Genomic DNA, 280,257 nt, shown 5'->3' with positions numbered 1-280,257 from the left:
CTTATTTCTTATACTTCTTTGTCCCTGGATCCCTTCCACTCCTTGAGCATATTTAAGACAAAGTGTTTGTCTAGTAAGTCCAATTTCCAGGCTTCCTCAAGGACGGTTTCTGTCACCGTGTCCCTGCCCCGGGCTCGTGAGTGGCTCCTTGTTTCCTGTTCCTTTGTGTGTTTTGTTTTGAGACAGTTTCGCTCGTCACCCAGGCTGGAGTGCAGTGGCGAGGTCTCGGCTCACTGTAACCTCTGCCTCCTGGCTTCAAGCGATTCTCCTGCCTCAGCCTCCCGAGTAGCTGGGACTACAGGCGCCCGCCACCACACCTGGCTAGTTTTTTGTATTTTTTAGTAGAGACGGGGTTTCCCCGTGTTAGCCAGGATGGTCTCCATCTCCTGACCTGGTGATCTGCTCACCTCGGCCTCCCAAAGTGCTGAGATTTCAGGCATGAGCCACCACACCCAGCCTGTTTTCTGTTTTTTTAAACAAAATTAGAACTGGCCAAGTGTGGTGGCCCATGCCTGTAATCCCAGCCCTTTGGGAGGCCAAGGCGGGAGAAGAGCTTAAGTCCGGGAGGTTGAGGTCATCCTGGGCCACACAGCAAGACCCGTCTCTACAAATAAAAATAAGATTTTATTTTTTCCCCTCAATTTTGATTTCCTTTTTCAATTTTGTTACCTGCTTGCTTTAGATTTACTTTGTTCTTCTTTAGTTTAAGGTGGAAACTTAATTGATTTTAGACCTTTCTTTTTTTTTGATACAGTATCTCGCTGCCGCCCAGGCTGGAGTGCAGTAGCATGATCTCAGCTCACTGCAACCTCTGCCTCCTGAGTAGCTGGGATTACAGGCACCCGCCACCACGCCCGGCTAATTTTTGTATTTTTAGTAGAGACGGGATTTCACCATGCTGGCCACCGTGTTATTTTCCGCTTTATTTCCTCTCTCTCGTCTCCACGTTGGTTCCCGTTTTTCTGCTGCCTTTTGTATTATTTAATATTCTTTTCAACCTTCCATTTTAAATTTAACCAACTGACTTTTAAACTTGATCTTGACAAGCAGTATTCGTGATTGCACTGGGTGATAATAGAAAAACTGACTTTCACAGTCTACTTCAGAGTAAGGGCTACATTTTGTTTGAAGTGGTAAAACTTACAAACTTTGTGTTTCCTCTTTCATAACTTTTTCTATATTTACATACACCAAACATTCTGAAGGAGCAGTTTAAAATTTGCTGTGAAAGTCATACATATTCTAAAGAACTCATATTCACTCAGATATATTTTTGTTTTTTTCATTCCTGAAGTTACAGGTTTCCTCTGTTTTAGCCTGAAGAACTTCCTTAAGCATCTTTTTGAGCTGTTCTACTGGTGAAGAATTCTTAGTTTTCCTTCATCCAAGAATATCTTTATTTTTCCTATATTCCTATTTTTTGTGGATACAGTACTCTGGATTGAAAATTTCCTTTCAGCCCTTAAAAAATGTTCTAGTCAGCTGGGCACGGTGGCTCCTGCCTATAATCCTAGCACTTTGGGAGGCCGAGGTGGGTGGGTCACCTGAGGTCAGAGTTCAAGACCAGCCTGACCAACATGGCAAAACCCTGTGTCTACTAAAAATACAAAAATTAGGTGGGCGTGGTGGTGAGTGCCTGTAATCGCAGCTACTTGGGAGGCTGAGGCAGGAGAATCACTTGAACTCAGGAGGCGGAGGTTGCAGTGAGCCGAGATCACGCCACTGCACTGCAGCCCAGGCAACAAGAGCGAGACTCTGTCTCAAAAAAAAAAAAAGAAAAATGTAGTTAATCTGATTTGTTATCTTTTGTGTATACAAGCAGAGTATCCCTCATCTGAAAAGCTTAGAACTAGAAGTTTTTCAGAATGCAATTTTTTTTTTTTGAGACGGAGCCTTGCTCTGTCCCCAGGCTAGAGTGCAGTGGTGCAATCTCGGCTCACTGCAAGCTCCGCCTCCCGGGTTCATGCCATTCTCCTGCCTCAGCCTCCCGAGTAGCTGGGACTACAGGCGCCCACCACCACACCCACCTAATTTTTTGTATTTTCAGTAGAGATGGGGTTTCACCATGTTAGCCAGGATGGTCTCGATCTCCTGACCTTGTGATCTGCCCACCTCGGCCTCCCAAAGTGCTGGGATTACAGGTGTGAGCCACCGTGCCCAGTCTCAGAATGCAATTTTTAAAATTTTTATTTTGGAGTATTTGCAATGTACTTTCCAATTCAGCATCCCTGTTTTTTTTTTGAGACAAGGTCTCACTCCCATAACCCAAGCTGGACTGTGGTGGTGCAATCACGATTCAGTCCAGTTTCAACCTCCTGGGTTCAGGTGATCCTCCTGCCTGGGCCTCCTGAGTAGCTGGGACTACAGGTACACACCACCACGCCTGGCTTATTTCTAGTGGAGACAGGATTTTGCCAAGTTGCCTAGGCTGGTCTCCAACTCCTGGGCTCATGTGATCCTCCCGCCTTGGCCTCCCAAAGTGTTGGGATGAGCCACCATGCCCCGCCCAGCATCCCTAATTCAGAAACGTGAAGTCCAAAATGCTCCAATGAATATTTCCTTTGATCATCGTGTCAACACTCAGAAAGTTTTGGATTTTAGATTACTGAATTTTCAGATTAGGAATACTCAACCTGTATAAGTCAACTGTCTTTGGCTGCTTTCCAGGGTAAAAAAAATCTGTTTAGTTTATTGCCTCAACATGGTTTTCCTTGAGATTATCTTATTGGAATTCATTGAGCTTTGTGAATCTTTATTTAGACAGAGTCTCACTATCTCCCAGGCTGGAGTGCGATGGCACAATCTTGGCTCACTGCAACCTCTGCCTCCTGGGCTCAAGTGATTCTCCTGCCTCAGCCTCCCAAGTAGCTGGGAATACAGGTGTGAGCCACCACGCCCGGCTAATTCTGTATTTTTAGCAGAGACGAGGTTTCACCATGTTGGCCAGGCTGGTCTCGAACTCCTGACCTCAAGTGATCCACCTGCTTTGGCCTCCCAAAGTGCTGGGATTACAGGCATGAGCCACCGCGCCCGGACTAAAATATTTATTTAAAAATGTTTGTATACGTTGTTTCTCTGTTCTATAGGAATCTGGTGACTTACACACTCGACCCTTGGTCTTGTCCTACAAGCCCCAGTTCATTTTTGTTTCCAAACGTTTTCTGTTCATTCACTGAATTTTTTCATGTATTTGATTCATTTCAGGAGCATTTGCCCTTTTTTCACAGAGCATGGTTATCATCACTGTGCTCTATCTCATGTTTCCAACATTTGGGTCACGTGAGAGTTGGCATTCGGTCTTTTCACTTGAGGGTTGGATTTTTCTGGCTCTTTTTACGTTTAGTAATTTTGTATTCTAGACATTTGGATACCTGGAGAGTCCACGTCCATGAACACCCTCTGCAGGATGTTGAGTTTCGTCTCAGCAGGCAGGTCACCCAGGGATGTTCCGACCGCATGTGCCAGCCTGCCTGCTGGAGCTGTGGCTCTGGTGTCAGGCTAGTTTTCCAGTCTCTGTTGTGCTGTTCACCCAGGGGCCAGTCTACACAGGAGTTGAGCTCACGCAGCCTTTGCTGTTTTCCCCAGGTCAGTGCCGTTCCTTTGGAGCTTTAGGGGTCTCTAACTCCTTTGCTATGTCCTTTGATTTAAAAGCCCAGGTTTTAGCCTCTCTGTGCTGATCCCATTCCTATGACTAGGTCCAGCCTGGGGCCAAAGTGGAGCAGGGATTTCCATCACGCTCTTTGGACTAGAGCAGCCGTTTTCCAGTTCCTCTCGTCAGAGTGACGGGTTCTGTGGGAGTCGTGTCTGCAGGGCTGCAGCTTGCAGGAGTTTCTCTGCCCAGGAGGAGAGGGAAGGGGGCTTCTCTTGGAGATTCTGATGTTCATCCCTAATGTGTGGTTCTGATAGACTACCCCAGACTAGGCTCAGCAGTGGACTAGGCCCAGCAACGGGAGGGGAGAACCCAGGAAAAACCCGTCACACCGGTCCTTGTTCCGGCTGTGGTCTGCCTGTTCTGTGTTACATACGGGTGACTTGCTGTAGGACTGAGATAGTTGCTCTGTTGGGTCCACAGTCACAACCCCTAGGAGAGACAGGGTGGAGGAGCCCGCGGGGACCTCTGTGGCCAGTTTAGTCATCAGAGGTCACCCAAGACCCACTCTGAATTCTCATTTTGTGTTGCTGTGGACATGGCTCAGAAAGGGGGCAACAAACAGTGCCCATTTCCCAGCACCCATGAACACAGCCCGGGTGCACTGCAGACACAGGCCTGGCAGAAACAGATTACAAACGACTGCTTCACCCCTGCTGGAAGAGAGTCTCGCAGGGTGTGACAAACAGTTGTTTTATGCCAATATGAACTGTTTTAAATTAGGGGATCAGTGTAAGGAACAAAACACTCCATTATGAACTGTCCGTGAACATCATTTAGCTGTGTCATTTTCAGCATGATTTCTTCCCTCTGCTGCCCTGGTGAGTGCTGATAATGTCCTCACAATTCCAGACATTAGCAATCCACACCCGATTTTCAGGGGCTGAAAGATCAAAGTGTTCCTGTACTTGAATACTAAGTACGTCTTCAGAAGAGCTTGTTTCTCTCTTTTTTTTTTTTTTTTTGAGACGGAGTCTCACTCTGTCGCCCAGGCTGGAGTGCAGCGGCGCCATCTCCACTCACTGCAAGTTCTGCCTCCCGGGTTCACGCCATTCTCCTGCCTCAGCCTCCCGAGCAGTTGGGACTACAGGCACCGCCACCGCGCCCAGCTAATTGTTTGTATTTTTAGTAGAGACGGGGTTTCACCATGTTTGCCAGGATGGTCTCGATCTCCTGAACTCGTGATCCACCCACCTCGGCCTCCCAAAGTGCTGGGATTACAGGCGTGAGCCACCGCGCCCAGCCACGAGCTGCTTTTTCACTTCCTGAGAAAATGTACCTCAAGGTGCTTTGCAGTGATCTTCATCCTCAGGTTGGAGAGAAAGTCTGCAGAAGAAACAGTGACAGCCACGATCTCCAGGTAACTTTAAAACTCCGATATCATAGATAAATCATCAAGACCCTGTTACCACTGCCCGTAACACAGCGCCTTTTCCGCCTGCACACTCAACACGCCGTCCCGCTGGTGGGGCCTACACTGCTGGTCTTCAGTGCAGCTCCCTGGTGAGTTCTTCCAATGTGCTAGGCCTCCAGTGTGCTCAGAAGAGAGCATGAAGTTAAAAAGAAAAGTCTAGCAAAATGAAAATGATACTCTGCATTCCATTAAAATTAATAAAAATATTTTATTGAATTTCAGGAACTTGGTACTCTTAAAATTTCAAATCTTTGCACATAAATCACCACTATACTTTCTAGAATAGTGGACGTTAGGACTAAGATTGTCACTTATCTCCTTGTGTCACACAGCACAGAAACCGCAAGTCCTGACACTGCCCGCATCCCCCTTCTGGCCACGATGACCAGCTACTGTTATTCTAGCAGAGGACAGTGACGGAAGTGGGCAGACTGACTGAAGGGCCATGATGACCAACTACTGTTATTCTAGGAGGACACTGACGGAAGTGGGTAGACGACTGAAGGAGATCAGCTGTCCACAGCGCACTCTACTGAAGCGAGAGGAGCAACCCGAGGACCTGCCGCACACACTCCGAGGGCACCACGTGACGTGGGTCATGCGGGAGTTCCCTTTTGTTGTCTTGTTTGGTTCAGGGCAAAGCTACTGAAATTGTTTCTAGTCCCTGAGGAGCTCAGAAGTTGGGCAAAGGTCAAAGAGACTTCCTGAAAATAAGACACTGAGGAACACAGTGGAGAGCTGGGAGTTCACAGCAACGCAGCTGGGGATGACGCCGGACCTCTCCGGAAGGTGCCGCAGCTCCAGCACCAGGGGCCACAGCAGCTCAGTAACCCTTGCCGTGCTCGAGTTCCTGGAGGTTCAGAGCTAAGTTCCAGATTTAGAAACAGTGCCTTAAAGACTGGCAAGAAAACCCGGGCTGTGGCAGTCTGCTCATCTGTGGTTTTGTTACTGCTCTCGCCTTGATGTTCCTAAATTCCTACGTACCAATGAAAAAGCCAAGCGAGCGTGGCAGTGAGGAGGGACAGGAGTGCCTTCCCGTCTGTGACAGGCACACTTCAGTCTGGCCTCAAGGTGCAGAATGGTGCCTACAGCAAAACAAAACAAAACAAACCCTCCTCCGTTCTTTACCATTTGACAGTTGGGCGTTTTCCTTACCTGTGATCCCAGGAGAAACAGATCCAGACCTGTCAAGTCTACGTTCCAGGATCAGAAGTAACCAGTTTATGGACTGAGCTCACATGGGAAAGTCCACCCCCGACTCCTGGATAGTAACATACACAGCTGCGTAAAAACGTCTCCAAGGGAACATACGATGCATTTGCTTGATGTCCACGCCAAGCTCCCCGGTGACCTAGCTGTTCCTTGACTCAGAGCTCGAGAGCTGGTCTCCTGTCAGAGAACCCCATCGGCTGTGACCTACAGAGCTGCAGCCCTCTGTGGAGGGACCTGACTTCACACACAGGATACAGCAGAATCCTAATGATCTTACAAACTGCAAACCTTCTGAGTAAGACAAAAATATACATTCCAAGGTATCTGTAAAGTGCTTGGAAGATGCAGACAGCTGCACTGAGGGTCTCTGATCCATCCACACGCTGCGATTTGCTGCGGTCACACACACGGTCTCAGTCACGTGACGGTTTCGCTTTTATTTCTTACATGGCTGAGTTATCATCCAGCTAGTGTGCAGTGATTTCATGCCTTTCAATGTTTGTCACCACAGTGACGCTGCTACAGCCCCACGCTGAGGGCCGACACAATTCACGGAACAGATTCACCATATTTGGTCTTTATGTAAATAATAAATGGTTTAAAATTGCCTAAAGATACCATTCTGAGCCATTTCATCCCACCACGAAAATACAGGTTTTTTCCTCTCTAAAAAAAAAAAATTAAATACCAAAATAACTACATTTAAATAAATAATGTTACGATGATGACATTAAAAAGCTCAGCATCAGGCTGAGGCCGTGGCCCTCGGCCAGCACAATCAGGAAGGGCGCGCGGTTTCTTCCTGAGGAGCCGGGCGAGGAGGTGCGGGCACCTCCCACTCATTCCCTCACCCCCCTCCTCCCCTCTCATTTTCTGTAGAGGAGTCAGCCTCAGGATTGGGTTCAGTTCTGAAAGGTCAGGGAGGTTTCCTACCACAAAACAGGAAATGCCCCGGACGTCCCCTGAAGGACGTGGCTCCGACCCCGCTCCACCATGGCGGCCACTCACCGAAGGTGGGGAGTGCACGGCGGGTCAGAGGGCGCCCAGAGCCGGGGGTGACACCCCAAATACAAACATACCACGGAGAGACCTGGGATCTGAGTTTCAAAAGGGCCTGTGATAAAAGACTGAATCTTTTTTTTTTTTTTTCTTTTTTTTTTTGAGACAGAGTCTCGCTCTGTCGCCCAGGCTGGAGTGCAGTGGCCGGATCTCAGCTCACTGCAAGCTCCGCCTCCCGGGTTTACGCCATTCTCCTGCCTCAGCCTCCCAAGTAGCTGGGACTACAGGCGCCCGCCACCTCGCCCGGCTAGTTTTTTGTATTTTTTAGTAGAGACGGGGTTTCACCATGTTAGCCAGGATGGTCTCGATCTCCTGACCTAGTGATCCGCCCGTCTCGGCCTCCCAAAGTGCTGGGATTACAGGCGGGAGCCACCGCGCCCGGCCAAAAGACTGAATCTTTTTTTCCAAATTAAGTAGAAATGGTTCTGTCGTTTTAAACATACACAATACTTAGGAGACTTATTTTACTTAGAGTGGAAAATTTTGCCAGGGACAAAGTCAACACAAAGAAACAAACAACAAAAAGTCGCCAGAAAGAGAACAGTTAAGTGCAGCTCGGTGAGTCCCGGCAGTTCCTTCCCGGCACCAGCTCATCCCTGGGTTCTCAGGGTTCCATGTGGCCACAATGTCCGTCCACCTGTCCATGCGAGCCACACGCTGAAATGGAGGTGGATAAAATTCATCAGGCAGCTGCTGTAACACGGAAATGTGCAGATGCCAAAGTAGCTTCATCTGAACTTTAACAAGACAGACAAAAGGAAATCATTCCATAGGCTGAAAACAAAAACAAAACTACGTTGTTTTTTCCCCAAATGAAATCCACGGAAAGGGCCTGTGTGATTCCGAAAGTCTGAGGAGAAATGGAGTGATGCGAAATGCCCAAGACCCCATCATTTTGTAAAGAAAGGACATCTCAAAATACTCTAATTCCACACGTCTCCGCTGCCTGGTGGATCCTGAGGGCCCAGTCCTGGGAGAGCCACTCACAGCAGGTGCTGACTATGCCGTCCTCACACAGTGCTGCCCGGTCCTCGTGGGAGGACAGTTTCACTTGTAGGGAAGAGCGGAGCCCACAGGCAGCCCAGCAGGTACTCAGTGGCGACTCTCCCAAATCAGGTTTTGTTGTGTGTGGATTTTGCTCAAGTGTGACTTCTGTCTTTACATTAAGGAGTGTTAAGGCCACCTGGGTTTTGTGTTTTCAGTGCTGGGAGGTGAAGTCCAACCACAGGGCCCTGCACCCCGAGTGCTGGCGGGAGGCCACGTCTCCTTTTGGCACCACAAAGTTGATATTGTTAAAGAAAAGCTCTCCCAGCCGCTAGTTCTGGACACCCTTTTCCCTTACGGCAGCTGGGGGTGCGTCCACACTCAGGGCAATGACAATGCTCTCGCCGTCTTCTGTCTTGACCCGCTTCAGCTCGGGCTGCTCCGGCGGGTCACCGCTGTGCCGCTTTGTGGGCAGGGAGGCCGAGGCGGATGCGTGTGTTGCCAACATGTGCAAAGGACTCGCTGCTGCTGAAATGACACGAAGGAGTCAGAACCCCATGGTCTCAGATGAACCCTCGCCCTCTAAGGGTCCTGGCACTCCCAGGCCCGCTGAGGCTCCCACAAGCCCCCAGGGACTGGCCCACGGTGGCCAAGGGCACAGGAGCCTGGGCTGGGCCCTTGGGATCCCAAAAAACTGCAGCAGGTTAACTGCCTGATTAGCGGACATTTTTATTAACGGCTGGCATCATCTTTGTTATATCCTATAAACAGGCAATTTTGATGTCACTGCTGGGGGAGAAAGGCTGAGTCCAGTAATGGTTGGGGCAGACAGCCCTGCTGGCTCTGCGAAGGAGTGGCTGCCGCTGCTCTCCCTCACGCAGAGGCCCTGCCCTCGCCCACCACCCACATGAGATGCTCCTGGACCGTTTCCACACAGAAAGGAGCAGGGCTGCACCTGTCCCATAGGAGAGAAGCACCACAGTTTCTCATGAGTTAATTCCAAAGGCCAAGCTTCCAACTGACATGCGATGGGTAATGTTACGTGCCAGCCTGGCTGAGCCATAGTGCCCAGATTTCAGTCAACCATGACTCTGGAGGTTTCTGTGTAGTTACTTCTTTAGATGAGATTAACGTTTAAATCAGTCAGCTCTGAGTAAATCAGCTGACTGCCATGAGTGGGCCTCATCCGATCAGGTGAAGGACTAAGAAAAGACTGACGTCCTCTGAGGGAAACACTCTGCCCTGGATGGTCTCTGGAGTCTTGAAAATCCAGCACCGACCCCCCGACCCCCCAAGCACTGGCCCCTCCCAACACTGACCCCCCCCAACACCGACTCCCCCCAACACTGACCCCCTCCAACACCGACTCCCCCAGTACCAGCTCCCCCAACACAGACTCCCCCCAACACCGACTCCCCCAACACCGACTCCCCCAACACCGACTCCCCCAACACCGCCCCCACCCCAGCACCGACTCTTTCCCTGGGTCGGATCCGCAGATGCTGAGCTTGGCAGGTCCACAGCAGAGTGGGCAGATCCCACAGACTCTACACGACTCCACGCCGCCCCCTGGGCTGTTTCTCTGGGGCACTCTCATCCCCCAAGTGCCAACGGGACCCCACCACCTCCAGCTTCCGGCACAGGCCAGTCTCCTCCGTGTGGGCGGCAGCATTTCTGGAAGGCGCCATCACCTCCCCGGAGGGCACGTCTCAGGGGGCCCCGAGATGCTCTCGGAAGCAGGCCCCAGCCCCAGGCTGCGCACACACCGTTCACTGCACTTCTCTAACCTCAGACCAACTCGGAGCACCCAGGATGGGAGCACACACACACCCCCGGGGAGCCCCAACGCAGCTGTAAAGCAGCCCCTCAGGCTGTCCTGGGAGGCTCAGAGCAGACAGGCCTACCAGGCAGTACCTGAACCCAACCGCAAACGCAGCACACACGGTGCGCCCTGCCCTGGTGCCCAGAGGTGTGGGAGGGGAACTCCCCCACCTGTCTAGCAAGGGCCAGCCCCCTCAGACCACAGGCACTGGCGTGGGCAACACCCGCCTCCTACTGCAGGGATGCTGGCTGGTCAGGGACCAACCTCCGCCCTCAGCTCTTCCCCAGCAGAGCGGATGTGAGCTCAGCCAGATGCATGGCCAGCTCCTCGTGGGTAGGGAACACACATGGCCCGGTAGCCGGGGCAGCCACAAAGAGCGGGAGTCAACACTGGGCTCCGAAGAGAGTCAAGCAGCAAACAGGTACCCGGTGGCAGCGGGTCTCGGCGGTCAGAGCCCCATTCTGGAGTTCGGGACATGGCCCTGAGGTCACAGATGTGCGCTGCCTGGAAGCCGAACTCCTGTCAACAGTGTGGATGTGACTTTATTGGGTTCCCCTCTCCTTTCCACCCCTGAGCAACAGAAATAGCAGAGGATGAATTTACACATAAAAGATGACCAAGAGGCCAGATGTGGTAGCTCACACCTGTAATCCCAGCACTTTGGGAGGCTGAGGCGGGTGGATCACCTGAGGTTAGGAGTTCAAGACTAGTCTCGAACTGGCCAGCACGGTGAAATGCCATCTCTACTAAAAATACAAAAACATGGCCGGGCACGGCGGCTCACGCCTGTAATCCCAGCACTTTGGGAGGCTGAGGTGGGCAGGTTATGAGGTCAGGAGATCGAGACCATCCTGGCTAACATGGTGAAACCCCATCTCTACTAAAGAATACAAAAAATTAGCTGGGCGTGGTGGCGGCGCCTGTAGTCCCAGCTACTCGGGAGGCTGAGGCAGGAGAATGGCGTGAACCCGGGAGGTGGAGGCTGCGGTGAGCCAAGATGGTGCCACTGCACTCCAGCCTGGGCGACAGAGTGAGACTCCGTCTCAAAAAAAAAAAATACAAAAACATTAGCTGGGCCTATAGTCCCAACTACTCAGAAGCCTAAGGCAGGAGAATTGCTTGAACCCAGGAGGCGGAGCTTGCAGTGAACCGAGATCGTGCCATTGCACTCCAGCCTGGGTGACAAAGAAACTCGGTCTCAAAAAAAAAAAAAAAAACAAAAAACAAGCAGCTGCTCAGCTTCCAGAAAGCGCGGCGGCCGCACAGCAGGAGGCTGGGCTGAGGAAGAGGCTTGGAGCCCACCAGAGGGCAGGGGAGGCTCCAGGCCTGGGGAAGGCACGGGAGGCCGCTGAGCCCACCCATGTGACCCAGAGGAGCCGCGCTGACTCGGCAGCCTCTCAGGGAGACCCCCACATTCCCTGACGTTGGTTTCCTGGCGCCTGACAGCAGGGTGGCCCCCACAGAGAGGCACACACGCACCCAGATGCAAGTCACGGCCAGTGTCTGACAAGCACCAATACCCCGAAAGAGACGAGGTCACTGCTGTGATGTGGGCGTTTGTCTCTTGAAACGCAACACACTTGCCCACGCAGCCTAATTAAGAGGTGGCATCTGCAGGTGACCTGACCATGAAGGCTTTGTCCTCACTAATAGCTTAATGCTGTCACCAAGGGACAGGTTCACGATTCCAGAAGTGAGTTCATTGTGAAAGGGTGAATACGCCTTGGCCCCACCACCACGTGAGCATACAGGAAGACGGCCCGTGCCAGCCTCCAGAACTGCAAGCCAATCCGTTTCTGCCCATGATAAATTACTCCATCTTGGGTGTTGTGTCACAGCAGCACAACACAACTGAGTCACCCCACAGAGAGCCTCACCCTCACCAGGACTCAGGGTGACTGAATGACCCAGAGAATCTAAGTGGCGTAGGCCACGCACAGTGGCCCAGCCTGCAATCCCAAGGGAGGCCGAGGCAGGCAGGTCCCTCGAGGCCAGAAGGTTGAGACCAGCCTGGACAATACAGCAAAACCCCATCTCTATAAAAAATAAATAATGTTTAACAAGACATAAAACTAGAAATGACAGCCAGACAGGAGGACTAAGTTTAGTGGTCTGCAGCACTGCGAGGCGATGAGAGTCAACACTAGAGTTTCAAACAGCCAGGATACCAAAGGTCCCAACACTTAGAAACGGTAAACGAGATGATGGCTGTGCTGATTACCAGGAGCCGGACGCTTCCAAACGTCGCCGCGCCCTGCACACGTGCACAATTATTCTATCTCAATTAGAGCACAGCAGTGAGAGGCCTGGAGTGAAAAGAAACTGGGCGGCCGGGTGCAGTGGTTCACGCCTGTAATCCCAGCACTTTGGGAGGCCAAGGCGGGCGGATCACCTGAGGTCAGGAGTTTGAGACCAGCCTGGCCAACATGGTGAAACTCCGTCTCTACTAAAAATACAAAATTACCCAGGCGTGGTGGTGGCACCTGTAATCTCAGCTACTCGGGAGGCTGAGGCAGGAGAATCACTTGAACCCAGGAGGCGGAGGCTGCAGTGAGCCGAGATCGTGCCATTGCACTCCAGCCTGGGCAACAAGAGCAAAACTCCATCTCAAAAAAAAAAAAGAAAAAAGAAATGGTGACACTTAAATACTCTCATCCATCCAGCCCTGCCCTCAGAGAGCCTCTGTCGTGAGGTGCCCCACCACATGGGGACCCTACATGAACCCCTGTAACCCAGCAGCAGGGCTGTGCTAACATGCCCGGCCCTGAAGACAGAGTTCTCAGCAGAGGTGCTGAGGGAGGTGGAGAACATGTAAGGAAGGCTACAGGCGGCAGAGCCCTGGAGGCGCTGGAGCTGGCGAGGGAGCGGCCATTAGCCCTGCAGCACCATGGTGGGCTGACCACGAGAGGGGCAGAGAAGGAATGCGCACGCGAGCTCGGCAGATGCTCCTAATGAGGCCCCCACGTGCTCTCTTGGGAAGGCACTGAGCTCTGTTAATCTAAACAAGCTAAACAAGGCAGAAGGCTCCATCCCGAAAGCTCTGCAAACTCGGGTGTGCACTGAGGACCACACGGTGCCAGAAAGGACCATCCTGGACAAGGAGCGTGATGTATGAGCACCTTGGGCCCACGTGAGCTGCGTGGACATAGGCGTGGCCCAGGGAGTCCTGGCTCAGGACGTGGTGCCCCTGAGCACACACAGAGGCGCAGCCATCTTCACCAGCCCCTGCCCCTCACCGGCTGAACTCTATCTAGACAGGCTTGCTCTGTGTTCCGTGAGAGCTCTGAGCACAAGGAGCTCTTGCCACGCCTGACAACCCCAGGGACTTTAATTTGTACGCATCACCTTAACAAGCCCAGGAGGACTCAGGAATTTCCATGAAATGGAACCCGAAGTAGCTGAGAAGATGGGAGGGGGTGGTCCGTGGAATAAAACAAACATGGAATCAAGCAGATGGGCAGAGATCAAAGGAAGAGGGGCTCTGCCAACGCTGCCACACACTCTGGATTCAACACCGTCCCAATCCAGACGCCAGCAGGCTTGGTGTAGAATTCTACAGTTCACATGGAAATGCCAAGGACCTAGAATGGCTGAAGCGATTTTTAAAAAGAACAAAGTTGGAGGAGCAACACCTGAGTGGGAGACTCCATGAGGCTGCAGGAGTCGGACGGGGGCCCTGCCACGCAGACTGACTGCAGAAAGTGCGCCTGGAAACAGCCCCCACGTGTGCACAGTCTCAGGGCGTGACGAGGGCACCAGGGCAGAAAAGTGCTCCTGGAAACAGCCTTAGGGCAGGTCCCTGGCCTCGGCCTCTCTGCCCGTGGTGGTGACCCCTCTGGTGACCCTGGGGGAGTCTCAGGCAGCCTGTGCAGTTCCTCCCCGCACGTGACAGTCTAACCCCATGCTTAGGTCAGAAAACTTGGCCACATCCACATAATCCTTCAGTAAAAATACTAAATTTACCTTGGAGTAATACATTACCCACAATACGGTATCAACGTAATTGCTTAATACAGTAGGAACCCAAAAGCTTCACGTGACTGGCAGCTCTACTGCAGTATTCGTTTTTTTTTTTTTTTTTTGAGACGGAGTCTTGCTCTGTCACCCAGGCTGGAGTGCAGTGGCCGGATCTCAGCTCACTGTAAGCTCCGCCTCCCGGGTTTACGCCATTCTCCTGCCTCAGCCTCCCAAGTAGCTGGGACTACAGGCGCCCGCCACCTCGCCCGGCTAGTTTTTTGTATTTTTTAGTAGAGACGGTGTTTCACCGTGTTAGCCAGGATGGTCTCGATCTCCTGACCTCGTGATCCGCCCGTCTCGGCCTCCCAAAGTGCTGGGATTACAGGCTTGAGCCACCGCACCCGGCTCAGTATTCGTTTTTTGCAGTGGTCTGGATCCAACCCTGCAGTGTCTCTGAGGTGCACCCACATGCCTGAAAGGGCCTGAAATCTCTACATATGCATAAAGAACTACAAATGTCACAACAAAAAGACAAACAGCCCAATTAAATGATGGGCAAAGGATTTGAAAAAACATTTCTTCGAAGAAGAAATACAACCAACCATAAAGTACATGAAAAGATGTTCTGGCTGGAGGTGGTGGCTCATCCTGTAATCTCAGCACTTTGGGAGGCTGAGGGGGGCAGACTGCTTGAGCCCAGGAGCTCGAGACCAGCCTGGGCAACATGGCGAGACACTACCTCTTACAAAACAGAAAAACAAAAACACCAGAGGCCAAAGCCGCGACCCCCCATGCCGGGTGTTTGGCATCCAGGCTAGAGCTGACCTGTTTTAAGGAAAAGCATTTCCAGAGTCTCCACTTGGTAGTGAAGTCTTTCTTAAAGCCCATCTGCCACCTCCTCTCCCTCAACAGCCTCTCATCTACTCAATTGGGCACTGGCTTTGGGGATGAAAACTCTGGGATGGAGTATGAAAGCACTAATAGAAAATACTGGGGCCAGCTGGGCGTGGTGCTCACATCTGTGATCGCAGCACTTTGAGAGGCCAAGGTGGGAGGACTGTGTGAAACCAAGAGTTTGAGTCCAGCCTGGGCAACAGAGTGAGACTCTGTATTAAAAAATGTAAAAATTTAGCCAGGTGTGGTGCCACATGCCTGTAGTCCCAGTTACTTAGGAGGTTGCTGTGGGAGGACTGCTTGAGCACAGGAGGCTGCATGAAGCAGTGAGATCACGCCACTGCACTCCAGCCTTGGTGAGAGTGAGATCTTGCCTAAAAAATAACAACAACAACAACAACAACAACAACAACAAAACGCCGGGCGCAGTGGCTCACGCCTGTAATCCCAGCACTTGGGAGGATCACAAGGTGGGTGGATCACAAGGTCAGGAGTTCAAGAGACCAACCTGGCCAACATGGTGAAATCCCGTCTCTACTAAAAATACAAAAAAAATTAGCCCCACGTGGTGGCGCACGCCTGTAATCCCAGCTACTTGGGAGGCTGAGGCAGGAGAATTGCTTGAACCCGGGCAGCAGAGGTTGCAATGAGCCGAGATCGTGCCACTGCACTCCAGTCTGGGCAACAAAGGAAGACTCCGTCTCGAAAAAAAGAAAAAGGAAAGGAAAGGAAAAGAAAAAAGTCGTGCTAGGAACCCAAATTATGATTTCCTGAAAAAATCCTTTCTCGAACCGAGTTGTTTCTTAGTCAAAGGTTTCAACCAAATCAACAGAGAACCATTCCCAATAACAGATCATTTAAAACGTTTTTGTTCAAAGATCACTGACACCGGGTACGGTGGCTCACGCCTGTAATCCCAGCACTTTGGGAGGCCCAGGTGGGCAGATCACGAGGTCAGGAGATCGAGACCATCCTGGCTAACACGGTGAAACCCCGTCTCTACTAAAAATACAAAAAACTAGCCGGGCGTGGTGGCGGGCACCGGTAGTCCCAGCTACTCAGGAGGCTGAGGCAGGAGAATGGCGTGAACCGGCGAGGTGGAGCTCTCAGTGAGCCAAAATTGTGCCACTGCACTCCAGTGTGGGCAACAAAGCAAGACGCCGTCTCAAAAAAAAAAAAAAAAGAAAAAAAAAATCACTGACAAGACCTTTTATTTTTTTGAGATGGAGTCTCGCTCTGTCTGCACCCCAGACTGTAGTGCAGTGGTGTTACCTCCTCCGCTCACTGCAACCTTCATCTCCCAGGTTCAAGTGATTCTCCTGCCTCAGCCTCCGGAGTACCAGGGATTACAAGTGCCCGCCACCACACCCAGCTCTCTTTGTAGTTGGCCAGGCTGGTCTCCAACTTCTGACCTCAGGTGATCCGCCCGCCTCGGCCTCCCAAAGTGCTGGGATTACAGGCGTGAGCCACCGCGCCCGGCCAAGATCACTTATCTGGAAGGAGCTTCCGTGCTCCTTCTGTCCTCTCCTTCCTGAGTGGAAACAGGCCCTCGGTGCTGACACTGGGACTGGGCAACCATCAGTGAACACAAAACAAATCAGGTGGTTTCCTTTAAAGCTAAACACACTAAGAAAGACATCTTCAGTAGCATTTTAATTTTTGGTTTTATAAGAGTTTGTTATATTCTTGGTTTTTATCAATTCTGTTATTCATAGACAAATTAAACTTTAATATTTATATCTACATTTTACTGCTGCAGAGAAAATATATGACTAATAAATAACATTTAAGCCTAAAGGGCCGGGCGCGGTGGCTCCCGCCTGTAATCCCAGCACTTTGGGAGGCCGAGGCGGGCTGATCACGAGGTCAGGAGATCGAGACCATCCTGGCTAACACGGTGAAACCCCGTCTCTACTAAAAATACAAAAAAACTAGCCGGGCGTGGTGGCGGCACCTGTAGTCCCAGCTACTCGGGAGGCTGAGGCAGAAGAATGGCGTGAACCCAGGAGGCAGAGCTTGCAGTGAGCCGAGATCACGCCACTGCACTCCAGCCTGGTGGACAGAGCGAGACTCCGTCTCAAAACAAAAAAACAAAAAAAAATTTAAGCCTGAAGTACGTGACTCGTACAAAGCCTGTGGGGGAACATGAGATGGAAAGACCAGGCCCCGGACGAGGGAGGATCTGGGCCACTCCTGCCTGTGTGTCCACGTGCAGGTGAGTGGACAACTCATGACGTCTGTATTTGGAGTCCAGTAGTACACTGAAAATAATCCCATAAAAGCTTTATTTTAAAACATCAATATTTTCAATAGTGAAAAATTATTTCGGATAACTTAAAAACACAAAAGGGATACAGTTTTTTTTTGTTGTTGAGACGGAGTCTCGCACGGTCGCCTGGGCTGGAGTGCAGTGGTGCGACCTCGTCTCACTGGAACCTCCACCCTCGGGTTCAAGCGATTCTCCTGCTTCAGCCTCCCAAGAAGCTAGAACTACAGGTACCCGCCACCGTGCCCAGCTAATGTTTTGTCTTTTTTTTAGTAGAGACAGTGTTTCACCATGTTGGCCAGGCTGGTCTCGATCTCCTGACCTCATGATCCGTCCACCATGACCTCCCAAAGTGCTAGGATTATAGGCGTGAGCCACCGCACCCGGCTAATTTTTGTATTTTTAGTAGAGACGGGGTTTCACCATCTTGGTCAGGCTAGTCTCAAACTCCTGACCTTAAGTGATCCACCCACCTCGGCCTCCCAAAGTGCTAGGATTACAGGCGTGAGCCACCGCACCAGGCCGGGATACAGTTTTTCAAACTGCTTCTAAGAGAGGTGGACCCAGAAGGCCTCTGACCTGCACCGGTGGCTCTAGGCAGACCTGGAATGTTTCAGAAATGCACATTCTTGGGCCCCACATCAGATGTGCCTAGTCGGGAACTCTGGGGAACGCAGCACTCTGGCCTCTTAACAAGCCAAGCCTTCTGGGTGATTCTGACACATATCAAGTCTGGGCATCACCAGGCCTGCGCCCTGTCTTAAGACTGGGAAGAATGACTGAGACCAGAAAGACAACTGCCTGCCCTCCCAGCGCCCGCCCCCACCCAGGGTCCGCCTCCTCCCAGCGCCCGCCCCCTCCCAGCGCCCGCCCCCTCCCAGCGCCGGCCTCCTCCCAGCGTCCAGCACCCGCCTCCTCCCAGCGCCCGCCCCCTCCCAGCGCCCGCCCCCTCCCAGCGTCCAGCGTCCGCCTCCTTCCAGCGTCCGCCCCCACCCAGCGCCCGCCTCCTCCCAGCGCCCGCCTCCTCCCAGCGTCCAGCGCCCGCCCCCTCCCAGCGTCCAGCACCCGCCCCCTCCCAGGGTCCGCCTCCTCCCAGGGTCCGCCCCCCTCCCAGCACCCGCCTCCTCCCAGCGCCCGCCCCCTCCCAGCGTCCAGCGTCCGCCTCCTCCCAGGGTCCGCCTCCTCCCAGCGCCCGTCCCATCCCAGCGCCCGCCTCCTCCCAGCGTCCAGCGCCCGCCCCCTCCCAGCGCCCGCCTCCTCCCAGCGCCCGCCCCCTCCCAGCGCCCGCCTCCTCCCAGCGCCCAGCGTCCGCCTCCTTCCAGCGTCCGCCCCCTCCCAGGGTCCGCCCCCCTCCCAGCACCCGCCTCCTCCCAGCGCCCGCCCCCTCCCAGCGTCCAGCGCCCGCCCCCTCCCAGCGTCCAGCACCCGCCTCCTCCCAGCGCCCGCCCCCTCCCAGCGTCCAGCACCCGCCTCCTCCCAGCGCCCGCCCCCTCCCAGCGTCCAGCGCCCGCCCCCTCCCAGCGTCCAGCGCCCGCCCCCTCCCAGCGCCCGCCCCCTCCCAGCGTCCAGCACCCGCCTCCTCCCAGCGCCCGCCCCCTCCCAGCGTCCAGCGCCCGCCCCCTCCCAGGGTCCGCCTCCTCCCACCACCCGTCCCCTCCCAGCGCCCGCCTCCTCCCACCGCCCTTCTCCTCCCAGCGCCCTTCTCCTCCCACCGCCCGTCCCCTCCCAGCGCCCGCCACCTCCCAGCGCCCGTCCCCTCCCAGCGCCCGCCACCTCCCAGCGTCCGTCCCCTCCCAGCGCCCGTCCCCTCCCAGCGCCCGTCCCCTCCCAGCGTCCGTCTCCTCCCAGCGTCCGTCTCCTCCCAGCTACCTGCAGTGCCACCAGGTTGTCACCTTAGAGCATGACAGCCACAGTTACCCACAGAGAAGAGGACGAGACACAGGGCTTGGGGACGAAGGCATTCAAACAGGTAACTGATGACTGCAAACTTCGCATTCTATCTACAGGCAGCACATGTGGCTGTTACTTAAAAACAAAAAACCCTCAGGTAGGTAGTCTTCCCCAGAGAAGGTTCCAGACCTTGTTCTTTCATAAATTTGGGGAGAGGCAGGGTGGTGCTGAGTCAGAGTAGGAGGCACCTGCAGGTTTCCAGGTCTCTGTTCCTAACATTCCATAAGGATTCGAACTCGTGAGAAAGCCCTTCTGACCTTCACCCTCTTTCAGAGAAAGTGTGTCGTGGGCACAGAGAGTTTTAGTTGGTAGCTTTGGATTTGCCTGCTTGAGAGCCTGCGAGTGGCAGGATCAGCCAGCGCAGCCGCCGACAGCCCGCGTGTACCCGACCCAGAGCAGCGGGAGCCCACACCTGGGCCAGGCCCCAGCGCCAGAGTTGACTCGGCAGCCGGCAGGGACTCCCGCCCTTTCCACACTGCGCAGCGCAGGGCGAAGGCAGATCGCCTGGTGTCGGCGCGGACGTTCTGCTGTCTCTGCTTTGTTTTCTGTGCACCGGCCTCCGACGGACGTTCAGAGCAGAGCGCACAGAAAAGCAGCCCTTCTCCCGCCCTCAGCAACACAGCCCCGCCGCAGGACGCGCGAGGCCAAGTGAAAAGACGGGCGGCGGTTCCACACAGGAGCGTGGCGGGCCACAGCCTTCCGCCATTTCAGGCTGCTTCCAGGCCACACCCAGGAAATCTACAAAAGGCGAGAATATTTTTCTCTCTCAAGGTATTAGAAACCCTCATCTCTTTTCAGACAGGTCCTCCAACGGGAATCCCATGACAGCCGACTCCATGACCACTTCCTATAGCATTACTAGATTTCCTGCAGCTTCGAAATGCAAATATTTCCTCAGAGACAAAAGTTAAAATCGTTACAGTCAGAACCAAAACCCCGAGTGAGAAGGGTCTCTGCTCCCCACCCGCGGGAGCCACAGACCGGCATGTCTTACCATTGTTCACCTGGCCGTGGACCGCAGTGGGGACTGATGCCACATGAGTGCCGTTCTGTGTGACAGTTTTTATTGGTAGCTGGTGTTGACCTAGAGGTGCCTGTTGTACTATGGTCACCGTCTGGACCGGGGTGGTCTGTGCCGTCTGAATGATCCGGCTAGCAGTGCCAAGCGTGGCGTGGCCAATGGCGGGGACAGGTTCTACTTTCACTGAAATTAAAAGGAAAGAAACGACACTAATATTACTGGAAAGCAAATAAAAATCTTGCCAGTTTAAAACATAATAGTCAGATGGCTACCACACCTGCTAGAAAATGTCTCTAAAACAAATGGCAAATTAGAAAAGGATGAGCAGGCCAGGCACGGTGGCTCAAGCCTGTAATCCCAGCACTTTGGGAGGCCGAGATGGGCGGATCACGAGGTCAGGAGATCGAGACCATCCTGGCTAACACGGTGAAACCCCGTCTCTACTAAAAAATACAAAAAAAAAATAGCCGGGCGAGGTGGCGGGCGCCTGTAGTCCCAGCTACCCGGGAGGCTAAGGCAGAAGAATGGCGTAAACCTGGGAGGCGGAGCTTGCAGTGAGCCAAGATCCGGCCACTGCACTCCAGCCTGGGCGACAGAGCGAGACTTGTCTCAAAAAAAAAAAAAAAAGAAAAAGAAAAGAAAAGGATGAGCAAATCTTTGTTTTTTGTTTTGAGATGGAGTTTCACTCTCGTTACCCAGGCTGGATGGAGTCCAATGGCGCAATCTCAGCTCACTGCAACCTCCACCTCCTGGGTTCAAGTGATTCTCCTGCCTCAGCCTCCCGAGTAGCTTGGATTACAGGCGTGCACCACCACACCCAGCTAATTTTGTATTTTTAGTAGAGACAGGGTTTCTCCATGTTGGTCAGGCTGGTCTTGAACTCCCGACCTCAGGCGATCCGCCTGCCTCAGTCTCCCAAAGTGCTGGGATTATAGGCGTTGAGCCACCGCACCCAGCCAAGGATGAGCAAACCTTACGGACGTCCAAGAGTGTGAGGCTGATGGGGCGGCCTCTCCTCCTTTCCCCCAGTGCCCACCTTTGACTTCCCTGTGATCTCCGTTCTCCTGGGGCTCTGCCTTTGGAGGGGCCAGCACGGCTGCCGGGGTGACCACGGCTTGTCCAGAGACAGTGTACGTGTTCGCTGGGGCCAGTCCGGCCACACTGGTGACCGATACCGCTGGGATCTGGTGGACGACGTGAACCGTCTGCACGACGGGTGGCTGGGAGGTCGAGGTGGTCACTGGGGTGGCCACAGTGTAGGTGACAGGCTTGATGGCCTGTGGTAGCTGCCGCTGGACGGTGATTAAGACCGGCTGACTGGACAGAGGTGACCCTGGTAAAAGACACAACAGGACCGACACTTACAGATACTTCTACAAAGGTTCCCACACTCAGCACCGACAGCAACATACAAACTTTAAAATACAGGATGTGGCCCTATTTCACCTCACAATAGTAAAGTTACTAAGAATGAGGGAGATGTAGTATTTTAATAGGGGTATTTAATTCCTATCTCTAACTGCTAAAAATGCAATTTTAGCTCTATTTAGATATCTGGTAACACCTCTTCCCACAGTTCTTTCCTTTTGAAAAAGAAAATGTCAATACTCAATATAAGAGGAAACTGGGCTGGGCACGGTGGCTCATGCCACCCAGCACTTTGGGAGGCTGAGGTGGGAGGAGTTTGAGACCCGCCTGGGCATAGGGAGACGCTGTCTCTACAACAAATATTAACTGGGCATGTTAGTGTGTGTCTGCAGCGCCAGTTATTTGGGAGGCTGAGGAGGGAGGGTTGCTTGAGCCTGGAAGGTGGAGACTGCAGTGAGCCAAGAATACGCCGCTGTACTCCGGCATGAGTGACAGAGCAAGACCTTGTCTCAAGACAGACAAACAAAATTAAAAAGAAGAAACTGCCCCTGTAGGCCAGAAAGACGAGGGCCACACTCACCTAGGATCAACATCTTCCTCCTGTGAGGGGAAGCAGAAAGTTCAAAAACAGAGTGGGGCTGTCACAGAGCCTCTGGCACCCAGCCTCTGCCCTTTGTGGTTTGGGGGCTTAGAGCAGAGAGAGAGAGACATGGCTGTCAGGGGCCACTGCCAGTGGGCAGGGGAAGGCTGTTCTCTGGCCCAGGAGGGCCAGTAATCCCAACTGATCCAATTTACATTTCTGTCAACTGCAACAGACTCAGTTTGGACACATTTCCACACTATGTTTGTTTAATTCCCCAGGGCACACAATTTTACTCCACATTATGACTTTCTAAGTAAACTGCAAACTGTTTTACCTGTTCCTTAAAATGGACATGTTAGGCTGGGTGCAGTGGCTCACACCTGTACACCCAGCACTTTGGGAGGCCAAGGTGGGCGGATCACGAGGTCACCAGGTCAAGAGATCGAGACCATCATGGCCAACATGGTGAAACCCTGTCTCTACTGAAAATACGAAAATTAGCTGGGCGCGGTGGTGCGTGCCTGTAGTCCCAGCTACTTGTGAGGCTGAGGCAAGAGAATTCCTTGAACCTGGGAGGCAGAGGCTGCAATGAGCCAAGATCGTGCCACTGCACTCCAGCCTGGCCACAAAGTGAGACTCCTCCGTCTCAAAAAAAAAAAAAAAAAAAAAAAAACTGACATGTTTTTGCTTCCAGTGTCTAGTTTGTCTACTTCATGGTTTTTTTTTTTGGGGGGGGGCAGGGGAACGGGGGGTGTTTCATGGATTTTTGAATGACAAACTAAGAAACAGGTTAATTCTAAGTTCTTTCAGGCATCTACTCAGTATCGTTTAAAGAACATTCATTCATTTTTAAAAAACACTCCCAGTGCTACTAGTTTTCCAAGGCCTATAAAATCACACTCAGGTACTAGTATAAGGTACAGAGGGACAGGGAGGCCTCCAGTCCAGCTATTTCTTCCCTGTGGAGCCCAGGCATCCGCGTCTGGCTCACACTGTCTGGCCTTCGCTTCCTCTCCCACTGTCTCACCTGGTGCGCTCTGGGCAAAGCGGGCTTCCTGGATGACAGCGAGTTTGGGCTGTGCGGCACCAGGCTCAGGCTCCAGGGGGGCCGGCGAACCTTCCCTCGACAGGCTGTCAGGGGTCTGGGCGCCACTAGAGTGAGCAGACAGCACTCCAGCGTGATTGGGGGAGGCTGGGGCACTCCTGTGTCACCGAGAAGAACACATTGCATGTTTACACACTCAGAAAGCACTTTGCAAAGGGGGTGTCATCTGTCTCCTGACCACCAACTACTGTTGTGTAAGTTCTACTTCTCTGTACGCCTGTGAACTGAGCAGGACAGTCGGGGAGACAGCCTCAGCCTGTGTGACAGGGCCATCACAGGCCCCTTGCCCACATACGCAGCACGGCTACGGGGCAGGGCTGGCTGCCCTCTTTAAACAGCTCCTGTGCACAGACGTAGGAGCCAGCAGTGGGCAAGTCAGTGGGCACTTAAGACTGACATTATGCTCATTTATTTTTCTGGTTAAAAACATGAACCTAAAAGTAAGCTAAAAGTAAGTATTTAAACTCAGGCAAATTAACACTAAGTCAACACGAGTTTAAGCAGCTGAAAAGTAGTGCGTCTGTTTTTGTTTTGAGACAGAGTTTCACTCTTTTGCCCAGGCTAGAATGAAGTGGCGCGACCTCGGCCCACTGCAATCTCCGCCTCCCGGGTTCAAGCAATTCTCCTGCCTCAGCCTCCCGAGTAGCTGGGATTACAGGCGCCCGCCATCACGCCCGGCTATTGTTTTTGTAGTTTTAGTAGAGACGGGGTTTGACCATATTGGCCAGACTGATCTCCAACTCCTGACCTCAGGTGATCCACCCGCCTCGGCTTCCCAAAGTGCTGGGATTACAGGCGTGCACCACCGCGCCCGGCCTAAAAAGTAGTTTTAAAGAACTTTTCCCGCCGGGCGCGGTGGCTCAAGCCTGTAATCCCAGCACTTTGGGAGGCTGAGACGGGTGGATCACTAGGTCAGGAGATCGAGACCATCCTGGCTAACACGGTGAAACCCCGTCTCTACTAAAAAATACAAAAAACTAGCCGGGCGAGGTGGCGGGCGCCTGTAGTCCCAGCTACTCAGGAGGCTGAGACAGGAGAATGGCCCGAACCCGGGAGGCGGAGCTTGCAGTGAGCTGAGATGCGGCCACTGCACTCCAGCCTGGGCGACAGAGCAAGACTCTGTCTCAAAAAAAAAAAAAAAAAAGAACTTTTCCTGTGCCAAAGGAAAGGAAAAATGTCACCATGGCACTGGCGTGAACAATATGCGACGAGCCCCACAAAGCAGCAATCACTGAGTGGAGTGCAGTTTAAACTCTGCAAACGGTCTCAAATGTTTCAACCACTAGAACCAGAAAATGCCCGGGCAGCCACTCAACACTTTTGCTCAAATCCCCATCCCAACATTTAATCATAATGCATTTGGTAGTTCCTTCATTTTCAAAAGGAAATTTTCCCAATACATTGAAGGTGAGTTTAGTGAGCATGAAGTGAGGCCTTTTGTTCCTCTTTCTCCTTACCTAGAAGAGAGCGGTCCCAGAGGGGTTCTAAAGCAGGGCACGCCCCTGGGCCGTCGTTTCCTAAAAGCCTGTTCTATTAATTTGCTCTCAGAGGCTGGGTCTATCCTCCAGAACGAGCCTTTGCCTGGTTCTTCCTGGGAACGTGGCACTTTGATGAAATAACGGTTCAGAGAGAGATTGTGGCGAATGGAATTCTATGAAACATAAAAAAATACATAGAATTCGTATATTTCTTTGCCGAGAAATGAAAACACGTCCTAGTTTTAGTGCCCTCCAAAGCAGAACCTCGACGTGGGGCGCCGGCAGCCTGCAGAGTGAACTGTTTCTCTTTTGCGTCACACAGGTAACGTACTGACAGCTCACAAGGTCTGAGGGAGGCCCGTCCTGCACAGGAGTGAAAACCCAGACGTCACGCTTACAAACGACAACAGAGTGACGCTTACGGGCTGTGCTGTGTGGAAGGAGCAGCCCTCCCTGCTTGGTGAGTAACTCTCAAGGGAAGGAGCAGCCGGGGGTTTGAGTCCAAGGCTGCTACGGGCTTCCAAAGAGGAAAGGACACTGCATTCTGCGGTAGGACAGGCCCGGGAGGCAGGCTGGGGGGCTGGGGAACAGGAGGGCATTCTGCGGTAGGACAGGCCCGGGAGGCAGGCTGGGGGGCTGGGGAGCAGGAGGGCATTCTGCGGGGGACAGGCCCGGAGGCAGGCTGGGGGGCTGGGGAGCAGGAGGGCATTCTGCGGTAGGACAGGCCCGGGAGGCAGGCTGGGGGGCTGGGGAACAGGAGGGATGGGCGATCCACACAGCGGTTGCACACAGAGGCCCTTTCTGACTCCATCTCCTTTCAAGGTGGGAAACCCAGGACTGCGACTGTCAGCACAGAGCATTCCAGGTGGAGTCAACGACTTACAGCTGCCAACCACTCCCTGCTTGGAGACACACAGAGCTGAGGTGAGCCATTCTGTTAAGATACTTTTTCACACAGAATTAGCTTACAGAATCTGTCATGCCATTAAAATTAAATTAATCCAGTATAAAGTATTTGGCGAACCAGCAAAAAAGAAAAAGGAGCAAGAGGCTGAAAATCAGGACGGACACCATCTTCCAGTAAGAGAGGACTTGGCAAAGTGCCTCTGTTTTTTATTTGATCCTTGAAATAATTTCATAAGATACACAGGAAAAATTTCCCTCCCAGCTTCTCGTCAGTGCATCATTCTTTCTATTAGAAAAAGCCAGACGGGCGCGGTGGCTCACTTGAGGTCAGGAGTTGGAGACCAGCCTGGCCAACATGGTGAAACCCCGTCTCTACTAAACACACAGAAATCGGCCGAGCACAGTGGCTCGCACCTGTAGTCCCAGCTACTCAGGATGCTGAAGCTGAAGAATCGCTTAAACCTGGGAGGAAGAGGTGGCAGTGAGCCCAGATCATGCCACTGCACTTCATCCTGGGCAAGACAAGCAAGACTCCACCTCAAAAAAAAGCCCAGCTAAGGGTTTACAGACAACCTGAAGAAAGCCCCCGCTGTGACCTGATTCAGGCACCATCACAGCCAAAACCGGACAAAAGTCATGGGTTCACAGAAACATTCCATTAATTTACATTAATGTGTAGATTTAAAATTAAGCTATTAAAGTGTTAAAACGGTGATCACTCAAAACACAATCTGAACCTACCCAAAAAGTCATTTCTAAATTTCCCAATTAATCTTATTAGAATCACAAGCCTCGGAAATCGTCAAAGGTGACTAAGAAATCCAACATATAAAATAACACTTTACAACCAATCTCAGTGGCTGCTCAAGTGCCATGCTAACGCCTCTGGGCCCTGTGGACGGATGGGAGCTACTTGGTGGGCAACATGAAGAGGGGGCGAGGCTGTGTGTGGGATTTTGGGGAACTGTTTACAGGTGCAGGCGTCACATGAGATTTCCAATATTGGAATAACCACAGATACTTGCTATGATGTTTTATTTCGCTTTAGCTGACACCCAGTCTTTCTATCAATTCCTCCAGAAAATCAAACATGACTGTTACTGGACAGAGAAGGCAAAGCTTTGCCAACTGCTCTCAGAATTTTAAGTGTGAAGAAGAAGGTAGATTCTGAGACTGTGACCAATTTTAAGTGTGAAGTAGAAGGTGGATTCTAAGACTGTGACTGAAGAAAAGCAAACCCAGACGATGGTAATATAAAACCCTCAAGCAGTGCAAACGGCAATCCCAGCCACTGCCTGAGAAGGTTGACAGTTGCCCTCTCGGCTGTTCTGCCAGGACCAGTACTCCTAAGCAGGAACTCAGAAAGAACTGCCCCACACGGCATCCGACGCTGGAGAGCAGAAAGCAGTCAACCATCCCTGGAGTGAAGACTGTGGCTGTACTGACTGACGCAGAGTCATTTAATCTGCATGCTGCTAGGAGGAAAGGTCAGTACAGTGGGAATCTGGAAGCAGAAAAGGTGACTTCGGGGCCAGACTCTAGCCTTGTGAGCAGAAGAACGCGACGTGGGCCAGAAGCCCTGCTCCTGCATCACCACCACCATCACTCACGAGACGCAAAGTCGGTCTGTGGAATTGGGGAGCTGCTACTTTCTGTCCTGAAAACATACAAGAACACAGTCTGCATCATCAGAATAGATTCTAACCTATTTTATTCTCCAATCCATCTCCCTAACAACAACTTCAAGGGCAAATAAGGAAAGATTACTTGCGATTTGCCAGCCAACAAGACTCTAGAAAATATGGGGAAGTAATGAGACATTTAATGTAGACACAAAGAGAATAAATTAACCATGTTTCTAAGGTAATTTAAGGCCGTTGTAATTTGATCAAACCCAGGATGGATGTACCTTCATTCTGTTGCTACACGTACTAAAACCACATTGACTGGACTCTAATGATTCAGAAATTATAAAGCTTTCAGAGAAAACGTGGGCTGTTATTCTTTAACGCTAAACATGAAGAAAAGGATGTGCAATTCTGAGCAAATTATCTTTCTCCCAAAGGCTTTCCAAATTGAGCATCTACTGACAATCAGCCCTCCGTGAGCACCAGCTCCCTCCCTTCCGGGGCTCTCCTCTGTGCCTTCCTGGTCAGCCTTCCTAAGCAGACCTCAAGTTTCTCAAGGACTGTTTGTCTATCTAACACCCCCCAGCCCTGAGTGCCCTCCAGTGTGCATTCTGCACAGTAAGGACGTGTGCAGAAACTGAGGAGAAGGAACAGGCCACGTTCCTTTCAGAGGAGGGGTCTAATGTCCAGGAATGCCTCCAAAAGAGCAGGGGTGAGGGTGAGTCCAGAGCACAGTCCTTCCTTTAAAAGAGATCAAGGGATGGGCACAGTGGCTCATACCTATAATCCCAGCACTTTGAGAGGCCGAGGTGGGTGGATCCCCTGAGGTCAGGAGTTCAAGCCCAGCCTGGCCAACATGGCAAAATCCCACCTCTAGTAAAAAACACAAAAATTAGCTGGGCGTGGTGGCGCACACCTGTAGTCCCAGCTACTCAGGAGGCTGAGGATGGAGAATCACTTGAACCCAGGAGGCAAAGGTTGCAGTGAGCTGAGATTACGCCACTGCACTCCAGCCTGGGCGACTGAGTAAGACTCTGTCCCCAAAAAAATAAAAATAAAATAAAATAAAAATAAAAGGAACCAGCTCTAGTCCCTTTGGAGGCTGAGAGCCCCGTCTTTTCAAACTTTTCATAGTCACAACAATTATCTCAATTCCGGGTTAGGTAAAATTATAAAACCATAAAAAATCATTTTGGAGTCACCGAGGCCCGGATCCGTGGTGTTGGCGGTGTGCAGAGACCGGGCCAGCACGTGGGCACAGCCGGGTACCCAGGGCTGGGCCTGGCGCACAGGTGCTGACCTGACTGGGCAGTGAGCAGGCTGCAGCCTTGGTTGCGAGGCCTTAACCAGGTCGCCTGCCACGCCCTGCATGCGGGTTGGGCCGCAGGCAGGGCAGGAGTCTATAGGGGCAGCAGTGATGGACGCCTTAGAAGAAGAGAGCTTTCTGCTGTCTTTCTCTTCCACCTCTGATGAATCTGATATTGTGGTGGGATATTTAGATGACATTATCATGGATGACGAGTTCCAGTTATTACAGAGTAATTTCACCAACAGGTACGACCTGGAGTTTGAAGACATGGAAGAGAATAAACTCACCTACACATCTATTTTTAATGAATACATTTCTTTTTCTTTTTTTTGAGACGGAGTTTCACTCTTGTTGCCTAGGCTGGAGTGCAATGACACGATCTCAGCTCACTGCAACCTCCGCCACGTGGGTTCAAGCGATTCTCCTGCTTCAGCCTCCCGAGTAGCTGGGATTACAGGTGCCCACCACCACACCCAGCTAATACTGTATTTTTAGTAGAGACATGGTTTCTCCACATTGGTCATCTGGTCTCGAACCTCCAACCACAGGTGATCCACCGGCCACAGCCTCCCGAAGTGCTGGGATTACAGGCATGAGCCACCGTGCCCAGCCTGAATACCTTTTTTGGGTAGAAAACTGTATTGAAGAACAGCTGCTGCAGCGGATTCCTGGACTCAACACGGCAGCTTTCACCATCACATCACAGCACCATAAAAATAAAGCAGCGGGTGACACACTGGACATGCTGCTACCTTCACAGATTCTTTGGACTACAGAGCAGAAAAAGAAGACTGAGGACCGAGGACCAGACTTAAGCAGTCGCTTGGTGGTGACTTCGCTGTGTCAATCATCTGTGCCAGCTTCCCAGAACAATCTGCGGCACTGGGTCCTCCCGCCAGCCAATGAACTGAGAACATTCTGGATGTCACCGGCCCAAGAGGCTCAGCTCATGATGACAGAATACATCTTGGAAAAAGACTGACTCTATTTTGTAACTCTTCATTTATGTTAAGTATTGACAGGTCAAAACCAAAATGACCTAACCCTTCTAGACCTATTTCTCCCGAAACACCTTCTTGTATCCATTAACCGTAGTACTCCTCCCCCCGCAAGTAGACACTTCGCTCAGGAGCTTCTGAGTCAGACGCCTCTGGAGCGAGCCCATGTCAAGCACTCCATCTGGGGGGCCCTTCCCCAGCACACACGCTGGTGTGTACGTGCGGACAAACCCACGGCCACCACCTGAGCACACCGCTGGTGTGTAGGTGTGGACGAATCCGCCTCCACCCTCTGTCCCAGCAGGCTCTGCGTGAATCTTTACACATTTGCATCTCTTTCTCACATGGATCAGTTTCAGTACTTCACCCTCAATGGGGCTCCTGATGTCTGTCTAGGGTGTTACTCAAGCCCAGCTTGAGATTTTGGAATCTCCTGTGATCACAGCTTGTCTCGGCTGCAGGAATCAACGGAAAGAGACGCCCTCTACATAAAAGCTCCACGTGAAAAGCCACCCCTAGTCTTAATATTTGCAGTCCTTGTGTCACTTCATTCTGGTCCAGATGTAGTCCCACTGTTTCTAGAAGTCTCTTTGAAGCATTATTTTATTTTATTTTTTTTTTGAGACGGAGTCTTGCTTTGTCGCCCAGGCTGGAGTGCAGTGGCGCGATCTCGGCTTACTGCAAGCTCCGCCTCCTGGGTTCACGCCATTCTCCTGCCTCAGCCTCCCGAGTAGCTGGGACTACAGGCGCCCGCCACCACACCTGGCTAATTTTTTGTATTTTTAGTAGAGATGGGGTTTCACCGTATTAGCCAGGATGGTCTTGATCTCCTGACCTCGTGATCCGCCCACCTCGGCCTCCCAAAGTGCTGGGATTACAGGGTGAGCCACTGCGCCCTGCCAAAGCATTATTTTAAAAATATGTATATTTATAAATGAATACTCAGGCTAACCTAGTGGATGTGATCTTGAGACTTCCATGATTATCCACTTAAAGATCAAAGTATTATATGCCGTGTGCGTTTTAGGTGTTAGTGCTGTGAAGGCAAAAATGCTTTCTACATTGGCATTCGTTCCTATTTGACTGGGCACCTATGCATGTATGTGTGCGCTAGAAATAAGAGTAAAACATATTCTTACAGCATGTTACTGTGTTTGCGTGTTTGCTGAAGATCTTTTCTGTATAAACCAGTTTGTTAGGCTCTCTGGGTTAGGGACTCTGCAGTTTCTTCCTTTCCTACTGAGATGCTGTTCCACTGGTCCAGCCCAGCGGGAGGAGCAGCCCAGCGGGAGGAGCAGCCCAGTGGGAGGAGCAGCCCAGCGGGAGGAGCAGCCCAGCGGGAGGAGCAGGCAGGGCACAGCTTTCCTGGCTGTTTGCTGCTCTGCTTTAGTACAATGTGTGGTAGATTACTTATCAGAAAACACGTACATCATCTCTAGAAAGAAGAAAAAACATAGTTCAATGCCCAGTGTGTCCCTTTGATTTCTTTAAATAGTAAAAATAAGAATCTGTATTGACTTTTCACTTGGCCATCCTGGTTTTAAAGGACAAGCTATAAGCTCCGTGTGTTTCTGTACTGATGTGTCACTTACTAAATACTTTTCTACCATGAAAAAAACAAACCATAGCAGGTAAATGCAAACAAAGGAAAGACATACGGCATCTTTTCAAACAGGATTCCTCCGACCGTCTCATCTCACCCCCGCACGTCCTCTGACCGTCTCATCTCTCCCTCGGACGTCCTCCGACCGTCTCATCTCACCCCCGCACGTCCTCCGACCGTCTCATCTCACCCCCACACGTCCTCCGACCGTCTCATCTCTCCCTCGGACGTCCTCCGACCGTCTCATCTCTCCCTCGGACGTCCTCCGACCGTCTCATCTCACCCCCGCATGTCCTCAGACCGTCTCATCTCACCCCCGCATGTCCTCAGACCGTCTCATCTCACCCCCGCATGTCCTCAGACCGTCTCATTTCTCCCTCGGATGTCCTCAGACCGTCTCATTTCACCCCCGCATGTCCTCAGACCGTCTCATCTCTCCCTCAGATGTCCTCAGACCGTCTCATTTCACCCCCGGATGTCCTCAGACCGTCTCATCTCACCCTCGGATGTCCTCAGACCGTCTCATCTCACCCTCGGATGTCCTCAGACCGTCTCATCTCACCCTCGGATGTCCTCAGACCGTCTCATCTCACCCCCGCATGTCCTCAGACCGTCTCATCTCACCCCCGCATGTCCTCAGACCGTCTCATTTCTCCCTCGGATGTCCTCAGACCGTCTCATTTCACCCCCGCATGTCCTCAGACCGTCTCATCTCTCCCTCAGATGTCCTCAGACCGTCTCATTTCACCCCCGGATGTCCTCAGACCGTCTCATCTCACCCTTGGATGTCTTCAGACCGTCTCATCTCACCCTCGGATGTCCTCAGACCGTCTCATCTCACCCTCGGATGTCCTCAGACCGTCTCATCTCACCCTCGGATGTCCTCAGACCGTCTCATCTCACCCCCGCATGTCCTCAGACCGTCTCATCTCACCCCCGCATGTCCTCAGACCGTCTCATTTCTCCCTCGGATGTCCTCAGACCGTCTCATTTCACCCCCGCATGTCCTCAGACCGTCTCATCTCTCCCTCAGATGTCCTCAGACCGTCTCATTTCACCCCCGGATGTCCTCAGACCGTCTCATTTCACCCTCGGATGTCCTCAGACCGTCTCATTTCACCCCCGCATGTCCTCAGACCGTCTCATTTCACCCTCGGATGTCCTCAGACCGTCTCATTTCACCCCCGCATGTCCTCAGACCGTCTCATCTCACCCCCGCATGTCCTCAGACCGTCTCATTTCTCCCTCGGATGTCCTCAGACCGTCTCATTTCACCCCCGCATGTCCTCAGACCGTCTCATCTCTCCCTCAGATGTCCTCAGACCGTCTCATTTCACCCCCGGATGTCCTCAGACCGTCTCATTTCACCCTCGGATGTCCTCAGACCGTCTCATTTCACCCTCGGATGTCCTCAGACCGTCTCATCTCACCCTCGGATGTCCTCAGACCGTCTCATCTCACCCCCGCATGTCCTCAGACCGTCTCATCTCACCCCCGCATGTCCTCAGACCGTCTCATTTCTCCCTCGGATGTCCTCAGACCGTCTCATTTCACCCCCGCATGTCCTCAGACCGTCTCATTTCACCCTCGGATGTCCTCAGACCGTCTCATTTCACCCTCGGATGTCCTCAGACCGTCTCATTTCACCCTCGGATATCCTCTGAGGATTGACCAAAAAGCCACACCATTGGTAGACAATGCAAAACACCTCGCTTTTGTTTTAAGCCAAGAGGGACAAGGTCAGAATAAGGTCTGACGCACTGGGAAGGGCAGCTCAGAGAATCTCATGGCAGAGGAACAGCCCGTGAGGGTCAGTATTCCAACAGCCAAGGGTACAGCTGAGGACAGAAAGAAATTAAGAGTACATTGGCCGGGTGGTGGCTTATGCCTGTAATCCCAACACTTTGGGAGACCGAGGCAGGCAGATCACCTGAGGTCAAGAGTTCAAGACCAGCCTCACCAACATGGAGAAACCCTGTCTCTACTAAAAACACAAAAGTAGCTTGGTGTGGTGGCTCATGCCTGTAATCCCAGCTACTCATGAGGCTGAGGCAGGAGAATCGCTTGAACCTGGGAGGTGGAGGTTGCAGTGAGCCAAGATCGCACCACTGCACTCCAGCCAGGGCAACAAGAGCAAAACTCTGTCTCAGAAAAAAAAAGAGAGAGATAGTAGGTGTCCATGAACTAAGGGGAATCTGGAGAAACTCATCCCTCTCCTGCTAAATTAGCTGGAGCCACGAGGTGTGAAATGACACAGGAGCGGCCTTACTGGGGCAAGAGATGCAGCTGTAGACTTACAGACCTTGATCTAGACAGGAAAGAAAATGTTTCAACAGAAACAAGTTTAATAGCAGTTCAGCAGAGAGGGGTGCCTGATGTGTGCTAGTCTGTCATTCCCTGCCTACGTGAGCTGTGCAGGCACCTGCAACAGACGACAGAAAGCAGTGCATGCATGAGGGGTCGGTCCCATGGGGTCCTCGCCACTTCGCGAATGTGGTCCAGAAGAGCCTTGCTCCAAGGGCTCTGCTCCCCAAAAGGCATGTCCTGACTTCCTGACTAGGGCACTCCCAAAACTGAGGCCGGGCCTTTATCCATCCACCCTCTTTAGCAAGAAAGCCTTGTCCTATTCATAGGTAGTTCTCAAATAAACAGATGTTAGAAAAAAACACACGGAAATACCACTTAAGAGAAACAGATTAAAGTCTAATAAAGCTTCTTAGAAACACATACTCACAAAGCCCCAGGTAACTGGTACTTCAAACCATCAGAATAAGCTGCACTTAAACTCTGAGGGCTCCTCACACACTCCCCCAGAGCCAGCTGGACTCCATGTGGAGTTTCTCTCCTTGACGAAGCCATAAAGCCATGGCCATTGGAACATGGGTAGAAGTTATCGTCTGGTTTTGTGTGTGTTAGTATGTATATGTGTGTGTGTGTACACATATAGATAGTCTGAAGCACAGCCTCACAAAGATTAAAATAGAGTAAATACAGCCAGAATTTAGCATGCAATGTGTTAAGAGACCCTGACATGGCTGGATATGAACAACTCTCCGAATCCGGCATTTTCCTAATGGTCAAGAGATGCCCCCTTGCTGTAAACAGGGAGGTGGGCAGGGCCGGGCACAGACACTCCAGGCATGGGGTGCACCAAGGGGGTCAGAGGGGAGGTTGGGTCTCATTCTGTACCTTCCATGATTAAAGACCCCCAAGCCCCTCCACAAGGGAAATATGGAAGACGTGGCTGGTAGGCTTTCTTTTCTTTTTACGATAGAGCCTCTGCTTCCTGGGCTCAGGTGATTCTCCCACCTGGGCCTCCGGAGTAGCTGGGACTACAGGTGTGACCCAACACACTCAGCTAATTTTTTTTTTTTTTGGTAGAGACAGAGTCTCGCCATGTTGCCCAGGCTGCGCTCGAAATCCTAGAGTCACGTGATCCACCTGCCTCAGCTCCCAAAGTGCTGGGATCACAGGCATGAGTTACTATGCCCGGCTGGTGGGCTATTTTTCAATATAACATGTTTATACATCTGCGGTTAAAAGAGAAAAGGTTTTTCCCTTCAATAAACAGAAAACAGGTGCCCCTGCACCACCCTCATCACTAAGCCATGCAGTTTAGACGTTTTTTTAAGGATCATTTAATCATTACATGAAAGCCTCAAAGAAATTCTATAGATATTCCTGGTTACTTAACGAATTAAAAAACTATAAGCATGCATACATTTCTTCTCTTGCTATGTTTTTAATATGCTATATTTCAAACCTACCCACTGCCAAATTATCTCAAATAGCAAGATTCTCGTATACATCCAGTAAACAGCCAACACAACACAGATAACACAGAAAGAGAAAAAACCTACATAGTCTAAAGGGTTAAAATTATTGGTGTGTGAGCTGACCAAAGGGAACATTTTGCAGATTTCAAAGTGGTTTTTGGAGGCAGCCTGGGGTTCCACGAGCAGGTGGGCTCCCCGGCTGAGACAGGGCACGCCCCGTTCATCTGTCTTATATTCCGACCAACTGGGTAAGACGCCCTCTACGTGTTCCTCGGTAAAACACGGTTTGAAAACTGTTTCTGCAAACTTCAAAACTTCTGTCCGTTAGCAGGACTAGATGAGGAAGACAGGAGAATGCCAAAGGGAAGGATGGGCTGGGTTTCAAATTTTTCCTACATTTCAAATATGAACTGCACTGGTCAAAGGGAAATATCTCAGACAATCCACACTTCACAAATCCTGTGCAGACGCATGAATTTCCACAACAGTAAAGCACGCAGGCCTAGATGCTCTTCCAGAACCATGTTTCCTTCTGCTCCACGCGAGGAAGGTGAGGCAGAGCATGGCAGCACCGGCCCCAACTCCTCTTCCTCTCAGCACAGGAGGCTCCAAGCACCGCCCCCACACCACACCCCCTTCCCCCCGCCACCTTCTACCTTCCTAACCTGTGCCTGTGTTAAGTACAGCAGCCACTCAACTTTCTTCTCAGCATCAATCGGCCTCTATTTAACAACAAACTGAAAGGCATTTACCTGCCAGCCCTTGTCCGCAGTCCTATAGTAGGGATAATTTTTAGTGATGTGCGTATAAATTCCGTTCAGGGTGAGCTGTTTGTCCGGAGCCATTGTAATTGCTTGTACTATTAGTTGTGCATAGGAGTAAGGTGGCTTTGAATCATCCTGTATTTAAAAAAACAAACAAAAAAGAATATTGAAGTTAACACATTTTGTATTAAATTTACTAGATTTAAAGATTCTCAGTGCTTTTAAGTGTTCCTCTGATACCTCATCTTTCTTTTTTTTGAGATGGAGTCTCGCTCTGTTGCTCAGGCTGGAGTGCAGCCGCGCAATCTCGGCTCACTGCAACCTCCACCTACCAGGTTCAAGCGATTCTCCTGCCTCAGCCTCCTGAGTAGCTGGGACTACAGGCGCCCGCCACCACGCCCGGCTAATTTTTGTGGTTTTAGTAGAGAAGGAGTTTCACCATGTTGGCCAGACTGGTCCCAAACTCCTGACCGCAGGTGATCCATCTGCCTTGGCCTCCCAAAGTGACGGGATTACAGGCGTGAGCCACCACACCCAGCCTGATACTTCATTGTTCTTACTATAAAAGTAACATAATTTGAAAACATGGAGGAAGCAAATGGAAAACTATAGACTATAAAGAACATTAAAAATTACATAAGTAAAAACACAAATGTCAAAAATGAAGAAATAAAGGCTGTTTGACCGCAGTGGAGTCCAAGGCAAAGCACCTCAACCAAGACCAGATCCTGTTGGCCACCACAGGGGTCCAGGCAAGGGGTGGGGAAGGCTGGCTGAGGGCTCAGAGCCAGCAGCACCCCTCCCCAGGTGTGAGCACCAGGAGTGGCCAGGACAGCTCAGAGCCCTTGGACTCACCAAACACCCATCCACAAGGAGCCCCCGCCGCCCACGAGGAGCAGCCCCCAGCCCACAGAGAGCCCCATGGAGACCCCGCCTTGGGGTCGGAGACATCCTGGCTGCTGTGTGCCCTGCTGACAGGCTGGCATCCCTGGGCCTGGCCCTTTCAAGGCCATTGGAGGTTCCTCGTCATAGTGACAACCTGAAACCCACACGTATCGGCACAAGCCCACTGGGAAAGGGAACCACCCCTGGTTGTAAACTTCTGGACAACACACTTGTCAACATGGATGAAAAGCAACAGATGATGTTGGATGAAAAAAGGCATTTGCAAAACAATACATTCACGATGACACTATTTACATGAAGTTGCACAATTACAGATACTGTTCGAGGATAACACAAATGGAACGGGAAACAGGCAGGCCGACAGACAGGAGGCAAGGACATCGGACGTGCCCACATGGGATTCCACAGCACAGGCCGCGTTCAGCGCTAACAGCTCAGCGTGGACAAAGGGACATTTGTCTTTTCTTTCTTTCTTTCTTTTTTGGGGACAGGGTCTCACTCTGTTGCCCAGGCCGGAGTGCAGTGTGTGATCTTGGTTCACTGAAGCCTGAACCCCCAGGGCTCAGGTGATCCTTCCACCTCAGCCTCCCCAGTAGCTGGGACTCCAAGCGCATGCCACTAGGCCCTGCTAATTTTCGTAGAGACAGGGTCTTGCTTTTTTGTCCAATCTGATCTCAAACTCCTGAGCTCAAGTGATCCACCCACATTGGCCTCCCAAAGTCAACTTTTTTTTTTTTTTTTTGAAACGGAGTCTCACTCTGTCGCCCAGGCTGGAGTGCAGTGGCACAATCTCGGCTCACTGCAAGCTCCGCCTCTCGGGTTCACACCATTCTCCTGCCTCAGCCTCCCAAGTAGCTGGGACTACAGGTGCCCGCCACCACGCCCGGCTAATTTTTTTGTATTTTTAGTAGAGACAGGGTTTCACCGTGTTAGCCAGGATGGTCTCATCTCTATCTCCTGACCCCGTGATCCACCCGCCTCGGCCTCCCAAAGTGCTGGGACTACAGGCGTGAGCCACCATGCTCGGCCTATCGCTTTTTTTTCTAAACAGAAAAACGTAATCACAAGAAGACCCTCCACAAACCCAATTCTTTTTTTTTAGGTAGGGTCTTGCTATGTTGCCCAGGCTAGAGTACAGTGGCTATTCAAGGCTTGATCGCAGCTCACCACAGCTTCGAACTCAAGTTGATTCTCCTGCCTCAGCCTCCCGAGCAGCTGTGACTACAGGTGCATGCCACACTGCCTGCTACGTCTCTTCTTTTAAACAGCTAACAAAGCCTTCGTCACTGTGCCTATGCTGTTGGTGTATTTCCTTGTGATCTTTTTTCTATATTTCTAAAAACTTTTTAAATTGAAAAACATTAAGACAGACAGAAAAGCTCACGATACATTTATGTCAGCTGAACAAATTTTTGCAAAGTGAACATCAGTATATTAGGTCAAGAGACAGGGGCACCACCAGCATCCCCGAAACGCTCATATGGGCCCTCTCAGCCCACTACCTCTACCTCTCAAAGAGGCCACCATTACTACTGACTTCTTACAGTGACTGCAGTTTTGCTGGGATTTACTAACCTACCACTTGACTGCATCCTGAAACAATACAATTTAGATTTGTCCAATTTTAAGCCTGACAGAAATGGTACCACACAGGCTGTGCCCTCCTTGCCTAGCACCCTGTGTCAGACACCGCAGTCGGCCGCAGGTGGGGGATGCACGGCTGTGGCTTATTCATTCTCATGGCTGTGCTGCGTTCTGCTGGGATAGACCACATTTCCTAAATATGTCAAGTAATACCACGCGTGGTTCTTACTCTCTTTCTTCCACCTAGCATTACATCCGGAATATTTCCATATCAGCAAATACTCTGCATGCTCTTCCTAAGTGGAACCACAATAGCCTCATCACCCTTCACCGTTCCCTAGGGACACTGAGGTTGCATTCTTTTTTTTTTTTTTTTTGAAACAGGAGCTCACTCTGTCACCCAGGCTAGAGTGCAATGGCACGATCTCAGCTCACTGCAACCTCCGCCTCCCAGGGTTCAAGTGATACTCCTGCCTCAGCCTCCAGAGCAGCTGAGATTCACGTTGTGTTCCACGCCTGGCTTTTTGTATTTTTTTGGTAGAAGTGGGATTTCACCATGTTGACCAGGCTGGTCTCCAACTCCTGACCTCAAGTGATCCGCCCGCCTCGGCCTCCCAAAGTGCTCGGATTACAGGCGTGAGCCACCGCGCCCAGCCGCATACTGCTGTTTTATACAAACTTTCCGCCATTTCCTTTGGTCTAAGTCCTAAAAGGAAAATTACTGGGTCAAAGAACACAAACGTGCCAGGTCATAGTGTGACTCTCAACAACTGCTGTCCAAACAAGGGACAAACGTGCCCCATACAATCATGAATGGCAGGGTGTGCATTCGCATAACCTTCAGAGTCTGGGACAAGGGGCTAAACTCCAGCACAAACGCACATGAGCTCCACAAAGACCAAAGCACTCCTCCATCTTCCACTGTCTGCTCAGCACCTGGGCCTACAGCTGCTATTAGGGGAATCCTAAGATGTGTGTTGAATGACTAAAAGAGTACGCCTGCAAAACCCCAATACCAAGAACACAGTCAGCAGCAACACCAGAGTCAAGCCCACATCCCCACCAACGCCCTGGCAGGGCTGGGGCCCACCGCACGAGACAGCAGGTGAGTGACAGACAGGTGACACTGAGGGCCTTGTGGCTGCACACTCTCCCCCAGGGGCTGCTTCAAGGCTACAAAGCCTTTACCTTCGGGCTGTCTCCACCTGAAGCTTCCTTTTCATTTTCAGGCTGTGAGTTGTCAGCCATTAAATTGAGGTCAGATGGCATCACTCGGCCCACCTTGTACCCTGAAGACCCCGCTCCCCGGGGGCTGGAGGGGCAGGAGTTTGCAGCGCTGTGGAAGAGAAAAGGTTGTTCCTATTAGTCTGTCACAGAGCACACATCCTACTGTGCTTCAGCAACTGGCTCTAATTATAGGGAAAACATACAAAAATGTTAAAAAAAAAAAAAAAAAAGGAAGAGAATATCAGCATTTCCTATGGAAACACAGATTCTTATAAACTATCTGTGAAATTTCAGATCGTCCCAAGAAGCAATGTGGAAATAGGGTATTTGCTTCTGTAAACGCCAGCTCATGATATGTAAAACAAGCTCTCAAGGGAGGCAGTGGCCCACTCATTTCACCAGTGAGGAAACTTAGGCTCCAGATGGTTCCAGAACTTATTAAAGACACAAACTGACACAGGACAGGCGCAGAGGTCCTCACTGAGGAGCTGTGACAGGGGGCACAGAAAAGACAGGGAAAGTTACGCAGGGGAGGGGGTCTGACAGCCAAGGCCCCTGGAACTGAAGTGGAACAAGCGGTTCCACTGAAGATGAAGCCGTGGGCGTGGACACCCGCTGAAGGCACAGCAGCAGGTCAGCTAGGGGCACCCAGGACGAAGAATCAGGCCCCTGTTTTCAGACATGCACTTTTTCCCACCAGGTTGGACTGGGGCACAGGGAGTGTTCTGATCTTGATCTCTGTGCCAATTAAAGGGCACGTGCATTTCTGGTAAGTCAAGGAGCTGCAGGTTCTCTCCATGCCTCATTTTCTGCACTTCAATAAAAAGAACGAGCCATTGAAATGGAACAAAATCAAGATAAGATCATTTTCTACATTATAGAAGAGTTTTGGGGAAAAAACACTGCAAATGCATAGAAAAGGTCTAGAAAAAAATAACAAACCTAAAGTCGTGACCTCTGAGAAACAACTGAAAAGGAGGACCAGGGAGATGGAGAGGTGGGGAGGAGGAGGAGGGAAAGGGCAAACCACCAGTGGCCTTGTGCCCTCCACAGTGCTTCTTAGACCTTCCGCCACGAATATGCACCACTGGTATACTCACTCGTCCATTCAACAAGTATTTGCTCAATGCCAGCAAACATCCTTAAAGCACTGAGAAACAGCAGGAACGACAGACTCATGGCATCTACAATTTATGAGTTTAAAGAGCCAACTTTTAACAAGTGGAGGATGCAGCCAGTGTGGCCTGAGGAAGGCAAGTGACCTGCTGGTTGGATGGCAGGTTTGGAAAGTCAGGTCGCTCAGGCTCACTCCACCTGGAGGCCCCGGGGACCTGGGTTCCCCTGACAAAGGTCTGTGCAGGTGTGGAGTGGGGCAAGCAAGGAAACACAGGACGAAGAGAAAGTGGTCGGCGAGAGGAGAGGCTGAGTCGGGAGCCGAGCCAACCTCAGGGCTGCAGCTGCGACCCTTCCCCTGCGCCCACCGCTGCTGTCAGTCACTCTTGTATGTGGGGTCTTCAAGGCTGCTGCTCGGCAGTGAGCTGTATGTGACTCAGGCAAACTCGGGCGCATTCTCCTCCAGTGAATTCTGTGTCCTTTTTATGTAGTGCTTAATAAGCACTGGGTGGCAGGACTTGACGTATGCCTACCCACCCACACATCTACTATTTGGCCCACTCAGTTATGTTCAGCCAAATTCAACCAAAGTGGGAAAGAGAGATGGCAGCCTCAGCGAAGGAGCAACAGGAGACAGGGCAGCGACGGGAAGGCCCTGACACCAGCCAGGGCTGCTCTGGGACAGCACCAGGCACAGGATGGTGGCCAGAGTCCACCAGCCATGCCTCCATTTCACAAACACATGCATGACAGAAGCTTTTCCAGGGGGCCTTTTTTTTTTCCTTTGTGGTAAAATATACACAACATAAAATTTACCATTTTAACCATTTTAAACTGCACACTTCAAGAGCATGAAGCGCATTCACATGGAGGTGCAGCCATCACACCACCCCCTCCAGAATGTTCTCATTTCCCAAACTGAAGCTCTGTCCCCGAGAAACACGGGCTCCCCCTCCCCGCCCCCAGCCCCTGGCCACCTCCATTCTGCCTTCCGTCTACGCGAATGTGATACTCTAGGAATCTCAATGACTGGCTTATTTCACTGAGCATAATGTCCTCAAGATTAATTCATGTTTCAGCGTATGTCAGGATTTCCTTCCTTTTTAAGGCTGAATAATATTCCATTGTATCTTCTATCCTCTGGAAATTGTGCATAAGGCTGCTATGAAAACGGGCATACAAATATTTCTTCAAGAACCTGCCTTCAGTTTGGGTCTATATCCAGAAGTGGGGTTGCTGGATCACATGGTAATTCTATTTTTAGTTTTTTGAGGAACCGCTAGACTGTTTCCACAGCAGCTGCACGGTTTGGCATTCCTTGCAACAGCGCACAACAGTTCCAATTTCTCCACATCCTCACTAACACTATTTTCTGGGTTTTTTGTTTTTAACAGCAGTCAATCCAATGGGTGTGAGGTGGGATCTCACTGTATTTTGATTGGCATTTCCCTAATAACTACTGATGTTGAATATCTTTTCATGTACTTTTGGCCATTTCTATATCTTCTTTGAAAGAATGTCTTTCTTTTGAACTGAGTCTTTTGTTTCTTTGTTGTTGAGTTTTAGGAGTTGTCTCTATAATCTGGATATTAATCCCTTGGTCAGATGTATGATTTGCAAATATTTACTCCCATTCTGTAGAACACCTTTTTACTACTTAAGTTGTCTTTTGGTGGACAAATTTTTTTAATTTTCAAGAAGTTCAATTTGTCTTTTTCTTCTGTTGCCTGTGCCTTTGGTATCAAATGCAAGACATCAATACCAAATCCAATGTCATGGGGGTTTTGCCTAAGTTTTCTTCTAAGAATTTTACAGTTTCAGGCCTTAAATTTAGGCCTTTGATCCATTTTCAGTTAATTTTTGCACATGATATAAGGGCCCAAACTCATTATTTTCCATGTGGACACACAGTTTACCTAGTGCCACTTGTTGGAAAGTCTGAATGAATAGTCTTGGCACCCTCGTCAAAAACCATTTTGATGAGGCCGGGCACAGAGGCTCATGCCTGTAATCTCAGCACTTTGGCAGGCCGAGGCGGGAGGATCACCTGAGGTCAGGATTTGAAGACCACCCTGACCAACATGGAGAAATCCCGTCTCTACTAAAAATACAAAATTAGCCGGGCATGGTGGCACGTGCCTGTAATCCCAGCTACTCAGGAGACTGAGGCATGAGAATTGCTTCAACCTGGGAGGCAGAGGTTGCAGTGAGCCAAGACCACGCATTGCACTCCAGCCTGGGCAAAAAGGGCGAAACTCCATCTCAAAAAAAAAATCATTTGACTACATTATGTGAGGGTTTATTTCTCGGCTCTCTATTCTTCTTTTAAAAAAAAAGAAAGAAGCCGGGCGTGGTGGCTCAAGCCTGTAATCCCAGCACTTTGGGAGGCCAAGACGGGCGGATCACAAGGTCAGGAGATCGAGACCACAGTGAAACCCCGTCTCTACTAAAAATACAAAAAATTAGCTGGGCGCGGTGGCGGGCGCCTGTAGTCCCAGCTACTCAGGAGGCTGAGGCAGGAGAATGGCGGGAACCCGGGAGGCGGAGCTTGCAGTGAGCCGAGATCGCGCCACTGCACTCCAGCCTGGGCAACAGCGTGAGACTCCGTCTCAAAAAAAAAAAAAAAAAAAAAAGAAAGAAAAGATGTTTAATTGGCTCATGGTTCTTCAGGCTGTGGGCTCTCTAAAAAATTCAAAATTCAAATTAAAATCTATCTCAGACTTTAGACCACTGTCTGCCCTTCCATTTATACTCCAATGAAAAGAATCCAGGCCAGGCACAGTGGAGCACGTGTTGTCCCAGCTGCTCGGGAGGCCAAGGCAGGAGGGTCGCTAACATCCAGGAGTCTGAGTTCATCCTAGCAACACAGCCAGAACCTGTCTCACAAAAAAAAAAAAAAAAAAAAACAATGGCCAGCTGCGGTGGCTCACGCCTGTAATCCCTGGCCAACACAGTGAAATCCCGTCTCTACTAAAAATACAAAAAATTAGCCGGGTATGGTGGCACGTGCCTGTGGCCCCAGCTACTCAGGAGGCTGAGGCAGGAGAATCGCTTGAACCTGGGAGGCAGAGGTTGCAGTGAGCCGAGACTGCACCACTGCACTCCAGTCTGGGCAACAGTGCAAGACTCTATCTTAAAAAAAAAACAAAAAAAACACAACACTTTAAAAACATCTTTTAAAGAATAAGCAAACAGGCCAGGCACAGTGGCTCAGCCTGTAGTCCCAACACTTGGAGAGGCTGAGGCGGGTGGATCACTTGAGGTGAGGAGGTCGAGACCAGCCTGACCGTCAGGGTGAAACCCCGTCTCTACTAAAAATGCAAAAATTAGCCAGGCGTGGTGGCGCATGCCTGTAGTCCCAGCTACTCAGGAGGCTAAGGCAGGAGAATCACTTGAACCTGAGAGGCGGAGCTTGCAGTGAGCTGAGATCACGCCACTGCGCTCCAGCCTGGGCAGCAGAGAGAGACTCTTGTCTCAAAAAAAAAAAAAAAAAAGAATGAGTAAATAAAAACCAGGAACCTTTGGGAACTGCACTTCCTAATGCAGAAAATTCAGGAAATTCAGTATTTTAAACACCACTTCACATCTCTCTCTCCACGTAAGTCAGCACCAGGGAAGGAGAAAGGCGTTACTTGGGGCTGCCGCTGGGACTGAGGACGTTCCAGTTCCCCCATCCCCATGGCCACACCTGATGGTTCCTGTTGGGGAGGGCAGAGGGCTGATGAGGTGGGCCATGGTGTCTGGAATGTTGATGGTCAGGGGTGAGATGTGCGGCTGTACGGCCTTCACCGGAGACTCAGACAGCTCCTGCTTCTCCCTCTTCTCGCTGGACAGGGCAGTAAACGTTATCTTGATGTTTGTGCTCGGGAACCTGAACGTGCACCTGGAAAAGAAAAACCCACCATCAGCACCCTTTTGCTGTCCCAGCCAGGGTAGGAGCAGAGTCCCCACAACACTGGAGCAGCTGAGGACGTGTATGCAACACCTCCAAGCTTAGCTCACCGTGTTCTTACAAGTTGTCTAACAAACTGCTTCATGACTTAAAAAACACCAATAAGAAAACACTATTTAGACCAGCCACACAGGAAAATTAAAAGCGCAGAAAAGATCAGGTATCGTAGCTCATGCTTGTAATCCCAGCACTTTGGGAGGCTGAGGCAGGCAGATCACTTGGGTCCAGGAGGTCAAGACCAGCCTTTGCAACACAGCAAGACTCCACCTCTACAAAAACTGCAAAAAATTAGCCAGGTGTGGTGGTGCATGCCTGTGGTCCCAGATACTCAGGACGCTGAGGCAGGAGGATTGCTTGAGCCCAGGAGGTCGAGGCTGCAGTGAGCTCTGACAGTGCCACCACACTTCAGTCTGAGCAAAAGACCCCATCTCTCCCAACCAAAAAAAAAAAAAAAAAAAAGCATAGACTCAAAAAGACTCAAATACCACTTAGTCTACATGACTCCTTTTAAACTAAGTGCACAAATATGTTTTGGGTCTTATAGTAGACTTAAAACTCAAATACCACCCAGTGTCTATTTTTCCTTTCAAAATAAACATACAAATGTATCTGGGTCACAAAGCAATAACTCTGTGGTAGTTTTCTTATTTAAGAAAAATAATTCCTTTCCTTTTTTTTTTTTTTTTTTTAAAGAAACGGAGTTTCGTTCTTGTCGCCCAGGCTGGAGTGCAACGGTGCTATCTCGGCTCACTGCAACCTCCACCTCCCTGGTTCAAGAGATTCTCCTGCCTCAGCCTCCCGAGTAGCTGGGATTACAGGCAGGCACCAGCACGCCCGGCTAATTTTGTATTTTTAGCAGAGACAGGGTTTCTCCATGTTGGTCAGGCTGGTCCTGAACTCCCAACCTCACATGATCTGCCACCTCGGCTTCCCAAAGTGCTGGGATTACAGGCATGAGCCAGGGCACCCGGCCTCCTTTTCTTTAAATAAAAACTCCTATACTTTTTTCACTGTTGGCTCTGGCAAACCAAAGCCAGGGACATTAAAGCTACAGGGGAGAAGGTTTGCAGTGGAAAACTCTGGTTCACACTTCATGTAGCTTCCTTGACATGACTCACGTAAAACGTAACCAAACAAAGGTCCCGCAAGCCAAATACCTTCAAAGAATAAAATTTAACACAACAGTTAAATTTTAGACTCTGAGAGTCTCTAAGTTCCCACCATGAACCCAGTTCAACAACAGCCTATTTGTCTGTCTACAAACAACCCAAACAAGTGGCTGGCCACACTCAGCCCAGCTCACATCTGTGCACCCAGTACGGGCACTCCGGCCACAGAGGAAGGCTCTGCCCATCACCCTGCCCTACAGGGCACCTGCCCTAGAAGGGTCCAGTCTGAGGAGGTCAGAGGCTACGCCATGGCCCTCCCACTTCAGGGACATCTCCGAGGAGACACTTCCCGACAGTAGCTGGGGTCAGGAAGGGCAGCACGCGAGGGTTTCAACACTTGCTTCTTTGCTGCACTGCTGCTGCCTCCCCTCGCCCTTCTCCTTCCCCGGTGAGGCACAGGCAGGACAGCCAGTCCTGCCCCAGTCTTGGGGCACAGAGCAGAACCTCACAGAGCGACCACCTCCTGGGTATCCAGGACACCAGAATCTCTGGCTCCCGCTTTGCAGCACTCCTTTTCAATCCCTTACCAGAGCCTCCTCTCTTTACCACCCAATGTTCAATGTTCAATGCCCCAGGCCTCGACTCCAGTTTCTCCCTCTATCCTGACTCCTGGCTCATCCAGGCCTTGGACCTTGAACTCTACACGTACCCAAATAGCTCCAAAATCCCCACCTTCAGCTGCAGGGTTTCCCTACACTCTGGCCCCTCATATGCATCAACACTGGGTCTCAAACAAGACTCCTAGCCAACACTCCCCTCCCAGGACTCCCCTCAGCAGACAGGCAGCATGGAGGCACTCAGGCCAGAAACACTGGAGTCCATCCACCAGTGCCATCAGCTCTGGCCTTCAAAACCTGCCCATCGTGAAAACTGAAAAAGCTTCTCTGACAAATTCCCTGTTACGACACTGAAAAAATAAGCCACCTTCCTTTCTTGCTCACCTTCAGGAGAAAAGGTCTGAAGGCTGGGCAGAGTGACTCACACCTGTAATCCTTGCACTTTGGGAGGCTGGGGAGGGAGGATTGCTTGAGCCTAGGAATTCAAGACTAGCCGGGTCAGCAAAGACCCTGTGACCCAGGCTGGAGCGCAGTGGCACGGTCACTGACCCACTGCAGCCTTGAACTCGCAGGCTCAAGCGATCCTCCACACCAACTTCCTGAGTAGTGCCTAGAGGCACATGCCACCATGCCAGGCTCTGTTTCCCTGGCTGGTCTCAAACTTCTGGGCTTAGGAGATCCGCCCACCTCAGTCTCCCAAAGTGCTGAAATTACAGGCGTAAACCACAGTGCCTGACCTCGTCTGTAAATGATACATTTAAGACACTGATCTTTTGGTGTATAAAGCTCTATTTGATTTTACATCCTTGCAAATTATTAACTGAATCAACTAAGACCAAGACAGAAACAGACCACTGGTATCGAAACCAAAGGAAAAATAAAAAGAATCGGTAAAATAGAAGATAGCAAAATGCTTCCAGCTGCATCACAAAGCCAGGGGTGGAATCGCTTGAGCCCAGGAGCTCAAAGCCAGCCTGTGCAACGGAGTGAGACCACTTCCCTTAAACAACAGGGAGAACGGCCAGGCGCGGCAGCTCACACCTGTAATTCCAGGACTTTGGGAGGCCAAGGCAGGCAGACCATGAGGTCAGGAGATCAAGACCATCCTGGCTAACATGCTGAAACCCCGTCTCTACCAAAAAAACAAAAAAATTAGCCTGGGTGGTGGCACACACGTGTAATCCCAGCTACTCGGGAGGCTGAGGCAGGAGAACTCGGGAGGCAGAGGCTGCAGTGAGCCGAGATCCCGCCACTGCACTCCAGCCTGGGCGACAGAGCGAGACTCCATTTCAAAAAAAAAAAAAAAATCTAGAGCAAAGAGTTGCAACACTTCTGGCCGGGCGCGGTGGCTCAAGCCTGTAATCCCAGCACTTTGGGAGGCCGAGACAGGCGGATCACGAGGTCAGGAGATCGAGACCATCCTGGCTAACACGGTGAAACCCCGTCTCTACTAAAAAAAAAAATACAAAAAACTAGCCGGGTGAGGTGGCGGGCACCTGTAGTCCCAGCTACTCGGGAGGCTGAGGCAGGAGAATGGCGTAAACCCAGGAGGCGGAACTTGCAGTGAGCTGAGATCCGGCCACTGCACTCCAGCCTGGGCGACAGAGCGAGACTCCGTCTCAAAAAAAACAAAACAAAACAAAACAAAAAAGAGTTGCAACACTTCACATTTAGTGACATTCACTGCTGGCTTCAGACTTTCCAAATTCAAACACATTTTAAAGAAAACTGGCACCGAATCTCTCGTCACCCGCCCGGCCCTCTTCCAAGTGCACTTTTCCTCTTTTCCTTCCGCTCTAGAGCTTTTTAATAAGCTTTCAGTACTGCTCTAAATAAATACACAATAAATAATAAAACTGATCACCTGTCATGTATCTGAGATCTGACAGAGTTCGGCTCCCTTTACACAGACATTACCTGTAGATTCTGCAAACAAGGGGGGTGGATGGGGCGTTGTGTGTGTGTATAGCTGTCGCCTCTGAGGACAACAAGGAAGACCGGCCTGGCACGAGGTTTCAGCAGGATCCGCAAGCTACCCTAGACTCCCACCCACCCTCTCCTGAGTCCTCCTCACCGCTAACGAGCAGCCTGTCTCACGCGGGGGCATGTTGCCAGGACCACCCACCCTCTCATACCAGCCTAACAGCTTACAACCCAGGGGTTCTCACAGCAGAACCACATGGACACAAACAGGGCAAGCTGCGTGGATGCCAAACGGCTCCGCCATCCCTGCTGGGCTCCGCACACGACTCTGGCTCTGAGCTGGGCAGCTGCAGAGTCCACACCCGCACAGTCGCCAGCCAGAAGCAGAGATGGGAAGAACAGCGAGCACCAACCGCGCAACCTCAGACTGAAGCCCAGTGGAAAACCGCACTCCACACCCACATACAGACAGACACTCAGGACATCAAATCAAACACTGTACTACTAGGCCAGGCACAGAAGCTCACGCCTCTCATCCCAGGACTTTGGGAGGCCGAGGCAGGAGGATTACCTGAGGTCAGGAGTTTGAGAACAGCCTGACCAACATGGTTAAACACCATCTCTACTAAAAATACAAAAATTAACCGGGTGTGGTGGCAGGCACCTATAATCCCAGCTACTCAGAAGGCTGAGGAAGGAGAATCACTTGAATCTGGGAGGCGGAGGTTGCAGTGAGCTGAGATCTCACCATTGCACTCCAGCCCAGGTGACAGAGCGGGACTCTGTCTTTAAAAAAAAAAAAAAAGAAAAGAAAAGAAAAGAAAAAACAGCCAGGCGTGGTGGCTCACGCCTGTAATCCCAGGGAGGGAGGCCGAGGCGGGTGGATCACCAGGTCAGGAGATGCAAACCATCCTGGCTAAAAACCTCGTCTCTACTAAAAATACAAAAAATTAGCCGGATGTGGTGGTGGGCGCCTGTAGTCCCAGGTACTCAGGAGGCTGAGGCAGGAGAATGGCGTGAACCCGGGAGGTGGAGGTTGCAGTGAGCCAAGATCGTGCCACTGCACTCCAGCCTGGGCGACAGAGTGAGACTCCATCTCAAAAAAAAAAAAAAAAAAAAAAAGATGTCAGCAGTGACTTCTTCCCACAGACGCATCTGGTGTCCACTGTGCTGTATTTATTCTACGTCCACCCTGAACTTCTGCAGAAGGCTCACCCTCGACCAGAACACACTCCCTGCCGGTCCTCCCAGGAGAGAGCTCCAGCAGTGCGCACAATTCCAACACGCAAAGAGGCGAGCTCTTCCTCCTCTGCTGGGGCAGCAGCTCTGGAACGATAGGGAACCCAATATCCTCTGAGTGTTCCGCTTGCTTTTCACACAACAGGACCACACCCCCATATTACCTGTGAGCTCGCACTTCTCCCTAGAGTCACGCACGTCCTAGTCCAGGCCTGGCGGAGTGCTCTCCGCAGGACAGGGCACTGCCACACTGAGCCATCCTTCCCTTGTATCTGGTTCTGTTTCCTTTTCGTTTTGAGGCCGGGTCTCGCTCTGTAGCCCAGGTTGGAGTGCAGCAGCGCAATCATGACTCACTGTAGCCTCAATTTCCCAGGCTCAAGGGATCCTTATATCTCGGCCTCTTGAGTAGCTGGGACTACAGGCACACGCCACCATGTTCAGCTAATTTTTATTATTATCATTTTTTGTAGAGACAGGGTCCCCCAGTGTCACCCAGACTGGTCACAAACTCCTGGGCTCAAGTGATCCTCCTGTCTTGGCCTCCCAAAGTACTGGGAGTACAGGTGTGGGCCACTGGACCCAACCCCAATGTTTCCAGTTAAAGACAACGGACGATCAGTGCTGTGATGACATTCCACGGCAGAGGATCCTCAGCACAGGGCATTGAAAACGAGGAGAGGGGCCAGGCACGGTGGCTCACACCTGTAATTCCAGCATTTAGGGAGGCTGAGGCGGGAAGATCACTTGAGTCCAGGAGTTCAAGACCAGCATCAGCAACACAGCAAAATCCCCGCTTATCTACAAAAAATGTTTAAAAACTTGCCCAGGCGTGGTGGTGCACACCTGTAGTTCCAGTGGCTTGGAGGCTGAGGCAGGAGGGTTGCTTGAGCCTGGGAGTTTGAGGCTGCAGTGAGCTGTGGTCGTACCACTGTACTCTAGCCTGGGCAACAGAGCAAGATCCTATTTCTAGTTTAAAAAAAAAAAAAGACAGAGGCCAGCCGCCGTGACCAGCCAACTTGTTCTTTTTTTTTTTTTTTTTTTTTTTGAGACAGAGTCTCGCTCTGTCACCCAGGCTGGGGTGCAGTGGCGCGATCTCAGCTCATTGCCAGCTCCGCCTCCCAGGTTCACGCCATTCTCTTGCCTCAGCCTCCCAAGTAGCTGGGACTACAGGCGCCCGCCACCTCGCCCGGCTAGTTTTTTGTATTTTTAGTAGAGATGGGGTTTCACCATGTTAGACAGGATGGTCTCGATCTCCTGATCTCGTGATCCGCCCGCCTCGGCCTCCCAAAGTGCTGGGATTACAGGCTTGAGCCACCACGCTCGGCCAACTTACTTTTTCTTAATCTGGATTCTGACTGCATCGGTGAGAGTTCCTGTCTGCAAAAATGCACCAGTTGCATATGCATGATACACACACCTTTCTGGACACTTCAATAGACAGTTTTTTAAAAAAAATAAAAGCCATCCATGCAGATGGATGTAGAAAGTAGCAAAATGTGGATCATATGACAGGTATGGGGGTTCACTGTGCCATTTTCTATGCTTTTGTGCTGACAATGACCTATTTCTTTTTTTTTTTTTTTTGAGACTGAGTCTCGCTCTGTCGCCCAGGCTGGAGTGCAGTGGCACAATCTTGGCTCACTGCAAGCTCCGCCTCCCGGGTTCACGCCATTCTCCTGCCTCAGCCTCCAGAATAGCTGGGACTACAGGTGCCCACCACCACGCCCACCTAATTTTTCTTTTTTGTATTTTTAGTAGAGACGGGGTTTCACCGTGTAGCCAGGATGGTCTCCATCTCCTGACCTTGTGATCCACCCACCTTGGCCTCCCAAAGTGTTGGGATTACAGGCATGAGCCACCGCGCCTGGCCACAATGACCTATTTCCTTTACCTGGGTTGTGACTGCACGGATACCCACACTATAATTATAATTTATTTGAATGTAGGTTACATTCAAAACAAGATACATTAAAACTGTTTTCAGGTTCTCTGTGGAGTTCAGTTACCTTGGAAATCCTTGTTCCCCTTTTCAAAACTAGAAATTAAAAACTGGAATAATTTTGGATGAGTTGCCTCACGACACTAAAAAGAGGCACAAAATATTACAACAGAACGGAGGTGGGGGTGAAAACAGATGCCAGGGGCTCAGATCCTCCTGAGACCCGTGTCTTCCCCACACGGCTGCAGGGCAACGAGCCCAGTGCAGGTCCACGTGCAGTCGGTGTCTTGGCTGGGAGGGCTCCTGACTTCCCCAAGGCCTGAGGTGCCTTCCCTGGCCCTGCAGCTTTCCTCCAGAGAAGCACTTGGGGTCGATGATGGAGTTTAAGTGTCTGAAAGACATTAGGCTGTCTCACACAGTCAACCCATCACAATTCCTGACACTGTGTACTCCTAAAAGTACTTTATCTAGGGCTGGGCGCCGTGGGTCACGCCTGTAATCCCAGCACTTTGAAGGCCGAAGTGGGCAGATCACCTGCGGTCAGGAGTTCGAAATCAGCCTGGCCAATATGGTGAAATGCTGTCTCTACTAAAAATAAAAAAAAATTAGCCAGGCACGGTGGCTCACGCCTGTAATCCCAGCACTTTGGGAGGCCGAGGCGGGCGGATCACGAGGTCAGGAGATCAAGACCATCCTGGCTAACATGGTGAAACCCCTTCTTACTAAAAATACAAAAAATTAGCTGGGAGCGTTGGAGGGCGCCTGTAGTCCCAGCTACTCGGGAAGCTGAGGCAGGAAAATCACTTGAACCCGGGAGGCGGAGCTTGCAGTGAGCTGAGATCATGCCACTGCACTCCAGCCTCAGCAACAGAGCGAGACTCCGTCTCAAAAAGAAAAGAAAGTTTAATAAACTCTTTCCAATTTGTGATTTTACGTAACGGGGTGACCTACAGAGCACCTGCCAGGTTTGGAGCCTTGCAGACCACATGGAGACGCTTGACCAGAATGGCTGCAGAGGTCACTCTGCACTCCAGAGCCCTGTTCGGGATGCCGCTCTTCGTCCAACTCAGCCAAGTGCTCACGGCCAGCATCACTGTCCACGGCACAAAATGACACCACGGTGACACGACCGTGGTGCCCCGAGAGGACACAACTTCACCTCTAGAGTTCCTGCCAGAGGTAACTAACCTAGATCTAATCAAGAGGAAACATCCAACAAATCCTAATCGAGAGACATTCGACAAAATCACTAATGCTGTGCTCTTCAAAAACATCAATGTCAGGCCGGGCGCGGTGGCTCAAGCCTGTAATCCCAGCACTTTGGGAGGCCGAGACGGGTGGATCACAAGGTCAGGAGATCGAGACCATCCTGGCTAACCCGGTGAAACCCCGTCTCTACTGTAAAATACAAAAAACTAGCCGGGCGAGGTGGCGGGCGCCTGTAGTCCCAGCTACTCGGGAGGCTGAGGCAGGAGAATGGCGTGAACCCGAGAGGCGGAGCTTGTAGTGAGCTGAGATCCGGCCACTGCACTCCAGCCTGGGCGACAGAGCGAGACTCCGTCTCAAAAAAAAAACAAAAACAAAAACAAAAAAAAAAACATCAATGTCACAGAAGACAAAGGCTGAGGATGGCCACACCTCAAAGGAGATCAGAGCGACGGGAGCGTTCAACGCGACACAGGGCCTACTCGGGGAAGGGCAGGAGTGATGGTGGATGAAGCCTGGAGAAGGTCGGCTGTTGGCCACAGGTGCCGTAGCAGCGCTCACTGGGGCAGGTACAGAAGAGGATGCCTGCAGGAAAAGCGTCACCTTTGCAAGTGCCCCTTGAATGCTTCAGGAGAGGGAGAGAGGCTGAACATGCGGGTTTGGTGAAACAGTAATAGAGTGGGAATCTGGGGAAATGGAAATTCTCTGGACTATTTTTGTAACTTTGCTTTAATTCTCAAGTAATTTCAAAAGAAAAAGAGGCCGGGCGCGGTGACTCACGCCTGTAATCCCGCACTTTGGGAGGCCGGGGTGGGTGGATCACGAGGTCAGGAGATGGAGACCATCCTGGCTAACACGGTGAAACCCCGTCTCTACTAAAAATACAAAAAATTAGCTGGGCGTGGTAGTGGGCACCTGTAGTCCCAGCTACTCAGGAGGCTGAGGCAGGAGAATGGCGTGAACCCAGGAGGCAGAGCTTGCAGTGAGCCAAAATTGGGCCACTACACTCCAGCTTGGGTGACAGAGCAAGACTCCGTCTCAAAAAAAAAGAAAAAGAAAAACATGTGCAAGCCTTCAAAACGTCCAATGCAAACCTCAACGCTAGTCTAGGCCTGTGGCCAGGCTGGGAGCGTGTGCCTTGGTGCACCACGAGGGGAGTGTGGACATGCGGAGTGTTTGGAAACCACTTCATTTTTTGAATCAGTTTATGGTGTTTGATAGAAGCGCCGGTTCATGCCGGACTGGGCCTTCACCACAGACAGCCTGAGAAGCCTGCTCCAGACACCGGTGACTCTTCCAGCGTCTCGGCTCCTGGGGCCGTCTCCGTGTCAGTCCCATCGGCCAGATTCCACGGACCACGTTGTGGGCTGAACAGTTACAAAACGCTGCCTCACTGCAATTCCCACAAGTTCCTGACCCTTCTCGAGGGCCACACGTGTTCCTTAGAGCTGGCCTCGCGCTAGGCCAGGAAGGTGCAGCTCCAGTGTTGTCGAGGACAGGGCAGTGGCACCAAGCGACCTCTCTGGTCCTGTGTCCTGTCACCCGCCCAGCACAAGTGACGTCCACTGCGCCCACGCGCCGCCCTGCAGTGGGCTTCCGAATCGTGGCCAAGAAACTTGGGTCTGGTAATGCCACTGTACACACTGCAGATTTCTTCTCTCTTCGGGAAACATTCATCCCGCTCCTATACGTACTCAGCAGAACAATGTTTTCCCAACCATGTTGCTCCAGCATGGCCCTGGGCGTCCCGACCCCCGGTGACGTCCCATTCGCACAGGCTGAACCCTGCTGCTGTCACAGCGACCCCTGGGTCTCTGGGCTCGAACTCGACGTCTGGTTTGGCTCCACCGTGCTCATCTGCGTTAGTAGCTGCTCAGTGCCACGTTTCCTTCCTCTGTGGCCCAGGCTGACGCAGTGGCCCCATTTAGGAAAACTGCTGGTCCCAAGGTGGGGGGTAAACACAAAGATGGAAGCACGTCCACAGCTAAGCCTGCAGCCAGTGGGTAAGAGGGGCCCACAGGACAGGGAAGAACCCCCGAACTGAAACGTGGTCATACAATCTTTCACGATCAGGAGGCCTGACATACACCAGTGACCCTTAAGCACGCACCCACCGACCCGGCCTTTTCAACTGCGCTAAGAGCAGCACCCGTCAACTCCCTGTGCCTCACACCCTGAGGACTCCGCAAGGGGGAGCCCAGGGCCCGAGGCTGCCACCACCCAGAGTGCAGCGGGCGCTTCCCCACAGTCCAAGGACTCGCCCCAGAAAGGGGTATGCTGGAGGTGGAGCACCGTGCCAGGCCCAGGAATGGGCTGCCCTGCCCCTCCTTGGAGGAGGTCTGAGTGGCAAGTGTCCTCTTAAAGCACACAAATTACAAATAGAGAGCTTGACAACGTTGAAGACAGTTTAAGACAATGAGGAATACACTAGAAACCCTAAAGAGTCCATACTTTGTCACTCATCAGCAAAAAACCCTCAAGCAACATCTATCACCTCAGCCTCAACTTTTTTTTAAGACAGATTTGCTCTGTTGCCCTGGCTGGAGTGCAGTGGTGTGATCTCAGCTCACTGCAACCTCCATCTTTCAAGTTCAAGCGAGTCTCCTGCCTCAGTTTGCCAAGTAGCTAAGACTACAAGCACGTGTCCCCACACCTGGCTAAGTTTTTGTAATTTTTTTTTAGTACAGACAGGGTTTCCACCATGTGGGCCAGGCTGGTCTTAAACTCCTGACCTCAAGTGATCCACCCACCTTGACCTCCCAAAGTGCTGGGATTGCAAGCGTGAGCCACTGTGCCCGGTCAGCTTTAACTTCTTATCCTTCAGAACTCACGACATGCCATCATGTTTATTTTTACTTTTCATTTTTTTTGAGACGGAGTCTCGCTCTGTCGCCCAGGTTGCAACGCAGAGGTGCAATCTCGGCTCACCGCAAGCTCCGCCTCCCGGGTTCACGCCATTCTCCTGCCTCAGCCTCCCGAGTAGCTGGGACTACAGGCGCCACCACCACTCCCGGCTAGTTTTTTGTATTTTTTTTTTTAGTAGAGACGGGGTTTCACTGTGTTAGCCAGGATGGTCTCCTCTCGATCTCCCGACCTCGTGATACACCCGCCTCAGCCTCCCAAAGTGCTGGGATTACAGGTGTGAGCCACCGCTCCCGGCCTTTCAGCACAAATCTTCTAACCTAAGCCTCCGAAGCTTCAAACAGGCTTTGGCACCTAATGACCTGGCTCAGCACTGGTCGGCAAGTGTAATCTTTCAGTGAAGCACATTTACTGCATGCATTGCTTCAAAGTGACTTAGGAACCACATAGTTTTGACACAAAACTTTTCCATACAGACAAGGCCAGCTTCAGGCTTGTGTGGCCAGCACAGCTGCAGAAGGCCCGCCTCAGAAGGGCCAGGCATGGAGTTTAATGCCTTACTGCCAACATCTTGAAATTCCTCATCATTTATCTTTAAACTGGTGTTCTGTAGTGAGGTTCAACAGGACACAGCCCATCTTGCTCCTGCACCCCCTTCTTCCCCCACAACTGTCCACTGTCCCCGGTGGGGTGTGAACAGCAGTGCCTTGCTTCAGACACGTATTCCTGGGAAAGCCTGAAGTCAAATGGCAAATTAAAAACACTATGGCAGGCCAGGAGTCCACAGAAGACATGAAGAAGCTCTTTTCTTGTTTTTTTGTGTGTTTGTTTGTTTAGAGACAAGGTCTTGCTCTGTCGCCTGGGCTGGAGGGCAGTGGCACGATCATGGCTCACTGCAAGCCCAGGCTCAAGCGATCCTCCCGCCTCAGCCTCCTGAATAGCTGGGACTACAGCCACGTACCACCACACCTGTTTTGTTTTTGTAGAGATGGGGGGTCTCACTGTATTTCTGAGGCTGGTCTCAAATTCCTGGGCTCAAGTGATCCACCCACCTCAATCTCCCAAAGTGCTGGGATTACAGGCATGAGCCACCGCACCCAGCCTTTTCCTGCTTTCTCAACAACACGTCCTACGTTTTCATTCTGCACTGGACCCCACATATCATGAAGCTGGCCCTATATTCTAAGGTACAAATATCAGGAAATGGTGCATGTCCTCAGGCGGATCTGCTTCTGTAGGCAGGTATCAGGGAGCCTCGATCCCAGAAACATTCACAACCAGGAGGCTGGTGTTGGGTGTTCCAACAACAGGTGATGAGCAGGTCTGTAAGTGGCTGTCGAGCACTCCAGAGTTTTTCTTTGGCCTGGAGAATAATTTTGGGGTTTTTGGCCCCCCTCTCCCATGTGCTGCATGGTAACTGTAATAAGGAAGGTGCTGGAAAGGGCTGCCAGGTCTGCAATTCGGTGTGGCAACTTGCTGTAGGGGTAAAGGCTGGCTCAGGAGCGCACAGCCATGTAAGATCCTCACACTCGGAGCTACGGGCAAGGGCCACACCCAGAGGAGGAGGGAGGTCGACCTCAAGTGGCCTCGTAAAACAAAGACGCGCTCTCATTTAACGTCCGGTCATTTGGGATGTGTTTTAGACTGAGGAAGATTTCGACTCCAGGTCCTGCCAGAGGCTGCTGCGAGAAACTATCGCACAGGTCCTCTCATCTGGATCACCAGACAACAGCTGGGATCTTGGTGCAGACTGTGGGGTCAGGCTCTCTGGAGGTCTCGCAGGTGGTGGCAGAAAGCACACCGAGCACACAGCAGCACAGCCCTCCGGTGCCAACACATCAAGATGCAGCCGCTCCTTGGAGGTGAGAACGCTCCTGAGATCATTCTACCCCCACCACCCAAATGACATTCACGGAAAACCAAAGCGGGCTCTCCACCAAACATCCACGCCTCCCCCGGGGTGAGGCCACAGGAGAGGCTGTGGGGCAGCGCCTGGGTCCCCTCCTTCCTCTCTTCCGTCCACAGCAATTCCTTCTGCCAATTCAGCAGAGCAGTAGCCTCCAAATGGTTTTGACTGTACACCTCTCAGTGAAAAACTAAGTAGAAATCAATATTTGAATATATGAAATACAATATCAAGAAACAAGGCAAAGGATGGAATGGGAGAAAATATTCACAATACACCTACCTCACAAAGGACTTCTGTTCAGGGTGTAATAATAAGCTTAATATTCAGTAAGACGGTAAACAACCCAATAAAAATGGTCATTCACTATAGATGACATAGAAATGGCCAAAAGCATATGCAGAGACACTCAACACCACTGATCATCAGTAAAAGGCCAATTAAACCACATTTGATGTAAATGATCCCAAGTATTAAAAAAATACACATACCGAGATACCACCACACACCCGGAGAATGGCTAAGATCAAGACTGACAAAGCCAAGTGCTAACAAGCATAGAGGGCAACTAGGGCTGTCACACGCTGCCAGCAAGAATACGAACCGGTGCAATGCTCTGGAAAAGCGGCTCAGCTTTTCGTGAAATAAACGCACACTGCCCACCCAGCCCCACCAACCTACCCGTAGTTATCCGCCAAGAGAAATGAGAGCACCAGTGCACACAGATGTGACTCCTCCACAAAGGCTCACGGCAGCGTGATGCGCAGCAGCCCAGACTGGACACTGTCTAGACAGTCAGCCATAGGTAATGGATCCACAAATGGCACATCCATGGAAGAGAATCCACTCAGCTGCCACCCAGCAATTGCAAAGGAAAACTGCCCAATCCACTCAACTGCCGCCCGGCAATCGCAAAGGAAAACTGCCCACACAAGTAACATGGGTGAACCCCAAATAAACCATGTGAATAAGAGTGGGCCAAACACCAGCATGTTCTACATGACTCCATGTCTATGAAACCCTGGAAGAAAACACTTCTACGGAAGGGGAGGCACAGAGGTGACTGTCTGGGACTCTCCAGGGGGGATGAGCTGACTGCCAAGGGGCAAGAGGAAGGTCTGGGGGTGAGGGGTAATATCTTAATCTATTATTTTGATTGGGATTTCAGTTACACGGATATATACAGTTGTCAAAACTCTTTGAAAGGTACCCTTAAAATAAGTTTGTTTTATGTGAAGTATACCTCAAAAAAAAGTTTAAAGTAAAAATAAGGTGGCACAACAATATATTAATATATGTATAAATTATATTACAGTATTGCACATTGTAAAACAGAAAAATAGCAACTAAGCAGGATGAAAAAAAAATAACCAGAAGTATTATTTTTCCTCCTAAACTCTTAAAACAAGCTTGTCCAACCCACGGCCCATGGGCTGCATGCAGCCCAGGATGGCTTTGAATGTAGCTCAAAACAAATTCATCAGCTTTCTTAAAACATGATGATTTTTGAGATTTTTTCAGCTCACCAGCTCTTGTTAGTGTAGACAATAGTTCTTCCAGTGTGGCCCAGGAAAGCCAAAAGACTGGACACCCTGAGTGTAAAGTGTCACCTTGATCACTTCTGGGGACAATGATGGAGACTAATACTACACCCTGAATACTCTAAACAGAGGGAGTGTGATGCTTAGGGTTGTAGCTTTAAAATCAATAATAATAGACAATTACACAGTATAAAACAGATCAGTGTATGGAGTTCTTTCTTTCTCCTTCCTTCCTTTTTTTTTTTTTTGATGAGAGTTTCTGCTCTTGTCGCCCAGGCTGGAGTGCAGTGGCACCATCTCGGCTCACTGCAACCTCCACCTCCGGGGTTAAAGTGATTCTCCTGCCTCAGCCTTCACCACAGCTAGGATTACAGGCGCCCACCACCACGCTTGGCTAATTTTTGTATTTTTAGTAGAGATGGACGGGGTTTCACCATGTTGGGCAGGATGGTCTCAATCCCCTGACCTCAGGTGATCCGCCCACCTCGGCCTCCCAAAGTGCTAGGATTGCAGGTATGAGCTAACGCACCCAGCCTGAGTTCTTTATTTAAAAGCAAGTTTCAGGTTGGGCTCAGTGGCTCACACCAATTATCCCTGAACTTGGGAGTCTGAGGTGGGAGGAACACTTGAGCCCAGGAGTTCAAGACCAGTCTGGGAAACATGGTAAGATTCCCATCACTGTCTAAAACAAAAAGGTGAGCTGTTACTACTGTTTGACACTGGGACGCAGTACTTCATCCTGAGGGCCCTCCACTCGGGGACCTGCAGCGAAGAGCTCCTGCATGTGTGCCCAGACCTCTAGCTTCCCCACCACACTTACAAGTGCCCAGACCTGGCCGGGCGCGGTGGCTCAAGCCTGTAATCCCAGCACTTTGGGAGGCCGAGACGGGCAGATCACGAGGTCAGGAGATCGAGACTAGCCTGGCTAACACGGTGAAACCCCGTCTCTACTAAAAAAAATACAAAAAGCTAGCCGGGCGAGGTGGCGGGCGCCTGTAGTCCCAGCTACTGGGGAGGCTGAGGCAGGAGAATGGCGTAGACCTGGGAGGCGGAGCTTGCAGTGAGCTGAGATCCGGCCACTGCACTCCAGCCTGGGCGACAGAGCGAGACTCAGTCTCAAAAAAAAAAAAAAAAAAAACAAGTGCCCAGACCTCTAGCTTCCCCACCACACTCACAAGTGCCCAGACCTCTAGCTTCCCCACCACACTGACAAGTGCCCAGATTTCTAGCTTCCCCACCACACTGACAAGTGCCCAGACCTCTAGCTTCCCCACCACACTAGCTTCCCCACCACACTCACAAGTGCCCAGACCTCTAGCTTCCCCACCACACTCACAAGTGCCCAGACCTCTAGCTTCCCCACCACACTTACAAGTGCCCAGACCTCTAGCTTCCCCACCACACTGACAAGTGCCCAGATTTCTAGCTTCCCCACCACACTGACAAGTGCCCAGATTTCTAGCTTCCCCACACTGACAAGTGCCCAGATTTCTAGCTTCCCCACCACACTGATAAGTGCCCAGATTTCTAGCTTCCCCACCACACTGACAAGTGCCCAGATTTCTAGCTTCCCCACCACACTGACAAGTGCCCAGACCTCTAGCTTCCCCACCACACTTACAAGTGCTCAGAATTCTAGCTTCTCCACCACACTTGTCAGACTTCTAGCTTCTCCACCACACTTACAAGTGCTCAGAATTCTAGCTTCTCCACCACACTTGTCAGACTTCTAGCTTCTCCACCACACTTACAAGTGCTCAGACTTCTAGCTTCTCCATCACACTTACAAGTGCTCAGACTTCTAGCTTCTCCACCACACTTACAAGGTGAGCAGCACCAAGAGGTGAACATTTGCTGAATGTACAGGAAAGCATTTTTAATATACCATGCTGGCCAGGTGCAGTGGTTCATACCTATAATCCCAGCGCTTTGGCAGGCCGAGGTGGGTGGATCACCCAAGGTCAGGAGTTTGAGACCAGCCTGACCAACATGGCAAAATCCCGTCTCTACTAAAAATACAAAAATTAGGCAGGCGCGGTGGCGGCGCCTGTAGTCCCAGCTCCTCAAGAGGCTGACGCAGGAGAAGCTTGAACCCAGGAGGCAGAGGTTGTTGCGAATCAAGATGGTACCACTGCATTCCAGCATGGGCGACCGAGCGAGACTCCATCTCAAAAAAAAAAAACCATGCTTGGTAGCCAGTAAGCACATGGAAGGCTCTTCAACATCATTAGTCACAAGGGAAATGCAAATTAAAACCACAATACCTGCCAAAATACCTAAAATAAAAAAGAGAGAAAATGCCAAGAGTTGAGGCAGCTGTGAGGCACCCTGAACTGGATCTCACACAGTATAAACGGCTATAAACTGCACAAAGCACTTTCCAGCATGTTGGTAAGAAAGCTGAACACACGGCCAGATCTGGCGGCTCACGCCTGTAATCCCAGCACTTTGGGAGGCCGAGGCAAGTGGATCACCTGAGGTCAGGAGTTCGAGACCAGCCTGGCCAATATGGTGAAACCCCGTCTCTACTAAAAGTATAAAAATTAGCCAGGCATGGTGGTGCACAGCTGTAGTCCCAGCTACTCAGGAGGCTGAGGTAGGAGAATCGCTTGAACCCGGGAGGCAGAGGCTGCAGTGAGCCAAGATCATGCCACTGCACTCTAGCCTGGGAGACAGAGCAAGACTCTGTCTCAAAAAAAAAAACCCTTCCAACATCCAAAAAAAAAAAAAAAGGCCGGGCGCGGTGGCTCAAGCCTGTAATCCCAGCACTTTGGGAGGCCGAGACGGGTGGATCACGAGGTCAGGAGATCGAGACCATCCTGGCTAACACGGTGAAACCCCGTCTCTACTAAAAAAAAATACAAAAAAACTAGCCGGGCGTGGTGGCGGGCGCCTGTAGTCCCAGTTACTCAGGAGGCTGAGGCAGGAGAATGGCGTAAACCCGGGAGGCGGAGCTTGCAGTGAACCGAGATCCGGCCACTGCACTCCAGCCTGGGCGACACAGCGAGACTCCGTCTCAAAAAAAAAAAAAAAAAAAAAAAAAAAAAACAAACTATAAGATTATTCACAGCAGCATTATCCGTAATAGCCCCAAATAAAATTACTTTAAATGTCCACCTATAGCAGAATATTGAATCGTCATATATCCACGTTACTAAATACTTTCCGGTAATGAGAATAAATGTCCAATAGCTATGTGCAAAAATATGGATTAACCTCAGAAACACAGTATTAAATAAACAACAAACACCCTCTCCTACCAAAGACTCTGAACAATTTCATGTATATGAAGTTCGAAAGCAAACAAAACTAATTTATGGTTTAGAACGCAGGATAGGAGTTCCACACTGAGGAGTGGGAGGCTCTGGCTGGGAGAGGTGGATGCCAATGACGTCACATGTCTTCACTAGAACAGACCATGCCAGCAGTGCTTACTGAGCTATACGTAGAATCTGCGCACTTTTCTGTGTCTAGATGATACTTTTACAAAGTGGAGAGTAACGGAGACCAACTAAGAACCACTCCAGAAGTCCAAGTGAGAAACCGCTAGGTCAACAGCAAGATGGGGCAGGAGGAAGAGCAGGTGACACATCTGAGAAACGCTAAAGGAGGACAGACGGGCAGATCAACAATTCTTTTTTTTTTTTTAATTATTTTTTTCCATCCCTGTGAACGCAGAGCAGCAGAGCACACCGTGGAGGGGGTACGCCTCCCAGGATCTGGGTGGGCAGCACTGGCTCACAAGAGGAAAGAAGGACAGTGGCACTGCAGACACAGAGCTGGACGGAAGCCAGGTCCCAACGCCACTGAGGACGGCCACCCACCAGCACTTCACTCTGCACACCCCTCCCACAGCCACTTGCCTGGAGTAGCTCTATGCCCCATAAAGGTCCACAATCCCTTTTCCACAATTCCAAAAAGCAAAAAGCTCCAAAAACTCTGACCTGAAATCATCTGGCAGCCAATTCTGACCCAAACTGAGAAAAAGCTAATTATACCCTTCAATTAGCCCACTTAGTGAGAATATTCCTGAGTTCAGCAATAGAAATGCTCACGTGTTCGATGACGCGGTGCTGGGAGAGAGAAATCATACCCAGCACACACGCTGTGCTACTGTTGTAAATCCAGTCTGCTCTGATGCCAAAGCATCTCTGGGTTTGGGCGGCATCTGTGTGTGTACCAGCACAGTGCCATTTCCCTAAGACTTTCTCCACAAATACTCTGATTTAAGGGGAAAATTAGGCAGCTTACATAAAAAAAAAAAAAAAGAGAGAGGCCGGGCGCGGTGGCACAAGCCTGTAATCCCAGCACTTTGGGAGGCCGAGACGGGCGGATCATGAGGTCAGGAGATTGAGACCATCCTGGCTAACACGGTGAAACCCCGTCTCTACTAAAAAATACAAAAAAACTAGCTGGGCGAGGTGGTGGGCGCCTGTAGTCCCAGCTACTCGGGAGGCTGAGGCAGGAGAATGGCGTGAACCCGGGAGGCGGAGCTTGCAGTGAGCCGAGATCCGGCCACTGCACTCCAGCCTGGGCGACAGAGCGAGACTCTGTCTCAAAAAAAAAAAAAAAAAAAAAAAGAGAATAAATCCATTTAACTACTGTCCAGAGGAGATGATCAATTAGTATTTTTGTTGTTGTCACTAATAGATGATAAATGCACATGGCATAAAATGTAAACGCCAAAGAATTTTCAAAATAAAATGAGGTGGGGCACAGTGGCTCACGCCTACAATCCCAGCATGTTAGAAGGCTGAAGTGGGAGGGTCGACTGAGCCCAGGAGTTCAAGACCAGCTTGTGCAACATAGTGAGACCTCATCTCTATAAAAAAACAAAAAGCGAAGCATGATGGCAGGTAGTCCCAGCTACTTAAGAGGCTGCGGCAGGAGGATCACTCGAGGCCAAGAGTTCAAGGCTGCAGTGTGCCATGATCACGCCGCTGCACTCCAGCAAGACCCTGTTCCACTAAAAACTAAAAATAAAAGAAAGACTCTTCCCTATCAAGGCCTTCCTGCTGCTCTAGTTTCTCACGACCATTCTCAGAGCAGAGCCCAGAACGATTCAAACAGGCAAAGAGAAGCTGCCAGAAGCGGCCAAAGCTCTGGGCTCCAAGTGGGCAGCTGCGGTGAGCCTCTGCTCAGCTCCTGGTACAGCGCCCCCACAGCAGGTGCTCACTCTGCTCAGCTCCTCATACGGCACCCCCACAGCAGGTACTCACTCTGCTCAGCTCCTGGTACGGCACCCCCACAGCAGGTACTCACTCTGCTCAGCTCCTGGAACGGCACCCCCACAGCAGGTACTCACAGCACTGAGCTCTGGGCTCCAAGTGGGCAGCTGCGGTGAGCCTCTGCTCAGCTCCTGGTACGGTGCCCCCACAGCAGGTGCTCACTCTGCTCAGCTCCTCATACGGCACCCCCACAGCAGGTACTCACAGCACTGAGCTCTGGGCTCCAAGTGGGCAGCTGCGGTGAGCCTCTGCTCAGCTCCTGGTACGGTGCCCCCACAGCAGGTGCTCACTCTGCTCAGCTCCTCATACGGCACCCCCACAGCAGGTACTCACTCTGCTCAGCTCCTGGTACGGCACCCCCACAGCAGGTACTCACACAGCACTGAGCACAGTCTGCCCCTTCAAAGACGCCTTCAGACAGATGCCGAAAGTTCTCACCTACAGCCTCCCTGGAGAACGGGAGCCCAGGAGTTCGCGGTAAGAGCTATGACTGGGCCACTGGCACTTCCAGCCTGGGTACCAGAGCAAGACCCTATCTCGAAAACAACAAAACGAAATAAAAGATCTCTCAAAATAGTCTTCTGATGGCATGTCTGGTTTTATTTACTAAGCATTTACAAATAGTTGTGGAGTGGATTTAGAAAATAGTTATAAGACAAAAATCACAGTATCAAACGAAACCCCCACATGGGAAATGTCCTCTGCTGGGGTCCCACTGGCCGTTCTGGCAACAACACTCAAGAAGTTTAGCTCATTCTACTTCTCCTTTCCAGGTAAATAACCTGTTAAGTACCAGAGACCATTCACTCGCTTATTCACATATACAGGGTTTCACTCTGCAATCACGGCTCACTACAGCCTCAACCTCCTGGGCTCAAGCAGTTCTCCCACATCAGACTCCTGAGTACCTGGGACTACAGGTGCACACCACCACACCCAGCTAATTTTTTTTATTTTTTGTAGAGACAGCGTTCTACTATGTTCCCTAGACTGGTCTCAAACTCCTGTACTCCTGCCTCAGTCTCCCAAAGTACTAGGCATGAGCCACCACACCCGGCCCAGAGACCACTTGTAGAGCTGACCAAGCCCTTGGTAATGCTGCTCTGGCCGCACTCTGCACCTGTCCTCTCCTGCCAGCAGGGTCCTCTGCCGTTTCTCATATCAACACCAACACTGCCCTTCTGCCAGGCGTGGCAGCAAACACCTGTAATCCCTGTAATGGAAGGTTGGGAGGTGGAGGCAGGAGGATTGCTTGAGCCCAGTAGTACCATATCAACCTGAGCAGGACAGCGAGACCCTGTCTGAATAAAACAAACAAACAAAAAAAATTGGGGGCAGGCGTGGTGGCTCATGCCTGTAAACCCAGCACCTTGGGAAGCCAGAGGTGGGCGGATCTTCTGGGTTCAGTTTGAGACCAGCCTGGCCAACATGGTGAAATCCCGTCTCTACTAACAATACAAAAAGAACTAGCTGGGCCTGGTGGTGCGCGCCTGTAATCCCAGCCACTCGGGAGGCTGATGCAGGAGAATCGCCCGAACCCAGGAGGCGGAGGTTACGGTGAGCCGAGATCGCACCACTGCACTCCAGCCTGGGCAACAAGAACGAAACTGTCTCAAAGAAAAAAAAAAGAAGGCCGGGCGCGGTGGCTCAAGCCTGTAATCCCAGCACTTTGGGAGGCCGAGACGGGCGGATCACGAGGTCAGGAGATCGAGACCATCCTGGCTAACACGGTGAAACCCCGTCTCTACTAAAAAATACAAAAAACTAGCCGGGCGAGGTGGCGGGCGCCTGTAGTCCCAGCTACTCGGGAGGCTGAGGCAGGAGAATGGCGTAAACCCGGGAGGCGGAGCTTGCAGTGAGCCGAGATCGCGCCACTGCACTCCAGCCTGGGTGACAGAGCCAGACTCCGTCTCAAAAAAAAAAAAGAAAAAAAAAGAAATAAGGAAAAAAAAAAAAACTTGTGGAGGGAGGCCGAGGCAAGTGGATCACTTGAGGCCAGGAGTTCAAGACCAGACTGGCCAACATGGCAAAATCCCGTCTCTACCAAAAAATACAAACATAGCTAGGCGTGGTGGTGCACGCCTATAATCCCAGCTACTTGCGAGGCTGAGGCAGAAGAACTGCTTCAACCCCAGAGGCGGAGGTTGCAGTTAGCCAAGATCGCACCACTGCACTCCAGCCTGGGCAAGAGAGTGAGACTCCATCTCAAAAAAAATTTAAAAATTTAATTAGCTGGATGCAGTGATTTGTGCCGCTAGTCCCTATTACACGGGAGGCTGAGGTAAAGAGGATCCCTTGAGCCCAGAAGTTCAAGGCAGCAGTGAGCCATGACTGCACCACTGCACTTCAGCCTGGGCAACAAAGTAAGACTCCATCTATTTTAAAAAAGATCACCCTTCCTACCTCTGGAAACAGGTACAGTGCGTTAAGTATGAAAAAAACATTTATCTTGTCACACAAGCATCAACTTGTAATACACAGATACGCATTAATAAATTAAAAAATTTGGCCAGGCACGGTGACTCATGACTGTAATCCCACCACTTTGGGAGGCTGACGCGGGAGGTCAGGAGTTCGAGACCAGCCTTGGCCAACAAGGTTAAACTCCGTCTCTACTAAAAATACAAAAACTAGCTGGGCGTGATGGTGGGCGCCTATAATCCCAGCTACTCGGGAGGCTGAGGCATGAGGATCACTTGAACCTGGGAGACGGAGGTTGCAGTGAGCCAAAATGGCGCCACCGCATTCCAGCCTGGGCGATATGGTGAGACTGTCTCAAAAAAACAAAAAACAAAAAAACCTGTAAATCATTAGTTACTTAGAATCTACAACTATTTTTTAAAATTCTAAATCCAAAAACCTGTCTATTTCAGGCCTACTTGTGCTTATACCACACCCTTCATCCCTGTCCCTGAACACCCTGACGTTGGCCCACTGACACCTCCACTAAAAAGTGAACCCATCAGCAGAACCAGAGAAGATGGAGCTGCCCGCACAGGAAATGTGCTTGGTCTCGAACACCCTCCGACGCTGGGAGAGCCCGCTCCAAGGACAATGAGGCAGCAGCCACACATCACACACCACACCCCACACCCCACACCCCACACACCACACACCCACGGCGGGCCCATCTGTCTGAGAAAGCTCACACTCCAAGCTATGCCAGCGTCAGCCCCTGAAGGTGCCACTCCATTTCAAGCCAACACAGTACTAACGCATAAAAAGGCTTTCCGTCCAACACAGTATTAACACACAAAAAGGCCTTTCTGTTCAACAAGCCCAGGTGTGATGCACTGGGAAAAAAAAATCAATAAAAGCTCACTTACTGATACGGGACCTCAGCTGTCAACCTTGTTAGTGCGCATGAAACAATTAGAGAATTCAAGACAGAAGCAAGTGCTAACTTAACAACTATTTGCTCCCTCCCTAGGTGACACTGAGACAGACAAAAGGAAAGGACCTGAGCAGGAACCTTCACAGCTGGTCTTACAGGAGAGGCAGCTGCAGAGTAGCATCCGGTGGGCAGGCACGTGGGAGGAAGGAAAGGGCTACGCCTGAGGGTGGGTGCTGGACTAGAGTGTGCCAACTCCAGGAGAAGAGACAGGGGTATGAGTAGACAAACCATCCCCCCGCATCCAGGCCAATGGGATGGCTAAATTGGGGAATGGGGGTATGCCATGGGATCACTGGAAAGGTTTCAAACAGATTACGTGCAGAAGGACACATACCCAGAAACAACAATCATGCAGGAAGAATGGACATGAGACAGGGAAGTTAAAGTCACTAACACCAAAATCTCTTACTTCCAATTCTCCAAATCACTGAAGCGGTTGAGACCATTCTGAAAAGTAACTCTTTCTTTTCTTCTTTTATTCTTTTTTGAGACAGAGTTTTGCTCTTGTTGCCCAGGCTGGAGTGCAATGGCGCGATCTCACCTCACTACAACCTCTGCCTCCCGGGTTCAAGAGATTCTCCTGCCTCAGCCTCCCAAGTAGCTGGGAATACAGGCACAAGCCACCACACTTGGCTAATTTTTGTATTTTTAGTAGAGCCAGGGTTTTACCATATTGGCCACGCTGTTCTTGAACTCCTGAGCTCAGGTGATCTGCCTGCCTCGGCCTCTCAAAGTGCTGGGATTACAGGCATGAGCCACCACATCCAACCAGCTTTCAATTATCAATTTTTTTTTTTTTTGAGATGGAGTCTTGCTGTGTCGCCCAGGCTGGAGTGCAGTGGCATGATCTCGGCTCACTGCAACCTCCACCTCCCAGGTTTAAGAGATTCTCCTGCCTCTGCCTCTCGAGTAGCTGGGATTACAGGTGCCTGCCACCATGTCCAGCTAATTTTTTGTATTTTTAATGGAGACAGGGTTTCACCATGTTGGCCAGCCTGGTCTCAAACTCCTGACCTCAGGTGGTTTACTCACCTCAGCCTTCCAAAGTGTTGAGACTACAGGCGTGAGCCAACATGCCCGGCCCATTCACATATATATATACACATATACATACACATACATGTATATATATATATACACAAATGTATACACATATATATACATACATACATACATACATATGTATATACATACATACATATATATATATACTTTTTTATTTTTAGAAACATGGTCTCACTCTGTTGCCCAGACTGGAGTGCAGTGGTATGATCATGGCTCACTACAGCCTTGACCTCCTGGGTTCAAGCAATCCCCCCACCTCAGCCTACAAAGTAGCTGGAATCACAGGCGTGTGCCACCATACAGAGCCAATTGTTTCATTGTTTCTGTAGAGACAGGGTCCAACTATGTTGTTCAGGCTGGTGTTGAACTCCTGTCCTCAACTGATCCTCCCGTATCAGCCTCCCCAAGTGCTGAGATTACAGGCCTGAGCCACGATGCCCAGCACCTCACAGTTTTAAAAGCTTCAATACTTTCCTACTTCTCCCTCCCACTCTCATACCACATTTTCTACCTCAAAAAGAAATCCCATCACCTCTCAGTCTTAAACATTCCAAAAGTGTTTCCTCTTCCCACCAGAAGATAAACCGGGAGAGGAAGAATGAAAATTCTGAAGCACTCTTCATCACTACTCTTCTAACTGCTTTGGAAGATCTGGCAAGGGCAACCCACACTGGGCTGAGTGGCTGTGAACTGTGGGAATGGTGTGGCGTACAAGTCCCTTCCCTGGGCTGGGCCTCAGTGGGGTCAGAGGTGACAGTGAGGGGCTTCAGGAAGGGCCTGGCTGGAAAGATGTATCCTAAGTTTGGTGGGGTTGTTTTTCACTCCCTATAAAACATGGCACAGAGCATTTTGCTCTTTCACTTTTATACCGTACTTGATACACAGAAAAGCCCCATGCGGCTCCTGTGGGGACTGTGTCCACCAGCAGAGGACAAGGGCACTCTTCTGTCCGCAACAACAAAGGCAACTGCGAGCGTGGTAATTTTTCCTTTGACAAATGAACTGAATGTTCTTTTAATTGGAGACAGGATCTCGGTCTGTCATCCAGGTTGGAGTGCAGCAGCACGATCATGGTTCACTACAGCCTCAACGTCCTGGGCTCAAGCGAACCTCCCAAATTAGCCTCCCGAGTGTCTAGGACTGGAGGAATGCACCACCACACCTAATTTTTAAATTTTTTGTAGAGACAGTGGCATCACCATGTTGGCCAGGCTGGTCTCGAACTCCTGGCCTCCAGCAATCCTCCCACCTCCCACCGGGCCTATGTCTTTTTTTTTTTTCAGACGGAGTCTTGCTCAGTCACCCAGGCTGGAGTACAGTGGCATGATCTCGGCTCACTGCAACCTCTGCCTCCTGGGTTCAAGCGATTCTCCCATCTCAGGCTCCCCAGTAGCTGGGATTACAGGTGCCTGCCACCAAGTCCAGCTAATTTTTTGTATTTTTAACTGAGACAGGGTTTCACCATGTTGGCCAGCCTGGTCTCAAACTCCTGACCTCAAGCAATCTGCCTGCCTCAGCCTCCAGAAGTGCTGGGATTACAGGTGTGAGCCACTGTGCCCGGCCATGGATAATTTTTTTTTTTTGAGACAGTCTCTATCACCAGGCTGGAGTGCAGTGGCGCGATCTCACAGCAACCTCCGCCTCCCAGGCTCAAGTGATTCTCCTGCCTCAGCCTCCTGAGCAGCTGGGATTACAGGCGTGTGCCACCATGCCCAACTCATTTTTGTATTTTCAGTAGAGATGGGGTTTCACCGTGTTGGTCAGGATGGTTTCAATCTCTTGACCTCGTGACCTGCCTGCCTTGGCATCCCAAACTGCTGGCAAACAGGCATGAGCCACCGTGTACCCGGCCTTTTTTTTTTTTTTTTTTTTTTGAGACGGAGTCTCACTCTTGTTGCCCAGGCCGGAGTGCAGTGGCGTGATCGCAGCTCACTGAAACTTCCACCTCCCAGGTTCAGGCAATTCTCCTGCCTTAGCCTCCCGAGTAGCTGGGATTATAGGCGCACACCACCAAGCCTGGTTAATTTTTGTGTTTTTAGTAGAGATGGGGTTTCACCAAGCTGGCCAGGCTGGTCTCGAACTCCTAACCTCATGATCCGCCAGCCATGGCCTCCCAAAGTGCTGGGATTACAGGTGTGACTCACCGCGCCCGGCCAGCAATGGATACTTTTTCACATCCACTTTTACGGTCTAAATGTTCCACAAGAAGTATTATTTCACAATATTTTTAAAATTAATAATATTTTAAAGTAAACTTTAATCATTTAAGAAAGACTGTAAGCATCATACCAATTCAGTCAACAAGTATCTGAATTTCTCAGGAATAACTTCCCTAACATAATACCAGCAGCTCCGGCCCAGCGTCCCACTCACTGGGCAGCTGGAGGCTGGCCCCCACCAAGTGCCCAGTAGCCGAGTGGATCCAGCAGCAAGAATCTTCTACAACCAGCCGCTAAGCTTTATGTTCTGTTCTTTTCCGAAACAATGTTTTCTAACCTTAGGTGCCTACCAGAAGCTGCTGGAGACCTCATTGAAAATCTACTGTGTGTGTCTGTTCCAACCTGTCTGGAGATTTGACTGACACAAGGCACTCCTCTTCTGTTTCGCCGAAGTCAGATCCAAGGGCAAAAAAGCTTAAAAACATTTCAAACCCATTTAACAACTCTCAGTTGCCTGGGGCAAAAGATTACAGTCCCAACATACAACAGACTGCCTAAGGCAAAAACCTGGGTGTGTTCCCGGGAAATCAGGACATTCAGAGGCCTCAGCCTGTGCTGGAAAATTCAGAAAGCTACGCACATGCCCAGGGCAAAATGTGCACTCTGCAAAGATCTCAGGCCTCCACCTTGCTTTCACTCTGGGCTGATCCTCAGGCCAAGCGCAAGCCTGACCAAGAGTTCAAGGAGGGCTCAGGCACAAAGTCATTCTGCAAAGACTGGAAGAGTTCCTGACATTCAAGGAAATCTTTGCAAAACACCAGCTAAACACAAGCTAAGGAACAAGGACTTCAGTGACTACATAACGAAGGACGATAGTCTGCAATAATAACAGCTTGGGAAAGTCATTAAATAAAAGGGCCCCTATATCCTTCGGCAAACAAAAAACCCACCAAACCCAAGCAAAGGAAAAGAATCTGATTTCCAGAACTACTGTGTTGTAATAATCACAGGTCCAGTTTGCAACAACAACAACAATCACAAGGCACACAAAGAAACAGAAAAGTATGACTCAGTCAAAGAAATAAAAACTGACAAACTATTCTGGGGAAGGCCAGACATTGGATTTACTAGACAAAGACTTTGAAACAACTGCCTTAAACATGCTCAAAAACTTAAATAAGGCCGGGCGTGGTGGCTCAAGCCTGTAATCCCAGCACTTTGGGAGGCCGAGGCGAGCGGATCACGAGGTCAGGAGATCGAGACCATCCTGGCTAACACGGTGAAACCCCGTCTCTACTAAAAATACAAAAAAAAAAACTAGCCGGGCGCGGTGGCGGGCGCCTGTAGTCCTAGCTACTCGGGAGGCTGAGGCAGGAGAATGGCGTAAACCCGGGAGGCGGAGCTTGCAGTGAGCTGAGATCCGGCCACTGCACTCCAGCCTGGGTGACAGAGCAAGACTCCGTCTCAAAAAAAAAAAAAAAAAAAAAAAACTTAAATAAAAACACAGGCCAGGCACCGTGGCTCACACCTGTAATTCCAGCACTTGGGGAGTCCGAGATGGGCAGATCACCTGGGGTCAGGAGTTTGAGACCAGCCTGGCCAACACAGTGAAACCCCAATCTCTACTAAAAATACAAAAAAATGCCAGGCGCAGTGGTTCACGCCTATAATCCCAGCACTTTGGGAGACTGAGACAGGCAGATCACCTGAGGTCGGGAGTTCAAGACCGGCCTGACCAACATGGAGAAACCCCGTCTCCACTAAAAATACAAAATTACCCGGGCGTGGTGGCACATGCCTGTAATCCCAGCTACTTGGGAGGCTGAGGCAGGAGAATCGCTTGAACCCGCAGAGGTTTCAGTGAGCCGAGATCACGCCACTGCACTCCAGCCTGGGCAACAAGAATGAAACTCCGTCTCAAAAAAAAAAACAAACAAAAAACCCCACACACAACTAAAAGAAAAAAGGAAAACAACGCGTATGTGAACCAAACAGGACTATCGATAGAGAGAGAAAATATAAAAAGGAACAAAACAGGCAGAGCCTAAGGGACCTGAGATGTCAGCTTACCAACCAACACACACAGTATGGGAGTCTGAAATGTGCAGAAAGAATGTTCGAAAAAATAATGGAAAAAAGCCTTTTCGAGTTTAATGAAAGACAAGAATTTTACAAATCCAAGAAGCTCAACAAACTCCAAGTAGGATAAACTCACAGGACCCAAAATGAAACATTTTTTTTTTTTTTTTTTTTTTGAGACGGAGTCTCGCTCTGTCACCTAGGCTGGAGTGCAGTGGCCGGATCTCAGCTCACTGCAAGCTCCGCCTCCCGAGTTTACGCCATTCTCCCGCCTCAGCCTCCCAAGTAGCTGGGACTACAGGCGCTCACCACCTCGCCCGGCTAGTTTTTTGTACCTTTTAGTAGAGACGGGGTTTCACCGTGTTAGCCAGGATGGTCTCGATCTCCTGACCTCGTGATCCGCCCGTCTCGGCCTCCCAAAGTGCTGGGATTACAGGTGTGAACCACCGCACCCGGCCGAAACACATTTTAATAAAAGTGTTGAAAGCCAAAAGACAAAGAAGAGAGAATCTTGACAGCAGCAAGATAAAAGCGCCTGGATAACTGTCAACAGCTGACTTCTCATCAGAAATCATGAAGGCCAAGGCGGGGCATGGTGGCTCACACCTGTAATCCCAGCACTTTGGGAGGTTGAGGCGGGTGGATAAACTGAGGTCAGCAGTTCAAGACTAGCCTAACCAACATGTGGAAACCCCATCTGTACAAAAAAAATACAAAAATTAGCCAGGCATGGTGGCAGACGCCTGTAATACCAGCTACTCCGAGGGCTGAGGCAGGAGAATCGCTTGAACCTGGAGGCGGAAGTTGCAGTGAGCCAAGACGGTGCCACTGCACTCCAGCCTGGGCAACAGAGCAAGAACCTGCCTCAAAAAAATGTGTGTTTTTCAGCACTCAATAATTAACAGGTAGATTTGTGTCAACAAGAAAATGCATAGCCTGAAAAACAACTTTTAAGAGAGAACAAAATAAAAGATCCATGGAAAATAAACTACTACTTTTGGGGACAGGTTTCAACAAGTTCGTTACCATCTGTAAGAGGAGACAGGAACAAGAGTGAATGCTGAGCCACCTAGTCACTAAAGTCAAATCTGGAGGGGCTGAGGCGTGTGGTGGGAAGGATCAGAGCTACAGACCATCTCATCTGGAACAAGGATGTGCACCAGTAGCACAATCCCAGGAGAGTCGCCTCCAGAGCTCTGCAAAAGTTCTCAGCAAGAAGGAGCCTGGCCCCTCCTCTAGCCCAAGGCACGAAGACCCAAGAGCCAGGTCTGTGCACAGGCTCTGCAGAAGCAGAGCAGCAGCACCGGGTCGGTGCAAAGGCTCAGGCACAACGAGCCACCCACTTCATGGTCCGTCTGACTTGTTCTGATACCAGAGCCCTAACAACGATCAAGCAGTACCACAAGTCACGTTCCCTGTCACACATTATTAGAACATTTTTATTCAATCACAAGAAATTCTGTCCATGTGCAGCCAGGCTTCCACAGGTTACCCCTCCACATATCAGCCATCTTTTGGTTTTTTTTTCGAGACAAGGTTTTGCTCTGTTGCCCAGACTCGAGTGCAATAGTGCAATCAGTTCACAGCAGCCTCAACCTCCTAGGGTCAAGTGACCCTCCCACCTCGGCCTCCCAAGTAGCTAGGACTAGAGGCCCTCACTACAACATCTGGCTACTTTTTTTTGAGACAGGGTCTTACTCAGTTGGGACTACAAGTGTGCGCCGCCATGCACGGCAATCTTATCTACCTATCTACCTGAGACAGGGTCTCCCAATCTTATCTACCTATCCACCTGAGACAGGGTCTCCCCTTCTGTTGCCTGGGCTGGAGCGCACTGGTGTGATCTCAGCTCCCTGTAGCCTCCACCTCTTGGGTGCAAGTGATCCTCCAACCTCAGTCTCCCGAGTAGCTGGGACTACAGCTGCGCGCCACCAGGCCCGGCTAACGTCCCACTGCGCACCACCAGGCCCGGCTAACCTTCCACGGCGCGCCACCAGGCCCGGCTAACCTACAACTGCGCGCCACCAGGCCCGGCTAACACAATTCATGTCGTTTCAAGTCAATGATGGGCCGCATATACGAGGGTCCCGTTATTATGATGGAGCTGAAAAATTCCTATTCCTAGCTATTGTGATGTCATAGTGCAATGAATTACTCACGAGTCTAGGGGGATGGTGGTGTCAAGGAACCCACTACGCGAACAGCCGTGTGAAAGTACAGCACATGGCCCGGCACAGTGGCTCACAGCTGTAATCTCAGCACTTTGGGAGGCCGAGACGGGCGGATCACGAGGTCAGGAGATCGAGACCATCCTGGCTAGCACGGCGAAACCCCGTCTCTACTAAAAATACAAAAAAAAATCAGCCCAGGCGTGTTGGTGGGCGCCTGTAGTCCCAGCTACTCAGGAGGCTGAGGCAGGAGAATGGCGTGAACCCGGGAGGCGGAGCTTGCAGTGAGCCCAGATCACGCCCCTGCACTCCATCTTGGGCAACAGAGCGAGACTCCGTCTCAAAAAAAAAAAAGAAAGTACAGCACATATGATCACGTACAATATGTAATACTTGACAATAATAAATGACTGTTACTGGTATGTATTTACTGCACTATACTTTTCTTTTTTTTGAGACAGAGTCTCACTCCGTTGCCTAGGCTGGAGTGCAGTGGCTTGGTCTCGGCTCACTGCAACCTCCGCCTCCCGGGTTCAAGCAATTCTCCTGCCTCGGCCTCCCGAGTAGCTGGGACTACAGGCGTGTGTCACCAAGCCTGGCTAACATTTTTTTAGTAGAGACGGGCTTTCACCATGTTGGCCGGGCTGGTCTCGAACTGATGACCTCAGGTGATCCACCCGCGTCAGCCTCCCAAAGTGCTGGGATTACAGGCATGAGTCACTGTGCCCGGCAGCACTATACTTTTTATTGTTAATTTAGAGTATACTGCTTCTACTTATTTTTAAACAGTTAACTATACAATAGCCCCAGGCAGGTCCTTCAGGCAGTATCCAGAAGGCGTGATTATCAGCAGAGGTGACAGCTCCGTGCACGTTCACTGCCCCTGAGAACTTTGGAGTGGGACAAGATGTGGAGGTGGAAGACAGTGATACTGCTGGTACTGACCCTGTATAGGGCTAGGCTAGTGTGTGTTTCAGTCTTAGTTTTTAAACAAAAAAAGTTTAAAAAGAAAAAAAATAATAATTTTACAAACAGAAAAAAGCTTATCAAATAAGAATACAAAAATATTTCTGTGGTCAGGCGCGTGGCTCACACCTGTAATCCCAGCGCTTTGGGAGGCCAAAGCAGGCAGATCATCTGAGGTCAGGAGTTCGAGACCAGCCTGGCCAACATGGCAAAACTCCATCTCTACTAAAAACACAAAAATGAGCCAGGCAATGTGGCTACTTGGGAGGCTGAGGCAGGAGAATTGCTTGAACCCAGGTGGTGGAGGTTGCGGTGAGCCGAGACCACACCATTGCACTCCAGCCTGGGCCACACAGTGAGACGCGGTCTCAGAAAAAAACAACAAAAAATATTTTTTATGTCTGTATAATGTGTGTTTTAAACTAAGTATTAGTTTATAAAGTAAAAAAAGTTATAGTATGTTAAGGCTAATTTATTATTGAAAATTTTTTTCTTCTACCTGACAAGAAAACTCTTTTTAAATAAATTTAGGCCAGGCACAGTGGCTCACACCTGTAATACAAGCACTTTGGGAGGCCAAGGCGGACGAATCACCTGAGGTCAGGAGTTCAAGACCAACCTGGCCAACATGGTGAAACCCCGTCTCTGCTAAAAATGAAAAAATTAGTTGGGCATGGTTTCAAGCGCTGGTAATCCCAGCTACTCGGGAAGCTGAGGCAGAAGAATCGCTTGAACCCAGGAGGCGGAAGTTGCAGTGAGCCAAGATCATGCCATTGCACTGCAGCCTGGGCGACAAGAACGAAACTCCTTCTCAAATAAATAAATAAAGTGTAGCCTAAATGTCCAGTGTTTATAAAGTTGACAGTGGTGTATGGCCATGTCCTAGGCCTTCACATTCACTCACTGACTCACCCAGTTCTGCAAGCTCTGCTGACACTCAGTGCCCTAGAGAACTGCACCATCTTTTGTCTTTTGTACCTTTTTTTTTTTTTTTTTTTTTTTTTTTTTTTTTTTTTTTTTGAGACGGAGTCTCGCTCTGTCGCCGGGCTGGAGTGCAGTGGCCGGAACTCAGCTCACTGCAAGCTCCGCCTCCCGGGTTCCCGCCATTCTCCTGCCTCAGCCTCCCGAGTAGCTGGGACCACAGGCGCCCGCCACCTCGCCCGGCTAGTTTTTTGTATTTTTAGTAGAGACGGGGTTTCACCGTATTAGCCAGGATGGTCTCGATCTCCTGACCTCGTGATCCGCCCGTCTCGGCCTCCCAAAGTGCTGGGATTACAGGCTTGAGCCACCGCGCCCGGCCTTTTTGTACCTTATTTTTACTGTCTTTTCTGTTTTAGTATGTTTAGGCACACAAACACCTACCACGTTATAGCGTTCAGTACAGTCACATGTTGCTTAAGTTTGTGCAGCCTGTGGCTGTAGAGCAAAAGGATGTACACACAGCCTGGGTGTGTAGCAGGCTATGTCACCTAGGTTTGCACAAGTATGCTCTATGATGTTGGCACAACAATGAAATCACCTAACGATGCATTTCTCAGAATGATTCCCACCGTTAAGTGATGCATGACTGTACAAGGCCAAAAAGGCCACTCTGGGGAGTCTACCATCAATGAAAACAAAAAAAAAGTGGGAGCAACTGCAGAATCAGAAGTGAATTTAACCTGACTTACATTTATAACTGTTTTACATGGTTTTCTACACTTCAGAAGCCTACATCCAACCAATTCAGCAATAAACATTTGAGTCCTATCGAGTACCCAGAATTCCTGGAGGTCACCCAGGGGTCAAAGGCCACAACCCCAGGAAGTGTACAACGTAAAGATGAATCAGCCCAGCCAGCCCACAGAACACTTACATGCAGTTCACTCCAGTGTACAGGATTTGAGTTGTTTAACTACGTGTAGGCAAGTCCAGGGGAAGCTGGGCGCGGTGGGAACAGGTCCTCACGGAGGACCCAGAACAGACAGTTTATATTTAAACCACATCTTCTTCTACCCAGCTCAAACGACTATAAAAATGATGTTCATTACCCTGACATCCTCCAACAGTTCAGAAATGGCAAAAACACAGAATTTTTAAAACATTCTCTATACACTCAAAATGCTATTGTATTCTGAAAAATACAAGACCAAAAAAGCCACTTTGAAAACACAACAGTAGACCAGGCGCAGTGGCTCACACCTGTAATCCCAGCACTTTGGGAGGCCAAGGCAGGAGAATCACTTGTGGTCAGGAGTTCGAGACCAGCCTGGCCCACATGGTGAAACTCCATCCCTACTAAAAATACAAAAATTAGCCAGGCATGGTGGTGGGCACCTGTAATCCCAGCTACTTGGGAGACTGAGGCAGGAGAATCACTTGAACCCGGCAGGAGGAAGTTGCGGTGAGCCGAGATGGCGCCACTGCACTCCAGCCTGGGTGACAGAGCAAGACTCCGTCTCAAAAAAACAAAACAAAACAAAAAAAACACAACAGTAGTTTTAAATTTACTTATTTCCGGTTTTCTTTCTCTTTCTTTCTTTCTTTTTTTTTTTTTGGAGATGGAGTTTCGCTCTTGTTGCCCAGGCTGGAGTGCAATGGCGCCATCTCAGCTCACCGCAACCTCCACCTCCCGGGTTCAAGTGATTCTCCTGCCTTAGCCACCCGAGTAGCTGGGATTACAGGCGTGCGCCACCACACCAGGCTAATTTTGTATTGTTAGTAGAGACGGGGTTTCTCCATGTTGGTCAGGCTGGTCTCGAACTCCCGACCTCAGGAGATCTGCCCGCCTTGACCACACAAAGTGCTGGGATGACAGGCGTGAGCCAACGTGCCCGGCCTATTTTAAGTTTTCTATATTCCATCTGTTCAAATAAAAGTCAAAAGATGAGTTTTCTTACTGCCGATTATTAATGACTAAACACCATTAAAAACAGCACCTTGAGAGCCATCTTTCCCAGCATGGCTGTGCTAACACTGACGTCACATCATCAGTTCATTCTCCAGTGGAACCAGGAACACAAAAAACTGGAACAATTCAGCTACAGCTCAGTGTCTTTTATCCCACTAAACGTTCTCAGAATGTCTGTATCAATGTAACTAAGGTATTCCTAGTTCTCAGACTATATGTATCAGCCTAATTAAGTCAATAAATATGACTAAGAGTACACAAGTATAACAGTGCTAGGCTACTACTGCCTTAAGGGACCTAGCTGAACCTTCTCACAACCAGGGATAGCAAGACAGAACGGCATTCCAGGAGCGTCCTTTCAAAGCTGCAAAGGAGGAGGAGTTACCTATGACTGCAATGAGTCTCAACCCCCAGGCTCTGTTTTAGAAAACGCACTTTCGGCTGGGCGCGGTGGCTCACGCCTATAATCCCAGCACTTTGGGAGGCCAAGGTGGGCGGATCAGGAGGTCAGGAGATTGAGACCATCCTGGCTGACACAGTGAAACTCCGTCTCTACTAAAAATACAAAAAATTAGGCGGGCGTGGTGGCAGGCGCCTATAGTCCCAGCTACTCGGGAGGCTGAGGCAGGAGAATGGCGTGAACCCAGGAGGCAGAGCTTGTAGTGAGCCCAGATTGCACCACTGCACTCCAGCCTGGACGACAGAGCGAGACTCCGACTCAAAAAAAAAAAAAAAAAAGAAAAGCCACTTTCAGGTGAGGCACCATAGCTCACGCCTGTAATCCCAGCACTTTGGGAGGCTGAGGTGAGCAGATCACCTTAGGTCAGGAGTTCCAGACCAGCCTGGCCAACATGGTGAAACCCTATCTCTACTAAAACAAAAAAATTAGCCACGCGTGGTAGCAGGCACCTGTAATCCCAGGTGCTCAGGAGGCTAAGGCAGGAGAATCACTTGAACCCGCGAGGCAGAGGTTGCAGTGAGCCGAGATTTTGCCACTGCACTCCAGCCTGGAAGACAGAGCAGGACTCCACCTTGAAAAAAAAAGAAAAATTAGCCGGGCGTGGTGGCACATGCCTGTAATTCCAGCTACTCAGGAGACTGAGGCAGGAGAATCACTTGAAACCGGGAGGTGGACACTGCAGTGAGCCGAGATCACACCACTGCACTTCAGCCTGGACAACAGAGCAGATCCTGTCTCAAAAAAAAAAAAAAAAAAGGCGCTTTCAGGTTTACTTTGAACAGATGCTTTGGTAGCATAAAAGTTTTAAGCAGGAATCATCTGTAAAAAAAACTATCAAAACTTACCACCAATAGGACCAAGAGTCATACTCAATTCTTGTTATATTATCAACTGCTAGGCTGCTATGCAACAGGCGGCTCTCCCCTCCTGCATCCTGTGCACTGTAAGGTTTTCTAGCAGCATCCCTGGCCTCTGTCCACTAGATGCCAGTAGCACCAGTCCTCCCAGTCTATGCTAACCAAATGTGTCTCCAGACACTGTCAAACATCCCAGGGAGGGGACGGAGGCAGACTCATTCTGGTGTCATACTCCAATGCCTTTCACAGGACAAAGAACATAAGTATTCCATCTCAAATGACAAACTACAGCAAAAACCAAATACTGTCTAAAAATCTACGGAATTCTCAGCAGAGCACCTTCTCTGTTCCTAACAAATCAGCGGAGACGTTTGAAGCCCAACACGCACTCTAAGCTGACGTGCACGAGGAAAGCAGGGCCGCTGGGGCCGTGGCTCTCGCGTGAGGTACTTCCTGGTCTCCCTGCCACCACTTCCTAGGGTGTAGCTGTAACACCTTGTTCCATGCTCAAAGCCCGCTTCACATCGTAGAGATGGTAATATGTGCCTCAAACGTGCCCTCATGGACTGCATTTTAGCAGCAAATTCAAAAATTCCTCATGAAAAAGTGTGGAGGTTGATTTGCTATGACTGTCATTATTTAAGATATTATAAATTGCTCCAAAAACCAAACATAAAAGAAAATAAGAGCCCCACAAAAATGTTAAACAGATAAGAACACTACCCAAATGCCAACTGCCTTCATGAAAAGCTTCCTTAACTTAGAAACCCTCTTTTCTTCATTTTCCAAAAAAAACCTTTCTCCTCAACAAAGCAAGAATAGTTACATTTTCACAATGGAAAAATCTGCTGTTACTATAACAGCCTCATCTCCTGGAATATTTCCACCAAAAACGCATGGGGCTGTGCTGTACTTCTGCAACCGCAGGTCTTAATGGGACCTGCCAGTAAGTGGGGGAGCCATGCCTGACTACAATCCCTTCCCTATTAGTAAATGATCAGCACTTGAAAACATGTATAGATCAGGTGGGATGGCTCACGCCTGTAATCCCAGCACTTTGGGAGACCGAGGTGGGGGGACCGCTTGAGGACAGGAATTTGCGACCAGCCTGGGCAACATAGCAAGACCCCAGGTCCAAAAAAAAAAAATAGCCCTGAATGGCCATGCAGGCCTGTACTCTCAGATACACGGAGGCCTGTACTCTCAGATACACGGGGGCCTGTACTCTCAGATACACGGGGGCCTGTACTCTCAGATACACGGGAGACTGAGGTGGGAGGATCGCTTGAGTCCAGGAGTTCAAGGCTGCAGTGAGCTATGATGGCACCACTGTACTCCAGCCTGGGTGACAGAGTAAGACTCTAAATAATAAAATAAAAGGAACACAGAGTTTTACCACTGGATGAAGTACTGAACACTAGGTGAGAAAGAAGTAAGTTGGTTACTGGGTTTTTAACTTAAAGTAACAATTATGCTAAAATAGCTGCACTGTGCTCCATGTCTACAAATCAGTGATAACAATGTATCTCAATTTGCTAAATGAGTCTTTTGGGTTTTGAGACGGAGTCTTGCTATGTCACCCAGGCTGGAGTACAGGGGTGCCATCTTGGCTGACCGCAACCTTTACCCCGTGGGTTCAAGCGATTCTCCTGCTTCAGCCTCTTGAGTCGCTGGGATTACAGGCACCCACCACCACGTCCAGCTAATTTTTGTATTTTTAGTAGAGACGGAGTTTAGCCATATTGGCCAGACTGATCTCAAACTTCTGACCTCAGGTGATCTGCCTGCCTCAGCTTTCCAATGTGCTGGGATTACACACAAAAGCCACCGGGCCCAGCCAAAATTTCTTTAAAAGCTATCTCGGCCGGGCGCGGTGGCTCAAGCCTGTAATCCCAGCACTTTGGGAGGCCGAGACGGGCGGATCACGAGGTCAGGAGATCGAGACCATCCTGGCTAACACGGTGAAACCCCGTCTCTACTAAAAAATACAAAAATCTAGCCGGGCGAGGTGGCGGGCGCCTGTAGTCCCAGTTGTTCGGGAGGCTGAGGCAGGAGAATGGCGTAAACCCGGGAGGCGGAGCTTGCAGTGAGCTGAGATCCGGCCACTGCAGTCCAGCCTGGGCAACAGAGCAAGACTCCATCTCAAAAAAAAAAAAAAAAAGCTATCTCTACTAAAAATACAAAAATTAGCCGGCATGGTGGTGCATGCCTGTAATCCCAGCTCCTCAGGAGGCTGAGGCAGGAGAATCACTTGAACCCGGGAGGTGGAGCTTAAATACACAGTAGTTATTAAAGGCAATTGACTTGTACACTGAGCACTTTTCAAAGTGCAAAGTGGCATTTGCCCTCTGCTGTGAACTTCCATTTATGCCAACACAGGCCAACTCCTGTGTCCCAGGCTCAGCTCCACTTACAAGCTTGTCAGGAGTTTCAGGTCGCAAAACGAAGGCATTTCAGCCACCCTTGCAGCCCTTCAATATGGAAACACATCAGACTTTCCAAGTAGCTCCGTTCTGACCCGCTCTGCTCAGCTCTTCAAACAAGACAATCTCGTTTTCTTTTCCACTGGGAGCTGTCCTCCTTCACACGTCATCTGCTGCCTACTCGGCCAAAGAGCTGACCAGGTCTCAACTCCATCTTTTTTTTTTTTTTTTTTTTTTCCTGAGACGGAGTCTCGCTCCGTCCCCCAGGCTGGAGTGCAGTGGCACGATCTTGGCTCACTACAAGCACCGCCTCCCAGGTTCACGTCATTCTCCTGCCTCAGCCTCCTGAGGAGCTGGGACTACTCCTGCCTCAGCCTCCTGAGTAGCTGGGACTACAGGCGCCCGCCACCACGCCCGGCTAATTTTTTGTATTTTTAGTAGAGACGGGGTTTCACCGTGTGAGCCAGGATGGTCTCGATCTCCTGACCTTGTGATCCACCTGCCTCGGCCTCCCAAAGTGCTGGGATCACAGGCGTGAGCCATCGTGCCCGGCCTCGGCTCCCATTTCTTGGTGGTTCCTTCAGCCACTTCACCTTGGTTTAGTGATGAGGTTTCCACTCTTCCTAACCCTAATCTCAACTCTGCTCTCCTTACAAGGCCCCCACTTTACATGCACTCCTTCTACCTCCACTCCCTTCTTCCTCCCCAGCCCTATGTCCAGCCTCCTTCCTTATCCTGGAGACAACAGCCCTCTCAAAGGCTACTGTCCTGATTGCCAAGCCATGTCCCTTGGCCATCTCCTTCCCAGGACCCCCTCCTTCTTACTTCTTCTTTCTGGTACTGGTATTCTCCAGGAAGCTCAGTTCTGCCTATCCGTATTCTGAGTAGGACAGAATCACTATGAGTTCCCTCAATTCATTTATTGGAGTCTCCACCTGGAAAGCTCCAGAAGCCACTGACTGTCGGCTCACCCCTCTCCAGTCTTCACCTTGGAAGATACTATCTCTGATTTAATGAGCAAGTCTTCAAATGTGACATTACCAAACACAATCTGCCACATAAGAAAGAAAGTGTTGAATTACCACTAGGCAGAACCCATAGTTCTTTTGGCATAGGACAGGGGTCACTTTTCTAAATAAACACAGTTTTAGTTTAGCACGTTAAATTGTCGTAGGCAATAGTAAATTCAACTTGTTCTTTTTATATTTGACTATTAGATATTCTGGGATCTTACTGATCAAAATGTGTCAAATTCATTTGACATTTTCAAAGTATAAACAACTGTTAAACAGTTGCCTATTTTTATTCATAAAGTACATATAGTTTGTTACCATGGCAACAAAAATAGCAACAACAAACCCAAACTGTCCTGTCCAATTGATCTTCCTAAAAACACTTTACCAGTCACAGGCTCCAAACCAGGCCCTTGGACAAATATGTGCCTTGTCCTTAGCCAGGTGCAGTGGCTCACACCTGTCATCCCAGCACTTTTGGCAGATGACCCGAGGTCAGGAGATAGAGACCAGCCTGGCCAACATGGTGAAACCCTGTCTCTGCTAAAAATACAAAAAAATTAGCCGGGCATGGTGGCGCACACCTGTAGTCCCAGCTACTGGGGAGGCTGAGACAGAAGAATTGCTTGAACCCAGGAGGCAGAGGTTGCAGTGAGCCGAGATCGCTCCACTGCACTCCAGCCTGGGCAACAGAGGAGACTCCGTCTCAAAAAATAGATGAATAAATAAAATACAAATATAAAAGTGAGCCAGGTGTGGTGGCAGGCATCTGTAAACCCACCTACTCAGGAGGCTGAGCCAGGAGAATCACTTGCATGCGGGAGGTGGAGGTTGCAGTGAGCAGAGATTGTGTCACTGCACCCCAGCCTGGGCAACAGAGCGAGACCGTCTTTAAAAACAAACAAACAAACAAACAAACACCCTGTCCTCAAAGAGGGCATTTCAGTCTATCACTGACAAAGTAAAAATACTCCCCACCAGACAGGCAGACCTCACGCTCCAGCTGCTCTAAAATCTGCCCCAAAGTCTCTTCCAGCCTGAATTCCAGGTTCCCCAGAGCCAGGCTACAGGGCCAGTCACATGTGGGAGGCAACCTCCACTGGCTCACCTCCAAGAGCCCTGCCCAGGTGGCCCAGAACACCCCCCTGGAGCCCACCCTCCAGTCTCCCAGGAACACCTGTGCCTCCAGCCAGTCTGAGGCTCTGAGAGAGGAAAACGCTGCCTTCCTTTACACACAGCCCGGCAGCCTGTGTATCCAAAAATCAAGGACTTGAAGAAGCCATTTGTTTTCCGGAAAACCATGCACTCTGACAATCTTGTACACGCTGCGCCCCCACCCATCCACACTGGGCTCGAGGCTCCCCAGCCACTGTGGAAACGGTACTTGGATCCACATCTTAGTCAAATTACTAAAATACAGCAGCCAAGGACAGGATCACAGTCCTCATCTTACTCTCTTCCCCCACATTAATACATTATTTAGTATTTCAATGAAATGAGCCAAATTTTAAACCTAAACTACTTATGTACTCTTCTAAAATTTCTGATAATTTTTAATATAAATTCAAAACATAAATTCACTTTAAAGTTGGAATTCTAACAAAATCATTATGGTTCAAATAAGGGACCAACCATGGGTTGTTACATTATTTTCTCACTCTACAGTGATACTGAATTTAGTAGGCGAATCTGAAATAAGCATTAATACTATTTCGGCCTTAGGACGGGCGCAGTGGCTCACGCCTGTAATCCCAGCTACTCAAGAGGCTGAGGCAGGAGAATTGCTTGAATCCAAGAAGCCAAGGTTGCAGTGAGCTGAGATTCACGCCACTGCACTCCAGCCTGGGCGACAGAGTGAGACTCGTAATAACACTTTGGCCTTTACATAATTACTCTACGTTACGTATGCTTTAAGCTTATATATTTAATTTGATTTTTATTTTTATTTATTTATTTTTTTTTTTGAGACGGAGTCTCGCTCTGTCGCCCAGGCTGGAGTGCAGTGGCGCGATCTCGGCTCACTGCAAGCTCCGCCTCCCGGGTTCACGCCATTCTCCTGCCTCAGCCTCCTGAGTAGCTGGGACTACAGGCGCCCACAACCGCGCCCGGCTAATTTTTTGTATTTTTAGTAGAGACGGGGTTTCACCGTGGTCTCGATCTCCTGACCTTGTGATCCGCCCGCCTCGGCCTCCCAAAGTGCTGGGATTACAGGCGTGAGCCACCGCGCCCGGCTAATTTGATTTTTAAACTTAAAAAGAACTTGTATCATCAACCTGAACACTGAGCTTAAATTCAGAAAAAAAGATTTTAGGGCCAGGTGTTGTGGCTCACACCTGTAATCCCAGCACTCTGGGAGGCGGAGGCGAGCGGATCACCTGAGGTCAGGAGTTTGAGACCAGCCTGACCAACATGGATAAACCCTGTCTCTACTAAAAATACAAAATTAACTGGGTGGGGTGGTGTGGTGCACACCTGTAATCCCAAGTACTCGGGAGGCTGAAGCAGGAGAATCACTTGAGCCCAGGAGGCAGAGGCTGCAGTGAGCCGAGATCGCACCATTACACTCCAGCCTGGGCAACAAGAGGAAAACCTCTGTCTAAAAAAAAAAAAAAAAAAAAGATTTTAAACAATTTATCTGCATTTCACTGGTACCAATTCTTTACAATTTATTCCATTAACCTGTGTTACCACCCAGGTTAAAATTTGGAAATGATGCCCTACAAAAAAGGAGGTGCCAAAATATCCTCTAGGTTAATAATGTAATTCACACTAAACAAATGCTAAGCTCCCTTCTGTGAAAAAAGCCATTCATCCCCTTGTGTACTCAGTACCAGTAGAGGTTCCCAGGCCCATGAGAAGTCCAGGATACATGTTAGCCTCGGTGGCCACAAGACTCTTCCCTGAGCACAAGTGGGAGGCCCAGCCTCCATCTCACCACCCTTCTTACTCATCTCTACTGCAAGGCTCATTATTACTGTTCAAAAGTTCTGAATTCGGCCAGGCGCAGTGGCTCACAGCTGTATTCCCAGCACTTTGGGAGGCCAAGGCGGGTGAATCACGAGGTCAGGAGATCAAGACCATCCTGGCCAACATGGTAAAACCCTGTCTCTACTAAAAATACAAAAATTAGTTGGGTGTGGTGGCACGTGCCTGTAATCCCAGCTACTCAGGAGGCTGAGGCACAAGAACTGCTTGAACCCGGGAGGCGGAGGTTGCAGCAAGTCAAGATCGCGCCATTGCACTCCAGCCTGGCGTCAGAGCGAGATGCCGTCTCAAAAAAATAAGGTCTGAATTCTGGCCCTCACTGAAAAGTCGACTTATTTTGATGTTTATCACGTTAGCGTGGGTAGAATTCAATTCAATACAAATGGCTCTGGATGAATGGTAAGGAGAATTTTCTTTAAAAACTAAAAATCGGGCCAGGTGCGATGGCTCATGCCTGTAATCCCAGCACTTTGGGAGGCTGAGGTGGGCGGATCACGAGGTCAGGAGATCAAGACCATCTAGCACACTAGCACAGCGAAACCCCATCTCTACTAAAAATACAAAAAAAATTAGCCGGGCATAGTGACGGGCACCTATAGTCCCAGCTACTCGAGAGGCTAAAGCAGGAGAATGGCGTGAACCCAGGAGGCAGAGCTTGCAGTGAGCCGAGATCACGCCACTGCACTCCAGCCTCAAGGACAGAGCGAGACTCCATCTCAAAAAAAAAAAAAAAAAAGAATTCCAAAAAACTCAAAATCTTAGCCAGGTGTGTGGTGGCTCACACCTATAATCCCAGCACCTTGGGAGGAGTGGTGAGATCCTAGCTCACCTGTATTCCCGGCCTGGAATGTAGCGGTGAGATCACAGCTCACTCCTGCAATCCTGGCCTGAATGCAGTGATGCATTCACAGCTCACACCTGTAATCCAGGCCTGGAATGCAGCGGTGAGATCACAGCTCACACCTGTAATCCCGGCCTGAAATGCAGTGGTGAGATCACAGCTCACACCTGTAATCCCGGCCTGGAATGCAGCGGTGAGACCACAGCTCACACCTGTACTCCCGGCCTGGAACGTAGTGGTGAGATCACAGCTCACAGCAACTTCAAACTCCTGAACACTGGGGCAAGAGAATCGCTTGTGCCCAGGAATTTGAGGCTGCCGTGAGCTGTCATTACACCAGTGCACTCCAGGCTAGGTAACAGAGACCGTACATAAACAGTATTTTCATTTGAAATTTTTTTTTTTGAGACGGAGTCTTTCTCTGTCGCCCAGACTGGAGTGCAGTGGTGAGATCTGGGCTCACAGCAAGCTCCACTTCCCAGGTTCACATTCTCCTGGCTCAGCCTCCTGAGTAGCTGGGACTACAGGCGCCCGCCACCACGCCTGGCTTTTTCTTTTTTTTGTATTTTTAGTAGAGACGGGGTTTCACTGTGTTAGCCAGTATGGTCTCGATCTCATGACCTCGTGATCCCCCAGCCTCGGCCTCCCAAAGTGCTAGGATTACAGGGATGAGCCACCAAGCCCGGTCTGAAAACAACATTCTTTAAAATGCTACTACCAAAGTTTAAGGAATATGCTGGTACCCCTTTCCATCCCAAGAAACAGAACAGCACATGTAAACACACACCACACATGCAAGTCAAGAAAAAAAGCAACAGCTCCTACAGCATCTCCAACAACTGAAAACGGTTAAAAATTCCAGTTTGTAGGCCGGGCGCTGTGGCTCACGCCTGTAATCCCAGCACTCTGGGAGGCCGAGGCGGGTGGATCACCAGGTCAGGAATTCAAGACCAGCCTGGCCAAGATGGTGAAATTCCGTCTCCACTAAAAATACAAACAATTAGCTGGGCGCGGTGGCAGGCACCTGTAATCCCAGCTACTCGGGAGGCTGAGGCAGGAGAACCGCTTGAACTCCGAGGGCGGAGATTTCAGTGAGCCAAGATCGCGCCACTGCACTCCAGCCTGGGCGACAGAGTGAGATTCCGTCTCAAAAAACACAAAAATTCCAGTGTGTGTGGACAAAGGCTGTACTTGCAACGATCTAGAAGCGATCCCCTGAGGAATAATTAGCATTTCCTAGACAGCAAGTTTGTGTTTCAAGCAGAGTAAATGATATATCTTCATAAAACCACAGGATCAAGCTAAATTGTTTTGTAGCAGGATTGACAGTACCCCATGAGGCTCACTTAACACTCTACATGATCTTATACTAATTCCTAATCAACCGTCTTTCTGTAAAAGTTACGTGAAAAGTGAAAAGTATCTAGTTTTCCCTAAATTTCAAGGTTCAGAGCACAGATTGAAAATCCATCCTGCTTGAAGAGCTTTCCAATTTGGGCTACTGAAAACACGGCAGGGAAAAAGGAGTCGTTGCTGCTTAAAACACCGCACTCTAGAAATAGCTCACTACTGAAAACGAGTGAACAACAACAACAAAAAGACGACAGACAACCCTTCATCGGTTAAGAGGCACAGGTTTTAGTTCGGGACAGTTCCTCCCACCGCACACCGCACGTTTTAACATTTCTGTCCAGCGCGACCTCGCTGCAGGTTAGGAACAGCACATGTCAACTCCCCAACGCACCGAACCCAGAAACCCTGACCCGCGCGCGCAGCCGCCCGCAGCTCCAGCTCCAGGAAGGGGAAAGACCGGGGGCTGCACCTGCCAGGCCGGGGACCAGGAGGACGGGGTCGGGGCCAGGGGCTGTCGAGGGTTGGGATCCAGCTGGGCCTGGGTCCCGCTGGTGGTCCCGGCCGTGGGACGGAGTCGGGCCCCGGCCGTGGGTGGTCCCGGGCCTGGACTCGGGTCCCGTCCCGTCCCGCCAGGCGCTGCAGGCCGCAGACCCCGCCCGCCTCGCCCGAGGCCACTCACACGCGCGGCAGCTGCAGCGGCGGCGCCCCGCGCCTCTGGAACACGCCGTCCACGAACACGCCGTTCTTGCCCAGGCAGCGCAGGTAGAAGTCGCCGCCGGCGTCGGGCCTGGGCTGCGCGGGCGGCGGCTCCGGAGCGGCCCCGCCATGGCCGCCGCCGCCGCCGCCGCCCGGGGGCGTGAAGATCTCGAGGTGGCGCCGGGAGATGAAGCTCGAGTGACCCATGCTCACGTCCACCGAGCCCTGCGACGAGTTGCGGCCGATGGTCACCGAGCGCTTCTTCATCAGATACTCGAACTCGCGGCCCTCCAGGCGCGCCACGGCCCAGCCGCCCGGCGGGGACCCGCCGCCCCCGGCCCCGCCGCTCCCGGCCCCGCCGCCCGCGGGTGGCGTGCCCGCGCCCGAGAGCGCCGCCGCGGCCGCCGCCATGGGCCTGCGTGAGGGCCCCCAGGCCGCTCCGCGCGGGCGCCGGTGGCGCGGGCCGAGGCCCAGGCCGCGCGGGTCGTCGGCCGCCGCGCACCGGAGCTGAGGGAGGGGGCCGAGCCGAGGCCGCCGGCCGGCGAGCGAGCGAGCGGCGGCGAGGGGCGGGAGCACGCGCGGCCGCGCCACCGAGCCGGCGTGCCGGGCCCGCCCCTCGCTGACGGACGGCCACGCCGGCCAATGGCGGCGGCGCACGGCAGTGGGGCTACCGAGGCGGACCAATGGCAGGACACGTCGCGCCGAGCTGCCGGCACGTCCGGCGGCGACGCCCGACGCAGTCCCGACTCCGGGCGCCGCGGAAAACCCGGGGCGGACGGCCGGGAACCCGCACGGGATCGGGGCTGGCGCGGGGGGCGGCGCGGGCGCGGGGGCCCGGGGGTCTGAGCCCGGCCTGGCAGCGCCTTAGACGCGGCGGGCAGGACCGGGCCCAAGGTCACAGCGGGCGCCGGGCACGCGTCGGCCCCCAACCCGGCGTGGACGCCGGGGTGCGGATAGGCGACGGCCAGTGCGCCCAGGCCCGGCCGCCAAGCGGCCTTTTCCCCGCGAGGTGCGGGAACACCGCGGAGGGGCCGCGGGCCGCGTGGCCTCAGACCCAGGGCACCCGGTGACACGTTCGTTTTTAACCAGCAGCTCCAGGACTGGATGTCGTTGTCTTTCCTGGCTAGCGGGTCATGTCATTGTGTCAAAAGTGTTCTGCAAAATACCCAGAAGTTGTGAATCACATTCACTTAACTGTCGTCAGCACGCAGTTTAAAAATATACACGAGGCCGGGCGCGGTGGCTCTCGCCTGTAATCCCAGCACTTTGGGAGGCCGAGGCGAGCGGATCACCTGAGGTCAGGAGCTCGAGACCAGCCTGACCAACATTGTGAAACCCCAGCTCTACTAAAAATACAAAAAAAATTAGCCGGGCGTGGTGGGGCACACCTGTAGTCCCAGCTACTCAGGAGGAGGAGGCAAGAGAATTGCTTAAACCTGGGAGGTGGGGATTGCAGTGAGCCAAAACCGCGCCACTGCACTTCAGTCTGGGCAACAAGAGTGAAACTACGTCTCATATATATATATATATATATATATATATATATATATACACACACACACACACACACACACACACACACATACACACACACACACATGAACTCTCTCTTATGAACGAATAGTTAATGTCTTAACCAATCTGATACTAAGTTTTTAAAAAACAGAACTTTGCCACAGTTTAAAAAATTATGAGATCCCATCTAAATCAAGATGATCAATAGTCCAGATGTTTACTAATCAATGAAACTCCTTCCATTAAAAAGAAGAAATTCTGGGGCCGGGCGCGGTGGCTCAAACTTGTAATCCCAGCGCTTTGGTAGGCCAAGGCGGGTGGATCACGAGGTCAGGAGTAAGACGAGCCTGACCAACATAGTGAAACCCTGTCTCTGATAAAAATATAAAAATTAGCCAGGCATGGTGGGGCACGCCTGCAGTCCCAGCTACTTGGGAGGCTGAGGCAGGAGAAACGCTTGAACCCGAGAGGCAGAGGTTGTGGTGAGAAGATATCACGCCACTGCACTCCAGCCTGGGTAACAGAGCGAGACTCCGTCTCAAAAAAAAAAAAAAAAAAAAAAAAAGGAAAAGAAAGAAAAAATCCTGTAAATGTATCTCACGGGTACTTAACCAGTTGTGGAGACGTTCAAGGTTCAGGATTGTGAAAAGTCTACAACCTCTTAAACAGAAAGAATTCTGTGGGAAGTCAGTGTCAGCCCTAGAAACCACAGCTTAGGCTCCAAGTGCATCTTCGCAAAACTGAAATAGCAACAAATGGTACTAATTTAGTCTCTGCTGGGGAGGGACTGCCCCCTGAATTGTCTCACTTCTTTCAACATGGTGGTTCCTGCAGGGTGTGTGAGAAGATCCTATTATAGCCTTTATATACAGGTTATAGCAAACACCCCAAGGTTCCTCTATTTGCTGCTTGTTAAATAGCAAAGAACAATTAGAAGACAGAAATGATATAATTTAGGTACAGAGGCCTGGCACGGTGGCTCATGCCTGTAATCCCAACACTTCGGGAGGCCAAGGTGGGTGGATCACTTGACGTTAGAAGTTCGAGAACAGCCTTGCCAACGTGGTGAAACCCCATCTCTACTAAAAATACAAATATTAGCTGGGTGTGGTGGCAGGCGCCTATAATCCCAGATTCTTGAGAGGCTGAGGCAGGAGAATCGCTTAAACGCGGGAGGTGGAAGTTGCAGTGAGCCGAGATTGCACCACTGCGTTCCAGCCTGGGTGACAAGGCCAGACTCTGTCTCCAAAATAATAATAATAATCATAATAATGTAGGTACAAAAGGAGTTAAGAGTAGAAAGACTTGAGACTAGACTTAAGCGGAGCAGGATAAAGAGGAAATCCTGAACAGGAACTGCCAAGTGGGGGCCCCAGGCAAGAGACATTAGGGTCAGTTCATGCATTTTCATTCGTTCAGTGGGTAAAAGCTTTTTCTAAAAGAAATGGAAATTAATGTGTCCCTCTGAATGTAACATTTACATGTCTTTTTTTTTTTTTTTTGAGTGGAATTTTGCCCTTGTTGCCCAGGCTGCAGTGCAGTGGTGCAATCTCGGCACACTGCAACCTCCACCTCCCGGATTCAAGAGATTCTCCTGCCTCAGCCTCCCAAGTAGCTGGGACTACAAGTGCTCACCACCATGCCTGGCTAATTTTGTATTTTTAGTAGACAGGGTTTCACCATGTTGACCAGGATGGTCTCCATCTATTGACCTCGTGACCGCCCGCCTCGGCCTCCCAAAGTGCTGGGATTACAGGCGTGAGCCACCGCGCCCGGCCTACATTTACATGTCTTAATTGCCGTATATGTGTTTGTAATTATAGTGAATTCCTACAGGTGCGAAGTGTTCTGGCAGGATTTCCTAGACAGAAAAAAATTGTTTCATTCAATATTCACTTATATATTAGAGGGATTTTTTTTCTTTTCTTTTCGGTTTTTTTTTTTTTTTTTTTTTTTTTTTTGAGACAGTCTCACCCTGTTGCCCAGGCTGGAGTGCAATGGCCCAATCTCTGCTCACTGTAAACTCTGCCTCACAGGTTCAAGCAATTCTCCTGCCTCAGCTTCCCAAGTAGCTGGGATTACAGGCCTGTGCCACCATGCCTGGTTAATTTTTTTTTTTTTTGAGACGGAGTCTCACTCTGTCGCCCAGGCTGGAGTGCAGTGGCCGGATCTCAGCTCACTGCAAGCTCCGCCTCCCGGGTTTACGCCATTCTCCTGCCTCAGCCTCCCAAGTAGCTGGGACTACAGGCGCACGCCACCTCGCCCGGCTAGTTTTTTGTATTTTTTTAGTAGAGATGGGGTTTCACCGTGTTAGCCAGGATGGTCTCGATCTCCTGACCTCGTGATCTGCCCGTCTCGGCCTCCCAAAGTGCTGGGATTACAGGCGTGAGCCACCGCGCCCGGTCTACATTTACATGTCTTAATTGCCGTATATGTGTTTGTAATTATAGTGAATTCCTACAGGTGCGAAGTGTTCTGGCAGGATTTCCTAGACAGAAAAAAATTGTTTCATTCAATATTCACTTATATATTAGAGGGATTTTTTTTCTTTTCTTTTCGGTTTTTTTTTTTTTTTTTTTTTTTTTTGAGACAGTCTCACCCTGTTGCCCAGGCTGGAGTGCAATGGCCCAATCTCTGCTCACTGTAAACTCTGCCTCACAGGTTCAAGCAATTCTCCTGCCTCAGCTTCCCAAGTAGCTGGGATTACAGGCCTGTGCCACCATGCCTGGTTAATTTTTTTTTTTTTTTGAGACGGAGTCTCACTCTGTCGCCCAGGCTGGAGTGCAGTGGCCGGATCTCAGCTCACTGCAAGCTCCGCCTCCCGGGTTTACGCCATTCTCCTGCCTCAGCCTCCCAAGTAGCTGGGACTACAGGCGCACGCCACCTCGCCCGGCTAGTTTTTTGTATTTTTTTAGTAGAGATGGGGTTTCACCGTGTTAGCCAGGATGGTCTCGATCTCCTGACCTCGTGATCTGCCCGTCTCGGCCTCCCAAAGTGCTGGGATTACAGGCGTGAGCCACCGCGCCCGGTCTACATTTACATGTCTTAATTGCCGTATATGTGTTTGTAATTATAGTGAATTCCTACAGGTGCGAAGTGTTCTGGCAGGATTTCCTAGACAGAAAAAAATTGTTTCATTCAATATTCACTTATATATTAGAGGGATTTTTTTTCTTTTCTTTTCGGGTTTTTTTTTTTTTTTTTTTTTTTTTTTTGAGACAGTCTCACCCTGTTGCCCAGGCTGGAGTGCAATGGCCCAATCTCTGCTCACTGTAAACTCTGCCTCACAGGTTCAAGCAATTCTCCTGCCTCAGCTTCCCAAGTAGCTGGGATTACAGGCCTGTGCCACCATGCCTGGTTAATTTTTTTTTTTTTTTTGAGACGGAGTCTCACTCTGTCGCCCAGGCTGGAGTGCAGTGGCCAGATCTCAGCTCACTGCAAGCTCCGCCTCCCGGGTTTACGCCATTCTCCTGCCTCAGCCTCCCAAGTAGCTGGGACTACAGGCGCACGCCACCTCGCCCGGCTAGTTTTTTGTATTTTTTTAGTAGAGATGGGGTTTCACCGTGTTAGCCAGGATGATCTCGATCTCCTGACCTCGTGATCTGCCCGTCTCGGCCTCCCAAAGTGCTGGGATTACAGGCTTGAGCCACTGCGCCCGGCCCTGGTTAATTTTTATATTTTTAGTAGAGACAGGTTTTCATTATGTTGGCCAGGCTGGTCTCAAACTCCTGACCTCAAGTGATCCGCCTGCCTTGGCTTCCCAGAGTTCTGAGATTACAGGTGTGAGCCACCGTGCCCGGCCATATTAGAGGGTTTTAGGGGGCATTGAGATAACTATGGAAATGATAAATAGGAATTGTATCATTTAACAACAACAAAAAACACAGGCCAGGTGTGGTGGCTCACACATGTAATCTCGGCACTTTGGGAGGTCGAGGCAGGGGGATCACTAAAGGTCGGGAATTCAAGACCAGCCTGGCCAACATGGTGAAACCCTGTCTCTACTAAAAATACAAAAAATTGGCCGGGCGCGGTGGCTCAAGCCTGTAATCCCAGCACTTTGGGAGGCCGAGACGGGCGGATCACGAGGTCAGGAGATCGAGACCATCCTGGCTAACATGGTGAAACCCCGTCTCTATTAAAAAATATACAAAAAACTAGCCGGGCGCGGTGGTGGGCGCCTGTAGTCCCAGCTACTCGGGAGGCTGAGGCAGGAGAATGGCGTGAACCCGGGAGGCGGAGCTTGCAGTGAGCTGAGATCCGGCCACTGCACTCCAGCCTGGGCGGCAGAGCGAGACTCCGTCTCAAAAAAAAAAAAAAAAAAAAAAAAAAAAAAAAAAAATTAGCTGGGCATGGTGGCACATGCTTGTAATCCCAGCTACTCAGGAGGCCGAGGCAGGAGAATTGCTTTAACCAGGGAGGCGGTGGTTGCGGTGAGCCGAGATCGTGCCACCGCACTACAGCCTGGGTGACGGAGTGAGACTTTGTCTCAAAAAAAGAAAAGAAAAGAAAAAAGAACAACAAAAAAAGATGGACAGTCCGGGCGCGGTGGCTCACGCCTGTAATCCCAGCACTGTGAGAGGCCCAGGTGGGCAGATCACGAGGTCAGTAGATGAGACCATCCTACCAATATGGTGAAACGCCATCTCCACTAAAAATAGAAAAATTGGCTAGGCGCGGTGGTTCACACCTGTAATCCCAGCACTTAGGAAGGCCGAGGCGGGCAGATCACGAGGTCACGAGATGGAGACCATCCTGGCTAACACAGTAAAACCCCGCCTCTACTAAAAATACAAAAAATTAGCCGGGCGTGATGGCGGGCACCTGTAGTCCCAGCTACTCAGGAGGCTGAGGCAGGAGGATGGCGTGAACCCAGGAGGCAGAGTTTGCAGTGAGCCGAGATCTCACAACTGCACTCCAGCCAGGGAGACAGAGTGACACTCCGTCTCAAACACAAACAAAAACAAAAACAAAAATTAGAGCTGGGCGCGGTGGCTAATGCCTATAATTCCAGCACTTTGGGAGGCTGAGGCAGGCAGATCACCTGAGTTGGGAGTTCGAGACCAGCCTGACCAACATGAAGAAACCCAGTCTCTACTAAAAATACAAAAAATTAGCCAGGCGTGGTGGCAGGTGCCTGTAGTCCCAGCTACTCGGGAGGCTGAGGCAGGAAAATGGTGTGAACCCAGGAGGCAGGGCTTGCAGTGAGCTGACATCGTGCCAGTGCACTCCAGCCTGGGAGACAGAGCAAGACTCCATCTCAAACAAAAACAAGAAAATTAGAGCTGGGCGCGGTGGCTCATACCTGTAATTCTAGCACTTTGGGAGGCCGAGGCAGGCAGATCACCTGAGGTTAGGAGTTCGAGACCAGCCTGACCAACATAGAGAAACCCTGTCTCTACTAAAAATACAAAAAATTAGCCAGCCATGGTAGTGATTACAAGTGTGCACCACTACACCTGGCTAATTTTTTTTTTTTTTTTTTTTTTTTTGCAGAGACAGGGTTTTGCAATATTGCCTATAATGGTCTTGAAGTCCTGAGCTCAGGCAATCTGTCCGCCTCAGCCTCCCCAAGGGCTGGGATTACGGGGGTGGGCCACCGTGCTCAGTCTGTAAATTTTTATTAAGACCAAAAAATTGAATTACATTGGAGATACATATTTTAATAAGTCTGGGGCTTTTCCCCCCTGACAATTCACTCATGTACCCACTGATGAAAAGTGCTTATTGCTATAATGAGGCAGGGTGTATATAAATATTATCCCTGTTATTTCATTAATGTATACATAAAAATAAATAGAACGAGAGGAAGTTTTATTACAACAACCTCACTCTGATTTTTGAACCTCTTTTGATTGCTGGTGTTACAAGGGAGCTGAAAAGTGATTGCAGAGGACACAGGACTGAGAGACATGGCGGCAAAGGTAAGTCATCTTGGTCCAACCCGGGCACTCAGTTGAGACCCCGGAAAGGGAACACCTTAGGAGTAAGGGCTTTAGGGTTAAGGGTGTGTAAACTTTACTAGTGTTAAGTTCACCAGTATAAAGAAAAAGTTAAAATATATGACATGGATAATTTATTGAATTATCTAAACACCAAAGTGGAAACAGCTGAAGACAAGATTTTTCAACTCAAAGTTACATCAGTAGAAATAATCTGAATCAAAAGGCCGAGACTAAAAAAAAAGAAGGAAAATGAGAAAAAAAGAAAACAGAAATGAGTATTAGAGATCTGTGGGACAAGATCAAATGGTCAAATAAATGTAAAATTTGACTGCCAAGAAGTAGGGAGAAAGAAAATGAGCAGAGGAAATATTTAAGAAGATAATATGTAAGAAGTTTATAAATTGGTGAAAATATACCAACCCACAGATCCAAACAGCTCAGCAAACTCCTAAAAAGATACAGCCAAAGAAAAATACATGAAAGCATATCCTAGTGCAACTGCTGAAAACCAATGGTAACGAGAAAAGTCCTAAAAAGAGGCAGACTTTAAAAGGTACATTACATTCGGCCGGGCGCAGTGGCTCACGCCTATAATCCCAGCACTTTGGGAGGCCGAGGCTGGCAGATCACAAGATCAGAAGATCAAGACCATCCTGGCTACCACGGTGAAACCCCGTCTCTACTAAAAATACAAAAAAAAAAAAATTGGCCGGGCGCGGTGGCTCAAGCCTGTAATCCCAGCACTTTGGGAGGCCGAGACGGGCGGATCACGAGGTCAGGAGATCGAGACCATCCTGGCTAACACAATGAAACCCCGTCTCCACTAAAAATACAAAAAAATACAAAAAAATTAGCCGGGCGCAAAATACAAAAAAAATTGGCCTCCTGAAGTGCTTGGATTACAGGTGTGAGCCACCGTGCCCAGCCAAAAGACGTTTTAAATAATTTATTTAGGCTAGGCACAGTGGCTCATGCCTATAATCTCGGCACTTTGGTAGGCCAAAGTGGGAGGATTGCTTGAGCCCAGGAGTTTGAGACCAGCCTGGACAACTTAGTGAGATCCCATTTCTAAAAAAAAAAAAAAAAAAAAAAAAAAAAAAAGCCAGGTGTGGTGGCGTGTGCCTGTGAGGCAGGAGAATAGGATACGGAGGCAGGGAACCTAAGGCTGATTCACGCTGACTTTCTAGAACTGAATCAAAAGGAAAACGCCAACTTCCCACACCTAAATAACTAAAGGACCAGAGGCTACTCCCTTTGCAAACCCTTCCCGGCTTTCTGCATGGCAGATGGAAAATTGAAAGTCCCTCTGACTGGCCGCTTTCCGAAACAGATCAGACTGATCACAGGCTGCTACTTCATTTGCATGGAGTGTGACCAACTGGCCAGTGGAGAACCTCTAAGGACCCCAGAAGGTTCTGTAACCCTGGCCCTTGTGCTGCTGCTCGGGCGCCTCTACCCTGTGGAGTGTACTTTCATTTTCAATCAATCTCTGCTTCATTCTTGCCTTGCTTTGCTGTGCGTTTTGTCCAAGTCTTTGTTCAAAACACCAAGAACCTGGACAACTGTAGGTAACACCTGTACTCCCAGCTACTCAGGAGGCTGAGGCAGGAGGATCACTTGAGCCTGAGAGGTGGAGACTGCAGTGAACAGTGATCACACCACTGCACTCCAGGCTGGGTGACAAGGCAACACTGTCTGTAATAATAAGAAGAGGCTGGGCACGGTGGCTCACGCCTGTAATCCCAGCACTTTGGGAGGCCGAGGTAGGTGGATCACGAGGTCAGGAGATCGAGACCATCTTGGCTAACACGGTGAAACCCCATCTCTACTAAAAATACAAAAAATTAGCCGTCTGTGTTGGCAGCTGTAGTCCCAGCAACCCCAGAGGCTGAGGCAGGAGGATTTTGAACCTGGGAGGTGGAGGTTGCAGTGAGCCGAGATGGTGCCACTGCACTCCAGCCTGGGCGACAGAGTGAGACTCTGTCTCAAAATAAATAATAATAATCATAATAATCATAATAATAAATAAGTTGAGTAAAATAAAAAATAGGCTGAGCGTGGTGGTTCATGCCTGTAATCCCAGCACTTTGGAAGGCCAAGGCGGGCAGATCACTTGAGGTTAGGAGTTTGAGACCAGCCTGGCCAACATGGCGAAACCCGGTCTCTACTAAAAACAAAAATTAGCCGACGTGGTGGTTGGCACCTGTAATCCCAGCTATTTGGGATAATCGCGTGAACCTGAGAGTGAGAGTCTCTCTCTCCAAAAAAAAAAAGAAAAGAAAAAAAAAAAAGAAGAAATGAATGAAAGGGGCAAACAGTCCTGGCTGTGGTCATGGCCACGCAGTGTGGTGTAGGCACAAAGGACACCACTGATCGATGGTCTATGTCCCAAGAAAGGTCAGTGCTGGGCTTTGGGTAAGGTTTGCCTGTCCCCACCAAAACTCATGTTAAAATTTGATCCTGGCCGGGCGCGGTGGCGCAAGCCTGTAATCCCAGCACTTTGGGAGGCCGAGACGGGCGGATCACGAGGTCAGGAGATCGAGACCATCCTGGCTAACACGGTGAAACCCCGTCTCTACTAAAAAAATACAAAAAATTAGCCGGGCGAGGTGGCGGGCGCCTGTAGTCCCAGCTACTCAGCAGGCTGAGGCAGGAGAATGGCGTGAACCCAGGAGGCGGAGCTTGCAGTGAGCTGAGATCCGGCCACTGCACTCCAGCCTGGGCGACAGAGCGAGACTCCGTCTCAAAAAAAAAAAAAAAAAAAATTTGATCCCCAGGGCGGGCGCGGTGGCTCATGCCTGTAATCCCAGCACTTTGGGAGGCCGAGGAGGGCGGATCACAAGGTTAGATATCGAGACCATCCTGGCTAACACAATGAAACCCCGTCTCTACTGAAAATACAAAAAATTAGGCAGGCATGATAGTGGGTGCCTGTAGTCCCAGCTACTTGGGAGGCTGAGTCAGGAGAATGGCGTGAACCCGGGAGGCGGAGCTTGCAGTGAGTCGAGATGGCGCCACTGCACTCCAGCCTGGGTGACAGAGCGAGACTCCATCTCAAATAAATAAATAAATAAATAAATAAAATTTGATCCCCAAACTCATGTTAAAATTTGATCTTCCAAAGTGCTGGGAGGATTGCTTAACCCAGGAGTTGAAGACCAAACAGGGCAACATAGGGAGACCCCATCTCTACAAAAAAACAGAAAAAAAAAAATGATCCCCAGTGTGGTGGTGCTGGGAGGTGGGATCTATCAGTGTTTGTTTAAGTCATGGGGGTGGATCCATCATGATGGTTTGGTGCCATTCTTTTTTCTTTTTTTTGAGATGGAGTCTTACTCTGTCGCCCAGGCTGGAGTGCAGTGGTGCGATCTCAGCTCACTGCATCCTCCATCTCTTGGGTTCGAGCGATTCTCCTGCCTCAGCCTCCCTGGGATGCGCCAGGGATGCGCCACCACACCTGGCTAATTTTTTTTGTATTTTTAGTAGAGATGGGGTTTTGCCGTGTTGGCCAGGCTGGTCTTGAACTCCTGACCTCAGGTGATCCACCTGCCTCCACCTCCCAAAGTGCTGTGATTACAGGTGTGAGCCACTGCGCCCGGCTTGGTGCCATTCTTACGGTGGTGAGTTCTCAGTCTCGAGAGCCTGGATTAGTTCTCCCAGGAGCGGCTCAGTTCCTGGGAGGATGGGTTGTTACAAGGATAGGATACCCCTGAGGTCCCTTCTCCTTCAGTGTGGCCACTTCCGCTTTGACCACTCTTACCACGTTGCGATGCAGCACGAAAGCCTTCGCCAGAGGCCGGGCGCGGTGGTTCACGCTGTGATCACGGCACTTTGGGAGGCTGAGGCGGGTGGATCACCTGAGGTCAGGAGTTTGAGACCAGCCTGGCCAACATGGCAAAACCCCATCTCTACTAAAAATACAAAAATTAGCCAGGCGTGGTGGCAGGCACCTGTAATCCCAGCTACTCGGGAGGCCGAGGCAGAAGAATCGCTTGAACCCGGGAGGCAGAGGTTGCAGTGAGCCGAGATTGCGCCACTGCACTCCAGCCTGGGTGGTGATAGAGCAAGACCCCGTCTCAAAAAAAAAAGCCCTCACCAGAAACCATGACCATGCCCTTGAACTTCCCAGCCTGCAGAACCATGAGCTACATCAACCTATTTTCTTTATAAACTACCCAGTCTCTAGTATTGTTATAGCAACACAAAATGAACTAAGTCAGCCATCCATCTCAAAAAAAAAAAAAAATTAAAAAGTTAAAAATTGGTAAATGTTTTATTTTTATGTATTTATTTATTTATATGAGATGGAGCTTTGCTCTTCTCGACCTAGCTGGAGTGCAAGAACATGACCGTGGCTCACTGCAATCTCCGCCTCCTGGGATCGGGCGACTCTCCTGCCTCAGCCTCCTATTACAGGCGCTGCCACCACCCCAGTTAATTTCTTTTTTTGTATTTTTAGTAGAGATGGGGTTTTACCACATTGGCCAGGCTGCTGTCAAACTCCTGAGCTGAAGTGATCCTCCTGCCTTGGCCTCCCAACGTGCTGGGATTATAGGCATGAGCCACCGCGACTGGCCAGTGAAATCTTTTAAATCTCACCAGATTTCAGGAACAAGTGAGATTTATAGATTAACAGAGGAATAATACACATACACACAAACACACACACACACATATATATATTTTTGAGACACAGTCTCGCTCTGTCGCCCAGGCTGGAGTGCAGTGGCGCGATCTTGGCTCACTGCAAGCTCTGCCTCCCAGGTTCACACCATTCTCCTGCCTCAGCCTCCTGAGTAGCTGGGACTACAGGCGCCCGCCACCATACCCGGCTAATTTTTTGTATTTTTAGTAGAGATGGGGTTTCACCGTGTTAGCCAGGATGGTATCCATCTCCTGACCTTGTGATCCGCCCGCCTCGGCCTCCCAAAGTGCTGGGATTACATGCGTGAGCCACTGTGCCCAGCCGAATAATACATATATTTCTAATAGAATCTCATTTTAAACAAATGAGAGCTTCAGCGATAACTCTTATAATACCTATTTTTAAAAGAATATACTAAGACAATGTTGTTTATTTTTATTATTTGTAGAGATGGGTTCTCAGTGTGTTGCACAGGCTACACTTGAACTCCTGGGCTCAAGTGATCTGCTTGCCTCAGCCTTCCAAAGTGCTGGGATTACAGGCGTTAGCCACCTTGCCTGGTCAAGAAAATGTTTAAATTTACTGATATTATCTGGATCTGAAAGGAACTATGGTTCTGAGGCCCCCTGCACCTGAACTTCTCCGCAGACCTTCGGGAGCTCCTGGACCTGGAGTGCCTGTTCGTAACGTATGCCCTCCAGGGGACCAGAAGGAGGCTGACCCCAGTGTCCCAATTGTAGCTGTGTCCTGGGAGGCACCAGACGAACTCCAGTCATATTCAGGTTACACCGACTGACCTTCTAAGTGAATGCACCGTGTCTGAAGAGCCTCCTCGGGACGTGCCCTGGAGTGCAGGCAGCCCCAGCAGGAGCTCCGCTGCAACCTCTGTGTTCTGAGCCATGTGCATCTGAGTGTGAGAAGAGCCTCAAGGACAGCCTGGGAGGGGAACTGAAGCCTCAAGGGGGCACAAGGCACGGGGCCTCCCTCACAGCGCCGGGCATCCCCTGGTGATCATGTACAGAGTTCTCTACCTGCTTCAGTCTGATGGTCCGGGCTGCCCTTCTGAATTTCTGTGCTGAAACTGGTGCTCCCCAAGGCTCACACGGAAAAGCAGATCCACATGCAGCGCACGGACAGTCGGACAGACTCCAGCTTGACAGCAAAGGCTGTTTTTAAACAGAGCGGCCCGTGTCACCTCAGCTCGGGGCCTCTGCTCCCCAGAATCTGCACCCCCGGGTGCTCCCGCGGATGCTTCACGTTTGTGGTGGCGTCCCTGTTCCTCCCACCTCCTAGGCTCCAAAGCTCAGGGCTGCCGCATACTCATTTGCTCATCCAGGACACTTCCCTCCTCCATTCTCACACTGGACACTGGGCCGGATTCCAGGGCCCACTTGAGCAGAGGGGCATGGACCCCACCTTCATGAGGCCAGGATGGAAGCAGCTGTGACTTGGGTCATCATTACCGAGGACCTGCACCCAAATGCCTCACACCCTGCCAGCCCCATTCCTCAGGCCCTCTGCCCACCTGTGCGCCCCAGCTTATGGCCCTGCCCACCAGTGTGCGAGACCTGTCCCCACGGCCCCTCCATCAGCCGCCCGACCACCTGCTACTGCACAGTGAGGCCTGCTGCTTCTCCTGAGTGGCTGCCATGCCTAGCATCACCTCTGCAGCTCAGAGTCTGGGACAGCCATTCACTTACACACACCTTCTCCCCAACAGACTCTGAGCCCTGAGGGGGGCTTGGGATCCAGGTCAGCACTTGTCAGATGCAGAATCAGGCTGGAGAAATTTCACAAAAAAGTAATGTTCCAAGCAGTTACTGACTCATGCAAAAACCTATTCCGAGATTCTGTGAAGCACAGAGAATCAAATGAAAATCCCTCTGCCGCGTGTGGTGGCTCACGCCTGTAATCCCAGCACTTTGAGAGGCCAAGGCGGAGGATCACTTCAGTCCAGGAGTTTGAGACCAGCCTGGCCAACAAAGCAAGACGCTGTCTTTTTTTTTTTTTTGAGACGGAGTCTCCCTCTGTTGCCCAGGCTGGAGTGCAGTGGCACGATCTCTGCTCACTGCAAGCTCCGCCTCTCGGGTTCATGCCAGTCTCCTGCCTCAGCCTCCTGACTGTAGCTGGGACTACAGGCGCCCGCCACCACGCCCAGCTAAATCTTTTTTTTTTTGTATTTTTAGTAGAGACGAGGATTCACCGTGTTGGCCAGCATGGTCTTGATCTCCTGACCTCGTGATCCACCCACCTCAGCCTCCCAAAGTGCTGGGATTACAGGCATGAGCCATCACCCCGGCCAGACACTGTCGTTACCAAAAAAATTTGTTTTAAATTAGCCAAGCATGGTGGCATGTGCCTGTAGTCTCAGCTACCTGGGAGGCTGAGGGGGGAGCTCACTTGAGCCCAGGAGTTTGAGGCTGCAGTGAGCTGAGATCATACCACTGCAGCCTGGCCTGGGTGACAAAATGAGACCCTGTCTCTAAAAAAAAAAGAAAAACAAAGAAACCAAACAGTTCCAGACATGCCTGCATACATGGGCCAAGTGCACACACATTTCCCGGTTCCGTCCCCCGAGATGCTGACAAACAATGACACTCCAGCAGCAACGTGCACACCCAGTGCCCAGATGTTGGTTCCTAACACCATTCTTCACCAGAATCGCCAGTGCTCCTTGGACAAATGTTAAAAAACTGCCAAACCTTTCCAAAGTGACTGCCCCATTCTATACCCCGCCAGCCATGTAGCAGGGTCCCACTTGCTCTTCCCAACGCTTGGCATGACCACACTTTTTTTTTTTTTTGAGACGAAGTTTCACTCTTGTTGCCCAGGCTGGAGGGCAGTGGTGCGATCTCGGCTCACTGCAACCTCTGCCTCCTGAGTTCAAGCAATTCTCCCGCCTCAACCTCCCAAGTAGCTGGGATTACAGGTGCCCACCACCACGCCCAGCTAATTTTTGTATTTTATTATTTTATTTGTATTTATTTTTGAGACGGAGTCTTGCTCTGCCGCCGAGGCTGGAGTGCAGTGGCACGATCTCTGCTCACTGCAAGCTCCACCCCCAGGTTCATAGCATTCTCCTGCCTCAGTCTACCAAGTAGCTGGGATTACAGGCACCCATTACCACACCTGGCTAATTTTTGTATTTTTAGTAGAGGCGGGGTTTCACCATGTTGCCAGACTGGTCTCGATCTCCTGACCTCACATGATCCGTCTGCCTTGGCCTCCCAAAGTGCTGGGATTCCAGGGGTGAGCCACTGCGCCTGACAATTTTTGTATTTTTAGTAGAGACGAGGTTTCACCATGTTGTCCACGCACGTCTTGAACTCCTGACCTCAAGTGATCCACCCGCCTCGGCCTCCCAAAGTGCTGGGATTCCAGGGGTGAGCCACCACGCCCAACAATTTTTGTATTTTTGGTAGAGACGAGGTTTCATGTTGTCCAGGCAGGTCTTGAACTCCTGACCTCAAGTGATGCACCCGCCTCGGCCTCCCAAAGTGCTGGGATTCCAAGGGTGAGCCGCCGCGCCCGGCCATGACCACCCTTTCCTTTCATCACAGTCACTCCAGGGGGTACGTGGTAGCATTTCATTGTGGTGTTAACTTGCATTTCCATAATGACTAATGATGCTGAGTATCTTTTTTTTCTTTCTTTTTTGGGAACAGGGTCTACTCTGTCACCCAGGCTGGAGTGTACTAGTGGTACAATCTCAGCTTACTGCAGCCTCAACCTCCCAGGTTCAAGGAATCCTCCCACCTCAGCCTCCCAAGTAGCTGGGACTACAGCTGTGCACCATCACACTCGGCTAATCTTTGTATTTTTTGTACAGATGCAGTTTTGCCATGCTGCCCAGTCTGGTCTCAAACTCCTGACCTGAAGTGATCCGCCGGCCTTGGCCTCCCAAAGTCCTGGGGTTGCAGGCGAGAGCTGCGGTGCCCAGCCTGTGCATCTTTTCATGCGTTGACTAGCCATGATCACGGCAAAGGTTTTTTAGTCGCTGCTATCTACACAATCAGAGAATGTGAGTGTCCGGGCTAGGGGGACCTGGTAGAGGGAAGAAAGCTGGAGACTGAGAGTCAAAGTCTTTGCCTCCACTGGGGGTGGAGGTGGAGGGTGGGGAGGCAGGACCTGGGGCCCAGGTCTCCAGTGGCTGTTGCCGACACTGTGCAATCAAGTCTACACCTCTTGCTCCTGCGACAAGTGACTCCACACCTCCACAACCATAATTTTAGAAACGTTTTTTGGCCAGGTGCAGTGGCTCATGCCTGTAATCCTAGCACTTTGGGAGGCCGAGGGTGGATCACTTGAGGTCAGGAGTTCAAGACCAGCCTGGCCAACACGGTGAAACCTCGTCTCTGTTAAAAATACAAAAATTAGCCGGGGGTGGTGGTGGGCACCTGTAATCCCAGCTACTCGGGAGACTGAGGCAGGAGAATTGCTTGAACCTGGGAGGTGGAAGTTGCAGTGAGCCGAGATCACACCACTGCACTCCAGCTTGGGTGACAGAGTAAGACTCCCTCTCAAAACAAAAAAAAAAGAAAAAAAAAATTTTTTTTTTTTTTTTTGGCTAGGCATGGTGGCTCATGCCTGTAGTCCCAGCTACTCACCAGGCTGAGGTGGGAGGATCCCTGGAGTCCAGGAGTTTGAGTTCACCTGGTCAAAGAGGCTGGGAAGATCTGAGGCCCAGCCGTACGGCCCCAGGTAGGGCAGTGTCCACTCTGCCTCCTGGGGAAGCACTGGAGGAGGCATGGGGGGTGTGCTGGGCTCTGCAGTCCCTTCGACCCAGCTATGCTATGGCCAGCTGCCAGGTGCTCACCTGGCCAGAAGTTGACCCATGGGGCTCCTGACCCCTAGCCCCAGGCAAGAAGAGCACACAATGCTCGGGGAGATCGAGCTTTGAAATACTTCCCAGCACCCAGTCTGGAACATTCTCCAAACATCAGACCCCCACGGCGTGTGCAGAAAACCTGCCCTTGAATGCTGGTCAGGAAGGGAAATCCCTCCTGAAATCCCTCCTGGAGGGCAGATCCTATGGAGCTGGCCCCCGCCCCGCAGTTGACATTTCGCTACACTGAGCCATTTCTTGGAATGCCCGTGCTTGCAGGGCACATGCCTGTGGCAGCACCAACCGTGAGCCCTGGAGTGTGAAGTCACATCAAGGCTTTGCACATCTGAAACATACGCAATTGTCCTGACAAATTCTGGAAGTTCCAGAAGAAGTAACACTCAAATTGCTAATAACACAGCAAAAGTAGCTGAAGAGATGTGTATTCTCGGGACAGAACCCTTCACACACTTGCTAGTCAGTACGTGGGGTGTATTGTTACTTTGTTTATTTACTGACTGAGTCTCTGTCTGTCGCCCAGGCTGGAGTGCAGGGACATGATCTCTGCTCACTGCAACCTCTGCTTCCTGGGTTCAAGCGATTCTCCTGCCTCAGCCTTTGGAGCAGCTGGGACTACAGGCGCTTGCCACCACGGCTGGCTAATTTTTTGCATTTTTAGTAGAGATGGGATTTCACCGTGTTAGCCAGGATGGTCTCCCTCTCGTGACCTCATGATCTGCTCACCTCAGCCTCCCAAAGTGCTGGGATTACAGGTGTGAGCCACTGCGTCCAGCCAGTGTATTGTTATTTTATCACACAATTGTGGAGCTCAAGACAAAGTATTGTATCACAACAGAAATTAAAAACACTAATGGTCGGCCGGGCGCGGTGCCTCAAGCCTGTAATCCCAGCACTTTGGGAGGCCGAGACGGGCGGATCACGAGTTCAGGAGATCGAGACCATCCTGGCTAACACGGTGAAACCCCGTCTCTACTAAAAATACAAAAAACTAGCCGGGCGAGGTGGCGGGCGCCTGTAGTCCCAGATACTCGGGAGGCTGAGGCAGGAGAATGGCGTGAACCCGGGAGGCGGAGCTTGCAGTGAGCTGAGATCCGGCCCCTGCACTCCAGCCTGGGCGACAGAGCGAGACTCCGTCTCAAAAAAAAAAAAACAAAAAAACCACTAATGGTCAAAACCATGAAGGAAAAGAATCATCGTAACTAAAAACATATGGAGAATGAAAATGACAATGCAGACATTATGAGAGGACACACCAAACAGAAAGCAAAGATGCAGAAGGAAGCTGAAGGTCACAGACAGGAAAACCACAGATGGTCCAGTCAGCAGGACACACACTGGGCTGGCCGCAGACACACCCACGAATTTGTTGATTTCAGTACCAGGCTGTCTCATTCCACCTGTTAGGATGAGCAGTAATTCCACCCAACACTTTTTTTTTTTTTTTTTGGCGCGGAGTCTTGCTCTGTGCCCCAGGCTGGAGTGCAGTGGCGCGATCTCGGCTCACTGCAAGCTCCGCTCCCCCGGGTTCACGCCATTCTCCTGCCTCAGCCTCCCGAGTAGCTGGGACTACAGGCGCCCGCCACCTCGCCCGGCTAATTTTCTTGTATTTTTAGTAGAGACGGGGTTTCACCGTGTTAGCCAGGATGGTCTCGATCTCCTGACCTCATGATCCGCCCGTCTCGGCCTCCCAAAGTGCTGGGATTACAGGCTTGAGCCACCGCGCCCGGCCCACCCAACACTTTTTAGTGAAAGATATATTGTTCAAGATTCCAATTCCCTAACTTCTTTTTTTTTTCCGAGACGGAGTCTCGCTCTGTCGCCCAGGCTGGAGTGCAGTGGCGCGATCTCAGCTCACTGCAAGCTCTGACTCCCAGGTTTACACCATTCTCCTGCCTCAGACTCCCGAGTAGCTGGGACTACAGGCGCCCACCACCTCGCCCGGCTAGTTTTTTTGTATTTTTTAGTAGAGACGGGGTTTCACCATGTTAGCCAGGATGGTCTCGATCTCCTGACCTTGTGATCCACCCGTCTCGGCCTCCCGAAGTGCCGGGGTTACAGGCTTGAGCCACCGCTCTGGCCCGCAACTTCTTAACTAAAACACATCAGACAAAACAGATGCTTCTCGAAACGTTTTGAAACAATTTTTTTTTTTTTTTGAGACAGTCTCGCTCTGTCGCCCAGGCTGGAGTGCAATGGCACCATCTTGGCTCACTGAAGCCTCTGCCTCCCAGGTTCAAGCGATTATCCTGTCTCAGCCTCCCGAGTAGCTGGGATTACAGGCGCCCACCACCACGCCACACTAATTTTTTGTATTTTAGTAGAGACGGGGTTTCACCATGTTGTCCAGGCTGGTCTTGAACTCCTGAGCTCAGGCAATCCGTCCGCACAGGCCTCCCAAAGTGCTAGGATTACAGGCAGGAGCCACCACTCCCAGCCAAAATAAGTTTTTTTAAACAGAAAAACTGCTACCTGATGTTGGTTAGTCTTTCCTAAGACTAAACATTGCCTATGTTGGTTGGTTGTATAGGTTTTTAAATCAGACCGACATTACCCACATCAGGTAGTCTTTCACATCAATGAATTTTTTTTTTTTTTGAGACATTCCCACTGTCACTCAGGTTGGAGTGCAGTGGCATGATCTTGGCTCACTGTAACCTCCGCCTCCCAGGTTTAAATGGTTCTCCTGCCTCAGCCTCCCCATAGCTGGGATTACAGGAGCACACCACCAAGCCCGGCTAATTTTTGTATTTTTAGTAGAGACACGGTTTCACCATGTTGGCCAGGATAGTCTCGATCTCTTGACCTTGTGATCCACCCACCTGGGCCTCCCAAAGTGCTGGGATTACAGGCGTGGGCCGCCACGCCCGGCCCTATCGGTGAGTATCTTGAGAACCCCGGAAAATCACAAAGGCTCCGCAGCGCACACGAAGCATGTGTTGACTTGGGTCACACAGAAATCACATAAAAACACACGAGGCCTCTTCTTGACGGACAGGCAAAAGGAACAGAACGTACGTGGTGTCATTAGTGGAGAGGAGTGAATGGTCAACATGGAAGTCGGCCTGCGTGTCTCCTGCAATCACAACGATGGAAAGCGGGTGTTAAGCCGCTCTGGGCCGGGCGGGGTGACTCACACCCGCACTCCCAGCGCGCAGGAGGCCGAGGCGGGAGGATCCACCGAGCTCAGGAGTTCGAGACCAGCATGCGCAAGTGTGACACCCCCCCCCCCATCCTCTACCAAAAACAACGAAACACGCCACGGGGAAGACGCGCGGAACTCCGGGCCAGTCCCTGCGCGGGGCCCTCGAAAGGCCTGAAATCCTTCCCCGCACACGGGAGAGGCTCGGCCCGATCGGACCGCAACCCTCGAAGTGTCCGGGGCGCTACCCGCAGAATCCACAGTGAACAGAAGCTTTTCTAAACGCCTCGCGGTAACAAGCACGTTTTCATCCACCGGGGAACGGAGACAAGGTCCTTTCTATCCTCTCCTCAGAGCCGTGCCTCCAACCATCGCCGCGACAAGCGGCAGGGCCTGCAGCCCGCACCGTCGGGCGGCACCGCGTTCGTTCCAGGCGGCACTGGGGAGTTCTCCGAGCGCGGGGGTGTGGGCGCCGCCCGTTCCCCGCCGACCGCATGCGAATACCCCGCGTCTCCCTGGGCTTCCTAAGGACAGGCGCGGGCTGCTCGGTGCTCGGACCCGGCCCCAGCGTCCCGAGCCTGTCCCGAGCGCCGAGGGAGGGTGGCGGGGGCCGGGGTGCGAGGGAGGTCGGCGGGGGTCGGGGGTGAGAGACCCGCGGGCTCGGGGTGACAGGGAGGCCTCCCGCCCCGCCGCGCTGTGGACACCCGCGCCTCCTGCTGCGCATGCTCGGACCGGACGCCCCCGTGAGGGCCTGGGCTGCGCGCGAAGGTGTCGCCGAGCACCTGACAGGCCACCCACGTGACCACCCACGTGACCCCGCGTGGCCTCCCACGGGACCTCCCACGTGACCGCCGGCGGCTCCCGCTGAGGGACAAGAGCCGTCCAGGAGCGGGACCCTCGCCTCCGCCTTCAGAGGCGCCAGCTCTGTCCGCAAACCCAAGGGGGGGTCGGGTGGGGGCCTGAGGCGGCGCCTGCGACGCCGCAGCTTCGTAGTCGGACTTCCGCGCCGGGGATCGGGACGAGTAAACGCTTCCGGCGCGCGCGGCTGACGCTGACCTGACGCTCGGGCATCCGGGGTAGAAGCCGCGGGCGCATCTGCCAGGGGCGTGGGAAAGACGCTGGTGCCGACCTCCCCTCTAAGGCTGTGTGAGGAGGACGCCCGACGCCCCTCTTTGGGACCTGCGGAGGGCGAGCAGCTGAGAGGAAAATCGGTTTCCCACCTGCACGGGCCCATCGCCTGTTGCTGCCACCGTGGGCGGGCATCGTGCAGGGGCAGCGACAGTGGGTTCCTGCGGGGACGCAGATCCGACCAGGTCCAGCCTCAGGGTCTGTTCCAGCCTGGCTCCTGCGCCTTCCACAGGAGGAGGATGAGAGAGGCCACCTGTCACCAGGGGCGGGCTGCCCCACCCCACTGGTATTGCGATGTGTGCTTGGTCGCCAAAACATTTTAGCAGGAGCCCTTGCCCGGGCAGGCTTGAACGAAGAAAGAAGCCTGGGCGTGCCCTCCTTCCGTGTCCTCATGACCATTTTGGTCCGATGCCGTAAAACAAGCATCACTAAGGGGGCTGGAGAGAGTCCGGCCCGCATCTTTAGATTGCCTGGTACACCCAGAAGAGTGGGGACCATCTCTTCTCAAATTCTGGGCCTGTTCCAAGAAGTGCATCCTACACACCTCATCAGCAAGCTTTTGACACCAACCCTCCAATCTGGTTTTGAGCCTAGCAGCTTGGCCCAGCCCGGGACAGTCCTGAACTTCCCTGTCTTCTCCCAGTCGACACCTTTTCACCTCTGTTCCTGTATCCGTGTGCTTGGGTTTGTAAGACTCACACAACACCCATTAGACTGCGGAGGTGCAGGTTTGCAGTACAGGCCTGTGGGTGCAGCACAGGGAGCCTCACCCCATGGGCAGCCCCCAGTCTGGAGGTTCTGAGCCCAGGGCTGCACCCTGTGCCCTGCCGGGTGCCAGCAGCATCACAGAGTTCCCTGGCTGCAGCCTCCCCTCCCTCCGGTGCTCTTGGCAACGTGGCCATACGCGTAGGGCCACAGCTGCTTCCTGTAGTGCTTTGGGATGTGTGCTCTAGGCCCACCTCCGCCTTTCTTACCCGAGGCCGTCTGGAAGGCAGCGGGCAAGACAGCTACGGGCTGCAGCCAATGGGAGGCACTGGCAAGGAGACTGGAGGGTGGAGCAGAGGCTTGGGTATTCCTCAGCTCTTTCTCTGCCTGGCCGAGGGTCGATGGCTCCTCTCAGGAGAGCCATGCCTCCTGTTTGGTGGCCCATCCCATTAGCTCCAGCTCTCACAGGGTCCAGGCTGCTGGGCTCAGGCCTCCGTGCTGACCGTGGCTCCTCACAGACAGTTCATTGGACTAGCTGCACCTGTCTCCTTTCAGTGTCCCGGCTCATACTTTCAGTTGGATCCCAGGAGTTTCAGGTTTTTGTTTTGTTTTGTTTTGTTTTTTTTGAGACTGGGGTCTGGCTCTGTCGCTCAGGCTGGAGCACAGTGGCACGATCTCTGCTCTCTGCTTCCTGGGCTCAAGCGATCCTCCCACCTCAGCCTCCTCAGTAGCTGGGACTACAGGCGCTCGCTGCCAACCCCTGGCCATGTTTTCTTTTTGTATTTTTTGTAGAGGCCGGGGTCTCCCTGTGTTGCCCAGGCTGGTCTCAAACTCCTGAGCTCAAGTGATCCTCCTGCCTCAGCCTCCCAGAGTGCTGGGATTACAGCGTGAGCCACTGTGCCCGGCCAACAGTTTTTAATTTAATTTAATTTTATTTTCTTATTTTTTGAGACAGTTTCATTCTTGTCGCCCAGGCTGGAGTGCAATGGCATGATCTCAGCTCACCACAACCTCCACTTCCTGGGTTCAAGCAATTCTGCCTCAGCCTCCCGAGTAGCTGGGATTACAGGTGAGCACCACCACACGCAGCTAATTTTGTATTTTTAGTAGAGATGGGGTTTCTCCATGTTGGTCAGGCTGGTCTCAAACTCCCGACCTCAGGTGATCTGCCTACCTTGGCCTCCTGAAGTGCTGGGATTACAGGTGTGAGCCCCCAAGCCCGGCCTCCAGCCAATGTTTTAACAGCAGAAAAGGACATGAATTCAGAGAGTTTTATTTATAAGAAGTTGAGAGAAGAGGAGTAGGCTGAGCATGTGCCTTGCCCAGTCAGTCCTCGGTTGGCCCCTGTTGGCCAGTAGAGGTCGCCGCCTGCAGGGAGATGACTCGTGTGGTCATGATCTGACTCACGCTCCCCCTCACAGTCAGCAGAGTGGCGCAGCGGAAGCGTGCTGGGCCCATAACCCAGAGGTCGATGGATCGAAACCATCCTCTGCTATGGACTTGTTTTCCTTCCTGACTGGGCAGCCTGTGGGCCCCTTTCTAATTCCCCCCCCAGGCCCCAGTAAACATCCCTGGTCGTGTCAAGGCGTGGAGGATGGGCAGCGGCAGCAATCCGAGTTCAAATCTCGATGTGAACCCACCTTGCCTCACAGCCTAGTCCCGGGAAGGATGAGGATGGCAGTAGTGGGCTTATTGCCCTCTGCACTCCCTGGCTTGGGCAAGAACCCTCCCTGAGAGCGGGGGAGGGGTTTTGTACTCCTCAGTCCTCTTCTCTGTGTGTCCACCTGGCCCGGGACCCCCCCATCAGTACCTGCTCATGGCTTAGAGAACAGGGTCTGGGCACAGTACATGCATCCTTTGTCTGCAGCGTTTTTGAGGCTTTGAAACCTCCCTGGCCACACTTAGATCTGCTCCTCCACGTGGCCAAAGGTGCCTGCAGAGGCTGGCACCCTTCTCCCTGTCCGGCTGCCAGGGAGCCTCCTGCCATCAACCAACTCACCAGGGAACCCTCCTGAACCCAGCAAGTGTTCTCCTGCCAAAAGGGTCTGGCTGGATCCCCATCCTCTCTTCCCTTCCTTTCCTGAGGGTGTGGGCTTAGGGGTTCCTGCCTTTTCTTTCCCTTTTAACGTTCTTTCTTTCTGTCTTTCTCTCTCTCTAGTTTTGGCTAGAAGATCAAGGCCAGGTGCAGTGGCTCACACCTGTAACCACAGCACTTTGGGAGGCTGAGGCAGGCGGATCGCTTGAGGTCAGGAGTTGGAGACCAGCCTGGGCAACATGGTGAAACCCTGTCTCCACAAAAAATACAAAAATTAGCCGGGCATGGTGGTATGCGCCTGTGGTCCCAGCTACCTGGGAGGTGGGAGGGTCTCTTGAGCCTGGTAGGTCGAAGCTGCAGTGAGCTGAGATTGCACCACCGCACTCCAGCCTGGGTGACAGAATGAGACCCTGTCTCAGAAAAAAAAAAAAGCGGGGGGGGGGGGCTGGGGCTGGGATGTTATGGCCCTCTGGGTTGGCATTCCCGCTCCACTGACATCAGAAGCTGGAGGTGAGAACCTCGCTCCAACAGGAGAGAAATGCAGCCGCAGTACTCCCCGTACATCCCACCACCAGGCCCCGGCATCCCACGTGGACACAGTACCCATGAGGATGGCACTGACATCCCAAAGTGCCCGTGCTGCTGCCTGGCTGTCTGTGTCCAGACTGGCTCAGGGACAGACTCCTCAGGTACCAGAGCCCAGGACAGTTGCAAACACTGTGCTCTGGGCCTGGAGTGGGGAAGGACTGCCGGCTGCTACATGGTCTTTCCATGACAGGGCAAAAAGGAGGGGGGAAATTGCAGGACAGACACCCTGATGGTGGCTAAAGCCGAAGACAGAGGAACAGGAGGATTCTGCCAAGATCGATGTGAGAGGAAGGCTTAGGGGCATCAGAGAGGAGGCGAAGTGTTGGCAGTGGTTAGCAGCCACTGCTCCCGCTCCAGTCCCTCCTCCCAATTCCACTGCCACTCGTCCACACTCACCATGCAGATGCCGTGTCTGTCACTCTGCCTTGCAGGTTTTCCTCCTTATTTTAATCAAATTTCAAACCAGGCTGGTGCGGTGGCTCACGCCTGTAATCCCAGTACTTTTGGGAGGCTCAAGGGAGAAGATCACTTGAGTCCAGGAGTTCCAGACCAACCCGGGCAACATGGCAAAACCCTGTCTCCACAGAAAGTACAAAAAATTAGCTGGGAGTAGCGGCGCATGCCTGCAGTCCCAACTACTCAGGAGGCTGAAGTGGGAGGATTGATTGAGTCTGAGAGGTTGAGTCTGCAGTGAGCCATGATGGTGCCACTGTACTCCAACCTGGGTGACGGGGCCAGACCCTGTCTCGAAGAAAAAAAAAAAAAAAGTCCATATCAGGACATAAACATCCATTTTGTACTTTAACCACTCCTAGAACCCCAGCTTTGGATGTCCTGACACTTGCCCCGGTGGGCTTTTAGTTCGCTGTTGCAGCTTGTTTACAGCAAATGCAGACGTAGAACAGACATCCTCCAGGTCTTGCGCACTGGGCACCTGTGAGGTGGACTGCTCCAGGGACAGTTCCTAACAGCTAAGCTATACGACCTTTTTTTTTTTTTTTTTGAGATGGAGTCTTGCTCTGTTGCCCAGGCTGGAGTGCAGTGGCCGGATCTCGGCTCACTGCAAGCTCTGCCTCCCGGGTTCACGCCATTCTCCTGCCTCAGCCTCCCGAGTAGCTGGGACTACAGGTGCCCGCCACTACGCCCAGCTAATGTTTCATGTTTTCGGCCGGGCGCGGTGGCTCAAGCCTGTAATCCCAGCACTTTGGGAGGCCGAGGCGGGCGGATCACGAGGTCAGGAGATCGAGACCATCCTGGCTAACACAATGAAACCCCGTCTCCACTAAAAATACAAAAAAATTAGCCGGGCGTGATGGCGGCGCCTGTAGTCCCAGCTACTCGGGAGGCTGAGGCAGGAGAATGGCGGGAACCCGGGAGGCGGAGCTTGCAGTGAGCCGAGATCGCGCCACTGCACTCCAGCCTGGGCGACAGAGCGAGACTCCGCCTCAAAAAAAAAAAAAAAAAAAAAAAAAAAAATGTTTCATGTTTTCAGTAGAGATGGGGTTTCACCATGTTAGCCAGGATGGTCTCGATCTCCTGACCTTGTGATCCGCCCGTCTCGGCCTCCCAAAGTGCTGGGATTACAGGCGTGAGCTATACGACTTTTATCAAGTTGGGGTGTTACTGCCAAACTGCACTCCAGCCAGCAGCCGTGAGCACTTCCTCTTCTTACTGTGCTGAATACTTAATAAAAACCTTTGCCTATCGGACAATTTGCATTTCAGCTTTGAAGCATTCAGCCCTGGCACCTGCTCTCCTTGATTTCAGAACACAAGGCTCCTCCTCAGAAAGCAGAGCCGGCCTCTACCCAAAACCCACAGCTCGCCCTCTGCAGCGGCCGACTGAGGGCTCCTCACCATGAGTTGAGGGTTGATCTGCTTTACACAGATGCTCTGTTTGCAGTGGAAACATAAACACCGGGCCCCATCTAGAGGCGAAGTGGCCTTGGCAAGTCAGCCCTGCCTGGGCCACCGTTCCCTCCTCTGACATCTCTGGTCTAGACTCAGCGTGAAGGTCACACGACTGTGGGAGGCCATGTGTCCAAACGCCTCAGTTGCTCAGCTCTGGGCCCCGTTCCCTCCTCTGACATCTCTGGTCTAGACTCAGCGTGAAGGTCACACGACTGTGGGAGGCCATGTGTCCAAACGCCTCAGTTGCTCAGCTCTGGGCCTGCAGATGAGGCCATGGGACACCCTCAAAGCCAGCACACACCCAAGGGTTCACCCTAGATCCACACCCCAGGCAAGCGGCAAACCAACAGGCGGGCACAGTGGATGAGCCTGTTTGCAACTCCAGCAACACTAAGGAAGGACCAGTGTGGACAGTCTACACTGGCTGCAACACGTATAAGCTCTCAGGACAGGTGGAAATGGAATTGAGAAATCTGGGCTTTGCTGCTCAGACCACAGGCACCGAAGAGCAGATCTATTCAACGTGGGACGGTAACACACGTTTATCAGATCAGACATGTTCGGGCCCCTGCAGTACACAGCAGCACCAGAGCACACATGGCCGTGTTCCTACATGGTGGTGCCAGCACGGAATGCCACCAGGGCTCATCTTCTCCTCCTCCTCCTCACGCCAGGACCAGCCTGGCTCACTAGCGGGCATGGGCTGGGCACACCATCCCCCCGGACCAGCCTGGCTTACCACAGGCACGGGCTGGGCACACCATCCCCCTGGACTAGTGTGCTGCCTCGCACCAGGACCAGCCTGGCTCACCAGCGGGCACGGGCCGGGCACACCATCCATCCTCCCCGACCACTGTGCTGCCTCGCACCAGGACCAGCCTGGCTCACCAGCGGGCACGGGCCGGGCACACCATCCATCCTCCCCGACCAGCGTGCTGCCTCGCACCACATCTAGGCGCCTTGGTCTGGCCGCTAATAGCATTCCTGTTATAATGAAGGAACTCTCGCCACTTTTCGCCTGTGCAGAACAAAATGCACACGGTCCCCATAGCTATAACCCACCAGCAGGCACGGGGACCCCAGCATCTCATGTTGGTGCCCAGTCCCTCAGCCTGGCCGCCCCACACGACCTGCAGGGATGGCTTCAGCTGTGGTGCCCTGTGCAGTGGTTACTGCGGGAGGTGATTTCTTCACTGTAGCAGGGTGGCCCTCTGCCGCCTCCTGGTGCTCTGGGCCTGGTGAGCATCTTCCTGGAGGAAGACAGAGGACTCTCCTGACTCCACACCAGGTGGCAGCTCAGGAAGCACAGGCGAGGCCACCTGGCGTGGCCGTGGTGAGGACGGCAATGCACCACAAGATGTGGCCCTGCTGGGGCAGCAGGTGGCTAGGCTCACTCAACCATTCACTCAGACACGCTGCAACTGTTTATTCCAGAATCAGAGGTTGGAAACCCAACTGTATATAGACTGAAAGCAAAACAAATACACAACTGAACATGATATATGCAGTCATCCAGCAAGACAGGCAATGGAACACAATATACGCAGTTATCCACAGGACAGGTGCACAGGCACAGCAGAGTGAGATGAAGGCAGCCGAGCGTACAGAGGCTCTGCAGCACGGAGGGCTGGGAAGGCCACCAGTCGAGTTAACCCAATCCCAGTGCTTCAGGACACCTCCGGCCACACTGACATCTCTCTTCTCCTGGGATGAGCCCTAGGGTGCAGCTGCGCAGTTCCACGGATTTTCAGGTGTCTGCCAGCTCTGTTTCACTGTCCATGGTTAAACTGCTTTCTCCTTTAAAAAAAATTTTTTTTTGCCAGGTGCAGTGGCTCCCGCCGGTAATCCCAACACTTTGGGAGACTGAGGTGGTCGGATCACCTGAGGTCAGAAGTTCCAGCCTGATCAACATGGCGAAACCCCGTCTCAACTAAAAATACAAAAAATATCCGGGCGCAGTGGTATGCGCCTGTGAGCCCAGCTGCTCCAGAGGCTGAGACAGGAGAATCGCTCGAACCCAGGAGGTGGAGGTTGCTGTGAGCCGAGATCGCGCCACTGCATTCCAGCCTGGGTGACAAACTGAGGCTCTGTCTCAAAAAAAAAAAAAAAAAAATTTGTCGAGACGGAGTCTCACCATGTAGAAACTCCTGAACTCAAGCACTCCTCTCGCCGTGGCCTCCCAGTGTGCTGGGATTATAGGGCAAGAGCTGCCATGCCCAGCCTCTCCTTTCTTTTTAAGGCAAGCTCATGCCCGCAGTGCCGTGCCAGAATGGAGGGGGCTCCATCACCCTGAGCACAGAGGGCTGCATGGCGGGTGGATGGGCCAGGGCTGTGTGTGAGAAGAAACCTGTCTGCCAAGGGTGACGGGGAAGTGTTCTGCGAGAGGCTGGACCACCCGAGCATCCTCAACCCCTCAGGGTCGGACAGAGCCTTTACCCGACTCCCACCTCATGACAGTGCTGAGGAGCTGGGGCTCGCCCGCACCCACCCAGCTTGTGCGGGCAGCCTTCTCAATTTTCCACTCTCGTGTCTGCCACCTTTGTCAGGCCCTTCCCTTGCCGCAATGCAAGTCTAACTCGAAGACTGAATGTACAAGTTTAAGCTGGGGCCTGGGTCGCCAGGCCTCCAGGGCCCTGAGTGTGGTCCAGGAGGGTGGTGACTGGCTGTGAGGAATGGCCCAGGGCTGAGTATGGTCCAGGAGGGTGGTGACTGGCTGTGAGGAATGGGAGGAGGGTGGTGACTGGCTGTGAGGAATGGGGCCTAGTGTTGTCAGAAATTAGTTTTTCTAAGAAAAGCTGGAAATTCAGATTTGTGTATGAGTCTCCTGAGTCTAAAAGGCTGACAATTAATGTTCTGTCAAAAACATTTTCAAGGAAAATATGAGTGGGTAAAAGAGCCAAAATGGGCAGGAATCTGGGACTGTGGACTGCCTGCCCTAACAACCCCAGGGCCACAGGCACAGCTGCCCCGCCTCTGCCCTCATTCCCACATCAAATCACCTCCGAGGCATGTGTGTTACCACCTCTGGGGGTCTTAGCTCGTCACAGGACACTTTCTGGAATTTTTTTTAACACCTAAAATACAGTAGTCTGTCTCCATTCTCACTCTTTGGGATTTTTTCACAATCTTAGGATAAAGGGATAAATCGGGGAAGTGCTCCTTTCATGTTAAAACGTTCCAATCTGCCGGGCACGGTGGCTCACGCCTGCAATCCTGGCACTTTGGGAGGCCAAGCGGGTGGATCAGGAGGTCAGGAGTTCAAGACCAGCCTGGCCAACATAGTGAAACCCCATCTCTACTAAAAATACAAAAACTAGCTGGGCACGGCGGTGTGCGACTGTAGTCCCAGCTACTCGGAAGGCTGGGGCAGGAGAAATCGCTTGAACCCGGGAAGCAGAGGTTGCAGTGAGCTGAGATGGCGCCATTGCATTCCAGCCTGGGCGACAGACTCCGCCTCAAAAAAAAAAAAAAAAGTTCCAATCCCACACCTATTATGAAGATAGCACCACATGAAACTGCCTGAGGGGCCTCCAATAAACGGGATAGCAGGGAACTCTGAGAAACCAAAGTAACCCATTCAGCAGTTTTCTTAAGTGTCTTTAATACTCCACTCAAGGCAGCCCCTCCCTCTACTGAGAGTGGCTCTGGCCCTAAGAGCAGCTGGAAGGCCCTGGCCTGACTTCACCACTTGATGTCCAGGCTGTGTGCGCCACGCTCCTGGCTCTGGTATGTGGTGTGCAGCACCTCTCGGGCTTTGGGGGAGTTGATCCCCTCCAGCCACTCCTGGTACAGCTCCTGCATGTGTGCACTGGACTCTGGACGCCGCACAGGGATGTCAGCGTAAATGCCTTCCATCTGCCGCAGCAGGGCCTTATCCGCATGTCCATCCGGAGTCTGGGCTTGGCCTCTGCCATTTAAGCATCCTGAAAGATAAACACAGGTAAGTTTATCCTGGGCTCAGGCGATCTTTCCGCGTTAGCTTCCTGAGCAGCTAGGACTACAGACACACACCACCTTGCCTGGCTAATTTTTAAATTTTTTGTAGAGACTGGGGGATGCGGGGTGGGTCTTGCTATGTTGCCCAGGCTGATCTTGAACTTCTGGAGTCAAGCGGCAATCCTTCTGCTTCAAGCTGGGACTACTGGCATGAGCCACCGCACCCAGCCGCGATAGTCTTAAGGAAGCTTTTGCGTCATAGGGAAGACAGTTTGCAAGCGGGAGAGGAATGAAGGGGACGTGGAACGTTGCGTGGTGTAGGGCTAGGGCTGGCTGCACAGGCCAGGGTCTTCCCCAAGGCCCTCAGGGACGCTAATCCCAGACTCATAGCCCTGTGTGCCTCTCATTTTTTTTTTTTTTTTTTTGAGACAGAGTCTCTCTCCGTCGGCCAGGCTGGAGTGCAGTGGCTTAATCTTGGCTCACTGCAACCTCCATCTCCTGGGCTCAAGCAATTCTCCCGCCTCAGCCTCCCAAGTACCTGGGATTACGGGTGTGTGCCACCATGCCCGGCTAATTTTGTAATTTTTAGTAGAGGCAGGGTTTCACCATGTTGGCCAGGCTGGTCTCGAACTCCTGACTTCAGGTAATCTGCCTGCCTTGGCCTCCCAAAGTGCTGGAATTACAGGCGTGAGCCACCGCACCCGGACCCATGTACCTCTCATTCTTACCCATTTATATCACCCATAAAATGGTTTTACCTAAAACCTAAGTTGCCTTTTAGAACTGACTGGCTTTGTATGCAAATCCCGATTTCCAACTTCTCTTGGAATTTGGCAAAACCAAGATAGCACAGGGATTGTGAACAAGCAGTAAAACCACTCCTGCCTGCACCACACGTGTTAAGTGTGCTGGGTGCTGCCTGGAGGCTGCACCGGAGGCAGCTGAGCTGTGAGCCCAGCCATGAGCCCACACACCCAACACTGGCCTGAGTAAAAATGTGTCTCCTATTTATTGATGCTACTTACTCTCCAGCATGTTAGATGATGTCACTCTTAGTAGTGTATTCATTTAAAACATCTGGAGCAAATTTCCCGGTTAAACTTCACTCCCCATGGGTTGCAAGGTGGCACCCCAGTTGGTCTCCAACCTCCACTTTCCCAGGGGGCTGGCTTGCACCTTCTCCTTCCTCAGGCCCCAGCTCCACCTGCCTGCATGCAGAGGCCCTCCCAGAGGCCCTGCTTCATGGCCCACCTCCTGGCTGCTCCTCAGCCCAGCTGTGGGACTGACCCTTCCATGCCTCCGGAATGCTCAGTGAGGCCTCCAAGGCCACATGCTCGCCTCTCTGCCCTCACCCTCCTGTCAGTGCTGGCTGGGACCTCCCCTCCTCTGTGTTGAAGGACACTACGGCAGGGCCTCCAACTGCACCCTTGTCTGTGCCCTGCCCAGGGGCCCCTCCCGTCCTGTGGCTTCACACCTTGTCCCATTCATCTAACATCAGTGGAGCCACTCCTCCCACTGACCTGCACCCAGCATTTCCACTCAAGTCCCTCGTGGTGCCCCCCCCCACTCACAATGGCACAAAGGTCCTCATTTCCCCACCAGGGGTCAGGGGCAGGGGGTCCCCTTCGTCTCTGACACTCACCCTCAGCACATCCTTCCCGGAGACCCCCACCCTGTCCTGGCCTCCTCTTGTCCTCTCATTCCTCCTGCCCCAGGTGGGGACCCTTCCTCACGTGCCTGGATGATCGTAGCCCACGGTGGCCCACCCTCCCTCCAAGCAGCAAGGGAGCCCCTCAGGCCCAGGCTGGGTCACACCCCTTCCCGCTTCCACCTCTCACTGCTCTCTCCCATCACTCAGGACAGAGCTGGCTCATCCTTGGCGCCTGGCAGGAGGCAGGGGTGTTTCTCCCAGGCAGAGTGGCCTCGACTCTTGTGATTTGTTCTCTAAGCCAGCTGCCACGGGCTGACTCTCACCTGGTGCCATGTGGGGCCTCCTGAGGGCACGTCCCCAAGAGAATGCCCACACGCTATGTGGGGTGAGGGAAAGAGCAAAACCAATGGAGCCTAGAATGTCCCAGCACAAGCCCCATGGGAACATCCACACCCTACAAAGCTCTCGGGGCTGAGAGAGGCTCTGGGTGGCCAAGAACACCGTCTCTCTGGCAGCTGCAGGACCAGTGTGGCCCGAGCACCCACGGGGGACAGAGCCAGGTGCTGCTCTTGGCGCCTCACCTCCAGCACAGGCGAGGACCTCCACAAAGTGGTACGGGAACTTTCCTTTCTTAAGCTTCAGGATCATGTTCTGGATGTTTCGAAAGCCATAGGCTGCAGCAAAGCGTAACACCACCTCCCCATTCTTCTCAAGGGTGACCTCTTGGAAGTCTTTGTTTCTACAAAATGAACACAGAGAATTTTGATCCATCAAGTCCTTTATCTGTGACTTAAGAACACTTGTTTTTTCTTGAGACAGGAGTCTTGCTCTGTCGCCCGTGCTGAAGTGCAGTGGCACGATCTCGGCTCACTGCAACCTCCACCTCCCAGGTTCACACCATTCTCCCGCCTCAGCCTCCCGAGTAGCTGAGACTACAGGCGCGTGCCACCACACCCGGCTAATTTTTTGGATTTTTAGTAGAGACGGGGTTTCACTGTGTTAGCCAGGATGGTCTCAATCTCCTGATCTTGTGATCCACCCGCCTCGGCCTCCCAAAGTGCTGGGATTACAGGCGTGAGCCACCCAAGAACACTTTCTAATGTGAGTTTGGAATGTCAGCAAAATAAAAGTTCTAAATAAACACAAAAAAGCCCTTTCGATTGTGACTGGTGTAAACTCCATACACAGAACCGCCACATGCACAGATCACACGTGCACACGTGCTGACCACAGGCACAGACAGGCTGTGGACGCTGCCCCACACCTCAGGGCTCGGTAAGTGACCTCCTCTACATCCTCGTTGAACAGCTCCTTGGCCGCATGTCTGAAGATGTGTGCCAGGTGCCCGTCCGAGCTGGCTCCATCATGGCGCGTCACCTTGTCCTCCTTCAAGTCTCCAAACCTCACCAGGCAGAGAAAAAACAAGTCCATCATGAATGCCGATGTACAGTGACAGCAAGCGTGAAACCAGACTTCCAGAGGGCATCACAATCCAAGGGCACCACCAAAGAAGCTAAATCCTCTACAAATGTTTAAACTTTGGAGAAAGTCCCATTTCTAGCATCTTGAGGGGTCTCGGGAGGGCATGCCTGATGCTCGGGCCAGGCGGAGGACTCTCAGTCACGCCGAGCCCATGCACAGGCTCTTGCAGGTGCTCCAGATGCTTATGGTCTTTTTCTTTTCTTTGAGACAGGGTCTTTTTCTGTCTCCCAGGCTGGAGTGCAGTGGCACAATCATAGCTCACTACAACCCCAGCCTCTTGGACTCAAGCCATCCTCCTACCTCAGTCTCCCAAAGTACTGGGATTATAGGTGTGAGCCACCATGCATGGCCCCACAGATGCTTAACTTCTATCTCACCTTCCCCCCAAAGGGCATGAAGGCAGCACCTGGGATGCAGAGTGTTGGCGAGGACACACGCCGCTGCCTTTATGGTGCTCTCTGCCCAGTGCCTGGGGTGCAGCAGGAGCCCCAGGCCTTGCTGGGTATCAAGGTCACCGCCCCCAGCAGAACCCAGCCTGCCACTCTTGGTGCAAAGGGGCCTGAGGGAGCTGCCCCACTGCCCCACAGTGGAACGTGAGGCACAGATGGCACTCAGGAAGAAGGGGGCTGGCGCACACATGAACGGCCCTGCCCCAGCGAGCACAAAGCTGTTTATGCTTCCCGTCCTTCCTCGAGGGTTTGGGGTGGCAATCGCACCATGGAAGCCCGCCAAGCCTCCTGACTCCCTGGCAGCCCTGGTGAATGGTATCCCACTCAACAGCTAGAAGGGTGGCTGAGGGTTGTGGCGGGGGCCCGGGGGACTGCATCTCAGTGCTTCACATGGCCTCATCATAAAGCAGGGCAGCCCTGGGCCTGTCAGGCGGCTGGCAGGGCTGACGGGAGGTCCTGCCCTCCAGAGGACTCTCCCCAGATAAGCCACTTACAGAGTGTCGACGGCAGCATCCTTCACTGAGAGGTCACCTTGGTCCATTATTTGAGCAATTTCACCTACAGACAAATGAAGTAAGAGACACTGAAAAGACACAGGTGGCCACAGGAACTTTTCTTCCCCTGCAGGAAATTTGACATCAGTGACCCTGGATGACCTCCCTCCTATGAAATCTCCATCACAGACAGCAGGAGTGGAGTCCATCTACAGGGCAAAGCGAGGCCAATAAAATCAAACACTAATAAAATGTAAGCAGAATTCAATTCGAATTCCTCTTTCCATTCCTCTTTCTGCCCTCGAACTGCGGCATTTATGTAAACAATCTCTCCGTGATTTTCCCATGCAGAAAATCTGTAAACTTTTTTGGTCCACTTTGCATGAAACAGAAAACTTTTGTTACAACAAGCTCACAGAAATAGGATGATGAAATATATACTGGGTGCATTTTTTTTTTTTTTTTGAGATGGAGTCTCACCTCCGCCGCCCAGGCTGGAGTACAGTGGTGCGATCTTGGCTCACTGTAACCTCTGCCTCCCAGGTTCAAGGGTTCAAGCGATTCTCTTGCCTCAGCCTCCCGAGTAGCTGGGATTATAGGTGTGCACCACCACACCTGGCCAGACAGGTCTCGACCTCCTGACCTCAGGTGACCAGCCTGCCTCAGCCTCCTGAAGTGCTGGGATTACAAGTGTGAGCCACTGTGCCCAGCCCATTTTTTTTTTTTTTTAAGAAACAAGATCTCCAGTCTGGCCAACATGGCGAAACTGCCTCTCTACTAAAAATACAAAAGTTAGCCTGACGTGGTGGTGCGCGCCTGTAATCCCAGCTACTTGGGAGACTGAGGGAGGAGAATCGCTTGATCCTGGGAGGCGGAGGTTGTAGTGAACTGCGATGGAGCCACTGCAGAGCCTGGGCAACAGAGTGAGACTCCGTCTCAAAAAAAAAAAAGAGACAACGTCTCACTGTGTTGCCCAGTGAGGTCTCAAACTCCTGGGCTCAAGTGATCCTCCGGCCATAGCCTCCTGAGTGGCTAGAACTAGAGGCCTGAGCCACTGCACCCAGCTACATTTACATGACATATGGTTATTCTGCAATGAGATCAACTGAAAGTGAGAACCTCTTTCTGTATTTCCTTTTACATGAAGATGCCTGAAAAAACCCTTAATAGAAAAACTGAGCCTCTAAAACCTGGCTGTGGCATCACATCAGATGCTGTGAGATGGCTGGAAACACAGGTAAGAAAATAGCATAATTTCCTATAAATCTGCACTCAGAAAAAAGATGGCTGGACATGGTTCTTCTGATAGCCTGCTGCGCATGTTTTTATTTTGTCAACACAAGCAGATGGCCCCCGGGCCCTTCCTCTGAGAGTGAAGGATGGCAGTGCTGAGGGCCCTTCTGTCCCTCATCCTTCAACACCCCTGCCACGTCACCCCACAGGGAGCCTGTGCCTGTAGGGTGGGGACCTTTCCAGAGGCATCTGCATGCTAGAATTTCAAGTCAGGGGACTGTGAGGGACATAGGCATCCTTAAAGACTGTCCCTGAGAGCTGACCTCTCTGCCTCACGTACCTAATCTACATACCTGCCGGGACCTGTTTTCCGAGACCAATTAAAACAGTTCCACCAGAATTTTAACAGTCTTAAGCTTCCCCCACCAACTGACGTCAACATTCTTCTGAACGGGTTCTACCTAATTCCAGGGAATGACTTCCATCCACAACACACACAGAACTCACTGTAGGGTCTTAATATCTGAAAGGAGTGGCCAATACAGTGGTAAAGGCAATGTCACTGAAGCAAACGTGCCTTTTTCATTTTACTCTGAATGAAAAAAAACTTCACTTGTGTTTTAAGTGCAGACTTGGTTTGTGAGAAGGAGACCCACTATGGCTATAGACAACTTTCCTACCAAGAGGTAAGTACCGGCCGGGCGCGGTGGCTCAAGCCTGTAATCCCAGCACTTTGGGAGGCCGAGACGGGCGGATCACGAGGTCAGGAGATCGAGACCATCCTGGCTAACACGGTGAAACCCCGTCTCTACTAAAAATACAAAAAACTAGCCGGGCGAGGTGGCGGGCGCCTGTAGTCCCAGCTACTCAGGAGGCTGAGGCAGGAGAATGGCGTGAACCCGGGGAGGCGGAGCTTGCAGTGAGCTGAGATCCGGCCACTGCACTCCAGCCTGGGGCACAGAGCAAGACTCCGTCTCAAAAAAAAAAAAAAAAAAAAAAAGAGGTAAGTACCCTGCACGGACTGTAATGTAAAGTCAGGGCCACCATATTGCCCGAGTGGTTCTCCCAGAGACCTGATTTATCTTTTATTTTTCTTTTTTGAGACGAAGTTTTATTCTCGTTGCCCAGGCTACAGTGTAACGGCGTGATCTCAACTTACCACAACCTCCGCCTCCTGGGTTCAAGCAATTCTCCTGCCTCAGCCTCCTGAGCAGCTGGGATTACAGGCATGTGCCACCATGCCCAGCTAATTTTTTGTATTTTTAATAGAGACAGGGTTTCCCCATGTTGGTCAGGCTGGTCTCGAACTCCCGACCTCAGGTGATCCACCTGTCTTGGCCTCCCAGCTGTCAGTAACTTCAGACAAGTGACCACAGTGGCAGGCACTGAGATGGCTCTGGGACACAGATCTGCCTGGCTCCGGTGTGTACTGGCCAGTCGGAGAATCCCCCAGCACCCAGGTGCACCCCCGCCCACCTCTCACCTGATGTTAACACGCAGTCAGCGCCCCGGGAGCCATGCAAAGCGGGGGGAAAGCCTTCCTGAAGAGCCTCTAGCTTCTTGTCATAACAAGGGGCCACGATGACGTGGAAAATCTTCTCTGGAGACAGGTTCTATGGGAGAGGGACACCCATGTTTAGGGCTGGTGGAGAGGTGATGATGGCAGCTTACACTTGGTGCCCAGGACAGGAGGGATGGGAGACCGACTGCCCCCCGCTGTTGCCCTCCAGACACTGCATGCAGCACTTTCTCTTTTTTTTTTTGAGACGGAGTCTCGCTCTGTCCCCCAGGCTGGAGTGCAGTGGCATGATCTCAGCTCACTGTAACCTCCGCCTCCTGGGTTCACACGATTCTCCCGCCTCAGCCTCCTGAGTAGCTGGGACTACAGGCGCATGCCGTCATGCCTGGCTAATTTTTTGTACTTTAGTAGAGATGGGGCTTCACTGTGTTGCCCAGGCTGGTCTCAAACTCCTGATCTCAGGCAATCTGCCCGCCTCGGCCTCCAAAGTGCTAGGATTACAGGTGTGAGCCATCAAGCCTGTCCGCATGCGGCACTTTCTTGGGGCTGTTACTGTTGTGGGTCTGAGGCTGGGCCCCACAGATGAAGCTGCTGTAGTCACATCTGGCTCCCATCCCCTCTGCAACTCTACCGAGCACCAGCACCCCATCCGTGTCTGCTGCCTCCCTCGGGACTGAGTGTGGTACTCCCAAACCATCTGCAAAGCGCCCCAGTCAGTGGAGCCTCTTGGAAGAACCAGGAAGGCTGAGCCCATTTCCTCCCGAACCTGTGCACATGGGACAAAACAGGCAAGAGGTCCGGCTGGTGTGGAGCTGTTGCTGGTCCGGCATGGAGCCACTGTGGCAGGCCCGAGGGTGTGTGTGTGTGTGTGTGTGTGTGTGTGTGCGCGCGCGCACGTGTGTGTGTATGTGCTGGCTACTTCACCCACAGGCTTTCCTGAATCTTCCCAAGCGATGCCCACCCAAGCTACCCCTCTCCTGGGGCCCTGCCACACAGAGCAGGTGCCTATGGCTGGGCCTGAACTGATGGCAAAGCCAGGAGTCAGCAGTTGCCAAGTGATCCTGTGGTGAGGTCTGGGTGGAAAGGCCCCATTTAGGGCAGGGGCGGAGCAAAAGAGGAAACCCGCCCCGGCCGCAGCTGTGCCAGACAGTCAGGTGAGGGGCTGCTGGAGGCCGCGTCTCTGCAGCTGCCCCTCACAGCACCTATAGGACGACACATAGCTCTGGGCTCCAGCCAGGGGAGAGGGCAGCACGTGGAAGACCTAGAAACACATGGCTCTCTTCAGGTGGGGGCAGGACAAGGGACAGACATAAAGTCCCATAGCTCATTTCTTGGTCCTGCCTAAACTGGACGCGTACACTCTGACATCATGTTTACCATTTGCCAAATTATGACTTTATGGGTAGAAAGAAACTAGGTAGAAAGAAAGCACTGCCTATTGCTAAAATAACAAGGCTGCCAAATGTGCGTGCCTTTGTAGGCTGACTTCAAATGTCTGAAAGATCCTGATGTTGTCCTCTACTCCAGTTACCACAGTGCCTGGACACGGCTGCTCCCCTGGAGGGAGGTGTAAAGTCTGATTGAGAAGAGCAGTGTGGGGCATGCCAGCGGCTGGAGAATAAACCATGGATTAGGGTCCCTTTGAGGGTGGCCTTGGAGACATCAGGGAGTTCTGGGAGGACCTGGGGGCACAGAGGGCTGTGGGAAGGGAGAACGTGATGGGCTGAGGCAGGGGCCACGCAGGAGCCTCAGGCCGGGACTCACTCCATCAAGTGGAAGACAGCATCATGGGCCTGCAGAATCTCACAGAAGGGGCTAAGGAAGTCATGTGATGCCCATGGTCTGAGGGAAAAGGCCAGGGCGGAGGCCAGGTTTGGCTCCCGAAATGATAGTGGCCCTTGGCCTCTGGGCACAGGCCATTCTAGGCCTCCTTGGGTGAGGCGTCCCAACAGCAGGCAGGCAGCATCTCTGGGCAAGGTCTTGGGTCTCATTCTCAGCAGCGTGGGCAGCATGTCTACCCCGAATGGGCCCATGAGAACGACCAGATGCCACGAAGAAAGAAAGAGGTTGTAAGAGGAAGGAAGGGAGGAACAGAGATGGGCGTTGGTGAGAAATAGCACTGCTAATGTTTCCTGAAGCCACAGCTTCCTTTTTGCTCACCTGGGGGGCCATGACCACACCGGACAGATGGGGAACCTCCTCTTCCTGGGCCCCTGTGCCATGGTCCTCCCTCACTTGCCCTTCCTGCCCTCCACAGAGAGGTCAGCTTACCTGCTGTCTGGCGAAATAATCCTTCACCAAAGAGCCCATCACCTGCTGGGGGGACTTGGCAGTGCAGAGGTGGGCAGTGATGGGACGACCCAGCACCCGCTCGGCGTATCGGACCCAGCCTGGGGAGAGAAGGGGTCCAAGGTCAGCTCCTTACTGCTTCCTCTGGACCTTCCTGCCACGCACCAGGGAATGCTGAGCTCGAGTCCCTGCCGCCCCAGGGTGAAGCCAGGACACCTTTTCCCCAGGCCTTACCAGGAGGTCGTGCTGGACCCAAAACCCATCATCTGTGGCCCAGCTGTGGGTCATGGGAACCTGCAGGCCTAGAGGCTACTGGGAAATGGGAGTGTCCCTGCAAGGCCGACAGACAAGAAAGAGTCGGGGTAACAGGTCCCCCAAAAAGGTGAAGAGGAACAAGCACTGAAGGGCAGCAGGAGCAGTGGCCCAGGCTGCACCGTGCGAATCCCCTGGCCAGCTGCACAGTCTTTGCAGCCAGGACACGCAGTTACCGCTCAAAGGAGAGCAGCCACATGCTTGCCCAACTTCTCTTGCTGACTAGAAATTAACAGCCCAACAACTGCACACTTTTTAAAATATAAGAAATCTAGCCAAGCATGATGGCTCATGCCTGTAATCCCAGAACTTTGGGAGGCCGAGACGGGCGGATCACGAGGTCAGCAGAGTGAGACCAGCCTGGCTAACATGGTGAAACCCCGTCGCTACTAAAAACACAAAAAATTAAAAATTAGTCGGGAGTGGTGGCAGGCGCCTATAGTCCCAGCCACTCGGTAGGCTGAGGCAGGAGAATGGCGTGAACCTGGGAGGCGGAGGTTGGAGTGAGCTGAGATCGCGCCACTGCACTCCAGCCTGGGCGACAGAGCAAGACTCTTATCTCAAAAAAAAAAAAAGTGTCTTGGCCAAGCTCAGTGGCTCACGCCTGTAATTCCAGCACTTTGGGAGGCTGAGATGGGCAGATCACCTGAGGTCAGGAGTTTGAGACCAGCCTGACCAAAATGGTAAAACCCTGTCTCTACTACAGATACAAAAATTACCTGGGCATGGTGGCATGCGCCTGCAATCCCAGCTTCTCAGGAGGCTGAGGTGGGAGAATCACTTGAACCTAGGGGGCGGAGGTTGCAGTGAGCCAAAATCACACCACTGCACTCCAGCCTGGGTGACAGAGCGAGACTCTGTCTCAATAAATAAATAAAATAAAAAATAAAAAAAGTGTTTGACCAGGATGGAGCTTATGTTCAGAAATAAAGTTTATACATTTTATCTTTTTTTTTTTTTTTTTTTTTTGAGATGGAGTCTCGCTCTGTCGCCCAGGCTGGAGTGCAGTGGCGCAGTCTCGGCTCACTGCAAGCTCTGCCTCCCGGGTTCACACCATTCTCCTGCCTCAGCCTCCTGAGTAGCTGGGACTACAGGCGCCCGCCACCTCGCCCGGCTAGTTTTTTGTATTTTTTAGTAGAGATGGGGTTTCACCGTGTTAGCCAGGATGGTCTCGATCTCCTGACCTCGTGATCCACCCGTCTCGGCCTCCCAAAGTGCTGGGATTACAGGCTTGAGCCACCGCGCCCGGCCGGCTTTTTTTTTTTTTTTTTTTTTGAGACGGAGTCTCGCTCTGTCGCCCAGGCTGGAGTGCAGTGGCGCGATCTCCACTCACTGCAAGCTCCGTCATCTCCCGGGTTCACGCCATTCTCCTGCCTCAGCCTCCTGAATAGCTGGGACCACAGGCGCCTGCCACCACACCCGGCTAGTTTTTTGTATTTTTAGTAGAGATGGGGTTTCACCGTGTTAGACAGAATGGTCTCAATCTCCTGACCTCGTGATCCACTCGCCTCAGCCTCCCAAAGGTGTGAGCCACTGCACCTGGCCAAGAAATAGAGTTTATACTTTTTATCTTTTAATTCTGTTCTTTCACAAACTTTTTGCAGTCTCCTCGCATTTGTTGATTTCCTTATGAGAGATCCTACTGGGATGGAACCTAGAATGGAACTCTCAAGTCACTGAAGGAACTAACTCTGCTGATGTGAATCCTGAGTAGATTGCTGATTTGTATAGAAATGGTGATCCCTCCGCCTGTGGCAGTGAACACAATGCTAGGTAGGGGCCCTGAGACGCCTCTTCTCAGTGACGGCATTTCTGAGAAATGTGTCACCAAATCCTTTCTCTTCTCCAGCCACCAGCTGCAGACCAGCCCCTTGCTTCCTATTTTAGCTTGAGATTTGCTGTATGTATGTAGCATATATGTATAATTGACAGGGTTGCTCTGTTACCCAGGCTGGAGTGCAGTGGTGCAATCACGGCTCACTGCAGCCTTGACCTCCCAGGTTCCAGTGATCCTCCCACCTCATCCTCCCAAGTAGCTGGGACTACAGGCGCCCGCCACCACGCTTGGCTAATTTTTTGTATTTTTAGTAGAGACGGCGTTTCACCATGTTGGCCAGGATGGTCTCAATCTCCTGACCTCGTGATCCACCCACCTCAGCCTCCCAAAGTGCTGGGATTACAGGTATGAGCCACCGCACCCGGCCTGAATTTTTTATAATTCAGAAACCCACTGCTCCAGGGGCATTGGCGTTAGTTCTTTGTCATTTTACATGGCCTCTTCCTTGGCTGGGGGTGGAACTAAGCAAATGTGACTGGTGTTGTGAAGCCATGTTGTGTGTGGCATCATGTAATGGGCCCCAAAAGGAAAGTACTCCAGCAAGGGGACCACAGAAGCAGGCTCAGCACACAAACACCAGGTACTCCCAGGTCACTGGAGCCCAGGCAGCTCCCGAAACCATAGGTGTGGAAATTATTCCTTTACGCCTGGAAGAACACCCAAAATGCCACAAGAGCTGAATGTAATACCCACAATCTAGTAAAAGGCTGTATCTGGTATCAAACAGTTTATACTTAGACCTCTGATACAAAAATCTGTGAATCACTTACACTAAGGCAAACCACACAGCTGAAAGGAGTCACTAACATCGCCGTCCCCATCTGGAGCTGAGAACACAGCAGACCGTGGGTTGCTGGTGAAAGACACAGCTCAAATAATGAGCCAACCAGTGCAGCCCACAGAACAGCTGGTAAATTTCCTCTTTATATTTTATAAATGGTCCATATTCTAAGCAACCACAATGTCAACGTTCTACCTTATTAACTCATAATCCTAATGACTAAAGGTTGACATGTAAAATGCTAGAAAAATTTGAAACCATTGTGGGAGTAGCATAAATTGAGAACTGAAACATGAACCAAACCCTAAAAATTATACAGCCTACGACTAGCTTAGATAGAGCTCTCCTATGCTCCCACAGGCCTCATGTAGTTAGAATAATTTTTAACTAATGTTTGCCAGGATAGCCATTCTTTCCTTATTCCCTTATGCATCGTCAAAAATTTCTTAACCCAAACTCTCTACTTTTCTGGAATTGAAAAGCATGTGATAAATCTCTTCTATAACTCAGGCATCCAAAAACCAATTAAACAGCGGTTTAAACAGTGCTCTCTGAGAGTATCTGAATATCACTGTAAAGAAATTTTCTTATTCTTTTTTTTTAAGATGCAGTCTCGCTCTGTCTCCCAGGCTGGAGTGCAGTGGCACGATCTCCGCTCACTGCAAGCTCCGTTGTCTCCTGGGTTCACGCCATTCTCCTGCCTCAGTCTCCCAAGAAGCTGGGACTACAGGCGCCCGCCACCACGCCCGGCTAATTTTTTTGTATTTTTAGTTGAGACGGGGTTTCACCGTGTTAGCCAGGATGGTCTCGATCTCCTGACCTCGTGATCCGCCCGCCTCGGCCTCCCAAAGTGCTGGGATTACAGGCGTGAGCCAGCGCGCCTGGTCGAAATTTTCTTATTCTGTATTTTTTTAAGCTGGCAAAGGATAGATGCACGTTTGCCGTATTATTTCATAATTATTTGTACATCTGAGATATGTCGTACTTTCAAGAGAAAATAGATTTTCTTAAGAGACAGGACCTCAGTCTTTCGCCCAGGCTGGAGTACAATGGAGGAGTCATAGCTCACTGCAGCCTCTATCTCCTTGGCTCAAACAATCTACTCACCTCAGGCTAGGATTTGTAGTAGCTAGGATTACAGGTACATGCCACCATCCCGGCTTTCTTTTGTTTTTTTGCAGAAACAAGGTCTCACTCTGTTGACAAGGCTGGTTCCACATTCCTGGGCTCAAGCAATCCTCCCACATCAGCCTCCTAAATTGTTGGGATTATGGCTGTAATGCCTGGCCTATTTTTCTTTTCCTTTTAAAAAATATTTATTTAAAAAATTAGAGGATGGGTGTGGTGGCTCATGTCTATAATCCCAGCACTTTGGGAGGCCAAGGCGGGCAGATCACTTGTCAAGACCAGGTTTCGGCAACATGGCGAAACCCCATCTCTACTAAAAATACAAAAATTAGCCAGGCGTGGTGGCACTAGCCTGTAATCCCAGCTACTTGGGAGGCTGAGGCAGGAGGATGGTGTGAACCTGGGAGGCGGAGCTTGCAGTGAGCAGAGATCACGCAACTGCACTCCAGCCTGGGCAACAGACTGAGATTCTGTCTCCAAAAAAAAAAAAAAAATAGAGACAAGTTGCCCAGGCTGGCCTCAAACTCCTGGGCTCAAGAGATCTGCCTAGGCTGGGCACAATGGCTCATGCCTGTAATCCCAGCACTTTGGGAGGTCGAGGCAGGCAGATCACTTGAGCTCAGGAGTTCAAGACCAGCCTGGCCGACATGGCAAAACCCCATCTCCGCTAATAATACAAAAATTAGCTGGGTGCAGTGGCGTGCACCTGTAGTCCCAGCTACTTGGCAGGCTCAGGCAGGAGAATCGCTTGAACCTGGAAGGCGGAGCTTGCAGTGAGCCGAGATCGTGCCACTGCACTCCAGCCTGGGCGACAGAGCGAGACTCTGTCTCAAACTAAACTAAAGTAAACTAAACTAAACTAAACTAAAATAAACAAACATACTGGCCTTTCCAGTGTGGCACCTCTGATGAAAAACTAAACTGGCTGTCCCTAAACATCAAACGCTCTCTGTGAATCAGGCCAAGCTCTTCCCTTCCGGTCTACAAGGCTGGGTGGGATGGGTCTGTCTGCCTCCAACCTCATCCAGCGCCTGCAGAACCTTGTGAAACCTCTGTCGGCACCTCCAGGGGCTCACCAGGACAGGCAGAGGTCAGCATGGGCAGGGTGCGCTCCTCCTCACTGTGCTGGCGATAGCGACGCACGAATTCTTTTTGGCTCTCCAGGATACTAAAATCCGCAGCTATCCTCGTATCAAACACATAGTGCACCCCTGCAGGAGAGAGGAGCATGTTCAGCTTAAAGCACCTACGAAAAGATCTACTTTTAGGCTTCCTCTTTTTTTTTTTTTTTGAGACGGAGTCTCGTTCTGTCACCCAGGCTACAGTGCAGTGGCACAATCTCGGCTCACGGCAACCTCCGCCTCCCGGGTTCAAGTGATCCTCCCACCTCAGTCTCTCCAGTAACCAGGATTACGGGCACTCGCCATTATGCCTGGCCAATTTTTGTATTTTTTAGTAGAGATGAAGTTTCACCATGTTGGCCAGGCTGGTCTTGAATTCCTGGGCTCAGGTGATCTACCCACCTTGGCCTCCCAGAGTGCTAGAATTACAGGCATGAGCCGCTGCGTCCAGCCAATACTTCCTCATTCTTACTCATTTTTGCTTTCTCACGTTTAAGAAACAAACTTAAAGCATAGATTCTACAGGCATCTCTCCTATGATAATAAAATCAGCCTTGGTTCTTTTCTATTCCTAATGGCGTAAGTTCAAGACTATGTGCTTTACCTTTTATTTTGTAAACAATGAGCGTATATCATTTTTCACAATGAAATATGTATGTTCTCTCTCGTGCTGCTTCTCTCTCTACATCTACATTTTAAAACACCTTACTCCGGCTGGGCGCAGTGGCTCAAGCCTGTAATCCCAGCACTTTGGGAGGCCGAGACGGGCGGATCACAAGGTCAGGAGATCGAGACCATCCTGGCAAACACAGTGAAACCCCGTCTCTACTAAAAAAATACAAAAAACTAGCCGGGCGAGGTGGCGGGCGCCTGTAGTCCCAGCTACTCGGGAGGCTGAGGCAGGAGAATGGCGTGAACCCGGGAGGCGGAGCTTGTAGTGAGCTGAGATCCAGCAACAGCACTCCAGCCTGGGCGACAGAGCGAGACTCCATCTCAAGAAAAAAAAACAAAAAAACAAAACAAAACAAAACAAAAAAAACGCCTTACTCCATACATAAATTAATGGAATATTATAACATACCCACAGTGGCCAGGCGGGGTGGCTCAAGCCTGTAATCCTAGCACTTTGGGAGGCCGAGGCGGGTGGATCACGAGGTCAGGAGATCGAGACCATCCTGGCTAACACGGTGAAACCCCGTCTCTACTAAAAATACAAAAAACTACCCGGGCGTGGTGGCGGGCGCCTGTAGTCCCAGCTACTCAGAGGCTGAGGCAGGAGAATGGCGTGAACCCGGGAGGTGGAGCTTGCAGTGAGCCGAGATCGCACCACTGCACTCCAGCCTGGGCGACACAGCGAGATTCCGTCTCAAAAAAAACAAAAAACAAAAAACAAAAAAACATACCCACAGGATTCTCTTCCAATTCACAAGGCAAATTAAATTTCAGTCTGTGATGGTTCTTGGTGTGTTTAAAAGTACAGAATGGCTGGGCATACTTTTATAATGGTTTAAATTTTTATACTGTTTTTTTTTTTTTTTTTTTTTTTGAGACAGTCTCACTCTGTTGCCCAGGCTGGAGTGCAGTGGCGTGATCTCGGCTCACTGCAAGCTCCGCCTCCCAGGTTCACACCATTCTCCTGCCTCAGCCTCCTGAGTAGCTGGGACTACAGGCGCCTGCCACCACGCCCGGCTAATTTTTTTGTATTGTTAGTAGAGACAGCGTTTTGGCCAGGCGTGGTGGCTCAAGCCTGTAATCCCAGCACTTTGGGAGGCCGAGACGGGCGGATCACGAGGTCAGGAGATCGAGACCATCCTGGCTAACACGGTGAAACCCCGTCTCTACTAAAAATACAAAAAAACCCCCCAAAAAACTAGCCGGGCTCGGTGGCGGGCGCCTGTAGTCCCAGCTACTCAGGAGGCTGAGGCAGGAGAATGGCGTAAACCCGGGAGGCGGAGCTTGCAGTGAGCTGAAATCCGGCCACTGCACTCCAGCCTGGGCGACAGAGTGAGACTCCGTCTCAAAAAAAAAAAAAAAGAGACAGCGTTTCACCGTGTTAGCAGGATGATCTCGATCTCTGACCTCGTGATCCGCCTGCCTTGGCCTCCCAAAGTGCTGGGATTACAGGCGTGGGCCACCGTGCCCAGCCTGATTTTTTTAATTTTAAATTTTTTGTTTCTTCCCCTTCCCAGGTAACAAAGCTGAGAGAAAATGCAACTAGTTATAAGAAATATTAGGCCAGGCGCAGTTGCTCATGCTTGTAATCCCAGCACTTTGGGAGGCCAAGGTGGATGGATCATGAGGTCAGGAGATCGAGACCATCCTAGCTAACATGGTGAAACCCCATCTCTACTAAAAATACAAAAAATTAGCCAGGCGTGGTGGGGGGCACCTGTAGTCCCAGCTATTCGGGAGGCTGAGGCAGAAGAATGGCGTGAACCTGGGAGGCGGAGCTTGCAGTGAGCTGAGATCGCGCCACCGCACTCCAGCCTGGGTGATGGAGTGAGACTCTGTCTCCAAAAAAAAAAAAAAAAAGAAAAAAAAAGAAATATTATAAACTTTGGGCTGGGCGCGGTGGCTCATGCCTATATTCCCAGCACTTTGGGAGGCCGAGATGGGTTGATCACGAGGTCAGGAGATCAAGACCATCCTGGCTAACATGGTGAAACCCCGTCTCTACCAAAAACAAAAACAAAAAAAATTAGCCGGGTGTGGTGGTGGGGCAGGAGAATGGCGTGAACCTGGGAGGTGGAGCTTGCAGTGAGCCGAAATGGCACCACTGCACTCCCGCCTGGGCGACAGAGCGAGACTCCGTCTCAAAAAAAAAAAAAAAGAAATATTATAAATTTTAAAATATTACAATAAGAAATCAATTTTACACGGTGGCTCACGCCTGTAATCCCAGCACTTTGGAAGGCCGAGGCGGGCGGATCACAAGGTCAGGAGATCGAGACCATGGTGAAACCCCGTCTCTACTAAAAACAGAAAAAAATTAGCCGGGCGCAGTGGCGGGCGCCTGTAGTCCCAGCTACTTGGGAGGCTGAGGCCGGAGAATGGCGTGAACCCGGGAGGCGGAGCTTGCAGTGAGCCGAGATTGCGCCACTGCACTCCAGCCTGGGTGACAGAGCGAGACTCCGTCTCAAAAAAAAAAAAAAAAAAAAAAAAGAAATCAATTTTACTGTGGATACATTTTATTGCTATATAATATTCCATTATATAATTTTAACAATCTATCCCCAAATAAGATATTTCATCATGAGAAAATACAGCATTTGGCAACTTTGATCTTCAGTAAAACTAACCTAACCTGAGGCTTTACGATGACAAGCATGAAGGAGCAACCTAACGTGTGTGCACCTGTTGCTATAGCCGGGTTTTGGCGGCAGCACATCATGTGCTAGATGACCAGGCCCTGTTAGAGCCCAGGCACCTAGGGAACAGGGAGCATCAGGACCCCCAGGCTGCTGCTCAGACTTCAAGCCTGTCCTGATGATCCTTATTCCAAATATCATTTTATTTCACCAGTAATTCCCAATATATCTACATCTATGTTCTTATTTAGCAGAGATGGGATCTTGCTATGTTGTCCAGGTTGGTCTCGAGCTCCTGGCCTCAAGTAATCTTCTGGTCTTGGCCTTCCAAAGTGCTGGGATTACAGGCATGAGCCACCAAACCTGACCAATATTTACAATTTTTAAAAGCCACTGTATAATAATAAACCTTTTGGCTAGGTGCGGCGGCTCATGCCTATAATCCCAGCACTTTGGGAAGCCAAGGTGGGTGGATCACGAGGTCAAGAGATTAAGACCATCCTGGCCAACATGGTGAAACATCACCTCTACTAAAAATACAAAGATTAGCTGGGTGTGGTAGCAGGCACCTGTAATCCCAGCTACTCAGGGGGCTGAGGCAGGAGAATCTCTTGAACCCGGGAGGCGGAGGTTGCAGTGAGCGGAGACTGCACCATTGCACTCCAGCCTGGGGCACAAGAGTGAGACTCCATCTCAAAAAACAAACAAACAAACAACAACAACAACAAACTTATTTAGAAACTCACTCAGTCTTCCTTTTCTGAACTTGCACATCGACCATCACGCTATGAGGATGCTCAAGGCTGCAAAAGCCCCTCTATAAGCAAATGGAGGGAGGCAGTTCCAGTTTGACCAAAGCAGAAGACGCAGAAGCATCATCCGTCAACATTTCAGGCAGTGTTATTCCAGCGCTGATGTGGAGTTCTTTGATTATATTCTTTTTTTTTTTTTTTCTTTTTTTTTGGGACAGAGTCTCGCTCTGTCACCCGGGCTGGAGTGCAGTGGCCGGATCTCAGCTCACTGCAAACTCTGCCTCCCAGGTTTACGCCATTCTCCTGCCTCAGCCTCCCGTGTAGCTGGGACTACAGGCGCCCGCCACCTTGCCCGGCTAGTTTTTTGTATTTTTTTTAGTAGAGACGGGGTTTCACCCGTGTTAGCCAGGATGGTCTCGATCTCCTGACTGCGTGATCTGCCCATCTCGGCCTCCCAAAGTGCTGGGATTACAGGCTTGAGCCACTGCGCCCGGCCTAAATTTCTACCTTTCATTCATTCCTCACGTAAAGGACACAAGCCCATTCCCTTTCTGGTCTGCTCTTCAGACAGCTTCTTGGGAAACCAGACACTAATCATTTCAGAAGTGACTGTTTATCAAATACACACTCTCTGGAGGTAAGGGGTGACTTGGAGGTTGCTGGGCCAGTGTGGGAATCTCCCAGTGTCCCTGTCCGTGTTGTCAGAGGCGGTCACTGTTTGGTCCCAGAGGGGTCAGCTCCCATTGTGTAACAAAACACCCGTCTGTGCACAGCAAAGGAGAAAAGTGACACTCGTCTACCATCGATCAGAGGCTGGGTTTCCAGGACACACGGGACAAGGTCTTTTTACGTTCCAAGAGACTCTTTTGGAAGTTGCTTATATACCCTGCGTCCTTGAAAAACGAACTTTAGAGATTGAAAAGAGCACTTATAAACTCGAGTTGTGCATTTCCAATTTATCAAAAGACGACTCACCAAGACTTTTGAGGAAACCACAGAGTCTTCTGGAAGCATCAGTTACACTGACGTTGAATTTAGCAGCAAAATAAGGCAAAGACTGAGGACACACAGACACTACCAGCACTTTGTGCTTTGAGGTATCACATTTCTGGAAGAAGAAATAGAGAATGTCAGGTATCTGCTGATTACACAAGGAGTAAAAGTTATACATCTTAATGAGAAATTCAGAACAACGTAATGGATGGTCTATGCAAAGACTAATAAAATAGACAAACACTGGCAAACATAATTAAGGAAAAAGAAGAAAAAAATCAGGATTATGGTGAGGTCTGGGCTTCTGGTAAATATTTTTTTAGAAGTCAGGATTTACAAAATGAAACATGAGCTGGCTTCGGTGGTGTATGCCTATGGTTCCAGCTATACAGGAGGCTAACGCAGGAGGATCGCTTGAGGGTAGGAGTTCGAGACTGCAGAGCCTATAATCACACTTAGCAACAGCCACAGCCACTGTGCTCTAGCCTGGGGGACAGAGTAATACTCTGTTTCTTTTTCGTTGTTGTTTGTTTTTTGAGACAGAGTTTCACTTTTTTTTTTTTTTTTTTTTTTGAGACGGAGTCTTGCTCTGCCGCCCAGGCTGGGGTGCAGTGGCCGGATCTCAGCTCACTGCAAGCTCCACCTCCCGGGTTTGCGCCATTCTCCTGCCTCAGCCTCCCCAGTAGCTGGGACTACAGGCGCCCGCCACCTCGCCCGGCTAGTTTTTTGTATTTTTTAGTAGAGACGGGGTTTCACCGTGTTAGCCAGGATGGTCTCGATCTCCTGACCTCGTGATCCGCCTGTCTCGGCCTCCCAAAGTGCTGGGATTACAGGCTTGAGCCACCGTGCCCGGCCCAGAGTTTCACTCTTATTGCCCAGGCTAGAGTGCAGTGGTACCATCAATCTCAGCTCACTGCAACCTCCACCTCCCAGGTTCAAGTGGTTCTCCTGCCTCAGCCTCCCAAGTAGCTGGGATTATAGGGACCCGCCACCATGCCCAGCTAATTTTTTGTATTTTTAGTAGAGATGGGGTTTTGCCATATTGGGCAGCCTGGTCTCGAACTCCTGACCTTGTGATCCGCCTGCCTCGGCCTCCCAAACTGCTGGGATTACAGGTGTGAGCCGCCTGGCCTGGCCGATACTCTGTCTTAAAAGAGACATGACTACAGATCTAAGAGACTTTGTCAATTTCAGGAACAATGTTGTATCAGTAAATGTGCATATCTGGAAAAAATAATTTTAAAGGGAAAATACAAATTACAACATTGGCCAATGAATAACTGAAATTACTAAATAATAATAAAAACACACACACACTAAAATGGTATGCAGAGATGCCTCTTAAAAGTCATCAGCCCGGCTGGGCATAGTGGCTCACAGCTGTAATCCCAGAACTGTGGGAGGCTGAGGCAGAAGAATTGCTTGAACCCAGGAGGTGGAGGTTGCAGTGAAACGGAGGTTGCAGTGAGCTGAGATCGCTCCACTGCACTCCAGCCTGGGCGACAGAGCGAGACTCCAACTCAAAAAAAAAAAAAAAAAGAAAACAAAAGTAACAAGGCCCAAGACACTTTGTGAGTAAGCCTCATCTACAAACTGTTCTAAAAAAATACTGCATAAACTAGCATAAAACCACAAGGCTATCAATATCCTTAAACCAAAACTAGACATTGGCAGTGCAATAGAAGACAGATTCAGATAAAAAGAGTCAAGGTCCGGGTGTGGTGGCTCATGCCTGTAATCCCAGCACTTTGGCAGGCTGAGGCCAGTGGATGGCCTGAGGTCAGGAGCTCGAGACCAGCCTGGCCAACAGGGAGAAACCCCATCTCTACTAAAAATACAAAAACTAGCCAGACATGGTGGTGTGCACCTGTAATCCCAGCTACTCAGGGGGCTGAGGCAGGAGAACTGCTTGAACCCAGGAGGTAGAGGTTGCAGTCAGCCAAGATCGCACCACTGCGCTCAAGCCTGGGCGACAGAGCGAGACTCCATCTCAAAAAAGAATAAAGAAATAGACACGCAGCAGGAGGGTGGGGTGGAAGTAAAGGGAGAAAAAAAAAAAAGAAGGCCAGGTACAGTGGCTCATACCTGTAATACCAGCACTTTGGGAGGCCAAGGCAGGTGGATCACTTGAGGCCAGCAATTCAAGACCAGCCTGGCCAACATGGTGAAGGCCAAAATAAAGAAATGGACGCACATCTATCAGTATATGAGAGAGACAGGATATTTCAGGTCAACGGGAGAAGAAGAGAAGATGCTGGAACAATTTGACTTTTTCGAATAGAAAAGAATGTATCTGGCTGGGCATGGTGGCTCACGCCTGTAATCCCAGAACTTTGGGAGGCCAGGGCGAGCAGATCACTTGAGGTCAGGAGTTTGAGACCAGCCTGGCCAACATGATGAAACCCTGTCTCTATTAAAAATACAAAAATTAGCTGGGCATGGTGGCACATGCCTTTAATCCCAGCTACTTGAGAGGCTGAGGTAGGAGAATTGCTTGAATCCAGGAAGGAGAGGTTGCAGTAAGCTGAGATCACACCACTGCACCCCAGCCTGGAAGACAGTGAGACTCCATCTCAAAAAAGAAAAAAACAGAGAAAGAATGTATCCACATCTCACACTGTACTAAAATATAAGTTGTAGACTGGACAAGCAGCATAAGATAAAATATAAACTGTCAATAAACATAATCTGCGGCAACCAACTTCTCTAAATAAGCAGGAAAATGCAAATGAGATACAATTTTCTATGCATCAGGTTGGAAAAAACTGAATTTGATATTGAATGTGACCAGGATGGCTGCACACAGCTGTTTGCCCATATCACTTAGGGAAGTATAAAGTGACACAGACACTTTCAAGAGTGTTTTTGCAAAAACCGTTGATACCACAGAATTAAGTCTCTAGTAGTCTGCAAAGCTGCATCCACTAAGTCTGTACGACATAACAAAATGGCTGAAGCCATTCTGTTCCCTGAAAGGCCAAGGGTGAGCAGGTGGGGACGGGTATGCATGGCGAACCTGGCTGATGGGGTTGGCATCTCCTGGTTCAGACCATCCTAACCAGGCAGCCTGCTGCTTGCTAATGGAGCTCCCGTGCAACTGCATGTAAGTCAGCGTGCACCCAGACACGACGAATGCGGGCAACACAAAGGACATGTGTCTCTATCTGCATGTGTGATCTAGGTCATGCATGGTGGTCGACGCCTGTAATCCCAGCACTTTGGGAGGCTGAGGCAGGAGGATTGCTTGAGCACAGGAGTTCAAGACCAGTCTAGGCAACATGGCAAAACCCCATCTCTACAAATAATACAAAAATTAGGCAGGTGTGATAGCACGCATCTGTGGTCCCAGCTGCTCTGGAGGCTACAGGGAGCCTCCGGAGGTGGGAGGATCACCTGAGTCTTCCCACTGAGCCAAAACTGCACCACTGCCCTCCAGCCTGGGTGAGACCCTGTCTCAAAAAGAAAAATATTGTGATCTAATCGATGCTGGATGACTTGTCCAGAAGATGCCATGGGGGTAAATGGCAAACATGAGAAGGCTCCTTGGCTGTCCCCTATGCCACCACACTTAAGCCAGTCAGTGTTTCTTGAGGCCCCTACCTTGCTCTAGCACACTACCTACTGTGAATGGGCTCCTACACCCTGGGCGGGGTAAGATGCCGATGCTTCCTTTGGAGGTGACAGCATGGAAACCAAGAAGTGCTTTTCAACCTCATCTGCCTTTGTCTCTTTCTCTTTCACCTGTGATATGGTTTGGCCCTGTGTCCCCACCCAAATCTCATGTGAAACTGAAGGCTGGGCCTGGCGGGAGGTGACTGGGTCATGGGGGCAGATCTCCCACTTGCTCTTCTCGTGATAGTGAGTCCTCACAAGATTTGGTTGCTTACAAGGGTGGAGTACCTCCCCCTTCAGTTGCTCGCTCCTGCTGCCACGTGAAGACATGCTTGCTTCCCCTTCGCCCTTCTGCCATGATCGTTTCCTGAGGCCTCCCCAGCCATGTCTCCTGTAGAGCCTGTGGAACTGTGAGTCAATTAAACCTCTCTGCTTTATAAATTACCCAGTGTCAGGTAGTTCTTTGCAGCAATGTGAGAACGGACTAATACAACCTATCCCACGGAAAGACAAGTGGCACCTCTAGTTCTGTATAGGAGGTCTGCAGGGACGAGCTGAAGGAAGGAGCTTTGGGAATTTTTACTTCCTTGGAGTGTCTCTGCCTTGCCCCAAGCTGATCGGTCTATTAGAACATAACTCTCGTGTCCGAAAACGTGCAGCAGAGGCAGAACAGCAGGAGCTCCGGCTCTGTGCTGCCCGCATGATCACCAACACCCGTGTCACCAGACCTCACCAGGCAGAGGCCCTGCTTAAGCCACAGGAGCCTGAGGGGTGGTGCCAGCCTCCCACTACTGCCTGAGCATCATTAAGGGAGCATGAAATTGTGCAGGGATTTTGCTCTTGATGGAGAGGATTGGAACAAGGTCAAAGCAGGATGTTAGCAACACCGGGAAAAGGCTGAGATGTGCATCGGCTGTCCCAGCAGAGGCTTCTGTACAGGAAGCCAGGACTCCCCTCGACCTCCAGGCCGGCTCCCCAGCATCAGCAAATGCCCTGAATGCCTTACCTTGTTAAGGTTCAGAACGCGGAAGAAGTCCTTGGCATTTTGCTGGGAAAGCTGGACTCCTTCCTCTGCAGTCACGCAGCTGTCACATGCCAGGCAGTCACTCAAAAATATCCTGGCGTCAGCCAGCTTGTGGAATTCTCCCTTCTATGAAAGGAAGGTAACGTTTCAGCATGCTTATTCAACAAATACTCTTTAATGTGCTTTTTTAGGGAGGGTAATACCCATATACGAATTTACAGTAAACACCGGAGACAATACCAGGGTCCAGGCCTGGTGCTCAAGGGGTTAGAAGCAGGACAGTCTCTGCCACTGAGCAGCTCAAGGTGGTAGAGGGACACAGGACACAGGGCCCAGCCCACGATGACACTAGGGAACCATGCAGATGACAAAGGTGGAACCCAGCCCTAGCACCATCATGTGGTAGGAAGTAAATGACCCCTGTGTTCTGGAAGCTGACCCCACTGGCCCTTCCCTCCTCCTAGACCCCTTCCTCTTTGGTGCCTGTGATCCAGCCCTCTGACTGCTCCTCTAGCTCTGTGCTCCCTAAGCTTACCATCCCACAGCTCCCTGAGGCCACCCACAGCCCTGGCCTCTCCCTCAAGGCTCAGAACTTTACAACTCAGTGCTGGCTCTGGGTTTGCACTTGGACATGTAACAAGATGCTCATCCTGACCTGGATGTAGAGTCACTCTTTGATCCCTTCCAGCCTCTCCTTCCTGATTGGCCCTTGTGTCCCCCAACATCTGCTAAAACATAAACTACACCTCTGCTCTGCTCAGACAGCTGCCCCTCACACAGAGGGCCTGAGCAAAGCCAGTGGCCCCTGTCTGCCTGGGTCCCATCACAGCCCTCTTGGTCTCCACACGTCCCGCCCCACTGGCCCTTGCTGCTCTCACCATCCCTCTGCATGAAGCGACCTCTAAGAGTCCCAGGCTCACCCTGGGTGGCCTTCAGCAGAGAGGATGTCCAACACCTGCTAAAACAGCGCCACTCCCTCACTCGTCTCTTCCCTCCCGACCCATCTGTACTCATGTTGCTGACTGCTGGCAGGAGTCTGTCGCTCCTCGCTAAAATGTAAGCCCATGAAAGCTCGAACACTGTCTGTTCTCCTGTTCCCCAGCACCTCCAAGAGGTACTGCACACAGATAATGCTCAATAAATAACTGGTGGATGAACACATGAATACTCTGACGCTTACAGGAGTAATGTCAATAAATTACAGAAGCTCCTCAGGTAGTCCATGCATTTGTTTTTCTTTAAAACATGATCTGACAGGAGGCAGCTGTGGATGTCCCCCTCCTTCCATAGTGTGCTGTGAACGGCAGCTCAGGTGTCACCTCTGCCTCCTGTCTATGCATGACCCCATGTCTCTGTGCAGCCCACTCCCCCTGGGATCTTGTTCTGCTGCAGATGGGCACTCAGGGCAGATGGGCACTCAGGGCAGATGGGCACTCAGGAGGTCCACATGGGGCTCAAGAGTTTGTGCTTCTAAGAAGTTCCAAGTGGGTTGAAGCTACTGCTCCACTCCAAACGTCTGGTGCCCACAGCTGCATGAATTCTGCCTCCACAGCCCATCCAGATCGAGGTGCCCATGACCAAACTGCACCCCTCACCCAGCAGTGCCTCCTCCCTGCCTTGCCACCAGACACGTTGTGTATAACTCAGTCCTTCCATAAGGTTTCATGGTCCAGGTCTTATTCCCTCCTCATTTGTCACATTCTTTCTTCTTATTCCTGCTGCCTTCCACATTCCTGCATTCTGCAGAAGCCCTGTTCCCTTTTATCAGGCCTGCCGGCCTCACTCTGTCCAGGGCAGCCCTGCCACCTGCACTTCCAGCAGAGTGCTCTCCTCACCAAACCCCAGACTCACACACTGTAGAAGGCCCAGTGTCTGTGGAGCTAAAACTGCACTCTCTTCCCTGCACTATGTCCTCTGTTCTGTCTTTACCACTCTGGCAGACTTGCCCAGGCCCACCACCTCTGCCTAGGCTCTCAAAGCTACCACCCAAGTGGCTCCCTGCAATTCTTCCCCCTACTCTAGCCAGCTTAAGTCGGTTACCTCCATCACCTGCCCTAAAACAAACACCTGAGTCATCCCCTCACAGTCTCCACAGCTCTGCACTGTCACTGACCTGGCCAAGGGGAGCCACTGTCTCTCCCTAGAGCATGTCTGTCCACACCCTCCTCTTGCCTGGTGCCAGTGCCCTTCCCTAGACTCCCACCCTGAATTCTGACCACTCTTCAGGGTCCACTCCACTAACCCTAACCCAACTCCTCTCACCCTGTGTCTATCACTGACCTGGAAGAGCGCCCGCTTAGGCTGTGTACACACGTTATCTCATCCTCACCACAGTCCTGGGAGGGAAGTAACCCTACTCCCCAGGCCTCTGATAAGGAAATGAGACTCACAGGGCTTAGATATCTGTCCAAGATGTCACAACCAGAGGGCAGGCGACGGAGGCCCCTGGGGCCGGCCATTTAAGCGCACTGGCCCCAGCTGCCTCCAGGACTCCAATGCACCCTACCTCTCTTCTGCCTGTGGCCAGCTCTTTGAGTGCTTGTCTCAGGCCCTGTTGCTCCCTAAGCCCCACAGTCCCCACAGCACACAGGGCAACCAAAAAACCTCTCAGATTAAACGTGTCAGGACTATTAAACTTAAGGAAAAAATATGCTTCTGCCATATTGCCAACTCTCCATTTATAAATTGGTACCAGTACTTTCTAAGGGTAGAATGACCTCAACCTCTCCCAACATCTTTCACTCAGTAAAACAGGGATAATGGCTAGGCTTACAGGTAATGCTTCTTCTGAGCATGAAATGAGACTGTATGTAAAATGACATTCTTTTTTTTGAGACGGAGTCTCACTCTGTCACCCAGGCTGGAGTGCAGAGGTGTGATCTCCGCTCACCGCAAACTCCGCCTCCTGGGTTCAAGGGATTCTCTTGCCTCAGGCTCCTGAGTAGCTGGAATTACAGGCATGCACACTACGCCCAGCTAATTTTGTACTTTTAGTAGAGATGGGGTTTATCCATGTTGGTCAGGCTGATCTTGAACTCCCGACCTCAGGTGATCCACCCGTCTCGGCCTCCCAAAGTGTTGGGATTACAGATGTGAGCCAACATGCCTGGCCATAAAATCACATTCTTGAGAGCCAGGCTCAGGGTATGTATCCAATAAACAGAAACCATCGCTACTAGCTAAGGATAATTTAAAAACAAGAACTGAATTAGAAAAGAGGCCAGGTGCAGTGGCTCATGCCTCTAATCCCAGCACTTTGGGAGGCCGAGGCACGTGGATCACCTGAGGTCAGGAGTTTGAGAACAGCCTGACCAACATGGTTTCACCCCGTCTCTACTAAATACAAAAAATTAGCTGGGCGTGGTGGTGCACGCCTGGAATCCCAGCTACTTGGGAGGCTAAGGCAGGAAAATCTCTTTAACCTGGGAGGTGGAGGTTGCAGTGAACCAAGATCGCACCGCTGCAATCCAGCCTGGGCAACAGGAGGCAGACTCTGTCTCAAAAAAAAAAGAAAGAAAAAAAAAGGAAACCATTAAAAAAAATTAACTATAGAATCATGAAATTTGAGTTATTTTATAAATTACCTATCTCAATACTCATTTTATAGAATGGAGCTTACTATTAAAAAATATTCAGCTGGGACTGAGTATAGTAGCTCATGCCTATAATCCCAGCAATTTGGGAGGCTGAGGCAGGAGGATCACTTGAGCCCAGGAGTTCAAGACCAGCCTGGGCAACATAATGGAACTCCATCTCTACAAAAAAATTAAAATAAAAAATAAATTAGCTGGGCACGGTGGTGCATACCAGCAGTCCCAGCTACTAGGGAGGCTGAGGCAGGAGAATCACTTGAGCCTCGGAGGTCGAGGCTGCAGTGAGCCATACAGTGAGCCACTGCACTCCAGCCTGGGTGACAGTGAGACCCTGTCTCAAAAGGGGAAAAAAAAAAATTCAAAGAAGAAATCCAATATTACACCACATTTTCTTTGTTCCCAATGCAGTGTGTTTTGGCATGAGTGTGTTCTGAGAAGACAGGCCTTGTGCCACCGATGGACTGTCTCACACATGTCTTTATTAGCCCCTTCAAGTTTATTTCAGTCTTGGAGACGGAGTCTCGCTCTGTCACCTGGGCTGGAATGCAGTGGCACAATCTCGGCTCACTGCAAGCTCCACCGCCCAGGTTCACGCCATTCTTCTGCCTCAGCCTCCCGAGTAGCTGGGACTACAAGTGCCAACCACCACGCCTGGCTAATTTTTTGTATTTTTAGTAGACATGAGGTTTCACTGTGTTAGCCAGGATGGTCTCAATCTCCTGACCTGATGATCCGCCTGTCTCAGCTTCCCAAAGTTCTGGGATTACAGGCGTGAGCCACCACGCTCAGCCTATTTCAGTCTTTTTTTTGGGGACAGAGTCTCCCTCTGTTGCCCAGGCTCGAGTACAATGGTGCAGTCTCAGCTCACTGCAAACTCTGTCTCCCAGGGTCAAGCGATTCTCCTGCCTCGGCCTCCTGAGTAGCTGAGATTACAGATGTGCACCACCATACCTGGATAATTTTTGTATTTTTAGCAGAGATAAGGTTTCACCATGTTGGCCAGGCTGGTCTCAAACTCCTAACCTCAAGTGATCCACCCACTTCGGCCTCCCAAAGTGCTGGGATTACAGGCGTGAGCCACTACGCCTGGCCGTACTTCAGTCTTCTCTAAAGCAGTGATGTGCATGGTGCTGTGAGCCCCCAAAGAGAAAAACAGCAGCAGCATTTTACTCTAGGTTGATATAAAACTGAAAAATCTACTTGCCTCTCCATTTTCCTGGGCTGGACTCGGTGCATCGGCTGACACATTCTCTTGGTCATCAGTTTTTGTTTTCTTACTACATTCCTTAAAAAAGCAAAGGAACATTATTAACGAACTTTTAATTCGTCTCCATTAAGAAAATGTGCATACTCTGACCAATGAAGCTCATGTATTTCTATCTTCTTTTAAATTAATTAATTTATTTTTTAGACAGAGTCTCACTCTCACCCAGGCTGGAGTGCAGGGGCACAATCTCGGCTCACTGCAGTCTCTTCCTCCCGGGTTGAAACGATGCTCCTGCCTCAGCCTCCCGAGTAGCTGGCATTATAGGTATGCACCATCACGCCCGGATAATTTTGTATTTTTAGTACAGACCGAGTTTTGCCATGTTGGTCACGATGGTTTTGAACTGCTGACCTCAGGTAATCCACCTGCCTCGGCCTCCCGAAGTGCTGGGATTACAGGCGTGCACTGCCACACCTGGCTAATTTTTGTATTTTTAGTAGAGAGGGGGTTTCAGCATGTTGGCCAGGCTGGTCTCGAACTCCTGACCTCAGGTGATCCACCCGCCGAGGCCTCCCCTCCCAAGATGCTGGGATAACAGGCGTGAGCCACCGCGCCTGGTCTTCTATCCTTTCCCGGCCTTCTATCCTTTCTAGTGAAACAAAAGCGCACGTACTTAAGATCACACACACACATCTCTATTGTCTGCAATAATAAAAAAGCAGAAGCAACAGTAGCCTCCCCTATATAGGTGAATTCCCCTGGACGCAGGTGTCCTTAGAATACGACGCAGCCACCACCGGGGATGAACGACCCATTGAACGCTCGGAAGCCTCCTGCCACGGTGTCACGCACAGAAGAGCCAGCCACAGAGCAGCATCCACGGGAGCCCATTTCGGCAAAAACAGCTACAAACCCCACTGCGTGCGCTGCGCGGTGGTTGCCACGGCCTGGAGACAAGCGCGGAAGGCGCCGGTCAGCAGCCGTCACTGCTTCCGCCCCTGCACCGGCTGCTCGGTGACCCTCAGCGGGACAGGTTCGAAAACGCCTAAAAACCCCTCGGAACGCTTCTGATCATTCCCGCCACGACCGGCGTTTACTCGGACTGTGCCGCGCGGCACGAGAGGCTCGGTCTCCGTTCGTTTCCGCGCTTCGCGGGCGTGGGAAAGATGGACAAGTTCAGGGAAAACCGCTAAGACCGAGCCCGCCCCACAGCGCAGCGGACCCCGCGCCGGCCGCCTCCACGCCGGGCGGGCCCAGGGTGCTGAGGCCGGGGAAGCCCTGAAGAGCCCTGAGGCGAGCAAGCGGCGGGCCCGGGCCGCCAACCTCCGCCGCCCAGAGAGAGCCCCACGGGACAGGCACCGGGCGCGCGCCTCCCGGGCCCGCGGCGCTCACCTTGCGCGTGCAGTGCTCACACTTCATCTGGAGCGCTGCGGGCGGGAGGCCGGGCGCCTCGGCCTGAGGGAAGCACCGGGAGACTGGGACACCGCCGCCCGCCGCCCGCGGCCCTTTGTTGTCCTGCCCCGACGCGGCCTCACCCCCCACGGCCGCACTCGGCCAATGAGAGCATCCGGAGAGGACAAGCCGCACCCCTGGGCCAATAGGATTCCCCACCCCTACGGCTTTGTCTAGGCCAATGACAGTGTCGAGAAGGGGCGGGCCAGGCCCCAGAGCCAATCGGAGCGCGCGGGGCGGAGCGCAGCTTCACTCCACGTACGGCGCCGCGGGGACCGGGTTCTAGCGCCGGTTTCCGCTTCTCGCGGGTCCTGCGTCGGCGGTGGCGGCCAAGCGGCGTTCACCAGGGAGTCGGTGAGCGCGCGGACTGTCCTGAGGCCAAGCCGTGGCCGTTCCAGGGTGCTCGGTCCGGTGGTCACGGGGCCTGGAGGCCGCGGCCGGGCTCGCTCAGCCAGCTTGGCATCGGACACTCGCCTTACTCGTGGCTCCCGACGGGGCGAGCCGGGGGCACAGCTCTCGTCCGCCGCCATCACCGCTTCACTTCGTGTCACGTAGGCCCGGCGGAGTAGCAGCGCGCATGCGCGGCCTGCCTGGCAGTAATCACGTGACGGACCCGGAAGCACGAGGGCAGATGCTAAATGATGGCCTTTTGACATTTGCGTGCGTTCATGGTGGATAATTTTACCAAGTACATTGGTTTGGACCCTTACAGTTTACAAAGTAAAGAATAACACTTACTCCTCCAAGAAATGGATTTCAGTTAAGCAAAATGGCTTAATGGTAGTGTTGGACTCCTCTGCTAATTATAAACATTTTATGAAATCAGTGTATGTGTATTACAGAAATCAGAAATGAGAAATAAGAACATGTCTGGAAGAGTGTGACATAAGAAAAATAACTTGTAGTCATATTTAACAGACACCGGCAGTTCTCAGGATTCCCCATGTTAGAGCCTTTCTTCCTGTCCTCTGAGAAGTGAAAATGAAATCCAAAGACCCCCAACTGACTGCACGAACCCCCTACTGGCTAAGGAGATCCCAGAGTTACCTTGAAGATAGTTCTCAGCCATGACAGATGGGAGGTGAGACACCTGTTATTACGGGCGGCCCTTGGCTGACGACCATTAGGTTTTCTTTGCTAAGAGCTTGACGGAAACCAGCCCTTTCGAAAGACTCCACCGCTGATAACCCTCCCATTTGCAGTTCCAGCGCAATTGACCAGTATTCCTTACTGATAAGAGATCACACTAACCATGGAGTGCTTCTGGCCAGATGACATGACCCTCATGAAGGGGCCTGAAGCTTCACTGTGGTTGTGTATGTTTCTCTCTTCAGAAATATTCATGACGCCTCCTGTAGCTTGCTAAATATGTATATTTACACACTACTCTGCAAAGATTCCTGTTCCTTTTGCCCCTCCCTGGAAGTGTCTGTTTCTGGCTTCTGGCCAGAGGCAGTGCTTCCCTGCCTGTCAAAATGGCCACCCTGCAGGCTGAAATCCTTTATGAGAAATAAAGCTCTCCTTTCCGAATGTATGAATCTCATCATTCTTCAGCTTGTCATTGACCGTCAGGTTCTTCCTGCCCGCTGTACAGACAAAAAGTCAATTCATCAAGATTGCAGCACGACAGGAAAAGAATTTAATTGACACCTGGCAGGCCACACAGGAGACAGAGTTATTACTCAAATCAGTCTCTCCAAAGGCTCAGCGGTTAGGGTTTTTTTATGGACAATTTGGTGGGCAGGGGACTAGGGAATGGGTGCTGCTGACTGACTGGGGATGAAATCATAAAAGTGTGTGGAAAATGGTCCTCAAGCACTGAGTCTGCCTCAGGGTGGGGCCACAGGAACCAGTTGAGTCCTGAGTCACAGGTTGGGGTGGGTTCACTCTGAAAAACATCTCAAAAAGCCAATCTTAGGTTCTGCAATACTGATATTATCTATAGGTGCAATTCGGGAAGTTGCAAATCTTGTGACCTCTGGCTACATGAATCCTGAGCAGTAAGGGATTGTAGAAACCAGGCCTACATTTTAGCAGAGTTCAGGCCCCTTCCACAATCCTAAACTTGTGGCCTTTCATTAGCTTTACAAAGGCAGTTTCAGCCCCAGAATAGGGACGTGATAGTTTTAGGAAGGGACTATTATCATCCTTGCTTCAAAGTTAAACCATAAATTCCTCCCAAAGCTCCTGAAATTAGCTTGGCTTATGCCCAGGAATAACCAAGGACAGCTTGGATGTCAGAAGGAAGATGGAATTAACTATGTGAAATTTCTCTTTTTTTTTTTTTTTGAGACAGGGTCTCACTCTGTCACTCAGGCTGGAGAGCAGTGGTGTGATCACAGCTCACTGCAGCCTCAACCTCTTTGGCTCAAGTAATGTTACCACCTCAGCCCTGCTGGGTAGCTGGGACTACAGCTCGTACCACCATGCATGGCTAAGTTTTAAGCTTTTTGTAGATACAGGGTCTCCCCATGTTGCCCCGGCTGTTCTTGAATTCCTGGGCCCAAGTGATCCACCTCAGCCTCCCAAAGTGCTGGGATTACAGGTGTGAGCGACTGCACCCAGCCTCTCTCACTGCCTTAATCTCTGCAAAGGTAGTTTCAAGTTGACACTTCAATGTTGAGGCCGGGCACAGTGGCTCACGACTGTAATCCCAGCACTTTGGGAGACCGAGGCAGGTGCATCAGTTGAGGTCAGGAGTTTGACACCAGTCTGGCCAACATGGTGAAACCCCATCTCTACTAAAAATACAAAAATTGGCCGGGAGCGGTGGCTCAAGCCTGTAATCCCAGCACTTTGGGAGGCCGAGACAGGCGGATCACGAGGTCAGGAGATCGAGACCATCCTGGCTAACCCGGTGAAACCCTGTCTCTACTAAAAAATACAAAAAACTAGCCGGGTGAGGTGGTGGGCGCCTGTAGTCCCAGCTACTCGGGAGGCTGAGGCAGGAGAATGGCCTAAACCCGGGAGGTGGAGCTTGCAGTGAGCTGAGATCCGGCCACTGCACTCCAGCCTGGGTGACAGAGCGAGACTCCGTCTCAAAAAAAAAAAAAAAAAATACAATAATGGACTGGGCACGGTGGCTCATGCCTGTAAGCCCAGCACTTTGGGAAGCCGAGGTGGGCGGATCACAAGGTCAAGAGATTGAGACCATCCTGGCTAACACGGTGAAACTTTGTCTCTACTAGACTCCATCTCAAAAAAAAAAAAAAAAAAAATTAGCCAGCTATGGTGGTGGGTGCCTGTAATCGCAGCTACTTGGGAGGCTGAGGCAGGAGAATCGCTTGAACCCAGGAGGTGGAGGTTGCAGTGAGCCAAGATCATGCCACTGGACTCCAGCCTGGGTGACGGAATGAGACTTCATCTCAAAAAAAAAAAAAAATTGTTATTTATAGTTTTCAGTTTGTATAGATTTTTACAAATGCATCAGTGAAATTCAGGAAGTCTCAACCCTCTAGATTACTCAAATTCATGTCAACATCTCTCAGAAAACATCTCCCCTCAACTTCAGCTTAAATAAAAGGATAATTTTAGGTTGTCATTTGTATAGCTTTTTGGTTAATGTTTTAAAAACATAACTGGTCAGGTGTGGTGGCTCACGCCCGTAATTCCAACACTTTGGGAGGCTGAGGTGGGTGGATTGCCTGAGGTCAGGTTTGTTTGAGACCAGCCTGGCCAACATGATGAAACCCCATCTCTACTAAAAATACAAAAATTAGCTGCGTGTGGTGGTGGGTGCCTGTAATCCCAGCTACTTGGGAGGCTGAGGCAGGAGAATCAGTTGAATCCGGGAGGCGGAGGTTGCAGTGAGCCAAGACCATGTCATTGCACTCCAGCCTGGGAAACAAGAGCAAAACTCCATCTCTAAAATATAAATAAGTAAATAAATATAAAAACATAACTGTAATATGGTTGAAAGAACAAATTATGGCCTGGTGCAGAGGCTCATGCCTGTAAACCCAGCACTTTCGGAGGCCAAGGTGGGAGGACTGCCTGAGCTTAGGAGTTCGTGACCAGCCTGGACAACACGGTGAAAACCCATCTCTAATAAAATACAAAAAATTAGCCAGACGTGGTGGCGCGCACCTGTAGTCCCAGCTGCTCAGGAGACTGAGGCAGAATTGCTTGAACCTGGGAGGCAGAGGTTGCAGTGAGCTGAGATCGCACCACTGCACTCCAGCCTGGGCAACAAGGCAAGACTCTGTCTCAAAAAAAAAGTAAAAAAAAAAAAAAAAGAACAAATTACAATCACCTAATTTTTTTTAAATCAAATAGCCAATGTCCAGTTTTCCCCATTTTCTCACAATTTTTTTTACAGTTTGTTTAAATCAGGATCTACATAAGGTCTAGTATGTTCTATTACTCTATATTACAATTGATTCATATGTTTCTTAAGTCTCTTTTTCTATGAACTTACGGAAGACATTGAAAAATCTCTCTTTAAAAATAAAAACTTGATTTTGACATAACTTGAGGCCTACTTAGAAGTGGCAGAGTTCAAGCTGGGCGCAATGGCTCATGCCTGTAATCCCAGCACTTTGGGTGGCCAAGGCAGGCGGATCATCTGAAGTCAGACATTCAAGACCAGCATGGCCAGCATGGCAAAAGCCTGTTTCTACTAAAAATAAAAAAATTAGCTGGACGTGGTGATGCGTGCCTATAGTCCCAGCTACTTGGGAGGCTGCGGCAGGAGAATTGCTTGAACCTGGGAGGCGGAGGCTGCAGTGAGCTGAGATGGTGCCACTGCACTCCAGCCTGGGCAACAGAGTGAGACTTTGTCCCCCCCAAAAAAAGTTGCAGAGTTCCTGATTTTAAAGTTGTTGTCATTTTTTAAATTTGTAGGTTCTATCCATATCCTTCTCTCCTTCTCCTTGTATATATTATTAAAAAATCAGGTCATTTCCCTGTAGGATTTCCTATGTTGACAAAAAAAGGCAAACTGTAAAATATTTTAAGAGATTCTGAGCCAAATATGAGTGACCAATGGCCAGTGACATAGCCCTTAGGAGATCCTAAGAAAATGTACATGGTTAGGTTACAGCTTGGCTTTATATATTTTCCGAAGACGTAAGACATCAGTCAATACATGTAGACATATATTGGTTCGGTTCAGAAAGGTGACGCAACTTGTAGTAGGGGGGCTTCCAGGTCATAGGTAGATTCAAAGACTTTCTGACTGGCAATTGATTGAAAAGGTTAAGTTACATCTAAAGACCTAGAATCAACAGAAGGGAGTTTCTAGGTTAAGATAGGGGCTTGTGGAGACCAAGATTTCCGTTAAGCAGAGGAAGTCTCCAGGTAGCAGGCTTCAGAGAGAATAGATTGTAAGTGCTTCTTATTAGCGTTCTCTCCTGAAGCAGGAAAAAGACCTGGAAAGGAGCAGGGATTCTCTACAGAATGTAGATTTTCCTCACAAGGGATAGCTTTGCAGGGCTATTTCAATACGTATTCTTCAATACGTCGAAGAAATTTAATGTGGGGTAAAGTACTTCGATTTCTTCCAGGGTCTCCTATCTGTCATGTAATCCTACACCAGAGTCAGGCTGGAATTTGGTGTCATTGCTACAGAGTCTACTTTGTCAGCCTCAAGATGTTTTTTGTTGTTGTTGTTTGTTTTTTTGTTTTTGTTTTGAGACAGAGTCTCCCTCTGTCGCCCAGGCTAGAGTGCAGTGGCACCATCTTGGCTCACTGCAAGCTCTGCCTCTTGGGTTCACACCGTTCTCCTACCTCAGCCTCCCAAGTAGCTGGGACTACAGGTGCCCGTCACCATGCCCAGCTAATTTTTGGGTTTTTTTTTTTTAGTAGAGATGGGGTTTCACCGTGTTAGCCAGGATGGTGTGGTTCTCCTGACCTTGTGATCCGCCCGCCTTGGCCTCCCAAAGTGCTGGGATTACAGGCGTGAGCCACCGCGCCCGCCCGGCTGGCTCAAGATCTGTTTTAATGTGAATGCTGGTCAGCTGTCTGCCTGAATTCCAAAAGGGAGGAGGGAGTAAGGTATGTCTGTCTCTTCCTTCCCATCACTGCCTTAACTAGTTTTTCAGGATAACTTTGGAATGCTTTTGGCCAAGAGGAGGGGTCCATTCAGATGGTTGAGGGTTTGAATTTTATTTTTGTTTTACACCCACAATTGCTGACTTGTATCCTTGTAGAATCCTTTAGTACAGTCTTGTCTTCCAAATTTCCACTAATTCACTTTAGAAACTTGTTCACTTTCAGCTTAAATTTTTTCTGGCAAGACTACTTAATGGATGGTGTTGTGTACTTCCAGTATCCGACCTTTTTGCGATGTTGATTAGCAGTCATTGATGACATTGCCCAGGTCCGTTAATTCATAAGGTGATGTGTTAATCCTACTGTTTCTTCTTCATTTATTAGCGGGAAAACTTCTATAATCAGACATTCTTCTCATGCAGTATTTGGTTACTCTGCTGTAAATTTCATAAAGGCAAGACAAATGCTTGATGCTTTCCTTTTATTAACCAGGCCACAAACTGGGGAGAGCTTGCCAGCATCCTCCAAAAGTGAACACAGTTAAAAAATACATTATTATGAATTACAGCCTGGAGCACCTCAGGATTTTCAATTCATTGGAATTACTGTTCTTATTCATGCTCAAATCTTCCTTTTTGGCAATGAGAACCACTTCAGTTACGCTTCTATGTTGGGAAGACGCTCATAGGCTTTGGTAAGTTCTTTGCTTTCGGATACGTTTCCCCACACGTTTCTCTTTTCCAAGAAAACCGGTTCCTAGGCCGGGCGCGATGGCTCAAGCCTGTAATCCCAGCACTTTGGGAGGCCGAGACGGGCGGATCACGAGGTCAGGAGTTCGAGACCATCCTGGCTAACACGGTGAAACCTCGTCTCTACTAAAAAAAAACAAAACCAAAAACAAAACAAAACAAAACAAAAAAAAAACTGGTTCCTTTAGCTGGAACCACCCGACTCCTCCTGTGGCTCCGCCCGGGTCCCGGAAGTCCGTGCAGCCCGGCCTGCGATCCCGGAAATCCGCTCGGCTCCGCCCCATCCAGGAAATGCTTGCGGCCCCGCCCCCAACCCCGGAAGTCCGCGAGGTCCCGCCCCCGAAAGTCGGCTCCGCTCCGCTCCAATCCCGGAAGTCCGCGCGGCCCCGCCCCTGCCGGTTCGCGTCTCTCTGCTGCCGCGCGGGGACCGCTGTGCTCTCGGTAGGCGGCTGGGCTGGGTGGGCTCCGCACTTCCTTCCCGCTCCGTGCCGCGCGTCCCGGCACCCTGGGGCCCACTCCGGACGGGATTTGCGTCCTGGACCCGCTTGTCGGCTGCTCCGTGTCCCGCCCTGCCCGTCGCGGGCGGCCTCGCGGCTGTTCCGCTGCAGGTTGGCCACGGCGGCGGGAGCGCCCTCGACCCGGACAAAGAAACGAGCGCTCGGTGCGACCAGCGGCGCGGGCGGCTCTGCCACCGGGCGTGTGCTTGTGTGTGTGCATTTGTGTGGAATGCCGGGTGTGTGTGCATTTGTGTGTGGAATGCCGGGTGTGTGTGCATTTGTGTGTGTGCATTTGTGTGGAATGCCGGGTGTGTGTGCATTTGTGTGGAATGCCGGGTGTGTGTGCATTTGTGTGTGGAATGCCGGGTGTTTGGGGAGCAATGCGGTAACTGAGGCCCGGGAGGGAGCCCAGTCATATACCAGCATCTAGGATTGGTTTTGTGATTTGAACCCACTATTTTTTATTTTTTTGAGACACGGTCTCACCCTGTCACCCTGGCTGGAGTGCAGTGGCACGATCTCGGCTCACTGCGGCCTCCACCTCCTGGCCTCAGGTGATCCTCCCAGCTCAGCCTCCTGAATAGCTAGGACCACAGGCGTGCACCACCACACCGGGCTAAGTTTTAAATAGTTTCTCTGGAGACGGAGTTTCACCACGTTGTCCTGGCTGGTCTCGAACTCCTGGACTCAAGCAATCCGCATGCCTCGGCCTCCCAAAGTGCTGAGATTACAGGCATGAGCCACCGTGCCCAGCCTGAACCCCCTATTTAATGTCAGAAATTTGACTTCACAGGGAAAGCCCTGAGAAACTGCCAGAACGGGGTCCCTGGGGCCAGTGTTCGCAGCATACTGTGAAGTGGCAGGGCTGTTGCAGTCTGTGCAGAACCCGGTGTGGAAGATTAGCCCCTTTGGTGACTCGTCGGTTCTGGCCATTTTAGGACGCTCCACTGTGCAGTCTGAACTTTGAGCAGGTGGAGGAAGGCAGAGAGAGAGCTGAGACTGTTGGTCTATGCCAGTACGAGAGCCAGTACGGCCTGAAGCCATGAGGGGACTTTCAGTTCCCTTTCTTGGTGGAGGCCAGCACAGGGGAGAGGGGGTGCTGACAGGTGCTAGAAGCTCAAAGGCTGCTGGGGGCTAGCAGCCTCCTCAAGACATTAGGTTTCCAGATAGGATGGGCAGGTAGGTGGTGATGCAGCTGTAGCTCGTGAGTCTGAGCGGGAAACAGCCCCTGTGCAGTCGGTGTCACTGTGAACGGAAGAGGGTCTTCCTTACACAGGAAACGGGGTCTCTGGGCGATCCAGTGATGTGCCCGACCACAGAGAACAGATCAGACTGGCTGATGGTGTCTGGGCTGCAGGTGACTTAGTTGGGGGACCTGCTCTTGGCCTCCAGCCTGGGCCTGATGGCGTGGGCACCTGCCTGTGTGCAGGGCTCAGCTGCCTCTCTGTCCCCAGGCCCCTCCTCCTGTAGAGACTGGTGCTGCCTTCTCGGGATGTACCTGCAGGTGGAGACCCGCACCAGCTCCCGCCTCCATCTGAAGAGGGCTCCAGGCATCCGGTCCTGGTCCCTGCTGGTTGGTAAGGCTCTCCCCAGAGGCTGTCCCTCCCCAGAACCCCAGAATTGGAAGCCTGACTTTCAAAAAGGATGAAAATGAAACATAGTATTTTCTGTTTTTTCTATTACCCTGAAATCGAACAGCTATTTTGTTTCTTTGTATCCATTCAAATTTTATCCTGTGTACTTGTTTTACAGATAATGCACATCTATTTTGTCCCCTTTTAACCACTAACACCCAGAGTATTTAATACTCTGTGAGCTTTTCTGAGGTCACCGTATTTTCCTTTGTACTTGTTTTGAACCGTGTGATGGGTGATCGTGGGTTCCCATTTCTTCTCTTCCCTGATCCTCAGACCTCCTCATAGGACTCACAGTCCACTTAGCCTCCTGTCCTCCGTCCCTACTCAACAGTAGGGTCCTGTACCCTTGGGGATAGCTGCACTTGTGTTGACGGGACACCGTGTGAGGAGTGGTGCTGGCTGTACCTCAGCAGCTGTGTCTCTGGGGCCCACATTTTATGTGACACGCCACAGCCTCCTGTGTGTTTTGCGTGGCACGCTGCGTTGTAATTCTTTGTGCACAGTCTTCAGGCCTCACCACGGGCTGCTGGAGTAACACCCGTGTCAGTTCTGGAGCCTCACATGGCGGATGTGTCCAGTAAATACTGTGAATAGTGTATACTGTGTTTTGTTTTTGTTTTCTTTAGTGATGAGGTCTCGTTAGGTTGCCCAGGCTGGTCTCAAACTCCTGGGCTCAAGCGATCCTCCTTCCTCGGCCTCCCAGGTAGCTGGGATTACAAGCGTGTGATACTATGTCCAGCTATACTGCATTATCGAACCAACTTCCTGGCTGTTTCCCCTACTCTGAACCTGGTGGTCTGTAACCCCTGACCACAGCTGTTCCTATAGTGGGAAGGGCCTGCTCATCAGGGGCTGTGGCTCCAGGTCCCGCTGCACCGGGGAGGAGGTGGGGTCTTACCGGGATCAATAGGCAGGCAGTCACTTTCTCTTCACAGGAATCTTGTCGATTGGCCTGGCTGCTGCCTACTACAGTGGAGGTAAAGCACCCCCTGCCCCGCCCCCCCATGATTGTCTCAGCTGTTTGGAAAACAGAGAAAAGAAGGGAAAACGGTCCTTTGTGACTGTCCATGGGGCAGCCTTTAAGATCGGCATCTCTGCCCCTTGATTGCTGGTGGGCACCGCGCCCCTCCACGCACTGCTGTTCTTCCGCACGCCCATCCCGCCCAGCACCCAGCCTGCATTTCACTTCTTAAGTCTTCGGTGTTTTTGGGTCATCAGATATTCCGGGAAAGATGCTCTTGAGTATCCGTCTAAGATCCAGCTGTGGGGTGAGGCGTACTTCCCCCACTGCCACCATCACTGGGCCTGCCCAGACAGGCAGAGGCCCTGTGCACCCCACCTGCCTCTCCCACGTGGACGCCGGGGGTCAGAGCTGGGCAGGGTGTGCCGCATGTGGGTCCTCAGTGGCCAGGGCAGGGTCAGCAGCACAGGAAGCTGCCCAGGCGGTCCTTTCAAGCGTGGGGGAGGCTGCGCTAGGTGGGGCCTCCCATGGGCACGTCCCTGGAGCTCACAGGCTGGCGCCCTATGTCCATCTTCAGATAGCCTGGGCTGGAAGCTCTTCTACGTCACAGGCTGCCTGTTTGTGGCCGTGCAGAACCTGGAGGACTGGGAGGTAAGGCCGGCTCGGGGGCAGGACAGAGTCCAGGACTGTTCAGCTCCTGGGTTTTCTTGCAATGGGAATGAAAGGAGGAGGAAGGGCCATGGGTGGCCCAGCGCCTCCCCGTCCTGAAGCGTTGGTCCCTGCTTGGAGGTCTCTGTTCATTAGGACATGGTCCCTGCACTCACCTGGTACGATTCTTGGCCAAGGAATCTCCCGAAGGCATTTTTCTCTTAGAAGCTCTCCGTGACTGTCTTCACCAAAGTGCTTTTTTTTTTTTTTTTTTGAGACGGAGTCTCGCTCTGTCGCCCAGCCCAGGCTGGAGTGCAGTGGCGCGATCTCGGCTCACTGCAAGCTCCGCCTCCCGGGTTCACGCCATTCTCCTGCCTCAGCCTCCCGAGTAGCTGGGACTACAGGCGCCCACAACCGCGCCCGGCTAATTTTTTGTATTTTTAGTAGAGACGGGGTTTCACCGTGGTCTCGATCTCCTGACCTTGTGATCCGCCCGCCTCGGCCTCCCAAAGTGCTGGGATTACAGGCGTGAGCCACCGCGCCCGGCTTTTACCAAAGTGCTTTCTTCCCGGAGTTGCCATGATGGGATGCGAGTCAGCTTTCCCTGTGGTCGGCCCTCCCACCTCGGAGCCCCTCCTGAGTCCTTTCAGCCTGGCCCAGTGCTGCCCTCTGACCTCCATGCCCTCATTTGCTGGTTCCGCTGCCTCCCTGCACTTGTTTTGCCTGCAGTGGAGCAAGCACCCGCTGCACCTGCCCAGCTCCCCAGTTCCCAACAGGAGTCAGGCTGGCTACAGACGTCCAGCTCTGACAGAGCAGCACCTGCAGCTTCAGGGCTTTGGGTTCTGACTGGGAGGGGCCCCAGCCCCCCTTCTTGAGTGTCTACCCTGGTGAGGGTGGGGGTGATGCCCCAGCAGCCTCGGGGCCCCTGTTCCTGGAGGTTCATGGTGGTCAGTGCCTGTCGGTTTCCAGGAAGCCATCTTTGACAAGAGCACAGGGAAGGTTGTTTTGAAGACGTTCAGCCTCTACAAGAAGCTGCTGACTCTTTTCAGAGCAGGCCATGACCAGGGTGAGTTGTGGGGAGCCTGGGGACATGGGGCACTGTGGGCATCTGGGTGACCCACGGGACCTGGCGGCGGGAGGCCTGGAAACGCCTTTGGTCCAAGCTTGCCTGCTTGGTGACCAGGGTTGTGTCCTGCCCGCTGGACGCAGGATCCCACAGATACGCCCCACCTGCTCATCTGCTCACTTGCTGGGCGGGGTCCTAGAGCCTCCTGGGTTCTTTAGAGGTTTGGCCCCTGGGGAGGGTGGGAGGAGCAGAGGTCTGGCAGAGCAGGGGTCTGGCCCAGCGTGCTTGGGCAGCCTGTTTAGCTGTGTTCTCCCGCCTGCCTGGCAGCCACTTGTCCCCAGGTACAGTCTGGCCCCAGCGGCAGGTCACAGGGTGGGGCAGGGAGAGCCACGGCAGCCCACGGGCGTTCCGGAGTGGGGCCACCTGGCTACTTGCGGGCCTTGGCTCTGCTCCAGCTTTCCTGTGGGTCCTACTGGGCCTGCAGTAGGGGCTGGAAGGTCCGAGGAACCCCCCACCCTTGAGCCTGGGCAGTGGCCCAGCTGTGGTCAGTACCAGTTTCCTGTAGATGCTGCCGCAGAGAGAGAGGCCCCAGGGTCCGGCTGCCCATGCATAGCCCCAGAGAGGGGACAGATTCTGGTGACCAGAGTTGCTGGGCAGTCTTGGGTTTAGTGCCACAATGCTGTGCTTCTGACACGCTGCTTCCTAGATCCCTGCAGGGACCTGGCCAGGGCATTGGCCCCAAGTCACCGTGGCTTTGGGGAGAGGAGTTGCAGGCCTGGCCTGGGCTGTGAGAGGCAGCTGTGCCGTTTTCTGACAACAGTTGGGGCCGCCCTGGTACCCAAAGAGGTGGCTTCCCTGAGTTGCCACAGGAAATTGCAGGGTGGCCCTGGCTCAGCAGCCAAGCTCGGGGCAACAGTACAGTGTAAAGATGGCGGCCTCGCACTGAGCGGGTCCCCGTGGTCGGCACTCCCAGGAGAACCAGCAGGCTGTGCATGTGGCCTGCCAGCCTGCACCGCGGGCACGTCCTTCCCACCCGGAGGACCCTGCACTGCTGTCAGGGCCACAGCAGTCCTCCAGGACCCAGCCTCAGGCAGGAAACAGCAAATGCTTTTGCTGCCAACCAGGCGTGGCTGTCGCTCTCGATGGCGCCAGTGGCCCTGGTGTGACTGCCGGGTGGCACGTGTGGGCGGGGACGGCTCGGCCACTGACCGTCTCCCCACAGTGGTGGTCCTGCTGCATGATGTCCGCGATGTGAGCGTGGAGGAGGAGAAGGTCCGGTACTTCGGGAAGGGCTACATGGTGGTGCTCCGGCTTGCGACGGGCTTCTCCCACCCCCTCACGCAGAGTGCAGTCATGGGCCACCGCAGGTAAGGCTGTGGGACTTTGATCTGGCTGGAGCTGCAGCTGTGTCAGGTGACTCCCGTTCCTGACCACCCAGAGCTACAGGACAGCTGGGAGAGGAGATGAGTTTGTGGACGACAAACAGAGGGGCCCACGTTAAGCATGTGCAGGCTCAGGGGCAGCCTCCGTGGCTGGGAGGGTAGGAGGTGGCCAGGAAGTGCTGGGTCCAGTTTGGGAGCCCCAGGGGCTGCTGGAGGTGGGTGGTTGAGGAGGAGGCTGCTGTGGGGTCTCATGGCGCCCTGTGCTGAGGTGACCTGACCTTCCTCCCATTGCCGGCCTTGCCCAGTGATGTGGAAGCCATCGCCAAGCTCATCACCAGCTTCCTGGAGCTGCACTGCCTTGAAAGCCCCACAGAGCTGTCTCAGAGCAGTGACAGTGAGGCCGGCGACCCTGGGAGCCAGAGCTGACAGCCCCGGTATGCCTGAGCCTGTGCACCACCCACAGGACCCGTGGCACATTCCTGGTGTGCCTGAGCCCGTGCACAGCCCACAGAACCCCGTGGCCTTGGCTTCAGTCGGTGCCTCCAGCCGAGTCGGCCTCTTGCCTGCTCACACTGCTGCTTTCACACTGCACGAAACAGCAGGCCGGACCAGGACACCCAGACTTTCTCCATTGTGAGGCCTGGGCCTGCCTTCCTGCAGCTGGAGGTCTCGCCAGCCCTGGACTCCTGCTGTGGGCCACAGCCAGACCTCGGGCGAGTGGAGAGGCCGGGCCAGGCCGGGCCCCTGTGGGTGCTGATGCTGCGTGTTGTCCCCGACACAGTGTCCTCTCCCTGGGTGGACATCCCCAGCGGTCAGGTGCTTCCCCAAGGGCAGCGAGGGGCGAACATCCGGGGCCTACCTGGCTGTGCACGCTGCAGCCACACTGTGGAAGCTGCCCCTCCCCAAGGACCCGCCTCCCTTGATGATGCCAGGATCTTGGCGCATAGACCGCTCTGCCCCTGTGGTCGTCACAGAAAGGTCTCTCTGTTCCTCACCCTCAGCCTCAGCAGAAGCTGCGAGGCCAGAAAACAGGTCAGCTCTTCCAGTATTGTGCAGCGCTTAAAAACCGGGAGCTCAGGCCGGGCGCAATGGTTCATGCCAGTAATCCCAGCACTCTGGGAGGCCAAGGTGGGAGGACTGCTTGAGGCCAGAAGTCCAAGACCAGCCTGGGCACACAAGAAGATCCTGTCTTTGCAAAAATACTAACCAAACAAGAAAAATTAGGAGATTTTCTGCAGAAATTGAGTTCCAGCCTCTTTCCCTCACCCCGTAGGAGCTGAATGCCAACCATCCTGACCCGCTGGGGCTCTTGGTCTCCTGAGTGCACCCAGGTCCTCCCAGGTGCGGTGTGCACCGAGAGCGCCTGGCCTGATGCCCTGGCCTGTGAACTGGGGACTCCTGGGTCCTGTGAGCCCCACGGCGGCAGGCCCAGGAATGGCTGGGTAGGACCGGGAACGCCTTTGCCCCAGGTCTGGCTGTGGCCTCGGTGAAAGCAGACAGGAGAGAGGTGGGACCCTCCTCCTCAGTACTGGCTGCCAGCCCCTCTTTGCAGGACATGGTCATAATAACCATAAATAACCCTTCGCATGTCACCCGCGGCTTCCACTCTTTATTTCCGAAGAGTCAGTGTCACAAAGCGGGTCTCCCTGTGCTGCTGCTTTCTGTGTTTTCTAGTCTCTCCCCCAGGGGTTGCCCAGGGCGCTCAGGAACTGAGTGTGGGCCAGACACTGCTGGGCCACAGGGTGCAACAGTCACGTGGGCCCCTGTTGCCCTGGCTGACAGTTGGCAGTGCAGAGCCCCCCTGCCCATAGCAGGAGCCTCCTGGCACAAGCTCTCCCCTCAGGGGTCCTGAGCAGTGTCCCTGCCAGGGCTGGTGGGTGGGGGTGGGGGTGGGGGGGTGGCCACCTCGCTGAGGTCCTGCAGTAGAGCTTGCAGCCGCTGCAGGCTGGGGTGCACGTTCTCCTCCAGCCACTCCTCCACGGCATCCGGGTAGAAAGCCAGCTGCAGGGCGACCTCCAGCTCCCGCACGAGGGTGCTCCACTGCGCCAGGAGGCTGCGGGTGAGGGCGCCGTGAACGTGCACTCTGCACACTCGGGACTTGCCCTCAACCCCATGGTCAGTACTGCCCTGTGCCTCAGCTTACCTATCTGTAAAATGGGGCTACTGACCCTCATCGGTGTATCTGGAGGAACAAGTCAGTGACAGCTGCACATCTGAGACCTGAGGGCCCTTTACAACTAGGGGTTCACCCTCCGCTCCTCCTCTGGTTGAAGGACATGTCAACAGCAGCAGCAGTCCTCAGAGAACCCACGGCTGCACAGCCTGTAAGAGCCTAGGGTCTCACCTGAGTGCTGCGGGCTGGATGTGCTGAACCATGACCGGGTGGATGAGCTTCCGCCGGCGGTGGTAGGGGCTGAACCAGCCGGTGACGTACCTGGGGCAAATCCACATATGGGTGTGCCGTGGGCTACCAAGGCAGCCGTGGGGCAGCTTTACAGTAATACAGAAAATGTTTTAAGAGTGGGGTAGGCATTTTTAAGTCTTATGTCCCCCAGAAAGTCCTTGTGAAAGATGAGGCTGCCTCCTCCTGTGCCTGGGGGTGGGGTGGGGCTTGTGAACCTGCCCCTCACCTGCACCTGCCTCCCACCCACACCTGCCCCCTCACCCACACCTGCCCCTCACCCGCCCCATGCCTGCCCGCTCACCCACACCTGCCTCCCACACTCACGTGTTGCCCTCCAGCAGCGCGTCCACAGAGCTGCGCAGATGGAGGCTGACTTGTGTGACAAGGGCAAGGATGTTGCTGCCAGGGAAAGAGCCGGCCCCCTCCCTGCAGAGAGCCCTGCTGAGAACAGCGGTCTCCACAGGCGGGGAAGGGGAGAGAAGGACGGGGAGCGGGGAAATGGGACGGGGAGGGCTGCAGGGTGCTTGCCTAACAGGGTCCATCATCTCCAGGTTGGAAATCCCAAGAAGGTTCTCCACTTTCGCTTTAGCATCTCCATCAAATCCTCCTGAAATCACAGAGCGGGACAGTTGGAGGGGCCTGTGGAGGAGGGCAGGGGCTACATTGGGACCTGCAGACCTAGGTGCTGGGGCAGTGGGTGGGCGGCATGGAGAGCCACTGGCCAGGCCCAGCCCTGCGTGTGCCGGCCCCAAGGGGACCTGGGGGCAGATGGGCTTGCTACTTCTCTTTAAACATGTGAAATACATTCATTATTTAAAAAATCAGAAAACAGAAATAAGACTGTGTTGCCGGCAGCAACACCCAGACAGCAAGTGGTTCTTCCTGCTGGGCACAGCCCAATCCGCACAGGTGTCCAGGGCTCACGCAGCGTTTGCCACTGTGGTTCACACAATCGACGGAATATTCTAGAGCACCCGAAACAAACCCGTGAGGCCTGTGGGCACCAGCGTGGACAGATCTCCGAGTTGTTCATGGATATACTCGCTGCGAGAGGGCTGACGGCCCCAGTGCCCCAGTCCCAGGGGTGGCGGGTGGGGCTGTGGGCAAGGGACGCTGCAAATACCGTCCATATTAACGCAGCTCTTTAGTGTGGGGCACGTGAGTGTCTGCTTTTATCGTTTCTGCCCTTTTCTAAGCAGTTCAGACTCAGCAGCTAAATCAATCTGATCTCATTCTGCGTCCTCACTGGTTGCACCCCCGTCCCTGGGCCGCCACGCCCATGGGTCCTGCTCTCAGCGCGTCTCAGCCATTTTTCTTTCTGTGTCAGCACCATGCAGTTGCTAATTTCCTGTGTGGCCTGCGAGTTTCCATGCACACGGCTCATCTGGCCAAGCCCCTGCTGACCCCGAGGGGCTCCCAGGGCCTGCCCTTGACCATAGGTCCTGCTACTCCCTCAGGCAACCTGGAAGTGTAAGTGCTGGGTCCAGGGTGCAGGGCCTTCCAGGGCCGGGCGCCTGCACCCCACACCTGCTCAGCCAGGTGTGCAGGATGTGTGTGCAGCAAAGGTGGAGCTGCTCCCCACATCCGACCTGCGCGCATTTCTGCGGATTCACTGTGTCTGAGGGGTGCGTCCCGCGTCACTCTCCAGCCTGCTTTGGGCTTAGGCTTGGAGACCTGGGTGCAGGCCCAGCCTGGGTGGACTTCAGGGCAGGCGGGTGGCTAAGCTGGGGCAGTGAGACCATCCTCCTGCTGTGAGAACCACCACGGTCCAGCAGGGTGGTTGGAGCTCTGGGTGCTTGGCCTCCTGCCCTCCGGGTCTTTCTGGGAGGAGCCGGCGGGGCTTGGGGTGACCAGACCAGACATACCGTGTAGAAGCAACTGTAGACAGGCGGCCAGGGACGGGACTCCTGCAGGGAGCAGCTCGCACAGCACAGAGAAGTGGTCGTACCTGGGTCCAGGAGAGGGGCGCTCAGCTCCACAGCCCACCCCCACCAGCCTGACACAGGTGCCCTGATTCGGGACATCCCTGCTCTTGTTCTAGGGCCGTGGGGGCAGCCTGACCCCCTCAACCCACCGGGCCCAGGGTTTCCAAGACAGGTTCTGTGCGGCAGGGCTCTCACATCAACTCCGTTCTAGAAACCGGACGCGTGAAGAGCGTAGGGATTCCTTGCTGCGATGCTTTCCAGAGCCATGGGAACTCTGGGTGGGCCTTGGGTGGGTGGCCAGTCGTCGTCCCTCCCCCCAGCACCTCTGGCCTCTGAGAAAAGGCTCCTGCTCCTGGGGGCTGCCCTTGATGCCCCCCTCCTAGGGCCTCTGGGCCTCTCCTGCCCACTCTCTCCCTTGGCTGCCTCCTGTCTGGCTGGTGGGGGCGGCAGCTTTTCCCCAAGACCCCACGAGGAGGGTGCGAGATCAGGCCTGGCAGGCAGCAGGTCAGCGGCAGCATCTGTCCCAAGCGAGGGCTGGGGGGCCTCAGCCTGGCTGGGGTGGGAGTCAGGGCTTCCCACTGCCGGATAGGGGGCCTCCGCCTGCCTGTGCCTCAGTTTCTTCAGCTGTGAGGTGGGTGACAGACGCCGCCCCAGGTGTGAGCACAGGCGAAGGCTGGGCGATGCCTGACGCCACAGCCCCAGGCTCGTCTGAAGGATGTGCCGCCCCTCTGGGGAGGAGGAGCCTCGCCCTGCTCTATGGACGGTCCTAGTTTGTGCAGACAGAGCTGTATCCCAACAGGACAGTGGGAACTATCTGGAAGCTTCTAAAGAGCCGCTGCCAGCTGTGGACATGCATGGCAGCTGTGAGCTGCCCCTGTAGCAGGCTGGCCCACCAGGCTCTGCGGTCCCCACCATGAAATTCTTGACTCCATCGAATCTGAGCCTTGTGGGTCAGGGCACGGGGCCCCTGGCGGGGTCCTGCCTCCAGCCGCTTGCCTAGCCCACGGCACCTGCGCCATCTGCCCCTCACCCCTCTAACTTGAGATGAGACCCAAGGTCAGGACTTGGCCGGCGACCAGGGGTTTATCTGTAGCTCTGCTTTTCACATGGTGTCGTCAGGGGAGCAGGGACCTGGGAGCGCCAGGGTGACGCCACGGAGGGTGACGCCACAGAGGGTGACACCACGGAGGGTGACGCCACAGAGGCCCAGCTCCTTCATGAGACTAACAAGGCCCATCCTTGCCAGGCAGGACCCACAGTCATGGCATGTTTACAGCTGAGGAAGCGCTCAGACACCTGCAGGGGCCACTCCTACAACAGGGGACAGCCCTGGCATCCCCACACCCATGACAGCATGTGCCTTCTAGGTCACCACAGTTGGGCTTCCATAGGCTACACGCTGAAATGTCCAGGACAGTTTTCTCTAAATCCATAGAATAATACATTTTTTTTTTTTTTGAGACAGACTTTTGCTCTGTCGCCCAGGCTGGAGTGCAGCGGCGTGATCTTGGCTCACTGCAACCTCTGCCTCCTGGGTTCAAGTGATTCTCCCGCCTCAGCCTCTTGAGTAGCTGGGATCATAGGCACATGCTGCCACACCTGGGTAATTTTTGTATCTTTAGTAGAGATGGAGTTTCACCATGTTGGCCAGGCTGGTCACGAACACCGGACCTCTGGTGATCCACCTGCCTCAGCCTCCCAGAGTGCTGGGATTACAGGCATGAGCCACCGTGCTCAGCCCATGGAGTGACACGTTCTGTCACACTGTTGGCCCCACCCACAGGGAGCACAGCTTAGTGTTTACATAGACAAGACCCTGATATGAGAAAAACGGAAAACAGAGCCAGGCACGCCTGTGCTGGCCTTCCAAGGGCCCCACCTCTGTCACTGGGCACCTTTTGGTGACCTCCCCTCACTGCGCTCGGCCTTGAATTCTTTCCTGTGCGAGACCCGAGAACCTTCTTGTGGGGTCTGAATTGAGATGGCATTTCTAGCAACTGAGTGAAATCCTGAAAGAACCGAAACCCCTCCTTGTGCCACAAGCAAGACATACACACACAGCCTCAGGTGCAGTGCACACGGGCGGCATGGGGGCTGGGGACCACGTGTTTGTGACCCTGAACACATGAGCCGCACCCTCTGTGGCCGCTCTGGCGTGCGGGGCCCAACCCCACATGGCTGTCTCCTGCAGCTCTTCTCAGAGGCCTGGGCTGCTTCCCCTTTGACCGACCTGGGAAGGCCCTCAGCGGACGCCGGACAGGCCGATGTGGTGACCACCAGAGCTGCCCTGGACCCTCTGACTGGCCAGGGCTTACCTCTGCCAGCCGGTCAGGATGATGCCCTGCAGTGAGTCCGTGGGCCTGCTGCCTGCCACCTGCAGCCACTGCACATGGTTCCTGAGGTGGTGCTTGATGGGGGGCACGGCCTGGCTGGGCCCTGTGGCACCCTTGAAGGCACTGGCTGCCCACAGCCGCGGAAAGCCGCACCGCCAGTACTTCTGCATGAGGAGGACTGAGTGAGAAAGCAAACAGGTGAGTGGCTCCCGGGGAGGCGGCCGACGTGGCCCCGGACATGTCTCCCGGGGCTATACCCAGAGCCGACACGGGAGCCGCCAGTGACAGCCACTGGGTCCCAGCGTGGGAGACTCCAGAGTGTAGGTGGCCGGCCTGGGTCCCAGTCAGGGAGACTCCAGAGCTTACGTGGCCCCTGGTTCACCTGCTCACTGGAAAACACTGGTGGAAAACACTGGTAGAATGGGAAGGTGAGGCACCGGTGCAGGGCTGGGGTCTGCTGGAGCTGTGCCCTGGCCTCTACCTGTGCAGGCCCTAGGCTGGGCAGTTGGGCTGCAGGGTCAGAGGGTCAGGGATGGCCTTCCCAGTCATGTGGCCACGACAGCGCACCCCCAACTTGGCACTGACCCTTGCCATGCACATCCAGGTCGGCCGCGTAGTCCCAGAGCACCGGCTCCACCAGCTGCGGCACCCCGGATGCTGCAGACGGAGCAGACAGAGCGGACAGAGCGGACATGAGGTTGGTGAGACACCCAGACCACACCCTCAGCCCCTCGGACCCACCTGTTCTTGATTTGCCTGAAAGTGTGAGCATAGATACCTTTTTAAGACAGACTTGGCACTATGCTGGGTTTGGACAATGAATGCCACAACCACACACAGCGCCTTCCCAAGCCAGCGCCCACTGCAGCGACCCTGCTCCCGCTGCTGCTCTACCAGGCCATGAGCCACAGGCACAGCTGGAGCACGTGGCTGAATGGAGATCACTCTAAGTCATCTATGTGGCCATGCGTGGGTGGGAGCTGCCAGGCCAGCACGGCCCTAGGACACCCTGGCTCCCAGCTCTGCCATGGGGCTCACTGAGCCTCAGGGCTCTGTGCGGAACAGGGCCAGGTGTCTGAGTACCACCTCTTGGCCCAGAAAGGCACTCAGCAGCTCATCCCAAAGCCTCAGGCAGAGTGAGCAGGGCCCAGGGTCTGGAGGAGCTGCCAGCGGGAACCTCGGCCCCCAGTTCCAGCAGGGCTGGCCTTGGAGGAGGCTGCCACGAGGGCGGGTCACTCCCAAGCCCTCTAGGACCGGGCAGGCCTGTGCTCTCCTGCCCAAACCTCCACGGCTTCTAGGAAACGACTCAGACCCGGTGTCGGGGGGATGCAGGAGGTGGTTGTGGCAGGTCTGTGAGGGGCTGGGGCTCACCCTGGGGCCCACTTCCTACAGCATCTTCTTTCTCTGAAGCCGTGGGTCTTGGGCAGGTCGGTGGCCCACCCCTCCCCCAACCCCGCTGGCCGACCTGCGAGCTGGTCCTCAGGCAGGTCTCGGAGCATGTCGTCCCACACCAGGGGTGTCACGCTGGGGCGCCGGTTCTGCACGTGGCTGGCCACCGCCCGCATGTGTGACAGGCACAACTTCCCTGTGCTGTTCTGCTCTTGCTGCAGCCACCGGCGCGAGGCCTCCCCCTCTCCGAGGTAATAGACCTGCAGGGGAGGAGCGGGACGGGGTTGCCTCGGCAGCCCTGCACACCGGTGGGAGGGTCCGGGGTTCACACCGTACCCTGACGGAGAGGGGCCGCTGCCTGTGGGGAGGAGGCCGGGGAGGGGCTGGGGGCCTTTGCTTACCACCCCCAGCGTATCCCTGTCTTCCTCACTGAGCCCTGAACTTCTACTCAAGGTTTCCTGTGAATGTTTACAGCAGCTCTTCTCACAACCGCCAAAGCGGAGACCACAGGGGTCCATCCCCCATGACGGACCAGCATAGGGCAGCGTCCCCCACCATGAACACGGCTCGGCCTCAACAGAGAGCCAAGCTCTGGCGGCCAACGGCCCGGAGGAACACAGGTCATACACTGTGTGACTCGGTGCCCGTGGAATGCCCAGGCGCACAGATCCACCGGGACGGGAAGCAGACTGTGGTCGCCGGGGGCTGGGGGTGGGTGCGGGGCTTCAGCCTGGGGTGATCGTCCACACCATGAATATGTGGAAGAGGTGCTGACGTTTATACTTATTATTTTGGCGACAGGGTCTTGTTCTGTCGCCCAGGCTGGAGTGCAGTGGCACAACCTCCGTCTCGGCTCACTGCAAGCTCCGCCTCCTAGGTTCAAGCAATTCTCCTGCCTCAGCCTCCCGAGTAGCTGGGATTACAGGCACCCACCACCACACCTGGCTAATTTTGTATTTTTACTTAAAAAAATTTTTTTTTGAGATGGAGTCTCGCTTTGTCGCCCAGGCTGGAGTGCAGTGGCTTGATCTCCGCTCACTGCAAGCTCCGCCTCCCAGGTTCCCGCCATTCTCCTGCCTCAGCCTCCTCAGTAGCTGGGACTACGGCGTCCCCCACCACGCCCGGCTAATTTTTTGTATTTTTAGTAGAGACGGGGTTTCACTGTGTTAGCCAGGATGGTCTTGATCTCCTGACCTCGTGATCCGCCTGCCTCAGCCTCCCAAAGTGCTGGGATTACAGGTGCACGGCACCACGCCTGGCCTAATTTTGTATTTTTAGTAGACACGGAGTTTCACCACGTTAGCGAGGCTGATCTCGAACTCCTGACCTCAGGTGATCCACCTGCCTCGGCCTCCCAAAGTGCTGGGATCACAGGTGTGAGCCACCGCGCCCGGCCTGTTTGTTTATTTATTTAGAGCTGGAGTCTGGCTCTGTCACCCAGGCTGGAGTGCAGTGGCGTGATCTCAGCTCACTGCAACCTCCACCTCCCGGGTTGAAACGATTCTTGTGCCTCAGCCTCCTGAGTAGCTGGGATTACAGGCGCCCGCCATCACACCCAGCTGATTTTTGTATTTGTAGTAGAGGTGGGGTTTCACCACATTGGCCAAACTGGTCTCAAACACCTGACCTCAGATGATCCACCCAACTTGGTCTCCCAAAGTGCTGGGATTACGTGAGCCACCACACCCAGCCTATATTTTAAAATGGTTAGAATGGTAAAACTTATGTGCATTTTACACACTCCGATTTCCTTCAAACAAAAGGAAACTTCTGGAGCTAAAATGTTTAGCTTGGGCTCCCCGTGAGCCACAGCCCTGCAGAGCCTCCCAGCGCCGTGGGCACCAACCCTGGTCCTTTCAGCTCCGCACCCTGCCCAGGCCCTGACTGAGCTGGAGTCCAGTGAGTGGACGGAGGGGCGAGGGTGGGGACTCACTGGGCTGGAGGGGGCACGTCTCCGGCACCGCCTGGGGACCACCTTTTCCAGTGGGTGCTTTAGGGTCCAAATGCAGAACTTCCTTCCTCTCAGCAACGAAAGGGTGTCCCTCGAGTTGCACCCTGACTCGCGCTGACTGCTGGTCCTGGGGGGTGAACCTGCCCGCCACCCGCAGGCCTCTGCCAACCCAGCTGCCCCGGGTGGTCTCATCGGACACGAGGGCGCCTCCCTCGGGCTCTGCAGGCTGTCCCGTGCCAGGCCGTCCATCCACCCAGGGAAGATGCTGGACGGGGCTCCCCGAGGGGAACCAGCCTGGCTCTAGGCCTCAGTGCCTGGACGATTTTCCTATTTAAAAGGACAAGCCATGACAGGGGAGAGTGTCCTGCACAGAGCTGGGGTGATGGCACCCACCTCGTCACACCCGACGTGCAGCCATCGGGCGCCTGGGTGCAGCTCCAGGACCTGGTCGATCATGGCGCCCACCAGTGCCAGGGACTCTGCCTCGTGGGGGTTCAGGGTGCAGGGGAAGGGGCCCACCTCCCGCAGGTGGGCGAAGGCCGCATGCTTCAGCACGAACTGTGGAGACACAGGAGCTCACGTTGGGGGCGGAGGACTGGGCTCATCTCCTTCTGCCCACCTGGGGCTTCTGTTTCAAATCTACGGATAATGCAAAAACATTAGGCCAGGCACAGAGGCTCAGTCCCGTAATCCCAGCACCTTGGGAGGCTGAGGTGGGCAGAATGTTTGAACTCAGGCATTGAGACCAGCCTGGACAACATGGTGAAACCCCATGGAGTCTCACTCTGTCGCCTAGGCTGGCACAATCTTGGCTTACTGCAACCTCTGCCTCCCAGGTTCAAGTGATCCTCCCGCCTCAGCCTTCCCAGTAGCTGGGATTACAGGCATGTGCCACCACGCCCAGCTAATTTTTGTATTTTTAGTAGAGATGGCATTTCGCTATGTTGGCCAGGCTGGTCTTGAACTTCTGACCACAAGTGATTCACCTGCCTTGGCCTCCCAAAGTGCTGGGATTACAGGTGTGAACCACCGCACCCAGCCTAATTTTTTTTTTTTTTTTGAGACGGAGTCTCGCGCTGTGTCACCCAGGCTGGAGTGCAGTGGCGCGATCTCGGCTCACTGCAAGCTCCACCTCCCAGGTTCATGCCATTCTCCTGCCTCAGCCTCCGAGTAGCTGGGACTACAGGCGCCCGCCACCGCGCCCGGCTAGTTTTTTGTATTTTTAGTAGAGACGGGGTTTCACCATGTTAGCCAGGATGGTCTCGATCTCCTGACCTCGTGATCCACCCGCCTCGGCCTCCCAAAGTGCTGGGATTACAGGCTTGAGCTACCGCGCCCGGCCCTTTTTTTTTTTTTTTAAGATGGAGTCTGGCTCTGTCGCCCAGGCTAGAGTACAGTGGCTCAATCTTGGCTCACTGCAAGCTCTGCCTCCTGGGTTCACGCCATTCTCCTGCCTCAGCCTCCCAAGTAGCTGGGACTACAGGTGCCCGCCACCACACCCGGCTAATTTTTGTATTTTTTTTAGTAGAGACGGGGTTTCACCATGTTAGCCAGGATGGTCTCGATCTCCTGACCTTGTGATCCACCCACCTTGGCCTCCCAAAGTGTTGGGATTACAGGCGCGAGCCACTGTGCCCGGCCATAAATTTTTTAAAAACAAAATCAGTTTAAGAAAAAAAAAAGTGGCTGGGTGTGGTGGCACCTGCCTGTGGTTCGAGCTACTTGGGCGGCTGAGGCGGGAAGATCACTGGAGCCTAGGAAGTTGAGGCTGTAGTAAGCCATGATCACGCCACTGCACTCCAGCCTGGGTGACAGAGTGAGACCCTGTCTCTGAAAAGAAAAAAGAGAAAAACGTTTATGTAGGAAATACCACTTTGCGTAAGAACAGAGACTCTGTGGCCTCGGCCTATGGTTGCTCACTGCCCCCTTCCCCCTCAGTGTGGAAACCACAGCTTTGCTGCCAGAGGGGCAGACTTAACTTGAGGTTGGGTAAAAACCCACCCCTTTTGGGGGCACAGTCAGTAGAAGTAGCAACTGGAGGCCGGGCGCGGTGGCTCAAGCCTGTAATCCCAGCACTTTGGGAGGCCGAGACGGGCGGATCATGAGGTCAGGAGATCAAGACCATCCTGGCTAACACGGTGAAACCCCGTCTCTACTAAAAAATGCAAAAAAACTAGCCGGGCGAGGTGGCGGCGCCTGTAGTCCCAGCTACTCGGGAGGCTGAGGCAGGAGAATGGCGTGAACCCGGGAGGCGGAGCTTGCAGTGAGCTGAGATCCGGCCACTGCACTCCAGCCTGGGCAACAGAGCAAGACTCCGTCTCAAAAAAAAAAAAGAAGTAGCAACTGGAGAAAAGACCGTGTCTTCCGCCTGCCAGAGGGTCAGTCCCTGCTGGGGAGAGCCAAGACTGGCTGGAGATTTAACGGGTGACACTGGAAACACAAAGCCAGATGGTGCTGCACACTGTCCTCAGGCCTGGCTGACGGGGGCCACACACACGTGCAGGGACCTGTGAGGGCCAGGTGGGAACTGTGCGAACCTGGGGGTGCACCCCCCATCGTCCACACACAGCCCTGTGGCAAGGGGAGGAGGCCTGTGGGCTCAAGGTGTGGGAGCACAACCTCTGCCCAAACCCTCGGCTGACGACCAGCTATGAAGACAGAGGGGTGACCCTAGGAAGCCAGGATAAAACGTAAAAATAAGAACCAAAAAAATCTCAGCACAGACATCAGCGAGCACACACGGCCGGGGGCAGGTGCTGCAGGTTAAATGCAGACTACTTGCTAGAAAACAACAAAACGACCATCACCAGCCACTGGGGAAAGGAGTAAACATTCAGCTTTGCTATAATGTTTTCACTGAAATGTTCAGTTCTCAACCAAAAATTTTGAGATGTGCGAATAAACTGGAAAGTAGAATCCAGTTCACAGACTCTGACTCTCAGTGGGCCCACATATAGAATTTATCAAATATTTCAAGAAAACTACTATGAATATATTCTAAGAATGAAAGGAGGCTGGGTGTGGTGGCTCACGCCTGTAATCCCAGCACTTTGGGAGGCCGAGGCGGGCAGATCACTTGAGGTCAGGAGTTCGAGACCAGCCTGGCCAACATGGCAAAACCCCATCTCTACGAAGAAGACAAAGATTAGCCGGGTGTGGTGGCAGGCACTGTAATCCCAGCTACTTGGGAAGTGAGGCAGGAGAATTGCTTGAGTTCGGAATGTGGAGGTTGTAGTGAGCCGAGATCATGCTGTTGCACTCCACCTGGGCGACAGAGCGAAACTCTGTCTCAAGAAAAATAAAAAAATAAAAAAATTGCACTTAGGGAGGCAGAGGCAGGAAGATCACTTGAGCCCAGAAGTTTGAGACCAGCCCAGCAACATAGTGAGACCCCACTCTTCACAAAAAGGAAAATAAACAAAAAAATTAACCCAAAATGGGGCCAGGTGCAACGGCTCACACATGTAACCCTGGCACTCTGAGAGGCTGAAGTGGGGGACCTGTTTGAGGCCAGGGGTTCGAGACCAGTCTGGGCAACACGGTGGGACCTGGTATCTCCACAGAATTAAAAAACTGGCAGGGTGTGGTGGCGCACACCTGTGGTCCCTGCTGCTCAGGAGGCTGAGGTGGGAGGATTGCTTGAGCCCAGAAGTTCAGGGCTGCAGTGAGCTGTGATTGTGCCACATACTCCAGCCTGGGGGACAGAGTGAGACTGTGACTCAAGACAACTTGAATGTTCAAGGGTTCTGGAGAAAGAATAAAAATACCACACTCAACATGGATCATAGATCTAAATGAAAAATGCACACAAGTTAAACTTTAGAAGAAAATATAAGAAAAATCTCTGTGATCTGGTGATCACAACAAGTTTTCAGAAATGCCACCAAAAGCATGTAAGCTCCACACTGGGAGAAAATACCTGCAAATTCCATCAGAGGACTTGCATCTAGGACATATAAAGAACCTTAAAAACTCAAGTTGAAAAAAAATGGGTAATACACCCAAGCAGTTATTTCTGGTATACCAAGGAGGTATACTAGGCCGGGCACCGTGGCTCATGCCTGTAATCCCAGTACTTTCAGAGGCCGAGGCAGGCGGATCACCTGAGGCCAGGAGTTCGAGACCAGCTTGGCCAACATCTTGAAACCCCATCTCTAATAAAAAGACAAAAAGTTAGCCGGGTGTGGTGGGGCGCCTGTAATCTCAGGCACTCAGAAGGCTGAGGCAGGAGAATCACTTGAACTCGGGAGGCGGAGGTTGTAGTGAGCCAAGATTGCACCACTGCACTCCAGCCTGGGAAACAGAGCGAGACCCTGTCTCAAAAACTAGCACACAATGGTATACTAATAGCAAATGTACACATGGAGGGTCTTCCTCAGTAAGAAACCAACCCTTCGACACGCTGATTTTGGATATCTGGTCTCCAGAACTGAGAGAACATTTCTGTTGTCTTAAGCCACCCGGTTTGTGGCAATCAGTTCTGCCCTGACAACAGTGTCTTTTAAGGAGATGGCAGGTGTGAGTGGTCAGAGCTGTGCTGTGACTTGCTGCGGTGGGGAGAGCGGCACGGAGGGGCAGAGTGGCCCTGGGAGACCCGTTAGGAGAGTTTCATGGCGAGTTGGTGGTGGTTTAGACAGGGGTGGTGCTTGCATGACAGAGGAGGAGGAGGAGCAGCAGCAGCAGGACCAACATGGGTCAGGGCGCGGGCGGGTGGTGGTGCTGACCGCGGCTGGTCTGCTTCTGGTGTGCACACCAGAGGCTGGAGGAGGCCCCTCAGTGGAAGTGACCAGCAGGAAGCTGGGGATGAGGGTCTGTAACCCAGGAGGTCTGGAGCTGCTGAGGTGCAGACAGAAGAGGAAGAGGAAGACGAAGAGAAAGCAGGAGCAGAGATGGCACCGTCTAGAGAGAGTGGGAGGTGGGGACAGGGGCCGAGAGGAGCCTTGGGGACCGCCAGCTACAGAGAGGCAAATGCAAATAGATACCGAGGAGGCACAGTCAGTGGCAGGGGGAAGCCGGAAAGTGTGGGGCTCAGGAGAGCAGCTGGGGATACCAGAAGCTACCGAAGGGTCCAGCCAGAAAGGACTAAAACCATCCCTGGACTTAGTGACCTGGAGGACCCTGGTGGCCTTGGGAGAGACATTCTGTAGAGAGGTGGCAGGAGGCTAAGAGCACGTGCCAGGTCCTAGGGCAGAGTGTGATGGGGAGAATCAACTAGAAAGGCCGGAGGACCAAGCTGTGGGAAGGAACTTCGGTGGCATGCCCAGAACACCGGCATGTGTAAGTGAAAACAACCTTCCTTCCCGCGGTGTGTGGAAATAGAAACCAGAATGGTGTATCTGTTAGAGAAATAAATGGAACCTAAGAGCCATTAAATCAAACTGTGGTGGTTAATGTTGCATCACTTCCTGTCTGTTTGATACAGATGTGAAAAAGAATATGTGTGTGTGTGTATATATATATAAAAAATATATATATATAAAAGAATATGTGTATATATGTGTGTACATATGTGTATGTATGTGTATATATATGTGTGTGTATGTATATATAAGAACGTGTGTGTGTGTGTGTGTGTGTATATATATTTTGAGATAGAGTCTTGCTCTTGTCACCCAGGCTGGAGTGCAGTGGCGTGGTCTTGGCTCACTGCAACCTCTACCTCCCGCGTTCAAGCGATTCTCCCGCCTTAGCCTCTCAAGTAGCTGGGACTACAGGTGCCCACCACCACACCCGGGCTAATTTTTGTATTTTTAGTAGAGACGGGGTTTCGCCATGTTGGCCAGGCTGGTCTCAAACTCCTGACCTCAGGTGACCCGCCAGCCTCGGCCTCCCAAAGTGCTGGATTACTGGTGTAAGCCACCACACCTGGCCTGAAAAACCCCTTTTCTTTCCTTAATACTGTGTTTTACCTCACATAATATTCTGATGAATACAAGTTAAAAAGGAAACCACCTCCCAGCCTCCAGGACCCCCTTTCTGGCTCTTCCCTTCCATTCCTCAGGCAGATAGCCTGCCCCAACCTGCAGCTCTGGCCGAGTCAGACAGGGACTTCCTAGACCAAAGTCCTCTCTGAGTTGTGCTGAGCTGCGCTGCCTGCAACCACAGACCTGCTGCACCTACCCCTGGGCACAAGCCTGGCCCAGCCTGCAGCCCCTGGACTCCACGCCAGGCACTAGGTAACAGGTAACTTCCATTCCTGCCACTCACCTCCATGTGTCCAAATGTCTGCACCAAGGGAATCACCTCCAGCTCATTGAGTCCAGCCAGATGCAGGATTTCTTTGATTTCAGAGGGGCTAAAGAGACAAAATTCATGCAGAGAGGGTCACGTGGGGAGCACGTGATGTCCACATGCCCCCAGCCCTTCCTCGTCATGCCCCAGGGGGCTCTCCAGAAATGGTGAGGCCCTCACTCCACAAAGCTTGACAGATATCCTGGTTTCTGGAAAGGCACCTGCTCTAAAATTTGGGAAGATGATGTTCTAGCATGTCCTCAAGTAACAGTTCGCTTTTCAACCCGCGACAAGAGAATGAAGTCATCACATTTTACAAGAAACTACTCAAGGCCGGGTGCGGTGGCTCACGCCGGTAATCCCAGCACTTTGGGAGGCCGAGGTGGGCAGATCACTTGAGGTCAGGAGTTCAAGACCAGCCTGGCCAACATGGTGAAACCCCGTATCTACAAAAAATACAAAAATTAGCTGGGCCTGGTGGCATGCACCTGTAATCCCAGCTACTTGGGAGGCCGAGGCAGGAGAATCACTTGAACCCAGAAGGCAGAATTTGCGGTGAGCCGAGATCGCACCACTGCACTCCAGCCTGGGAGACAGAGCAAGACTCTGTTTTTAAAAAAAAAAAAAAAAGCTACAGAAGGAGCCACAGTCCACCCAGAGCCAGGTCAGCAGCTGCCTGAGGGCAGGCCCCCACAGGGCCCTCAATCTGAAATAATCCCTGGGGCACACGTCCTCTGCAGGAGGGTCACATCCTGGGAAGGGCTGACCGCCCCGGGTCAACCTCTTTGTTTTTCACAAATGAGCTGTCATTTATGAATTTATCTAAAAAAAAAAAGCTATTTCTAGTTTTTGTATGTGTTTGAACCATTTTAGGCTAATCCATTCTATAGATTTATGAGTTATGTCAAGTCTTTAAATATTCCTGCTTCAAGCTTCAAAGGAACCCTGGGACTTTACTTTTTCACATCAAAAGACAACACGTCTTCACTGTAGGAAGAAAACTAGAAGAGTATGAAGAAAATGCAAACGCCTGACCATCTCATCGCAGACCCACACCCTGGCTCACTGTTCCTCTCTTCTGGTCTAACCGCTGCATGGCGTGTGGGTTGTTCTGACACACGGAGCCGAAGTCCTCCCAAAACAGACGTCACATTACGTTCACCAGCCGGTAGTTTTCCTCTTCTCATTCTCACCAACACAGAGTCTTACAATTATTTATTTATCTTATTTATTATTAGTTTTTTGAGATGGAGTCTTGCTCTGTCACCCAAGCTGGAATGCAGTGGCTTGATCTTGGCTCACTGCAACCTCTGCCTCCTGAGTTCCTGCGATTCTCCTTCCTCAGCCTCCTGAGTAGCTGGGATTACAGGTGTGCACCACCACACCCAGCTATTTTTTTTTTTTTGAGATGGAATCTAGCTCTGTCGCCCAGGCGGGAGCGCAGTGCCGTGATCTCGGCTCACTGCAAGCTCCGCCTCCCGGGTTCCGGGCATTCTCCTGCCTCAGCCTCCCGAGTAGATGGGACTACAGGCGCCTGCCACCATGCCCACCATGTAATTTTTTATATTTTTAGTAGAGACGGGATTTCATCTATGTTGGCCAGGATGATCTCGATCTCCTCACCGCATGATCCGCCTGCCTTGGCATCCCAAAGTGCTGGGATTACAGGCGTGAGCCACTGCACCTGGCCACGCCTGGCTAATTTTTGTATTTTTTTGGTAGAGACAGGATTTCGCCATGTTGGTCAGGCTGGTCTCGATCCACCTGCCTCAGCCTCCCAAAGTGCTGGGATTACAGGCATGAGCCACCACGCCCGGCCCGAGTCTTACAATTTTTTTTTTTTTTTTTTTTTTTTTTGAGACGGAGTCTTGCTCTGTCGCCCAAGCTAGAGTGCAGTGGCCGGATCTCAGCTCACTGCAAGCTCCGCCGCCTGAGTTTACGCCATTCTCCTGCCTCAGCCTCCCGAGTAGATGGGACTACAGGCGCCTGTCACCTCGCCCGGCTAGTTTTTTGTATTTTTTAGTAGAGAGGGGTTTCACCGTGTTAGCCAGGATGGTCTTGATCTCCTGACCTCGTGATCCGCCCGTCTCGGCCTCCCAAAGTGCTGGGATTACAGGCTTGAGCCACCGCGCCCGGCCCTACAATTTTTTTAAAAGCCTTACCAGTTTGGTAGCCAGGATGGTGTTGCATTGTTGATTTAGTTTCTTTGATTTGAGTACTATGAGGGTTTAACATTTTCTTTCTTTCTTTCCGTTTTTTTTTTTTCTTTTTATTTGAGACAAACTCTGGCTCCATTGCCCAGACTGGAGTGCAGTGGTGCAGTATCAGCTCACTGCAGCCTCTGGCTCCCAGGTGTTAATCCAAACTGCACCATTTTGTAAGCCCCCTGCCATTTTCCAGACCCAGGCTGAAGTGAAACATTCCACAGGGCTTCGGCCTGCCCAAGATCCTGCCCAACATCCTGACCACACGGCCCAGGAACATCCCGACCACCTGACCACACGGCCCAGGAACATCCTGACCACACGGCCCAGGAACATCCCGAACACCTGACCACACGGCCGGGAACATCCCGACCACCTGACCACACGGCCCGGGAACATCCCGACCACCTGACCACACGGCCCGGGAACGTCCCGACCACCTGACCACACGGCCCGGGAACGTCCCGACCACCTGACCACACGGCCCGGGAACATCCTGACCACACGGCCCAGGAACATCCCGACCACCTGACCACACGGTCCGGGAACATCCTGACCACCTGACCACACGGCCCAAGAACATCCCGACCACCTGACCACACAGCCCGGGAACGTCCCGACCACCTGACCACACGGCCCAGGAACATCCTGACCACACGGCCCGGGAACATCCCGACCACCTGACCACACGGTCCGGGAACATCCCGACCACCTGACCACACGGCCCGGGAACATCCCGACCACCTGACCACACGGCCCGGGAACGTCCCGACCACCTGACCACACGGCCCGGGAACGTCCCGACCACCTGACCACACGGTCCGGGAACATCCTGACCACCTGACCACACGGCCCAAGAACATCCCGACCACCTGACCACACGGCCCGGGAACGTCCCGACCACCTGACCACACGGCCCAGGAACATCCTGACCACACGACCCAAGAACATCCCGACCACCTGACCACACAGCATGGGAACATCCCGAACACCTGACCACATGGCCCGGGAACATCCCGACCACCTGACCACACGGCCCGGGAACGTCCCGACCACCTGACCACACAGCCCGGGAACGTCCCGACCACCTGACCACACGGCCCAGGAACATCCTGACCACACGGCCCGGGAACATCCCGACCACCTGACCACACAGCATGGGAACATCCCGAACACCTGACCACATGGCCCAGGAACATCCTGACCACATGGCCCAGGAACATCCTGACCACATGGCCCAGGAACATCCCGACCACATGGCCCAGGAACATCCCGAACACCTGACCACACGGCCGGGAACGTCCCGACCGCACCTTGCTGGGGTGAAGGATCATCCTGACGACACGTTGTTGGGCCCCAACTGAAGGAATATCCTGATCAGATTCTGCCGGGAACAAGGACCCAACGGCCTCACCATGGGAACGTCTCTCAACATCTTCCCGGCAGCAAGCCCTGCTGCCCAGCCCCTCCCGTCCAGCCTGTAAGTGCCCACCCTGTCAGCGGCGGTGCGCTCTGGCATCAAGCTGGTCCCCCACCTCTGTAGGTTTCTGCAACATACCTGTGTTGCTGTAGAGCCGCCCTCTCTTTCTTTAACCCTCGCCTTCCCTTTAAAAAACCTAACACCAGGCTCAAGTCATCCTCCTATCTCAGCCTCCCGAGTAGCTTGGACTACAGGCCCATGCCATTATCCGTGGCTCATGTCTGTATTTTATGTAGAGATGGGGCTTCACCGTGTTGCCCAGGCTGGTCTCGAACTCCTGAGCTCAAGTGATCCACCCACCTCAGCCTCCCAAAGTGCTGGGATTACAGGCATGAGCCACCGCGCCCAGCCTAATTTTTGTATTTTATGTAGAGAGGGGGTTTCACCATGTGGGCCAGGCTGGTCTCGAACTCCTGAGCTCAAGTGATCTGACCACCTTGGCCTCCCAAAGTGCTGGGATTACAGGCATGAGCCACCGCGCCTGGCCTTAACATTTTCTTATACGCTTATTGGCTTTTTTTGTTTCTTCCTTTGGGATTGGCCAGTTAGTGTCCGTTGCACATTTGTCTTTGGGGCTGTCACTGATTTTCACAGAGACCTGTGATTTTAACGCTGAGCAGGGGCCTCCCATCTCCACCACACCTGATTTTATTGATTTTGATTTTCTCCCCTTTAATTCTTCACTTCTCTAACTCAGGGCTCAACTGTGGCCTGAAGAGCAGTCTCTCCCCATGCGGAGGCCTTCTCTAGCCTTCTCTAGCCTTCTCTAACCTTCTCTAGCCCTCTCTAGCCTTCTCTAGCCCTCTCTAGCCTTCTCTAGCCTTCTCTAACCTTCTCTAGCCCTCTCTAGCCTTCTCTAGCCCTCTCTAGCCTTCTCTAGCCTTCTCTAGCCTTCTCTAGCCCTCTCTAGCCCTCTCTAGCCCAGCCTTCTCCAGGCCTTCCCATCAACAGAGGAAACGCCTGCAGGACAGAGACAGGAAATACAGCTTTTCCCTGTAGGGGGTGCTGCTGATGCTTACTTTCCCTTTAAATGTTTCAAAATTCTCTCCAGTGACTATTTGAAATGAAACTTTGTTTTCATTTTATGATTATTTTTTACAATTAAAGAGATGAATTTAAAAAGACAAAAAAGTGGCCGAGCGGTGGCTCAAGCCTGTAATCCCAGCACTTTGGGAGGCCAAGACGTGCGGATCAAGAGGTCAGGAGATCAAGACCATCTTGGCTAACACAGTGAAACCCCGTCTCTACTAAAAAATACAAAAAAACTGGCCAGGCGAGGTGGCGGACGCCTGTAGTCCCAGCTACTCGGGAGGCTGAGGCAGGAGAAGGGCGTAAACCTGGGAGGCAGAGCTTGCAGTGCGCTGAGATCCGGCCACTGCACTCCAGCCTGGGCGATAGAGCGAGACTCCGCCTCAAAAAAAAAAAAAAAAAAAAAGAGATTCCCAAAAAAAAAAAAAAAAGACAAAAAAGTAATGTACCCACCACCGTTCATCTCCTTACTGTTCCACCTGCACCTCCAGGTTGCTGCTCCTCCCGCCCTGCAAAACCCTCCCTTCCCCGCTTTCCCGCCGCGCCCGTCCCTGCCATGGGCGGTGGTACCTGTAGGCGGTGTTACCTGTAGGCGTACTTGGCCCTCAGCAGCCTCAGAGGGCCCTCGTAGGGAAACATGTCTTCATACTCAATGAGGAGGCCGTTTGCACCTAGCGCACGGAACAGAGGAAAAATCTGGGGGGTAAACAGGGAGAGGTTAGGAAGAAGTGGCCGCTGGAGCACGATGTGGCACGTCCACAGCGGGGAGACGCTTTCCCTTTCAGTCTGTGGAGACTGTGGGAGTTGCTATTCCTATTTTTCCTGGGAACCTTAAATCCGGAATGTGTACTTTATGTTATGCCAAATGAAACTCCCCGTTCCAGTGACTATTTTGCACAGCAGGGGAGACATGCTATGAAACAGGGCTGCTACTCAACAGGTTAGCGCTGGTGGCTCAGCTTGGGAGGGATGGCTCCGGCCAGCAGGGAGCCACTGAGAAGCAGCTCTTCACGTACAGGGACCCAGCAGGGCAGCCAGGCTGAGAGGCACTGGCAAGGCATAGGGGACAGGACAGCCAGGCTGAAGGGGAATGGCAAGGCACAGGGGACAGGACAGCCAGGCTGAAGGGGAATGGCAAGGCATGGGGGACGGGGCAGGAGGAGCTGGGGCAGGGGGAGCAGGGGTCTGAAGAGTTGGGGTCAGCACCTGGGGGAGGTGGGAGGAGGTGCAGAACTCATTTGTTCCTGGGCTGTACTCATGGGGTCCCTTCCCCCTCGTTCTTCTCCCCACTTCCTTCTCTTTTTTTTTCTTTTGAGATGGAGTCTCACTCTGTCACCCAGGCTGGAGTGCAATGGCGCGATCTCGGTTCATTGCAACCTCCGCCTCCCGAGTTCAAGTGATTCTCCTGCCTCAGTCTCCCGAGTAGCTGGGATTACAGGCGCCTGCCCCGACGCCCAGCTAATGTTTGTATTTTTAGTAGAGACAGGGTTTCACCATGTTGGCCAGGCTGGTCTCGAACTCCTGACCTCAGGTGATATGCCTGCCTCAGCCTTCCAAAGTGCTGGGATTACAGGTGTGAGCTACTGTGCCCAGCCTCTTTTTTTAACAGACGGGGTCTCACTCTGTCACCCAGGCTGGAGTGTGCTGGCTTGATCATGGCTCGCTGCAGCCTCCAATTCCTGGGCTCAAGTGATCCTCCAGCGTCAGCCTTCCAAGAAGCTGGGACTACAGGTGCACGCTAGGCCTCCTGGATGACACACGTGCAGGAGAACCAAGGAGCCCCAACTGACAGTCGCGATGAACTGCTGGACACAGAAGGCCACGCAGGCCATCAGATGTTTCTAGATGTTACGGGGCTGTGACCACCTGAGGAGCCTCGGTCAGAAAAGCAGAACCATGCAGCCAACCCACAGAAACACAAGGGGTGATGAATGGGGACCTTAAGTTTGGGAGATCTGTCACGCAGCAACAGATAACGGAAACAGAGACTCTGGCTGTGTGTAAGTTGGATCTTCTTTGCCATATTCAATTGTCAGAACGCCTTTTTTTTTTTTGAGATGGAGTTTCGCTCTTGTCCCCTAGGATGGAGTGCGATGGCGCGATCTCGGCTCACTGCAACTTCCGCCTCGCGGGTTCAAGCGATTCTCCTGCCTCAGTCTCCCAAGTAGCTGGGATTACAGGCACCTGCCACCATGCCTGGCTAATTTTTGTATTTTTAGTAGAGACGGGGTTTCACCATGTTGTCCAGGCTGGTCTTGAACTCCTGACCTCAGATGATCCACCTGCCTCAGCCTTCCAAAGTGCTGGGATTACAGGCACGAGCCACCGCACCCAGCCCAAGTCAGAACGGCTTTTCATCAGCTGTGTGTAAGTTCAGCCTTCTTTGCCATATTCAATTGTCAGAATGCCTTTTCATCTCTCTGTTTGCTTTTTTCTTTTCTGTCATCTGTTTCCAAATACTGCACTTTCCATGGTGTCTACTCACTTTTACACTTCTTATAGTTTAGTCTTCATTAAAAAAATGTTTTTTCTCTAGAATTCATTTCTGAGCTCCACAGGCAATTTTTACACTTCTTTTGTCTAGTTACCACATTTCTGGGCTTGTCTCTCTTTTTTTTTAGACTGAGTCTTGCTCTATCGCCTAGGCTGGAGTGCAGTGGTGCAATCTCGGCTCACTGCAGCCTCTACCACCCAGATTCAGGTGATTCTCATGCCTCAGCCTCCCAAGTAGGTTGGATTACAGGCGCCTGCCACCACGCCTGGCTCATTTTTGTATTTTTAGTAGAGACAGGGCTTCACATGTTGGCCAGGCTGGTCTCGAATTCCTGACCTCAAGTGATCCGCTTGCCTTGGCCTCCCAAAGTGCTGGGATGACAGGCGTGAGCCACTGAGCCTGGCCTGGGCTTTTCTATTTCTGATTTATGCTGTTCTTTCACAGCTTCTGTCATCTTCTGAGCATCTTTTATCTCATTATGAAATATTATGGAACAGTGTTTCCTGCTGGGTGGGCGTGTGTGTCTGGAGCACCTTCACTGCTGCAATGCTATTCAGATCATCTTTTTTCTTTTTCTGTCGAGACAGAGTCTCACTCTTGTCACCCAGGCTGGAGCACACTGGCACAATCTCGGCTCACTGCAACCTCCACCTCCCAGGTTCAAGCGATTCTCCTGACTCAGCCTCCCGAGTAGCTGGGACTACAGGTGCCCACCACCACATGGGGCTAATTTTTTGTATTTCTAGTAGAGACAGGGTTTCACTGTGTTAGCCAGGATGGTCTTGATCTCCTGACCTTGTGATCCACCCTCCTTGGCCTCCCAAAGTGCTGGGATTACAGGCGTGAACCACTGTACCCGGCCTTCCTTTTTCTTACCTATCTTTGTATGATGTTAACACTCTTTCCTGCTTTTACTTTTTTTTTTCCTTCTTTTTTTGAGATGGTGTCTTGCTCTGTCACCTCGGTTGGAGTGCAGTGGCGCAATCTCAGCTCACTGCAACCTCTGCCTCCTGAGTTCAAGCAATTCTATTGCTTCAGACTCCCAAGTAGCTGGGACTACAGACATGTGTCACCACGCCTCGCTAATTTTTGTATTCTTAGTAGAGACGGGGTTTCTCCATGTTTCCCAGGCTGGTCACAAGCTCCTGACGTCAGGTGATCTGTCCGTCTTGGCTTCCCAAAGTGCCTGGATTACAGACATGAGCCACCATGGCCAGCCTGTTGCTCATTTTTAAGAACAGGCTCTTGTGTTTGCAATGCTGACAGGCCAGCCTCAAGGCCCCTCCTCTACTGCTGCCATGTGGTATTAGAAACTGCAGGCTCTGTGTAGCTACTTCTGCAGCATTTTTTTGACTTCCGCCTCTTCTGGACGCCTTTCCCCAGGACCTGAGCATTCCCCTTTCCCTTTGCTGTTCCTGCCCAGTTCAATGTGGATTCTTTCCCCGTTTTATCCTTAGCGGGGGGCGCTGTTCCTCTGGAAGGAAGTTTCATTACCTATTTCTGAGAGTCTTGCAGCCTCGGCCTCCCCTGCACCCTCCTTTAAGTCTCTTTGCACTCAGTCTCAGACGGGAGCCATTAAAACTCTGCCCCGCTTCTCCCTGTGGGAGACCTTTATTTACTTTTGAGGCTATTTTCTGGGTCCTCTGGTCTTAGCACCGTCGGAGTTTCCCTCTTTCCTCTGTTACCTCCTGCTTGGCCGCTAACCCCATACAGGTGTTATTCTGTCTGTGCTTTGGCCCCACCCACTTGTAGTTTGGGATCTGTGGGGACACCCTGATACCTAGTTTTGTTGAAGAGTGTCTTTGTTTTCTAGGGCTGCTGTAATAAATGACCATAAACTGGGTGGCTTGGCCAGGCACGGTGGCTCACGCCTATAACCCCAGCACTTTGGGAAGCTGAGGCGGGTGGATCATGAGGTCAGCAGTTTGAGACCACCCTGGCCAACATGGTGAAACCCCGTCTCTACTAAAAATACAAAAATTAGCCAGGCGTGGCGGGCGCCTGTAACCCCAGCTACTCCAGAGGCTGAGGCAGGAGAATTGCTTGAACCCGGGAGGTGGAGGTTGCAGTGAGCCAAGACTGCACCATTGTACTCCAGCCTGGGCAACAGAGCGAGACTCTGTCTCAAAACAAAAACAAAAACCAACTGGGTGCTTTTTGACAATAGAAATCTATTCTCTCACAGTTCTGAAGACCCTAAATCCAAAATCGAGGTGTCAGCAGACCCAGCTCTCCCTGAAGGCTGCAGAGGAGGACCCTTCCTTGCTTCTCAATAGCTTCTGGTGATCGTCAACTATCCTTGGCATCTCGGGGTTCATGGTGCATCATGACCTTCTTGGCTGCCGGCACCGTGGGGCGTCCTCCTGGGTCTTCACACTGCCTTCCCTCCGTGTGTGTCTCAGCTTCTAAATTTCCCTCTCCTCGTAAGGATGCCAATCACTGGATTAGGGTTCACCATATTCTAGTACAACTTCATCTTATTTTGATTACATCTGCAAAGATCCTATTTCCAAATAAAGTCTCATTCACAGGTCCCAGGGGTTAAGACTTGAACATATCTTTTTGAAAGACACACTTCCACCCACAAGAAAGAAGCTGTGAGTTTCTTTTGTCCTCTTGTTGTTTTTTTTTTTTTTTTTGTCATCCTGGTTGTTCCGTTTTTGTGAGAGGCTACGGGGGAAATTCAAAATCAACGCTGCTGCCACCATCTTCCTCCACCAAGAACCTTGCGGTTGTGTTCTAGGCACCGATTTCCACAGAAAACTGCTCAAAACTTTAAAGAATGAAGACAAGGCAAAAAGTGATGCTCTAGAGGTGAAAGGGAGTCCTTACCTCTGAGAGGTATGAGACCTTTGGTGGAGCTCCTTTAAGGTCTAAATGAACTAATCTCATCTTAAATGGCGTGGAACCTGACATTTCAATATTTTCTGTGAACTCCTATGGGGAAGTCTCCTCGGGGACTTCTTCCTAGTGGAGAAAATTAAGAGTTATCAACAGGGGCAGAAGCTTCTCCCTTTGCCTTTCCCCTTATACTTTCCGTTTCAGTTCTGATCCTAGCCAGTTTTGATTAACTCGGAGGAAACTCATTTTGCTAACATGAAAATGAACCAGAAGTCTTCCTCCATGTTAAGATATAGAGACCTCTGCTATGTGTGATTTGCTGCTAAAACAAAACAGCACTCAGCCTGTGGAGGAGCTGGGGTTACAGGCGCCCACCACCATGCCTGGCTAATTTTTGTATTTTTAGTAGAGACGGGGTTTCACCATGTTGGCCAGGCTGGTCTCAAACTGCTGACCTCATGATCCACCTGCCTCAGCCTCCCAAAGTGCTGGGATTACAGGCGTGAGCCACCGTGCCCGGCCAAGCCACCCAGTTTGTTTATAAGATGGTTATGATCTATTATAACACAAGTAACTGCAAAACAACTTCGTTTTAAAGACCTTGTTAAACTAGATGTACTATGCTAGTGAAAAATCGGGCAGAAGCCCCTAAACATTTTCTTATCAAGCCGCACAATATGGTGCTTCTGTAGGAAATTTATCCTAATTTTAGGTAATATTAAAACTAATTTGTATTTCTAGAGCTCAGATCAGCTTGATTATAAAGAGGAAGAAACTGCAAAACTGACTCCAGGTTGGGGAAAACTGTCTAGGATTTAAGGTAAGCTAATAATTTTTAAAAAGCCCCCAAGTGCATCAGAGCTGAGCGTAGTATTATACTGAATAAAAGCGGCATCCAAAGGATAACGAAGCAGCTGGGGAAGGGTAAAACTTATTTATTTATTTATTTTTCCTATCTACTATGAAAGCACAAAGGATTGGGTGAGAAGAGGAAAGGAAAGCTTTGCATGTGAGACAGATTCAGTTCAATAATCCAACCCCTGGTTCCGTGCAAGGGTTCGGAGGCTTCTGACCCTAAGGATTCTGTAACACAGCAGGGCAGGCCGGTGGTGCACACGGACACCAAGCACTTTCAGTTTCGCCTACGACCAGTTACCCACAATATTCACCCCCAGGCTCGGTGCCGCTGCGGGACAGCCACGCAGGGAGGCGCCGCTCGGGAGCCCGGCCGTCCCTCTCCAGGTACAGGCACCGGGGGAAACGCTTCCAGCCGGCAGCCGCCCGGCCGAGCGCGCGGAGCCAGAGCCGCACCCACACCTCACCTGCGCCGCCGCGGTCCCGCGAGGTCCGGGGCGCAACCAGGCGGACCTCGCCCCCGCGGCTGCCGCCTCTGCTCTGAGCCCCGCCCAGATCGGCCGCCGATTGCTCGGGCCTGGCCGCCAGCCCAGGGGCCGATGGCCGAGCGCGTCGCTCCCGCGTCCCTGCGCCGCGCCCGCCTCGCGCTCCCTGTCACGGCGTTCGTCCCCGGGCCTGGCGCCCGCGTCCGGCTCGGCTCTGCGGCGGCCTGGCCCGATGGCGCCTCAGCGGAGGGCCGCAACCAAGGCGCCCGAGAGCAACGGAGCGGCCGAGCGCCGGAACCGGAGCAGGTAGCGGCGAGGAGGGGAAGGGCGCGCGCTGCGGCGGCTGACTGGGCCGTGGAGTGGGCGGGACGGGGTCTGACGGGGCGGGGCCTGGCCCGACGGGGGGGGGGGGGCAGGCGGGGCGTGGTCTGCCGCGGAGGGGCGGGGCCTACCGCATCCCATGCTGGGAGCGGGGCAGGTGTGGGTGGAAGCCGCGGTGGCCGACAGTGGAGGCCCACCGACCCCAGAGGGGCATGAGAAAGAGAAGGGGGCTTTGCTTCCAGCCTGATGAGCTGCTGCTGCTGCTCCGGGAACCTGCCGTTTGGCTGTCGCTGTCGCGTGGAGTAACCCACCCAGCAGCCTGGAAAGTCCGCCTGAGCCGGGAGCGTGCCTCCGCCTTCACTTTTAAACCACGAAGATTGCTTTCCCCGTGGAATTCTAGAGGATCGGGTGCCATGGAGGAATGCTTAGTTTTAGGATTTTAAAATGTTACAGGTGATCATTGGTTTGCAGGTATTAGTGAAGGATCTTCTGGCGTGCAGAATACAGCTTCTCGCTTGCTTGATATTAATATTTTGCTATTTTCGAGAGTGCCCAATTCCCCTCTATTGACGAGTTGCACACTGAAGCCGTCAGTTAAGGAAAATCAGGAGGACACCTCAGGTTTGGATAGCTACAGTGACTCTTAAACCTCATAGTTTGTTCTTGAGATTTTTATCCCTTCTTCATCTCAACTGCTTTTGGAGTCTACCAGATAGGATATTGTAGCAGGATGAGCCGCAGACAAAACTCCTCAGACACCGAATTAAAGAAGGAAGAGGTTTTTATTCGGCCGGGAGCGTCGGCAGACTCGCGTCTTAAGAGCCGAGCTCCCCGAAAAAGAAACACTTGGCCTTTTTAAAGGCTTACAACTTTAAGGGGTCCACGTGAAAGGGTCGTGATAAATCGAGCAAGAGTGGGAAACGTGACTGGGGGCTACATGCATCAGCTAACAGAACAGAAAGTTTTACTATGTTTTTTTCTTATAGTGTCTGGAATTTACAGATAACACAAGTAGTTTAGGCCAGGGGTTGATGTTATTATTATTACTTTGTTTAACTCCTAGGACCGGGTGGTGGTGCCAAGGTTGTCTGGCTATTTATCTTACTTTTGTTTCTTTCTCTCTTTCCTTCTGTCTTGTGAACTAGGCAAGGTGGGGGGAGGAGGGCAGCAGTGGTAGTAGTGGTCTCCTTCCTTAATATTAAATGCCTTATGCTAGTTCACAGCTATAATTTTTTTTCTTTTTCTTTTTCTCTTTTTTTTTTTTGAGACAGAGTCTGGCTCTGTTGCCCAGGCTGGAGTGCAGTGGCACAGTCTAGGCTCACTGCAACCTCCACCTCCTGGATTCAAGAGATTCTCCTGCCTCAGCCTCCCAAGTAGCTGGGATTTCAGGCGCCCGCCACCACACCCGCCTAATTTTTGTATTTTTAGTAGAGACGGGGTTTCACCATGTTGACCAGGCTGGTCTCGAACTCCCGACCTCAAGCAATCCGCCTCAGCCTCCCAAAGTGCTGGGATTACAGGCGTGAGCCACCGCACCTGGCCACAGCTATAATTTTTTTTAAAGCCAGTCAAATTTAGCAGTGGGAGGTTGTATACCAACGTTAGTGACACTAAGGTTATTAAGTTCTGGGAACCCACTACCATCGGACTAGCATGCAGCTATAATTTTATTAAGCATAAATGAATGACCTAGCAATGATTTATAAGTATTCTACCTTTTCCCAAAAGCCAAATCTCTCCAAAAGAATATTTCAAGTATAAACATACACCTACCTATTTTCTTCAATAATAATATGAGAAGTTATTTAATACATTTTTAAAATTTCCAGTTCACTTGTACATTTTCTGAAATACCGAGTAACAGTTTTTGTCAGCACTGAATGGTTAATATAGAAATATAGACTTTTGAGGCTGGGCGTGGTGGCTCTTGCCTGTAATTGCAGCACCTTGGGAGGCTGAGGTGGTCAGATTACTTGAGGTCAGGAGTTCGAGACCAGCCTGACCAACATGGTGAAACCCCATCTCTACTACTATAAATACAAAAAAATAGCTGTGTGTGGTGGTGCACACCTGTAATCCCAGCTACTTAGGAGGCTGAGGCAGGAGAATTGCTTGAGCCTGGGAGGCAGAGGTTGCAGTGAGCCGAGATGGTGCCATTGCACTCCAGCCTGGGCAACAAGAGTGAAACTCTGTCTCAAAAAAATAAATAAATAAAAATAAATAAATAAAAGAAATATTGTCCTAATATACCTTAAATGAGCCTTTATTCAAGTTTTGGAAATACATGTGTCCAAAGCCCTTCTCTTCTCAGTGGTGGGACAGACCCAACACCTGCTCCTTGGAGCAGATGTGAAGCTTATTTTACAGGAGGGGAGTGAGTGCGGCCCTGATGGAATACCTGAGCTGTAGGGGGCTCACCTCTGCCCCACTCTGGAAACAGCCTTCCTCCAGCGGCCCCTGTCCTTAGGGTTCACCCCTGCATGGAGGCCCCCATCACTACCAGCCTGTCCTAGAACAGCTGCACCACAGGGCACCCCATCCTGTCCCATTTTGCTAAGCAAACCCTTTTAAACATCCTTATTTTGTTTTGAAACATCTCACATTAAAGTGGCATTTATTTATTTATTTATTTAGATGGAGTTTTGCTCTCATTGCCCAGGCTGGAGTGCAATGGCACAATCTTGGGTCACTGCAACCTCCGCCTCCTGGGTTCAAATGATTCTCCTGCCTCAGCCTCCCGAGTAGCTGGGACTACAGGCATGTTCCACCATGCCGGGTTAATTTTTTTTTTTTGTATTTAGTAGAGACAGGGTTTCACCATGTTGGTCAGGCTGGTCTCGAACTCCTGACCTCAGGTGATCTGCCCGCCTCGGCCTCCCAAAGTGCTGGGATTACAGGCATGAGCCACTGCGCCTGCCTCAAGTGGCCTTTATAAGGAGCATGTCTGGCCTTTTTTTTTTTTTTTTTTCTTCTGCTTAAAACCCATGGGTCTCTATTGCAGTGTTTCTCAAACTCCCTGGCTCAGGAGGCAGCTAGTGTGTATTGGAGACCCCTGAAGGGAAAGGGAGGGAAGAATCCGTGTCTCCTGAGTGGACAGCGCTGGCCCCAGGCAGGAAGCCCTCGTTTCGGGGGTGAGGTGTGAGTGAAGGCCGGGTCATGGCGCATGCACTTTGATGATTGGGGAGCGTTTTCTCTGGCTCACTCCGCATTTGGGTGACGTGGCCTGTTTTCTGTTCTCAGCACCAAGAAGGACCGATCCCCGCGGGAGGTGCAGAGGCTGTGGCAGAGGCCGTGGCTAAGGACTGCGGGCCTGGGGGCCGGCCTTGTGCTCACCACACTCCTGCTCTGGAGCAACTTAGGGGCCGAAGACGGGGTCACAGAGGTCCTGGCCCGCCGTGGCGAGGTGGTGGCGGGGAGATTCATCGAGGTGCCCTGCTCTGAGGACTACGACAGTCACCGCAGGTTTGAAGGTACAGTGCCACAGGCTCTGCGGTAGTTCAGGAAAGCAACGCGTTAAAATGAGACTCAATGTGGTTAAAGGACATTGGCTGAGACGAAGGGGTGGGAATTGGGTTGGATGTGGTATGCTTGGGGGTAGCAGACGGCCTCTCCCCTCCTGCAGGCTGGCTAGTCCACACCTGGCTGGGAGTGCAGGTGTTTCGGGCCCTGCCCATCACTGCCCGGCCACGGTCAGCGTTTTAGTAAGCTGTGCGGTCCAGCGGAGGAGATGGTTTGCCTTAGAAAGATAGGGATGAGAAAGTCAAAACCAGAAAGATTTTTTGACTGGAGAATGTGGTACAGTCGGAGAATGTTGGGGAAAATGTAACAAGGAACGATCGGCAGCCCTTCTGCTGTCCTGTGCCCCAGCTCGTCTCCCCCGCTCCCGTTCTGCCTGGGCCTGATATGGGGGTGGTGGTGGTTCCAGGGCAGCCCAGAGCCTGGAGCAGCGCTGCGGTTAGCAGGGCCGGGGGTTCAGCACCCTGGAGAGCGGACGGCCCCGGAGGTGGGCTGACCGGGCCGGCCAGTGCAGACCCCGCTGCCTGTAGGCCTCCTGTCACTTCTGTTTTCTTGAGCATTCCATGCTATCTGGATGTTTAAAAAATCTTAGTTTTAAAAATCCAAGATGCGCGACTGGGTTTTTGAGGCAGAATTCAGGTTTTAAAAAATTCAATTCAATGCTTTGCACTTGAACCAAGAAAAGATTGCCAAGTTCTTCCACAAAGGGGCGCTGTTGTGACGCACGTGAACGTGGTCCCAGCTGCGCCGCAGGGAGGGACGGGACCGCCTCGGGGGTCAGGAAAATGAAAGTGTTTCTGTTGCGGGTTGTTGTGGGTGCTCTCTCTTTCTTAGCAGTTCTCTAACATCCCAGCTTTGGGAAACTCTATTTTGAATGCCAGCACCAAGCAGAATTTTTTCTTGCGATCATTAATAATTTATCGACATTAAAAATGGTTGGAATGGCCTGGAGCAGTGGCTCATCCTCAATCCCAGCACTTTGGGAAGCCCAGGCAGGAGGATTGCTTGAGGCCAGGAGTTCAAGACCAGACTGGGAAACACAGTGAGACCCCATCTCTACAAAATAAAAAATGAGCCAGGTGCGGTGGTGCACGCCTGTACCCCCAGCTCAAGAGGCAGAGGTGGGAGAATCACTTGAACCCAGGAGGTTGGGAGGTCGAGAGGTCGGGGCTGCAGTGAACCTAGAGTGCACCACTGCACTCCATCCTGGGTGACAGAGCGAGATCCTGACCCCTGCCAAAAAAGAAAAAAGTTGGAATGAGGGAGGGGGGATGGGAAGTCCATGTTTAATGGGTTTGGGATTTCACCTGGGGGAGGTGGAAAAGTTCTGGAGGTGGTGCTAGTGATGGCTGCCCGATGCAATTGTGCCTGATGCCACCACACTGCACACTTTTTAAAAAGCTTGGTTAAAATGGTAAATTCTATGTTGTATGTATTTTACAATAAAACAAATGGTTTGATGTATTTTCTTTTTCTTTCTTTCTTTTTTTTTTTTTTTGTGGACAGAGTGTTACTCACTCTGTTGCCCAGGCTGGAGTGCAGTGGCGTGATCTGTCTCACTGCAACCTCCGCCAAGCCTCTTGGGTTCAAGTGATTCTCCTGCCTCAGCCCCCTGAGTAGCTGGGGCTACAGGCACCTGCCACCATGTCTGGCTAATTTTTGTAACTTTAGTAGAGATGGGATTTCACCCATGTTTCCCAGGCAGATCTCGAACTCCTGACCTCAGGTGATCCACCCGCCTTGGCCTCCCAAGGCGCTGGGGTTACAGGTATGAGCCACTACCCCGGCCTCTAATTTTCATTATTATTATTGTTTTTTAACTCATGAGTTACTTGGAAATTTAAAAAATTTCTAAATGCATGGGATTTTTGGTCATTTTTTACAACTTTATGGGTATTTCTCCTGACCCACGCTCATGTGCACAAATTCTCGTCACCAGTTTCTGTCCCCTTCACCCACCAGTTATGGAAAGGGGCATCAGAATCTCCACTGAGTGTGGACCCAGCAGCGTCTCTGCTTTGGCTGCCATATGTGTCATGGGACAATGTTGTCTGCTGTTTGCTGTCCCTTCCCCTTCCTGTCGAGTCGCTCCTGTGCCACAGGGGACCCTCTCTTCCCTCTAGTGATTCTCGTTGCTAGTACAGAGGCTGTGCCACAGGCCTGTGTGGCTCTCATTGCATTTGCCGTTTGCTTTCCGCTTTCCTGTGTCCTCATGTTTAGTGGGGGAAATTTTATAAAAAAGCATAAAATGACTTTCTGTTTTTGAAATAAAACAACTATGTCCTTTAGATCATTTAACCACATGTAACTACAGCCCCCCTTCCCTGATATTCAACCAAGTGGAGCTTTGTTTATCTCCTGGAACAAGGTCATTGGGGTGCCATGTGATGCCTGGGTCCAAGCCCCTGACGCTGGCGCTCAGCCCTGAGTGCGAGGCTTTTATTCCCATGGTCCCGAGAGGGAGGCTTCACGTCCAGGCTCAGGGTTGGCTTTCTAGGCAGGACGTAGGGAGAGGGAGGAAAAGCAAATTGTGGAGTCCCGGTTGGCCCCATGTCCTGGTGCTTGTGGGCTGCCGTCTCATAGTCAGGCATGGCCTGCGGCCTGCCCAGCGCACAAAGCCAGCTGCACTTCATACCAAACCACAGGGGCGGGTCGCTGGGCCCCTCTCTGACAGTCTGCTGTACCTTGTGCATCTGGGCGATGCTGCCTCAACCACCCTGTCCCTGTCCCAACGACCCTGCCCCTGCCCCGACCACCCTGCCCCAAACACCCTAACCCTGCCTGACCACCCTGCCCCATCCACCCTGCCCCTGCACCAATGACCCTGACTCTTTCCTGTCCACTCTGATCCTGCCCCAACGACCCTGCCCCTGCCCCAAACGACCCTGTCTCTGCCCCTGCCCCGACAACCCTGCTCCTGCCCCGACCATCTTGCTCCTGTCCCAACGACCCTGCCCCTGTCCCTGCCCCCGACCACCCTGACCCCCATTTGAGCTGCTTCTTCCTCTTCTCTCTCAGCCTCCGCAGGTCACCGAGGTACGGGGAGAGACAGGGGGATGTGGGGAACAGTTCGCTGTGCCCTGGGGAAGGACTGGGGCCAGACCCACAAGCTCCGCTCTGGTCTCAGGAGGGTTTTCCGCTCCGGTGGTCTCAGGAGGATTTTCCGCTCTGGTGGTCACAGGAGGATTTTCCGCTCTGGTGGTCACAGGAGGATTTTCCGCTCTGGTGGTCTCAGGAGGGTTTTCTGACGGTGCCTGTGGGTGTCTGGATCTGCAGTCAGTGATGGTTCAGGAATGCTGTCGACGCCGTGTCTGGGGCTTCTGTGGTTTTCCCAAGGTTTGGGGCAGCAACAGGTGCTTCTGGATTAAATCTCCAGTTGGAGCCACTGGAAGCCAAGGACGCCCAATGAGACATGAACTCCAGATACACTGCACAAAGCGCATGCACTCTGGAGAGCTGCGGTTGTGTGTCTGAAATTCACATTTGACCGGGCGTATTAGCCAGCTGTGGCCCCTATCCCCTGGAAGGGCATGCGCCGGTGGCCTTGGAAACTGCATCTCACCCTGGCTGTCCCCTCCCAGGCTGCACCCCCAGGAAATGCGGCAGAGGTGTCACCGATGTCGTCATCACCAGGGAGGAAGCGGAGCAGATTCGCAGGTAACCGCCCGTCCCTGAGCACGGTGGGATTTAAACAAACACACGCGGAGTGGGGCCAGGGCGGGAAGCAGAGCATTATTAGTAATAAAGCGGTTTTAAAGATTTTATTGCTGGGCTCGGTGGCTCATGCCTGTAATCCTAGCACTTTGGGAGACCGAGGCAGGCAGATTGCCTAAGTTCAGGAGTTCGAGACCAGCCTGGGCAACACGGTGAAATCCTGTCTCCACTAAAATACAAAAAATTAGCTGGGCGTGGTGGCAGGCACCTGTAGTCCCAGCTACCTGGGAGGTTGAGGCAGGAGAATTGCTGGAACCTGGGATGCAGAGGTTTCAGTGAGCCGAGATTGCACCACTGCACTCCATCCTGGGTGACAGAGCAAGACTCCTTCTCAAAAAAAAAAAAAAAAAAAAAAAAAGAAGATTATATTATAATTTTTTAAGAATTTCCGCGCTGGGTGCAGTGGCTCATGCCTGTAGTCCTAGCACCTGGGGAAGCCAAGGTGGGTGGATTGCCTGAGCTCAGGAGTTTCAGACCAGCTTGGGCTCATGGCGAAACCCCGTCTCTACTAAAATACAAAAAATTAGCCAGGCGTGATGGCACGCATCTGTAATCCCAGCTACTCAGGAGGCTGAGACAGGAGAATCGCTTGAACCCGGGAGGTGGAGCTTGCAGTGAGCCAAGATCGTGCCATTGCACTCCAGCCTGGGTAACAGAGTGAGATTCTGTCTCAAAAAAAAGAATTATGTGCTTTCAAGGGCCAAGCTCAGATTTTCCAATTTCAGAAGAGGAGACCGTGGCCCTCAGCGAAACAGTAGCTGAGAGAGTACCTGGAGGCCTGGGCTCCTCTGCAGAGGTCATGGCCGCCTCTGGGGACTGCTGCTGAGTGCCCGTTGCTCCCCACAGAGCCTCCAGGACACTGCTCAATGACCACTCAGTGTCTGCCCTGAAACTGCCTCCAAGGAGCCCTTCAGCCCACCTGGCTGTGACTTGTGGCAGCACAGGACGCCACTCAGAGGCTGCTGGTGCTGGACTTTTCTTACTGAGATCTTAAAAGAAAGTTTTGATTTTCCAACCACTTGTTGAGATGCTAAGCGTGTGCAGCCCTGGGCCACGTGCCCTGCCCTGAGATTCTCCCCAGGGAGCCTGCCCCCAAGGATGCTGCCTAGCTCCACGTGGGGTTACTGCGTCTCACTGAGGCACCAGCGTGTCCCCGCTTGGTGTCCATAGGCGGCTCCCAGCACCTGTGGCAGCTGGGGGCGGTCCTCTCTGGTCCAGCACTGCTGGCGCGTATGTGTCTTTCTCCCACTGTGGGCAGGGCCCCTATCTCCTGAGCTGGTGAATCTCAAAGCTTCCCCCACCTGCCTGAGGTCCCAGGAGAGATGGGGAGCAGCGGGCCCTCCCCTAGATGCTCCCTAGGCTCCTTAGCTTGGCCCAGGTGGCTTTCAATGTTGAAGATGAGAGATTAAGCCCAGCCATTCATGTCTTCCCTCCCTCCCTCCCTCCCTCCCTCCCTCCCTCCGTCCCTCCCTCCGTCTCTCTCTCTCTGTCTCTCTCTCTCTCTTTCTTTCTTGACTGAGTCTTGCTTTGTTGTCCAGGCTGGAGTGCGGTGGCATGATCTTGGCTCACTGCAACCTCTGCCTCCTGGGTTCAGGTGATTCTCCTGGCTCAGCCTCCAGAGTAGCTGGGATTATAGGCACCTGCCATCACAACTGGCTAATTTTTGTATTTTTAGTTGAGACGGGGTTTCACTATGTTGGCCAGGCTGGTCTCGAACTCCTGACCTTGTGATCTACCCGCCTTGGCCTCCCAAAGTGCTGAAGCCCAGTTGTTTCTAAGCTGAGTCAAATATTGACAAGACAGCCGGGCGCGGTGGCTCACGCCTGTAATCCCAGCACTTTGGGAGGCCGAGACGGGCGGATCACGAGGTCAGGAGATCGAGACCATCCTGGCTAACACGGTGAAACCCCGTCTCTACTAAAAATACAAAAAAAAAAACTAGCCGGGCGAGGTGGCGGGCGCCTGTAGTCCCAGCTACTCGGGAGGCTGAGCCAGGAGAATGGCGTAAACCCGGGAGGCGGAGCTTGCAGTGAGCTGAGATCCGGCCACTGTACTCCAGCCTGGGTGACAGAGCAAGACTCCGTCTCACAAAAAAAAAAAAAAAAAAAAAAAAAGAAAGTTGAGTCCTTTGGTCTAAACATTTGTTTACATCATAAACATTAAACGTGCAGGACCCACTAACATTGCATTAATTGTGCTGATTGACGTTTTGCCTAGACAATTCCAGTAACTAAATTCCGAATTATTTTCTCCCTACAGCATAGCTGAGAAGGGGCTCTCCCTGGGAGGATCTGACGGAGGGGTGAGTTGAATGTAGTTCCTGCCCCCTTTATTTCACCCTTTAACTTTGCTCTCACTTGGATGGGAAGGGGAAGGCACAGACGTGCAGGGTTCCCTGCATGCCCCCAAATGTGGGTGGGGCCCACCATGGTGTTTCTCAGCACCAGCTGCAGCAGCTGCACCTGACTGAAACCTGTGCAGCAGACCCTCGTTGGGAAGAGTGTGTCCTTAGATGTGCGTGGCCATCTCTTCATGGCATGTCACAGCCTGCCTGGCTCCAGTTCACGTTGGGGGAATAGAGGGGGTTGGAAGCAGAGAGCCAGCAAGGGAGAGGGGTGGGAGCCCAGCGAGGAGATGGCTGTGTGCGCTGGACACGGGGAGCTGCCGGGAAACAGCAGAGCCTCCGTGGGACAGACATGCTGCAATGCATCCTGCAACTTCCGAACTGGATGCTTCCATGGACGCCCTGTGGGGCTGTCGTCCCCTGTGTGACGCTGCAGGGTGTCGGCTGATGGCCTTGGAGAATGTGTTCACCTGGAGCCCGTGGACATGATCTGATTTGTAAAAGGGACCTTTGCAGATGTAATTAACTTAAGGATCTCAAGATGAGATCATCTGGGATTTTGGGTCCTAAATCCAATGGCAAGTGCCCATAGGAGAGAGAGGCAGGGGGAGATTTGAGGGGGAGGAGGAAAAGGTCCTGTGAAGACGGAGGCAGAAATGGGAGTGGTGGGGCTATGGGAAGAGGCAGGCAGCACCTCCCCCGGAGCCCTGGGAGGGAGCAGGGCCCCGGCCACACCTCGATTTTGGACTTCTGGGCTCCCGAACTGTGAGAGAATAAACTCGTGTTGTTTTAAAGCCCTGGTTTGTGTTACCGCAGCCACAGGGATCACGGAGTCACCACCCGCCGTGGCCTCACCTTCCTGACGGGCAGTGGCTGGGAGTCAGTCCCCAGTGCAGCTGGTGTTAGCGCAAATTCTCATGCGGTTTCCTCAGGGTTATTTTCTTGCTTGGTGTGTGGAATTGTCTGAAGATCTGTTTCTCTCTGTGTATTTGGTGATCGCTTTGAATTATAATCACTGAATAGACCTGAGTCTTTCTGAATCTTTGAAACTTCTAAGAAATTAATTTATAGACTCTTCAAGAATTTCAAAATATTTCTATGATGGTCTGTGTGACTTTTTTTCTGCAAACTCTTTTCTCTTGGGTTCTGAAAATTAAGTTCCTTTTTTTTTTTTTTTGAGACGGAGTCTCGCTCTGTCGCCCTGGCTGGAGTGCAGTGGGGCGATCTCCGCTCACTGCAACCTCCAACTCCTGGGTTCAAGCGATTCTCCTGCCTCAGCCTCCTGAGTAGCTGGGATTACAGGCATGTGCCACGATACCCAGCTAATTTTTGCATTTTAAGTAGAGACGAGGTTTCACCGTGTTAGGCTGGTCTCGAACTCCAGACCTCAGGTGACCCACCTGCCTTGATCCCTCAGAGTGTTGGGATTACAGGCGTGAGCTGCCATACCCTGCCTGAGTTCCTTGTTTTATTTCAATTTGGTTTGGTTCAGTTTGGGGGCTATCTGTTACAGATCTGCGAGTGGGTGGGTTTGTGTTTCACCACTTCCTCCACGTTCACATGGGAAGTTGTCCTGCACAGAGCTGGCTGGGCCGCTGCGTTGGGTTCAGTTACCATTCAACAGGCCCACGCTAGGTTGGTGCCGCAGGACCAGTGGCCGTGACGATGAGGAAGGGGCAGCAGTGGGGCTCCTCTGGGGTCATAGGTGGGGTGACTGACGTGGGCTGGAAGCCTCTTCCTCTGAGGATGTGGGGAAGGACTGAGAGGTGGATGGTCGGGCAAGAAACACTTCAGTGCCTTACAAAGTGATGACTCAGGCCTGGCATGGTCCGTGCTGTGGCGCCAGCCACCCAGGAGGCCAAGGTGGGAGCACTGCTGTGAGGCGTTTACTCAAGAGAAGTCAACACTTGCCTACGGGGACACGTGATTGTGACCGGCATGGACCTGCACAGAGGCGGCGCCAGACTGAAAACAGCCCACACGTGCCACCATGCCCGTCCCCTGGTTCTTGTTCTTTAGGTCACAGGGAACAAAAGTGTTTGGTCCGGGAATTTTTTTTTTTTTTTTTTTTTTTTTTTTGAGATGGAGTTTCGTTCTTGTAGCCCAGGCTGGAGTGCAATGGTGCAATCTTGGCTTGCTGCAACCTCTGCCTCCCAGATTCAAGCGATTCTCCTGCCTCAGCCTCCCAAGTAGCTGGGATTACAGCTGGGATTACAGCCCGCCACCACGCCTGGTTAATTTTGTATTTTTAGTAGAGATGGGGTTTCACCATGTTAGCCAGGCTGGTTTTGAACTCCTGGCCTCAAGCAATCCACCTGACTCAGCCTCCCAAAGTGCTGAGATTACAGGTGTGAGCCGCTGCACCTGGCTGGTCTGGGAGGATTTTAAGAAGGTCCTGGGTTGAGGCTGGGTGCAGTGGCTCATACCTGTAATCCCAGTACGTTGGGAGGCTGTGGTGGGAGGATCACTTGAGCCCAGGAGTTTGAGACCAGCCTGGGTAATATAGTGAGACCCCATCTCTACTGAAAAAAGAAAAATTAGCCGGGTGTGGTGGCGAGTGCCTTTAGTTCCAGTTACTTGGGAGGCAGAGGGTGGGAGGATTGCTTGGCCTGGAGCCTGGAATATTGAGGCTGCAATGAGCTGAGATTGTGCCACTGCACCCTAGCCTGGGCAACAGAGTAAGATCCTTTTTACAAAACAAACAAAAAAACAAAACAAACCTGAGGTGTGTGCAGGACAGACCTTGGTAACTCGCATTTACCATCTGTGACTTTTAACAGCCGTTGCCATTGCTGCGGCCGCAAGCTTTACTCCACAACGTCTTTTCCAGGCATCCATTCTGGACCTGCACTCAGGGGCCCTGTCTGTGGGGAAGCACTTTGTGAACCTGTACAGGTGAGCGCTGCAGCGTGACCTCAGTGCTGGCTCTAAAAGCCAAGTGAGCGGCTCCGTGCCTCCTAGCCATGGACACGTAGATACGTGGACACGCGGACACGGGAGGGAGGATCTGGCTTGGTGCAGCCTCAGGGCCTCAGTGGCTGTGATGTTGGCCAGTTCCCTTGTGGCTCGTTGGGACGCAGGAGCGGGAGGTGTGGGCTCTCTACAGCCTGTGCGCAGGGGGCTTGTTCATGAAGCTTTAGGGGAATCTGGTGTTTTTTGTGGGCCGAGGGACAGAAGGGATGGGAGCAAGAGGCAGCAGAGGTGGGAGGCTCCCAGGAGCAGCTCCAAGAATCCGATGGGGCCTCTGATGCTCCATGAGGCCCCGAGAGAGCAAAGAGACCCTCCCCGCCTGGATCCGTGTCAGCCTCACGCATTAGCCCCAGGTCCCACTCCCAGCTGGCTCCTTCTTTGTTTTTATTATTATTATTATAATTTTGAGATGGAGTCTCGCTCTGTCGCCTAGGCCGGAGTGCAGTGGCACAATCTCGACTCACTGCATCCTTAGCCTCCTGGGTTCAAGCGATTTTCCCATCTCAGCCTCCTGAGTAGCTGGGATTACAGGTGCGCACCACCACGCCCAGCTACTTTTTGTATTTTTAGTAGAGATGGGGTTGCGCCATGTTGGCCAGGATGGTCTCGAATTCCTGACCTTAGGTGATCCGCCTGCCTTGGCCTCCCAAAGTGCTGGGATTACAGGCGGGAGCCGTCGCATCTGGCCCCAGCTCCTTCTTTATAGCAGTTATCATTGTGGAAATGGAGTCGCTCTGAGTTGATTTTCAGGGACTTGAGGAATGGCTGAACTGAAAGGAGATGAAGAACAGATTAATGAAGTGTGACCTTTGTGAATACTCCTTTTTTCACAGATACTTTGGGGATAAAATACAGAACATCTTCTCAGAGGAGGACTTCCAGTTATACCGGTAAGGAGGAGTGAGGTGGGTGGGGGTTTGCAGGCAGGGTGGCCTGGGGCTGAGGGGTGTGATGGACCTGGCCAGTCTGGGGAGGCCCCACAGAGAGGCCCAGGGGCTAGGGCCAGGCCCACAGAGGCGAGATCTCATGGAGCAAATGCCGGGGCAGGTCCAGCGTGGCCAGGATGTGCCCAGGTCAGTGAAACAGATCTAGAATCCTGCAGCTGCATCCTGGTCAGGACCTCTTATTTTTTGCTGTGTAAAATCAGACCAGTTTTTAAAATTCTGCCAGATGAGGCTGGGTGCGGTGGCTCGTGCCTGTAATCCCAGCACTTTGGGAGGTGAGGCAGGTGGATCACCTGAGGTCAGGAGTTCGAGACTAGCCTAGCCAACATGGTGAAACCCCATCTCTACTAAAAGTACAAAAATTGGTTGGGTGTGGTGGCGGGCGCCTGTAATCCCAGCTTCCCGGGAGGCTGAGGCAGGACAACTGCTTCAACCCCAGAGGTGGAGGTTGCAGTGAGCCGAGATTGGACCACTTCACTCCAGCCTGGGTGACAGAACAAGCCTCATTTCAAAAAAAAAAGAAAAATTCTGCTGGAGGAGCCCAGGTTGAGATGAGGACAGAGGAGCCAAGCATCACGCAACCATCCCAGGACACACGAGTGCCCCCTCGTGCCCCGCATGGGCCCATGCCCACCCAGATATCCATTTCAGAGCCACTCTGGCCTGGCACATGGGGTCTTCTGAGTGAGAGTCCCCTTGTCCCCAGTGCAGACACCCCATCCACATTTAGCAGGCTCCACGCCCACTCCCCACTCCACTTCCACGCACTCCACACGCCCACGTCAGGGGACAGCAGCCTCTGCCTTGCTGAATAGAAGGCTGGGCTCCAGGCCCTGCAAATGCAGCCCGGGGGCTCTGGCATCTGGGGCCTGACTCCACACCAGCCTCCCCAGCGTGGATCCCACAGGTGCCCTTCTCCTTCCCCACAGTCCTGCTGCTGTGGTCTTGCGCCTGCCTCTGGCTGTTCTGCGCCTGGGCTGTGGGCTGCGTCCTTCTCAGGCAGAGCCAGTATCTGTTCCCGGTGTGCTTGGGAGCCCCCGCCCCGTGTCTGGAGCGCGCGCGGGCTGGTTCCTCTTCCTGCCGCCCACGGGTTGGGACCCACGGGCTGGGACCCTGCCCACGGGTTGGGACCCTTATGCCGGGGGTGCGCTGACGGCTGTCATGTCCTCTGCAGGGAGGTGCGGCAGAAGGTCCAGCTCACCATCGCTGAGGCTTTCGGCATCAGCGCGTCCTCGCTGCATCTGACCAAGCCCACCTTCTTCTCCCGCATAAACAGCACGGAGGCGCGGACGGCGCATGACGAGTACTGGCACGCGCACGTGGACAAGGTGAGCGTGCCCACGGACAGGGTGGTGTGCGTGGACAGAGTGAGCGCGCACGTGGACAGAGTGAGCGCGCATGTGGGCAGGGCGAGTGCGCACGTGGATGAGGTGAGGCCCGTTCTCCTGCGTCCTGGGTCTACCACAGGGCTGCCTTTTGCAGCAGCCGCCGGTTGTGTGCACAGTGTTAGGATTGATTGGTTGAGGCAGAGTCTTGCTCTGTCGCCCAGGCTGGAGCGCAGTGGCGCAATTTCGGCTCACTGCAACCTCGGCCTCCTGGGTTCAGGGGATTCTCCTGCCTCAGCCTCCCGAGTAGCTGGGATTACAGGCACGCCCCACCAGACCCGGCTAATTTTTGTATTTTTAGTAGAGATGGGGTTACACCATGTTAGCGAGGCTGGTCTTGAAATCCTGAGCTCAGGCAATCCTCCCTCCTTGGCCCCCCAAAGTGCTGGGATTACAGGTGTGAGTCACCGTGCCCGGTGGGTGTAAGCATTTAGATGTCTTCCTCTCTGAGGCTTCAGGGCACACCCTCAGTCTCACTGATGGAGTTGGAGAAATAAAATTTCTCATTTGATAGTGACAAGAAGTGGAGAACCCGGCCCACACGGCCTGTTGTTACCTCATTGTTATTTATTCACAGACTTATGCTCAACCTCTTCCAGCAGATGGGCCTCTGCTCAGCCACTCATGCTCTCCATGGCCCAGGTCTCTGTGTTGTCTCTGGGAGCTTCCTTCTACCACTTTCTACCTTTATTTCTTTTATTTCTTTTGAGTTAGGGCTGTCACCCAGGCTGGAGTGCAGGTGTGCAGTCATGGCTCACTGCAACTTTGACCTCCCAGGCTCAAGCCCTCCTGCTGCCTCAGCCTGAGACTAAGACTATAGCTGGGACCACAGGTGCGTGCCCTGATGCCTGGCTCATTTTTCTAATTTTTTGTAGACACAGGGTCTCACTATGCTGTCCAGGCTGGCTTTGACCTCATGGGCTGAAGCAATCCTCCCGCCTCGGCCTCCCAAGGTGCTGGGATGATAGGCGAGAGCCATTGCCCATCCCATTTCTCTTTTCTTTTCTTTTCTTTTCTTTTCTTTTTAAGATGAAGTTTTGCTCTTGTTGCCCAGGCTGGAGTGCAATGGTGCGATTTTGGCTCACTGCAACCTCTGCCTCCTGGGTTCAAGTGATTCTCCTGTCTTAGCCTCCCAAGTAGCTGGGATTATTACAGGTGCGCACCACCACGCTCGGCTAATTTTTGTATTTTTAGTAGAGACGGGGTTTCATTGTGTTGGTCAGGCTGCTCTTAAACTCCTGACCTCAGGTGATCTTCCTGCCTTGGCCTCCCAAAGTGCTGGGATTACAAGTGTGAGCCACCATGCCCGGACTTTTCTTTTCTTTCTTTCTTTTTTTTTTGAGACAGTCTCGTACTGTCATCCAGGCTGGAGTGCAGTGGCTCGATCTTGGCTCACTACAACCTCTGCCTCCTGGGTTCAAGCAGTTCTCCTGCCTCAGCCTCCCAAGTAGCTGGGACTACAGGGCATGTACCACCACGCCCAGCTAATTTTTGTATTTTTATTAGAGACGGGGTTTCACCATGTTGGCCAGGCTGGCCTCAAACTCCTGACCTCAAGCAATCCACCTGCCTCAGCCTCTCAAAGTGCTGGGATTACAGGTGTGAGCCACCGCACCTGGCCCTTAACAAAAGATTTTAGAAGATAAAAGCAAAGCACAGCTAATAAACAGAATGGTATTGTAACCATTCTTTAAGGTTGATTTTTATGGTGTAGAAGCTGTGAGTTCCCTTTATACAGTCAGCCTGGATGGAAGTGGTTGAGTGGCACCGTGTCAGCCGTGGAGCTGAAGCTCAAATACAAGGTTAAAGCCAGAAAACACGTGGCTGGGAAGATCAAACTCTCGCTCCCCCGCTGTGCCCGCTGTGACAGTAAGATAGACGGCCAGCTTTCTGTGCCATGTGACATTTGTTACTAAATTATTCTTCAGGTGCAGCCTTTTTTTTCTTTTTTCTTTTTTCTTTTTTCTTTCTTCTTTTTTCTTTTTTCTTGAGACAGAGTCTCCCTCTGCCATCCAGGTTGAAGTGCCATGGCGTGATCTCGGCTCACTGCAACCTCTGCCTCCCGGGTTCAAGCCATTCTCCTGCCTCAGCCTCCCGAGTAACTGGGATTACAGGCTCACCACCATACCCGGCTAATTTTTGTATTTTTAATAGAGATGGTTTTTCACCATGTTGGCCAGGCTGGTCTCGAACTCCTGACCTCAGATGACCCGCCCACCTCGGCCTCCCAAAATGCGCACTGTGCAGTTTCAGTTGTAATCAGGAGGGAGAGAGATCGCAGTTGTAATCTGCAGTCAGCATCTGCCATCTTGGCACTCTGCTACTTGGCAATAAAATGGTAAACCCAGGGCCGGGGATGGTGGCTCACGCCTGTAATCCCAGCACTTTGGGAGGCTGAAGCGGGCGGATCATGAGGTCAGGAGATCGAGACCATCCTGGCTAACACGGTGAAACCTCATCTCCACTAAGTAAAATACAAAAAATTAGCCGGACGTATTGGTGGGTGCCTGTAGTCCCAGCTACCCAGGAGGCTGAGGCAGGAGAATTGCTTGAACCCAGGAGGCGGAGGTTGCAGTGAACTGAGATCACGCCACAGCACCCCTGTCTGGGTGGCAGAGGGAAACTCTGTCTCAAAAAAAAAGGTAAACCCAAGGGAAGAAGAACAGTGAAGGAACCCAAAGGCCTGGGATTGCCTTCAATCCTCCTCTCTCCCTCTCGGGCTACAGTGTTGGGAGCAGCCGGCACCACTGCTTTGCTGTAATCGCTTTAACCACTTCCTTTTTCACGACTGCGCGGCACTCACTGGCCTTCCGCCAGCACAGACAGCGGATTTGCCCTGGTCCTGTCGCTCCTGGCTCCTTCCATGGCCCGCGACCGAATTCTGTCTCAGGAAACCAAAGTAGCGTCTGAAGATTAGTGTTTTTCTAATTAGCAGAGATTTTACTTCAGTGAAACAGAACTGTTTAGAAACCGGGGTGATTTTTGTTGCTCTGTGGAGAGCTGTTTTGCTATGACTTCTGGCAAGTGTACTTTATTTTAAATTAAGTTTTGAATAAATCATGTGTCAAAATTTGAATATTTGAATACGTGATACATCCTACAAGATTTAAAAGTAAAATATATATAAAGGCGAACCAGTAATCCCCTCACCTACAGGTAACCACAGTCCTGAGATCTTAGAGCTCCTTTTTGAATTTCTGTATGTGTATAAAAACGAACACATAAGAATACCACATTCCGTCAATTGTAAAGAATCACATTTCAAACAGTTTTGGCAATTGTTCTTTCTTCCGATTGCATACCAAAAGGCAGCTGTGTCTGTCAGATCATGGATCCTGGTGTGGTTTCCTTCTTATAGATGGCAGGTGCAGTCTGCCCGTGGCTTTGCTCACTTGACGTCTGTCTTACTCTGGTCTCCCTAGAATCAGAGCCTGGCACGGACTTGTGTTTGGGAAGCTTTTAAGGGGGAACTCCAGGGGGCAGCCATGAGGCCTGGAGGGGGCAAAGCCCACGGGAGCTGAGCCCAAGGGGCCTCATGGCAGCTGGGTGGGGCGGGGAGAGGGAGCTTGACCCACCTCCCCAGGGCACCACCTGAGTCTGGGCTTCCCTGCAGCGGATTATGTGAGGTGGATACTGGCAGGTCGGACTAGGGGCCGGGCCTCAGCGCCATCCTGCTCTCCTTCCCAGGAGAACTCAGAGGAGGCCATCTTGCCCAGGGGGAGGGTCCGGAGTCTGCCTTCCAGCCTGGGCTGTCTCCACTGCACACAAGGCTCTGTTGTGTGTGGTGTGCCCAGCTCAGCGCCCGCACAGTGGGAGCCCAGCTCAGCGCCCGCACAGTGGGAGCCCAGTTCTGCGCTGGTGCAGCCCCATCCCCCTTCCCTCCCCAGAGTGTCTCTTTCCCTCCACGCTCTGGACGTGCTCACGATGGCTGAGCTGGATGAGACGCGCCCTCCCCTTTGCAGCCGGTCTCCTGGCGGCTGCACCTTTCACCCTCAGGGTGTGGTCCTCAGCACCCTTCATCCCCAGGGTGTGGCCCGGGCTGGGTTCTGGAACCGAAGCTGAGTGCTGCGACCCCTGAGTGAAGTGAGCCAGTCACGGAGGGACAGATCGTGCCTGATCCCACCTCTGTGGGGACCCTAAAGTCGCCAGGTTCACAGAGACAGAAAGCAGAATGGAGAGGGCAGGGCTGGGGGGCGTGGGGAGTTAGTGCTTCCTGGGGACGGAGCTTCGGCCTGGGAGGATGAGACATTCTGGAGAGGATGGTGCGGTGGCTGTGTAGCGCCGGGAATGTGCTTAACATCACTGAACTGTGCTTCAAAACAGTGAAGAAACAGTTAAGCTGGCAAATCTTAGGGTCTGCATTTTATTACAAGTTTTAAAAAGTTTGGGATTGCTCCACTTCTGAAGAAAGGAGAAAAGCCTGTCCACCCCTGCCTCCGGTTCCTGCATGTGGACAGCGAGGCCGGCACCGGGGGACCAGCCCAGCGTGTGCACCCTGCTGGCTGGCCTGCTGCCCGCAGCCTTTGCTGGAACACGGCTGCTCCAACATTTGAGCTTACGGGAAGTCCTGGGCAAGAATGCATGGGGCTGGAGACGACACAGAGGGGTTTTAAAGTTGCAAAGGAACGAATGCCTCGTTAATGGGGCCGACACGTGTTGTGAATTTACCTTCTGGAAGATAAGAAGCACAGATGTTGGTGACTCACGCCTGTAATCCTAGCACCCGGGAGGCTGAGGTGGGAGGACTACCCGGGGCCCGGAGTTTGAGACCAGCCTGGGCATTATAGTGAGACCCCCAACCTCTACAAAAAATACAAAAATTAGCCAGCTTAGTGGCTCATGCCTCTAATCCCAGCACCCGGGAGGCCAAGGTAGGTGGGTTGAAAAAATTAGCTGGGTGTAGTGGCGTGCGCCTGTGGTCCTGGCTACCCAGGATGCTGGGGCAGGAGGATTGTTTAAAGCCAGGAGTTCAGGGTTATGGTAAGCGATGACAGTGCTATGACTGCACTATAGCCTGAGTGATGCTGTCTGTAAAAGAAGTGAGACCCTGTCTATTTAAAAAAAAAAAAAAAAAAAAAAGAGGCCGTGTGCAGTGGCTCACGCCCGTAATCCCAGCACTTTGGGACGCCAAGGCAGGTGGATCACCTGAGGTCAAGAGTTCGAGACCAGCCTGACCAACAAGGTGAAACCCTGTCTCTACTAAAAATACAAAATTAGCTGGGTGTGGTGGCGAGCGCCTGTAGTCCCAGCTACTCGGGAAGCTGAGGTAGGAGAATTGCTTGAACCCAGGAGGTGGAGGTTGCAGTGAGCCAAGATCACGCCACTGCACTCCAGCCTGGGCAATGGAATGAGACTGTGTCTCAAAAAATAAATAAATAAAAAATAAGAGAGAGAAGCAGCACCTGCCCTGGCCGCATGCTGAGAGCCCGTTCTGCCCCCTCCTCCCGGCTCTGCCCTCAGGTGACCTACGGCTCCTTCGACTACACCTCGCTGCTCTACCTCTCTGACTACCTGGAGGACTTCGGCGGAGGGCGGTTCGTGTTCATGGAGGAGGGCGCCAACAAGACGGTGGAGCCGAGAGCGGGTAGGAGGCACGGGCGGGGCCTGGGCGTGGGGCCCCTGGCTCAGGCAAGCACCACAGGTGTGAGGGGCATGTCCCTGGGAGCGAGGCTGCGTTCACAGAGCACCTGCTGTGTGTCGGGCCGGTGCTGAGTGATTCCCAGGTCCAGCGCCAGTCCCAGCACCCCGGAGGCCGGTGTCTACAGGGCCACGTGTCTGAGGTCACCGTCAGTCAGGGGCAGAGCTCCCCTCCATGCCCTGGTGCCCATCACCTTGACAGGTGCCGTCCCCCTCCCTCCCTGGTGTGTGTCCCCTTGACGGGCGCCGTCCCCTCCCTCCCTGGTGTGTGTCCCCTTAGCGGTCAGGGTCCCCCTCCCTCCCTTCTGGAGTGCATTCACCTCTGTACCCTTCTCAAAAGGATTCGGGATCTAAGATTAGACGAGGCCCCAGCCAAGTGTCGGTGACCAAGTGCCCTCCTCGCTGGTGGCTGGGAACCTCACCGGGTGTCTCTGCGGTGCTGGCTTCAGAGCCCATCACACTGGACCTTGCAGTCCCAGAGCCCCAGAGCCCCAGCCATGCCCAGCCCGGTGCAGACACAGCAGTGCCAGGGAGCATTTGCCGAGCGGACAGTCGTCTGCTCCTGGAACTTGTGGGTGACACAAGCCCAGGTCCTGGGGTGGGAGGGTGTGGGGAGGGGGGAACCCCTGTTAGGGGCCTCCTCAGGTGGAGCCCACGGCCCTGACCCCAGATGCAGCTGAAACTCGCACAGGCCTGGGAGCCCTCTGAACTGTGCCAGCGCCATCCACCCACCGATGCCTCACCCGTCCCCAGGGCACTGCCCTCACCTATGGCGTGTCCTCTCGGCACGGGGGCTCCTCCTGCCTGGCTGCTCGGTGAGACCAGGGACCGTGTGACAGTCAGGACTTCTTTCTTTTATCTCTTTTAAGATCTCCAGCTTGTTTATTCTGAGATTCCTGTTATTTGTACTTGCCTTTCTCAGGTTAGCTCAGGACTTTGGTTTGCAAGCTCAGTTTGAGGGACTCTCTCTTTCCATGACTACCTGTGGCAGGTGGCCTGAGCTGCCCGGCCACTTCCTGCCATCCTGCCTCCCTCAGCTGCTCCCTGGCCACAGGTTGGACAGTTCCTGCTGCAGCCAGCGGCTGGCCAAGCCCATTCCCTGCAGCTGGCTTCAGGCCGTGTGTGCCACAGCCCTGGGCGCAGTCTCCCCTGGCGTGGACTGGGGGCGTTTGGCCTGACTGCATCCTGGCCTCGCTCTGCCTTCATGTCAGTTGTTCTGAGTCATCTCTGCATCAGGGGAAGGGTTTGGACGTCCAGCCTCTGTAAGCAGGAGCCCAGCCTGTCTGCGCTCACCCCAGAAGTCGCAGTCACAGCAGTTTTGTGGAAAGTGAAAAACTCACAGAGCACAAGACAGACGTTTTCTTGAGAAGTCAAGCAGCTGAAGCCTCCTGGGACTCGAAATTACACAACTTTTTAGCATATTTTGATCTTAGTCATTTTAAGCATGATAAATACTTGAGTCGAACATTTCGTATCACCATCTTCTTCCGGATAATTAAAACAACCTGTCTCCTGCATGTGCCTCTAATTGTGTATATCTATGTGTTTACCTGTGATTTGATGTTGTACATCTGTCTAATTGTGTATATCTATGTGTTTACCTGTGATTTGATATCGTACATCTGTCTAATTGTGTATATCTATGTGTTTACCTGTGATTTGATGTTGTACATCTGTCTAATTTTATATATCTATGTGTTTACCTGTGATTTGATATCGTACATCTGTCTAATTGTGTATATCTATGTGTTTACCTGTGATTTGATGTTGTACATCTGTCTAATTTTATATATCTATGTGTTTACCTGTGATTTGATATCGTACATCTGTCTAATTGTGTATATCTATGTGTTTACCTGTGATTTGATGTTGTACATCTGTCTAATTTTATATATCTATGTGTTTACCTGTGATTTGATATCGTACATCTGTCTAATTGTGTATATCTATGTGTTTACCTGTGATTTGATGTCGTACATCTGTCTAATTGTGTATATCTATGTGTTTACCTGTGATTTGATGTTGTACATCTGTCTAATTTTATATATCTATGTGTTTACCTGTGATTTGATATCGTACATCTGTCTAATTGTGTATATCTATGTGTTTACCTGTGATTTGATGTTGTACATCTGTCTAATTTTATATATCTATGTGTTTACCTGTGATTTGATATCGTATATCTGTCTAATTGTGTATATCTATGTGTTTACCTGTGATTTGATATCGTACATCTGTCTAATTGTGTATATCTATGTGTTTACCTGTGATTTGATGTTGTACATCTGTCTAATTTTATATATCTATGTGTTTACCTGTGATTTGATATCGTACATCTGTCTAATTGTGTATATCTATGTGTTTACCTGTGATTTGATGTTGTATACATATAGTCCTATGTATATGGAGGGATATTTAGGTAATAGTTATATAATTGTCAGCCAGGCGTGGTGGCTCACGCCTGTAATCCCAGCACTTTGAGAGGCCGAGACAGGCAGATCACAAGGTCGGGAAATCGAGACCATCCTGGCTAACACAGTGAAACCCCATCTCTACTAAAAAATACAAAAAACTAGCCGGGCGCGGTGGCGGCGCCTGTAGTCCCAGTTACTCGGGAGGCTGAGGCAGGAGAATGGCGTGAACCCGGGAGGCGGAGCTTGCAGTGAGCCAAGATTGTGTCACTGCACTCCAGCCTGGGCAACAGAGTGAGACTCCGTCTCAAAAAAAAAAAAAAAATTATATAATTGTCTCTTCTGTAGGCTCGAGTGAGGTCACACAGATCAGTGTGTCTGCAGTTCTTTTTTTTTTTTTTTGAAAGAAAGCGTTCACCACTGGTAGAACTCTACAGTGGGGTAGGCAGTGCCACTCCAATATTAAGGCAGATGACCTGGCATCTCTTGAGACAGGTCCCTGCCTCCAGCACCTCTCGGGGCCCTGGGCCCTGGTTGCTGCTGTGGAAGCTGCCGGTTCAGGCGTCGTCTCTATCACCCCTTGAAGGGAGCCAGAGAGGTGTTCGCAAGTTGGATGTTTTATCTTGACTTGTGTTTCCTGATTCTTTGTTAGAACACCCCCAGGGCTTGGTTTTTGTTCTCAACCTGTGAGTAGAAATAAGATCCTGAAGTGTCAGACCTGGAAGGCCCATGAAAGCTGAGGAGACCAAATGGCCTGGGGTGCCTGGAGCCAGTGGTGGCCTCATCTTCTGCTCCTTCCTCTGTCCTGCCCACCACAGAGAGTCCCTGCTGTCCCCGTGGGGGCCCCTCCTCCGCCACAGGTGCCCTGAGCATTGCTGGGTTTGTTTCTCCAGCTCCTCCTGCTTCCTGCAGAAGCAGTTCCCAGAGGGGCGATTTCTCCAGCCTGCCCGGTGGGTCGTGTTGATGGGTTGCTCTTTAGGGTTGACCGCAGACCCTCTGAAGGCCGTGGTGTGGGTGTGGCCCTGTGGTCACCTGTCTCTCTTCTCCTCTCCCAGGCCGCGTCTCCTTCTTCACCTCGGGGTCCGAGAACCTGCACCGGGTGGAGAAGGTCCACTGGGGCACCCGCTATGCCATCACCATCGCCTTCAGCTGCAACCCCGACCACGGCATCGAGGACCCAGCGTTCCCGTAGCTGGCAGCCGGACCAAGATAACTTCAGGAGGGCCCGTGTGGAGGCAGCCACGCCAGCCGTGCGCCACCCCCACGTCCACCCGTTCCCATTCATTGCACAGAGTGCCTTAGGAATTCTCTGATTTTGATTTGCTGATGTGTTAATCTTTTCATCTGTGAGTAAATGGAGGGAACCAGCTTTTTGCTTCTCCAGCATCGCGTGTGCTTGGGCTGTAGGCCTGGGAGCCTGAGCTGGAGGCCAGCCCCTCCCTCGGAGAGGGACCCAGCAGGACGGGGACGGGGCACGAGTCCCCATCTGTGAACGGACAGGACTCATCCACCTGAGTGGCCTCGTCCAAGTTGAGCAACCCCCATTGAAGACTGGCTAAAGCATCAGCCGTAAATGGGGACAAACGTGGGGCCAGCAGCTTCCGTTCGAGGTCTCGGCATCAGCGAACCGCGGCAGCTTTGGAGAAGGGTTGTGAGTGGCGGCTCTGGAGGCAGCAATGGTGCGCTTTGGGGTGGGTGGGGGTTCTGCTGGATTCAGGTGGAGGTGAGCATCAACCATTCCCACAGCCCTGCGTGTACCCCCAATGCTCCTGGCCCACGAATCACCATGGGCACCACGGCCCCACCACGCCAGGCTTGGCCCTGTCAGCGGCCAGCATCCTGAGGGCCTGGGTCCGAGTGTCCTCACCAAGGAGGCTCTTGGCGTCGCTGTGCCGGCTCCCGTGGGCCTTCTCCTGGGCCGAGGCTAGGTCTCCTCCTCCCCCTTTGCCCTGGCATTAAACTGATGGCCAGGCTGGGCGCAGTGGCTCACACCTGTAATCTCAGCACTGTGGGAGGCCGAGGCGGGAGGATCACTTGAGGTCAGGAGTTCAAGACCAGCCTGGCCAACATGGCGAAACCCCATCTCTACTAAAAACTACAAAAACAAATCAGCCAGGCGTGGTGGCGCACACCTATAATCCCAGCTACTGGGGAGACTGAGGCAGGAGAATCGCTTGAACCTGAGGGGCAGAGGTTGCAGTGAGCTGAGATCACGCTGCTGCACTCCAGTCTGGGCGACAGAGTGAGACTCCATCTTAAAAATATAAAAATAAAGTGGTGGTCACAGGAGCCCCGAATAGACCAGCTGTGGAGAGGCCCGGGTGGGGTGGCTGGCGGGGAGGGCAGGCCAAGCCCAGTTTCTGCCCACAGCCACCCCGAGGTGACTGTCCAGGGATTTGGGCACCTTCCCGGGAGGGGGCCGGCCGCCCACCCTGAGTGGTGTCGAAGCCAGACTCTCCTGGATGCCCTGGAAGCGTCCTGGGGAGAGCCTGGGCCCCTCCTGCCTCAGCCCCTCCTCCCTCAGCCTGTCTGGCATAGATCCATGTTCCCCAGCCCCTGGCACAGGTGCCTCTGACTGGAGGAGGCCCCACCTATGGCCCGGGAGCTGCTCTGGGTGTTGATAAAGAAAGGGGCGGCGTTCCTGGGCCCTGGGAATGGGCGGGCGTGAGGCCAGCCGAGGCGTGGTGACCCCTGGGTGCTGGGGACTTGGGGGCCGCACCTCAGTTTGCCCAGGGCCCCTCCTGCACCACGGGCTGTCTCAGGGCTACTGGGGCCACGGGCCACATGCGGAGGATGGCATGGGATAGGCTCCCTGGGTCCGCAGCTTCTGCCCGTGTATGAGGAGCCCTCCTTGGTCAGGGCTGCAGGGTCTGGGCAGATGAGACGGGCACCCCCAGGCCCCCGCGCCCTCCCGTGGCCTCCTACGTGGGACACGGGAGCGAGGCACGATTCTGAAGGACTCCATGGATCTGGGAGGATGAGGCCCACCTCCGGTTCGTGGACAAAGCTGCCCTCGCTGGGCCGGCTGCTTCATAGACGCTCTCCAGGTCAGGCTGGTGGGCCCCATCCTGGGTGGGAAATTGCCTGAGCCTGGGCCACCCTTGAGCTTCTCCCAGTCTTGATTTTCTGGAGGGTCCGTGGCTGTGGTCACGGTCGGGGCAGGCGGAAAACCCTGCATGGAAACCTGATCCTGTCACCTTGGAGTGAATGACGATGTCGCCAGCTTCTCGCCACATCTAAAGGATAAACGCATTTGAAGAAAGCGGGTGTTGGGTTCGTTATGGGTTAAACTGCTTTTGAAGTAAGTAATTATTAGTTTGATTTCATTTCATTTTCATGGCTATGTTTATTATTCATGATAATCACAGAGGTACTTGGACAAAGAAATATATTTGGGCCAAAGCAAGAATTTCCTTTTTTTTGTTTTTTTTTGAAACGGAGTCTCGCTGTGTCACCCAGGCTGGAGTGTGGTGGCGCGATCTGGGCTCACTGCAAGCTCCGCCTCCCGGGTTAAAGCCATTCTCCTGCCTCAGCCTCCTGAGTAGCTGGGACTACAGGCGACCGCCACCTCGCCCGGCTAGTTTTTTTGTATTTTGAGTAGAGACGAGGTTTCACTGTGTTAGCCAGGATGAAGAATTTCCTTCTTCTAAAGTGGGAACATACGGCTCACGCTGGTAATCCCAGCACTTTGGGAGGCTGAGGCAGGAGGGTCACTTGAGCCCAGGAGCTGGAGACCCATCTGGGCAACATCGTGAGATGCTGTCTGTACAAGAAATTTTTTAAAAATGTAGCTGGGCGTGGCAGCCTGCTCCTGTGGTCCCCGCTACTCAGAGCTGAGGCAGGAGGACTGATTGAGCCCAGGAGGTCGAGGCTGCAGTAATCCGTGACGGCTCCACTGCACTCCAGCCTGGGAGACAGAGCAAGACCCTGTCTAAAAAAAAATTTTTATCATTGAAGTCTGGGTATGTTTTAAAAATAAAAAAGTGGGAAAATACTGAGCACAGCAGTGAATCCGCACACCCTGGGCTTTGCCCCAGAAGTGCTTGTGAACCTGATGAAAGCCTCGGGTGTGGCCGGCCTGAGGCTCTTCCAGGAGCCATGCGGGGTGATTGGTTCCGCTAGAAGGTTCCGGGGTGATAGGTTCCGCTAGAAGGTTCCGGGGTGATAGGTTCCGCTAGAAGGTTCCGGGGTGATTGGTTCCGCTAGAAGGTTCTGGGGAGGAACTGGAGTCTCCGGCGTGTCCTCTGATGAGTGATCTGTTTTTAAGTAAAAGTGTTTCATTACAATCAAAGATGATTATTCCTTTTAAAATAAAGAATCTGAGGAGGGCGAGTCCTGCTGTCAGGAAGGGAGCATCAGGAGACGTTTCCTGCTTCCATCCGTGCTCCCAGCCTGGCGGTGGCCCTGTCCCTGCTACCTGCGTGGACAGGGGACAGGGTCTCCAAGACGCGGCAGCCACCAGAGCCAGGCCCGAGCGCACAGCCGTGCATTGCGAAGGCAAAGCCGAAACACGAGGTCCCCGCGTGTCCGAGTCTGGGGAGTATGGAGGGCCCTCAGGCTGGGTTTCTTGAGTTGTGTGAAAAGCTCCATGTACCTGCCCCGAGTTCTCACGAAGGGAAGGAAGCCACGAAAGCAGAGGCCACGACGGTGAAGTGAGTGGGGAGGGCTGCGGGGAGGGCCTTGGTGCCATGTGGGTGTGTGACCCGGCCAGTGAGGCCGCAGGGTGAGCAAGCAAAGCCATTTCTACGTATAGGAGACTCGCTTTCAAAGGAAAGGAAACGGGCGTGGCCCTCCCATCACTGGCCCCGTCCCGGAAGACTGGTCACCATGGCCAGCCTGGAGCTGACTCTGCATGGTGTGTGGGTCGCTGCCAGGATCCCACATGGCAGCCACCACTCACCCCTGCATGGTCACAGCCCTGGTGTGGAGGGTGGTGGCCTCCGCTCCCTCCACCTTCTTTCCTGATGGGGACTCCGGCCCAGCGGAGCTCATCACCGAGATGGAAGCCAAGGGCCTGAGACACCAGCGGTGTGTGCCACGCCCACTCACCACTCATCTCCCAGGGCAGCGCTCGCTGCTGGACAGCCCTGGGCTGGGGAGCTGGGGGACCGGCGGCCAGAGGGTAGCCCCGTGAGCTCAGGGGTGGCCCACGCATCAGGAAGGCTCCGTCCACACTGGATGCTGCATGTCCCTGACCTGCTGCATGTCACTCTCTTTGTCACACTGTGGCACTGCTCAGTACTGCTCCTTGCCCTGTGACCTGGGGGTGCCCAGGCATCGCCCCTCACCTGGCCAGCCCATGCATCTTCTGTCCCTCTCTGTCCATCTCTGTCCAGTCTCTGTCCCCCTCTGTCCCCCTCTGGCTGCTGTTTCTATCCAGCGTCCTCACATCATAGAGCCTCCTGGCCCCCAAGGCAGGTGGGTGAGGGACGAGACTAGGCCAGCTGGGAGCAATAAGAGTTATTTTCCATTTATTCCATTTACACATCACTTCCAAATAATGTGCGGAGCATCAACAAAGCACGAGGCAGGAAGAGGATGAAACAGCAACAGCAGATGAGGATGGGCTGAGGAGGAGGCCCCTGTGCCAGCAGCAATGAAGATGGATCCCGAGGCTCCCTGTGTGGGGGAAGAGGGCCTGGGGTCCCCTGCAAATCAGTCCATCTCCGTGTCTTTCCTGGGGACACCCAACACATACTGGAAACATCTGAGTTTCAGGAGAAGAGTGGGTCAGGCCCTTTGCCGTCCCCTGGGTTCACTTTGCATGGCCACACTTTTCTTCCCAGGAAGGGGCCCCATGGCTCCTGTCTAGCATCCCGGGAGGCGGCCACACCCCGCCGAGACGCACTGGGCCTCTTCTCCGTGTGTCTCTGTCCTTCCTGTCTGCTCCCAGCCCCAGTGCAGGGTGGGGATCAGGTCCTGGCCGGCTTAGGGCAATGCCAGGCAGCAGCCGCACCCTCATGGACCCCAGGCTCCCAGCAGCCCCTCCGGCAGCCCACCCTTGGGGGCTTGCCCCACCCCGCCTGCCAGCACACTGTGCCTAGAGGGCAGGGGAGGGTCTGTGGCCGGAGACCAGAGCAGGTGCTCGGCCCGACTGAGGCCTTGCCTGGGCTTTCCTTCCCCCATAGCCCCTTGTGAGGCCAGGCCAGGCTCACTCTCCCCACATGTCCCTCGGCCCTGGGACCCCACACCCAGGCCCTCCTGCTAGCCAGTCCTGTCCTGTGTCTTCATTTCGGCTGGCGTGTGCAGCCACCTCCCTGCACTGGGCCCTCCCTGGGTGGCCACGCTGTGTTTAGGGCTCTGGAGCATGCAGCCCTCAGAGGGGAGCCCGGACCCCTCAGCCCCGGTCAGAACTTGCTGGCATCCCCACCTCACTGTCTGTCCAGCCCCATTCCTGTGCTCATACCCACTGGCCCTGGAGTCCTACCCGTGGTGAGGTGGGTATACTGGCTCCTGCCTCTCGTTGGGCCTCTCCCTCCACCCCTGAATCCACACCCCCCAGGACTGCCTCTTAGCGGCGTCCCAGGGAGAAGGCTCCTGGTCCCCAGCTGCCCGGCCTGGCATGAAGATGGCCGCACACTGGAGGCCAGGACAAGGCGGAGGGAGGACCGGGGAGAAGAGCCTGGGGATGGAGACAGCTCCTCCCCATCAGGCCCTAGCCCCAGCCCCGGTCTGGCTCCCAGCCCCTAGGAGGAATTTTGGCTCCCGTGGCCAGGTCTGGCTGAAGTACAGGGGGGCGGCACCTTCGGTTTCCCGCCGACTCCTATTTCTGGGGTGAGACATAGCTCTGTGTTTTTAATCATGCTGTGGGGTGTTGGAGGCCACCTGGACAGACAGAGCCTAGCCCGACGTCCTCTGAGGACCCGTCAGTCCCAGGCACCTGCATGTGTCCACTCCTGGGATTCTCAGCACTGGGTCCCAGGCACGGCCTGGGTGGTCCCTCGAGCCGAGGTCCCTTAGCTGTGAAATAGGAGAGGTCTCCGTTGGAGAGCAGCCCAGTGGTGGGCTCTGCCAAGGGGGCTGCCGTCGGGGCCATGAAATACACAACAGCCCAGCCCAGGCCGCATGGCCTGTGGGTTACTGTGGGCTTCAGGGAAGCAGGGGTGGGGGGCTTGCTAGGAGGTCCCCTTGGGCTGGCTGGAGGTGACAGGAAGATCCCATGCCTAGCTGGCAGTGGGATCTGCAGGGGCCCCATGCGGGGAGGGCACAGAGGAGCTGGGGCTTGGACCTTAGTCTCCAGGCTGCAGACCGCCGAGGCTGTGTCCTGCTCTGACCTCACTCACCCCCCCGGCCCTCCCAGCCTGGATCTCCTTGGCTGCAGGAGGGCAACAGTGACACGACAGAGGTACCCAGCCTTGGGCCAGTGCCAGCCTGTGCACCTGTCCCGGTGGCTTGGGGCACACGATGCCTCTGGGGCCTGGGTCAGTCCCAGGAGAACTGGCCTCCCCTGACCCCTGCATGGGGCTGGGCACTCAGCCTGGGAAAAGCCGGAGTCTGGAACAGCCTGGCTGTTGGCCTTGGCAGCCTCGCTTCCGGCCGGGACTGTCATCTGTCTGGAATTCAAATGGAAAAACCTGCCCTTGTGAGTGATGAGGGAAGGTGCCAGACAGCACGGGTTGCCCCGAGCGCTTTCCTAGGGTCAGAAAGGGGCCTGTGCGCCCCGGCACCTCCCGGGGCTGACCCTCCAGGTGGTCAGGAGTGCACCTGTGACGCTGCGCAGGTTCGGGCAGGCAGAGCGCAAGTCTTTGCCAAGCAGCTCCAGCCGTCCTCCCTGGCCAGGGCCGCCTCACCCCACCAGCGCAGTCACTGCTGCCACCCACAGCGGCAGGCCTCCTTGAGGTCCATTCCACGGGGACGGACTCCCAAAGCAGAGAGCACCCGGGCAGGTGAACAGCGGAGCCTGCTGGTTGCAGGTGCGACCCACTTCCTGAAGCACACTGTTCCTGGAATGCCTGGGAGTTCGGCAGCCCTAAATGGCAGGTGCTTCTCTGTTGAGGAATAACTCATGTGAAGTGCGACTTGGGGCCTTGAGACCCCTGTGTCCACGCGCCGGTGCACTCCACCCTCCCCGCCGTGGACCCCAGAAGACCACGTCCTCCATGCTCACTATTGGGAAGGTGGGAGGGTGGGACCTGGGGGTGTCTGAAAAAGCCCCTTTGGACTTGAGGCCAGTTTGGGGGACGTGGCGTCCACCCCCACTGCCCTGCAGCAGCTCTGGTCAGGGAGCGGCAATTGGAAACCAAATCCCAGCCACGCCAGAGCCGCCTGGGGACAGAACAGACGTGGGGCAGACTGTGAGGGCGCCTGGCAAACCAATCAGCCACCACCAGGCATCCACCCCCAGCGGGGGACACAGTTCATTCATGTGTTCCTTCAACCCCCAGGCGTGGGCCGTCTGCTGCCTTGTTCTCAGGGCCGAGGCCTGCCCAGGACACCTTCTCCCTCGCCAGTTTTGCTCTGGGCTGAAGCAGCTGGGGGTGTGGGTTGGGGGATATGCCAGTGCTGGAACCCAGCCCCTCTCCTGATGCAGGCGGGGGCCCCATCCCGGCTGCTCCGCTGCCCAGGGCCTTCCAGGGGAGCTGCACACCCCACAGCAAAGGCCTCTCCAGCATAGGCCTCACCCCTTACCACGTAGCCCGAACCCAAATTTACAAAACCTTCGATCCCAGCACAGTTGGTGTCTCACAAAGGGATTTTCGGCAGCCTTTTCACGAAAAGAAATTCCTTCCCCAAGTGCACCTAACAGCCAGTAAATTCCAGGTGCTTGCGGCGGACAACGGGAGGGCCCGTCCCTTGCTGGGGAGCGTCCACGGCACAGCTGAAGCTGCTTTTGCGGAACAGGGAGACGGCGAGACAGCGAGACAGTTTCCACCTGCTCAGCGATTCCGCCCTTGGGTTCTACCCAGGACAAACGAAAGCAGAGGCTGAGGCAGCAGCGTTCACAGCAACTTCCTTAGCAACTGCCCACCCAGGGCTGGGCCCAAACAGCCGCCCCTCGGCAGCGGCAGCAAAATCCCTCCGCCAGGCCCCAGCAGCAGAACGGAGGGATCTGTGCTGCGAAGGGAGGGAGTCCGGGCATGCAAAGACTGCAGGCTGCAGGCTCCCATTTGTAAGGAGTTCCGGAACCAGCAACACCTGCCAACGGCCTGCAGCAGGGACACAGCCTCGCGGGGAGGGGCCGGGGGCCTTGCGGGGAAGTGGGGGGCATTGTGGGGAGGGTCCAGGGGGTATTACGGGGGTTAGGGGACATTGTGGGCATTGTGGGGAGGGTCCAGGGGGCATTGTGGGGATTGTGGGGAGGGTCTGGGGGCATTGCAGGGTGTGGGGGGCATTGTGGGGATTGTGGGGAGGGTCCAGGGGGCATTATGGGGGTTAGGGGACATTGTGGGGATTGTGGAGAGGGTCTGGGGGCATTGCAGGGGGTGGGGGGCATTGTGGGGAGGGTCCAGGGGGCATTACAGGGGTTAGGGAGCATTGTGGGCATTGTGGGGAGGGTCCAGGGGGCCTTGTGGGGAAGTGGAGGGCATTGTGGGAATTGTGGGGAGGGTCCAGGGGGCATTACGGGGGGGTGTAGGGGGACATTGTGGGGATTGTGGGGAGGGTCTGGGGGGTGTTACGGGGGTTAGGGGACATTGTGGGGATTGTGGGGAAGGTCTGGGGGCATTACAGGGGTTAGGGGGCATTGTGGGATTGTGGGGATGGTCCAGGGGGCATTACGGGAGGGTGTAGGGGGACATTGTGGGGAGGGTCCAGGGGGCATTGCGGGGATTGTGGGGAGGGTCTGGGGGGCATTGCGGGGGAGGGGACATTGTGGGCATTGTGGGGAGGGTCCAGGGAGCATTACGGGGGCTAGGGGGCATTGTGGGATTGTGGGGAGGGTCTGGGGGCATTGCGCGGGGTGGGGGACATTATGGGGATTGTGGGGAGGGTCTGGGGGGCACTGCGGGGGTGGAGGGACATTGCAGGGAGGGTCCAGGGGAGCCTGGCAGTGGTCGGGGCTGTGGGCACAGCAGAGTGTGGTGCTGGGGGCAGCCGGCCGTGGACACTTCACCTGGGACCTGTCAGAGCCGAGGTCTTACTTTTGCTTTCAGGGCAGAAGGACTTTTGCTGAAACCCCCGCAGAGCACTGGATTTCTTTCGTGGGTTGTGCCGTGCACTCCACTGTCGCTGCCCCCGAACGGCCCCTGGTGCTATGTCCCTCCTACCTGAGCAGACTCTGGCTCCAGCCCCGGACACAGCTGGGGTGGCCACGGGGACTCCTGAGGAGAGGGGCTGTCCACACAGCCTGGTGGCTTGGAGCCCCGGGACCCCCACGCTTGGGCTCAGGGTGGGGCTGGATGAGGTCTGAGTAAGGGAGTTGGGTGCCAGGAAAGGGCAGGGCCTGGGGAGGGAAGGGAAGAGGGGACAGGAGGAGAAGAGCCTCCAGGGGTGGCGCAGAGGGCAGGGGCCATGCGTAGATGGACGCGCAGGCCTGGGCCCAGCTCTGACCTCCCCAGCTGCCAGACTCTTGCATGCCACATCCTCGTCCTCCTCCAAGGCAGGCGCCCGGCAGCCCCGTGTGCAGGAGACGCACAGCACGCACCACCCCAAGCCTGGCTACGTTTGAGGCAACCATGAAGGCCTCAGACATTCAAACTTTTTAATAGACCGGGAGTGGTGGCTCACGCCTGGAATCTCAGCACTTTGGGAGGCTGAGGTGGGGGGATCACTTGAGCCCAGGAGTTTGAGACCAGCCTGGGCAACATAGGGAGACCCTTAGTCTCTACAAAAAATACAAAAATTAGCTGGGTATGGTGGCACGTGCCTGTAATCCCAGCTACTTAGGAGGCTGAGGTGGGAGGATCACCTGAACCCAGGAGGTGGAGGCTGCAGTGAGCCAAGATCACACCACTGCACTCCAGCCTGGACAGCAGAGCAAGACCCCATCTTTAAAAAATTTGGTAACCATCCTGATTTTAAAGCTGTGTATACCTTTTGGGAGAAATCTGGAAACGACTCAAAAGTATAAAAAGTAAAAAAACAAAAAACAAAAAAACTACCTAAAATTTCCTACCAAGGGCTAACGCTGTTGCTTTTTTCTTTCTTTTCTTTTTTTTTTTTTTTTGAGATGGAGTCTCGCTCTGTCTCGCAGGCTGGAGTGCAGTGATGTGATCTCAGCTCACTGCAACCTCTGCCTCCTGGGTTCAATTGATTCTCCTGCCTCAGCCTCCCGAGTAGCTGGGATTACAGGCATGTGCCACCACACCTGGCCAATTTTTGTATTTTTAGTAGAGATGGGGTTTCACCATGTTGTCTAGGCTGGTCTTGAACTCCTGACCTCGTGATCCACCCGCCTTGGCCTCTCAACGTGCTGAGATTACAGGCGTGAGCCACCGTGACCGGCCCACTGTTGCTATTTTAAAGTGTCCCTGTCAAGCTTTGATGCATACATGCACACACATGCGCCCACACATGCCTACACAGCCATGTGTGCATACAACACAGGGTCACAGTCACACACAGCCACACGTCTACACAGCCATGTGCACACACGACACAGGGTCACAGTCTCACACGCCACACTTGGAACGCCACACTTTCACCACATATCCACACACACATTCTTGTTTGTTTCAAATGAAACGTGGATTAAATCACTCGGTTTCACTTTCCAGCTTCCGTCATTGGCCGTCATGCCTTGGATCTGTCCCGTTAAGGACACTCCGAAACAGAGCTTTGCTATTCTCTGAAGATACACAAAATCCTCCACTGCTCACGTCATCATCTATTTACCAGCTGTGGAAAATTCCACGGTGCCTGTGGTTTTCAAAGTGATGCTGAAGCGAGCACCTTTGTGCACACATCTTGATCCATGTCTGATTTTTAAATTTCAGATAAAATCCTGGAAGTGAAATGGCTGGAGAGAGAGTTACGGCAGAGCCAGGGCGTTCCATCCAGTGCGGTTTCTGCTTTGGTGTTGAGTCGTCCTTTCTGCATCGGAATTCTGACTCCCGAAGTTACATTTCTCTCTGTGTCTCTGACGGTTCTAGGTGCCAGGTCATACTTTCAATAATCATTCAATAACCTTTTGCTTCTCTTTTTTTTTTCAAGACGGAGTCTCTCTCTGTCGGCCAGGCTGCAGTGCAGTGGTGTGATCTCAGCTCACTGCAACCTCTGCCTCCCCGGTTCAAGCGATTCTCTTCCCTCAGCCTCCTGAGTAGCTGAGATTACAGGCGCCCACCACCACGCCCGGCTAACTTTTGTATTTTGGTAGAGAGAGGGTTTCACCATGTTGGCCAGGCTGGTCTCGAACTCCTGACCTCAGGGGATCTGCCCGCCTCAGCCTCCCAAAGTGCTGGGATTACAGGCATGAGCCACCACACCCGGCCCCTGCTTCTCAGTTTAGAATATATTCACTGCTACTTCCTCTTCACTCGTTGTGACTTTATATATAAAATTTACATATAAAATTCCATCTGGATTTGAGGGTGCTGTCCTCAGTACCCTTTCCCCGGGACAGAACTCCACCTGGGCTGCACCCCCTGCCAGAGGGTTCCTGGCAGAGCCTAGGAAATGTGCCAAAGAGAGAACGCAGAGCGAGAGCGCAAAGCAGCTGCCAGGCCTGACGGGCTCTGGGGACCCTGAAACAATGGAGGCTTGGCAGGGCAGGGCTGTGGGTGAAGGTGCGGGTGGGAGTCTGCGGTGGTGTGAGTGTGAGTGGGTGTGAGCCTGTGGTGGTGTGAGTGTGAGTGGGTGTGAGTGGTGGTGTGTGTGGGTGTGAGCCTGCGATGGTGTGAGTGGGTGTGTCTGTGGTGGTGTGAGTCTGTGGTGGTGTGAGTCTGCAGTGGTGTGAGTCTGCAGTGGTGTGAGTGTGACTGTGAGTCTGCGGTGGTGTGAGTGTGAGTGGGTGTGAATCTGTGGTGGTGTGTGACTGGGTGTGAGCCTGTGCTGGTGTGAGTGTGTGAGTCTGCAGTGGTGTGTGACTGGGTGTGTCTGTGGTGCTGTGTGAGTGGGTGTGAGCCTGCAGTGATGTGTGACTGGGTGTGAGTCTGCAGTTGTGTGTGAGTGGGTGTGAGTCTCCGGTGGTGTGTAGGTGTGAGCCTGCAGTGGTGTGAGTGTGACTGAGTGGGAGCTTGCGGTGGTGTGTGGGTGTGAGTCTGCGGTGGTGTGTGACTGGGTGTGAGAGTGTGGTGGTGTGTGTGACTGGGTGTGAGCCTATGGTGGTGTGGGTGTGAGTCTGCGGTGGTGTGAGTGAGAGTGGGTGTGAGCCTGCAGTGGTGTGTGGGTGTGACTGAGTGGGAGCTTGCGGTGGTGTGAGTCGGTGTGAGTCTGCAGTGGTGTGGGTGTGAGTCTGCGGTGGTGTGAGTGTGAGTGGGTGTGAGCCTGCGGTGGTGTGAGTGTGAGTGGGTGTGAGTCTGCGGTGGTGTGAGTGTGACTGGGTGTCTGTGGTGGTGTGAGTGTGACTGGGTGTGAGTCTGCGGTGGTGTGTGTGAGTGGGTGTGAGTCTGCAGTGGTGTGGGTGTGAGTCTGCGGTGGTGTGAGTGTGAGTCGGTGTGAGTCTGCGGTGGTGTGAGTGTGAGTGGGTGTGAGTCTGCGGTGGTGTGTGACTGGGTGTGAGCCTTTGGTGGTGTGAGTGTGACTGGGTGTGAGTCTGCGGTGGTGTGTGGGACCATGTGTGTCCTGGGAGGCAGGGGGCCGGTGCTGCTGCTTACAGAGCTACTTGTCACTGACGTCATTGCTATGGAGGCCCCCAGGGCGGAAGGCAGGTGCGCTGTGGGGTCGCCAGCGGGTCGGGTGATGCACAAGCATGGCGCATGGTGACTGGATGACGTGTTGATGAGGATGGGGCCGGGGCTGGGGGCTGCACAGGGGCGCCCACTGCTGCCCCGTCCACACCCAGACAGGGGGAGCAGGCACCGAAGAGAACGCTCACCTTGTGATCTGGGGTCCACTGCGCTGTGTGTGCCCACCTCTGCATCTTCGCGGTTCTTCAACAAGAGGCACTGAAAACCAGAGTAGGGCTCAGGGCCGGGGGACTCCCTCCCGGAACCAGGCGCCCCTCCGGGAGGAACTGCGGTTCCACCTGCCAGCCTTCCAGCCAGTGCTTTGTTTCAGCGCCCAGGTCTTCAGGTCTCCCTTCCCCGCCTCTGCCTGCTCCTTGTTTTATGGTGGCTTTTCCTGGTGTCCTGAGAGCCTCGCTGCTCTGGTTTCTCAGAATTCATTACTTAGATGTTTTTTTTGTTTTGTTTTTGTTTTTTTGAGACAGAGTCTCGCTCTGTTGCCCAGGCTGGAGTGCTGTGGCACCATCTCGGCTTGCTGCAAGCTCTGCCTCCCGGGTTCACGCCATTCTCCTGCCTCAGCCTCCCCAGTAGCTGGGACTGCAGGCACCCGCCACCACACCCAGCTAATTTTTTGTATTTTTAGTAGAGACGGGGTTTCACCGGGTTAGCCAGGATGGTCTCGATCTCCTGACCTCGTGATCCGCCCGTCTTGGCCTCCCAAAGTGCTGGGATTACAGGCGTGAGCCACCGCGCCCGGCCATCCCCCCGTTACTTAGGTTTTATTTCTTTTCTCTCCTGGCCCTGAGTCATTCACCCCTAGTTTTGTTTTCTCTTTTATCCAGGTGTTTCCCTCAGCCCACGCTCACATGCACACGCGTGCCTGTGCCACCCTTTTCTTCACATTACCCAGCCCTGCCCTGAAGCTCTGCCTTTCAGGGGAACTCTGTCCACATCGGCCCCGTGGTGACATCCGTGGAGGACACACGTGGTTGTAGATGCTTGTGTGGTCACCTCCAGCAACTGTGTCTCACATCATGGGGACCACCCACCCTCTCCAAACACAAGTGGGAGGAGAGGACCCACTTTCTGCCCCTTGGGGACAGCAGGTGGCCGGCTGAGTTGGGTGGAGGGTGGCACTGGGGTGGTCTCCTCTGGGGTGTGGGGCTGCAGGGCCCCTCCTGGGACCCGAGTCTTCAGCTGTGTTCTAACATGGAATCCAGGGGGTCATGGATGGGACCATGTTGCTCCAGAAATTCCTTCCTCTGGAGCTTCTTGGCTCTGAAGACGTGGGGGGCCTTCCACAGAAGTGGGGTGTCTCCTGGAAAAGTGGGGGGCCAGGAGCAGTGAGCAGCTGCCATGATACAGCCGCTGCCGGTCACCACCCTGGGCCCCACGCCGCAGGCAGGTGCTCAGCGCAGAAGCCGTGTTGGTGCGGGCAGACCGGAAGGCAGTAGCAAGAAGTTAAGCGTGGAGTCTCCCCACGTCCTATGCCCTGCTGTCTTGGCTGCTGCCGAGAGTCTGCGTGTCAGGTGAGGACAGTGCCAGCTGGAACCGCCAGGGACCAGCTCTGGCTGTCAGATGTTTAATTTTAATTTTGCTTCTCTACAAAGACAGCAGCTTTAGGAATCAGGCTTGGGTTGAGAAAGAGAAAGCACCTCCAATCCCCAAAGCTCTCCTTCTGCATCAGAGATGCTGTGAGGATGCGAGGCTGGGGTGGCTCCTCGGAGCCTCCGGAAGGGGCGTCATCAGCCCTGTCCCACCTCCGAGGAGTTGCCTGCTCCCCGGGTGATTTTAGCAGCACATTTTCTTCTTTTCTTTTAGACAGGGTCTCACTCTGTCGCCCAGGCTGCAGTGCAATGGCGCAATCTCAGCTCACTGCAACCTCTGCTGCCCAGGTTCAAGCGATTCTCCTGCTTCAGCCTCCTGAGTAGCTGGGATTACAGGCACCTGCCACTGCGCCCAGCTAGTTTTGTTGTATTTTTAGTAGAGATGGGGTTTCACCATCTTGGATGGGCTGGTCTTGTACTCCTGACCTCGTGATACACCTGTCTCAGCCTCCCAAAGTGCTGGAATTACAGGCGTGAGCCACTACGCCTGTAATTTATTACTTTATTTTTCTTTTTTCTTTTTTTTCTTTTGAATTTTAAAGATCAGATTTATTTGGAGAAAGCAAAAAACACACAACCCAAAGATGGGATTTTATATCTAAGACAAATCCCAGATTACAATCTACAGATTACAAATCCCAGATTACAATCTACAGATTATGAACCACTTTCATAGAAGATATTTTTGTACACATTTTACATGTATTCAGGAGTGGGACGTCCGTCCGTCTCTATTTCAGTTTTAACAGAGGGACAAGGTTGGGGAGTGGGATCTTTTTGTTTTTAAGGTAAAACACGACAGAACTCGCACATTCAGGGGCACGGTTCTGTGGCACTGGCTCGTTCACAGTGTCGCCCAGCCACCGGCGTCTAGTTCCAGAGCACTTTCGTCACTCCAGGGGAGACCTACAAGCATTGCCCCTCTTCTGGGAGGCCCTGGGGACAGGGCTGCATGCTCATTCCCGACGCCTGCGACAGTCCTGCCAGCAGAGCTGTGCTCACTCCACTGAGGGGCGGGCGCTGGAGGGACCGAGTGGGCATGACCCCTGCCCCAGTGTTCAGATGGAGCCCCAAGGGGCTGGTAGTCTGGGCATGGGGTGGGGAGGGGAGGCCAGGCTGGGGGAGGCTGTGCAGGGTCCGGGGCCTGGACTGGGGGCTGGAGAGGGGCAGTCGCCAGAGAGAGGATGGTTGGCCAAGCTGAGAGCAGGGGCAGGAAGTCTGTCCAGGAGGCAGCGAGGGGTGAGTGGGGCAGAGACTGCCAAGGGTACTGTGAGGCGGGACCTGGATTCCGTTCCTGATCAGACCGGAGCCAGATGTGGATGAGAGGCCAGGGGGCCTGTAGGTGCGGCCAGTGACCCTGGCCTCTTGCGTTCTGCACCTGAAGCCTCAGGCCTCTGCTGGGCAGTGCCTTCCCCCTGCTCCACCCCTCAGCCCACGCTGCCAGAGCCTCCCCTCCTGGCCACCTTCCCTGCCCCATATCAAGTGCCAGACCAGCTGCCTGCACAGACCTCAAAGGCAGGTGCACCCCTCACCCCAGCCAGACCCACAGGCTCCTCCTTGAGCTGCCGGTGTCATGCTGGGGGTCCTGCCGGCTGTTCCTCCCACCCCTCAGATGTGGCATCCCCCACGCTGAGGCAGGACACGGAAGCCAGCTCAGGGTTGATTGTTCCAGTGGCAAAGCCATAAGGGATGGAGTCACACAGGCTGGGACGGGAGCCGCGGGGACGCTGGCTGAGAGGAGGAGGGTCCCGGGGGCGGCAGCCGCGCCACGGTCTCCACACGGGCCGGGCACTGGTGCCTGCTGCCCTCGGTCCCCAGAAGCCGGGACTGGAGTGGAGCCTCCTGGAGACCCTCAGGGAGGCGGGTGGTGCTTCTGGGCATCACGGGGAGGGCACTGAGGGGAAGCGAGCAGGATCTTTCCGGAAGGGGACTGAGGAGGAGGGGCAGGGCCTGTGATTTCGGAGTGGGGGGCTCTGCAGAGGGGCTCCCGGTAGTGGCTGAGGCTTTGGGGCCCGACCCGCCTGGACTCCAGCCGCCCCTCCGCGTGCTCACGCCGGGTCCCCGGGACTCTCGAGCGCAGGTCCGGCCGGGGCCGCCGCCGCCAGCACGAGGCTCTCAGTGGGCTGCGGGCTGCAGGAAGACAGGGAGCGGCCGGAGCCGCGCTGGAAGCGGGCGCGGGGCTGCAGGGAGGGAACGGGCCCCCGGACTCCGCCGCTGCCCGGGCTGCGCACGCGGCCGCGTAGGTGGTCGCGGTAGTTCCTGGTGAGCAGCGTGTAGAGGAAGGGGTTGGCGCAGCTGTTGCCGTAGGTGAGGCAGGTGGTCAGGTAGTTGACGATGCGCGCCGTCCGCGGCGCCAGCGGGGCCTCGCGGTACTGGGCGAGCAGCTGCCACAGCCAGAAGGGCAGGAAGCAGGCCCAGAAGAGCAGCACGATGCCCAGCACCAGGCGCAGCGCGCGCGCCCCGGGCCGCCGGGCCCGCTTGAAGGAGGCGCGCTGCGAGCGGCGGTAGGCGCGGGCCAGACGCGCGTAGAGTAGCCCGATGAGCAGCCCGGGCCCCGCGATGCTGGTGGCGAAGAGCAGCGTCAGGTAGGCGCGGTGGGCGCGCGGGCCCCAGGCGGGCAGGCACAGGCTCTTGGGGCCCCGGCGCACCAACCGCATGGCCAGCATCACGGGCAGCGTCAGCAGCAGCGCCAGCAGCCAGGTGCCCAGCGCCAGCAGCTTGCGGTAGCCCTTGGGGCGCTGCACGGTGTCCAGCGGCCGCAGCACCGCGGCGTAGCGCTCGCTGCTCATGACGGTCAGCGTGAAGATGCTGGCGTGCATGGTCAGGAAGTCCAGGCTGAAGAGCACGCGGCAGCCCACATCCCCGAAGTGCCACTCCTTGGTGATGTAGGTGGCCACGATGAAGGGGATGCTGAGCAGGTACAGCAGGTCAGCCAGCGCCAGGTTGACCACGTAGATGTACATGGAGGCCACGGCGCGCAGGGAGCGGCAGGTGACCACCAGCGTGTAGGCGTTGCCCACCACGCCCACCACGCCCATGGCTGACAGCAGAGTCCCAATGGCACCGGTGGCCACCAGGTCCTCCAGGGAGCTGGGCTCTGTCGGGCTGGCCCAGGAGCTGTTGAGGGTTGCGTTGGGGCTGCCAGGTGGCTCCGGCACAGAGCTGCCGGTGGCCGCCAGTCCAGGGAAGCTGCTCGGGGACTCGGGGGTCAGCGCCATCTCTGACCCCTCAGGATCGGCTCAGGGCTGGGTGGTCACTCCCTGAGATGGGGCGCGGGCACCTGTGGGCAACCAGCTCAGCCTGTGGGGAAAGAAGCCTGTTAAAGATGAAAGTCAGGCAACCCATTCTGCTCCCAGGAGGCCATTGTGACGGCCGTTCCCACAGAGTCACGTGGGCCCCCCACTGCCCTCCGGCTCCTGGGGACTCTCTGGAAGTCACCAGCTCTGCAGGAGGACTCGAGTGCCACCAGATGAGCCACCCCAACCTCCCTCCCCCACCCCCACATGCCCCAGCAGGACCCCTGCCCCCGCCTCACTGTAGGTCCCGTGGCCTCTGGGATGGACTGGGCTTTTCTGAAAGCTGGAACACAGGAGGGCAGCCCCTGGGGCAGAGGTTGGCAGTGGACAGAGCTGGGAGTCCTGGGCTCTGCCTGCCTGCCCAGTGCACCCCCCAGGCCTCATTTTCTTATCTGTGCACGGGTGGGGCCCACTTACCCCAGAGTCCTTTCTCGTTTTTTATTTCACTTGTACATTTTTAAAAAGTTTTCTTCAGATTGCAAAACTAGTAGCTACTGACTTTAAAAGTCCAAATAGAAAAACATGTAAAGTAAGGAGAGGGAGGGCTCTGCAATCTCCATTTCTCATACAGGGAAATGAATTCGAGATGGATTGCAGGCCTAAGTGTGAAAGGTTAAATCAATCAGTCAAGGTTCTGGAAGAAAACGGGAATACTGGCATGACCTTGGATGGGAAAAGATTTCTTAAAAATGAACGAAAAATACTTGCAATAAAAGATTGAGCAAATGGGTTTCATTAAAATTAAGAACTTTACCAAGAAAGCGAAATCATAAGTCACAGGCTAGGAGATCATCAGAAAACATATATCAGGCAGGTTGCAGTGGCTCACGCCTGTAATTCCAGCACTTTGGGAGGCCAAAGCAAGTGGATCACCTGAGGTCAGGAGTTCAAAGCCAGCTTGGCCAACATCTCAAAACTCCGTCTCTACTGAAAATATAAAAATTAGTTGGCATGGTGGCACATGCCTGTAATCCCAGCTACTCGGGAGGCTGAGGCAGGAGAATTGTTTGAACTCGAGAGGTGAAGGTTACAGTGAGCCAAGATTGAGATTGCGCCACTGCACTCCAGACTGGGCAACAAAGCGAGACTTCGTCTCAGAAAAAAGAAAGAAAGAAAGAAAGAAAGAAAGAAAGAAAGAAAGAAAGAAAGAAAGAAAGAAAGAAAGAAAATAGACAAAAAGCTGGTAAGAAAAATATAGAGAAGAACTGCAAATTAGTAAGGAAAAGACAACCCATTTGAAAAAAAGAGACCAAAACCGTGACTGGGGACTCCCTGAAAAGGACACCCACGCGGCCAACAAGCAGGGAAATGCCAGTCATGGCCACAGAAGCCCTGCGTGATGACAACGACGAAGGTGTGAAAAGGCAGACATCGTTGTCAACAGGCATGGGGGCTGCAGAGGAGCTGGCCCCACCGTTTGCTGTTGCTGGGAACCTGGACTGCGCTGCCACTTTGGAAAACCATTGGCAAGACTTGCAGAGTTGACCGCCTAGACCTTCTCACCCGGCAATTCCACTTTTAGGTTTGTACCTTAGATAAAGGACTGCCAATGTCCAGAAAATGTCAAGTGTGCGAAAGTTCACGGCAGCTTGACTCCTAAGAAGCCAGAAACAGCTGGAATGTCCCCAGTGGAGGGGGCGAGCAAACTGTGACATGAAGCCAGTGAAGGAGTCACCGCTGAGGTCAGCAGCCTGGACGAAGCTCGCAGAGCTGTGGGGCAGAAGAAACACAGGAGGCTGCCTGATTCCACGAGCCACGCTGAATTTAGGCCGAACACTCATGGCCGCACAGGGAGCAGTCTTGGCTGGGATGGGGCGGCATCAACAGGTGGGAGCGCTGGGGGCCTTCCAGGGCCTGGAAATGTGCCCTGCCTCGCTTTCCCACTAGGCTGGGTAGCTCCCCGCCCAGCTCCATCTGTCCAGAGGACCCTCAACCCGTTGCTGCCCCCACCCGGGGCGTTTCCAGAGCCCTCACCCAGGGGATGGCCCAGAAGCCCGGGGGGCACCGGGCTCCCCAGTTGTGCACGAGCCCGAGTCACGGGTAGGGGGACAGTGGACGCCGGGCCGTGCTCCAGGGTCGCCAGGAGGGAAGGGGAGGGGCCCAAAGTTCCCTGGCTCGGGAGAAGCCGCCTCGCTGGACCCCGCTCCCAGCGCCCAGGGTGGGGTCCCACCGCGAAGCCCCGGCCCAGCCCCGCGGAGGGCCCCGAAGGGCACAGGCCCCGCAGTCCCCGCGCTCCCAGGCACCCACGGAGGACCCACCTGCCTCTGGTCACGGAGCCGCCAGACCTGCCCGCCGAGCCTGGGGTCGCGGGTCGGGGCGGCCGCGGGGAGCTTTCAGACGCGCGCTCCCCTGTCCCGGAGCAGAGGGGGCGCGAGGGGCTCCGCGGTGGCCTCGGCTCCCAGAGCGCACGGCAGGGGCGCCCGCCAGTCCCGCCACCAAAGCCGCGCCCGGAGCCCCGCGCCGGGTCCCTGCGCCGCCGCCACCTGCCCGCCGCCAGCTGGGAATGCGCCGCGGCCCCGCGCCAGCGCCCGGTATTAAAATAGCCCCAGCGGGCAGCAGGCGCAGGGAGGACGGCGCGGGGGCCTGGGGGGCGGCGCTGCCCGCGCGGGGCCGGGAAGACGCGGGGGGCGCGGGGAGGACGGCGCGGGGGCCCGGGGGGCGGCGCTGCCAGCGCGGGGCCGGGAAGACGCGGGGGGCGCCGGGCCGCAGCCGGGTCGGCGAAGGGTCCCAGGCGGGTCTCACGTCCGCGGAGCGAAGCTGCCTCCAGCCCCGCTGCCCCGAGGCCGGTCCCGCAGCCCCTCTTGGGTTCTCCGCCTCCAGCCTTCGCCCCTGCGCCCCTCACGCCCGTGTTTTCAGGGCACGGAGCCTGGAATTCTCCGTGTCCGCCAAGCCCTGCACCCGCCCGCGCGCAGGTTGGGGGGCGGGAACACCCCTACACCCGGAGAGGGTCATAGAAAGGAGGTAGGGGAGGGATGGAGTCACCCACGCAGAGGGGGACGGGCTCTCTGGGGGCCTCGACGACCCCCGCCCCCATTGCGGGTCTCCCACAGATGCTCTTAGAAGCCCACGCAGCCTCTCCAGGCCCCGGCAGGGACTCGTGGCGGCCAAATCCACGGAAGTGACACTGGGGGCTGCAGGGCCCCGCAGGGTAGGAGGAAGGACCCCACGGCCTCACCCTTGAGCCCCTGAGCTGGGTGCTGGCCCCCACTCGGTTTCACTCGCTGCCAGGAGGTAGGATGCGGCCGTCACTCATGCTGGACCACTGAAAGAAAGACACAGAACATCGATAAAATTAGAGGAGACGCTGGAGGGCTGTGAACACAGGGGGTCTAAGGGACGCCCAGCGAGGAGCTGGCCTCGCCCACTCCACTCCGCCCGGGCTCATCTGCTGCCTCAGGCCGTGGACCGGCCCCTACAGCTGAAGCGGTTCTGCGGGGGGAGAGGAGGTGGCCAAGTGCGAGTGGCAGAGAGGCTCCTGCAATGAGCTGGATCCGGGGGAGCCCCAGATGCCCACCAGTCCCCTCCGTGGGCCGTTTGCCACGTGCTGGGGAGGCCAGGCTGGGCTGGAGAGGGCGGGAAAAGTCCCTCTGGTCTCCGAGGTCCGCTGCGCAGAGCGAGGGTCCAGCAGTAGGACAGTTCGTTCTCTGTGGGCTGAAAACAGCCGAACGGAAACCAACGGCAGCTGCGGCTTCTGACCCGACAGGGGAGCAGCTCATCCTGCCTGTGCGCCCGATAGGAGATGGAAGGTTGCCTCCGACCTGACGGTTCTGTGAGAGCTGATTACTAAGCTGGGGTCTAGGGGCTGCGGCTGGGGAAAAGCACTCAGGACCCAGAATGCCTGCTCCAAGAATTAAATTTCCCACAAGCCAGCTGCCGAAATGACCTGCTGTCACCTCAGCCAGTTCACCGAGTAGCTGCTGAAATGACCTGCCCTGACTCTAACCCCGGTTTTTTGTTTTATGTTTTTTTTGTGTTGTTGTTGTTTTCTTAGATGGATTCTCGCTCTTTCACCCAGGCTGGAGTCGCAGTGGTGTGATCTCAGCTCACTGCAACCTCCACCTCCCAGGTTCAAGCGATTCTCCTGCCTCAGCCTCCCGAGCAGCTGGGATTACAGGCACCCGCCACCACACCCAGCTAATTTTTGTATTTTTAGTAGAGATGGAGTTTCATCTTGTTGGCCAGGCTGGTCTCAAACTCCTGAGCTCAGGTGATCTGCCCGCCTCAGCCTCCCAAAGTGCTAGGATTACAGGCATGAGCCACTGCGCCTGGCCTCCAATGCTGGTTTTACCACCGAGGCCACTCGCCAGAGTTTGCCAGTTCCCCAGAACTACCAGGGCCAATGGGCTTCCTTTCAAAGCAATAGAAAACATTTCTCTTTCCAATAGAATTCCAATTTTCTTTTGTTCTTGAACATACAGAATTGAAATTCTTCCTAAAATTGAACATTAAAGATTTGTATATTTTATTTTGACTTTGACAGTTGCTATGTACAAAATGCTTCAGCAAGGAAATAATAATCTGATTATTATTTATATCACATCTCATGTCATCCATAATTGATAGGGAAAAATAGCCAGCCGGGTGCGGTGGCTCAAGCCTGTAATCCCAGCACTTTGGGAGGCCGAGATGGGCGGATCATGAGGTCAGGAGATCAAGACCATCCTGGCTAACATGGTGAAACCCCGTCTCTACTAAAAAATACAAAAAACTAGCCGGGCGAGGTGGCGGGCACCTGTAGTCCCAGCTACTCGGGAGGCTGAGGCAGGAGAATGGCGTAAACCCAGGAGGCGGAGCTTGCAGTGAGCTGAGATCCAGCCGCTGCACTCCAGCCCGGGCGACAGAGCAAGACTCCGTGTCAAAAAAAAAAAAAAAAGAAAAAGAAAAATAACCAATAGAAGCAGGTCCGTATGTGACACAAGTATTGAAATTAGCAGACCAGGAGTTTCTATTTTACAAAAACTATTATAAATATGGTAAAGCAAGCAGAAGAACCTGGGCAACATGGATGAGAAGATGGAAATTTTCACCAGAAAATGGGAGTGTATTTATTTATTTGAGACAGGGTCTCACCCTAAAGTCTAGCCTAGGCTTGCCCAGGCTGGAGTGCAGTGGCATAATCATCGCTCACCACAGCTTTCTTTGACTTCCTATGCTCAAGCAATTCTCCTACCTCAGCCTCCCGAGTAGTTGGGACTACAGAGGTGCACTGCTACACTATACTCAGCTAATATTTGTATTTTTTGTAGAGACGAGTGTCACCATGTTGCCCAGCCACTATGCCCAACCCCATTTGACTCTTTTATTAGAAATTCACAGGCTGGGCACTGTGGCTCACCCTGTAATCGCAGCACTTTTTTTTTTTTTTGAGATGGAGTCTCGCTCTGTCACCCAGGCTGGAGTGCAGTGGCGTGATCTTGGCTCAATGCAACCTCCGCCTCCCAGGTTCAAGCAATTCTCTGCCTCAGCCTCCTGAGTAGCTGGGATTACAGGTACGCACCACCACACCTGACTAATTTTTGTATTTTTAGTAGAGATAGGCTTTCACTGTCTTGGCCAGGCTGGTCTTGAACTCCTGACCTTGTGATCTGCCCACCTCGGCCTCCCAAAGTGCTGGGATTACAGGCATGAGCCACCAGGCCCAGCCAATCCTAGTACTTTTGAAAACTGAACGCAGGAGGATCGCTCGAGTCTAGAAGTTTGAGACCAGCCTGAGCAACATAGTGAGACCCCCCATTTCTATTTATAAAGAAAAATTTTAAATGGTGAAGGAACTAATGTATACAGTGGTCCATTTCCAAGACAAAGTGCCTTGAATCGGCTTAGGTCAGCAAACTACAGAAGAACAGGATATACTAGGCCCCAGCTTGGATAGCGGATGCCTGCTTGTCGGCCTCACCCACTCCCCTCTTAAACCCCTCTTAGTTGCCCTCACCCAAATCAAAAAAGTTTAAGATGAAAGTTTACTAGCCTGCAAAATAGCTTGTTTGGTGTGTTCTTATCAGCCTGCCCAGCTACTTGGGTCATAAGTCAGATACTTAAAGAGCCCCTGAGCTGACTAGGATTGCAATGCATTGTGGGCCGCAACAAAATGCAGCAGGACAACCCTAAAGAAAACACCTACAGCCCCTGCCCAACAACCAATAGGCGACGTCTGGGAAGACAGTGACCCCCACAGTACCCAGCCTATGAGGAAGTGGGGGCGGGACCTGCACCCTCCAGCCCCTGCCCAACAGCCAATCAGTGATGTCTGGGGAGACAGTGACCCCACAGTACCCAGCCTATGAGGAACCTGGGGCGGGACCTGCGCCCTCCAGCCCCTGCCCAATAACCAATCAGTGACCCCCCCCACAGTGCCCAGCCTATGAGGAACCTGGGGCGGGACCTGCGCCCTCCAGCCCCTGCCCAATAACCAGTAGGTGACAGGTGAGAAGACAGTGACCTCATAGTACTCAGCCTATGAGGAACCAGGGGAGGGATCTGCGCACTGGGGGATAAATTGCTTGTTGAAACTTCTGGGTGTGCCTGCCCACCAGACACCCGATCTTGCAAGACCATCATTAAAAGTCTGGCTTTCGTGGTTCTCCAGGTCCCTGAGTCCATTCTTTGGATTTGAATGGATGAGTTTGTTTCTCACAAGGGTCAAATGGACATTTTATAACTTTAAAAGTACAGTATCTAAAATTCAGAAATCACAGCAGAAGAAAGAATCAGTTAACTTAAAGGTAGGTCAATAGAAATTATCCAGACACAGAAAGAGAAAAGAACGAAAAACAGAAAAGCATGTGGAACCACACCATCAAATGATCCGACCTACATGTCCCTGGAGTCCCTAGAACAATGACAGAGGAAAATGGGGCAGGAGCAGTATCTGAAAAGGCAGTGGCTGAAATTTTCAAAATTGACAAGCAGTGTCAACTGATAGACATTAGAATTTTAGTAAATCACAAGCAGGAAAAAACTAAAAGCAAACCCCTCCAGCACATTACAGTAAAAAATTCTGAAAACCAAAAGTAAACAGAAACTGCAAAAATTATTGAGATTAAAAAAAAAAAGACAGTACATTCAGGGAATAACAATAGGAGAGATGGCTAGATCTCCTCAGAAAACCATGGAAACCAGAAGAGAATGACCTCTTTAAAATACCAAAATAAAGGATTTTAACCAATAATTTATGTACGATAAAATAAAGATATTTTCAGACAAAGCTAAGAACATTTGTGGCAGCACAAAAAATACTAAAGGAGTCCTCCGGGCTTTCCTTCTGCTGACAGAAAACGACCCCAGATAGAAACTCGGAAGTGCGTGGAAAAATGAAGTGCACCAGGAAAGTAAATATGTTTGTAAATTAAAAATATGAGGACTGTCACTTTGGGAGGCCGAGGCGAGCGGATCACGAGGTCAGATCGACACCATCCTGGCTAACACGGTGAAACCCCGTCTCTACTACAAATACAAAAAACTAGCCGGGTGTGGTGGCGGCGCCTGTAGTCCCAGCTACTCGGGAGGCTGAGGCAGGAGAATGGCGTGAACCCGGCAGGTGGAGCTTGCAGTGAGCTGAGATTGCACCACTGCACTCCAGCCTGGGCGACAGAGCGAGACTCTGTCTCAAAAAAAAAAAAAAAAAAAAAAAAAAAAAAAAATGAGGACTGTGCAGCAACAGCTGTGGTGGCACACGATGATGACGACATGTGGAGATGAATATCCACGGCAACGACAGCACCAGGTCTCTGAAGAAGGGTGAGTGAAATTACACAGTTGGAAAGTTCTTTGTTATTGTGTAAGGTCAGGTGCGGTGGCTCACACCTGTAATGCCAGCGTTTTAGTGTTAACTGGCTCTGCCTGCCTATGATTCACTTTACGGACCATTAAATCATAAATCATAATCATAAAGCTCCCATTTTCCACAAATGTGACTTCTGAAGCTTTGCTCTGGACTTAATGGGTTCATTGTGTTTTGCAATGATAATTTTTCTGAAAGAACTACTTTCCAACTGGATTACTAAATTCTGTAGAAAATGAGGTTCCGCAGACAGAGATGGTTTCATGGGGCTCTTTTCAGGTGCCCATCCAGCCTGATGTTTGTGTTTTTCAGACTTGAAGAGGGTGCTTTGTTCAGAACCCACTCCACCTCCCAGGTGCTCAGAGACCAGAGGCCCATTCTGCCACAGACACTGGGGTGGAGATGCTTGATGAAAATAAGGGAACGTGGCGGGGCGCAGTGGCTCATACCTGTAATCCTAACACTTTGGGAGGCTGAGGTGGGAGGATCGCTTGAGCCCAGGAGTTTAAGTCCAGCCCGAGCAACATAGTGAGACCCTGTCTCTATAAAAAGAAAATAAAAATAAAATAAATAAGGGAATAAAAGTGAGGGGGTGGGGGCAGCTAGGCTGAGTGCAGCCCAGATGGAGTTAGGGAACCTCATGAGGAGCAAAGACTGGGCCGTGCAGAAATGGCCAGGCCCTTAAAGCCCCAACTAGAGCTCAGCCATCGGCCATCAGCAGCCTGGGATCCTGCCCAGGGGCCGTGGGCCCACTTCATTACCCAGAGCTGAGGGCTCTTTCTTTTGGAAGGAGGTCCCAGGGGGACACCCCTGCAGGGCCTCCCACCTCTCCCAGAGCACCTCTGCAGTTGGTGGTTTCACTTTACTCTTCCAGGAGACACTTCCCTTGATGCTGCTGTTGGTATTTTCCCTTAATTTCAGCCTCAGGCACCACGATTTCCCCAATCTTGGTCTCAGACACCTCCAGATATGAGACACAGCTGGAGAGATGCTAACATAAATCAAACCAATTAGAACCTGCACGGGTCTCCAGCTGGTGGTGGCCCTATTAATTAGTGGAGAGCCTCAGACATCTGAGCAATCACAGGTGATGGAAGGGCTGAAGCTGGCAGGAGACAATGTGGAACTCAGAGCCCTTCCCCTGACTTAAAATGTCTAAGCTCGGGAAAGCTCAAATGTAGGAGAGTGAGAACTGTCTAGTGCACATAATAGTCTTTTCTCAGAATCAACTTTTGGGGGCCCCCTGGGGTCCCCACACTACAGCCTCCCTGGCCCCATGAGGCCACTTGAAAGCCGGCTGACCTTTGGGAAAAGGTTCCAGTTTAGGATTCAAGAAACCTCACGTCCTGAGTGAAGAGGCTGGATGCAGAGCTCTAGAAAGCCCTTCCAGGGATTCCAAAGGTTGGAGTCAGGGCTGGGGTGAGGGCAGAAACCCCAGGGGCCCCAGATTTTTCTTGCAAGCATACAACCAAAGGCACATGTGTGTACCACGCCATGGGGCCAAACTCCTAACCCCGTGTCATGTAACAGAGTGTGGGGGTTCCTCCCCCCTGAGCATGGTCATTCCCCTTCTTCCTGCCTTCCTGGCAGACAAGGAGGTCAGGGGTCCCACCTCATTCTTGAAGGACTATCATCCCCATCCATGTCTGACAGCAGCAGAGGCCCCTGATACTGAAACTATGGAGGGGCCTCAGCAGCAGCCAAATCCTAGAAGGCAGAGTCGTTTATCCTTCAGAACTCTTCCTGTGGGCCTTTACCATCTTCACTATCTCCATCACCATCATCACCACTGCCACTAGAACCATCACCACCATCATAGCCATCATCATCATTGGCATCATCTGTCTCCTGAACATTAGCAAACTTTTTTTTTTTTTTTTTTTTTTTTGAGATGGAGTCTCACTCTCTCACCCAGACTGGAGTTCAATGGCACGATCTTGGCTCACTGCAACCTCCGCCTCCCGGGTTCAAACGATTCTCCTGCCTCAGCCTCCCGAGTGGCTGGGATTACGGGTATGCGCCACCACGCCTGGCTAATTTTTGTATTTTTAGTAGAGACGGGATTTCACCATGTTGGCCAGGATGGTCTCGATTTCCAGACCTCGTGATCCGCCCACCTCGGCCTCCCAAAGTGCTGGGATTACAGGCGTGAGCCACCGCGCCCGGCCAACATTAGCAACCTTTACATGTGGTTTGGTCTATAGACTTAAAAAAAATTTGGGGGGCACATATCTATATTAAATTACATGTTTGACAACACACTCTTATTGTTCAAAACATGGCCCTTCTTTAAGTATATATTTTTATTTATTTTTATTTTATTTTATTTTTTATTTTATTATTATTATAATTATTATTTTTTGAGACGGAGCCTCGCTCTGTCACCCAGGCTGGAGTGCAGTGGCTCAATCTCAGCTCACTGCAAGCTCCGCCTCCCGGGCTCACGCCATTCTCCTGCCTCAGCCTCCTGAGTAGCTGGGACTACAGGCGCCCGCCACCTCGCCTGGCTAATTTTTTGTATTTTTAGTAGAGATAGGGTTTCACCGTGTTAGCCAGGATGGTCTCGATCTCCTGACCTTGTGATCCGCCTGCCTTGGCCTCCCAAAGTGCTGGGATTACAGGCGTGAGCCACCATGCCAGGCCTGTTTTTATTTTTTGAGATAGGGTCTCACTCTGTTGCCAGGCTGGAGTGTAGTGGCACGATCTTGGCTCACTGAAGCCTGAACTCCCAGGCTCAAGCAATCCTCCCACCTCAGCCTTCCAAGTAGCTGGGACGCCAGGCACACACCACCTCGCCTGGCTAATTTTTGTATTTTTTGTAGAGATAGTGTTTTGCCACATTGCCCAGGTTGGTCTCAAACTCCTGAGCTCAAGTGATCCCCTGCCTTGGCCTCCCAAAGTGCTGGGATTACAGGTATGTGCCACCTTGCCTGGCCTATTTTATTTTTTGATACAGGGTCTTGCTCTGTCACCCAGGCTGAAGTGCAGTGGCACAATCATAGCTCACTGCGGTCTTGACCTCCTGAACTCAACCAATCCTCCTGCCTCAGCCTCCTGAGTAGATGGGACTACAGGTATGTGCCACCACGCCCAGCTAACTTTTTTTATTGTTAGTAGAGATGAAATCTCAATTTGATGCTGAGGCTGGTTTTGAATTCCTGGGCTGAAGCAATCCCAAAGTGCTGGGGTTACAGGCATGAGCCACTGTGCCTGGCCCTGTATTTATAAATAATGTGAGGCCGGGCACGGTGGCTCACGCCTGTAATCCCAACAGTTTGGGAGGCCGAGGCAGACGGATCAGGAGGTCAGGAGATCGAGACCATTCTGGCTAACACGGTGAAACTCCATCTCTACTAAAAATACAAAAAATTAGCCAGGCATGGTGGCAGGTGCCTGTAGTCCCAGCTACTCGGGAGGCTGAGGCAGGAGAATGGCGTGAACCTGGGAGGTGGAGCTTGCAGTGAGCCAGTGCGCACCACTGCACTCCAGCCTGGGCAACAGAGTGAGACTCCATCTCAAAATAATAAATAAATAAATAAATAAATAAATAAATAAATAAATAAAGTGAAACAAACTCCCATGATGAGCCTGAAAACCGACCAGAACCCTCATCTCTCCCGTGCTCCTCTTCCCTTCTGTCCTCTGTTCCCACCACCTAGTGGGATTTCAAGCCAGCAAAGGTGGCTTAGCCCAGATTCTGAGAGGACAAAGATAAGGCCAATCAACAAAACGTGCTGAGGAATGACTTACACAGGAGCTTGATTGAAAGCCTTTATGACTTTTTAAAATTAAAAACAACATATAGAGCAACGGGAATTAAATGGTTAAATTGCATCAACGGCCAATGTTTGAAACCAGCTCTCCCTCCACTGTAGACCAGAGACCCTAGTGCTGCTGATGGGGTCTTGTGGCACCCCTGAGATTGTCCTGGCAAAGTCGAGAACATGTCCAGGTCACAACAGATTCTGGTGTGTTCTGCAGAGCGTGTGTTTTACAAGCAATGTCCCTCCCCATGGCCAAGGTGAAATAGGCACAAGTTCTGTGCCCTGCGCCCCACGTCACAAGCAGCACAATAGCCATTCAGGCCAACACGTCCAGAACTATATGACAATCAACTGATAAGAACTTGTTTCCAGGTTACAAATATTTGTAATGCTTCCCTCTGAGGCCACAGCAGGCCCTATGTCCCAGCCCCTAAAGTTGCTCCCCTTGTTTCCACGGGCAAAGGGCCTATCCTTTGCCAACTGCTCCCCTGGCTGTAATGGAAGAGCAATTGCTGGCCCTTCCCAGTCTCTGATGTCCTGGTATTTCCAGGACAATGGCAGCTACATGAGTCTTAGTCTCTCAGTTCTGGAGCGCTGGACTGAGGCTGGAAACAGGGCAGCTCCCCCATGGCCGAGGCTCCTATAACAGCCAGGCTTTCTTCAGGACCTCTGCTGTGTGTCTCAGGGGTGCTGGGATCCTGTTCTTGGCTGGAGGACTGTGGCTTACAGGCCGAGTCCCCCTTCTTTCTCTCCCTGTTGGTCCAGGGTGAATAAGAGACTATGGTGAACCCTCTTCTGCAGGGCTGAGGCTGCAGGGGCCAGCTCTGCTCTGTGTCCTGTTGAGGATGTTTCTAGAAAGCTCAGTGTCCACCAGTGCAGGTCCTGCTCTTGGGGAGCATCTTGGAGTCTTACCACCCACACTTCACCAGGCTCCAGCAGCAATTTCCAGTGCTGCCCTGGGGTCCTCAGGGCCCTGTCTGGGGTCATCTTCTGCAGGTAGGTGGCATCATAGCAGCCCACCATGGAGACAAGCTGCAGGGCCAGTAACCAGGCCTCATCCTCGGCAGGGTCCACTGCCCAGATAATGCCCAGCCCCAACACCATGGGCTCCCCTGGGGGCAGGTCCACTTTGAGAAACCCCTCTATGAAGGAAAGAAGCTTGGCCAGTGTGAGCAGGTAAGAAGCCCCTCAAATCTCCAGGGCAGACCCTGGGTCCAGTCAGCATCCTCAAGTCCCAGGCCCAGGGGTACAGCCTCCTGAGGCCCTAGTTCAGTAGGCACAAAGTGGGGGTCCAGACCTGCATCTTCCGACCCTTCTGGGGCTGATGCCAGGGTCCCTAGCCCCCATGCCTCAGAGCCCTCCTGTGCAGGCTGTCCTGGGCTCTGCCCCCAGCTCAGCTCCATCCCTGAGGACCCCTCCTGCTCCGACTCTGCCTCAGTGTGCTCCATCAGCTCAGGGTCCCAGTTGTCTTCTTCCCAGTCCTCTGACTCCAGCAAGTCTTTAAGGTCTAGAAAGGCAGCCTTGAAGCAAGTGAAGCAAATGCTTAGCTGATCTCCATGTTGAAGCTGATACATCCAGGAGGCGTAGAGGTAGGACATGCCCTCTTCCTCATACCGCACGCTGACCGGAGGGCACATGGCCAGGCTGCCTGCCTCCTACCGGGGTGGACAGCAACAGTCTGGCCTTCAGAGGATCTCAGACAGTCTGGCCTCAGGTGCTAGGGCCAGTAGGATGCTGGGGGGCAGGGATGAAGGGGACGAGGAGCAGGAGGAGAAAGGGGTTTCCTATCCAGGGATTTGGGGTGGAGTGGATGACCTGGGTCCCAGCTCAGTGGGGACCTGCAGAGGGTGGAAGCTTGAACTTCTGGAAATGTCTTCAGCTTCTGCAGTTGCTGTGGTCTCAGGGAGCTGGAAAGGCAAAGGAAGGGAGGTTAGGCACCCCCAGCAGGCAGGGTGGAGCGAACTGTGGGGACCAGCAGGGGCAGGGATGTCAGGGTTCAGACTGGCCCTTTAGTGGGGACCCTACTCAGTTTGAACAGCACCGGGGCTGGGAAGCCTTCAGTTCCTCCATCCGACCTCCCCGGGCTCATCATCCACCCCCTACACCTCAGGGACCCCTATACCTCAGGGACCCCAACACCCTGTCAGCCTCGCCTGACAGAACCTGGGGGAACCTGAGGGAAACTGGCAGAGCCAGAGGGGACCTCATGGAAATTGAGGGAACCTGAAGGAAACTGAGGGAACCTGAGAGAACCTGAGGGAAACTGGGGGAACCTGAGGGAAACTGGGGAAACCTGAGGGAAACTGGCAGAGCTTGAGGGCACCTGAAGGAAACTGAGGGAACCTGAGAGAAACTGAAGGAAACTGGGGGAACCTGAAGAAACCTGACACAAACTGGGGGAACCTGAGAGAAACTGGGGGAAACTGAGGGAAACTGGGGGAACCTGAGGGAAACTGGGGGAAACTGAGGGAAACTGGCAGAGCTTGAGGGGACTTGAGGGAACCTGGGGGAACCTGAGAGAACCTGAGGGAAACTGGGGGAACCTGAAGAAACCTGACACAAACTGGGGGAACCCGGGGGAACCTGAGAGAAACTGGGGGAAACTGAAGGAAACTGGAGGAACCTGAGGGAAACTGGGGGAACCTGAGGGAAACTGGGGGAACCTGAGGGAAACTGAGGGAAACTGGGGGAACCTGAAGAAACCTGACACAAACTGGGGGAACCTGAGAGAAACTGGGGGAAACTGAGGGAAACTGGGGGAACCTGAGGGAAACTGGGGGAAACTGAGGGAAACTGGCAGAGCTTGAGGGGACTTGAGGGAACCTGGGGGAACCTGAGAGAACCTGAGGGAAACTGGGGGAACCTGAAGAAACCTGACACAAACTGGGGGAACCCGGGGGAACCTGAGAGAAACTGGGGGAAACTGAAGGAAACTGGAGGAACCTGAGGGAAACTGGGGGAACCTGAGGGAAACTGGGGGAACCTGAGGGAAACTGAGGGAAACTGGGGGAACCTGAAGAAACCTGACACAAACTGGGGGAACCTGAGAGAACCTGAGGGAAACTGGGGGAACCTGAAGAAACCTGACACAAACTGGGGGAACCCAGGGGAACCTGAGAGAAACTGAGGGAACCTGAGGGGAACTTGAGGGAAACTGGGGGAAACTGAGGGAAATTGAGGGAATCTGAGGGGAACTTGAAGGAAACTGAAGGAAACTGAGGGAAACTGAGGGAAACTGAGGGAACCTGAGGAATCCTGGCCCCGCTTCAGCCTCCCAATCCCTCACCCAGCACCAGGCCGTGTCTCCGAGACCCTCCTCGGGAGACCTCACCGTCCTGGTGTCTCTGCTCATGTGGGCACCCAGGGAAAGGAGGAGGCAGAGCCCATCTGGGTATATAAAGGGCCATTTCCCATGGTGCTCTGGGCTCATCTGCATATCTCCCATGAGCCTCAGTTTCCAGGAAATGAAAATGATGAGTCACTAGCTCCCCCTAAGGAGGGCCATGTGCAGCCCCTGGGCGCCTGCAGGAAGGCCCTGAGGAGGCAGCTCCTCTGGGGGCTGGAGGTCGGGGTGGGTGCTCTCCGTCCACAGACTGGCACGGGGTGAACATCCAACCTGTGGTTGCTGTCTCGTCGTGGGCACGATGTCCTGGTCCTGTCGTGTTTGTAAAACGTGATCCCTGCTTTGCTGTCTCTTTCTTAAAAGTTCTCTGAATTTTAGGAACGAGCCAATTGTCAATTAGTTATTGTTTAAACACATTTTCCCCTTTGTGGTTCATCTCTTTGCTCTTTAAACAGAGACACTTGTAAATTAACACTTGTTGTTTCAATAGATTTTATTTTATTTTATTTTATTTTATTTTTTTGAGACGGAGTCTCGTCGCCCGGGCTGGAGTGCAGTGGCCGGATCTCAGCTCACTGCAAGCTCCGCCTCCCGGGTTTACACCATTCTCCTGCCTCAGCCTCCCGAATAGCTGGGACTACAGGCGCCCGCCACCTCGCCCGGCTAGTTTTTTTTGTATTTTTTTAGTAGAGACGGGGTTTCACCGTGTTAGCCAGGATGGTCTCGATCTCCTGACCTCGTGATCCGCCCGCCTCGGCCTCCCAAAGTGCTGGGATTACAGGCTTGAGCCACCGTGCCCAGCCAATAGATTTTATTTTTTACAGCAGTTTTAGGTTCATAGCAAAACTGAGCCAAAAGCATGGAGCTCTCCCACCATGGAGCTCCTGTAGGTGCACAGCCTTCCCCAGTCCCACCATCCCAGCCATGTGTTACACATTGTTATTATCGTCATCACCTCTGCAGTTTCCATTTGGCTTTCCTCTGGTGCTGTGCATTCTGTAGGTTTGGACACACATATAATCATGCAGACCCGCCACTCTAATATTGTACAGACAGGTTTCTCCACCCCAAGATTCATCTGCATTCTGCATTTTCATCCCTCCCTCTCCCAGCCCCTGGCCACCAGGGATCTTTTGACTGTCTCCTGAATTTTGCCTTTTCCAAATGTCATAGAGCTGGACTCACACATTACGTGGTCTTTTCAACTTCTTTTTTAGTAATATCCACTTTGGTTCTTCCATGTCTTTTGTGGTTTGATAGTTCACTTCTTTTTTTTTTTTTTTTTTTTTTTTTTTTTTTGAGACAGGGTCTTGCTCTGTCACCCAGGCTGGAATGCGGTGGCAAAATCAGTTACTGCAGCCTCAACCTCCTGGGCTCATGCAATCTTCTCACCTCAGCCTCCCAAATAGCTGGGACTACAGGTGCGCACCAGCATGCCCCGATAAGTTTTGTATTTTTTGTGAGACAGGATCTCGCCATGTTGCCCACACTGGTCTCGAACACTTGGGCTCAAGTGATCCACCTGCCTCTGCCTCCCAAAGTGCTGGGATTACAGACGGGAGCCACCTTGCCTGGCCAGCTCACTTATTTTTTAACACTGAATGATATTGCATTGTCTGGATGTACCATGCTTTATTTATCCTTTCATCTATGATGGAAGGACATCTTGGTTGCTCCCAGGTTTGGGCAATTATGAATAAAGCCACTACCAATATTCGTGTGCAGATTTCTGTAGACGTAAGTTTTCAACTCATTTTGGTAAACTCTGAGGAGCAGGATTGCTGGATGCTGTGGTCAGAGTGTGTTTAGTTTTGTAAGAAAGTGACAAATTGTCTCCCACAGTGGCCCTGCAGGAGGAGCCCCCAAACCCTTTCCCTACATCCCCATGACCTCTACTCCTCCCGACCTGGAGGCTGTCTGTGCCTGGCTCGGGTCATCCACGCACCTGGGCTGCCTGCCACCCCCACCAGGTTAGGGCTCGGATCAGGGCCACCCCTCACCCCAGGGCTTCCTCATCCCAGCCCTGGGGCAGGGGCAGGTGTGGAGCTTTGGCTGCCAGGTGTCCTGCTGTGGATGGAGAGGGCGTTGAGCTCATTCCCTGAAGACTCAGGTGCCTGAGCCGCCTGGCTGGTCCCCTCAGGCGCGAGGAAAGTAGTAGTTGAGGGACCCCACAGAGAAGCCTGTTAATGGGTCTGGTGGTCAGAGGCTCCCGGGAGGAGCCCCCGGGTCCTGGTTTTCTCTGAAAAGGCCACTCAAGGCCTCGGGGCTGAGCTGTGGCTGCCCTGGCCAGGAGGGGGCCAGAGGGGGCATTGCACCTGTCGTGAACACTGAGGGCTGGGCCAGCGGGCGTCTGGAGCATGAGGACCCTCCCATTGGACCCCTCCTAGCCCCAATTTGGAGGACATAGCCGGCGACCGGCAGATACACTGCCTAAAGGAGGTTTTGACAGGGGAGCAGCAGAGCCCTTTGAGGGCCCCTGTGGAGAGCAGGCTCCTTGCTGGTTTGCGTGGCTTTTTCATACCGTAGTTGCATCGAGAATTTAATATGCTGCGACCTCGTTGCCCAGCAGGAGCGGTGCGGGACCAGCAAGCTGACGGGGAAGTGTTGGTGGGTGCATGGCAATGTCCTCTCTGAGAAGCTGTGGCCAGCGCGTCCTGGCCAACCAGGGCCTGGGCAGGGACTTGCCTCTCGGACCTCGGCCTCACCCTGGTCTGAGAGTGTAGGGCCCTCTCAAGGTCCTCGGTCACATCAGCAGCCTGGGACGGAAACTTTGAATCGCTCTCTGGGCAGCTGGGTACAGGAGAGGCCACTCGAGGCAGAAGCTGGGATGGACAGCTGGATTCGGGGCCCAGAGGGAAACCGTGGCAAGACTTGGTGGGTGGATGGTACCAGAGGAACAGGACATGGCCATCATCGGGGAATCCAGCACTGCTGTATCTCCAGAAGGACCAGGCATTTCCCCAGCTGCAGAGACCACTGATGGAGCAGCACAGCCATTGTGGGACCAAGGCCATGACCCAGAGCCACTTGGGCCCTGAGCCTGACACCCAGATTGCCCACAAGCCAAAACTCCATCCCCACCATCCTGGGGTGCACAAGCTCTCGTTAGGAACAGGTGAAGAGGCGGAGCCCAGGAAACTGAACAAAACCCAAAGGGGGTGGGCGCGCAGGGACAAGGCTGCCAGATGGGCCTGGCCAAGCTCAGGGGCCCCCAGCTACCTGGGGGGTGCAGATGCCAGCTGAGCCCTGCAGCGGAATGGGGTGAGGCCACATCCCGCCCTTCAAGTGCCAGCTTCCGAATAAGGGGCTTCGTCTCTGTCTCACCCACGACGCCTCGCACAGGTCCGGGGCCCAGAGAACATTCCAGAGATGCTTGTGGAGTGGAGCAGCTTTAATGTCTTATGACACATTCTTGCTTCTCTGTTGGCTTCTTACCTGTGTCCTCGGGATGGCTGCCAAGGCGCTACCAACCTGCTGCCTCCCTGGCCGAGGCTCGGAGCCTCCTGGGCTGGTGCCTTCCCGGACACAGGATCTCCAGCAAGTCCAGGAATCTGACCTGGGCTCACCAATCGTGCCCAGGGAAACCAGCCAGCCCCCAAAGCCTCCAAGACCCAAGTGGGCTTGGTTCTGTTGGCAGAGGACCCAGCTGGAGTCAAACCCTAACAAGAAAGAAAAGTGTGTTTAGATAATCAGGTGACTCACCAAATAGAACTTTCTTGAAAACTGTTTTAATAATCAAGACCAGGAAAGGATTATGGAATATTCTAGCAAAGTCCAAGTACTTGGATTTTAAAGTCAACATTTATCTTCTTGCTTTTATATTACAAAGTTCCACCCTCACCTCCAGTCTCAATATTTGCACAAAGCATTTCAGCAGCACATGCAATGGTGTTGATTGGCTTTTCCCTCTCGCTCCTCCGCACAGACACTAAAGAAGGAGAGGAGCAGTTTTGTTTCTTGCATGAATTGACTACTGAGGCTCGTCAGAGACATGCTGCCTGTGGGAGTGATGCACGGCCTCTGCTTCCATGGAGAAAAGCCACACGGTGGTGGCCGGGGTGGGACGCGTCTGTGGACGTGGAGGACAGATGTGTTCTGAGAAGCTGCCTGTTTCTTTCTTTCTTTTGTTTGTTTTTGAGATGGAGTTTCACTTTTGTTGCCCAGGCTGGAGTGCAATGGCGCGATCTTGGCTCACTCCAACTTCCAACTCCCGGGTTCGAGCGATTCTCCTGCCTCAGCCTCCCAAGTAGCTGAGATTACAGGCACCCGTCACCACGCCCAGCTAATTTTTGTATTTTTAGTAGAGACGGGATTTCACCATGTTGGCCAGAATGGTCTCTATCTCTTGACCTCGTGATCCGCCCTTGGTCTCCCAAAGTGCTGGGATTACAGACGTGAGCCACCACACCTGGCCGAGTGGCTTCCTTACAACAGACCCTGTCCAGGGGACCACAGTCACCTCCCCTCACTCCCAGCCCACCCTTCCTCCTCATTTGCTTTGTCCACCTAGTCAGCTCCATGGCCCACTGGTGGCCTCCGTCCTTCTGAAGGACCAAGAAGCCACTGCCGTGTGGAGGCACCTCCACGTGCCCTGGTCAGGTCTGTCGCCAGTGCTGTGGGAGGATCGGAACACCCTGGATCACCCTGGGCCATCATCCAAACTGTAATCACAGACTTAGAGGCTGTCCTTCTAAAAATAACTTTTGGTATTGTTTGCTTATTTCAAAGTGAACAAATTCATTGTCAAACATTTAGAAAAGAGGAAAGCAAATAAGAGGAAAGAACATCACCAGCCACACGTTCTCCAGAGAGTGAAAAAAGCAAGGTCTCTGCATCTCACTCTCAAGCAGGAAGAACGTTTGCAGGAGAGGAAGGAGAGAGGGCCTAGGCGCTGTGGCCACCTGTGGCCAGCTGTGTCCTGAACCCTCCTGGGGTCTGTCTTGAACCCTCCTGGGGTGGGATTTCCATTATTATCTTCCCTGGGCTGGGCCAGAGCCTGGTTGGGGCCTGGGGCCCCATCCTGAGTCCAGAGTCTGTGACTCCTCCATAGGCCCCAGGGTCTGTGCAGTGACAGTCTCTGAGCAGCAAAAGAGCAAATGAGTGCTGGGAATTGTGGGCCCTTCCCTACAAAGGCAGGGTGGTGATCCCGCCGAGCCTAGGGTCTTTGAAACCATAGGTACATCCTTGCTGTTCTGTCAAACATAGCTGTGGATAACTTGAGTCCATCTAGGGGTAGGTTTCTAGGCGGCTGGGGACCAAGCGAGAGGGTGGAGGTGGCCACGTGAGACCCCGGGAAGCAGAGCCCCCACCACCCCAGGGGATTTCTCCATCCACAATGGCAAGGGTGGGGGCTGCCCTGAAAGGTCAGCAAAGACCACCATTGGGGAAGGTCTTGGACATGACTCTGAGCAGTCCCACAGGGAAAGGGGACTGGTGTCTCCTGGAGGGAGGGGCTGGAAGAAGGCCAGAGAGGAAGGGTGGCCAGGAGTCCCCATTTCCACACCCCAGACCTGTGGAAACACTGCCCCGGGCAGCTCTGTGCCCTGCCAACCTCCTGGCCTGATGCAGCTTAGAAAGAAGCTGCCCGTGAAGGAGGCACCCCCACCTCCGTCTCTCCATTGCCAGCCTTTTCTGGAAGTCTGGGTGCCTTCAGGTTTGGGGATACAGAAATATCCCCCCAACATTCCAGGACTCCGAACCTTTGAACACCCACGCAGGACGAGGCAGCGGGGGTCACGTTCCCTCGGACTCTCCCCTCTTGGCTTCCCCCCATCACCCAGGGCCAGGGAGGCTGGGGCAGGTGCAAACCCAATCCTGGCAGTTGGCAGCGGCTTCCAGGCACCTGCATGACCCTGTCTGTAGCCTGCAGGAGCAGGTGCTGCCTGTAAGGTGGGCCCTGGGTTCCAGCAGATGCAGGAGGGTATGAGAGTGCAGCCACCCTCCTACCCCCTCTCTCCCTGAGGCCTCCACAGTAGATTTAGGGTTCATGCTTCTGGGTGAGATGGAGCTGAGGGCCTGCAATTCTAAAGGTCTGGGTCACACCTGGGCAATGGAGGGCCAGGCTCCATGGCTATGGGGCCCTGTTAGCCATAGACTCCTTCATCAAATAAACCAAATATAGAAGACATGTACCGGGGGTCCTGGTGCTCGATTTTGTTTTTTGCTCTCATCACCCTATAAAATGGCATCTTCATAAAGACATTAAATAGCCGGGCATGGTGGCTCGCGCCTGTAATCCCAGCACTTTGGGAGAACAAGGCAGGTGGATCACCAGAGGTCAGGAGTTTGAGACCATCCTGGCTAACATGGTGAAACCCTGTTTCTAACAAAAATACAAAAATTGACGGGGCGTGGTGGTGTGCGCCTGTAATCCCAGCTACCCCAGAGGCTGAGGCAGGAGAATTGCTTGAACCCGGGAGGTAGAGGTTGCAGTGAGCCAAGATCACACCACTGCACTCCAGCCTGGGCAACAGAGTGAGACTCTGTCTTTAAAAAAAAAAAAAAAGCCAGGCGCGGTGGTTCACGCCTGTAATCCCAGCACTTTGGGAGGCCAAGGCGGGCGGATCACAAGGTCAGGAGATCAAGACCATCCTGGTTAACACGGTGAAACCCCGTCTCTACTAAAAATACAAAAAATGCCGGGCGCGGTGGCTCAAGCCTGTAATCCCAGCACTTTGGGAGGCCGAGACGGGCGGATCACGAGGTCAGGAGATCGAGACCATCCTGGCTAACACGGTGAAACCCCGTCTCTACTAAAAAATACAAAAAACTAGCCTGGCGAGGTGGCGAGCGCCTGTTGTCCCAGCTACTCGGGAGGCTGAGGCAGGAGAATGGCGTAAACCCGGGAGGCGGAGCTTGCAGTGAGCCGAGATCCGGCCACTGCACCCCAGCCTGGGCGACAGAGCGAGACTCCGTCTCAAAAAAAAAAAAAAAAAAGACATTAAATGAAACTAAGGAGAAAAATGGCATGTATTAAACATTCTGGGTAAATCAGAGCCATGTCACGCTGACCTCACCCTTAGCCACCAGCTGCCTGCCCCGTGGAGCCAGGCTCATCACTGTGTCATCTGAGCAGAGCACCGAGCATGATGAATAACACATTTTTGTTTTTTTGGTTAAAAATAGCTTGAAATATTTACTTCAGTTTAATCTGTTCATTTTTAAACCAGAGCAAAACCAAAGTTGTGCAGAGAGAGTGAGCTGGGAGGTTAGGGGGCCTCAATCCTACTTCACAGGACCCTGTCCACATGTGGCTCAATCCTGCTCCATAAAGACCCTGGTCACAAGCCGTGGCCCACCCCGCATGGCCTAGAAACACAGAACAACCCTCAAATCAGCCCAGAAGCTCCTGGTACTGGGTGTGCCCCCCGCAGCCCTTGGCACCACCATAAACCCCACTTGGAGATACAATGGGGGCCACTGCCAGGCACACAAATGGTCCCAAAGGAGGATGGCCTCCCCCTCCTCTGCCCACTGGTCTGGATCCCACCTCCAGGGGTGGGCACTGGGGGTTCTGTCCAAGGGAGAGGGCTCTGCCCATGATGACTGGGAGGTGGCATCGTGCCCACCCTGGCAGGCACAGCGCCCACACACAGGAAGTGGCGTGGCAGCGACAGCCCCTGGGTGTGAGGCCCCCCATGCCCCTGGTGTCCTCACTGAGATCTCAGACTGGAGAAGCAGGTACTGGAAGCGGACTTAGCCAGTCCACACACCTCCCGGTAGGGAGGGAAGATTATGGAAATCGAGGGCTTCCAGGTGCACCTGTGCCACCCCCACGCGACTTGGGGTAGGTGCTTGGCATCCCTGGGCACCTCTGGGTGCAACAAAGCAGCCCAGAGGCAGCAGGATCAATTTCTAGGCCTTGGATTTGGGCGCCAACTTGCTGTGTGCCAGTAGCACTCCCTGGTGGTCACTTCAGTCTGCACAGACGCTCGTGCTTTTGTGCCACCAGATCAGCCAGGCCGGCAAAGGGGCCCTGCCATTGGTCCGGTCTCTGGACTGGTTTCTGGGAAGAACTGAGAACCCATGGCTGGCCCTTTAGCGATTCCTGAGACCTCCTGACCCTCCTCCTCCAACCTGCTCTGCCTCCACCTTCAGATCTGTGACGTTGGGATGTTGCACACGGGTGTCCGAACGGCAACCCGCGTCCTCTTTCAGCCGAGAGTCTGGCAGGTGGGCTGAGGCCGGGCCAGGGGCTGTACCTGGGCCACCCCCGCAAGCTCCCTCCCTCCCTCAGTCCCGCTTCACGGCCGGCCCCAGCCCTGGAGGCCCATTGTGAGTGTACATGTTTGTGTGTGAGAGCATGCACTCACGCGTGTGCAGGGGTGGGGGGGTGTGGTATGTGCATGCACAGGTGTGTTTGTGTGTATGTGGGAGTGGGCAGCAGTGACTTCAGAGACTCCTTCCAGCAGATGCCTTGGTCACAGGGTCCCAGCCCGGCGTGGTTGCTGCTCTACACACATCTGCTGGATTGAAGTAAACAGGAAGAGTCCATTAATAATAGAACTTGGGGTGTGGAGGAGCTGGCCCCAAAGGCAGGAGCTACAAAGTGAAAGGACGTAAAAGCAGATGCTGACTGAAGTCAGGTTTGGGGTGGATAATAGGGGACAGGTCATTCATGTTCTCTGCTTGCCTGTGTTTTCCACAGCTTCTAAAATGAACTTGAGTTACCTGGAAATAAGAAGCTCAACAATCGTAACATTCTAGGGCTGCCAGCAACTCCGGCCTGGATTGAGCCCTGGAGAAGCCTCGAGGGTGGGCCGAGGAGGTCACCCGTCCAGTCCTCCTGGGCAGACCCAGTGGCTGGGGCAGAGGCCTCTGAGGTGCCAGGTGTGCCGGGCCCCATGACGGTGCACCTGCCACCAGCGCTGATGAGATGGGCATCACCCAGGGAGGTGCAGAGAAGCGGGCAGGGCCCAGGCAGCGCAGCCAGGACTGACACACAGCCCCGACACCTGGCCATCATCAGGAACTGTCAGCCTACTTGACCTCTTTTTGTGACAAATAAGATCCTCCCCCAAGAACAGACCAGTGTCTGGAGGCATCGACACCCACAGACACCCTTGCTGGTGTGCCAGGTGACATTGCCACCGTGGGGCCCCAAGTCAGGCGGCAAGTCTCTGTAACAAACAGCTCCAGGGGCAGTCACGCTAGTGTGGGGCTCAGTCTGTGCAGGGCCTGGGACCTGGGTAAACTCGAGGTGCAGCATCAGAGTCCAGGGGCCCCTGCACCCCAGGCCAAAGGTCGCCCTTGTCCCACAGACGGTTCAGGCCCTGAGGGCGGCTGGCTCGCAGCTGGGCATCTTGCCCTGAAAACCACAGGCTCTGTGCAGAGGGGAACCCGAGAGAGGCCTGTAGACGCCATACATGATGCTGGTGTCACATTGAAATAGTTTCGGCAGGAGACAGTGGCGCACACCTGTAATCCCGGCACTTACGGACGCCGAGGCGGACAGATCACCTGAGGCTAGGAGTTCAAGACCAGCCTGGCCAACACGGTGAAACCCCGTCTCTACTAAAAATATAAAAATTAGCTGGGCGTGGTGGCAGGTGCCTGTAATCCCAGCTACTCCAGAGGCTGAGGCAGGAGAATTGCTTGAGCACGGGAGGTGGAGGTTGCAGTGAGCCGAGATCGCGCCACTGCACTCCAGCCTGGGTGAAGAGCGAGACTGTCTCAAAAAAAAAAAGAAATAGTTTGACCCCAGAGCCATTCTGGCACAACCTAAAAAGCCGACTCTTTAACATTCGAGCTTTTAAAAACACCAAGGAATGTGGGAAAGTGACATGCTGTCCCCGTGGTCCTGGGGCCGTGTGGAGGGCAATGCGTCCTGCACAGATGCCCCGTGTGTGGCCCTCACTGAAGCTGCAGAGTCTGCTCCTGCTGAAAGCTCTGGACTGCAGACGTCTGCCTCTCGGGACACTTGGGAGCTCCAGACAACCCAGGAAACCCGAAGGTGACGCATAGATATAATTAATAAAGTAAAAACTCCTTTAAAGCGAGGCTTTGGGGAAACGGAACTGTTGTGTCTCAGAAGGCGTTAACCAAGTTCCAATCATTTTACAATTGGGAAACCTTCTAAGAAAATTATCTACATATCTGCTTACAAATCAAAGCCAGAGTGTTTTCCACTGTCAGGAAACCGGGAGAGGCTCAGGAACGCGGGGGAGGCAGTCACGAAATCGCTAATTAAAACCAGCGCTTTCCCACCCTTCTGGCTGGGAGGGGCCGAGGAAGACAGAGGAAGCGGAAGAGGCCAGGAGAAGGCAGCGATTGAATGGATTATTGTCCCAGTCTCCTCCTTTGTGTTTATGTTTGTACTTTTCCAATGATAACAGCTTTGTTTTGAACATCAGCCTACCCCAGGCCATGCAGAGCTCTGCGGTCCTGGCTACCCCGGTGGCTCCAGCGGCCAACAGGGTTGACTCTACTCACCTGAGCAGGTGAGCCTCCCCAGAGTCACCTGGCATCGCTCTGGCGGGTTTGAAAGGGGGGTCAGGATCCCAGGACATGCACCAGAGCTGGGGTCACGGGGGCAACTGAAGCACCCCTCACGGACATTTTTAAATTCTAAAATCAGAGGCTTTTGTTTAGTTGTTCAGCGTGAGGCTTCCATGCCCCCGAACGTGCGTCTCCAGTTCAGAATTTACGCTCCACTAGGAGTTCCCCGGGGCTCCACGCAGAAATCAGTGGAAGAATTGGCTCAGATCAGCCTCAGGTCCTGAGAAGCAATCATATTTCAGGGACGGCTGGTTTATTTCATTTATTATCATTCTCTCGTTTTCTATTCAATTCCAGCACAGCAGGTTTCCAAATGTGAGAAGAAAACGTTTACATTGTGGGGACTGCAGCTCTAAGTTCACCGCTATGGCAGGTTTCTCTTTGAAAAATAAAAGCGGCCGGGCGCGGTGGCTCAAGCCTGTAATCCCAGCACTTTGGGAGGCCGAGGCGGGCGGATCACAAGGTCAGGAGATCGAGACCACAGTGAAACCCCGTCTCTACTAAAAATACAAAAAATTAGCCGGGCGCGGTGGCGGGCGCCTGTAGTCCCAGCTACTCAGGAGGCTGAGGCAGGAGAATGGCGGGAACCCGGGAGGCGGAGCTTGCAGTGAGCCGAGATCGCGCCACTGCACTCCAGCCTGGGCAACAGCGTGAGACTCCGTCTCAAAAAAAAAAAATAAATAAAAAAAAAAATAAAAGCATTGTTTGAATCATTGACAAGGAACGTAGATTTAGAAATGTGTGTCAGGGCCGGGCGCGGTGGCTCACGCCTGTAATCCCAGCACTTTGGGAGGCCGAGATGGGCGGATCACGAGGTCAGGAGATCGAGACCATCCCAACTAACCCGGTGAAACCCCATCTCTACTAAAAAATAAAAAAAACTAGCCGGGCAAGGTGGCGGGCGCCTGTAGTCCCAGCTACTTGGGAGGCTGAGGCAGGAGAATGGCGTAAACCCGGGAGGCGGAGCTTGCAGTGAGCTGAGATCCGGCCACTGCACTCCAGCCTGGGCGACAGAGCGAGACTGTCTCAAAAAAAAAAAAAAAAACGTGTGTGGCCGGGCGCGGTGGCTCAAGCCTGTAATCCCAGCACTTTGGGAGGCTGAGACGGGCAGATCACGAGGTCAGGAGATCGAGACCATCCTGGCTAACACCGTGAAACCCCGTCTCTACTAAAAATACAAAAAACTAGCCGGGCGAGGTGGCGGGCGCCTGTAGTCCCAGCTACTCCGGAGGCTGAGGCAGGAGAATGGCCTAAACCCGGGAGGCGGAGCTTGCAGTGAGCTGAGATCCGGCCACTGCACTCCAGCCCAGGCTACAGAACAAGACTCCGTCTCAAAAAAAAAAAAAAAAAAAAAAAAATGTGTGTCAGATGTGGAGCTGGGTGGGTTTATGACGGAGAGAGAGGTGAAGAAAAGCTATGAGGTGAGTAGCAGGGCAGGGTGGCAGCTGGCCAGCCCAGGGTGTCTCGTGGGTGTTTATGCCGGGGCCTTGGCCCAGGGCCCCGCCTGGCAGCCTCTCCTCCCCAGCAGGGCCAGCCCCCGGCAGCCCCACGCCCTGGGGAGCAGCCTTGGAGGGGCTCTGGCTCCGATGTCTTCCTCCCTCCAATGCTGGGCCCCGGCGCTCAAATGGAAACTCAAATTCTGTTTTCTGCGGGTAGAGACAGGATGACAAGAGGCCTCCCTTCTAGAAAGGAAAATGAGAGATCAGAAAAATCGGAAGGCATTGGCTGGGTGCGGCGGCTCACGCCTGTAATCCCAGAACTTTGGGAAGTCGAGGTGGGTGGATCACCTGAGGTCAGGAGTTCAAGAGTAGCCTCACCAACATGGCAACACGGCACAACCTTGTCCCTAATAAAATACAAAAATCAGTCGGGTGTTGTGGCAGGCACCTGTAATCCCAGCTACTCAGGAGGCTGAGTCAGGAGAATCATTTGAGCCTGGGAGGCGGAGGTTGCAGTGAGCTGAGATCGCACCATTGCACTCCAACCTGGGTGACAAGAGCAAAACCCCATCTCAAAAGACCAGACAAGAAAATCAGAAGGTCTCAGCTCTGATGGACGAGCCCACAGACAGGGCGTTCAGGCTGGGGACCCCTCAGTCCCTGTCTCCAGTCGGAGAGAGGGCGTTCTCCTGGGCGTCCTGTTGTAGCAGGACGAGCTGCAGACAAAACTCCTCAGACACCGGATTAAAGAAGGAAGAGGTTTTTTTATTCGGCCAGGAGCATCGGCAGACTCACATCTTAAGAGCCGAGCTCCCCGAGAAAGAAATACTTGGCCTTTTTAAAGGCTTACAACTTTAAGGGGTCCACGTGAAAGGGTCGTGATAAATCGAGCAAGCGTGGAAAACGTGACTGGGGGCTACCTGCATCAGCTAACGGAACAAAAACTTTTACAATGCTTTTTTCATACAGTGTCTGGAATCTACAGATAACATAAGTAGTTTAGGCCAGGGGTTGATGTTATTATTATTACTTTGTTTAACTCCTAGGACTGGGTGGTGGTGCCAAGGTTGTCTGGCTATTTATCTTACTTTTGTTTCTTTCTGTTTACTCCTGTCTTGTGAACTAGGCAAGGTGGGGGGAGGAGGGCAGCAGGAGTAGCAGTGGTCTCCTTCCTTACGGTGCAAACAGGAAGCCCAGGTGCCTGAGGGTCCTCGGCACAAGCAGTGCAGGGACCGGGTCAGGGTCGCCCGCATGGGCGCTATCCCGAAACCTCGTGCCCTCTCTTGTATTTGCAGAGTGGTTCTTCCAACCCCACTGTGGTGGCTGGCTAATTTTTTTTTTTTTTTTTTTTGAGACGGAGTCTCGCTCTGTCGCCCAGGCTGGAGTGCAGTGGCCGGATCTCAGCTCACTGCAAGCTCCGCCTCCCGGGTTTACGACATTCTCCTGCCTCAGCCTCCCGAGCAGCCAAGACTACAGGCGCCGCCACCACGCCCGGCTAGTTTTCTGTATTTTTTAGTAGAGACGGGGTTTCACTGTGTTAGCCAGGATGGTCTCGATCTCCTGACCTCGTGATCTGCCCGTCTCGGCCTCCCAAAGTGCTGGGATTACAGGCTTGAGCCACCGCGCCCGGCCTATTTTGTTAAGTTCTGCGTCTTTAAACCTGAACCTACCGCTGAGCAAGCAGAGGTTTGCAGCTTCACACTCGAGTATGCAGGAAACAGCTTCTCGACTTCTCCTTTGGAGCCCTCCTGGGGAGGGGCAGCCCCTCCTCGACTGCTGCTCCCTCAGACACACGCTCCCTTCTGTCAAGCCATTGTGACCCCTGTGACCTGCACATGTATGTCCAGATGACCTGCAAGAGCCAAGCAGTCTGGGGCAACCCAAATCTACAAAAGAAGTGAAACAGCCAGCTCCTGTCTTAACTGATTGACCAACCTTAGGACATTCCATTATGATTTGTTCCTGCCCTGCCCCCACCTGATCGACTGACCTCGTGACATCCTTCTTCTGGACAACGAGTCTTATGGTCTCCCCACCAGGTACCTTGTGCCCCCCTCTGCTGACAACAGGTAACCACCTTTAACTGTAAGTTTCCAGTGTTTACCTGGAGTAGAGATGGGGTTTCACCGGGTTAGTTGGGATGGTCTCGATCTCCTGACCTCGTGATCTGCCCGTCTCGGCCTCCCAAAGTGCTGGGATTTTCCAGTGTTACCAGTTTTACATTGCTGTAAAACGGCCCCACCCCTACCTCCCTCTGCCGACTCTTCTCGGACTCAGCCCACTTGCACCCACGTGAATAAACAGCCTTGTTGCTCACACAAAGCCCGTTGGTGCCGTGTCACACGGAGGCACGTGACACAAAGTGCTGGGTTTACAGGCGTGAGCCGCCACGCCCAGCCCTCTTTGCTATTTCGTGTGAACTTTAGAATCAGTTTTTCCAATTTTATAAACAATCATCTGAGGAACGGCACTGGATTATACTCATTTCAGAAAAACGTTATCTTGGGGTCCCACCTACACACAGGGAGTGGGAAACACAGTCACGCGGCATCTGCGGCACAGAACACAGAGACCAGGCACCGGCCGGCGGCCCTGCCGAGCGAGGCTTCGTCCCGGAGACTCAGCGTGTCGTCTCCACGTCACAGAAACGGCCTTTGTAGCTGTTTGAGGTCACACCGACGAGACTTCACTTGTGTTAGCAGAACTCTGGGGACGATGTGACCCTGCATGACAGCTGGGAGCCAGATGTGGGGAGAGCGGCGAGCTGGCAGCCTGGACAGAAAGGCGGACGGAGCTGCAGCCGTGACCAGGAGCAGCAGCAGGTCCTGGGATGAGAGGGAGCTCCCGTTCTCGGACCAAACTGAAGGTTGGGCCCCATAACGAGGCGCAGTTGAACTGGGGGGGAAGCACGTATTTATTTCCCCAACCAGTCACAAGAAGGAGGCCTGTGCATTATCTCCAGACCAGCTCAAAATGACAAAGTCCTCCAGAGCTTATCTACCCTTTCAGCTCTATGTCCACGTGTAAGAGTGTCACCTAAGACGTAAGTGATGAACTTCTCATCCGTAACTGAGGTCTGAGTCCTGAAGCCCTTCCTCTGGGCCCTCAGTACATTTACTCATCTAGATGGGTCCAGGTGCTGGGGTCATGACCCTTATCTTGTCTCCTCCTAAGTCACGAGGTTGGAGAGGTTCCTTCCCGCCCCCAGTAAGCTTGTTTGTGGAGGCCTGGGGAGTTTCTTCAGACCGGCAATAAAACGTGTTTAATCCTAAATGGGTCCTATTAAGAATTCCTTTGTTATTTTTTCACGCTTTAAGGCCCAGGAAAGGGCTAGGCAGAACTCTTGGTGGGTTTTTGTTACATTCCAGCCTCAGTATAAGGGTGCTGGCTTTTAACTCCCTCAGTACTGAAACTGGTCATGGAGGCCCGCATTCGTGAGACCTGGCCTGCCGCACTCCCGCCCAGCCCACAGGCGTGGAAATCTGTGCAGCCAGACACACCCTCACCCTGCAACCACCCCCTGCAACTCCGCCTTCCCCGCTCCCCACGTTGGGAGATGTGGCAGCTGGCAGCCCGGGGCGGGGTGGGGATTTGCCCTAAAGAGAAACATTACTGGAGGCCCGGAGCTGACACACCGAGAATCCCCACGGTGTCTCCTGTGGGACTGTGACTGCTGAAGGCCAGAGTCAGCCCATGCACGCACACACGGGGCTGTTGACTTAGTCACCCCCACCCAGCGCAGCAGCCATGCCTGGGAGGCCGCCCCCACCCACCAGGAGGGCCTCCTGTGGGCCAGGCTGAGCTCAGGACACCGTGATGGTCGCGCCTCCTTTTGTGTCAAAGCGGAGGGGTAGGTAGAATACGTAGTTTTCTTTGCTTTTCGCTCCATGAAGTCTGAAGGATCCACGGGAGCAGAGTAAGGAAGAACCACCTGGGGCTGAGGAGGACTCGAGACTCTCACCACCTGTGGTGTGGATGGCTCCGTCTCTGAAAGGTGTGCCGTATTATCTGTGGCTAAAAACGATTTCAGGCCAGGTGCCGTGGCTCACGCCTGTAATCTCAGCACTGTGGGAGGCCAAGGCGGGAGGATCATCTGAGGTCAGGAGTTCGAGACCAGCCTGGCCAACATGGCAAAACCCCATCTTCACTAAAAATACAAAATTTAGCCGGGCGTGGTGGCGGGCGCCTGTAATCCCAGCTACTCAAGAGGCTGAGGCAGGAGAATCGCTTGAACCTGGGAGGTGGAGGTTGCAGTGAGCTGAGATCGCACCACTACACTCCAGCCCGGGTGACAGAGCAAGACTGTATCTCAAAAAAAAAAAGAAAAAAAAGAATTTTACCAAAGACCAGCTTCAGCTGTCTGCCCAGCTTTTTCCTTTCCTCCTCCCTTGAAAGCAGCTTCACTGAGGTGGTGGCATGTCGCAGCTCCATGAGGACCCTCCAAGCAGGGCCGTCCCAGAGGCAGTGCGCGGACAGCAGCAGCTCCGGGTGGGGTGGCCGGCACATTATACCCACTTTTAACTACATGCAAATTAGGGGGTGGGGCATTCAGAATTTCCTAGAAAAGCGGAGGTGCCTGTGGGTCATTGCCAGGAAAGGGCAGTAACATCTGGGTGTTGCCACGGCAATGGTAAAGTCACAAACTCCTGGACCTGTAGGAGCCAGGGGGCTGCAGGTGGCTGTGCTGACAGAACTGGAACCCGCTCACTTGGCTAACCCTTGTCACCCGATAGGTCATCCAAGGAGAGCCTGAACCAATCTCTGTGGCAGTTTGGTTTTAAAAAACAAGACAAAGCAAAACAAAACAAATTGTTTTACCCTCTTTCTCTTCAATTTCAAATGAGTTTCCAACGTTTACATTCTAGTTAGACCATAAACAATGAGTCTTCACACCAGCAGCTTCGTAACAGCAGGTTGAAAGCAGAAAAGAAAAGAGAGGACGAGAGAGCACCTCAGAAGACTGTACGTAACTACAGCGCAGGTTCACCGTTGGAGGTCTGAATTTTTCTCACTGTCATTTGCCCACACAAATGGGCTGTCGTATGTAACCAGCTGGAGTCCCTAAGAGGACGACAAAAGCAGGGGCCAGGATGTTGGAAACTGTCTTTCCCTTTTTGGGCTAGACCCCTGGATTGAACAGAAAAATAGAAAAGAAAGGAAAGTGGAGGAGAAAGGTTTGCAGGAGGGAGGAGGAACGAGAAAGGAAGGAGGGAGGCCAAGGAGCCTCCAGCCACTGCATGGTGCAGAGCCAGCACCCCCTCACCCTCAATCATCTCCCATCAGGGAGAGCCTCAGCACCCCAGACCTGTGCGGTGTTGGACGAATCCCTCCCACCTCCGCAGGTCACCTGTCAAGGTCAACTGTTTGCAGCCACAGGGAGCTAAGGGTGCTTTTGACCAAGAGGAATAAGGCTTTGGTGGCGGACAGCAGGAGGACATGGGAGGAAGGAGAGAGAGGTCAGGGTGCACACACTCACACGCACAAACCAACAGCTGCGTCCAAACAAATCCCCTTCAAGGGGTTCGGTAGAGTCCCACATCCCTGGCCTCAGTTTCAAACTGCCCCTCGGGCGACTGAGCCCTCACTGAGCAGAGCCCCGAGGATGCCACAAACACAAACAAATTCAAATGCATCAAATGCCCAACTGGTGTCACTCACAGCCAAGTCTAAACAGAGCAGGGCCCTAGCCACATCCCAGAGAGGCAGAGGGTCCCTGGGTAACTCCGACTAATGCACCCAGTTCCAAAGTTCCCAAGTTCCAAAGTTTATTAACTTCTCCAAAAGTCACTTCCTTTGTGCCAGCAAAGTGTTGAAGGCAGCAGGAAGAGGAAGACAGGACTCCCGGACGAAAGCATCTCAGCGGCTGCAGGGCAGCTCCTCCCGTTCCAGCCACAGGCTCAGCGGCCACGAGCAGCTGGAACTCACAGGTGAACCGACGCCCTGTCCAACAGAAACCAGATGGGCGGGCTTGGGCCCCCCAAAGCACACAAGTTCCCCACATGGGCCACCAAAATTGTAACCAAACACAAGTTCCGTTCCTCACCACTTGCAGAGTCCAGTGATCAAGAGGGAGGCCTGGTGGAAAGAAAGTGACTTTATTTATTTATTATTATTATTTTTTGTTGTTGTTGTTGTTATTGTTGGGACAGAGTCTCGCTCCGTCGCCCAGGCTGGAGCACAGTGGCCGGATCTCAGCTCACTGCAAGCTCCGCCTCCTGGGTTTACGCCATTCTCCTGCCTCAGCCTCCTGAGTAGCTGGGACTACAGGCGCTCGCCACCTCGCCCGGCTAGTTTTTTGGATTTTTTAGTAGAGACGAGGTTTCACCGGCTTAGCCAGGATGGTCTCGATCTCCTGACCTCGTGATCCGCCTGTCTCGGCCTCCCAAAGTGCTGGGATTACAGGTGTGAGCCACCGCGCCCGGCCGAAAGTGACTTTATTAACCAAAACTAGTCATGGGCAAGGGGCCGCACTCCCGTTCAAAACAACCACTTCAAATTCCTAGGGAGAAGGCAGGGGCTTGTAAAGGGCAAGCTGGCGTGGGAGGCAGGTGCTGTACTGGGTACAAGGTCTGTGTGTCTGTCCGCAGTGGCCATCTTGGGTCCCAGTCCACCTGGAGTGCGGACTGGGGTCATCTGATTAATGACTGGGTGGCTGACTTGCTGCCTGGGGGAAATCTCTGGAATTTTGCCACTGAGTTTCCAGGGTTGGTCTGTCTATTTCAAGATTAGGCCCTGGAACTTTTTTGAGACGGAGTCTCGCCCTGTTGCCCAGGCTGGAGTGCAGTGGCACAGTCACAGCTCACTGCAGCCTCCTGGGTTGAAGTGATTCTCCTGCCTCAGTCTTCTCAGTAGCTGGGATTACAGGCGTGCACCACCACACCTGGCTAATTTTTGTATTTTTAGTAGAGATGGGGTTTTACCATGTTGGCCAGGCTGGTCTCGAACTCCTGATTTCAAGTGATCTGCCCTCCTTGGCCTCCCAAAGTGCTGGGATTACAGATGTGAGCCACCGTGCCTGGCCTTTTTGTTTTTGTTTTTGTTTTTCTTTTCTTTTCTTTTCTTTTTTTTTTTTTGGAGCAGAGGAAAACTTACAGGACTCACAAAGAACTGAAATGTTCACGAATGTCAAGCAAAACAAGAGTTGACTAAATGGACAGCACTCAGACAGCACCTTTTTGACTTTTGCTTGGAATATTGCTGATCCTTGTCTTGTTTTTCAGAGTCAAGGAAACTTGAACTATTCACGGCCTTTAATAATTGAGCAGAGCAAACTCCTGTGAACGAAATTTGGAGCATGTTTGTTTCTCTGCCGGGTTCCTCTAGAATTTGGAAACTATCTGTGAGTACTCTGATGGCAATACAGTTGTTTGCATCAGTGCAATAATAATCCATTTTTCTTTTTAACAGGATGCAGTTAGAGAAACTGGCTATTTTATCAAGGCTTTGACTGGAAGGGTATTGACTGCAAACCCTTCAAGGACTCAGTCGTGACTTGCAGAGCTGATAAAAGCCCCATGGTGGGAACTGGCCTCACACCTGTCTACACAGTCCCTGTCCAGGGTTCCTAACCTGTGGTCAGTAAAGAATGTCACTTTCTAACGCATCCAGGAGCTCCAAGTTTATGGTGGGACCTTAAGAGAAAAGGATTCCCCAACTCTCAGGTGTTTGAGGGTCCAAACCCACGTCTGGGCTCGACTCAAAGTGGTCTTATCTGAGATTCCTTGTGGAATAGAGTCCATCAAAGCCAGTCCAAAAGACCTATGTGGAAATAATTATTTTTGCTGCACTTCATGAAAATAATCAGGCCACGTACAAGACTAAAGTTTAGGCCGGGCGTGGTGGCTCACGCCTGTAATCCCAGCACTTTGGGAGGCCAAGGCGGGCAGATCACAAGGTCAGGAGATCGAGACCATCCTGGCTAACACGGTGAAACCCTGTCTCTACTAAAAAAATACAAAAAATTAGCCGGGAGTGGTGGCAGGCGCCTGTAGTCCCAGCTACTCGGGAGGCTGAGGCAGGAGAATGGTGTGAAGCTGGGAGGTGGAGCTTGCAGTGAACTGAGATCACGCCACTGCTCTCCAGCCTGGGCGGCAGAGGGAGACTCTGTCTCAAAAAAAAAAAAAAAAAAAAAAAAAGACTAAAGTTTATTCTACAAACAACATGGTCCTATCATAATTTGTTTTTACCAAAAATGAGGACTGGAGAGAGAAATTGTGTCCCAAAACTTATTTGCCATTAAATCCTAGTCTCATGAATTGTTTTTCAGCTTTTCGCTGACATTTTAGACCAACCCTGCTTATTCCCGTGAACCAAGTGGTGCTCTCCTGCAGCTTGGAAGAAACAGAAAGGGATGGGTAATGTAAAAACCGGGATCAGTATGCTAGTTCCGGGTAATTCTCCTGCAAATTCTGCCAGGTAAGGAAAGTGAGTAGGGTACCCATAACCCAGGGGTTTCTCTGTTTGGAAAAATAAAACCAAAGAGGCCGGGCGCGGTGGCTCAAGCCTGTAATCCCAGCACTTTGGGAGGCCGAGACGGGCGGATCACGAGGTCAGGAGATCGAGACCATCCTGGCTAACACGGTGAAACCCCGTCTCTACTAAAAATACAAAAAACTAGCCGGGCGAGGTGGTGGGCGCCTGTAGTCCCAGCTACTCGGGAGGCTGAGGCAGGAGAATGGCGTGAACCCGGGAGGCGGAGCTTGCAGTGAGCCGAGATCCAGCCACTGCACTCCAGCCTGGGAGACAGAGCAAGACTCCGTCTCAAAAAAAAAAATAAATAAATAAAATAAAAAAATAAATAAAAAATAAAAAAAAATAAAACCAAAGAACTTCAGGGCTGGGCACGGTGGCTCACGCCTGTAATCCCAGCACTTTGGGAGGCCAAGGCGGGTGGATCACAAGGTCAGGAAATCGAGACCATCCTGGCTAACATGGTAAAACCCTGTCTGTACTAAAAATACAAAAATATTAGCCAGGTATGGTGGCGGGTGCCTGTAGTCCCAGCTATTCACTCAGGAGGCTGAGGCTGGAGAATGGCGTGAACCCGGCAGGTGGAGCTTGCAGTGAACCGAGATCATGCCACTATACTCTGGCCTGGGCGACAGAGCGAGACTCCATCTCAAAAAAAAAATAAAAAATAAAAATAAAAATAAAACCAAGGAACTTCATAGACCCCCCAAAGGGAAATGCTATGTCTTGGCCACTCAGATTTTAGACGGAAATAATCCACTACATCACCCTTGCAGGAATTGCTACAGTCACTCTACTATTCACTGTAGGGTTTTGCACGTGGTGGCTCACGCCAGTAATCCCAGCACTTTGGGAGGCCAAGGCGGGCGGATCACGCGGTCAGGAGATCGAGACCATCCTGGTTAATACGGTGAAACCCCGTCTCTACTAAAAATACAAAAAATTAGCCGGTCGTGGTGGTGGGCGCTTGTAGTCCCAGCTACTTGGGAGGCTGAGGCAGGAGAATGGCATGAACCCGGGAGGCGGAGCTTGCAGTGAGCCGAGATGGCTCCACTGCACTCCAGCCTGGGCGACAGAGCGAGACTCCATCCCAAAAAAAAAAAAAATTGACAAGTATATAAAAGACCTAACCTACCCCACTGACGCCTTGACAGCAGGGACACCTGCAGAGACCCCCGCTCTCAACAGTCAGAGAATATTACACGTGGCAAGGACCCATGAGGCCCTTCCAGTCAGCGAGCAGTGGGTACGACTGAGTCATGCACAAAACTGCAGGGCTGGTTGGCTCCTCTCCCGGGAGGCTGCGAGTCTGTGCGTGGGCCGAGGGCTGGGGAGGCGGCCCCCGGGTGGCCGGGGGTGCGCGGGCAGAATGAGCGGGACAGCGGGACGGTCAGAGACCCTTCCATAAAAGGGTCCTGCAGTTCCCTGCAGGCGAGGGAACCCAGAGAATCAAGTTACAAGTTGATAACACAAAGAAAAGCAAACGTGACCTGCAGGGTGGCTCATGCCTCTAATCCCAGCACTTTGGGAGGTTGAGGCGGGCGGATTGCCTGAGCTCAGGAGTTCGAGACCAGCCTGGCCAACATAGTGAAACCAGTCTCTATCAAAAATACCAAAAAAAAAAAAAAAATTAGTCGGGCGTGGCGGCGGGTGCCTGTAGTCCCAACTACTCGGGTGGCTGAGGTAGGAGAAACGCTTAAACTAGGGAGGCAGAGGTTGCAGTGAGCACTATTGCACTCCAGCCTGGGCGACAGAGCAAGACTCCGTCTCAAAAAAAAGAAAAGCAAATGCTCCAGGACCTTGGGGATTTTAATTATATGCTGCTGAATAATTTGGAGAGTTAAATAGGAAATCACAACCAAAATCTACAAATTCCTAGAACAGAAAGAAAATGAAACTCCACATGTCACCTGGTGCAGCAGAGGCTGTGATTCAAGGCCAGGCCAAGGGTGAAGGAATGAGCCACGTACCTACCCTAAGATGCCTGATCCCAGCATTGTATAGAAATGGAAAGATATGGCCCGGCACGGTGGCTCATGCCTGTAATCCCAGCACTTTGGGAGGCCAAGATGGGTGGATCGTGAGGTCAGGAGATCGAGACCATCCTGGCTAACACAGTGAAACCCCATCTCTACTTAAAATACAGAACAATTAGCCGGGTGTGGTGGCAGGTGCCTGTAGTCCCAGCTACTCAGGAGGCTGAGGCAGGAGAATGGCGTGAACCTGGGAGGCAGAGCTTGCAGTGAGCCGAGATCATGCCACTGCACTCCAGCCTGGTGACAGAGCGAGACTCTGTCTCAAAAACAAAAAAAAAAAAAAAAAAAAAAAAGAAGGAAAGATACTGCCCAGACGTAGTGGCTCACACCTGTAACCCCAGCACTTTGGGAGGCCAAGGCAGGTGGATCACCTGAGTTCAGGAGTTCAAGACCAGCCTGGCCAACATGGTGAAACCCCATTTCTACTAAAACTACAAAAATTAGCTGGGCGTGGTGACACATGCCTGCAATCCCAACTACTCAGAAGGCTGAGGCGGGAGAATCAGTTGAACCCAGGAGTTGGAGGTTGCAGTGGTCGAGATCACAGCACTGCACTCCAGCCTGGGCAACAGAGCGAGACTCTGTCTAAAAAAAAAAAAGAAAGAAATAAAGAAACATGAGTGGATGACTGTGCTGTTTGTATGGACCAGGAGAACTTCTGGAAGGATAAGTGAGGCAGTGTCTATAACTCAGCCCTGGGAATTGAAGCCAGGGTGGGGAGGAAAAGGCAACAGTTGGTTTCATTCTATTTTGTTTCTGTGCCTGTATTATTTCTAAAGTAAACAAAATACACAAACTAGTTTCACTTTCACAACATGATTGCTTTATCAGGATATGCGTTTTCCTCCAACTCCCAAAGGCGTCCCATCACGGGACAAAAGTCTGCCAGCCTTCAGCTGCCCTCCAGGGCCTCACGGTGCAGGTGCTCCTACCTAAGCAGCCAGAATCCCCGCCCCAAGGAACTAGAGCCCCCTTTGAGTTGAGAGACCCTAGTGGGCAGGAAAAGAGGAGAAGGAAGCTGTGGCTGCCGGGGCGTGTGGCCTCGGAGACAAGCCCCTCTGTGCAGAGGACGTGGGCAGGTGGGATTTCAGCCCCTTCTCCAGCATCTCACTGGCAGCCAGGGTGGCTGGGGGTTCCCCGAGGGCGGGAGCTGGGGAATCTGACCTCTGTGCCCCGGCCATGGTGCCATCTTGCTGGGAGGATGACAGGCTGTGTTTCACCTGCCAATTTGGCGACGGTTTCTCTTTTGAACATCCTGGGGGACTCTGTTGGGTGCTATCCACCCCTGGGCCCTGGGTCTGACGGCCGAGCTGCAGGCCCCAAGGTTCAGCGTCCAGTCTGGCCCTGCTCTGTCCATTCCCCAGATTTGAGGGTTTCACAGAATTTGGTTCTGCTCCTTCCTCTCTTCCACGAAACTGGGGGCATTGCCCACACCCCGGTGTCCCCCACCATCTGCCGGGTGGGGACTTGCCCACTCACGTGACTGCAGCCTGTGGGGCCTCCTCCTAGTGTCCCGAAGATACCACTTCATCCTTGACCCCGCCCGCACCTGCCCGCGTGCCCCCTTGGGTTCTAATGGAGGATGTGGCCCGCCTGCCACCCCGCCATGCACCGGGTCCTCCAGGCCTCCTCGACCCACCTTCAACCCACCTGGGGTGTCTGTGCGTTCCCAGCCCAGATGCATCTTGGAGCCTTCCACCCGCACCCCATCTCCTGCCCCAACAGGCTGGGCCCCTCCTCCTGGACTGGCCAGGCCAGCACCTCCGCAGGGGCCTCAGGACGCCCGAAGGCCCGGGCCGCAGGTGCAGGACCCTCTGCGCGGGAGCTGGGCGATCGCTCCTCTGCTCCGCGCGCTTTTGTGAAAGGGCCTCTGACCCTCCCGCTGCCCCGCTCGCTCTGCCCGCGCACCCCGGCCATCTGGGGGCCGCCCCCGCTCTCCGCTCCCCGCTCCCCGCAGCCCCGCAGCGGCCCCCTCGACCCGCCCAGCTCGCCCCGTGCACAGACTCGCGGCAGCTGCGAGCGGAGCCAACCTGCCCCGCGGGGAACGCGCGCCGCGCGCGAGCTGGACCCGCCAGACGCGAACTCTCCTGGAAACACGCCCCTGGCCGTTTTCCCGCTGCCTTTAGCGTGAACCGCGGGTGCGGCGCCTCGCGTGAAAACAGCAAATTCCCTGTCACGCTTGCTGCGAACGCGGGGTGTTCCCGAAACTCGGCGGCTTCCCGTAAACCCCGCTCCTTCCTCTTCGGGGGGTGGGTCCGGCGCGGGTCCGCCGCCTCCTCCCCGGCCCCTCCCTCCCGTCTGTTTCATTTTCCTGGGGCTCCGGGGCCCGGAGAAGCTGCATCCAGGAGGAGCGCGTCCCGCAGCGGACCCGGTGAGGCGCGGAGAGGGACGGGCGGGGGAACCAGAGGGGCGGGCGCGGAGTGGGCTCGGTGCTGGGAACTTGGTGCTGGGTGCCCCGCGGTGAGGACTCGGTGCTGGGCGCTCGGTGCTGAGGACTCGGTGCTGGGGGCTCGGTGCTGAGGACTCGGTGCTGAGGACTCAGTGCTGGGCGCTCTGTGCTGAGGACTCGGTGCTGGGGGCTCGGTGCTGGGGGCTCGGTGCTGGGCGCTCTGTGTTAGGGCCTCTTGGTGCACCGGGGTCGCCGGTCCGCGCAGGGATGGGGACTCTGGGGCTGCAGCGCCTCTGCCTCGGGGACCGTCACCCCCCGCCGGCCCTGAGCGCGAGTCGCCGGCCAGGCGGGCGGGGGCGCAGCGGGCGCGCTCCGGGAGGGGCGGGAACCAGCTACAGGCCGTGTGGGGACCCGCGTCTCTGCCCTGCGCCCCGGGCTCGATTCTTGAAGGGACAGAGGCGGCGTCTCGGACCCGGGGCTCCCCTAAGTCCAGTGGGTCGGAGCCCCCTCCGCCTTTCCTGGTCCTCGGCCTCAGCCGGGGTTCCCTGCGCCGTCGCTGCGACCAAGTTGTGAGCAAAACGCACTTGCTCACACGAGTGCACACGAGCTGGTGGACACACGCACGCATGAGCACACGCAGGCACGCGTGGACTGTTGCACACTCCACAGCCACAGCTTCGTGTGCGCTCACAGCAAACTCATAAAACAGGAACCGTGAGGCTTCCCCTCACCCAGGCAGGCCCTCAGCTGCCCCTTCTGGCGCTGGTTTTGCTGACTCCGCAGTAATGTCCACATTCAGTTCCTTGCCCACTACTGGTCATTCACCTGCAGCTTGAGAAGCACGTTTTCTGCCCGTCGTCGGCAGAGGATCCTCGGCTTCTGGGAGGCCCAGGGTGACTGGCTGCGGGGGCCAGGGCAGGAGGCCTGTCTCCAGCAGGGTGGGGGGTGGTGGCAGGGCCTCTCCAGGGGGCCGCTGCTGAGCCCAGAGCAGGAGGACAGGAGGCCACCAACAGAGGGGACAGGTGAGCAAATGCTGAGGAGGAAGGGTCAGCCTGATCTAGCCCCCAGGCCTGAGGGGACTTTGCTGACCACCTGGGGTCCCCTCTGGGCCGCTCCAGCAGAGACCAGGGCAGAGACGTCCACACCGTGGGCCTGGGTGGGCTCCATGGCCTCCGCGAGCTGCAGCTGTCTTCTGAGAGGTGTTGGTGAGCTCATTCTCTGTAGAGATGTGGGGTCACCTGTGTTCCCCGAGCCCCTGCAGCAGCTGGGAAAGCACTGTCAGCCACCCCTCAGGTGCTGTGGGGGTAGAGAGTCCACTGACCACACAGGAGGACCCCAGTGAACCCAGCCCGAGGGGACCTGAGCTTCCACACACCCAGCACCTGTGGGAGCCGGGACAGGCAGGTGCCCGGGGCACCAAGGAGCGGGAATAGGCGCACACAGGCTTGCTGGGTGGTGCATGAACTTTCCTAGGCGTGTCACTGGGAACGGCTCCAAGCCTGTGTGTCAATCCTGGTCTGGGAGCATTGAGACCCTACTGTGTCTGGTGCCAGCTCCTCAGATGCCGACCCCTGTTTCCGTGGTTTGGGAGAAATCTGATTGCTGCCCCATCTTTTCCCAGTCCAGAAGTTTGTTTTTTGTTTTTGTTTTGTTTGTTTGTTTTTTGAGACAGAGTTTCGCTCTTGTTACCCAGGCTGGAGTGCAGTGGCACGATCTCAGCTCACCACAACTTCCACCTCCCGGGTTCAAGCAATTCTCCTGCCTCAGCCTCCCAAGTAGCTGGGATTACAGGCACACACCACCCGGCCTGGCTAATTTTTTTGTATTTTTAGTGGAGACTTGGTTTCACCATGTTGTCCAGGCTGGTCTCAAACTCCCAACCTCAGGTGATCCACCTGCCTCAGTCTCCCAAAGTGCTGGGATTACAAGCATGAGCCACCGCACCCAGCCCACTCTGGAAGTTTTGAGGCTCCGTGCGCCTGGTCTCCCTGAGCCTGGTCTCCTTGTACCATAAACGGAGCTGCTGGGCCGGTCACCGCCCACCTGGCCACTTTCCCGGTGGCTGCACCCTGCCGCTTGCACTGTCTCTGATTTTTAGCCACTGCACGGTTTTCAACTCGAGCCCACGCCTATGGTCAGGAGGATGGCAGGAGAGGACTCAGGCAGACAGGGGCAGAGTGACTGGGCTGACACAGGATACCCAGCAACATCTGAGTTTGAGATCATTAATCGTGTTTTAATATAAGTGTGTCCCAAGTGTCCCACGGGACAAGCTTTTACCAGGACATCGTTGATTGTTTATCTGAGACTCAGATGTGACCAGAAGTGCAGGTACACTGATGCCTGATGACCTGAGAGGGGCCTGTGTCGCCCGGTGCGTTTTCTTCTAATGAACGGAGCAAATTCCCTGCAGCAACCCAATGTCCCTGACACCTGCTGCCCAGACAGAGCTGGGGCCACACACAGTCCGCAGCCTAAAGCCTCAGAGTAGAGCCAGATTGCACTCTCCACCCTGTCTCCCCTCAGCTCCCTTCCCCCTGAGCCCTTCAAAGTCATTCTCAAGCCAAAGACAGGGGTCTTCCAGGCCTGGGGCTCCCCTCCACGGCTGACTCATTCCACACCTTTCCCGCCACATGCCGGGTGAGGACTGATGGGGAGGGCACCACCACCTGCTCCTGGTACCCTCCAGCCCAGCCCTTGCTCCCTTTCGCCCCTGGCTGGGCAAGGGTCAGGGCCGCCAACATCGGAGGGCACTCAGTGGGGAGCTGGTGAAGGTGCTGGGAGGAAGGGAGGATCGGGCAGAGGCAGTGAGAGGATCCACGTGTGAGAAGCAGCAGCCACCACCACAGTTGGGCTGAAGGGACCGCGGGGAGGCAGCATCTCCAGAATGGTGCAGTCCAGGCTGCCAGGGGCTGAGAGGGGTCCCTGGAGGGGATGAGGCCAGAAAGAGGGACAGTGCCAGCTTCTCACTCCCACCCCCCTCTCCCCAACGAGGGCAGCCCAGGACCCTGGGTCTTCGGGAAGCAATCGGGCAGGAAGGCTGGGAGATGGAGCTGCAGGGTCCACCCGCGACGGCAGAGGCATCTAGGAGCCGCTGTAGCCCCTGAGAGCAGAGATTCCACTGCACTGCTGGCCCCATGGAACACAGAGCAGACAGACTTGGGACACTCAGGGCAGAGGGGAGGCAGATGCAGCCACTGCCAGGCGGGAGGAGCTTGGCATGCAGCCAGGTGCATGCAACTGGCCCTCGGGGGCCTTCAGGACCCAGCTGCTGAGGTCTGGTTCACGGTGCAGCTCTTTGCTGAGTCAGGGCTGACTCAGGACACAGGCAGGTGGCAGAGCTAGCACCTGGGCGGGCAGGTGGGGTGGATGCAGCACCCTCAGGGCTCTGGGGATCTGTGACCTTTGGCTGTGTGCCCAGAGTTCCCCCCTTAACACAGTGGCAGGGCAGTCCCTGGAAGCGTTTATGAAACAGACTCAGATGGCCTCGGGCTCTAGGTGAGGGCAGGACCCCCCAGAGCAGCCTGGGGAGAACAGCAGGGCACCCCTCCCGGAGACAGTCGGTGGGTGGTGCGGAGAGCAGTGGGAGAGCCCCCAGCAGCCCCGACCCTCCCTGCTGTCCATCTGCATGGCTCCAAGGTGGGCGTGCTGAGCTGGCATCGTGGAGCGTGGGGTGAGAGGAGCCGGACCCAGGCCCAACTGCGGTCTCCTTGTGTGAATCTCACCTCCATGCGGGGGTCTCCAGGTGGCCTGGGTCTCCCACTGCATTGGGGATGGGGGTTCTGTGGTCGGCTACCAGTCCCCAAAGATGTCATGTCCTCATCCCAGAACCTGACATGGCAAAGGGACTGTGCAGATGGGATGAAGTCTCGGGTGCTGAGCTGGGGCGTGTGTCCTGGGTCACCCAGGGGGGCCCTTGATGCCATCACAGGGTCTCCAGGAGAGGGAGGGAGGAGGGGGAGTCAGGGAGACAAGGAAAGCAGCTGGGGGGCGGTGGTGGGGAGGTGGCAGAGGGGCCGTGAGCCGAGGGATGCGGATGCCTCTGGGCGCTGGAGACGGAGAGGGACGGATTCCGCCTGGAGCCTCCAGAAGGGACCACCCTGGCCCACCCCTTGATTTTAGCCCAGAGAGACCCCATCGGGCTTCCAGCTAATCCAGAACGCTAGATGCATGATGGGAGATGGGACCCTAGCCTGTCTTCAAGCCCATCTGAGCAGCCCTGAGGGGTCACAGCAGGAAAGCGGGTGTTAGTGAGAGGCCACAAAAGGTCTCGGGATGGGTTCCCTCCCCTCGAACCCAGGCCCGGCAGGGTGGGATGGGGTGTCCGACAGAAGGGAGGGGACTCATCCTGAGCGCGGTAGCTGCCTGGAGTGGGGAACCCAGACCTCGGGACACGGCACCCCCACCCTGCGCCAACGTGGGACCATGCCCGAGCCTCAGCAGCACCTCGGGGTTGGTGACGTGCCCACCTGCAGGGACGTGTCCCCACACCTGCCCTCCGCGGCTGGCAGGGGTTTACGCGTGGAGGCAGGACCACGGTGAGAGTGTGGGAATGACCGGGCGGCTGCCTGTGGCTGTGCAGGGCCCAGAGATGACTAGAGGGAGGCTCAGAGGGGGCTGGGACACTTGGGGCAATGGGACGAGAAGGCCGGAGCCCATCTGCAAGCCCGGTCCTCAGCAGGCCCAGACTCCAGCCTCTGGGAGGACCCCTGGTAACATGGGGTTCCCGGGGTTGGTGACATGTCCTGCTGTGACACTTTCTGGCGGTTTGTTTGTTTGGAGAAACGCACATCTACAAAACTACAGACATCTATAAATAGCTCGTCTGAAGGTCGCTTTACACAACTCCCTCATGGGAGTTCCCTGCACACTGGTGTGTGGGGTGCACTGGGAGCTGGGAGAGGCAGGGCTGGAGTCACCGCCCTACCTAGGGACTTTTCCCAGCAGAGGTGCAGGGACCCGAGCGGCAGGGCAGCCTGGCCAGGAACCCTTGCCCCAGCCTCCTTCGAAGGCGGTGTTCTCTTGGCTGAAGGGAAAGTCCTGCCAGGGCTCCTGCTGGGCCTCGCCCTCTGCCCTACCTGGAACAGACCCAGGCCGCCTCCCCTCATTTTCCCTTCCCTGGTGCCTTTCAAAGTCCAGCAGGGTTGTCAGCAGGTTCATGCAAAAGCACGTCACCTGGTCCAGGTGAGGACCTGACCTTTGACCAGCATGGGCATCGGCCCAGACCCCACCAGAGGGACTGATAGAGTTAGGGTTAGGGCACTTTCCTGTGCAAAGCTGAGCTAGCTCCTGCGTGGGGGCAGGTGGGGCTTTGTGGAGCGTCCACACAGGGACCCTCATCCCCCAGCTGCTCTCAGGGGACCCAGATCCACATGTATCCAGCAGCCACTGTATGCAGGGCCTGAGTGGGGCCCCGTGGGAAGCACAGAAGCTGGGACCTCGCTGGGGCCCTTGAGAGGCTCATCCCTGCCTCTCTGACCCTGCCCCGGCACTATGTGTGTGTGCACTGCAGCCGCCTCTGCCTGGCGGGAGAGGAGACACACAGCTGGGGGCTCCCAGCCTTTGCAGGCCCAAGGCAAGATAGCAAAAGGAGGCTCGCCTGCTGGAAGCTGCCCAGCAGCCTGCCTTGCCAGTGAGAGCAGCAGAGGTAAAGCTGACTTGTGTGTTAGGAACGCACAGAGGTGTAAACGATGGATTCGAAAGGAACACAACTGAGGGTTGCCCTGGGAGGGGGTCCGGTAGATGGGCTGGGGGTGGGGGGCCCATGGACGGGCAGGGGGGACCGGTAGATGGGCTGGGGGGGTGCTGACTACAGGCTGTGGTCAGCGCTGGGCTTGGCTGGGGGAGGCGGACGGTGGGTGCTGCTCATGTGAGGGTCTCTGTGAGTGACTGGACGTCTGGACAGCATCACAGGGGAGGCAGACACCCGAGGATTGTAATGACGAAGCTCTGTGCCCTGGGCGTGCAGTGATATCACACACGTGCTCCTAAGTAGACGGATAAGCAGACGGAGGAGCATTGGTGAGGGGCTGGGGTTGTGCCCTGGGCGTGCAGCGATATCACACACGTGCTCCTAAGTAGACGGATAAGTAGACGGAGGAGCATTGGTGAGGGGCTGGGGTTGTGCCCTGGGCGTGCAGCGATATCACACACGTGCTCCTAAGTAGACGGATAAGTAGACGGAGGAGAATTGGTGAGGGGCTGGGGTTGTGCCCTGGGCGTGCAGCGATATCACACACATGCTCCAAAGTAGACGGAGAATCGGTTTTGTGCTTCGCGTTGGTGAGGGGCTGGGGCAGGAAGCTGGTCTTCGTACAGTGTCAGGTAGACGCGGCTACCAAAGCTTCCACCTGTCCTGACCCATTTCTACAGGAAACACCCTCAGACCGTCGTGAGTAATTTATTGTAAAACAAAAGGGCTGACCCACAAGTCAGATGTCCCGCCGTGCTTCGGGCGACTCTGTCTCCTGCCCCCATGTGTCTTCTTTGTTTTGCGCAGCCAGCGTCGCACGCCCTCTACAGTCACGGGGAAGGGAAGGAGGGTGGAGGCTCTGGCATCCCAGGCACAGCCACTCAGGAAAGAGCGTGGGGACCCCCAGCCTCCCAGCCCCCGCCAGGCGACAGCCACTACCACTGTCCCCTCTGGCAGCCACAGGGGGCTCTGACCCACAGGCTTTCCTTCCTCCAGGGAGTGTCCCGAGAGCCAGTGACAAGGACCAGGGGCCCCTGAGGCTGCTGAAGTCCCGCCAGCCATGCAGACCTGGCCCCTGGTGTTCCCCGGCCCCGTTTCCTGGCCCTTTGGGGCCCTCCTGCTCCTGGCTGCCTCCTTGAGTGCTCAGAATGAAGGTAGGTCTCAGGGTCCTGCCTCTCTGCTGGGGAAAGGGGAGCCCGGTGGGGGCGTGGCAGGGGTGGGAGGGGTGGACTGAGGTTGGGTCCAGACGCCACCAGGCCCCCGATAATGACTGACTCTGCAGACCCAAGGCCCGACCACGCGGAGCTGGTCCAGGCGGTGGTGAGCCGGCCGTGTCCCGCCGTGGATGGAGGGCAGTGGTGGGCCGGCCGTGTCCCACCGTGGATGGAGGGCAGTGGTGGGCCGGCCGTGTCCCGCCGTGGATGGAGGGCAGTGGTGGGCCGGCCGTGTCCCGCCGTGGATGGAGGGCAGTGGTGGGCCGGCCGTGTCCCGCCGTGGATGGAGGGCAGTGGTGGGCCGGCCGTGTCCCGCCGTGGATGGAGGCAGTGGTGGGTGGGCCGTGTCTTGCCATGGATGACGGGCAGCGGTGGCCGCTGTGGTAACTGGTGGTCACTGTCAGAGCAATTGTGGGGAAGGACCAAGATCACGACCAGTTTCTAAGCAAGAGGGTCTGGGTCAGTTACGACCTGTGCTGTGGCCGGGAAACGGACAGCAGCCCTGGCCTGGGGGTTCCTTAGGCGTATCTCAGGCCTGCCAGGAGTGGATCGGCATTTGAACAAGGTCCCCCAGTGAGATCCTTCCCAGCTCTCTAGACCCCCAGCCTGTGCAGCAAAGTCACCTGAGGGGCTTTTCTTTTCTTTTTTTTTGAGACAGGGTCTACCTCTATCGCCCAGGCTGGACACCCAGGCTGGACACCCAGGCTGGACACCCAGGCTGGGGTGCGGTGGTGCAGTCATGGCTCATTGCAGCCTTGACCTCCTAGGCTCAGGTGATCCTCCCACCTCAGCCTCCCGAGTAGCTGGGACCACAGATATGCACACCATACCTGGCTAAACTGTGAATTTTTTGTAGAGACAGGGTTTTGCCATGTTGCTCAGGCTGGTCTCAAACTCCTGAGCTCAAGTGATCCTCCCACTCGGCCTCCCAAAATGCTAGGATTACAGGCGTGAGCCACTGAGCCACCTGAGGGGCTTTCAAAAGGTGTCAGAGCTCAGCCACATCCCAAACCACATCCCAAAGCAGTTCAGTCAGAATCCTAAGAACAAACAAAAAACAAAACAAAACCGAAACGGAAGAATCCCAGGTGGAGGAACCCA

The 280,257-nt window shown here is 53.1% G+C and overlaps 9 protein-coding genes, 2 long non-coding RNA genes and 2 other non-coding genes across 43 annotated transcripts in view; 6 read left to right on the top strand and 7 right to left on the bottom strand.

Annotated features, from left to right (window-relative positions):
- Positions 1 to 7,784: 7,784 nt before the first annotated feature.
- Positions 7,785 to 90,015, bottom strand: FOXK2 (forkhead box K2). Of its 5 annotated transcripts, none has more exons than XM_015437983.4 (9): positions 89,431 to 90,015; positions 44,265 to 44,459; positions 39,425 to 39,572; positions 35,735 to 35,881; positions 24,742 to 24,935; positions 23,207 to 23,382; positions 21,265 to 21,561; positions 20,202 to 20,411; positions 7,785 to 8,846 (listed from the first exon to the last, which is right to left on the bottom strand). In XM_015437983.4, exons 1-9 carry the CDS (start codon positions 89,856 to 89,858, stop codon positions 8,650 to 8,652), a joined length of 1,992 nt encoding a protein of 663 aa, XP_015293469.3. In that variant the 5' UTR covers positions 89,859 to 90,015; the 3' UTR covers positions 7,785 to 8,649. The 5 variants fall into 5 exon arrangements, with proteins under 5 accessions (XP_015293469.3, XP_045232313.2, XP_073877146.1 ...); XM_045376378.3 differs by having other exon boundaries at positions 7,785 to 8,843; XM_074021045.1 differs by lacking the exon at positions 39,425 to 39,572 and having other exon boundaries at positions 89,431 to 89,525.
- On the bottom strand, positions 25,075 to 25,175 carry LOC123569660 (small nucleolar RNA U13). The gene has a single exon (XR_006693465.2). It is a non-coding gene; the product is annotated as a small nucleolar RNA U13 (small nucleolar RNA).
- Positions 90,016 to 109,332: 19,317 nt separating the features above from the next.
- LOC135967801 (uncharacterized) lies at positions 109,333 to 112,319 on the bottom strand. The gene is made up of 2 exons (XM_074021044.1): positions 109,786 to 112,319; positions 109,333 to 109,471 (listed from the first exon to the last, which is right to left on the bottom strand). Exon 1 carries the CDS (start codon positions 110,769 to 110,771, stop codon positions 109,845 to 109,847), a length of 927 nt encoding a protein of 308 aa, XP_073877145.1. The 5' UTR covers positions 110,772 to 112,319; the 3' UTR covers positions 109,333 to 109,471; positions 109,786 to 109,844.
- A 474-nt stretch (positions 112,320 to 112,793) lies between these two features.
- On the top strand, positions 112,794 to 112,865 carry TRNAM-CAU (transfer RNA methionine (anticodon CAU)). The gene has a single exon. It is a non-coding gene; the product is annotated as a tRNA-Met (tRNA).
- Positions 112,866 to 115,904: 3,039 nt separating this feature from the next.
- Positions 115,905 to 117,723, top strand: LOC135967800 (uncharacterized). The gene is made up of 2 exons (XR_010582086.2): positions 115,905 to 116,006; positions 116,107 to 117,723. It is a non-coding gene; the product is annotated as an uncharacterized lncRNA (long non-coding RNA).
- Positions 117,724 to 119,484: 1,761 nt separating this feature from the next.
- NARF (nuclear prelamin A recognition factor) lies at positions 119,485 to 150,157 on the bottom strand. 4 transcript variants are annotated; one of them, XM_074021042.1, is made up of 12 exons: positions 150,017 to 150,157; positions 148,622 to 148,702; positions 143,807 to 143,950; positions 139,171 to 139,303; positions 138,824 to 138,958; positions 134,091 to 134,225; positions 128,939 to 129,057; positions 126,632 to 126,761; positions 123,916 to 123,979; positions 122,755 to 122,892; positions 122,072 to 122,229; positions 119,485 to 119,826 (listed from the first exon to the last, which is right to left on the bottom strand). In XM_074021042.1, exons 6-12 carry the CDS (start codon positions 134,110 to 134,112, stop codon positions 119,585 to 119,587), a joined length of 873 nt encoding a protein of 290 aa, XP_073877143.1. In that variant the 5' UTR covers positions 134,113 to 134,225; positions 138,824 to 138,958; positions 139,171 to 139,303; positions 143,807 to 143,950; positions 148,622 to 148,702; positions 150,017 to 150,157; the 3' UTR covers positions 119,485 to 119,584. The 4 variants fall into 4 exon arrangements, with proteins under 4 accessions (XP_073877143.1, XP_073877142.1, XP_005585398.1 ...); XM_074021041.1 differs by lacking the exon at positions 138,824 to 138,958 and having other exon boundaries at positions 148,847 to 150,157; XM_005585341.4 differs by lacking the exon at positions 138,824 to 138,958.
- Positions 150,158 to 157,186: 7,029 nt separating this feature from the next.
- On the top strand, positions 157,187 to 164,599 carry CYBC1 (cytochrome b-245 chaperone 1). Of its 2 annotated transcripts, none has more exons than XM_005585335.5 (7): positions 157,187 to 157,257; positions 158,768 to 158,890; positions 159,886 to 159,927; positions 160,489 to 160,562; positions 161,529 to 161,625; positions 162,848 to 162,992; positions 163,313 to 164,599. In XM_005585335.5, the coding sequence occupies exons 2-7, from the start codon at positions 158,806 to 158,808 to the stop codon at positions 163,431 to 163,433; spliced, it is 564 nt and encodes a 187-aa protein (XP_005585392.1). In that variant the 5' UTR covers positions 157,187 to 157,257; positions 158,768 to 158,805; the 3' UTR covers positions 163,434 to 164,599. The 2 variants fall into 2 exon arrangements, with proteins under 2 accessions (XP_005585392.1, XP_045232318.1); XM_045376383.2 differs by having other exon boundaries at positions 157,187 to 157,477.
- On the bottom strand, positions 164,595 to 190,989 carry HEXD (hexosaminidase D). 21 transcript variants are annotated; one of them, XR_012426379.1, is made up of 14 exons: positions 190,611 to 190,989; positions 189,280 to 189,414; positions 184,540 to 184,649; positions 179,217 to 179,304; positions 173,403 to 173,567; positions 171,135 to 171,318; positions 170,255 to 170,326; positions 169,652 to 169,847; positions 169,216 to 169,345; positions 167,277 to 167,359; positions 165,940 to 166,018; positions 165,736 to 165,837; positions 165,352 to 165,441; positions 164,595 to 165,060 (listed from the first exon to the last, which is right to left on the bottom strand). XR_012426379.1 is itself a non-coding variant. In XM_074021029.1 (14 exons), the coding sequence occupies exons 6-14, from the start codon at positions 173,256 to 173,258 to the stop codon at positions 164,847 to 164,849; spliced, it is 1,287 nt and encodes a 428-aa protein (XP_073877130.1). In that variant the 5' UTR covers positions 173,259 to 173,648; positions 174,716 to 174,839; positions 179,217 to 179,304; positions 184,540 to 184,649; positions 189,280 to 189,414; positions 190,611 to 190,989; the 3' UTR covers positions 164,595 to 164,846. The 21 variants fall into 21 exon arrangements, 17 of the variants coding, with proteins under 17 accessions (XP_073877130.1, XP_073877136.1, XP_073877133.1 ...); XR_012426382.1 differs by having other exon boundaries at positions 184,540 to 184,624; XM_074021029.1 differs by lacking the exon at positions 169,216 to 169,345 and adding an exon at positions 174,716 to 174,839 and having other exon boundaries at positions 172,992 to 173,648.
- OGFOD3 (2-oxoglutarate and iron dependent oxygenase domain containing 3) lies at positions 190,758 to 217,276 on the top strand. 3 transcript variants are annotated; one of them, XM_005585337.5, is made up of 9 exons: positions 190,758 to 190,934; positions 194,190 to 194,419; positions 198,047 to 198,122; positions 200,439 to 200,481; positions 203,354 to 203,418; positions 204,327 to 204,383; positions 205,612 to 205,765; positions 211,283 to 211,406; positions 214,926 to 217,276. In XM_005585337.5, exons 1-9 carry the CDS (start codon positions 190,861 to 190,863, stop codon positions 215,060 to 215,062), a joined length of 960 nt encoding a protein of 319 aa, XP_005585394.1. In that variant the 5' UTR covers positions 190,758 to 190,860; the 3' UTR covers positions 215,063 to 217,276. The 3 variants fall into 3 exon arrangements, with proteins under 3 accessions (XP_005585394.1, XP_073877141.1, XP_045232319.2); XM_045376384.3 differs by lacking the exon at positions 190,758 to 190,934 and adding an exon at positions 191,192 to 191,402; XM_074021040.1 differs by lacking the exons at positions 203,354 to 203,418; positions 204,327 to 204,383; positions 205,612 to 205,765; positions 211,283 to 211,406; positions 214,926 to 217,276 and adding an exon at positions 201,340 to 201,517.
- A 604-nt stretch (positions 217,277 to 217,880) lies between these two features.
- LOC141408874 (uncharacterized) lies at positions 217,881 to 218,161 on the top strand. Its single transcript, XR_012426383.1, has 2 exons — positions 217,881 to 217,995; positions 218,052 to 218,161. It is a non-coding gene; the product is annotated as an uncharacterized lncRNA (long non-coding RNA).
- An 11,558-nt stretch (positions 218,162 to 229,719) lies between these two features.
- UTS2R (urotensin 2 receptor) lies at positions 229,720 to 235,043 on the bottom strand. The gene is made up of 3 exons (XM_005585333.5): positions 234,792 to 235,043; positions 234,064 to 234,243; positions 229,720 to 232,537 (listed from the first exon to the last, which is right to left on the bottom strand). The coding sequence occupies exon 3, from the start codon at positions 232,453 to 232,455 to the stop codon at positions 231,286 to 231,288; it is 1,170 nt and encodes a 389-aa protein (XP_005585390.3). The 5' UTR covers positions 232,456 to 232,537; positions 234,064 to 234,243; positions 234,792 to 235,043; the 3' UTR covers positions 229,720 to 231,285.
- Positions 235,044 to 244,087: 9,044 nt separating this feature from the next.
- TEX19 (testis expressed 19) lies at positions 244,088 to 246,709 on the bottom strand. The gene has a single exon (XM_005585332.5). It carries the CDS (start codon positions 245,712 to 245,714, stop codon positions 245,220 to 245,222), a length of 495 nt encoding a protein of 164 aa, XP_005585389.1. The 5' UTR covers positions 245,715 to 246,709; the 3' UTR covers positions 244,088 to 245,219.
- Positions 246,710 to 272,166: 25,457 nt separating this feature from the next.
- The window catches only part of SECTM1 (secreted and transmembrane 1), a 13,561-nt gene continuing 5,470 nt past the window's right edge, over positions 272,167 to 280,257 (top strand). The window contains 2 exon segments of the mRNA XM_005585331.5: positions 272,167 to 272,232; positions 278,939 to 279,096. Of these exon segments, the coding sequence (XP_005585388.3) occupies positions 279,003 to 279,096 (94 nt within the window). The 5' untranslated portion in view covers positions 272,167 to 272,232; positions 278,939 to 279,002.

This window comes from Macaca fascicularis, chromosome 16 (assembly GCF_037993035.2).
Source record: "Macaca fascicularis isolate 582-1 chromosome 16, T2T-MFA8v1.1".
Lineage (NCBI taxonomy): Eukaryota > Metazoa > Chordata > Mammalia > Primates > Cercopithecidae > Macaca > Macaca fascicularis.
The sequence above is the reverse complement of the archived record's forward strand: the minus strand, read 5'-3'. Positions and strand labels throughout refer to the sequence as shown.

Coding starts and splice junctions, on each gene's coding strand:
- FOXK2 (XM_015437983.4), bottom strand. CDS start 89,858: ATGGCGGCGGCCGCGGCGGCGCTCTCGGGCGCGGGCACGCCACCCGCG. Junction 35,882..39,424: donor CAGGTGGAGACAGCCCGAAG/GTAAAGGCTTTG, acceptor TTTTAAATACAG/GATGATTCAAAGCCACCTTA. Junction 23,383..24,741: donor CTGGGACCGCTCTCTTCTAG/GTAAGGAGAAAG, acceptor TCGGTGACACAG/GAGTGCCCCAGCCTCCCCCA.
- LOC135967801 (XM_074021044.1), bottom strand. CDS start 110,771: ATGGGCCCGTGCAGGTGGGAAACCGATTTTCCTCTCAGCTGCTCGCCC.
- NARF (XM_005585341.4), bottom strand. CDS start 150,043: ATGAAGTGTGAGCACTGCACGCGCAAG. Junction 143,951..148,621: donor CAGCCCAGGAAAATGGAGAG/GCAAGTAGATTT, acceptor TTCCTTTCATAG/AAGGGAGAATTCCACAAGCT. Junction 139,304..143,806: donor GCGTTCTGAACCTTAACAAG/GTAAGGCATTCA, acceptor TTCTTCTTCCAG/AAATGTGATACCTCAAAGCA.
- CYBC1 (XM_005585335.5), top strand. CDS start 158,806: ATGTACCTGCAGGTGGAGACCCGCACCAGCTCCCGCCTCCATCTGAAG. Junction 158,891..159,885: donor GTCCTGGTCCCTGCTGGTTG/GTAAGGCTCTCC, acceptor TTCTCTTCACAG/GAATCTTGTCGATTGGCCTG. Junction 161,626..162,847: donor CAGAGCAGGCCATGACCAGG/GTGAGTTGTGGG, acceptor GTCTCCCCACAG/TGGTGGTCCTGCTGCATGAT.
- HEXD (XM_045376380.3), bottom strand. CDS start 189,363: ATGTCAGGTTCCACGCCATTTAAGATGAGATTAGTTCATTTAGACCTT. Junction 179,305..184,539: donor AGGGCCAAGTACGCCTACAG/GTAACACCGCCT, acceptor TTGTCTCTTTAG/CCCCTCTGAAATCAAAGAAA. Junction 165,442..165,735: donor GCGCTGCTGGAGGGCAACAC/GTGAGTGTGGGA, acceptor GATTTGCCCCAG/GTACGTCACCGGCTGGTTCA.
- OGFOD3 (XM_005585337.5), top strand. CDS start 190,861: ATGGCGCCTCAGCGGAGGGCCGCAACCAAGGCGCCCGAGAGCAACGGA. Junction 205,766..211,282: donor GGCACGCGCACGTGGACAAG/GTGAGCGTGCCC, acceptor CTCTGCCCTCAG/GTGACCTACGGCTCCTTCGA. Junction 211,407..214,925: donor GACGGTGGAGCCGAGAGCGG/GTAGGAGGCACG, acceptor CTCCTCTCCCAG/GCCGCGTCTCCTTCTTCACC.
- UTS2R (XM_005585333.5), bottom strand. CDS start 232,455: ATGGCGCTGACCCCCGAGTCCCCGAGCAGCTTCCCTGGACTGGCGGCC.
- TEX19 (XM_005585332.5), bottom strand. CDS start 245,714: ATGTGCCCTCCGGTCAGCGTGCGGTATGAGGAAGAGGGCATGTCCTAC.